General features: G+C 44.7%; 1 protein-coding gene across 1 annotated transcript; it reads right to left on the minus strand.

Annotated features, from left to right (window-relative positions):
• Window positions 1–18,309: 18,309 nt before the first annotated feature.
• Window positions 18,310–233,171, minus strand: PLXNC1 (plexin C1). The gene is made up of 31 exons (XM_068276803.1): window positions 232,131–233,171; window positions 205,518–205,649; window positions 202,608–202,742; window positions 193,561–193,661; window positions 179,219–179,327; window positions 160,647–160,818; window positions 158,437–158,524; window positions 144,383–144,476; window positions 142,315–142,365; window positions 135,929–136,059; window positions 134,977–135,153; window positions 131,513–131,597; window positions 130,591–130,791; window positions 118,839–119,018; window positions 116,851–116,953; window positions 112,727–112,828; window positions 109,859–109,965; window positions 101,182–101,235; window positions 96,603–96,736; window positions 88,393–88,591; window positions 69,078–69,224; window positions 66,857–67,034; window positions 64,079–64,182; window positions 47,929–47,980; window positions 38,947–38,978; window positions 29,255–29,362; window positions 27,747–27,910; window positions 25,979–26,126; window positions 24,824–24,964; window positions 22,495–22,569; window positions 18,310–20,401 (listed from the first exon to the last, which is right to left on the minus strand). Exons 1-31 carry the CDS (start codon window positions 233,028–233,030, stop codon window positions 20,297–20,299), a joined length of 4,509 nt encoding a protein of 1,502 aa, XP_068132904.1. The 5' UTR covers window positions 233,031–233,171; the 3' UTR covers window positions 18,310–20,296.
• Between the last annotated feature and the right edge of the window lie 8,855 nt (window positions 233,172–242,026).

Genomic DNA, 242,026 nt, shown 5'->3' on the forward strand with positions numbered 1-242,026 from the left:
AATGATAAATCGAATTTAAACCGAAATCGCGATCACCAAGATCAGTTTTGGAATAGTCAAATCGGCAAATTTTACGTTTTCTTGACACCGAGCGCTTCTGCAATATCCACGTACTGATGGTAACCTGCCAATGATCAATTTCCTGTCCAGTCTAATTTTGTCTCCCTCTTCCCTTTCTCCTCCTTGCCCCATTTGGGTTCCAGTGGTTTCAGATTCCTGCTGGCCTCTGTTAAGCTCCCAGCTGTCAAACTACACCTCATGCATTAGCAAAAATGCATTGCAGCCCACCCCCCCTTTTTTCCTTATGTTACAGCCATGTGTCTTAACACAGTCTGCCTGCCAGGAGATGTACTCACATAAAGACACACCGGCGGTGGTTACTCCCTGAGGAACATGGCGAACTCCATACAGCTAGTGGGCTAGAGGAACAGGCCTCAGTAGGTGAGCATTGAATGCTTCCCCTGACCCCCAGGTTACTTTAATACCCAATCTTGACCTCCCCCCCCCCCCCCCCCCTCGCCTCCTGAAAGAGGAGAAGCTGTGCAACTTATAACTTATGGTGCACACACACTTCCAATTTGTATTGATCATTGGCCGATTTTACCACTTCCATGTAATATGAGAGCTTACATACACTATCTGTTTATTGAATTTTAAATTGGTTGGCCCTTCTACTACTTGACAATGGTAAAATTGACTAAGCATTAGCCAATCAAAATTGGATGTGTGTGCCAGACTTGAATCAAGCCCTGTAGGTTTTAACATGTGCTATTCATTTTCTGAAATGTACAATGCAACACTGGAAGATACAGGAACAGAAGGCACCTGTGTAAAGTTTCAGCAAGGACAAAGCTGCATGAAATTGTAATTTGAATTCACACTGCTTGGCCTTCACACAAACACACACACACACGCACACTGTGTAAAAATAGATTAAATGCACAGGGCACAGAAGCCTAGGTATTAGTCACTGCAACAAATTTATACTAGGACATATAGTTCAGCCACAATTGCATCCTACAATGAACTACAAGCAGTTATCAGCTTTTCTCTTTTTTCTTTGTTCTTGTGTTCACCCTAATATCAGAAAAGGTTTGAACACCTGTCTACGTTTCGCTGTCAACATTTCCAACAGGAATACATTAGTCATCTCCCACACAGGTCTTTCTTTTGTTGTATTTACTTCTTATGTGGACGGTCCAGGCTTAATTTCCAAAGTATACTCATATTTATGATATGGTTTATGTTATTCCTTCTATGGCAAAATGGTCTCCAGCATGTATTACCCCACTCCCCCTCCCACTCATCTATTGAGTGTGGCATGATATTTACTGGTATGGCTATGGCCCCTAACAATGTCATTGTTAGGGAAAAAAGTTCTAAGATATTTTAGGAATGATAGTGTTTTCACTGTATTGGTGTGAATGTGAACACAGCTCATTGTTGGTGGGATTGCCCCCAAGTGCAAGATATGCGACTTGTTTGCAGGAAATATCGACAACGCTTGAGCTACGAGTAGTTTCTGACCCATATGTTGCTTTCTTTAGTAAATAAACAAAAACCAAACTCAATTTTCCAAGCATTAAAAGATCTTCCCTTTTTTTGTAGTTACTGGATGCTTAATTGCCAAGCATTGGAATGGTACCTTTCTCCAACACGACTGGATAGAATGTGGTGGATTTATTATTACTTTTATATTTTCTATTTCTTTTATATTAAATCTGGATACCCTGGATCACTAGATTCCCTTTGGGTCAGATCCCAAACTCCCATACTCACCTTATTCCCTGAGAATGACACTACTGGCTTATTTCCTTGTCATTTCACCTTTGGCATGGCTGACATTGGCTTCAATTCACTAAGCTTATCTCCTGTCTTTAATAACGTTTCTGAGCTGTTTCTATTGTTATCACCATGGTGATAAGGCAATGTAGTAAACTTAACTCTTCTGTCTTTGACAGGCCTGACAGGAAGGGGGCCCTTGTGGTGAGGGAGGGAGGATAGGATTTGGGCCCCCTCCCTGCTTGGTGACCAGCTCAGTACCACAGGTGGGGAGAAGTAAGGATTAAGGTTTAAGAAAAAAAAATGCAAGTGGTACATAAAGGACAAGTTGGAGAAATAAAAAAAAAAATAGATCTACTTACCTTGGGCTTCCTCCTGGCCCTGGCAGCTGATCTGTCTCTTCTTGCAGCTCCAGTGGCCTCAGGTCCCCTCCGTTGCAGATGCTAACCTCGCCAGGTCAGTATCTACTGCGCCTGCTCGAGCACTGCTCGTGATCATGCTCATGTGGTCTGGAGCATTCTGTGCACGCACAGTACTTCTGCGCCTGCGCAGAACAGTCCAGACCACGTGAGCATGATTATGAGCGGCGCTCACACAGGCGTAGTAGATACTGACCTGGCGAGGTTGGCATCTGCAACGGAGGGGACCCGAGGCCACTGGAGCTGCAGCAAGGGACAGATCAGCTGCCAGTGGCTAGAGAAAGCCCCAGGTAAGTAGATCTTGTTTTTGTTTTATTCCTCGGATGTGTCCTTTAGGCCTCTTTCACAGTGGGACGTTAAAGTTGCACGTTATAAAAATTTATAACGCAGACTAACGCACAGTAATACAAAGTCTACGCGACATTCACCGTGCACACGTGTTGTGTGTAGCAATATTTAGAAAGTGCTGCATGCTGTGTGTTTAGCAATAAATTTGCTGCGTTATGTGTGTTGCACATGCGCAGTAATTTTTTTTCTTTAAATGTAACGCATGAGCCGTTTTCGTTCCATCAGTATGCAACGAAAACGGCCCACCAAGAGACAAATAATGCAGTGCAAAATAACGTCCAATTTCATAACCTATATGCGCTGCGTTAGGGGCACGTTTTGCGACTTTAACGTCACATCAAGCGCAACGTCCCACTGTGAAAGAGGCCTTAATGGTCCTCTCAAGAAACAGAACTTGAGGGGCCCCCGTGTGGCTGCATGGCCTGCACGGCCATATGTCTCCCCCTGAGTGGTAGGTAGTGTCAAGCTGGGGGTACTGATTGGGAAAGGGAGACAGACCATGCAGGGAACAGGAACCAGGTATAGGCATAGGGAGGCAGGCTGGGAAGTGCTAGGTTGGGAACAAAGAGTGGCAGGGCGAACAAACAGGCAGGGATCAATAATAGGAATATGCAGGCTAGGCTGACAGGCATACTAACAGGCTAGTAGCGTGACATGTTTAGGCAGATGCAGGCAGACAGGAAAATAGCAACAGGGATTTGCCAAAGGGGATCCTGGACAGGGTGCTGGTCGAGAGGGAGAGGGGGGAAACATCATCGGAACACCGCAGCTGTTACCAGGGATGTAACAACATCCATCTGTGAGAGTGCAGGGTTTATATACCCTGGCTTTCAATTAGGGAAGGGCAAGTACTGCCCTAGGCCACTGCATAAAACGGGAGAGAGGCGCCCGCGCCTAGCAACAGGAGGATGCCTGAACCCCGAAGTCTGTCAGATCATCGTCCTCCACCATGATCCCCGTGGAGAGAGGAGCAGCATGGAACTTGGCAGCCAGAGTGTAGTGAGCAATTGTGACACTCTGCCACCCTGATAGGAGCTGGCGCAGGCTGTGGAGGTGAGGTAAGTAATGAGCAATCGTTACAATAGTATTCACTTTTATAAAAAAAAGGCTCAAGTCTCAGAGAGGTAAAATCTTAATTATAGATTATACAGCCAGAGACTTGGAAATGATATAATTTAAATGGTATAGTAATAACTTGTTACTGTTATCCAAGTTATTTATTTTTTTGTATTTATATAGCGTCTACATCTTCTGCAGCGCTGTACAGAGTATACAGTATGTTGTCTTGTCATTTTACTGTCCCTCAGAGGAGCTGACAAACAAAGATGACTTACCAAACAAATGTAAAATGTCAAAAAATGTTGACGATACTTACATGTGCATGGCTGTGATGGCTGTATAGAAATGAATTGAAACTTAATAAAACCTCGCCACAATGGTTATTATACTTATACTTATATTTTGTGGTAAAATAGTTTTTAAAAGATTTCTTTTACAATGAATTTTTCTTAATAAGTGACATTTCAAGATGACCAGGGCCCCCTCTCATGCCTTATCAGGGTGTTATCCATGCAGGCTGGGAATCCCCAGGGATTCTACAACCCACAAGCATTGGTCTCCACCCCCTAAACAATACCAGCCCACAAGCCAGTTCAAGCTAACTTAGGCCTAGTGCACACCGGAGCGTTTCCGCTGCGGTTTGCGATCCGCTTGCAGGTGCGGATCCGCTAGGGTAATGTATTTCAATGGGCTGGTGCACACCAGAGCGGGAGGCGTTTTGCAGAAACGCATACTCCCGGGCTGCTGCAGATTTTGGATTGCGGATGCGTTTCTGCCTCAATGTTAAGTATAGGAAAACCGCAAACCGCTCTGAAAAATGGCACTTAAGAGCGGTTTGCCAGGCGGTTTTTGTTACAGTAGCTGTTCAGTAACAGCTTTACTGTAACAATACATGAAATCTACTACACCAAAACCGTTAGACAAAACCGCAAAACGCTAGCTGAAACGCTGCAGAAAAAGAAGAAAAAGCGTTTCAAAATCTGCTAGCATTTTGCGGATCTGCTAGCGTTTTTTGGTGTGCACCAGGCCATAGAGCCCTAGGCAAAAATTTACATGGGACCCATAATACAGTTTCAAGATGAAAGTGGCCATGGGCTGTGGAACATACATGTCTGACCTCTCCATTCAAATATTAGTAAGAACTAAATACATACACTCTGATCATATAAAAATACAAATTCTTTATTAATCTAGTGTATCAAAAGGTGCTTAAAAACAACATGGGATGGCCACCCCGTCACGACCAAACACAACCTACTCCAAACATAACCACTTGCATACAACGGCCGTATGTCTATCATGCAGGGAAGCCCTGTGTGTAGTGAGGCGTTGCCCTGTACAAAAAGTTCAAAAATAAAAATAAAATGATGCAAATCTTGAAAAGGACAACAGTCTCCAAATCCTCCACAGTACGTGTCTCCACAGCAAGATGTTAGCTTGATACGTTTCATGCAGGTCAATAAACTTCATGCAGAAAAAGCTACGGCAGATGTCAGCATGTGTTCGAGCAAGCAAGCGGTTAGCGCCGCAAAAGCCAGTATACAGTTCAAAACTCATTTGCATATTCAACATGTGCTCACCACACCGGGACCTTGCTGGATACTTCGTATCTCACACTGGAGTTTCAGATGATTAGTGCTGAGCTTGCCAGTGGTATTGGAGGCTGCCCATAGGATGCATAGATGGAGTGGAGTGGTATGCAGTCGGTCTCCGCATCTATGCCCAGTTAGCTAGGCTGGGCAGAGCGTTGGCAGTTAAATCACGCCATATGATGTCCGCTGCTGAGTGGTCGGGGCAGGGCGATGCAACATCCCATGTGTGAGGGGAGAGCGCTCCCTTACATGGGACCCACCTGACCTGTAACTCCCCCAAATAAAGCAGTATATGGGGTGCCAAGCACCTGCCCCCTCCCATGCAAAAATGCAGCATTAGGTAGTCCCTGTGTTCCTCATCCCCAGATAGTATGGGCCCCAGAGCCAATGTACAGGCCTCTTCCCAGGTCTCCCCCCAAGCTAATAGTGCTCCCCTGAGGCCTCCGCAGAGTACTTGTAGCAGAGTGCATGCAGCTGTCTAACTGGCGCACTTCCTCCTCTGTCCTTCCATAACCATCCCCACAGGTGCCTCTTCACTATTTCCTGGCAGCATGTACGTACTCACGTAACATGCCACCAGGTCATGGAGAAGAGGTATAAAAGTAGTAAGGTGAAGCGCTCTACACCACATACACATACAATGCTTAAATTGCACACACAGATCTAACATGCATCCAGTAGAGATGCTTAAATCAGATAGATATCAGCCCCTGCCACATTAGTATTACTATAAACCAATTGAAATGTGCCGCAGTCAGTATAAAGTCCACCTATGGGAACAAAAGTATGCAACTGAACCTAATGGTTCCCTTGAGAGAACCTTGCAACAGTGTGTCGATCAACAGGGCAGGATTGCTGTTAACAGTTCACCTGTAATGTAAATTTACATATGTGCATATACTCAGAATAGTCCTCCAGAGACCCTAGCAAGAAATAGTAGCAGCCACAAAACCCAGACAGTCCGTTGTTGAATCATACAGGGTCTTCTCAATAGCTTGACAAAAATACCCTTACCAGCAGGAATGGCTGATTAATTCACAGATCAGCAATCAGGCATAATCAGAGATAACCTCTTCGTAGTCCAAACTGCTTCTTCCTAGGTGACGCTCAGAAACACAAAAATGACATAGCGTGATCCAGTTTGAGCTGATCACCCTTACACCAACAGTGCCCCACGTGTATTCCAAATGTGTCCACACCTCCGTGATAAAGTGATATAGACAGACTACTCGCTCACCAGATATGCCGGCTGATCCTATGCTGACCAGCTATGATCGCTTTCTTATGTCCTGGGATGCTCAGAGTGTTGTAAAACCTTGAACTCAAGAGACATGGCTAACATAGCGTAATTCTGTTTTAATTGGTTTAAAAGCAATACAGTAGTGCACTCACATTTGATCAAAAACAATGCGCATATAAAATCATGGACGTCCTCACCGCCGCCTTGCTGCTTAGCGTCTCCACTCTCCGTGCCTGAGGCCCCGCCCTACCGGTTTCGTCATACGACTCATCAGGGGCATGCCATTGGCCTGGAGTGGTGACGCTATAGCTCCTTTCTTATGCAAATTTTTTTCTCCGATTGGCGGCGGTAATCTCGCGGCTAACCTCACATCTCGCCAGCGGGCTCCAGCATCATGGCGTCTCCTGCAGACGCAAAGTTGTTACATATTGCGGCCACATCACATGGGTAATCCTTAACCCATATTAATACTAGCCCATGTATCTAGAGCTTGTGGCCCCCAAAGCCACATTCTCAACTGCCATTAATCATCTGCCGGGCCCGGGGACGTACTTTCACAACAATCTGATATAAAATCATGGTATAAACTAAGTTAAAATACATGGCATACCTTAAAGGTTACTCCACTAACCACCTACAGCTTAAAACTTGCATGATTGGAATTCCATCCCTACCACCCAATTTCTGTCACATTATTTGGCATAAAGCATAATTAGTAGACGCATAGTAAACGCATAATAAGCGTCTATTCATTCACAACATAACTAAGCAGCAACACTAATAAGGACATTAATCCACAGGTGACAAGCGTGCCCTAATTCACCCCCCTTTTTTTTACTAATATGAGACCTTTACCTAATAGATCTATTTATATTTTACATTTAAAGTGCTATTGCCCCCTATTCCGGGGGAGAACTATAATATAAATTTTGCCCACTCTAAAATCCTCTTTATTGTTAGGGCTCATGTATCACCTGAATACAACTTATCACACATATATATATACTGTCAAATTAACCTACCCACTATGTACCTCCCCTAACTTAACTAATGCTGACCTCAGTCGGCATATCCCAAAGAAGGGTCCCCCTACTTGTTGAAAACAACCTAATCCTATATGTATTGTCTAACTCCCGACTACCCTAGCACACGGTGTAATATTAGTGTAATATTAGTGTCATAGCTTCTACCCTACTAATCATCTGCTATAAAACAATTGAGGTCCAACTCCACGTTGAGCCCATTCGGCCTCATAGTCTTCATATTGAAAATCCACTTCGTTTCTAGCTTTGAAATTTCTCTAATCTTGTGGCAACTTCGCCACCTCTCTGGTAATTTCTGAATAGCACTAAAGTGCATTAGTGATGGGTTAGAACCATGTGCCTCTGCAAAGTGTTTAGAAACACTGTGTCCCATCACCCGCTTTTCTATGTTCTTCACATGTTCATTAATTCTAGTTTTCAGCATCCTTTTTGTTCGCCCAATATATTGGAGCCCACATGGGCACCAGATGAGGTAAACCACGTGGGTACTCCCACAGGTAATAAATTCTTTGATGGGAAATTGTTGGCCAGTGCACATGGATGTGTTAGACTGTGTCTTGTTAGCTTGGGCCACTAAGCAGGGTTTGCATTGCCTGCATGGGTAAAACCCTTTTAGGCCCCATAACCCTGTCTGTTTTTTGATCTTTGGTTCATCAATACATGTCTTCACAAGACTCCTTTGTAGGTTGTTGGCTTTTCTATAGATGAACTTGGGGTTGCTCGGGATTCTATTACCCAATATTGGGTCATTGATTAATAATCCCCATTATTTCTTGATGATCCGTTCAACATCGCCATGTTGTGCATTATAATCGAAACATAAGGCGAATTCAAATTCATCCCCTGTTTGTTTCCTAGGCCGGTCCTCCAACATGTTCCTTCTATCGTAATGTTTAATCTTATCAATTTCTTGTCTTAATGGTGTCTCTTGATAACCTTTGTCTACAAACCGTTGCAACACCATCCCTGCTTGTTCCTCATAATCTTTGATCTCAGTGCAATTCCTTCGTATTCTTGTGAATTGGCTTCTAGGTATACCTTTTAGCCAATTTTTGTGATGACAGCTTTTAATTGGGATGTAGGCATTCCGGTCTGTTTTTTTAAAAAAGGTTTTTGTCCCCAGTCTATTATCCTCTTTGTATAGAACCACATCTAAAAAATCAATCCGTCCCTTGTCCCATTTAGCTGATAATATAATCCCTTTGTCATTGCTATTGAGCCACTTGACATAGTCTCCTAGTTGTTCAACACTACCTCCCCATATCCACACCAGGTCGTCAATGTACCTTCTCCAAGTTTTCACTTTTTCACTTTGAGGTTGTGACAGCACTCCCAGTTCCCAATCATCCATGAAAATGTTGGCCACACTGGGGGCATACTTCGCCCCCATGGCACATCCCAACATCTGAAGGAAGAACTGGCCCCCATACCAGAAATAGTTATGGGTTAAGGAGAAGGACAGTAATTTCAAAATAAACTCTATCTGCTCCATTTTTAATTCTGTATATACATTCAGTGCTTGCTTAACTGTTCTGATAGCTTCCCCATGTGGGATAATGGTGTATAGAGCACTGACATCAGCTGTCACCAGCAAGTCATCGTTCCCAACCTCCATTGTGCTGATGATTTGTAGTAGTTGTTTCGTATCCCTGAGCAGTAGTGTTAATTTTTCCACGACCGGTCGTGGAAAAATTAACACTACTGCTCAGGGATACGAAACAACTACTACAAATCATCAGCACAATGGAGGTTGGGAACGATGACTTGCTGGTGACAGCTGATGTCAGTGCTCTATACACCATTATCCCACATGGGGAAGCTATCAGAACAGTTAAGCAAGCACTGAATGTATATACAGAATTAAAAATGGAGCAGATAGAGTTTATTTTGAAATTACTGTCCTTCTCCTTAACCCATAACTATTTCTGGTATGGGGGCCAGTTCTTCCTTCAGACGTTGGGATTTGCCATGGGGGCGAAGTATGCCCCCAGTGTGGCCAACATTTTCATGGATGATTGGGAACTGGGAGTGCTGTCACAACCTCAAAGTGAAAACTTGGAGAAGGTACATTGACGACCTGGTGTGGATATGGGGAGGTAGTGTTGAACAACTAGGAGACTATGTCAAGTGGCTCAATAGCAATGACAAAGGGATTATATTATCAGCTAAATGGGACAAGGGACGGATTGATTTTTTAGATGTGGTTCTATACAAAGAGGATAATAGACTGGGGACAAAAACCTTTTTTAAAAAAACAGACCGGAATGCCTACATCCCAATTAAAAGCTGTCATCACAAAAATTGGCTAAAAGGCATACCTAGAAGCCAATTCACAAGAATACGAAGGAATTGCACTGAGATCAAAGATTATGAGGAACAAGCAGGGATGGTGTTGCAACGGTTTGTAGACAAAGGTTATCAAGAGACACCATTAAGACAAGAAATTGATAAGATTAAACATTACGATAGAAGGAACATGTTGGAGGACCGGCCTAGGAAACAAACAGGGGATGAATTTGAATTCGCCTTATGTTTCGATTATAATGCACAACATGGCGATGTTGAACGGATCATCGAGAAATACTGGGGATTATTAATCAATGACCCAATATTGGGTAATAGAATCCCGAGCAACCCCAAGTTCATCTATAGAAAAGCCAACAACCTACAAAGGAGTCTTGTGAAGACATGTATTGATGAACCAAAGATCAAAAAACAGACAGGGTTATGGGGCCTAAAAGGGTTTTACCCATGCAGGCAATGCAAACCCTGCTTAGTGGCCCAAGCTAACAAGACACAGTCTAACACATCCATGTGCACTGGCCAACAATTTCCCATCAAAGAATTTATTACCTGTGGGAGTACCCACGTGGTTTACCTCATCTGGTGCCCATGTGGGCTCCAATATATTGGGCGAACAAAAAGGATGCTGAAAACTAGAATTAATGAACATGTGAAGAACATAGAAAAGCGGGTGATGGGACACAGTGTTTCTAAACACTTTGCAGAGGCACATGGTTCTAACCCATCACTAATGCACTTTAGTGCTATTCAGAAATTACCAGAGAGGTGGCGAGGTTGCCACAAGATTAGAGAAATTTCAAAGCTAGAAACGAAGTGGATTTTCAATATGAAGACTATGAGGCCGAATGGGCTCAACGTGGAGTTGGACCTCAATTGTTTTATAGCAGATGATTAGTAGGGTAGAAGCTATGACACTAATATTACACTAATATTACACCGTGTGCTAGGGTAGTCGGGAGTTAGACAATACATATAGGATTAGGTTGTTTTCAACAAGTAGGGGGACCCTTCTTTGGGATATGCCGACTGAGGTCAGCATTAGTTAAGTTAGGGGAGGTACATAGTGGGTAGGTTAATTTGACAGTATATATATATGTGTGATAAGTTGTATTCAGGTGATACATGAGCCCTAACAATAAAGAGGATTTTAGAGTGGGCAAAATTTATATTATAGTTCTCCCCCGGAATAGGGGGCAATAGCACTTTAAATGTAAAATATAAATAGATCTATTAGGTAAAGGTCTCATATTAGTAAAAAAAAGGGGGGTGAATTAGGGCACGCTTGTCACCTGTGGATTAATGTCCTTATTAGTGTTGCTGCTTAGTTATGTTGTGAATGAATAGACGCTTATTATGCGTTTACTATGCGTCTACTAATTATGCTTTATGCCAAATAATGTGACAGAAATTGGGTGGTAGGGATGGAATTCCAATCATGCAAGTTTTAAGCTGTAGGTGGTTAGTGGAGTAACCTTTAAGGTATGCCATGTATTTTAACTTAGTTTATACCATGATTTTATATCAGATTGTTGTGAAAGTACGTCCCCGGGCCCGGCAGATGATTAATGGCAGTTGAGAATGTGGCTTTGGGGGCCACAAGCTCTAGATACATGGGCTAGTATTAATATGGGTTAAGGATTACCCATGTGATGTGGCCGCAATATGTAACACTTTGCGTCTGCAGGAGACGCCATGATGCTGGAGCCCGCTGGCGAGATGTGAGGTTAGCCGCGAGATTACCGCCGCCAATCGGAGAAAAAAATTTGCATAAGAAAGGAGCTATAGCGTCACCACTCCAGGCCAATGGCATGCCCCTGATGAGTCGTATGACGAAACCGGTAGGGCGGGGCCTCAGGCACGGAGAGTGGAGACGCTAAGCAGCAAGGCGGCGGTGAGGACGTCCATGATTTTATATGCGCATTGTTTTTGATCAAATGTGAGTGCACTACTGTATTGCTTTTAAACCAATTAAAACAGAATTACGCTATGTTAGCCATGTCTCTTGAGTTCAAGGTTTTACAACACTCTGAGCATCCCAGGACATAAGAAAGCGATCATAGCTGGTCAGCATAGGATCAGCCGGCATATCTGGTGAGCGAGTAGTCTGTCTATATCACTTTATCACGGAGGTGTGGACACATTTGGAATACACGTGGGGCACTGTTGGTGTAAGGGTGATCAGCTCAAACTGGATCACGCTATGTCATTTTTGTGTTTCTGAGCGTCACCTAGGAAGAAGCAGTTTGGACTACGAAGAGGTTATCTCTGATTATGCCTGATTGCTGATCTGTGAATTAATCAGCCATTCCTGCTGGTAAGGGTATTTTTGTCAAGCTATTGAGAAGACCCTGTATGATTCAACAACGGACTGTCTGGGTTTTGTGGCTGCTACTATTTCTTGCTAGGGTCTCTGGAGGACTATTCTGAGTATATGCACATATGTAAATTTACATTACAGGTGAACTGTTAACAGCAATCCTGCCCTGTTGATCGACACACTGTTGCAAGGTTCTCTCAAGGGAACCATTAGGTTCAGTTGCATACTTTTGTTCCCATAGGTGGACTTTATACTGACTGCGGCACATTTCAATTGGTTTATAGTAATACTAATGTGGCAGGGGCTGATATCTATCTGATTTAAGCATCTCTACTGGATGCATGTTAGATCTGTGTGTGCAATTTAAGCATTGTATGTGTATGTGGTGTAGAGCGCTTCACCTTACTACTTTTATATCTAATAGGGAGGTAATACCCCCCATGGTGCAGTGATCCCTCATAACACTTGATATTGTTCATTTTTTTTCTGAGTAGAGGTACACTTGAGGAGCGCCAAGGCCACCTTTAGTATTTTATTCATGGAGAAGAGGTGCTGGCGAGGATGAAGATGGAAGCTCACAGATTGCAGGAAGCATGCCGGCCGGACAGGTGAGTTCATTGCAGGGTCTATAGGGGACCACTATTAGCTTTGTCTCAGTCCCGTCAATCCGGGTCTACTGCGCATGCGCGGAAGGTCCGTGCATGTGCAGAAAAGACCCAGACTTGACCCGACTGAGCCTGTTACCGGGGCTGATCGTGGCTGAATGGCAGACCGCGGGAGGACAGCGAGGGACTCACTCATGCTTATGGGGCTGGAGGAAGCCCCGGGTAAGTATCGATTAGTTCTAATGCTTGGTCTGTGGTACATTTTAAGAGGTTTCTGTACTGTACAATCATAAATGCTTTCTTACTTGTGTGAGCACTCCACTAGGTGGCACTGCTGACACTAGAAAGGAATAGTAACCATTTGTAAAGTTCCTGTTTTGTTTTTTTATAAGCAGTAGTTAATTAAACTGAACCTGAACTGAGAACGTCCTCTCTGCTCTAAAAGGTACACAGCATCATAATAACCTTTAAACAAAAACATTTCTTTGTTATAGCTAATACAAATCCTGCAATAAATCTGCAGTGTTTCTACTTCCTGCTTTCATGGAAGCAGACATATTGTTAACATCCTGTGCTTTCCAGCGAGCTTATCTGCTGTGGCAGTCAGGTGATAGAGGGGAGAGATCAAATTACAACTTGTGATTAGACACACCTTAGGGGGAATTAGACAAGCTATGTTTTCCTTCTGTCCTGTGCAAGATTTCAGGTCCACTTTAAGGCACAACACTGTACTTGTATGCATTTATTAAACACTGTTTTAAATTTATGAGGTCATATAGTTATCTTAGTTATACAAAAAAAAAAAAATACATGCACCCTAGTTCAACTTCACTGCACCTCAAACCAGGGTAAAGAAATGCCTCTAAGGCAGAAAATATCTTCCAGACTGGGTCAGTTCACACCAAGTCCTCTGCTGGGGCATTTTCTGTACTGGACACAAGTGGACCAACAGAGGTGACAATTGATTCAGAACTGCGCATGTGCAAGTTCTGAACCTCGCCTGCACAGAAAAAGGAAGAGCTCATCCAAGAGTGCTTTCTTTCAGTGCACATGTGCAGGTTGAAACAGTTCAGAATCACTTGCTGCCCCTCCAGGAAACTCCTGGGAGGCTGGGGACAGAAGAGGAATGGGAACTGGAGGGCCCCCGAAAACAACTAGCTCATCAGGATAAGGGAACCTAGCCCTCCCTGGGCTTAATCTAATCAGCCCGAACCACTACCAGGCTGTAATTCTCTGTAAACTGAATCCACAGCTGGCACCTGGAGGTGTCTGAGAAGAATTGATGCAGGAGGGATTTTCCCACTTTACATACCCGTATATACTCACATGTAAGTCGACCGGCTTATAAGCCGAAGTATCCACTTTTTCCTCGGAAACCAGGAAAAAGTGATTGACTAGCGTATAAGCCCCTTTCCCAGCATAGCCCACTCCACAGTAGCCAGATGTGCCCCCAGTACAATTCAGCCCCCTCCCCATAGCCAGATGTGCCACAAGGACAATAGTTGTGTCTCAAGACACCACTAGATGGGGTCATAGATATGAGACAGCGAATGCCACACAGGATGAATACCCAATCATTGCACAGCTGACACATTGCTTGCATGCTCTGCTCCACAGGAAGTCTTGAGCAGCGCACTCTGCACACCATGTTGCAGGAGATGGGGGCACAGACACAGCAGGAAGCCAGCTGGCAAGAGCAGAATTTGTAGTGCACAATTCTTACGCTCCTATACCAGTAATAAAACCTGCTCCACCATCCGTTCTGCTCCACTGACTTGCATATAAGCCAAGGGGCTAACTTTTCAGCTCATACATGCAAAAAAGAAAAAGCCCGTGCACCATCCGTCCTTTGCTGTTAGTGTTTAATGGCAGTGGCATTCCATCCATAAAAAAGCAGCCTTTACATCAGTATCAAATCCATATACTGGCCTGTATAACAATGGTGGTGAAGGAGGTGGGTGGCTGGCAGTAACGGGGGAGAAGCGACGGCCGTTTCGTGTCAAACTGACACTTGGTCACGCTGCATTCCACCTGAGGTGGAAATGGCCGTCGCTTTCTATGAGCCTATGAGTCTAATATTGTTTCCAGTACAGGAAGAGTTAAGAACTCCAGTTGTTATTTATGGAAAAAAGCCATTGAGCTCCACAACTTTCAAAGTCGCAGAGAGCTATGTCTTCTGAAGCTTGTTATCTCAACTGTCATTCGCTGTATTTTCTTTTTCTTCCCAGAGGGCAGGTCAATAGTTCACTTGCCTGCTCTAAAAACATTTAGAATGCTGAGTAGTGTGTAAACTGCAAATATTAGAGAATGATTCATTGTTCTAAAAAAAAAACACTATATAACTGAAAATAAAAATAAAAGAACATTTTCTTTGCTACTAATCTTCTAGTAATTATCCGTACTACACAACTAATTTATTATATCATATTTTTTTTTTCTGCTTCAGTGTCTCTTTAAGTGAGATAAATTAATGTGAATAAATACTCACAAAGGAGTGTTACAGCTCGGGCAACCACTGTATAGGCAGATGGGGAGATTAGCCCTGACCTCACTCAGGTTAAGAAGTCGCTCTCTGTAGATCGGAAAAATAGGGGATAACACCCCTCCACCAAGGGTGGACAAATTTGCAGATACTGTAGTAGAACAAAGCAGAGGTGCCAGAAAGATTAAGATACACTATAAAAATTTAAAAATTGTTGAGTATACAATAAAGTTTTGCTTGAATCTGACAAACCAAGCCTCCATTGGGGAGGTAAAAGAGGCAATTATTACCAAAAAAATGTGATGAAAATCTGTGCGCTAAGAGCATGTCTGATCGACGATGTATCAGTTGGACATGCTGCAAGATGTTGGGCCATCGTGGTTTATCGAGTGTGCAGCGGTAACAGCAAGCAATATTGGGAGGAGCAACGAAACGGGGAAAATTGCCCCCTTTGCTTAATAAAGGACGTATTTATTATTCATATTCCCTGGTGCGTCTCTGTTTTTTCCTTCTTGTGTATAATGCATTATTTCTTGACCTGTTGCACAGGGGATACTTTTACGTATACATATTGCTAATGTAATGTCTGTAGCCAGTAATGGCATGGGTGGTGCTGGCCTAACATTCCAGTTATGTTAGGAACGCTTTATAACTCCAACTGACTGATAACAACAGTTACCTGTTGAACAGCCACTCAAAGTCATTAATAAGTTTTCCAAAAAGCCAATATATGACAGCCAGATGGGTTTTGTCTGATAACCAGCTATAGAGAAAAACAGGCTAGTGTGCAGAATGTGCAGATGGGGATATATGACTAAAGGCCTGTAAACACTCTAGATGGAAGCCACTCCCCAGAGGGATGCCGACCCCTGGAGCGACATATCTGGTCCAAGGCTGCACAGATGTGCAGTTAGCCTAAAGGCTAACAACGACTTCTGTTGCAATGCAGGGGTAGGTGGAGGCCCCATTGACTGGCCAGAAGTCACATCACATGGTGGGTGGGGCTGATCCACCTGTCGGTTATCAGGAGTTAGGAGGCTGCTGTACACATGCCGGATTATTGGCGGAGGCAGTCATTAGCATGTGTATGGGCCTTTAAATTTAAGGTAAGCTGAGCTGATAAGGTAGCGTTAGGCGTAAGAGATGAATTACAATTGCTCACAGATAATGACAAGTTGGTTAGAACACCTACAGTATATTGGAATACAGGAGGACACTACTCAAAGCAGACCTTTCATTGTCACAAGTTTTCAAACATCTTCCAAAATGAGAACTGTGGGTGATATTCTTTATTTCTGATTGCTGAACAATTCAATGAAATGTCTGATGATGACTGTCTGTCTGACTGAATGACTGTTAATTAGAAGTGAATTCTTCTGCAGACTGACTGGAAACAACTGATAAACTATTGTTCAATAGTGAGTCTTGAGATTATGGGTCTGTAATGATCTGCTCAGCTGTCTGCACGGGCAGACAGCTGTTTGTCCATTCTATAGGTCTGAGGGCTGCAGGTCTCTGGAAAAGAGACCTGTCTTCGCTTTGCAAGTTTCAGAATTGCTCTGCTGGTGAGGAATTTGCATACACTTGTCATGCAAATTGCTTAGCTGTTTCCTCTGATGGCTTGCAGTATAAAAAACATTTCTTCCCAGAATTCCTTGCTGGTCATGATGGTTTGTTCCTGCTAACTTGCCTGGAGTCTCAGCCCTCTGCTCATTGTTGGCTATTATTGCTAGCTTAGAGTGGATTCCCTTTGGGAGTGCTCCTTGCATTCCTGTTTAGTGCAGTCAGGATTGTGTATATTTGTACTGCCTATTCTGTCGTGTCTTGTTCTTGCGATTGCGCTGTCGCCAGCGGTTGGCGGTAGCGAATTGCTTTGTCTATTGGGATCGCACTTGCTCTTGCGGAGGAGCAGTGGATCCAATCTGACTTGCTCCTTCTGTCTGTCTTGTCTGGTACGAACGCTTGCTGTAGGCTCAGTGAGGTAACCGTCTAGCAAGCGTTCGCGTTCTCTATTTCGTGTTTGTGTTACATTGGTTAGTTAGGGTGGCATGCTTATCACTGGGTGCCTAACGCACGGTGATCGTCTCTTAAATGCATTCGCTGTTGTGAATGAGTGCGGTGTTCGCGTTTAGCTAGCGTTTGTTATTTTCCTTGATGTTCTGATCGTTATTATTTGCTATGTCTTTCTTGCTACACTTGTGCTCTGTCTAATATGGTCTTGTGTCACTTTTGGCAATCGCCACTCTTGCGATTGCGTTCCCACTTCGGTTCCGTTGTTGTGTGTTCACCATCGCTGGGTGGCGACTAGATTGGTGGACACACATACATTCGGTCTCTGTGCTCTCTCTCTTTAAGGGCTATCTTGCCCTGCATTGCTTCAACTCGTACAATTCCCATGGCATCTGTGGCTGTGCAGAGGCTGTGTTCGTCTGCACTCCACAGCTCCATCTGCCGGTGGGAATTGCCCTCTACAGGTGCATTGCACCCAAGCCGGGTTCCGTCAAATTACATGCTTGTGGAGGATTTCCGCAGTGTCGGCGCGCATCCTGTGCGCTGACCACGGAAATAATTCCCCAATCGTTACAGGGTCCTTTCACACTGAATCCACTGTGTTCCGTTGCATTAGACAATATAATCACAACGTGATGCAATGATATTCCTATACGTGGGTACTACAGGACCCAACCCACTACGGGTCGGGTCCTGTCAGAGTAACACAGCATGTTGTTTGTTTACTGGACAATGTACCTGTAGAAGTTTACAGTTGTGGTAAGGCATAATTTTATTGTACTTTCATACTAACGCAATGTGATTTTTCAGCACTGTTACGTTGTGATTCTATGGCAACACAACATGCATAGTGTGAAAGGACTCTGAATGTGATAGTCATTCTCAATTGGTCTTGCATGCCTTTCCCTATTAATGTGCAGCTGATCAATGGATCTTTACCTGTGGGAAATTGCATGTAACAAAAGGCAAGAAGCACCATTGCGCGTGTTGTGTTTTGGCTCTTCCAATCAATCTTCAATAGCTGATTGGAATGACTGAGTGCCCTTACGGATCTACCTGTTTGTACCAGGCCATTGAGAGTGGTTGCTTCCAACAACGCCAAATAACATTTTTTTTGCATGGTTGAAACACTTTATTGATACATTTATATAGCCCTGACACATCTACTGCAGTGATTACAAAGAATATCAAACAATTCAGATCAATAGAAGTTTAAGAATAAAGTTGGTGTTTTGAGGTAGCCTAGTAGTTTAACATTCACATGAAAATGAAAACAGAAACAGTAGCTGAAGAAACGATTAATAAGGCTACATTGTTTACATACGCATGTGAAGTGCACAAGTTCTCATCCTCTGGTTTTCTGTAAAATGACCTTTACCCGGAGTTCATTGCCCCATGTATTCCTGCAAAGCAGTAAAGCACATTGGAAACTTGAATACATAGTTTGTAACTGTTTTGACCTCTTATTTCTTGGAGATCCTTCTGCTCATTCTCAGGAAAACTGATAGCATTCAGCCTCTTCTGGCCAAAGCTTTCATGCACACAGTATAATCTGCCAGTTGGAACCGGAAAGCTATATTGTAAAAAAATCGACTAGTATTGCAAATGTCAAACCATACCATACATCACTCTACATGATCATTAATGTTCCGATTATGGGGTCTTGTGAGACCCCCAAACAGTCAAGCTGGCAGCTTGTGGAATTTCTGCATCTGCTAATGATCTATCTTCAGAAGGTCTGCTGACCCTGCTATTTATATCATCCCACAATTAGACACAATCTTTGTTTATATTATATAATACAGTACGTTTAAAAACTTTCCACTATCTTAAAAATGCTGTAAAGGTAACAACTTATGATAGAGCATACTGGCACAAGTATACTCTTCCTGCTTATCTGAGAAAGGGATCAATACAGCAAATTCCTCACAGCTTGTTCTATTCCATAAGCCTGCAAGGGATGTGTCTGAAGTGCTTAAAGCGGAACTGAACTCTTTCGCAGGAGAGATGGAAAACATAGAGAAGTCCACTCTGTGAGTGTTTATAGAGAGTAGCCTAATTCTCCCTTCTCAGCAAGTAATGAACCAGCATTTAAACTGTCAACTTTCTGCCTAGTTGTGAGCTAATATGTAAACACAAGAGATTAACCCTTTCTGTACTCCCAACACACCAGGAAGTATATACACTGCAGGACATCTGTGCCAGTTCTGTGATTTGTAATGGAGAAATGTTTGTCATTAAAGCTTATTATGCTTTTGCTTATCTTTTAGAGCAGAGAGGAATTTGGGAATTGAGGTCATGGAAAAACAGTTATTACCCAGCTCTCCGGAACACTGCTGAAAAATAGTTGCAACACGTCATCCTACATTTGTTATTGCAACACTAGAGTGTTTCTGGACCCAGATATACAATGATCCTGTTTATAATACAAAGAGGCACTTTTTTTTTCAAAATCACAATCATTTATTTTGCCAAGTACAAAGGGGGGGTTTGTACCTGGAATTAGTTTTGGCTCATACAGGGTCTAGAAGGATGGGGGATATGATCAGAAAGTCAAGAGCCGAGGCTGCCATACTACGGCGCCACCAGTCGCATTCAGCAATCATCTGTCAATCCTAAGGAGACATGGAGGAGGGGGACTGAGGGAGGCGAAGACTCAGCATTGATGACCCAGTTCTTCATGAAAGAAACCTGCGGTGATGGCCGACGCTGCTGATGTTTGGGTAAAATATTTTTTAGGTATTTTATTTGCATCCTTGTGGAAGGATAGATGATTTAAAAATGTGGTGTGCAATACTTATTTCCATTTAAACAATACCAGTTGCCTGGCTTCCTGATGATCATTGTGGCACCTGTAGTGTCTGAATCACACACCTGAAACAAACGTGCAGTAATCTTGTCTTGATTTTTGTTTATGGCTAAAAGTACTGTATTAGAGGCAGAGGATCAGCAGGATAGCCCGACAACTGGTATTTTTTAAAAGGAAATAGATATGGCAGCCTCCATATCCCTTTCACTTCAGGTTCCTTTAAAGGCTTAGCCTATAGGACCACTGATGGCACTTATGGGTTGAGTACGTTTCCTGGTCATCTTCTTCATTCCCACGGACACAAGTTTTTGTCTTGACTTATTTTTTTGAGATGCAACAAGATCTTCAGTTCAGAATCAAATCCTGTCTCCTTTTCCAGGGCACTTACAATCTAAAAAAGATGTAAAAAGTGTTTTATTGCAAACAGTTTTTTTGATTACTGCTGATCATAACATCCAAGTACTGTATTGTGTACACTCTTTATTATCAATTAAAAGCTTCTCGTATATCCAGTGACATTAGCTATGCGGGTGCATTCTGACTGCTGTAAGGTCTTAAGCCCCATCTACACGGGGAGATGTTGTGGCGATCCGGCGGCTCGATTAGCCGCCAGATCGCCTCTTCCGCGTCCCCGCTCGCCGCGCGTGTGCCGGATTCGATTCCCCGCTCGTCCCCGCCGGCGCCGCTTATCTTCCGCTCGATTCCTTGCCATTGTCCCCTCGCGGGGAGCGAGCAGGAAATCGGCAGTGAGGAGATCCGTCCTGTCGGATCTTATCAATCGAGCCGCATCAGCGGATCGATTGATAAGGTACATCGCGGCCGCATCTACGCGTGTAGATGCGGCTTTAAGCCCCATCTACACGATACAATTCTTTGTACGATTGAATTACGATTCTATTTACGATCCGATTAAATCCAACATGTCCGATCAGGATTCGATTCAAATCAATTTTCCATTGTTTTGCAATGGCAAATCGAATTGAATCGAATCCCGATCGGACATGTTGGATTTAATCGGATCATAAATAGAATCGTAATCGAATCGTACAAAGAATCGTATCGTGTAGATGGGGCTTTACACATAAGGCCTTCCCTTGAGCCTTGAGCTTGTTGAGAATGTTTATGGCTATGAGGAAAACAGTAAAATCCAACCCAATAAATGAATCATCAGTCCTTGGTGCTAAAGCTAGGTTGTACAGAGAATGCCAGAGGAAGGTAAAAAATGATTATGATATATGGTCATTCCCTGGTCCTAATAGAACCATCCAGACTGCAGTCAGATGACCTTACATCTGTGCGCAACGTAAACCTGAGATGTACTAATGCAAAGAATTTTTACTTACCTCCAGCCACTTGTTGTCCACCAGCTCCCACGCCGTCATCCCGGTCCGATTGCTGTGTTCCTGTGAAGTCTATGATCAATCTGTGTTGTGGGTAGGGTTGCCACCTCATCCCTTTAAATACCGGCACATCTAAGTTATACAGGTTCTGGGGCTACTCAAACATAATCAGTGCCTAAATTGCATCTACCTAGCCACAAGGCATGTATAATTCATATGTGCCGGTATTTAAAGGGATGAGGTGGCAACCCTGGTTGTGGGCCACTGCACATGTACTGTTCTGGGCCACACGCCTCCTCCATTGCATTCCCAAGAGTTTTCTGCGCAAGTCCAGTTACAGTCTAAGTTAACTGTGCATGGGTAGAACGCTCCCGAGTATGGGAGCATGAATGGAGGGTGTGCGTGGCCTGAACTGTTGTCTGTGATTTAGACAAGTCACCGACTTTCTGGGGCTGCCAGCGGCACAACCGAAGGGACTAGGAGGACGATGAGGGAGCTGATGGACTGTAGAGGGCTGGAGCAAGGCAGCAGTGAGCAGTTACTAGGCAGCAGCAAGCAGTTTTGAGAGTATGAGAGGCATTTCACTGCCTATCAACAGTCCAACGGAAAGAGGCCTAAAAATATACTGATCAAGTCCCACCAAGGTTTAAATTGATTGGTCCATTTTCATGCTGCATATGTTTGCAAACAAATTTACATAATTCTGCGTGAACTACCATGAGATGCAGGAGATCGATGAGATGCAAATATGTAAATATTTGCACCTCATCGATCATTCCTAGTCCCTGAGCATTAAAACAATACTAAAAGTTCTTGGGCAAATCAAGTTATTCACATTTCCCATAGATACCCTGACATAATTCACATGGACACAGGTGTGCTTCCTCAGGGAATTATCCATGACAGATGTTCATTAAACTATAGATTTTTTTTCTGAGCTGTTGCAAATTTTGTTGCAATTTGTATGCAGCTTGGAATTGGTCCAGATTGGTAGCAATTATATCTGATTAATATTGCATACAAAATGCAATAACATTTACATCAACTGAGAAAATTCTCAGAAAAATCTTGTTGATCATCTATCACGGCTATTCAAGTTAGCATTGCCACGTGCATTTAAATAAACTTAGGATTGCCTACATACCACATCAGAGTATTTTTCAATGTACTTGCTGAGTTCCAAAATAGCCACGTCCACCTTAAATTCATGCTCATGCTTCTAGAAAATGAACAAAAACAAAAAATACCTTGTAAGTACATTGGGATCTTGGTTGTGTCTTTAAAGGACAACTGTAGCGAGAGGGAAATGGAGGCTGCCATATTCATTTCCTTTTTAAAGGGAGGGTTCACGGAGTTAGTTAAAAAAATAAAAATACTAATCCACTTACCTGGGGCTTCCTCCAGCCCGTGGCAGGCAGGACGTGCCCTCGACGCCACACTGGAGGCTCCCGGTCTTCTCCAGTGGCTCACACGACCTGGCCGGTTTCCAGGTCGGGCTCTTGTGCGCTCCAACGTGCGTCTCACGCGGTTGCGCTGACGTCATTGGACGTCCTCCAGGCTGTACTGCGCAGGCGCAGTAGGTCTGCGCCTGCGCAGTACAGTCTGTAAGACGTCCGATGACGTCAGCGCGACCGCGTGAGACGCACGTTGGAGTGCAAGGAGAAGCCCGACCAGGAAGCTGGCCTGGCCAGGTCGGGTGAACCACCGGAGAAGACTAGGAGCCTCCGGAGCGGCGTCAAGGGCACGTCCTGCCTGCCATGGGCTGGAGGAAGCCCCAGGTAAGTGGATTAGTAGTTTTATTTTTTAACCAACTCTGTGGACCCTGCAAACCACTTAACGACCGCCTAACGCCGATAGGCATCGGCAGGTCGAAGTGGTGTTGCCATGTTCCATGTCAGTTCACGGAGAGTGTCTCCGTGAACAGTCTGCGAGCTGCCGATCGTGGCTCGCAGGCTAAATGTAAACACGCAGGGAAGAAATCCCCGCTGTTTACATCATACGGCGCTGCTGTGCAGCAGCGCCGTAAAAGAGATCGGCGATCCCTGGCCTCTGATTGGCCGGGGATCGCTGGCATATGATAGGCTGAAGCCTATCCTACACGGCGCAGGACTGATATCTGCGCAGCCCACAGAGAAAGGTAGAGGGAGGGAAGGGGACGGAGGGCGGAAATCGTGCGGAGGGGGGCTTTGAGGAGCCCCCCGCAAATCAAAGATAGCCGGCGGCGATCAGACCCCCCCAGCAGGACATCCCCCTAGTGGGGAAAAAAGGGGGGAAGTCTGATCGCCCTGCCTATTACCTGATCGGTGCTGCGGGCTGGAGAGCCCACGCAGCACCGATCATTGGAAAATCCCCTGGTCCTTAAGTGACTAGTTACCTGGCTATCTTGCTGATCCTCTGCATCTAATATTCTTAGCCAAAGACCCTGAACAAGCATGCAGCAGATCAGGTGGTGCACACCAGAGCGGTTCTGGAGCGTTTTTTAAAACGCTTGCAAGGGGAAAACCGCTTGGCTAATGAAAGTGAATGGGATGGTGCACACCAGAGTGGTTCGTTTTTTTCCACAAACGAAAACTCGGGGGCTGCAGCATTTTTTTTAGATTTCTGAGGTGTTTCTGCCTCAATGTTAAAGTATAGGAAAGTGGAAAACCGCTCTGAAAAACGCTAGAAGATCAGAGCAGTTTTCCAGGCGTTTTTGTTACAGTAGCTGTTCAGTAACAGCTTTTCTGTAACAATTTATGACATCTGCTACACAAAAACTCTCCCAAAAACGCAAGGCATGTTTAGAAAACGTCTCTAAACATGCCCAGAATCGCTCTGAAATCTGCTTCAAAAACCTCTAGCGTTTTGCAGATCTGCTAGAGGTTTTTGGTTTGCACTGGGCCGTTCTGACATTATTGTCAGATCTGACAAGATTTGCCGTATGCTTGTTTATGTTATTCAGACAATACTGCAGCCAAATAGATCAACAGGGCAGCCAGGCAACTGGAATTGTTTGAAAGAAAATAAATATAGCAGCCTCCATATCCCTCTCAGGAAGGAAACATCTGAGGATTATTTAAAAAAAAAGATCTACTTACCTGAGGTTTTCTCCAGCCCCTGGCAGCCATTCTGTGCCCTCGCTGCAGCTCTGCTTCCTACCGGTGGCCAGGGGTACCTCCGTTGCAGATGCCAACCTCGCCAGGTTGGCATCTACTGTTGCGCGAGTGCTGCTGGTGATCGTGCTCACGTAGTATGGAGTGTTTTCCATAGGTGCAGTACTTCTGCATCTGCGCAGAACGCTCCAGACCACGTGAGACAGGTCGGCATCTCGAATAGAGGGGACCCTGGAGCTGCAGCGAGGGACATATCGGCTGCCAGGGGCTGGAGGAAGCCGCGGGTAAGTAGATTTATTTTTTAATTTTCTTCTGACATTCCCTTTAACAATGGTACTACTATCTACAGCTATCTGTCCATTGATCCCTTTTATGAAATACCTTTGATTCGGCAATGAGAAACTCTGTCAGTTCTGCGGAAGACAAGGTAGGGGCTTCTCTGATCTCCTGATAATAGGCTTTCACCTCTTCTTTAAACTGGGGAATGTCTTTTGCATAAAGAAGCTTGTTAGTTGGTGCTGACTGCAAAGAAGGAAACGACAACTGTTTAATCATTTGAAAACACAAAAGTTACAAAGATTATAAAATGATGTCCTACTGGGCACTATGTTATGCTTTACTGCTATCCCCATGAACTATGGACAGTCAATGAGATGGTGTTGAGGTGGTGTTCGCTCCGCCCACTTTTTCTAACCCTAACACACAATTACTCAATGACCTATGATCTAGTTTGTGAGCTTTGCAGTCTTTGGCATCAATAATTTGCATTGAAATTAAACAAATCTGATTGGCTGTGGCTCCACCCCCTTTTCTGAATTTGAACCCCAGTCACCTAATGACCAGATGTACCAGATGTGGGGCTTGTGCCATTAACAGTGCAAGAATGGCAGCATAATTAAATATTCCCCTTGAAAATCAATAGGTGAATTTTGATTGGATTTTGTAGGCTCCACCCACTTTTCTAAATATTAATCCCAGTCACCCAGTGACCAGCTGTGCAAAGTTTTGGAACTCTACCATAAACAGCTGGCTGCAGGTTACATTTTCCCAGTGAAATTTGTATTTGTCTCCACCCACTTTTTTGTTTACGGGGATAAAAAGTATCCTATGTTATTCCAGGTAATCTACTGTGTGTGCCACGCTTTAATCAAATCCTTTTAGCCATTGTTGCGTGATTGAGTAACAAACATCCAAATGTTCACTTTTATAATATTAGTGATATATATATATATATATATATATATATATATATATATATATATATATATATATATATCTAGAGTTGGGCAATGTAGTTGTGGGAATATAATTTAGAATATTCAAGGTTTTGCATAACTCCACTAGTGATTTTTTTCCCCTTGAATAGTTGTAGTTGACTCTCCAATACAGTAATATAGAAGAGTCAAACAGATGCTACAAGAATGACTGCAGTGCACATACAGTATGATGAGGTACCATATTATTCATTACTGACCATAATGATATTATAGAATGGCTGAGTAATTACTCCTGTGCTGCATTACAGTAACACACTACCTTGCCCAATTGTTGCTCCGTGAGGGAGAATCCATCCATAAAGGCCTGTGCAACTACTGACAGGCAGCTCTCCAGCAGAGCCGTCTTCTTTATGTCGAGAACAAACTGCGGGTTCTTCAGGATATTAATCCAAAATCTCAGAGGAAGGCTAAAACAGAAGCACAAAACAAACTGTGTAAATTAACTGTTATCACTATGTCAGGAAGCGCAATTACCATATCAATTAAAGTATCCCCAGACAATTCTCCGATTTTAACCTGAACTCAATCAGAAGTGTTGATTTGACAGGATGGAAAATGTATGTAGGTCAGGGGTGAAACAGGAGTAGTGGACGATGGACCATAGTGTTGCACTGCATTGAACAGTAAACATGCAACAATATGGCCCCTAAACCAGCATGCCTGTCTCACCCCTGATTTTTGTACATTTCCCACACTGGCCAGTTCTGAAAGATAGTGCGACACCAGAAGCTATTTATAAGGGATAAAAGCACATAGGAGAGTAGCAGAGTGTGGAGGAAGCATCCTTGCTTGGATTATTATTATTATTATTTAGTATTTATATAGCGCCAACATATTACGCAGCGCTGTACAGTGTATATATATATATCTTGTCACTAACTGTCCCTCAAAGGAGCTCACAATCTAATCCCTACCATTGCCATATGTCTATATTATGTAGTGTAAGTACTGTAGTCTAGGGCCAATTTTAGGGGGAGCCAATTAACTTATCCGTATGTTTTTGGAATGTGGGAGGAAACCGGAGTGCCCGGAGGAAACCCACGCAGACACAGAGAGAACATACAAACTCTTTGCAGATAGTGTCCTGGCTGGGATTCGAACCAGGGACCCAGCGCTGCAAGGCGAGAGAGCTAACCACTACGCCACCGTGCTGCCCAATGGATTGGCCCTGGAAATCAAACCACTGGTGGGCAAGTTACAACGAACTAGACCTGGAGTGAAAGCTTGCTCCTGCCAACATCTGTGCCTACTGCAAGATTAACCTGGAGGGCACGAAAGGTCTCAGCAACACCTATACCTTTCATCAACCCTTAAGGTGCCCATTAACGGTACTATTTTTTACTAAATGTGATCTGTCCATGCGATTTGAACGATCGCAACTAATTGGAAGGCAATTATCGATTGTTCACATTTACTGAACAATCCTTTCTTCCAATGCGATCATAAAATCCAACTTTCGAATCGATTTTATCCTATTTACCAATCAATCAAAGAATTGTCCCTTATCAATTGCCTTCATCAACGGCAAATTTTCTATAAAATTCGATTATAAAAATCACATCGAAAGATCGCATTTGGTGAAAAAAATGGTACCGCTAATGGGCACCTTTAAGCCAATGTCCTGCCACTACCATGGAAATGTCCTGCCACTACTATGGAGATGTCCTGCCACAGTGCCACTAACATGGAGATGCTACTCACCTAGCTAAGATCTTAGTCCAGGTCTACTCCAATAAGCATTCCACAGGCTAATCATAGCTGTTATAGAATATTGTCTCCCCGCAACTGGCTGTGATCCTCCTTTAGTACCAGTAACTGTATGTGAAACACACTTAATATTCTAATCACCTGTTATTCAGTGTACATCTAGGACTTGTCCTCTACACTGGGGCCATTATGTAATTCAATGTAACTCAATTTAGAGAGAGAACCGAGAAGAATTGATAGGAACAAAGCACTGTAAATCTTCCACATGAAATATGCTGATAGATTCAGGGACTGCAAATAATTGAAGTGTGTAAACATACCTATTGGTCTTCCAAATGTGCAGCACATCTGGGTCTGAGATTTTCCTGATCTCTCCCTGATTATCCAAGAAATCAAAGAAGTATTTTATCGCTATTGGAGGCTTATTGTGTGGGATCTTCCAAATGCTGCGGAACAGTTTCTCTACAGAAGCGTGTATAGCCACCTGCATGGGATGCATTTAATATAATGTATATCATATTTCTTCACAATAACACACACATAACATTACAAGGGCAATAAAAGATTTACAAAGCTGTTTGCACCAGGTAAAAGGATTATGCAGCCAGGTACCTCCCTATACATTAACTAAGTAGCCACCCACCCCCTGGGAGTCTTGTGTACCTGCAAAGATATGCGTTAGGTAGCCATTGTGTTTCTAGATATCAGTATTAGGTGCTAGCCATACATGTCCCCCAGACATTAATATTAAGTAGCCACTGTGTCCACAGGCATCTGTACTGGGTAGCATTGTATGCTCCCCTAGACAGCAGTATTAGGTTGCCATGTGTGTCCTGCACTTAGCAGTATTAGGTAGTCATGCAACTCGGCTGAGTGTCACAGACAATAGTATAAGCACAACCTCCCCCCAAACACAAATAATGCACAGTGCACAGTGGAGTACAAATAAATGTCACATGCCGGCATAGGTCACATAAGCAAAGACATGGCGGCCGGTTGCCATGGAGTCAAAGCATGCTGATTAAGAGGACTACATTGGTTACCACTGCACACTCTGCCTGTAGGTACTCTACAAATGCCCCTCCATGAGCTTGGGCCAAGTTGTAATTGTAGCTACTCCAACCCCTTCTCCAAAGCCACTATCTGTGTGCTAGGACTTGGCTGGACTTCTTTGTCCAGGATTTCAGCCACACTCACTATCCATGCTATGCCATTAGCAGTTCTGCCATGTCCCTTCCACCATGTTCACAACCCTTCCTGGACCACTAGTGACATCCCTGTTTGGTCTGTGCTCAAGTACTGAGAACAAACAGGCGTCATATAGTAAGGGAGGAGAAAGATGATAGTTCCAACCTGGTGAAATTCTGATCTGACTGTAGATACTCACTACGGCTTATGAGGTCCTTGTTTGTGACAGCAGCCCATGCTGCTAAGGCATGTACTGCGCAAATAGTGGGGCCGTGATCTACTACAGGGACACTTTAAGGGGACTTGACAGCTATAATCAACTCTGTAATTGCTAAAAGTTGAGAAAAAAAATTATTGGGCGAAACCGTGATGTTTGGGTCCATAACTCTTCCTCAAACTACACTGTACCCTTTGATTCATCATTTGCATTATTGCAGGGTAGCTGCAAATCGCAATTGCTAGTGTACATGGACCTTTGTCTCCAATTCATGTCCAGTAGTTCCTTGGCTGTGACATGGAGTAACATAAACAAAATGCCAAATGTCCATGTACAACCGTCACGATGGAGACAAGTGGTGAAGTAAAATATTAATTTACAGATATCACACTACAATTTTATTACAAGCACTGTTTTACATACCTTTGTAGAAAGAAGTTTTGTAAGATATAATTCTTTTACTTTAAACTTCTGTTTGCCTTTATTTTCCATATTTTGTTGATCCTCAGTTTCTTCAGATTCAGGTGATTCCTAGAAAAAGAAACACCTCCATTTGTGATTATCTGAAGATCATGGGCGTAGGGCCTGGGGTCGCAGCAGTCGCCTTCGCGACCGGGCCCGGCTCCTGAAGAGGCGGGGGAGGGGCCCGGGGGGCCCATACCCGTTTCCAGGCCCGTGCTGCCTGTGCCGCTCGCTGCCCTGTTGGTGTGCGCTGTAATGGAGGGGGGAGCCGGAGCCGCGGGGAGGGAAGCCCGACCTCTCCCTCCCTTCCTCTCCCCGGGCTCCCCCCTCGAAATTCTGAGTGAGCGTGCAGGGTAGCGGCGCTATACTAAACTACTCACCTCCGTCTCAGGTTCCAATCGTCGCTGGTCTCCTCCCGCTCCACATAGATGCTGATACACACGCTGCTGCGTCAGCGTGTACGCAGCATGTGTATCAGCATCTATGTGGAGCGGGAGGAGACCAGCGACGATTGGAACCTGAGACGGAGGTGAGTAGTTTAGTATAGCGCCGCTACCCTGCACGCTCACTCAGAATTTCGAGGGGGGAGCCCGGGGAGAGGAAGGGAGGGAGAGGTCGGGCTTCCCTCCCCGCGGCTGAGGCTCCCCCCTCCATTATTGGGGTGGGGGCACCTACCTAACCTGACCTAACCTGGCGGGCAGCTACCTATCCTGGGGGGCACCTACCTATTCTATCCTGGGGGGCAGCTACCTAACCTATCCTGGGGGGCAGCTACCTAACCTATCGTGGGGGGCAGCTACCTAACCTATCGTGGGGGGCAGCTACCTAACCTATCGTGGGGGGCATCTACCTAACCTATCCTGGGGGGCAGCTTCCTAACCTATCCTGGGGGGCAGCTACCTATCCTGGGGGGCAGCTACCTAACCTATCCTGGGGGGTAGCTACCTAATCTAACCTATACTGGGAGGCAGCTACCTACCGTAATCTAACCTATACTGGGGGGCAGCTACCTAATCTAACCTATCCTAAGGGGCACCTACCTATCCTATCCTGGGGGGCACCTACCTATCCTATCCTGGGGGGCAGCTACCTAATCTAACCTATCCTGGGGGGCAGCTACCTAATCTAACCTATCCTGGGGGGCAGCTACCTAATCTAATCTATCCTGGGGGGCAGCTACCTAATCTAACCTATCCTGGGGGGCAGCTACCTAATCTAACCTATCCTGGGGGGCAGCTACCTTATCTAACCTATACTGGGGGCAGCTACCTAATCTAACCTATACTGGGGGGCAGCTACCTAATCTAACCAATACTGGGGGGCAGCTACCTAATCTAACTATATACTGGGGGCAGCTACCTAATCCAACCTATACTGGGGGGCAGCTACCTAATCTAACCTATACTGGGGGGCAGCTATCTAATCTAACCTTTACTGGAGGGCAGCTACCTAATCTAACCTATACTGGGGGGCACCTACCTATCTAACCTATACTGGGGGGCACCTACCTATCTAACCTATACTGGAGGGCAGCTACCTATCTAACCTATACTGGGGGGCAGCTACCTATCTAACCTATACTGGGGGCACTTACTTATCTAACCTGTATTGGGGGCACCTACCTACCTAGTTAGCCTATACAGGTGGCAACTATACTGGCTACCTATATTGGAGGCACCTACCTAACTAACCTATACTGGGGGCATCTACCTATCTAACCTATGATGGGGGCAACTATTCTGGCTACCTATATTAGAGGCACCCACCTAGCTAACCTGTACTGGGGGTACCTACCCATCTAACTTATACCGGGGGTGCCTGCCTATCTTACCTATACTGGGGGCAACTATACTGGCTACCTATGCTGGAGGCACCTACCTGGCTAACCTATACCGGGGGCAACTATACTGGCTTACCTATGCCTGGCTACCTATACTGAAGGGACCTATAGCTGGCTATAGGGATTTGTGTGCGTCGAGTGTTGCTGGGAGGGGGGCCCACATCCAGATTCCGCATCAGGGCCCAGAGGTTTGTAGCTACGCCACTGCTGAAGATCCCAGTAGTCTATCAAGAAATGGCACAATCACAAGTCTCAGTACACTCCTATGTATATCCAGTCCTGGTCAAAAGAGGTAAAACTATATATAGCATGATATTGCTAACTCCAAGATGGCCGCAACCACACCTGCACTGGTGTTACAAATACTCGTGTGATTACAGACATCATGGGCCATATCCAGTTCAAGGTAATAAGTAGCTTGCAGTTGCGCACGTAGCTTGCCATTACACGTGGATTACCAGTAAATCTTATTGCCGGTTTCCTTTGCAAGATGGCCAATCGCTAGGGAGCATTACTCAGGCAAAAGCCTGAGCAATGCTCCCTTTTACCGGACCATAGTGAGCGAGGTTTTACACTGGGGTACTGTCCTTTAGCACCACAGCCTTGCTCTCCAGAGCCTTGCACGCACCAGCCGAACATCTGTCTCCATCTTCTGCCGCTGCATCTGGGATCTCCTTTAATAAGGAGAGAGACCCCCAGAGCTTCCCGTTGGGCCGCTGCACATCGCAGAAGCCCCTCACGCAGCTGCACCATTGCCCCTGTCAATTTACATACCGCCGCTGGACATCCGCCGCCTCTCGACGCAACAACACTGTAATTACAGTGTACTATCACTATAATTACTGTTATCAGAGCCCCGGAAAAGCATCTTTGAAACTCCCGCCGGCGTTCCCCATTAGTCCGCTGTCTGATCCAATGAAAATGGTCCAAACCATGGGCCAATGGGGAGCCCAAGCAGGAGCTTCAAAGATGCTTTCCCAGGGCTCCGATAACAGTAATTACAGTGACAAATACACTGTAATTACATTGCGGCAAGAGGCGGCGGGTGTTTAGCGGTAGTAGCAGTAGGGTATTGTACCGTGTTAGCAGGGCCGGATTTGTACTTTTCTCCACCCAAGGCCCACTGTCACCAAGCTACCCTGGAATCTGTATATGTCCTAACTCTGGTCCTGTAATATGCATAGTGCAAACATTCAAAGCATCGATCAAACCATAATCTGCCATCCTCTCCTGGGAGATAACAAAATATATCCATGTGCACCATGCAAATCCTAGCAGAAGCTGTGTGCATACTGACAGTGGTCATAGACGAGGGAAAAATAACAACTAACATGTCTTCTGAATAACCTAATTAGGGAACATGACCCCAAACAACATAATTAAGAAACGTGATACCCAAAAAGCATGATTATACATTGTGATCTCAGATACCCTAGATAGGCAACATGACATACAAATAACTTATTTAGGGACTGTTACCTCAAATAAAATGATTATAGAGCTTGACTCAAAATAACACAATTAGGTAATGAAATTAGGTCAGCTGGATCCCGTACTGGGTTATTGCTGTTGCCTTTGACGTAGGATTTGAGCCTTTGACCAGGGTTCGATTGCTAGGTCAAACCAGTATGTAAAATAGTAAGGAGGCTTTGGCCAAGGCTTCCTAATAATCCTGGTCATCTCTGGAGTGTGTCCTAAGTGGCTGCAGCCCTGAAGCACATTGAGTCTGCCAGGAGAAAAGCGCAACATAAATGTTCTTCTTCCTATGCAGTAGAATCTCATTATAGTAAACTCTGATATAGTAAACCTCTGGGTATCGTAAACTCAGTCCTCAGGTCCCAGCAAATGCCTCTATATAAATATACAATGTATGACCAATTCTGATATAGTAAACTGCTGATACAGTAAGCTACTTGCCCAGGTCCCCTGGAGTTTACTATAAAGGGATTCTACTGTAACAATTATAAATCATAATTAGGTATCATGATGAGAATCCCACAGCCCAGCCAGGGGTCGATGATCTTACGGAGGGGACAGGAGATGCTAGGACAGTGGAACTTCAGCACAGGAGCAGATTAAATTTTAGGGGCTGGAAGAAGCCCAGGTAAGTAAAACTTCACTTACTTTAATGCTGCATCCAGCGCATGCTCTGCCCTCTCCATGGCCCAGGCCGCACACCTCCTTAAAGGGAAGGTTCGCGGTCCCTAAAACAAATAAAATGCTAATCCACTTACCTGGGACTTCCTCCAGCCCGTGGCAGGTAGGATGTTCCCTCGGCGCTGCTCCGCAGGCTCCCGGTCTCCTCCGGTGGCGCACCCAACCTGGCCAGGCCGGCTTCCAGGTTGTTCTCTTCTGCGCTCCAAAATGCGCCACATGCGGACGCGCTGATGTCATCGGACGTCCTCCGGGCTGTACTGTGCAGGCGCAGAACTACTGCCCGTCCTGCCTGCCACGGGCTGGAGGAAGCCCCAGGTAAGTGGATTAGCATATTTTTTTCTTTTTTAGGGACCGTTAACCTTTCCTTTAAACGTGTTCCCGTATCTGGGAGCATTCTACTCATACGTAGAACACTCCTGGCCACAGGAGTATGATCAAGGAGGTACATGGTTACGAGGGTCTGGATGAAGCCCCAAGTAAATAAAATTGAAGTTTTTACCCTGCCTCAGGTACACTTTAAAGGAAACCTGAGATGAATTAAGCATAAGGATTTATACTTACCTGAGGCTTCCCTCAACCCCCTGTAATCCGTCTGCTTGATCACCATCCTCCTGATCCCCTCCATTCTCCCAAAGTGATGTCCACGATACAGCCCAGTCACGCATCACTGGTCCTGGGCCAGCCATGCACTCCCCTGATTGAAATCCTGTTGCTGGGAGCATTCTGCGCAAGTGCAGTTACAATCTTAGCGAACTGCGCATGCACAAAACGCTCCAAGCTAGGGGAGTGCGATCGGCCAGTAGGGGAATTCACCATGCCAAACTGCGGGAAAATGATGATCGAGCAAACTGACTACAGGGGGCAAGAGGAAGCTCTTCGGCTGTGGCTGCAGTGGGCACAGCTGAGTAGGAGCACAATCTCAAAGGGGGCGGAGTGGACAGAGAGCATGCGCTGGACAGAGGCAGAGCATTAGGTGGCATACCATGACATCTGAGTGTACCCCATGAAAGATGGGGAGGCACAATGAACCCTGAATCTATGACGGCCCCCGAAGTTTACCTGTGAATTATTTATATAGGAGAGCAGCATGGGCAGGTAGTTGCTGTATAACTGCAGCTTATTTTTAATGCTTTACCTGCATTCATGACTAGTTAACAGCATACCTCCCAACTTTTTGAGATGAGAAACCGGGACATAAGCCACACCCCCTGACACACCCCCAACCACACCCCCTGACACACCCCTAGTAAAAAAATATATATACACACAATTGCAGATATATATATACAGTATATATGCAATTGTCATTAAAAAATGGTGGGGAGAAGGGTGAGGGTGCCCATGGGTTTCTGTGTCTATGCCCCCCTGATGTGTCTGTCCCCCCCTCTCTGCACGCCCCCCTGATGTGTCTGTCCCCCCCCTCTCTGAACGCCCCCCTGATGTGTCTGTGTCCCCCCTCCTCCCTCCCTGTAGGCAGAGTGAGCGCAGCGGAGCAGCCAGCCGAGTCCTCTTACCGCTGATCCACTCGTACTGGCATCAGACCTCCATGTGCTTCCTGTGACGTCATAGTAAACAGGAAGCACATGGAGGTCCGATGCCAGTACGAGTGGATCAGCGGTAAGTAAGAGGACTCGACTGGCTGCTCCGCTGCGCTCACTCTGCTAACAAGGAGGGGGGGACAGACACATCAGGGGGGTATTCAGAGAGGGGGGGGAGGAAGTAATGAAGCCGGGCTCCCGCATCCCTCATTACCGCGGCTGGAGCCTTGATCGTTTTTTCTTCCTCCATTCTCTGCCCAGCTGTCGGGATTCAAGAGGGGGGGCCCGGGATAGCGGGAGGGCCCCCCCAAATCGTGAGAATCCCGACGAAAACGGGACGGTTGGGGGGTATGGTTAACAGGCTTGTTCATCACGAGTAAATCACGAGTAACCACGGTGGTTACTCATGATTCAAATGAGTTGTAATTGCCACAGCTGTATGCGGCGGGGTAAATTACCCATAATGCCGATGTCCGCCCTGCATTTCAAAGGGCTTGCAAGTGACCTATTGGTCGCGTTGCAAGCCTCGCTATGGCGCACCGGAAGGAGGAAGTGCGCCATAGCGAGGCTTGCAACGCGACCAATAGGTAGCTTGCAAGCCCTTTGAAATGCAGGGCGGACAGTGACATTCTGGGTAATTAACAATGCCGCATACAGCCGCTCAGCTGCGGAAATTACAACTCATTTGAATCACGAGTAACCACTGTGGTTACTCTTGATTTACTTGTGATGAGCAAGCCTGCTAGTTACTACATTAAAGTATATCAGAGATGTTTAAATAAGCAGCTTTTATACTTACCTGGGGATTCCTCTAGCTCCATGACCCAAGTCCTAGCCAGTTGTGGTTCACCGCGCATGTGCAGCCCGGCCATGTGCAAACCCCAGTCATGCTCCTGTGGCTGTTCTGCAACAGCGCTGTACTAATTGTGGGTGCAGACTGGTCCCAGCAACAGAAGCACAACAGGGCCACATGGGGCTGGAAGAGTGAGGTAAGTATAAAAGCTGCTTATTTAAACATCTCTGCTTTCCTTTAAAGGAAATCTAGGGCAAAAATAAAAAAAAAGGTAAACTTACCTGGGACTTTTTGGAGCCTCCTAAAGTTACTCCTGTGCCCGTCCTGTCCTTCCGAGACCCTCTTGCCAGCAGTGGCGACACCCGGAAAAGCTGGCCGGCCATGCGCCTCCTCCCTGTGCTCATGCTGCTGCGAGCGTCCTGCGCATCTGCAGTACACGAAAATCACTACTGTGCATGCGCAGAGCGCTCCCAGCAGCAGGCTTGCGATCAGGGTGCATGCGGCTCGGGTTCGCGCATGCGCAGTGGCATTCGAATGGCCACGACCAGCCAGCTTTGGGAGGCTGCCGATGCTCGATGGAGGGAACCGTAAGGACGGAGCAGGCACAGGATGACTCCAGAGGGCTGCAAGAACAATCAGGTAAAAGTTAAACTGATTATATATATATATATATATATATATATATATATATATATATATATATATACAGTACATATATACACATATATATAATTTTTTTTTATTTTGCTTTAGTAACCCTTTAAGGTATTTCCTTTTAAAATAGAAGTTGAGAAATAACACTCTTATTGAAGAAAAAAAAATGTTGCACAGGGAGAGGAAGAATGTTTCTTCTTATGATGTTAAGGGTAATAACTTCACTTACTGTCTTGGCCCACTGTCCAGTGTCCATCTAGCATTCACACCCTGAAAACTGTGCGCAGCATTACAACTTCCAGTGGAAGAAGGGGGGATCGATTACTGCTTCGCTGCTCCTTGGGGTTCTGATCTGTCCATAAGCCCCAGCGGTACCACGCGACCTCCCCATCTACTTCACATTTTGGGTGGGCAGGTTCAGGCGCTGACATCATGTTGATGTTCATGTTGATGTTTTTTATTGACAGTGGGCTGAGCGAATCGCCCGCTGTCTTTATGCCACTTGCGTCTCTGGAGTTGCCTCCTGTGACATACACGTCACACGTGCACTCGTGTGGGACTAGGGAGAGATTCTTCCTGCAGCCGGCAGCTTCTGTAGGCTCTCTCCAGCCTCAGAGTTTGAATACTGCTCTACTCCAATCTGGATTCTGACTACGGCAGCCGCCCCCGCCAGCTGAGCTGCTCACCGCAACACAGGCACTACTGTTAGACACAGCAAAGTGGCGGGGCGGCTTGCTGGAGCCTGCAGACTCCAGATCGACTTTTTACTTATTGCGGATGGCCGTGGGTGACAGCAGGTATAGTTAACCTGTCACCCGCCCCATACATTAGGGTAAATTCCAGCGCCCTAGTCCCCGGCCTCGGATGCCTGCCCCCAAATCCGGCCCTGCGTGTTAGCCATCAGTAAAAGCAAGACGTTTTAAATCAGGATGATACCATTTATTGGCTAACTAAAAATGAATAAGAATAAGCAAGCTTTCGGCCTTGCAGCCTTCGTCGGGCTTACATCCTGTTAGTTTGCAGGCTGGTGGTACAGACAGCTATATACATGCAACATCAAAAGGAAAAACAGATTTTTTTCAAGCATAAATACATTTCATTGAGATGCCTTAAGTAAAGCAGAACATCTTAATGGGGTGAGAGGTTGTTAGCTGAGATAAGGATCCTTGTTTACTCCCTGCTCACAGACCTGGGAGTTGGACTCACACAGAGGTATCGTAAATTCTGAGTTCACAAGTTCAGCTATATCGGCTGAGAAATAGTTTTTAAATATCATCAGCCTCATACCAATATAAAAAGTTTTTGTCCTTATTCAAGCCCTTGTCCACAGCTTTGAACCAATTTATACGTTTTTTTACAGGCAAACTATTAACGATACCAAATCTGAACTCCCAGTTGCTACACACTTTCGGTCCAACGGACACAGCATGTATGATCTTCGTGTCACTGCCCTGAAGGGTGGCTTGGTGGCTTCAAAACGTCAAATGATCGATTAATAGCAGAAACAAAATGTATAAATTGGTTCAAAGATGTGGACAAGGGCTTAAATAGCGGTGGTATGCAAATTAACAGGGGTAACGGTGCAGCTAGATGGGGGCTTTGGCAATATACGGTGGCTCTACTGGGTGCTCTGGGGGTCACCTTATTATAGGAGATGTGTTAGCCGATTTAGACCTGCGCTTTGCAGGGCTAACCTAACGTTGATGTCTGCTGGGAATCGCTTCCCGGAGACATGAAAACAGCAATTGGATAGCGTGTAAAGAAATTGCTGGGCGATTATATTGTTCAGACAAGTACTTTTCTGCCGGTGGGGGGGGGGGGGGTTGGTTATTAAATAAACAGGTTTAGGCTATGCTCCCCTTGCCTAAATTAAGTTCTTCCCAGTGCTTAGCGCTAGCGAGTTCAGCAATAGGATATGGCCCTAAGAGGCTGCTAAGAGGTTCTACTACCAGCACTCGTGGTATACTTGCTGATCGCAGGCAACTAGCCTACGGTTGGCAAAGCGCTAGTACAATGTAACCCCACCGGAGTGATTCCACAAAAGCATTGTGATTTTTACCAAATTGGAAGTGTGGTGCCTGCAGCATTTTTCCAGCATATGTGTGCAAAATCACACATTTACTCAAAATAGCTAGGGAAACGTGAAAAAAAAATTGCCTTTTTTAGTGGAACCTGTGACGTCCCCCTCCAATTCCTGTTCCCTTTTTTCCACAGATTACCATTCAGCCCTCAGGCACTGAGAGTCAACACTGCAGACAAAGTAACTTTTTGGACTGGTTGGTGAGCCCACACACAATACAATTTCAATTTTATGTATAATTGGTACAATCTGCAATCTGGTATAAAAATCAGGTAATCTGCCACCACTTTGCATTAGTGTGTGAGGACAACTAGTCCTGTAGGAAAAAGGATTATTACAACAACCTCGCTAGTTTTCAAGGACAGAAAGTAAGGTAAAATCTTGTTTTTGTCGATAAAGACCGTAGTGTGGGTGTTAAGCTTGTCGCAAAGACTTTTAATCTGGCCAATGTACAAGGCATGAAAGGGTCATATTTGTCCTTTACACAGAATGCTGTTTTCATAATTTCATAATACCCAATCCATCATCAGGCAGAGATGCTATGAAGTTATAGGAATGGTATCTAACTGCAAACAAATAATAATTACTTACCAGGTGGAAATAACCTTTGGAATAATCTTTAACTGAAACAAAACAAAACAAAAAAAAACACTTTATTTATATAATAGGACAATGAGGCAGTTTTTTACTGTGTTTCTCAGCTCCTGCTGTCAGGTGACCCTCAGGACCACATCCCAGTATTTAGCAAAGTCAGGAACATAGTTTAAAGAATCTTAAATCCAAGTTGAGGGTAACTGAAGGCCGAATCTCATCAGATTTGTAAACGTGGCCCTGATTTGATCTAAACTGTGCATTTCACTAAAAAGTAACAAACCTCATTCTAAACAATTTACCAGTGCACAAAGGGCTTCCATATCTTACTGTGCATTAGTCAACAATCATTTCTAATATAGCAAGCTTCCAAGTTCCATTATCCATGTATATGTTTATGTTATACATGTCTATATGTGTTTGGTCCATGTAACTAGGGCATCATTTCTTCAAAGGCCACATAATCCATGGCCTGGTGGAACGTCCACCCAAGCATATTACAACTGGAAATAGCATGAACCTGAAAGAGGGTGTTAAGCGAAAAGTAATGTGGCCAGTTTCTTAATTGGGGTGAATTCCAGTCCCCTGAAGTGCTACTGGTCCCTCGCCAGCAACTCAGCAAGCGCAGAATGCTCCCGGCCATGGGAGAGCGATTACTGGCCAAAGGAGAGCGATGGAGGAGGAGGCATGGGGCCATGCATGCAGCGTTTGCAGGGGAACATCGGATGAACGGAGCAGTGTGGAATGACGGCGAGGGACCAGGAGGACTTCAGGTTGGAAGAAGCCCCAGGTAAGTAACTGGCCACATTACTTTACACTTATCATTTGCCTTAACCTAAACAAGCATAGCTCTTAATGGAATGCAGTAAAATTATTGTCAGTGTTAAAAGCCACAAATACCCACTCTTAATAAATCAAAGGTTAAAGTTAGGTGTAGGGCAGTGGTTAGGGTTAGGCATCAGATAGGGTATTTGTGCGGGGGGGGGGGGGGAGAGTGGTGGTGTTTAGGGTTAGGCATCATGCAGGGTGTTTGTAGGGGGGGGGGGCAGTTGGTTTTAGGCATCAGAAGGGACAGTTCTGGGTGAGAGTAGGGTTAGGTTTAGCTATAGTAAAATATTGGTATATAATACCAATATTTTATGAGTTTCTGTACACTGTACTGTAGTAGTGGAGTATTGTTAAAGTTACCGATATTCTACTATCTGGAGGACCTCTTACCAGCACTGCAGACATCACTGGTGCTGTTCAGCAGGGACATGTTAAAAAAGCCAATAAAATCTGAAAAGAGGAAAGGGTCATGGGGAGGAAAACAGGGTGGGAGTGTGTGTGTGTGTGTGTGTGGGGGGGGGGGGGGGGGCTGGGAAAAGAGATAAGATTACCCGCAATCAAGCAACTCTGAATTACCTGGAGCTTTCTTACAGAAGTCAGCTGTCAGCACCTGTATCACTGGCTTCTGCAACAGCAGACTGCCCTGCATTATTGATGAATTACTCTGATCAGGCTACATAATCAATAGTCTAGGGCACTCTGGTATTACAGCAACCAGTGCATATGGCTACTAATGTCAGGCAACTTCTGAAGCACTAAACACATCCTGCCACCTCTCCCTGCTAATGTCCCAGCTGCATCACAGCAATCATTCTCTCTACTCACCCAGCTGCTCTGCACATTCACTCACTGCAGGCTATGTGTAGAGAGCGAGGAGACACATTGCCCACGGGACAGGAAGGGGGAGGGGTGCTACATGTAGTGCAGGAAGTAGTACAGTCCCCTGCACTGCCTGATGCTACTTTCTTGAATGTTGCCCAAACTATGGGCCAGTGCACACCAAAAATCGTTAGCGTAATCGCAAGCGCTCATCGCTTTTTTAAATGATTTTTCTAGGCAATTCCAGGCATGTGCCTAGCGATTTTGTAATAATGCCGAGCATCGGTGTCGCTAGTGCCTTTTATCCGGGGCACCGGCCTGGAACCTGTTGCCATGGTGCCCTGGATTGATTCAGTGGCAGGAGGGGGCATTGGGCGGAGCGGCAGTTACAAACTCACCCCCGATCACAGACACAGCCTCCAGCTCCTTCTGTCTTCCTCCTCCGGCGTCCGCCGCCTTGGTGTGTTGTCACATAGGGCGCTGTAACCAAGGCGATGGACGCCGGAGGAGAAAGTCAAAAGGTGCTGGAGGCTGTGTCTGCGCGATCGGAGGTGAGTAACTGCCCACTCCCCCACGCCGCTCCACCCAGCTCCCCGCCTCCTTACTCCCGCCTCCCTGGAGGAAGCTACCTATCTAACATATACTGGGAGAATCTGCCTATCTAATCTATACTGGGGGAAGCTGCCTATCTAATCTTTACTGGGGGAAGCTGCCTATCTAATGTATACTGGGGAAGCTGCCTATCTAAACTATACTGGGGGAAGCTATCTATCTAACCTATACTGGGGGAAGCTGCCTATCTAATCTTTACTGGGGGAAGCTGCCTATCTAATCTATACTGGGATGAAGCTGCCTATCGAATCTATAGTGGGAGAAGCCACCTATCTAATCTATACTGGGGGAAGCTATCTATCTAACCTATACTGGGGGAACCTACCTATCTAACCTACGCTGGGGGAAACTACCTTTCTAACCTACGCAGGGGGAAGCTACCTATCTAACCTACGCTGTGGGAAGCTACCTATCTAACCTATACCAGCCAGCCGAAGACAAGACAGAAGCCAGGTAAGGGGCTTATATATGTGAAATGCTGCCTATTGAATATGTTTAAGTTCAGTGCAGTTTCTAGGCTAAAATGCACCCAGGGCGAGGGTGTAAAAATTGCACCCCCCCCCCTAGGTTAGATAGGTAGGTGCCTCTCAGTATAGGTTAGATTAGGTAGGTGCCCCCTAGTATAGGCTAGATTAGACAGGTGCCCCCCAGAATAGGTTAGATTAGGTAGCTGCCCCCCAGTATAGGTTAGATAAGGTAGCTGCCCCCCCAGTATAGGTTAGGTAGGTGCCCCCCAGTATAGGTTAGATAGGTAGCTGCCCCCAGTATAGGTTAGATTAGGTAGCTGCCCCCCAGTGTAGGTTAGATAGGTAGCTGCCCCCCCAGTGTTGGTTATATTAGGTAGCTGCCCCCCAGTGTAGGTTAGATAGGTAGCTGCCCCCCAGTGTAGGTTAGATAGGTAGCTGCCCCCCAGCGTAGGTTAGATTAGGTAGGTGCCCCCCAGTGTAGGTTAGATAGGTAGCTGCCCCCCAGCGTAGGTTAGATTAGGTAGCTGCCCCCAGTATAGGTTAGATAGGTAGCTGCCCCCCAGCGTAGGTTAGATTAGGTAGCTGCCCCCAGTATAGGTTAGATAGGTAGCTGCCCCCCAGTGTAGGTTAGATTAGGTAGGTGCCCCCCAGTGTAGGTTAGATTAGCAGCTGCCCCCCAGCGTAGGTTAGATTAGGTAGGTGCCCCCAGAATAGGTTAGATAGGTAGATGCCCCCAATAATGGAGGGGGGAGCCGCAGGGAGGGCAGCCCGACCTCTCCCTCCCTCTCCTCTCCCGGGCGCCCTCCGTGCTCCCCCCTCAGATGCAGAGTCCGTGAGCAGCAGGGAAGCGCTGTTTACAACTCACCGGCTGCCTGGCTCCAAGCGCTCCTCTCTCGCCGCTGGTCTCCTCTCTCTGTATACATACTGATACACGCTGCTTCCGGCTACAGGAAGCAGCGTGTATCAGTACGTATACAGAGAGAGAGAGGAGACCAGCGGCGAGAGAGCAGCGCTTGGAGCCAGGCAGCCGGTGAGTTGTAAACAGCGCTTCCCTGCTGCTCACGGACTCTGCATCTGAGGGGGGAGCACGGAGGGCGCCCGGGAGAGGAGAGGGAGGGAGAGGTCGGGCTGCCCTCCCCGCGGCTCCGGCTCCCCCCTCCATTATAGCGCCCCCCTCCCAACAGCGCCCCGGGCGGCGGCACGCTCCACACGGGGCAAGAAACGGGGCTGTTTAAGTTACGCCACTGCTATGTTCATGCAAATTTGGCCCCACCTTTGACCCCGCCCGCTTTACGCACACTCATTCACTCTTGGTGCCCAGGGGTGCCCTGGATCTCACAAGAATCTATAAACGCCCCTGATGGCTAGCGATTTTTGGAGTGATTTGGTGTAGAGTTTTTTTTTATTTTTTGTTACAGTAGAGCTGTTACGAACAGTTTCTGTAACAAAAACACTTGAAAATCGCTCTGATCTAGTGTTCTTCAGAGCTTTCCTATACTTAACATTGATGCTGAATCGCCTCAGAAATCAGCAGAAATGCTGCAGGACCCGCGTTTGTGTTTGGGAAAAAATCACATCCCTCTGCCCAGCGCTTTTCAAAGCACTGGTGTTTTTAAAAGTGCTCAGAAGCACTCTTGGTGTGCACCAGCCCTAAGAAACAAGGTCCCAGGTGGAGGAACACAGTGACTGAGCACCACAGTGGCACCCCTAGCCATGTCTAAAACCATTGCTGTGAGCAGCTGCAGCCTTATGGTAGGTACGCCACTGTGTTTCTGGATGTTCTGATTACTATGTGTGGACTATCTTTTAACCTCACTATTATATGCTTTGTATACTGTACAGCACAATGGAAGATGCTAGCACTATATTGATAATAATAATAGCAATACATGGTGATTTATGTTTTTCCTTGATTGCTCCTTTACAGCAGATAGCCTGCTCCTGCTCGCGCTCCCGCCGCCTTCCGCTCACCTGAGATCAATTAATGGGAATACGGATCTATGTCCCCCTAAGTAAAACCGACAGCTTTCTCTGAAAAGCCTCGATTTTTCTATGTCCCACGTCACCCCTTCAAGTCCTGTAAGCAAGACTTGAAGGGATGACTCGCTTACCGGATAAAAAATCAAAAAATCACTGTGGCCATCTGGTGGCCACATAGTAAAATTACATCTACATACATTTTTTTTTTAATATACACAATCAATTACATTTAAATTTACCTGTTTACCTCCCCACTCCGAAAAACCCCAAATACATTTTTTTATAAAAAAAAAAAAAAAATTACAATAAAAAAAAACAACAACATAAATATTTACCTAAGGGTCTGAACTTTTTTTATATGCATGTCAAGCGAGTATATAGCTATAATTTTTTAAATTATAATCTTGTAAATAGTGATGGACGTAAATTGAAAAAATGCACCTTTATTTCCAAATAAAATATTGACGCCATACATTGTTGTAGGGACATAATTAGAGATGTCCTGAAACGGTTTGCATGCGAACTTATTCGTGCGAACAACGCGGGTTTGCGTTCTTTTGAGAGCTAATGTTTTTGTGATTTTTTTTGTGTGTGTGGCCCACTGACACTGCATATACAGCCCTGTCTGTTGCAGCTGGTTTTTGCTATACTGTGCCAGGCCCAGCACATTCAGTGCCTAGTGTGACTGCTGCACATTATATTATAATACCAGTCACTGCATACCTTTCACTGCACCTGTTTGACTGCATGCTGTTTTATATAGCAGTCACTGCATACCTTTCACTGCATCTGTGTGACCGCACGCTGTTTTATATACCAGTCACTGCATACCTTTCACTGCATCTGTGTGACCGCACGCTATTTTATATACCAGCAGTCAGTGCATCCATTTTCACTGCACCTGTGTGACTGCACATTGTTATACCAGCAGTCACTGCATACCTTTCACTGCACCTGTGTGACTGCACATTGTATTTTACCAGCAGTCAGTGTATACCTTTCACTGCATCTGTGTGACTGCACATTGTGTTAGTCAAGTCAATGCATACCTTTCACTTCATCCCCCGAAATATGGACAAAACAACAGGCAGAGGCACAGCCAGAGGCAGGCCACCTGGCAGGTCTGTTCGAGGTCGTGCTGTCATGAATTTGTGCGGACCTCGACCAAAGTACAGTGTTTAGAAGAAGGCACGTGCCATCAACCCCCAATATTGTCAGGACGTAGTTGACTATTTAACACAGAACACCTCATCTCCCTCAGCTTCCACACGGAAGTGTGACATATCTTCCTCCTCCTATAAAGCAATGACCGGCTATATGAGTGTGTTGGGGGGCACACCTGACCCAAGAAGATAATAAGGTTGTTGCTTCATTGTGGACAGACCAAAATCGATCAGCTGGACACTCAGTCACTGTTGTTCTGTCATTGAGCTACCTCAGCCCGATCATATAGGCTTGAAAACCGCCATCGACTGCACTCTCGCCATGGTGCGCACCAGTCCAGCACGGCCATCACTACACAAACAGCTGTTTGCGGTGTGTTACACAGTGAGTTTGGTCTGTCAGTGTGAAGCAGTACACTAATTACACTACCTGATTGATGTATACACACAAAAGATGTTTTCAACCACTTTAGGCCTCCAATTTAGGAATGCAATGTGATTTCTGCCCTTTAGGGATAATAACCCTGCTGTGCGTCAAATTCAGATTTTTCCCGGGGACTTTTGGCATGTATCCCACTCCGCCATGCCCCCCTCCATGTGTTAGACCCCTTGAAACATCTTTTCCATCACTTTTGTAGCCAGAATTAGTGTTTGTAGTTGTGAAAGTTCACCTGCCCATTGAAGTCTATTGCGGTTTGCATGATTCGCCGGTTCGCAAACTTTTTAGCAATTTCGCGTTCGCAGTTCACGAACAAAAATCTGCGGGTTCGCGACATCTCTAGACATAATTGAAATGGTGTAATAACTGGGACAAATTAGCAATAAAATACATGAGTTTTAATTATGGAAGCATGTATTATTTTAAAGCTATAATGGCTGAAAACTGAGAAATAATGCATTTTTTCAATTTTTTTCTTAATATTCCCGTTAAAATGCATTTAGAAAAGAATAATTCTTAGCAAAATGAACCTCCCAAAAAATGCCTAATTGGTGGTGGAAAAAACAATCAATTAATTGTGATAAGTGATAAAGTTATTGGCGAATGAATGGGAGGTGACAGTTGCTTGGATGCATAAGGTGAAGCGACACTGTAGGCGGAAGTGGTTAAATTATGACCCTATCACAATGTATGGTGCCAATATTTTATTTGGAAATAAAGGTGCATCTTTTCAGTTTTGAGTCCATCACTATTTTTAAGCTGAAATATTATAGGTAACTATTTATGTGGTTTTTTTTGTTTTGTTTTGTTTTTAATTGTAATTTTTTAATTTTGTTTTTAGTTAAACATTTTATTTGGGTATTTTTTGGAGTGTGGGAGGTAAACAGTTAATTTTAAATGTAAATCATTGTGTTTTATAGAAAAAAAAATGTATGTACATGTAGTTTTACTATTTGGCCACAAGATGGTCTTTTTTTTTATTCCATCAGGAAGTGTAGGAGGGACATGATTTTTTTTTTGCTTAGAAGGATCGCGGCTTCTCATAGAAGCCATCGGTCTTTCTAACGCGTTCCCATTCATTGATCTCCGGGATAACGAACAGCGGCTCAGTAGTGCGTGGGCGCGCTTGGCCGCGGGAGCACGCGATAGCAGCCTTTTGGATGTCGCAGCTACATCCAAAAGGCTGAAATGGTTAAACAATGCAACTTGCCTGGCTGTCCCCCTGATCCTGTGTCCCTAATACTTTTCGCCATAGACCCTGAACAAGCATGCAGCAGATCAGGTGATCTGACTCGTCTGACTAGATAAGCTGTATGCTTGTTTCAGAGTTGTAACTCAGAGACTACTGATGCTAGTAGATCAACAGGACTGCCATGCAACTGGTATTTTCTAAAAAGAAATAAATATTGCAGCCTTCATATGTCCCTCTCACCTCGGGTACCCTTTAAATGTTTGTTTGAGGCTTTTTATTGCCCTACTTCCACAGCCTGCTTTTCCCAGAAAAAGTAGGCAGGAAAGGACAGTTATGGTAATAAAGTTGGAATAATTCATCAAGAAGATGCAAGTCAGGCAAAAACAGCGCAGGAAATTTGGGCTCAGCCGGCGCCACCATAGGCCGCAATGGGAATTATAACTATAGTGGCGCTCAGTCAATAATTTGGGCTCCGTCAAAAGACTCCGTGGAATGACATCTTATGGCGGGCTTGGGGCTTGTGCACACCAAAAATTGCTAGCGTAATCACAAACGTAATCGCAAAGAGATTCCAGTCCTGTGCCTAGCGATTTTCTAGTTATGCCTAATGACTTCTGGAGCATTTTGGTGTAGAGATTGGGGGGACATTTTGAGCTGGAAGTAAACAGCTTTTGCAAAAAAAATTCTCTCTGTTGTAGCGTTTTCTTAGAGTGATTTTGCACTTTTCCTATACTTAAAGGGGCACTACAGCGAAAAACTGTAAAATGTAAAATATGTGCAAACATATACAAATAAGAAGTACATTTTTTCCAGAGTAAAATGAGCCATAAATTACTTTCCTCCTATGATGCTGTCACTTACAGTAGGTAGTAGAAATCTGACAGAAGTGACAGGTTTTGGACTAGTCCATCTCTTTATAGGGGATTCTCCCCTATTCTCTTAGTGAATGGCAGTTGCTCTGTCCAACTGCCAAAAAACGGTGTAGGGAGCAGGGAAGCCGGCCAGCATCATTGTTTAAATCCTTTTTAGGGAATATCTTTAGAAAGAATAAAAGCCTTGCTGAGAATCCCCTATGAAGAAATGGACTAGTCCAAAACCTGTCACTTCTGTCAAATTTCTACTGCCTACTGTAAGTGACAGCATTATAGGAGAAAAGTAATTTATGGCTCATTTTACTCTGGAAAAAATGTACTTCTTATTTGTATATGTTTGCACATGTTTTAAATTGTACAGTTTTTCGCTGTAGTACCCCTTTAACATTGAGGCTGAATTGCCTTCAAAATGCTACAGAACCCGTGTTTGCATTTGGGAAAAAAATTACATTGCTCTGGTGTAATCCATCCCATATAAATACATTAGCCAAGCGCTTTTCAAAGTGCTAGCGTTTTAAAAAGTGCTCAAATGCGCTCTTGGTGTGCACCAGCCCTCAGACAGTTTGCATACATATATTTTGAATGTGTACTTATAAAGATAAGTAATTACCTGGGTTGTAGTCCTTTTTAGGAATTATTTTGATTGTCGCTCCATTCTCTATCTAAAAAATTATAATTGCAGATAAAGAAACATTAAAGAAATTGAATAGTTACTTCCAAAACACAGTGCAGTTCATCTGTAGGCATTTTATAAAAAATCTCCTGCAATAGTCAGCAAGCAAACACAGCCATCAAACATGGTGCTTTCTGCAATGCGGTACTTGGTTTAGTTGTTGGTCTCTGATGATAAAAAATAATGTAAGGAATCTGAAATAACATTTGCAGAATTACTAGTACTGTGCATATCTAAATTGAGTAGAATTTGTAACAAAAACTGGAATGTCACTTAAAGTGCCATTATAATTACCGGTATTATACATTTAGAAAAATAGAAAAATATAGAAAAAAAAATAACCTTCATTTGTATGACAAGTTTGTTGTACTTATGTAAGTGTTGTATATGGCTATGTTTTTTATAATAAATGAAGATTGGAGATTAGGTATATCCTGATTTTTTCCCACAAATACCTACACAACAGCAGCACATATCATGGGGTCATTTGTTTGCTAAATAACATTCAATAGATTGAAATATTGTGTATGATACAAGTACTTAAAAATCTTCTGTATATTATTCTGTTTTTGTTTCAGCCTGTCTAACCACATGGTGTTGTGTGCTAAAAACTCGTCAGGCAACACTTCCTCTCAGTACCACGCAATGCTCTACCACCTACTATTTAGTAAAACAGGAAATAAATACTGTGCAACTTAGGAAAATAAAAAGGAAGGTAGACATGCAATGTCTACAGAAAGTGACAAAGACAAATACAGAAGATAAAATATAGTAATAATTGTAAAAAAAAAAAAAATACAACCATAATATTAAAACATCCCTAATACATTCCTCCTCACTTCGAAATGATTTTACCAACCCCTCATAATTCTGCTTTTTAAATAGTTTAGTTGCTAAATGGAGCGTAATTCAACTCCTATTTTTGGTATAACAATGAGATTTATAATTATACCGTCTTCTGTATTCTGTCTTCATCATATCATATACGGTAAGGTGGTTACCAAGCAGGTTTCCTATGTGTATGTGTAGGATAGTCTCTGAGATACTGATAATCCTTAGTTAAAAGGACCACTCCAGCAAAAAAAATGTAAGCAGTTAAAATCTGACAGAACCGATAGGTTTTGGACTAGTCTGGAGATTCTCAGGGTTTTCTTTGTTTTCCGAAGCATTTCCTGAATGGCAGTTTAACTGCCGAAACAGTAAGATACTAGCCAGCCTCCCTACTTACTTGCACACTATTTTGTCAGTTAGACTTAGCAACTGCCATTCAGGAAATGCTTTTGAAATCAATGAAAACCCTCAGAATCCCCCATGAGTAGATAGACTAGTCCAAAACCTGTCGGTTCTATCATATATTAACTGCTTACTTTTTTTGCTGGAGTGGTCATTTAATACACATGTAAAAGCAATTTTATGCAAATGTTTGTAGCTTGCAATTGGACCACTCATATGCAGTGGATGATGATTTGAATTGGTCAGACTCCAATATGTATACATTTACATTAAGTTTTTCACTACTTGGAATTAATAGCATCTTATCCACTATCCTTAGTGTTCTTGGTGCATTATTTATAATGTTTTATTTATGTTGCTGATACTTGATTTAATAGGGTTGGACAACGGGGAACACAGGAGAACATAACTAACAGCAATACTGGACAACAAATGTTATGTTTATGTATGGAGAGTGCTCATCAACTGCTATTAGTTCTTTTAACCCTATCACATTTTGTTACACAGGCTATTTTATGGTTTTTGGGGAACTGCTGATCCTGGCACCAGTGGTAGGCATAGGCTCTGCCAAGGTGTGTTGTCTCAATGGTGTTGATGCCCAAAATGGTATTTATTCTTCATAATTCGCCTCAATGGCTCACCACAATAATTTTTAAAATATTGAATAAACTAATCCATGACTTAATTTGGAACAAAAACTCTCATCAAGGCTAGAATACCTACAGTATACCAAGGATGAGGTGGGCTTAGCTTTAGCAAATCCTTGAGTGTATTTTATAGTCGCGCAAGTGAAACATTTGGTGAGCTGGGAGGCTTCTGACCTGCAAAACTCTACAAGAGTGCTAGTAAATTGTAAATTGGCTCTTAAGGCCTTAATTTGTGTATCAGGCCCTTGAGGTGTCCGGTTTGACACAGAACTTTCCTAAGCTACCTACTTTTTACTTAATGTGAAAGGTTTGGCTCAAGGGTAGGACTCTACAGAATGTGGAATAGATATACATGTGTATCACCGTTAGGGAAGAATCTATCCCTTCCTGAATTTGACAAAATACCCCTCTGCTGTTTGCAATCTACATGTTGCCACTCGGTACACTTATCCAACGACATGGCCTGATGTACCACTTCTACGCCGATGACACACAGCTATACCTGTCCTTCAAACCTGGTGAAACAGACCCTACTCCAAAAATAAACTCTTGCTTATCTGAGCTACAGGCATGGATGAATGATAACTGGTTGAAACTGAATGCTGACAAAACTGAGGTCCTTTTTGTCCAAAGCCAGCGCTCGCCATCAAAACAGCTCTATCCTAAAGCAACACCAATCAGGATTGGGAATTCAGACATAAACAGCTCCAACCTTGTGCGCAGCCTTGGCGTACTAATCGATGGGGAATTGAGTTTCAGAAACCAAATTTCATCTGTAGTTAAATCTTCCTACTTTCATCTGAAGAACATTGCAAAGATTAAACATGTGATTCCCCCAGAGGATCTTCCAACCCTAGTTCACGCCTTCATCACATCACGGCTGGACTACTGCAATGCCTTTTATGATGGCCTCCCCAAAAAGGACCTGCGTCGCCTGCAATTAGTGCAGAATGCTGCTGCCAGATTGCTAACAAACCAGGCCTTGGATACATGAAGGACTTGCTGAAGCTGCACCACACCTCTCACAACCTCAGATCAGCAAGTTCTATAAACTTGGCCACTCCCAGAGAGCACCTCAAAAAATCTTGAGATAGAGCCTTCTGTCATGCTGCCCCTACTCTTTGGAACTCCCTGCCACACCCAGTAAAGACAGCACCATCCCTGGAGCTATTCAAATCCAGACTGAAAAGCCACCTGTTTAGCCTGGCATTTCTGGACTTATAAAATTCTTCCTGTGTACCACGATGGTCTGAGCCATGCTTATGAACTTTGAGTCCTACGGGGGAAAAGCACTTTACAAATGTTATTTGTTGTTGTTGTTGTTTTAAATCAACCTGGTCAAGAAGGAGGCTGCAAAAATTGGCACAAGTTCTGAGAGGGCAGATGCTAGTTCCTTGTCCAGACTTCTTGTCCTTTCTCCACCTGTCAATGAAGGTTAAATAGGCTCCACTACTTACGGTTTCAACACACCTTTATAAGGCAAAAGCAGAGATGAGAACTCAGGACTAACCCATCCACTGTTTTTTGCTTATCAGTATAGGCCACTTCTAAAAAAGGGCTTATTTCCTCTACGTGTGTGGTTTTATTAGGGTCTTTACTGCGATTCTTACTGAAGAGTGCTAACATTTTCGGGAGACGAGTTGGATAGCCTTTCGGAAGATGATTGGTATGAGGCCCTATTGGCGCTGTCCAGTTTGTCAGTGAATGCAATGCAAAAATTTTCTCAAATTAAAATATTGCATAGATCGTATTTGACTCCCAAAAAGTGTAGCGTAGAGATCCACTGTGTCCCAGATGCAAAAGAGAGCAGGGTGACCTACTGCATATGTTGTAAAAATGCCCCAAACGGTTTCATTACTGGCAAAAAATTGCTACAGCCCTATCTGGAATTTCCCTTCAAGAAGTTCCTCACACTGTTAATATATGCATATTTAGTGTGGGAGATCTGTCAGATCCTAAGGAAACCTCTGTTTTTGCAATCCATAGGAGTCTTTTTTTTCAGGCCAGACTATTACTTCTTCAGCGTTGGATTGGTGAGGATCCTCCTCTTATGCTCAGTGGGTCAAATGGGTGAATGCCTATCTTAAATTAGAGAAACTGGTATATGCTCATGGGGGCATCCAACTAGATTTAACCTCCTTGCCGGTTATCTCGAGCTCAGCTCGGGGTAACCTGCGTAGGAGGATTTCTCAGGCCCCGCTGGGCCGAGTTGCATAATTTTTTTCCCCTACACGCAGCTAGCACTTTGCTAGCTGCGTGTGGTACGCGATCGCCGCCACTACCCGCCGATTCGCCGCTACCCGCCGTATCGAGCCGCCCCCCCCCCCAGACCCCTGCCTCCTGCCCTGGTGGTCCCAGTGTCCGAGGGACCACCAGGGCAGGCTGCAGCCACCCTGGGCTCGCTACATGATTTAAAAAAAAACATTTCTTAAAAAAGTGCTCTGCTGCCCACTTGCCGCGGGAATTGGACCGGCAAGGGGGTTAATAACATATGGATTAAGTGGCTTGAGATTATAGGTTGTAGATTGAAGGTTGTAGACCCAGACTTAGTAGGGACAGGCTTCTTGTCTTCATCAATGAATAATTGTCCTCACTTGGCAGGATGGGATGCTATCTTAATTATTTTGCCTGTTTTATTTTCATTTGTGTTATTTTACCCATTGTTGTTGCTTTTTTCTCATTTTGTATAGTTGTCTGTTGTCTGATGTTTCCACTGATGAATCTGCTGTATCCCAGAGGAGATTATCTTTTTTAATGTTAAGCAAATGTGCAAGGCCTAAACGGTGCCTGTCTCTCTTTTTGCACTATGTGTTTGGCTGCTAATTGCAGTAGCTGTATTGCCTGTCACAAATTTCTTGTATACGTATGCACTTGTATTTTACTAACATTTTTGATTAAAAAAAAAGGTGGACCACCGGAAGCAGGAAATTTGGGCGCATGAGGCAGGTGGACAAAAAGGGCGCCGCCATTCACTCCCATAATAAATATCGTTTAATGGGCGCCCAACAGGAAAAAAAGGCGCCGAAGAAAAATAACTTTTTAAAAGCGGCGCCCGGAGACTTTTAACCACTTCCCGACCGCCTAACGCACAGAGGCGGCCGGGAAGTGGACCCCACAAGGACCAGCTCATGCCAAAAGGCGGCGGTCCTTGTAGGGGCATGGGCGGAGCGATCGCGTCATCCGTGACGCGATCCTCCGCCTCCGCCTGGCGCCGCTCACCCGCCACAACATCCCGCCGGCCATACGGAAGCGCCGGCGGGATGTTAAGTCCGCGATCGCCGCATACAAAGTGTATAATACACTTTGTAATGTTTACAAAGTGTATTATAAAGGTTGCCTCCTGCCCTGGTGGTCCCAGTGTCCGAGGGACCACCAGGGCAGGCTGCAGCCACCCTAGTCTGCACCCAAGCACACTGATTTCCCCCCCCCGCCCCAGTTCGCCCACAGCACCCATCAGGACCCCCCCCCCTGCCCACCCCCCAGACCCCTGTTTGTACCCAATCACCCCCCTAATCACCCATCAATCACTCCCTGTCACTATCTGTCAACGCTATTTTTTTTTAATCCCCCCCCTCCCCCCTGCCCCCTCCTGATCACCCCCCCACCCCTCAGATTCTCCCCAGACCCCCCCCCAGACACCCCCCCCTGTGTACTGTATGCATCTATCCCCCTGATCACCTGTCAATCACCCGTCAATCACCCGTCAATCACCCATCAATCACCCCCTGTCACTGCCACCCATCAATCAGCCCCTAACCTGCCCCTTGCGGGCAATCTGATCACCCACCCACACCAATAAATCGCCCGCAGATCCGACATCAGATCACCACCCAAGTGCAGTGTTTACATCTTTTCTCTACCCTAAACACCCACTAATTACCCATCAATCACCCATCAATCACCGCCTATCACCACCTGTCACTGTTACCCATCAGATTAGACCCTAATCTGCCCCTTGCGGGCACCCAATCACCCGCCCACACGCTTAGATTGCCCTCAGACCCCCCCTTATCAATTCGCCAGCGCATTACTTACATCTGTTCTTCCCTGTAATAACCCACTGATCACCTGTCAATCACCTATCAATCACCCATCAATCACCCCCTGTCACTGCCACCCATCAATCACCCCCTGTCACTGCCACCCATCAAGTAGCCCCTAACCTGCCCCTTGCGGGCAATCTGATCACCCACACCAATAGATTGCCCGCATCCGACGTCCGATCACCTCCCAAGTGCAGTGTTTACATCTATTCTCTACCCTAAACACCCACTAATTACCCATCAATCACCCCCTATCACCACCTGTCACTGTTACCCATCAGATCAGACCCTAATCTGCCTCTTGCGGGCACCCAATCACCCGCCTACACGCTCAGATTGCCCTTAGACCCCCCCTTATCAATTCGCCAGTGCAATATTTACATCTGTTCTCCCCTGTAATAACCCACTAATTACCTGTCAATCACCTGTCAATCACCTATCAATCACCCATCAATCACCCCCTGTCACTGCCACCCATCAATCAGCCCCTAACCTGCCCCTTGCGGGCAATCTGATCACCCACCCACACCAATAGATCGCCTGCAGATCCGACGTCCGATCACCTTCCAAGTGCAGTGTTTACATCTGTTCTCCACCCTAAACACCCACTAATTACCTATCAATCACCCCCTGTCACTGCTACCTATCAGATTAGACCCCTATCTGCCCCTAGGGCACTCAATCACCCGCCCACACCCTCAGAATGCCCTCAGACCCCAGTCCTGATCACCTCGCCAGTGCATTGCTTACATCTATTCCCCCCTCTAATCACACCTTGAGACACCCATCAATCACCTCCTGTCACCCCCTAGCACACCTACCCATCAGATCAGGCCCTAATTTGCCCCGTGTGGGCTCCTGATCACTCGGCCAAACCCTCAGATCCCCCTCAGACCCCCTTCCGATCACCTCCCCAGTGCATTGATTGCATCTATTTTCCCCTCTAACCACCCCCTGAGACACCCATCAATCACCTCCTGTCACCCCCCTAGCACTCCTATCCATCAGATCAGGCCCAATACAACCTGTCATCTAAAAGGCCACCCTGCTTATGACCGGTTCCACAAAATTCGCCCCCTCATAGACCACCTGTCATCAAAATTTGCAGATGCTTATACCCCTGAACAGTCATTTTGAGACATTTGGTTTCCAGACTACTCACGGTTTTGGGCCCGTAAAATGCCAGGGCGATATAGGAACCCCACAAGTGACCCCATTTTAGAAAAAAAGACACCCCAAGGTATTCTGTTAGGTGTATGACGAGTTCATAGAAGATTTTATTTTTTGTCAAAAGTTAGCGGAAATTGATTTTTATTGTTTTTTTTTCACAAAGTGTCATTTTTCACTAACTTTTGACAAAAAATAAAATCTTCTATGAACTCGCCATACACCAAACGGAATACCTTGGGGTGTCTTCTTTCTAAAATGGGGTCACTTGTGGGGTACCTATACTGCCCTGGCATTTTAGGGGCCCTAAACCGCGAGGAGTAGTCTAGAAAACAAATGCCTCAAAATGACCTGTGAATAGGACGTTGGGCCCCTTAGCGCACCTAGGCTGCAAAAAAGTGTCACACATGTGGTACCGCTGTACTCAGGAGAAGTAGTATAATGTGTTTTGGGGTGTATTTTTACACATACCCATGCTGGGTGGGAGAATTCTCTCTGTAAATGGACAATTGTGTGTAAAAAAAATCAAACAATTGTCATTTACAGAGATATTTCTCCCACCCAGCATGGGTATGTGTGAAAAAAATACACCCCAAAACACATTATACTACTTCTCCTGAGTACGGCGGTACCACATGTGTGGCACTTTTTTACACCCTAAGTATGCTAAGGGGCCCAAAGTCCAATGAGTACCTTTAGGATTTCACAGGTCATTTTGCGACATTTGGTTTCAAGACTACTCCTCACGGTTTAGGGCCCCTAAAATGCCAGGGCAGTATAGGAACCCCACAAATGACCCCATTCTAGAGAGAAGACACCCAAAGGTATTCCGTTAGGAGTATGGCGAGTTCATAGAAGATTTTATTTTTTGTCACAAGTTAGCGGAAAATGACACTTTGTGAAAAAAAACAATTAAAATCAATTTCTGCTAACTTGTGACAAAAAAATAAAAACTTCTATGAACTCACCATACTCCTAACGGAATACCTTGGTTGTGTCTTCTTTCTAAAATGGGGTCATTTGTGGGGTTCCTATACTGCCCTGGCATTTTAGGGGCCCTAAACCGTGAGGAGTAGTCTTGAAACAAAAATGACCTGTGAAATCCTAAAGGTACTCATTGGACTTCGGGCCCCTTAGCGCAGTTAGGGTGCAAAAAAGTGCCACACATGTGGTATTGCCGTACTTGGGAGAAGTAGTATAATGTGTTTTGGGGTGTATTTTTACACATACCCATGCTGGGTGGGAGAAATACCTCTGTAAATGACAATCTTTTGATTTTTTTTACACACAATTGTCCATTTACAGAGTTATTTCTCCCACCCAGCATGGGTATGTGTAAAAATACACCCCAAAACACATTGTACTACTTCTCCCGAGTACGGCGATACCACATGTGTGGCACTTTTTTGCACCCTAACTGCGCTCAGGGGCCCAAAGTCCAATGAGTACCTTTAGGATTTCACAGGTCATTTTGAGAAATTTTGTTTCAAGACTACGCCTCACGGTTTAGGGCCCCTAAAATGCCAGGACAGTATAGGAATCCCACAAATGAATCCATTTTAGAAAGAAGACACCCCAAGGTATTCTGTTAGTAGTACGGTGAGTTCATAGAAGATTTTATTTTTTGTCACAAGTTAGCGGAAATTGATTTTTATTGGTTTTTTTCAGAAAGTGTCATTTTCCGCTAACTTGTGACAAAAAATAAAATCTTCTATGAACTCACCGTACTACTAACGGAATACCTTGGGGTGTCTTCTTTCTAAAATGGGGTCATTTGTGGGGTTCCTATACTGTCCTGGCATTTTAGGGGCCCTAAACCGTGAGGAGTAGTCTTGACAAATGTCTGAAAATGACCTGTGAAATCCTAAAGGTACTCATTGGACTTTGGGCCCCTGAGCGCAGTTAGGGTGCAAAAAAGTGCCACACATGTGGTATCGCCGTACTCAGGAGAAGTAGTATAATGTGTTTTGTGGTGTATTTTTACACATACCCATGCTGAGTGGGAGAAAGATATCTGTAAATGGACAATTGTGTGTACAAAAAATTAAAAAATTGTCATTTACAGAGATATTTCTCCCACCCAGCATCAGTATGTGTAAAAATACACCCCAAAACACATTATACTACTTCTACTGAGTACGGCAATACCACATGTGTGGCACGTTTTTGCACCCTAACTGCGCTAAGTGGCCCAAAATCCAATGAGCACCTTTAGGCTTTACAGGGGTGCTTACAAATTAGCACCCCCCAAAATGTGAGGACAGTAAACACACCCCACAAATGACCCCATTTTGGAAAGTAGACACTTCAAGGTATTCAGAGAGGGGCATGGTGAGTCCATGGCAGATTTCATTTTTTTTTTTGGTGCAAGTTAGAAGAAATGGAAACTTTTTTTTTTTTTTGTCACAAAGTGTCATTTTCCGCTTACTTGTGACAAAAAATAATATCTTCTATGAACTCACTATGCCTCTCAGTGAATACTTTGGGATGTCTTCTTTCTAAAATGGGGTCATTTGGGGGGTATTTATACTATCCTGGAATTCTAGCCCCTCATGAAACATGACAGGCGGTCAGAAAAGTCATAGATGCTTGAAAATGGGAAAATTCACTTTTTGCACCATAGTTTGTAAACGCTATAACTTTTACCCAAACCAATAAATATAGGCTGAATGGGTTTTTTTTTATCAAAAACATGTTTGTCCACATTTTTCGTGCTGCATGTATACAGAAATTTTACTTTATTTGAAAAATGTCAGCACAGAAAGTAAAAAAAAATCATTTTTTTGCCAAAATTCATGTCTTTTTTGATGAATATAATAAAAAGTAAAAATCGCAGGAGCAATCAAATAGCACCAAAAGAAAGCTTTATTAGTGACAAGAAAAGGAGCCAAAATTCATTTAGGTGGTAGGTTGTATGAGCGAGCAATAAACCATGAAAGCTGCAGTGGTCTGAATGGAAAAAAAGTGGCCGGTCCTTAAGGGGGGTAAAGCCCTAGGTCCTCAAGTGGTTAATGTTTTATAACTGCTTCTCATGATTACCCATTATTTAATGATTTATAATTTTTTAAACATTATTTTTAAACGAAAAACAGTACAATATTTTTTTTTAAAATTTTTCAACGAAAAACCACACCATATTTTTTTTAAACGTTATTAATGCTTATCACAGGGGCGTCTTAGGTTTAGGCACCACCAGGGAGGTCTTAGGTTTAGGCACCAACAGGGGGGTCTTAGGTTTAGGCACCAACAGGGGGGTCTTAGGTTTAGGCACCAACAGGGGGGTCTTAGGTTTAGGCACCAATAGGGGGGTCTTAGGTTTAGGCACCAACAGGGGGGTCTTAGGTTTAGGCACCAATAGGGGGGGTCTTAGGTTTAGGCACCAACAGGGGGGTCTTAGGTTTAGGCACCAACAGGGGGTCTTAGGTTTAGGCACCAGCAGGGGGGTCTAGGGGTTAGGGATAGGTACAGGGAGGGTTCTGTGTGAGAGTAGGGTTAGGTATAGCTTTAGTAAAATTCTTATTAATGTTTTATAAAACGTTGTTATAAATTTCACTTTTTAAACAGGGAAGATTAACGTTTTTAAAATTGCCCATTTCATACACATTATTTAAAGATTTATAACTTTATAAAACATTATTTTTAAACGAAATATAGCACAAATTTATTTTAAACGTTATTCATGATTATCGTTTAAAACCCTGCACCCTTTTTTCCCGGCGCCCTTTTTTAACGTACGCGGACCACCACCCCTAGCAGATGAGGCATTCAAAGGAATTGTAAAGTTGTGAGAAAGAAAGAAACTTATATGATGTATCGCTTTGGCTCAGTGAATACAGGGAGTGCAGAATTATTAGGCAAATGAGTATTTTGACCACATCATCCTCTTTATGCATGTTGTCGTACTCCAAGCTGTATAGGCTCGAAAGCCTACTACCAATTAAGCATATTAGGTGATGTGCATCTCTTTAATGGAAAGGGGTGTGGTCTAATGACATCAACACCCTATATCAGGTGTGCATAATTATTAGGCAACTTCCTTTCCTTTGGCAAAATGGGTCAAAAGAAAGACTTGACAGGCTCAGAAAAGTCAAAAATAGTGAGATATCTTGCAGAGGGATGCAGCACTCTTAAAATTGCAAAGCTTCTGAAGCGTGATCATCGAACAATCAAGTGTTTCATTCAAAATAGTCAACAGAGTCGCGAGAAGCGTGTGGAAAAACCAAGGAGCAAAATAACTGCCCATGAACTGAGAAAAGTCAAGCGTGCAGCTGCCAAGATGCCACTTGCCACCAGTTTGGCCATATTTCAGAGCTGCAACATCACGGGAGTGCCCAAAAGCACAAGGTGTGCAATAATCAGAGACATGGCCAAGGTAAGAAAGGCTGAAAGACGACCACCACTGAACAAGACACACAAGCTGAAACGTCAAGACTGGGCCAAGAAATATCTCAAGACTGATTTTTCTAAGGTTTTATGGACTGATGAAATGAGAGTGAGTCTTGATGGGCCAGATGGATGGGCCCGTGGCTGGATTGGTAAAGGGCAGAGAGCTCCAGTCCGACTCAGACGCCAGCAAGGTGGAGGTGGAGTACTGGTTTGGGCTGGTATCATCAAAGATGAGCTTGTGGGGCTTTTTCGGGTTGAGGATGGAGTCAAGCTCAACTCCCAGTCCTACTGCCAGTTTCTGGAAGACACCTTCTTCAAGCAGTGGTACAGGAAGAAGTCTGCATCCTTCAAGAAAAACATAATTTTCATGCAGGACAATGCTCCATCACACGCGTCCAAGTACTCCACAGCGTGGCTGGCAAGAAAGGGTATAAAAGAAGAAAAACTAATGACATGGCCTCCTTGTTCACCTGATCTGAACTCCATTGAGAACCTGCGGTCCATCATAAAATGTGAGATTTACAAGGAGGGAAAACAGTACACCTCTCTGAACAGTGTCTGGGAGGCTGTGGTTGCTGCTGCATGCAATGTTGATGGTGAACAGATCAAAACACTGACAGAATCCATGGATAACAGGCTTTTGAGTGTCCTTGCAAAGAAAGGTGGCTATATTGGTTACTGATTTGTTTTTGTTTTGTTTTTGAATGTCAGAAATGTATATTTGTGAATGTTGAGATGTTATATTGGTTTCACTGGTAAAGATAAATAATTGAAATGGGTATATATTTGTTTTTTGTTAAGTTGCCTAATAATTATGCACAGTAATAGTCACCTGCACACACAGATATCCCCCTAAAATAGCTAAAACTAAAAACAAACTAAAAACTACTTTCAAAAATATTCAGCTTTGATATTAATGAGTTTTTTGGGTTCATTGAGAACATGGTTGTTGTTCAATAATAAAATTATTCCTCAAAAATACAACTTGCCTAATAATTCTTCACTCCCTGTACATATGTAAATCATATGTACCATATTTGGCGCCGTATAAGACGCACTTTTTCTCCATAAAAAGTGGGGAGAAAAAGTCCCTGCGTCTTATACGGCAAAGGCAGGGAATCCCCGACTTACGAACGCCCGCCGATACGAACCGCCGACCCGCCGCCATCGGGGATTCCCTGCCTTTGTCCCCGCTGTGCCTGGCTTCCCCCCTGATGTGTCTCCTCCCCCCCCTTGTGTCTCTGTGGCCCCCCCGTGCGAGCAGTGGCAACAGCTTACCTCCTCCATCTTGCCCGCGCCGATTGAAGACATCCGGCTTCTCCGTGCGGCTTCCTCTAGTGTCGGGCATCTAATGACGCGTCATTGATGACGCGTCATTAGATGCCCGACACTAGAGGAAGCCGCACGGAGAAGCCAGATGTCTTGATTCGCCGCGGGCAAGATGGAGGAGGTAAGCTGTTGCTGCCGCCGCTGCACTGGGGGGGCCACAGAGACACAAGGGGGGGGAGGAGACGCGCAGGCAGGGACACGAGCCAGGCACAGCGGGGACACGGGGGATGCCAAACGGGCACAGGGGGCTGCCAGGAGGACACGGGGGCTGCCAGGAGGACACGGGGGCTGCCAGGAGGACACAGGGGGCTGCCAGGAGGACACAGGGGGCTGCCAGGAGGACAATGGGGGCTGACAGGAGGACACAGGGGGCTGCCAGGAGGACACAGGGGGCTGCCAGGAGGACACAGGGGGCTGCCAGGAGGACACAGGGGAGTGCCAGGAACACACAGGGGGCTGACAGGAGGACACAGCGGTCTAACAGGAGGACACAGGGGAGTCCAGGACATGGAAGGACAAGGGGGTCACACCAGAGGACACAGGGAGGAGACATGGGGCATACAGGGGGAGACATGGGGCATACAGGAGGACACATGGGGACACATGAGGAACATAGGAGGACACCATTTGGGGGAGGACATGTACAAGATGCTCCTGATATATAGACGCTCCAGACCAGGTTTCGATTATTTTTTTCCCTGATTTTTGCCCTCTAAACCTGGGTGCGTCCTATATGCCGGAGCGTCTTATACGCCGCGAAATACGGTAAATCATTCCTTTATGTCCCTTAAAAGTCAAACACAAATCTGTTAATTTTACAGAGCTATATTAGTCCATCTTGTAGACAGCAGGTGTTTCAAGCTAAAATGGCCTTCATCAGTGCAAGGCATGGACTAATATGGCTTTATGGTGTTTACAGCCTATTAATTTTATGCCCACCTGCTCATCAGTCCAACTGTTGGAGAGATTGATCATGTCTGTTGCCCAAAATATTTATTTATTTTTAAATCAAAAGTAACATTAGTAGGCAAGCTGGGCAATTGTTTGGATGTCAGCGCAATACATTATAACATGCATTAATTTACAGTGTGTCAAACAACTGTTATTATCACAACCATAGTTTTGTTCCTGTCTTTAGCTAAAGTAATAAACTGAATCATAAAGAGTAAATGTGATGGCCCATAAAACAAACTATTTGTTATCATGATTGTAGATTTTACTTACATGTAAAAAAAATGTACACCCCCCCCCCCAATATTTGTGGCCAATTCACACTTTTATTTTAAGAATGATGCAGATCATGAACAGGATATGTGGTTACCACTAGTCATAACCTGAATGCTGTAAATCAATCCTCATGTAGTCACAATGGAAACCACAGTATTAATGGACCTTGACACTAACAAAAAATGCTATGTATTTAGGCTGCCTTACTTTGCAAGCTGTGGCATTGCTTCAAAAAGAAAAGGTCCTCCCTGTACTTGATCTCCTACAGTATCGCAATCAGATGGGGAGTCAAAAGGTTCTAACACTTCCCACCAACATGCTTTAGGGCTGGTTCAAACTTAGCCCTTTTTCAGCGCTTTACCGATCACCGGCGATCAGCGAAGTGCTGCTGCCAATATATCCCTATGGATACATTCACACTGCAGCGATTGCGATTTCAATCAATCACAAATGCAGTGCATGCAGCCTCTTTGGGGTGATTGCGCTGTGATTTGCATTGTAATGAATGGGAACCACAAGTGCAAATCGCGCTGAATCACGAGCGCCGAGTGTGAACTAGCCCTTACTCTCTTAGGGCCCAGACACACTATAAACGCTTTAGCCATCAGCGCTTTCTGTGAGCTTTTTGAAAAATGCTCCCATTGACTTACATTTAAATCATGATGGTACAATCGTGGGATTTTACCGTGATCACAATTTAACCACAATTTTACTGCAATTTTAATGTGAATCAGTGGGAGCATTATTTAAAAAGCTCTCAGAGAGCTCAAGATGGCTGAAAAGTGCTCAGAAAATCACTGAGCCATCGGCAAAGAGCTCAGTCTATGGCATCAAATGGGAGACATGGAGATTGGTGGATTCTCCAGGCTTTGTTGAAATGTTTTTTATTTTTAAAGTGTAACTGAGGTGACATATGGCATGAAGAGCTAGACATGCGTATGTACTGTGCCAATCATACAAATAACTAGGCTGTGTATGCTGCCAGACCTCTAGTGTTTGAGCTTGTGTCACATGACCAGGAAGAGAAGAAGACATGGGGAGGAGAATAGCCGTGGCATGTAGTAAACCACTGGACACAGGAGGACATGTGCCAGCGGTGAGAACTCTGCTGATGGCCAGGGCGAGCACAGATAGTAGAGAGAGCTGGGTGGTGAGGCAGGCGCCAATACTAGCTCCACAGATTTTAAAACATTATCATGCTGAAATCGAAGGAAAATATGTGTAGAGTGTGTGGGCTGGCACTATCAGATTGTCAATCTAGTAGCCATCTATTGGTGTATGGTCACCTTTAGTCTGACTATACTATAACCCTCACTGATAAGAAATTACAGCCAAAAAACAGAGAAAATCTTCTATGCGCAGGGGATAGATTAAAAAGGCCAATAGTTCATAGACTGAAACTCTCAACTGTGTCGGAATATGGTAAAGCCTGTGTCATTCACACGAGTGAATACAACTTTAAACCTACTTTTTAAGCTTAAGAAAACTGTGTGACTCTAAAAATTTAATTTTCAGGAGTAGTAGAATAGATAAAATTGTTTATCACATCAGTTTATTTTTATTTATTTTTTGTATTACTGGCTAGAGTTAACATTTGCATTAAGCCCATTATGTACTGTAAATCAAGACCACCAAATGATAAGAGGTAATTCAAGGCTACTAAAACAAACAGAAACATTGTTCATAATGCAGGCTAAAACCATACACTAAACTAAAATAATTTCATAGAAGTCTTGTGAGTTGCAGATAAATACTGAATGCAAGTTTAGAAGGCTTTTTCTTAGTGGCTCCAATATGGAAGTAATACAGGTTACAAAACACAACCAGACGCAGAGAACCACCAGGATTTTGTGGAGTGAGCCAAACTGAACCAGCAGGCCCTCTATGAAAAAGCTTAAACATTGCCTCCTTATTGCAGACTTCACGTTTTGGGTGCCACAGACTGAATCTCTGTGAGAATATTGAAGCTAGTATCTAGTAATGTAAGCAAGTTTTATGTGTGTTTTTCCTTTCCATTCTGAAAAGTTTTGTAGAGCTGAAAATGTAATTAATTACCTTGTAATGTTTTACAGTGTTCAGTTTCGACAAACCATTTTCCTTCACAATGGTAGAGGAGTCCAAATCTGACAGCTCCTTGTATGACTGACCATAATGCAGCTCTGGTTATGGGGGAAAGAGGACATCACATCAACATTATACCCCATAATTGTATACTACCACTGACATCATGTTGTTTCAATCAATACAATTTGTCATTTCTAAAATCTAATAAATATGAAAAGGTTTTACACTATTGGAGGCTTTTTCTTTGAGGTCACCTCCTGATATGTGGATGTTTTAAGTACAATTATGTGGCATGAATTTGGTAACGCCAGCCACGAAATCATACGAAAGTGAGCACACAAAGCCTGAGTAAGAGTGACCCTTTAACTTTGTAACTTAGCCTCTTGAGGACCGTGGTCTTAATCCCCCCTAGTGACCAGCCCATTTTTTACTAAATAGGCCACTGCAGCTTTAAGGCCTCACTGCAGGGCCGCACAACTCAGCACACAAGTGATTCCCCCCCCCCCCCTTTTCTGCCCACCAACAGAGCTTGCTGTGTGTGGACTGTGTGTGGACTCACCAACCAATCCAAAAGGTTATTTTGCCTGCAGTGCTGAATACCTTCAGGATTCCCTCAGGATCTGAGGCTGAATGGCAAACTGCGGCAAAGGGAACAGGAACTAGAGGGTGATTTCACATTACATCACAATATGCCTGTATGAAAAGCATAAATATTGGGATGTTCTTTTACCAGTTAAGCCAGTGAGGTGGGGGACAGCCCAAAGTGTACCAATGCTCGCCTTGACCTACACTTAGGTCCTGCTATATGGTGAGTCTGTTTTCATTGGGTGTGGTGGTGGTCACCCTGTTGCATTTATATAAAGAAATCTGAGTTATTACAGAAGAGCTTCTTTTTGATCTGCATACTGCAGACTTGAACATATGCATAAAGTACTTCTAGTTTTATTGTGAAGCGCCACCTTCTGACTGTAAAGTTTCTTCAATAAAATATGAAGGAGGCGATCCAATGCAGAGTGATAGCTCCATGAATGTAAGGTGGGTTCTCTCTCATCACTTTAATATACACATTATACTATCGTTTAACATTATATTTACTGAAGTTCCATTCTAGGCACAGTTATGGTGCCCATACACGGTACAATAAAAACGTTCGATTTTTTTTCACTTTATTTCGAGAACAGGTTGCATTTCATCTTCAGACAATCCCAAAGTATAACTAAATGTGATCGTATCAGGGCTGGCAAAGGGCACCAGATGCATTGATGCAAAATCAAAGTCTGCCCATAGAGCTGTACCTGGTCTTACATTCTATGTGACTAGAGGGCAATACTGGCAGGGTTAGCCCTAGGCCCACTGAATTCACGCCCCTACAAAAACCCTCTGTTTACTTCGGGGCACAATCCCTTCCATATGATTTTTTTCACAGTGATATGCTGTTAAAGGACCACGCCAGCAAAAAGAAAGCAGTTAAATTCTCACAGAACCGACAGGTTTTGGACTAGTCCACCTCCTCATGGGGGATTCTCAGGGTTTTCTTTGTTTTCATCAGCATTTCCTGGATAGCAGTTTAACTGCAAAAATAGAAAGATACCAGCCAGCCTCCCTAATCACTTGCACAGTATTTTGTCTGTTACACTTAAAGTGGATCTGAGATGAAAAACTAACTATAACAATGTCTATATAGCTTATCTAAAGTTTAGATAGGATAGTTTACACAGCAAATCTAGGTGCAAACAGCTTTAATAGAATATGATTGATTATTCCTGTGATACAATGACAGCAGCCATGTTGTTTGTAAACATTACACAGAGGCAGGCTTATCTGCATCTTGAGCAAAAAAAAAACGTAATCCCCCCTCCTCCCTCCTCCCCTCTGTCTCTGAAATCTCTGGCTAGTAATACCTCCCCCTCCTCCTGCCCAGACTGAGCTCCCATGAGTCCTTGCTACTGTCTGAAAGTGCCTTGGCTCTCTGAAAATCTGTGGGCGTGGTCTATTTAGTTTATAGGAAATTAGAGTATTAAAACAAAAACAAAAAAGTATTTGGCTTGAGGAATGCCCTATAAACTATAGGAAAGGAACAAAATTATGCAATGAGTAAAAGTTCACCTCGGATCAACTTTAAAAACTGTCGTTCAGGAAATGGTTATGAAAACAAAACAAAAAAAAACCCTGAGAACCCCCCCCCCCCCTCATAAGGAGATGGACTAGTCCAAAACCTGTTGGTTCTGTCAGATTTTAACTGCTTACTTTTTTCGCTGGAGTGATCCTTTGAGAGTGAATGAGGAATCAGACATTGTAGGTATAAATAAGTATACATTTAAATTTTGGGGGGCAATCACGTTTGAGGTCTGTAGTGACCCTGTATTAAAAATGTGCCTAGTGTAATGGATCCACTCAGTGTCTTCTTGGACTCTCAGTTATTCTATGTTACAGACTGATTTACATGTCTATCTGTTTTGGAATCTTTATGAGACTTACTCTGTTTTTTTCTTAAAGACTTAATAAAAATGATTGAAAATAACAATGTGCCTAGTGAAAGTTTACGCACAAATGAATAATTTGGGCACCAGCATTCAGATATTACAAAACTAAAGTGCTATCTGTCAGAATTTCAATCCCCCAGTGTTAGCGGTAGGAGTTAAGGTTAGGAGTCCCAAATGAAACGTACTGTGGGGTGAAAGTGGCCTAGATAAAACATTGGTATGTTCATTAACACTGCACTTTACACTCAGTCGTGAACTGTCTATGATGTTATTCATTTATACCTACCCAAACAAATGTCACATAAAGGAAGACCCAAAGAATAACCGTTTTTTAAAAGATAGCTTTGAAGAATTTTTTCTTTGATTTGTCCAATGGTATCACAGTCCAGTACTGTAACTTTTAAGCACTGATTGGCATCCTCCATGCTCTCTCCTTCTGGCATTGGAAGATGCACATTAATCTCCTATGAGAACAAACATACAAGTTAAAATGACAATGGCTAATAAAACACATAAACGTTATTTTGGTTATAACCATATGTGCTGGCTATATGACATTACCCAATGTATTTGTGTTAAACATCAGTAAGAAGAAAAGTAATTTGATATACAGTAATAAAGCACACATCTGATTGTTGTTCAAATGATTTCACCATTTCAGCCCGCGGGGATTTTTCACCTTATGCATCAGAGAAATCTTCACCTCCCAATCAATGGCTAATAACTTTATCACTACTTAACACAATTTATTGATCATCTTGTTTTTTCCGCCACTAATTAGGCTTTCTTTGGATGGTACATTTTGCTAAGAATTATTTTTTTATAAATGCACTTTAACAGGATTAATAAGAAAAAAATGGAAAAAATTCATTATTTCTCAGTTTTCGTCCATTATAGCTTTAAAAGTTACCATAATTAAAACCTATGTATTTTATTTGCCCGTTTGTCTCGGTTATGACACCATTTCAATTTTGGCCCTATCACAATGTAGGGCGCCAATATTTTATTTGGAAATTAAGGTTCATTTTTTCCGTTTTGCGTCCATCACTATTTACAATCTTCTAATTTAAAAAAATGTTTGTAGTATACCCCCTTCACATGCATATTTAAAAAGTTCAGACCCCTAGGTAATTATGTTTTTCTTTTTTTTAATTCTAATTTTTTTTTCCATTAAAAATTTTATTTGGGTAATATTTTGTTTTGGGAAATAAACAGTTAATTTCTAATGTTATTATATGTGTAAATTTTAATGTAAAATGTATGTAGATGTAGTTTTACTATTTGGCCACCTTGAGTTTATTTTTTTCTCCTTGTGCTTCTCGATCACCGGAAGCACAAGGAGGACGGGGAAACTTTTTTTTGCAGAAAGACTGAAGCCTCAATAAGAGAGCTTCGGTTTTTCTGCTGGGGGCACGGATCGGTGATCAGGAACCACTGATCCCTGGGCTACCGGGGGACAGCACGGGGGCACGCCTGCAATCGCGCCGAAGCGCGGCACCACAGCAGAGCAGCCGCCTGGACGTGAGGATCACGTCCGGGCGGCTGAAATGGTTAAAGGATACCCAAGGTGACATGTAACATGATGAGATAGATATGGGTATGTACAGTGCCTAGCACACAAATAACTATGCTGTGTTCCTTTTTTTTCTTTCTCTGTCTGAAAGAGTTAAATATCAGGTATGTAAGTGGCTGACTCAGACCAGACAGGAAGTGACTACAGTATGACCCTCACTGATAAGAAATTCCAACTATAAAACACTTTCCTAGCAGAAAATGGCTTCTAAGAGCAGGAAAGAGATAAAAGGGTCAGTAGTTCATAAATGTTAGCTCTGGCATACTTCTATGAATGTGTTATTGAGCAAAAACAATAAAACATCCTTTAAAGGTGTCCTTTAAAGGATTGGAAAGGAACTACAAAAAATATAGACAGCATGATGCAGTGAATATCAAGTCAGGTGCATAGAAAATAAAACAAAAATTCTCACAACTCAATATTTGAGGTGCATAGAAAATAAAACCAAAAATTCTCACAAGTCAATATTTGAGGCAACAATAAATCATATCTACTCTTCACCTCTCATCCTATTCACTGCTTAGTAAGTCCCACATTATCTGCTCTTTACTGGTCATCTTCTTTAGTAGGTCTTCCTCTCTCTGTGCTTCTGAGTCTGAGGATGTGAACTACTAGCTTACATTTCCCATCAGGCACTCTTCTGTGCAGATCTCAGTTTTAGATTAACTAGATTTAATTTATAATTGCCAAAAGTCTGGCTCATTCACCATTAAGTATCGGAATTTGGCCAGTATGTGCCCCAGCCACAGCTGTGTACATCTGCAATATTCTTTCCAATCTACTGATTATCTTTGTGCTCGTTACCTACCTTTTACTTACCCGTGGCTTCTTCCCTTGAAACATTAAATCTTTTTTTTTCTTAAAATATTTGAAACAAAAAGTAGAGATACGTTTCAGATCTCCATATAGAAATAATCAGAAAATGATTACTTACGACATTCTTAAAGTCTGCTGATTGCCACAGCAGCCAGTCCTCATTCAATGTGTAAAGGGCTTTGCAGGTTATTACATCTATTGGGCCTTTGTGTATTCTCTGATTTAAGGTATGAACAAGACCGTATAGAGGTTCTCCCACTGACTCCTAGGCATGGAACAGGGATGCAACATGAATAACATGCCAAATTGTCAGACAATAATAATAAACATTCTTCTTAAATAGAACCTGAACTAAAAATTAAAAGTCAAAATAAACAAACACGTGATACTTACCTTCCGTGTAGCCTACTCATTAATTTCTTTCTCCTCTCCTGTATCCTGTTTGTCCACTGTGATCAATGAAATTCTCTGTCCTCTATTTTAAAAGTGACCATTACCCCATAACAGCTTCCTGGTCAGCACACTGTTAAACTGTAATATCGCCCACTTGATCCATTGGGAAACATGGACATTACCTTGCACATTCAGTTGTAACTGACAGCTGCTGATATATAACTGACAGCAACTGGTATATTTCAGTTCTGACAAAATATTGTCAGAACTGGAAGGGATCACTGTAAGAAGAAAATGGTGAGCTTCTGAGAGGAACTGACGGTGAGGCAAGTATGTAATATCCATTTTCAGCTGCATAATGTTTATTTTAAATAATTTTACTCAGTTCAGGTTCCCTTTAAGCAATTATCTTATTTTTGCCATCTTGGCAATGGTTAAAAAACAGTCTTGCATATAACAAACACAGCCCTGTGTAATCCACTTATTGGGAAACTGTTGGCGATGATTTGATAAGGTGGCGACCCACATATTCTGAGGAACATGCTGTTATGTCTGCAGTTTGCCATATTTATGACAGTGGCATCAGCTAGTTGGGAAACAATAGTCCCTGTGACCCCTGAAACTGAGTGGGCCTGTTCCCCTCCCCGCTCCAGTTCTCCCACCACAATCTGCAGAGCACAGCAGAGATTTGCCTACTCCAGGGCCTGTGTCACATTCTGCACTATACTGGGGCATACCTCTGTTCCATGTGGCTGGATGGATTAGAGTTATGCTGCACAGCGAGAGACTGCAGTGAAGAGAGTGTAGCGACCGAATGCTGGAAGCTTGTGCTACACTGCTCCGCTGTGCTACTCTGCAATATGGGGAGAGGGTGCCTGGTGGGGGTCACTTGCAGAGAAAGAGGATGGTTGTAAGAGGAGGGAGACTATACAGCCCCACTTGCTATATTTGTGTGGGGGGAAATGTTTGGAGTGTTGGGGGGGAGGCAGGGGGGGGTGAGGGAGGGTTATGATGGCCACACATGTTGTGGGTTGTTGAAGAACCTAGGGAGAAGGGACCCCATCGTTTGTAGGTACACCCCAGAAATTAGCCTATATGTGTTTACCAGTTTCCTGTGATTGCCACTTTGCTGATAATTATTGGCACTAACTGCCGACACCCAAATGTATTGATTGCCAAACCAAACAGTTTCAACTACCTTTCACCAGAGTAAAAAGCAGTAGTGTTTTTTTTTTTAGTTTTTTTTGCCATTTTTGCCATAGATGTCAGTTAACAAATGGGAACGCGAGTCTAGCAGGTGATCATCAAAGCATGTGTTGTTTAACCACTTCTCTAATGCTCTAATACCTGCCAAGGTGTAGATTTCACATCACCGCCGGCGCACGTTTTTTGCCACTTTCGTCGCTCCCTCCGATCTCATCGCTATCTTTCCACTGCAGCTCACTTTCCCTGCCGGCTCTATAATGGCAGAGCCATGTGAGTCAGGCAGGAGCCAATTTCATTGGCTCCTGACCCTGTCATCAATGTAAGGAACTCCCATTGGCTTACATTAATCACAGTTCCTGACCGGCTCACACAGCTCTGCTGTCATAGAGACGGCAGAGTGGGTGGCCTGAGGCTCCGGGTGTGCGGCGTGGACAGCGGTAGCGATGGGTACGTGTGGCAATTCGGCGATATTCGGCGGTGGTTCCAAAGGTCTCTCTGGTCCTTAAAGAGACTCCGTAACAAAAATTGCATCCTGTTTTTTATCATCCTACAAGTTCCAAAAGCTATTCTAATGTGTTCTGGCTTACTGCAGCACTTTATACTATCACTGTCTCTGTAATAAATCAATGTATCTTTCCCCTGTCAGACTTGTCGGCCTGTGTCTGGAAGGCTGCCAAGTTCTTCAGTGTTGTGGTTCTGCTATGAACTCCCCCTTCCAGGCCCCTCTCTGCACACTGTCTGTGTGTTATTTAGATTAGAGCAGCTTCTCTCTTCTCTCTTATCTTTTACAAGCTGGATAAATGGTCCTCTGAGCTGGCTGGGCTTTCACATACTGAGGAATTACAAACAAGAGCAAAGCTGTTTGCAGGAAGAAAAGAGCAGCCTGAAACTTCAGTGCATGAGAGATGCAGGGGGAAAGAAACATTCAAATGATCTCTTGAGATTCAAAAGGAAGGCTGTATACAGCCTGCTTGTGTATGGATGTATTTTCTATGTGTGGACATATTGTACATCAACCTACTTCCTGTTTTGGTGGCCATTTTGTTTGTTTACAAACAAACTTTTTAAAACTGTTTTTAACCACTTTTAATGCGGCGAGGAGCGGCGAAATTGTGACAAAGGGTAATAGGAGATGTCCCCCAACGCACTGGTATGTTTACTTTTGAGCGATTTTAACAATACATATTCTCTTTAAGGGGGCAGAGACCGCTAGTACTAAGTGGTTAATGCACATAAGAAAACTGTTCCTGATCCTGAACTGGATCCTTAAAGAGGAACTCCAGCCTAAACAAACATACTGTCATTAAGTTGCATTAGTTATGTTAATTAAAATAGATAGGTAATATAATCTCTTACCCACCCTGTTTTAAAAGAACAGGCAAATGTTTGATTTCATGATGGCAGCCATCTTTTTGGTTGAAAGGAGGTGACAGGGTGCATGAGACACAGTTCCCAACTGCCCTGTGTGCTGATCACCCTTCACAGTCGATAGGCAATGTGAATAGCAACATAGGAAATCCCATCATGCTTTGCACAGCATCAGGGAAAAACCGCCCAGCAGTTTTCTTTGATGGGTGGAGCTTAGCTAAAAATGCAGCTAAAAATGATGCTTTGGTAAGAAAAACAAAGTTCTGATGCTGTGAAACTGTTAAAGCTAATGTAACCCCAACTGTAAAAAAAATAAATCAGATACTCACCTAAGGAGAGGGAGGGCTCTGAGTCCTAATGAGCCTACCCTCTCCTCTCCCAGTGCCCGGTGGATCCTTCAGTCAAATCCGCCGCCGCGGGGACTTCGGAAGTCTTCGGGAGCACTTGGGCTCCTGAAGGCCGGCGGCTCCATACTGCGCACGCGCGAGTACATCATAGACATGCGCGAGTGCGTCTATGATGGCGCTTGCGCATGCGTTGTATGGAGCGGCCCGTCTTCGAGAGCCCGAGTGCTCCCGAAGTCTTCCGAAACCTCCCTTCGGCGGCGGAAGTGCCAGTATTTGACCGAAACGGTCGAATACTGCTACGGGGGATCCTGAGCGGGACCGGGCACCGGGAGAGGAGAGGGGAGGCTCATTAGGACCGAGCCTCCCCTCTCCTTAGGTGAGTATCTGACTTTTCTTTATTGTAAGGTGGGGTTACATTAGCTTTAAAGAAACACCAAGCCTTTTCAGTTCTGTTGAGTAGATTTTTAGTCCGGAGGTTCACTTAAGAGCACTGGTACAAGTTTAGGTCATTATTAGAATATTATTATTTATTATTATTTTTAGTACTTATATAGCGCTGACATATTACGCAGCGCTGTACAATGTATATATATATCTTGTAACTAACTGTCCCTCAAAGGAGCTCACAATCTAATCCCTACCATTGCCATATGTCTATATTATGTAGTGTAAGTACTGTAGTCTAGGGCCAATTTTTTTAGGGGGAGCCAATTAACTTATCTGTATGTTTTTGGAATGCGGGAGGAAACCGGAGTGCCCGGAGGAAACCCACGCAGACACGGAGAGAACATACAAACTCTTTTGCAGATAGTGCCCTGGCTGGGATTCGAACCAGGGACCCAGCGCTGCAAGGCGAGAGAGCTAACCACTACGCCACCGTGCTGCACATGAATACTTTAAATGTTTAGAATACATATGTTCTTATTTTTATTGAAAGAAATTTGAAGGTGGAGGAATACAGAGTTGGCAGTTGCCGACTTCCATTTTATAAATGGGATTTGCTGGCTGTTGTACTGATCTTCTGACTTTTTGAATTAGTGATCAAAAGCAAGCATGCTAACCATTAGTAGTGAGAGGAAAATGCACTATACTACCCTCTATGCACTATGTAAATTTCCTTTTCACCAGAAGTGGAAATTTGCAGACGTCAAAACAGAACTGGGAACTGAACAGTTATCTAAATTTAACATGTGTTGTGTAAGTGATCAGTAGTCCTGATTTCGAATACGCCCTGCACATTTCCAACACGTACCGAAATTTGCTAACAATTTAGCTTAATACTTATAATACAGTCAAAAATATTCTATTCCTGTTGCACTTGCCATAGTAAAAATAAGTTTGACTCCTGTACAGCATTCACTGCATGTAAAAAGGACCCCCAACTCAACAGAAATGTGAAGATGTGTGTGCTGTGCTCGAGTATCAGTGGTAATAACACTTGTGTCAGCAGCCATTCTCACCCCATTCCTTTCAATTACTACAATAGCTTTAGGATGCCAAGTACCTCAAAAGAATGAAAAATAAAACCTATAGTATAATTCTGTTAGACCAGTATTGTTACACACTTTGGCCCCTATTCAATTCGTTTTTTCAGTTTTTTTCACATGAAATAACTATTCATCTCATCTACAAAACAACTTTTCAGCAGTTAAGAATGGAAAAATACTAAAAAGCAGGTAAAAGAAAGGGATGCTCATTTATATTCTGCGAAAATGTGGAAAGCTGTAATACTAGTGTGGCAAGCGGATGTTCACGGAAAACGCGGAAATTTCCACGGAAAATCAGATTACTGCCATGTTAATGTTAACATCGATTTTATCAAAAGCAACAAGGTCTTTTTGAAAAAAAAGTTTCCCCTTGTTCCCACTCTCCTCCCTAACATACCCTGCAAATTTGGTGTTTCTAACACCTACGGGTGCCGTGCTCTGGGGGAAACGGGGAGTCTGATCCAGCCTTGTCCCAATTTGCATTCCTGGGTGATGTATAACCTTCTGTACACTATTTTGTTTGCGCAATTTTGATTGCACGATGTGATTCTTTTTTTTAACCACTTTCCAACCCCCTAACGCACAGGGGCGGCCGGGAAGTGGTGCCCGCAAGGACCAGCTCACCCACAGAGGCGGCGGTCCATGTAAGGGCATGGGCGGAGCGATCGCGTCATCCGTGACGCGATCCTCCGCCGGCGCCTGTCACCGCTCACCCGCCGCAACATCCCGCCGGCCATACGGAAGCGCCGGCGGGATGTTAACCCCGCGATCGCCGCATACAAAGTGTATAATACACTTTGTAATGTTTACAAAGTGTATTATACAGGCTGCCTCCTGCCCTGGTGGTCCCAATGTCCGAGGGACCACCAGGGCAGGCTGCAGCCACCCTATGTCGCACCCAAGCACACTGATTTCTCCCCTTCTGCCCCAGATCGCCCACAGCACCCCTCAGACCCCCCCCCCCCCCCTGCCCACCCCCCAGACCCCTGTTTGCACCCAATCACTCCCCTAATCACCCATCAATCACTCCCTGTCACTATCTGTAAACGCTATTTTTTTTATCCCCCCCCTGCCCCCTCCTGATCACCCCCCACCCCTCAGATTCTCCCCAGACCCCCCCCCCCCCCCCCAGACCCCCCGCTCCCTGTGTACTGTATGCATCTATCCCCCTGATCACCTGTCAATCACCTGTCAATCACCTGTCAATCACCCATCAATCACCCCCTGTCACTGCCACCCATCAATCAGCCCCTAACCTGCCCCTTGCGGGCAATCTGATCACCCACCCACACCAATAGATTGCCCGCAGATCCGACGTCAGATCACCTCCCAAGTGCAGTGTTTACATCTGTTATCTACCCTAAACACCCACTAATTACCCATCAATCACCCATCAATCACCCCCTATCACCACCAGTCACTGTTACCCATCAGATCAGACCCTAATCTGCCCCTTGCGGGCACCCAATCACCCGCCTACACGTTCAGATTGCCCTCAGACCCCCCTTATCAATTTGCCAGTGCAAAATTTACATCTGTGCTTCCCTATAATAACCCACTGATCACCTGTCAATCACCCATCAATCACCCCCTGTCACTGCCACCCATCAATCACCCCCTGGCACTTCCACCCATCAATCTGCCCCTAACCTGCCCCTTGCGGGCAATCTGATCACCCACCCACACCAATAGATCGCCCGCAGATCCGACGTCAGATCACCTCCCAAGTGCAGTGTTTACATCTGTTATCTACCCTAAATACCCACTAATTACCCATCAATCACCCCCTATCACCACCTGTCACTGTTACCAATCAGATCAGACCCTAATCTGCCCCTTGCGGGCACCCAATCACCCGCCTACACGCTCAGATTGCCCTCAGACCCCCCCCCCCCTTATCAATTCGCCAGTGCATTAGTTACATCTGTTCTTCCCTGTAATAACCCACTGATCACCTGTCAATCACCTGTCAATCACCCATCAATCACCCCCAGTCACTGCCACCCATCAATCACCCCATGGCACTGCCACCCATCAATCACCCCCTGTCACTGCCACTCATCAATTAGCCCCTAACCTGCCCCTTGCGGGCAATCTGATCACCCACCCACACCAATAGTTCGCCCGCAGATCCGACGTCAGATCACCTCCCAAGTGCAGTGTTTATATCTGTTCTCTACCCTAAACACCCACTAATTACCCATCAATCACCCCCTGTCACTGCTACCTATCAGATTAGACCCCTATCTGCCCCTAGGGCACTCAATCACCCGCCCACACCCTCAGAATGCCCTCAGGCCCCAGCCCTGATCACCTCGCCAGTGCATTGCTTGCATCTATTCCCCCCTCTAATCACACCTTGAGACACCCATCAATCACCTCCTGTCACCCCCTAGCACACCTACCCATCAGATCAGGCCCTAATTTGCCCCGTGTGGGCTCCTGATCACTTGGCCAAACCCTCAGATCCCCCTCAGACCCCCTTCCGATCACCTCCCCAGTGCATTGATTGCATCTATTTTCCCCTCTAACCACCCCCTGAGACACCCATCAATCACCTCCTGTCACCCCCCTAGCACTCCTATCCATCAGATCAGGCCCAATACAACCTGTCATCTAAAAGGCCACCCTGCATATGACCGGTTCCACAAAATTCGCCCCCTCATAGACCACCTGTCATCAAAATTTGCAGATGCTTATACCCCTGAACATTTTTAGACATTTGGTTTCCAGACTACTCACGGTTTTGGGCCCGTAAAATGCCAGCGCGGTATAGGAACCCCACAAACTGACCCCATTTTAGAAAAAAGACACCCCAATGTATTCTGTTAGGTGTATGACGAGTTCATAGAAGATTTTATTTTTTGTCAAAAGTTAGCGGAAATTGATTTTTATTGTTTTTTTTTCACAAAGTGTCATTTTTCACTAACTTGTGACAAAAAATAAAATCTTCTATGAACTCGCCATACACCTAACGGAATACCTTGGGGTGTCTTCTTTCTAAAATGGGGTCACTTGTGGGGTTCCTATACTGCCCTGGCATTTTAGGGGCCCTAAACCGTGAGGAGTAGTCTAGAAAACAAATGCCTCAAAATGACCTGTGATTAGGACGTTGGGCCCCTTAGCGCACCTAGGCTGGAAAAAAGTGTCACACATGTGGTATCGCTGTACTCAGGAGAAGTAGTATAATGTGTTTTGGGGTGTTTTTTTACACATACCCACGCTGGGTGGGAGAAATCTCTCTGTAAATGGACAATTGTGTGTAAAAAAATCAAACAATTGTCATTTACAGAGATATTTCTCCCACCCAGCATGGGTATGTGTAAAAATACACCCCAAAACACATTATACTACTTCTCCTGAGTACGGCGGTACCACATATGTGGCACTTTTTTACACACTAAGTGCGCTAAGGGGCCCAAAGTCCAATGAGTACCTTTAGGATTTCACAGGTCATTTTGCGACATTTGGTTTCAAGACTACTCCTCACAGTTTAGGGCCCCTAAAATGCCAGGGCAGTATAGGAACCCCACAAATGACCCCATTCTAGAAAGAAGACACCCAAACGTATTCCGTTAGGAGTATGGTGAGTTCATAGAAGATTTTATTTTTTGTCACAAGTTAGCGGAAAATGACACTTTGTGAAAAAAAACCAATTAAAATCAATTTCCGCTAACTTGTGACAAAAAAATAAAAACTTCTATGAACTCACCATACTCCTAACGGAATACCTTGGGGTGTCTTCTTTCTAAAATGGGGTCATTAGTGGGGTTCCTATACTGCCCTGGCATTTTAGGGGCCCTAAACCGTGAGGAGTAGTCTTGAAACAAAAATGACCTGTGAAATCCTAAAGGTACTCATTGGACTTTGGGCCCCTTAGCGCAGTTAGGCTGCAAAAAAGTGTCAATCATGTGGTATCGCCGTACTCGGGAGAAGTAGTATAATGTGTTTTGGGGTGTATTTTTACACATACCCATGCTGGGTGGGAGAAATACCTCTGTAAATGACAATCTTTTGATTTTTTTACACACAATTGTCCATTTACAGAGTTATTTCTCCCACCCAGCATGGGTATGTGTAAAAATACACCCCAAAACACATTGTACTACTTCTCCTGAGTACGGCGATACCACATGTGTGGCACTTTTTTGCACCCTAACTGCGCTAAGGGGCCCAAAGTCCAATGAGTACCTTTAGGATTTCACAGGTCATTTTGAGAAATTTTGTTTCAAGACTACTCCTCACGGTTTAGGGCCCCTAAAATGCCAGGACAGTATAGGAACCCCACAAATGACTCCATTTTAGAAAGAAGACACCCCAAGGTATTCTGTTAGTAGTAGTACGGTGAGTTCATAGAAGATTTTATTTTTTGTCACAAGTTAGCGGAAAATGACACTTTGTGAGTGGGAGTAAGATCTCTGTAAATGGACAATTGTGTGTAAAAAAAATTAAAAAATTGTCATTTACAGATATATTTCTCCCACCCAGCATCGGTATGTGTAAAAATACACCCCAAAACACATTATACTACTTCTCCTCAGTACGGCAATACCACATGTGTGGCACTTTTTTGCAGCCTAACTGCGCTAAGAGGCCCAAAGTCCAATGAGCACCTTTAGGCTTTACAGGGGTGCTTACAAATTAGCACCCCCCAAAATGCGAGGACAGTAAACACACCCCACAAATGACCCCATTTTGGAAAGTAGACACTTCAAGGTATTCAGAGAGGGGCATGGTGAGTCCGTGGCAGATTTCATTTTTTTTGTCGCAAGTTAGAAGAAATGGAAACTTTTTTTTTTTTTTTTGTCACAAAGTGTCATTTTCCGCTTACTTGTGACAAAAATTAATATCTTCTATGAACTCACTATGCCTCTCAGTGAATACTTTGGGATGTCTCCTTTCCAAAATGGGGTCATTTGTAGGGTATTTATACTATCCTGGAATTCTAGCCCCTCATGAAACATGTCAGGTGGTCAGAAAAGTCATAGATGCTTGAAAATGGGAAAATTCACTTTTTGCACCATAGTTTGTAAACACTATAACTTTTACCCAAACCAATAAATATACACTGAATGGGTTTTTTTTTTTAATCAAAAACATGTTTGTCCACATTTTTCGCGCTGCATGTATACAGAAATTTTACTTCATTTGAAAAATGTCAGCACAGAAAGTTAAAAAAATCATTTTTTTGGCAAAATTCATGTCTTTTTTGATGAATATAATAAAAAGTAAAAATCGCAGGAGCAATCAAATAGCACCAAAAGAAAGCTTTATTAGTGACAAGAAAAGGAGCCAAAATTCATTTAGGTGGTAGGTTGTATGAGCGAGCAATAAACCGTGAAAGCTGCAGTGGTCTGAATGGAAAAAAAGTGGCCGGTCCTTAAAGAGGAACTCCAGTGAAAATAATGTAGTAAAAAAAGTGCTTCATTTTTTACCATAATTATGTATAAATGATTTAGTCAGTGTTTGCTCATTGTAAAATCTTTCCTCTCCCAGATTAACATTCTGACATTTATTACATGGTGACATTGTTACTGTGGGCAGGTTATTTAGCTGTTTCTAGCTGCTCTGTCTGTTAGACAGCTAATAACAGCTATTTCCTGTCTCTGAACATTGTTACATTGTAGCTGTTTGCCAGCAGTACCGCGGTCTTCAGAGCCTCTTGTGGGAGGGGTTTCAGCACAAAATCAGTCACACAGTGCCCCCTGATGGTCTGTTTGTGAAAATCATTGTCTTTCTCATGTAAAATGGGGTATCAGCTACTATTTGGGAAAAAGTTCAATTCTTGGTTGGAGTTTCTCTTTAAGGGGGGTAAAGCCCACGGTCCTCAAGTGGTTAATATACTGTAGGTATGTTTTTTATTTGTTTAACCACTTCCGGATTCTCGGAGCGTATATACACGCCCCTGAATCCAGAAGTGTATACCATGGAAACGGCCGCTCGTACGAGCGGCCGTTCCATGTCAGTTCCCAGAGGGTGTCTCCGTGAACACCCTGCGAGCCGATCGGCGGCTCGCAGGGTAAATGTAAACACACGGGGAAGATCTTCCCCGGTGTTTACATGTATACGGCACTGCTGCGCAGCAGCGCCGTAGAGGAGATCGGCGATCCCCGGCCTCTGATTGGCCGGGGATCACCGGCATCTGATAGGCTAAAGCCTATCCCATCAGGCGCAGGACGGATTTCCGTCCTGCGCCGCTCACAGGGGGAGGGAGAGGGAGGGAAGGGGAAGGAGGCCAGGAAGCGCTGCGGAGGGGGGCTTTGAAGAGCCCCCCCCCCGCAAGCGCAAGCAGCCGGCGGCGATCAGACCCCCCAGCAGGACATCCCCCTAGTGGGGAAAAAAGGGGGGAAGTCTGATCGCCCTGACTGCTAGCTGATCTGTGCTGTGGGCTGGAGTGCCCACGCTGCACAGATCAGCATAAAATTTCATGGTGTGGAAGTGGTTAATATCCTGAATGCAGTTTCATGATTGCACATTTGACACGTTATTACATACATTTGCAGGGTATGTTAAGGATGAGAGTGGGAAAAAGAGGGAACCTTTTAGTTTTTGAGAAAATGTGAAAGTTGGTGGAAATTTTTCAGCGGAATTCTGCATCGGAATGCGAAAATTGGCATTTCCGAACATCCCTAGTAAAAGAATGATATCGAACATATTTTAAGTATTTCCTTATTTGGTGGGGGCTTAAAGCGGAATGAAACCCAGCAATTTTTCTTTGCTCTAAAACATTATTTACAGCATATTTTATACTACCAGCATTTTTTTTTTACTAGAACAGCAGTTAAAGGGTTAAACACAGGACAGAAAAGCTGAATGCCAGGAAAGCTGGACGCATCCAAACTGGAGATAATGTTATCTTGTGTTTAATTGTATCAAGTGAGGAATGTAAACAAACACTTCTCTGACACTGCAGACGCTCCTGAGCACAGACAGACAGTCAGAAAGCATTTCTGCTTATATTTCAAGATGAAAAAAAAACCAGTTATGAATAAAATGCAAAGTCAGCGCTCAGAGCAAAAAAGTGTACTTTGGAAACTTGTAATTTCTAAATTAATAATAATCCTAAATTAATAATAATATTTATGCACAAAAGCAAATATGATAACCGTATGGCATATAAAAAGTAGGAAAACATGGTTTTATTGAATATTATGTCAGGGTTTTATACCGCTTTAAAGCGGAATATAACCCTGCATTTCAACTTTGCTTTAAAATATTATTATACAGCATATTATATGCAACCAGCATTTTTTTTTTACTAGACCAGCATTGGAAGGGTTACACACAGAGCTTTAAAGTTCCGTGGAGAGAAATGCAGACGCATCCGAAGTTTAGATAGATACATTTAAGTAAACACAATGTAACAAGTGAGGAATGGGACTCACTCTCTCTGTGTATGGGAGCTCCTGCACAGTCAGAGAGTTAGTCACATTCCACACTTGTTACATTGTGTTTACTTAAATGTATCTATCTTAACTTCGGATGCATCTGCATTTCTCTCCACAGAACTTTAAAGCTCTGTGTATAACCCTTCCAATGCTGGTCTAGTGAAAAAAAATGCTGGTTGCATATAATATGCTGTAAATAATGTTTTAGAGCAAAGTTGAAATGCAGGGTTATATTCCGCTTTAAGAGGCACTTTATTAATAAGGTGTAAAAACATCTCTTGTGAGGAAACTCAGGAAAAAAAATTATCGAATAAGGTTCATTGGCCCTTGTTCAACTTTTCTCCCAGGAGATAGTTTTTGATGTTCTGTTTAAAATTAATTTCAGCACTCTGCAATTGAAAAAAATACCAAAAAGTAGGTGAAAAAGTGCTGTCAAAATAATGTTCTTGCTTGCTGGTGGCTTTAAAGGCCTTTTATTGAAAAGGTGTGAAAATATCTCCTAGAAGAAAAAAAATCTTAGGAGAAAAAGTGAATTGAATATGGGTTATTGGGCCTGATCCAATTCACTTTTCACCTAAGTTTTCTCCTAGGTGATATTTACACAACTTGTAAATAAAATACATTTAAATCACCAGCCAGCAAGAAAATATTGAATATAATTTTGATAGTAGTTTTTCAACTACATTTTGGTACTTTTTCAATTACAAAATGCTAAAAAGTTAGTTTAAATACAAGATGAAAAATCACCTTCTAGGAGAAAGCTCAGGGCCATATGCAATTCACTTTTTCACCTGAGCTTTCTCCTAGGTAACATTTTCACAACTCGTTTGACAGTACTTTTTCAAGTACTTTTTGGTACTTTTTTCCATTGCAAAGTGCTGAAAAAGTTCATTTAAAGTGAAGATGAAAAAATATCTTCTAGGAGATAAGTCAGGAGAAAAAGTGAATTGAATATGGCCCATGGACCAACATACTTTTTCTCCTGAGCATTCTCCTAGGAGATTACTTTTCATCTTCCCTTTAAAATAATTTTTCAGCACTTTACAATTGAAAAAGTACCAAAAAGTAAGTGAAAAAGCATTACCCAAAATAGTTTGAGTATTTTCTTGCCTACTGGTGGTTTAAAGGGCATTTTACTGGCAATGTGTGAACATATCACCTAGGATAAAACTCAGGAGAAAAAATTAATTACACATGGGCCTCCATGTTACATTCAGAGGGAAGAAGTGATCTACAGATGAAAAAAATTATCAATATGTTTCTGTATGTTAACAGAAAAGTTATTACATGAAAATCAACTTTCCTATCATATATTGCTGCTTGCTGCTCGTATGTCATCAAATAATGTAAAGGAGGTGTGTTAAAAGATAACGTTTTACTTAGCCTATAGAAATTGTAAAATTGCCTTAACACATTTGTTGATGCCCCTTGAAAGGTTAAATTAATTGGAATTGAGTAATTTTCATAACTAGCTAAATTACTTGAATTAATATTTAATGTATCTGACTGCTGTTCAATCAGCCATTCAGCCTAACTAAATGGAGAATATTAATTTTCCTGTTTGGTATTATTGCCTGTCCATATTGAACATGGGCCAGAGAAAGCCAAGGAGATGGGTGTCTGCACAGATCAGAAAGAAAATAGTGGACATATTAAAGGCTACAAGTCAAGTCGATCTTGATGTTTCTGTAAAGGCTGAAATTGTTATTGAAGAACTTGACTGCAGAGGAAAGTCAACCCCACAATGGGCAGAATGATGGTAAAAATAGTAGACAAACAGAAAAAAGACATCCTCTTAAAGGTGGCGACACACGATACAATAAAATGATCAGATTTTACAGCAATTTGCTAAATGTGATCGGATCTCCCCCAAAAAATCAAAACCTTTTTTTTTAATTCGACTGAAAAATCTGATCGGATTTCCTGTTTTTTTTTATTGATCCGGAATGCTGGAAATTTTTCTTTAATGTTTCTAAAGATTGTATGGTGTGTGTTAGATTGTCAATTTATTAATATACACACCCTAGTAATTTTCTCAGAGTTTTTAATCATTTTTATCATAATTGGGGAAAAATGTAACATATGTGTGTGGTAGATTGGTCATATTTTTGGAATGTTACAATCATTCAGAAAAATTGATTGCAATTCTTAAATTGAACAGATATTTAAAGAATTGTATGGTGTGTGGTTACCTTAAGACAAACTGGACTCCAAGGTCAAGGTCCATAAGTGTCTCATTGCACCATCCATTGCTTTTTCAGTGTCTGTGAGCTCAGTGGATATATAAAATATAGTATGAGAGCTTTCCTAAACAATCTGTTCATATTATTAAAAATCTGTCGGCCCTCAAACCACATGGAAGTGGTTAAATTCACCAATTATTGGCCAATCACAATTTGATGCGTGTACCAGGCAGGTAATAGCAGGGAAATATTCTAGTATTGCATTACAAAAATTCAGGGTAGCTAATAGTTACATAGTTACATAGTTACTTAGTTATTTTGGTTGAAAAAAGACATACGTCTATCGAGTTCAACCAGTATAAAGTACAACACCAGCCTACTCCCTCACATATCCCTGTTGATCCAGAGGAAGGCGAAAAAACCCTTACAAGGCATGGTCCAATTAGCCCCTAAAGGGAAAAATTCCTTCCAGACTCCAGATGGCAATCAGATAAAATCCCTGGATCAACATCATTAGGCATTACCTAGTAATTGTAGCCATCGATGTCTTTCAATGCAAGGAAAGCATCTAAGCCACCTTTAAATGCAGGTATAGAGTTTGCCATAACGACTTCCTGTGGCAATGCATTCCACATCTTAATCACTCTTACTGTAAAGAACCCTTTCCTAAATAAATGGCTAAAACGTTTTTCCTCCATGCGCAGATCATGTCCTCTAGTCCTCTGAGAAGGCCTAGGGACAAAAAGCTCATCCGCCAAGCTTTTATATTGCCCTCTGATGTATTTATACATGTTAATTAGATCCCCTCTAAGGCGTCTTTTCTCTAGACTAAATAAACCCAGTTTATCTAACCTTTCTTGATAAGTGTGACCTTCCATCCCACGTATCAATTTTGTTGCTCGTCTCTGCACCTGCTTTAAAACTGCAATATCTTTTTTGTAATGTGGTGCCCAGAACTGAATTCCATATTCCAGATGTGGCCTTACTAGATGTAACGATCGGTGTCAGCAACCAGAGAGAAAATCCGATCCTTGGCGATCCGCAGTATCCCCAAGAATACAGATATACCCGATTGTTGAGGATCTGCGGAATCGTCAATAAACAGATATGTCTAACCTCTAGACACCTGAGAGAGTGTAAGTGTTTGGTGCAACAGTAACAACTCGGAGTGGAGACCACCAGAGGAGCTGGCAGCCTAAGACTCCTGAGGAATTCACCCCTGACTGTGGGTGATATTCCTGTAACCTGTGGACCCCTGGGCGAGGGACCTAAACTGGGAGCCCTGCTGCTAATATGCAAGGTATTGTCCTGAACTGGGCTAACGTAACACAGTAATGGCAATACTAGTCTGGGGTGTGAGGTCCGTAGTCACAACACCCTGGAACTAGTCTGGAGCATAACATAAATGATAATACCATTCTCTAGTCTTGGGTGTGAGTTCCGTGATCATCAACACCCTGGAACTAGTCTGGAGTATAACATAAATGATGATACAATTCCCTAGTCTGGGGTGTGAGTTCCGTGATCATCAACACCCTGGAACTAGTCTAGAGTATAACATAAATGATAACACAATTCCCTAGTCTTGGGTGTGAGTTCCGTGATCATCAACACCCTGGAACTAGTCTGGAATATAACACAAAGACAATACAGTTCCCTAATCTTGGGTGTGAGGGCCTTGATCTCAACACCCTGGAACTATGCTAGAGAATACACAGAAGATACACAGTATTCCTAGTCTAGGGTGTGAGGGCCTTGATCTCAACACCCTGGAACTGGTCTAACAAATAATAATAACAGTACAAGGAAATTTGGCTCAGTGTGAATTCCCAGGTCCTTCCTGGTTCAAACACACTGTATGGATCTGACTAAGGTCTGAGTGCCTTAACGTAAGTGTTAGCAATGGCAGACAACCAGCAACTGACAAGCAGCAGAATATATAGTAGCTGGACTCTGCCGCCCCGCCCGAGCCACTCAGCCAATCATGTGTCCTACAGGAATCAGCTGATCTTCCTGATCAGCTGACACTTCCCCTGCTGGTATAAAGGTCCTGAGTTCAGGCCCGCGCGCGCGTAGCTCTTCATCTGTCTATGTGCACTAACATACCCAGCCACACCAAGCGCACGCTGCTGCGTTGGACGCGGAAACAGCCGCTTTGCCATCAGGACATGCGGCGGCCTTTCCGCATTCCACCATACTACCAGACGCGTGTCTATGCGTGCAAACCGCCGCGTTGGACGCGGAGTCAGCCGCCTTGCTCTTGACACACGCGGCGGCTTTTCCGCGTTTTCTCACACTAGAGAGTTAAACAGGGGCAATATTATGCTAGCATCTCGAGTTTTTATTTCCCTTTTAATGCATCCCTAAATTTTGTTAGCTTTAGCTGCAGTTGCTTGGCATTGAGTACGATTATTTAACTTGTTGTCGATGAGTACTCCTAAGTCCTTCTCCAAGTTTGATGTCCCCAACTGTATCCCATTTATTTTGTATGGTGCTAGACCATTAGTACATCCAAAATGCATGACTTTACATTTGTCAACATTGAATTTCATCTGCCATGTATGTGCCCATATAGCCATCCTATCCAGATCCTGTTGCAATATGACACTATCTTCCTGAGAGTTGATGATTCTGCACAATTTTGTATCATCTGCAAACATAGCAACATTGCTCACTACTGCATCTACTAGGTCATTAATAAATACATTGAAGAGCACCCAGAACAGACCCCTGTGGGACCCCGCTGCTAACAGTCTCCCATTTTGAGTACGATCCATTGACCACAACTCTTTGTTTTCTGTCCATTAGCCAGTTCCCTATCCATGCACACAGACTCTTCCCCAGTCCTTGCATCCTCAACTTTTGCACCAGACTTTTGTGGGGAACAGTGTCGAAGGCCTTTGCAAAGTCCAAGTATATCACATCTACAGCATTCCCAATATCCATATTAGCATTCACTACCTCATAAAAGCTGAGCATGTTAGTCAAAGAGGACCTGTCTTTAGTAAACCCATGTAGATGCTGAGAAATAAGATTATTTTCTACTATGAAGTCATGTATAGTATCTCTTAGTAACCCCTCAAATAGTTTGAATACAACTGATGTTAAGCTTACAAGTCTATAATTTCCTGGATCTGATTTTTTGCCCTTCGTAAAAAATGGGAAAACGTGGGCTGTACGCCAATCCACTGGGACAAAAGATAAGATAAAGGGGTTTATCTATAACTGAACTTAATTCCCTTAGGACCTGAGGATGCATGCCATCCGGGCCAGGTGCCTTGTCTATTTTTAATTTATTTAGTCTTGCCTTCACTTCTTCCTGCGTTAAGTATTTAATATTACAGTTAGAAGATTGAGACTCTTCCGCCTCTGTAATTTTCAACAGTGCTGTTTCTTTTGTGAAGGCAGAAGCAAAGAAAGCATTTAATAACTCTGCCTTACCTTGGTCGTCCACCATTGAGTTCCCACCCTAATCCTTTAGGAGTCCTATACAGTCAACCTTTCTTCTTTTAGAGTTAATGTACTTGTAAAACTTTTTTGGGTTAGATTTGATATCCCTAGCGATTTGTTTTTCAGCTTCAATCTTTGCCTGCCTAATTTCTTTTTTACAATTTTTATTGCACTCCTTATAATTGCTTAGTGCAGCATTGGTCCCATCCTGTTTTAAGACCTTATAGGCATTCTTATTCCTCTTCATTTTATCTTTAACCTTTCTATTTATCCATAGAGGCCTTTTTTTATTCCTAGATATTTTGTTTCCATATGGGATATACATACTACAATATTGATTGTGTATAAGTTAAAAAGCTTGCTATTTCCCTTCAGTGTCTTCCCCTTGTAGTACATTATCCCAGTTCACCAAACTTAGTGCCTGCCTAATTTGATTGAACTTTGCTTTTCTAAAATTCATAGTTTTAGTGGTCCCACTGCCCCGTGGCCTATCAGTCACCAGATCAAACGTTATCATGTTGTGATCACTATTTCCCAAACGTACTTGAACCTGCACATTTGATACATTATCTGGTCTATTAGAAATGATCAGATCCAGTAACGCATTCCCCCTAGTTGGTTCAGTTACCATTTGAGTCAAGTAATTGTCCTGTAGTGCTGCCAGAAATCTGCTGCTTTTACCAGAATGGGTAGCCTCAATACTCCAGTCAATGTCTGGAAAGTTGAAGTCGCCCATAATTATGACCTCATTTTTACTTGCAGCTTTTTCAATCTGCTGTAGTAATCGCAGTTCTGCAGCTTCATTAATAAGAGGTGGTCTGTAGCATACCCCAATAAGCAATTGGCAACTTTTATTCCCACCATGAATATTTACCCAAACGGACTCCACATCTTCGCAATCTTCCTCCATCTCATCGTTGAGGACAGCTGTAAAAGAATTCTTAACAAAGAGACAAACCCCTCCACCTTTTTTCCCTGTTCTATCCTTCCTAAACAAATTGTATCCTTTTAAATTAGCTATCCAGTCATGGCTTTCATCCATCCATGTCTCGGTTATTCCCACAATGTCATAGCCTTTGTCATTCAGAATGAACTCTAGTTCGTCTATTTTATTTGCAAGGCTCCGAGCATTGGTTACCATGCACTTCATATTTTTACCACCACATTTACCAATTTTGTTTACATGAAATGGGCTACTTGAATTTTTACCAACCTCCTTAATCTCCTTAATCTTTACACTGTCCCCACCCCCCTCTCCACCCCCCATAATGTTAGGTTCCCACTGTCTTTTTACCTCATCTTGTCTACGTATTGAGACTTTATCCTCCCGCCTCCCCCCAGATCCTAGTTTAAAATCTCCTCCAAACGTTTAGCCATCTTCTCCCCAATGCAGCTGCACCCTCCCCATTAAGGTGCAGCCCATCCCTGCTGTAGAACCTGTAGCCGACTGCAAAGTCTGCCCAGTTCTCCAGGAACCCAAACCCTTCCTTCCTACACCAATTTCTCAGCCACTTATTTAACTCCCTAAGCTCCCTCTGTCTCTCAGATGTAGCACGTGGCACTGGCAGTATTTCAGAAAACACCACCTTGGTGAATGAAAATATGTCTTACCCTTAGGAAGCCATACAGGCAGGTAGCCATCCAATTAGTCAGTAGCTTTTCCACAACTGTCTCTGTCCTTCTAAGCATTAGCTTTGGGTTTTTGTTGCTTGATTGCTCTATTAGATCTTTGATCAATGTTTCCAGTAATCCAGTGAGATAGAGCAAATTATTCTGAAAGATGATGGTCAAGAAGGATGCAAACAAACACCTAATAAACGAAGAAATGACAACCACATGACTTTTGATCATTACCATTATAACACAGTTATATATGATACCTGTGCCCTAGCTATTGTCTTGCTGGCCACAGTAGTTTAGTAATATGAATTTAAACTAGGAGCACTTTCATCACACTTCAAATGGATTTAGGTCCTTTCTCTTTCACTTGCGTATAAAATACTATTTTATTTGTATTTTTTATTATTATCTGATGTCTGTTATTTAGGATATTGCTGCATACAGATTGGATAAATTGGAGGTGCTAGAATGGTGGGTCAAAATGTCAAATAGAAAACAATGAACCCCGTGCACACTCACACACAGACATACCAGCCCCTGCAGTTAGGTCAGGATACAGATACTGTCATCCCACCAAGTCAGTGGTGTTAGTTTACAAGAACATTCATGGATCTGTGAAGTCACATATGCCAAACCAGAGCCTCCTCTTGACAATTAGGAGTCCTAGCACTAGGCCTGCAACATACGTAGTGCTGCAAGTAAGCATATCATGCAGTTAATAGGTAATACAAGTTTACAGATATTAGCAACATGCAGCTCCCAAATTAACCCGTGTCTGTACTAAAGGTACCCTGGGAAAGGGGGACCCCTCAAAAAACAAATGGTAGGATCACTGGGATAGAAAGCCAAGAATCTATTTAGATTAGTAAGCAAAGTATTAAGTATAATACTCACAAACAAGACAACCACTATGATGGCAGAAGGTAGAATAACCTGACCTCATTAGGGTACCTATCTAGGTGACGTTTATGCCCCAGAAAAAGGGAATGGTATGATGATACCCTAAATTCAGAACGTCTTGAGGGTGTTTGATTATTAAAAATTGCTAGAGAGCACCCAATGCTATACAAACTATAAAATGGAGTTTAACCACTTGAGGACCGCCCCCAGCCGATGGGCGGCGGCAAAGACTGGGCCTAAATGACCGCAATACACCCATCGGCGGGGGCGGCGGAGGGCGTGGTTATGCGGCGATCGCGTCATTCGTGACGCGATCATCCACCGGTGACTGGCTCCGCCCCCCTCGCGCTGTAACCCGCCAGCCGTTCGGAAGCGCCGGCGGGTTACTAGCGCCCAGATCGCCGCATGACACGCGTATAATAGGCTTTGTAATGTATACAAAGCCTATTATACAGGCTGCCTCCTGCCCTGGTGGTCCCAGTGTCTAAGGGACCACCAGGGCAGGCTGCAGCCACCCTAGTCTGCACCCAAGCACACTGATTCCCCCCCCCCTGCCCCCCGATCGCCCACAGCACCCCTCAGACCCCCCCCTCCTGCCCACCCCCCAGACCACTGTTTGCACCCAGTCACCCTCCTAATCACCCATCAATCACTCCCTGTCACTATCTGTCAATGCGTTTTTTTTTTTAACTCTAAACTGCCCCCTGCTCCCTCCTGATCACCCCCCACCCCTCAGATTCTCTCCAGACCCCCCCCCCCCCCCCCAGACTCCCCCCCCCCTGTGTACTGTATGCCTCTATTCCCCCTGTAATAACCCACTGATCACCTGTCAATCACCTGTCAATCGCCCATCAATCACCCCCTGTCACTGCCACCCATCAATCAGCCCCTAACCTGCCCCTTGAGGGCAATCTGATCACCCACCCACACCAATAGATCGCCCGCAGATCCAACGTCAGATCACCTCCCAAATGCATTGTTTACATCTGTTCTCTACCCTAAACACCCACTAATTACCCATCAATCACCCATTAATCACCCCCTATCACCACCTGTCACTGTTACCCATCAGATCAGACCCTAATCGGCCCCTTGCGGGCGCCCAATCACCCACCCACACGCTCAGATTGCCCTCAGACCCCCCCCCCCCCTTATTAATTCGCCAGTGCATTATTTACATCTGTTCTTCCCTGTAATAACCCACTGATCACTTGTCAATCGCCCATCAATCACCCCCTGTCACTGCCACCCATCAATCAGCCCCTAACCTGCCCCTTTCGGGCAATCTGATCACCCACCCACACCAATAGATAGCCTGCAGATCCGACGTCAGATCACCTCCCAAGTGCAGTGTTTACATCTGTTCTCTACCCTAAACACCCACTAATTACCCATCAATCACCTCCTATCACCACCTGTCACTGTTACCCATCAGATTAGACCCTAATCTGCCCCTTGCGGGCACCCAATCACCCGCTCACATGCTCAGATTGCCCTCAGACCCCCCTTATCAATTCGTCAGTGCATTATTTACATCTGTTCTTCCCTGTAATAATCCACTGATCACCTGTCAATCACCTATCAATCACCCATCAATCACCCCCTGTCACTGCCACCCATCAATCACCCCCTGTCACTGCCACCCATCAATCATCCCCTAACCTGCCCCTTGCGGGCAATCTGATCACCCACCCACACCATCAGATCGCCCGCAAACCCGCCGTCAGATCACCTCCCAAGTGCATTGTTTACATCTGTTCTGCCATCTAATCACCCACTGATCACCCATCAATCACCCATCAATCAGCCCCTGTCACTGATACCCATCAGATTAGACCCCTATCTGCCCCTAGGGCACCCAATCACCCGCCCACACCCTCAGACCCCAGCCCTGATCACCTCGCCAGTGCATTGCTTGCATCTATTTCCCCCCTCTAATCACACCTTGAGACACCCATCAATCACCTCCTGTCACCATCTGTCACCCCCTAGCACACCTACCCATCAGATCAGGCCCTAATTTGCCCCGTGTGGGCTCCTGATCACTCGGCCAAACCCTCAGACATCCTTCTGATCACCTCCCCAGTGCATTGATTGCATCTATTTTCCCCTCTAACCACCCCCTGAGACACCCATCAATCACTTCCTGTCACCCCTCTAGCACTCCTATCCATCAGATCAGGCCCAATACAACCTGTCATCTAAGAGGCCACCCTGCTTATGACCGGTTCCACAAAATTTGCCCCCTCATAGACCACCTGTCATCAAAATTTGCAGATGCTTATACCCCTGAACAGTCATTTTGAGAAATTTGGTTTCCAGACTACTTACGGTTTTGGGCCCGTAAAATGCCAGGGCAGTATAGGAACCCCACAAGTGACCCCTTTTTAGAAAAAAGACACCCCAAGGTATTTTGTTAGGTGTATGACGAGTTCATAGAAGATTTTATTTTTTGTCAAAAGTTAGCGGAAATTGATTTTTATTGTTTTTTTTTCACAAAGTGTCATTTTTCACTAACTTGTGACAAAAAATAAAATCTTCTATGAACTCACCATACACCTAACGGAATATCTTGTGGTGTCTTCTTTCTAAAATGGGGTCACTTGTGGGGTTCCTATACTGCCCTGGCATTTTAGGGGCCCTAAACCGTGAGGAGTAGTCTAGAAAACAAATGCCTCAAAATGACCTGTGAATAGGACGTTGGGCCCCTTAGCGCACCTAGGCTGCAAAAAAGTGTCACACATGTGGTATCGCCGTACTCAGGAGAAGTAGTATAATGTGTTTTGTGGTGTATTTTTACACATACCCATGCTGGGTGGGAGAAATCTCTCTGTAAATGGACAATTGTGTGTAAAAAAAATCAAAAATGTGTCATTTACAAGGATATTTCTCCCACCCAGCATGGTTATATGTAAAAATACACCACAAACACATTATACTACTTCTCCTGAGTACGGCGATACCACATGTGTGACACTTTTTTGCAACCTAACTGTGCTAAGGGGCTCAAAGTCCAATAAGTACCTTTAGGATTTCACAGGTCATTTTGAGACATTTGGGTTCAAGACTACTCCTCACGGTTTAGGGCCCCTAAAATGCCAGGGCAGTATAGGAACCCCACAAGTGACCCCATTTTAGAAAGAAGACACTCCAAGGTATTCTGTTAGGTGTATGAGTTCATAGAAGATTTTATTTTTTTTCACAAGTTACCGGAAATTGATTTGTATTGTTTTTTTTTCACAAAGTGTCATTTTCCGCTAACTTGTGACAAAAAAAAAAAATCTTCTATGAACTCACCATACTCCTAACAGAATATCTTGGGGTGTCTTCTTTCTAAAATGGAGTCACTTGTGGGGTTCCTATACTGCCCTGGCATTTTAAGGGCCCTTAACCGTGATGAGTAGTCTAGAATCCAAATGCCTCAAAATGACCTGTGAATAGGACGTTAGGTCCCTTAGCGCACCTAGGTTGCAAAAAAGTGTCACACATGTGGTATCGCCGTACTCAGAAGAAGTAGTATAATGTGTTTTGGGGTGTATTTTTATACATACCGATGCTGGGTGGGAGAAATCTCTCTGTAACTGGACAATTGTGTGTAAAAAAAAACAAAAAATTGTCATTTACAGAGATATTTCTCCCACCCAGCATCTGTATGTGTAAAAATACACCACAAAACACATTATACTACTTCTCCTGAGTACGGCGGTACCACATGTGTGGCACTTTTTTGCACCCTAAGTGCGCTAAGGGGCCCAAAGTCCAATGAGTACCTTTAGGATTTTACAGGTCATTTTGCGCCGTTTGGTTTCAAGACTACTCCTCACGGTTTAGGGCCCCTAAAATGCCAGGGCAGTATAGGAACCCCACAAATGACCCCATTTTCGAAAGAAGACACCCAAAGGTCTTCTGTTAGGAGTATGGTGAGTTCATAGAAGATTTTATTTTTTGTCACAAGTTTCCTAACGGAATACCCTGGGGTGTCTTCTTTCTAAAATGGGGTCATTTGTGGGGTTCCTACACTGCTCTGGCATTTTAGGGGCCCTAAACCGTGAGGAGTAGTCTTGAAACCAAATGTCGCAAAATGACCTGTGAAATCCTAAAGGTACTCATTGGACTTTGGGCCCCTTAGCGCAGTTAGGGTGCAAAAAAGTGCCACACATGTGGTATCGCCGTACTCAGGAGAAGTAGTATAATGTGTTTTGTGGTGTATTTTTACACATACAGATGCTGAGTGGGAGAAATATCTCTGTAAATAGACAATTGTGTGTAAAAAAAAATCAAAAATTGTCATTTACGGATATATTTCTCCCACCCAGCATGGGTATGTGTAACAATACACCCCAAAACACATTATACTACTTCTCTTGAGTACGGCAATACCACATGTGTGGCACTTTTTTGCAGCCTAACTGCGCTAAGGGGCCCAAAGTCCAATGAGCATCTTTAGGCTTTACAGAGGTGTTTACAAATAGGCACCCCCCCAAAATGCCAGGACAGTGAACACACCCCACAAATGACCCCATTTTGGAAAGTAGACACTTCAAGGTATTCAGAGAGGAGCATAGTGAGTCCGTGGCAGATTTAATTTTTTTTTTGTCGCAAGTTAGAAGAGATGGAAACTTTTTTTTTTTTGTCACAAAGTGTCATTTTCTGCTAACTTGTAACAAAAAATAAAATCTTCTATGAACTCACCATGCCTCTCACTGAATACTTTGGGATGTCTTCTGTCCAAAATGGGGTCATTTGGGGGTTATTTATAGTATCCTGAAATTTTAGCACCTCATGAAACATGACAGGTGGTCAGAAAAGTCAGAGATACTTCAAAATGGGAAAATTCACTTTTGGCACCATAGTTTGTAAACGCTATAACTTTTACCCAATCCAATAAATATACACTGAATGGTTGTTTTTTTTTTATCAAAGACATGTAGCAGAATAACTTTCGTGCTCAAATGTATAGGAAATTTTACTTTATTTGAAAAATGTCAGCACAGAAAGTTAAAAAAGTCATTTTTTTGACAAAATTCATGTCTTTTTTGATGAATATAATAAAAACTAAAACTCGCAGCAGCAATCAAATAGCCCCAAAAGAAAGCTGTATTAGTGACAAGAAAAGGAGGTAAAATTCATTTAGGTGGTAGGTTGTATGACCGAGCAATAAACCGTGAAAGCTGCAGTGGTCTGAATGGAAAAAGGCTCTGGTCCTTAAGGGGCAAAAAGACTGTGGTCCTCAAGTGGTTAAGGACTAAACTTACCTCCAAAAAATGAAACTAGCATATGGGCCAAAATTTACTGTAAGCTTGTGACCAAACCTTCGTGTTGTAAAACCACATCCTCATGTCAGTATCTGTTAGAGTGTTAGATGTGGAATCAAAGCACCAAAGGTCTTGTAAACAATGCTTAACTGATGAGTTCTCATATTACTTGAAAAGCAAACTATATCTATTTATAAAAGTCATATTTGGGGATGATTTGGTGTACATTAACTTTTTGTGGGTACCTAGCATCACTAAATAGACAACATAGTCCCTGACTAGCTATTTAAATGCCTCATCACAGCTCAAGGCTTTTTTTATGAATTCAAAATGCATTAGGAGCCAGAGGTATGCAGGATTGAGAATGCGTCTGACAGGAAGATAGAGGACACCTAAAGCAGCACTGGAGCAAGTAAATATTAAGCTGCTTCACTGCGCTACTCTGCAGAAGGCGGAGGAGCACACACACCCCTCATTGTCACTCTAGTTATGTCACTTTATGTCAAATCTTAATAAACAATTTGACCCGCAACTTAGACTTTATAGATAGTTTTACACAACAGATTGCTCTAGATATTCCTACAGATAGATTATTTAAAGGATCTTTATGTATGGCCAGGCTAAAGGATACTCTCATGTGATAAGAAGAAGAGTTCCTGCTGTGTAATGTCCTAGAATGTAAGAGTGTTCCAGAGCCACTGCCTCTAGTGATTAAATATGTGCATGGAGGTTACTCTAAAGTCGTATGTGAGTAGATTGCAGCGGCATTTGTAAGGGCAGGACAGGAACCTGAGGGGTAGTATCTGTGGAGTGCTTGGTGAAAGTGGACACAGACTGTGCTGTATCTAACCTATACAGCTGTCTTATGACTTCAACAGCACTGGAACGCAGTGAGTGGCCATTCTGTAAGGTGCTGGGAGTGCTACGCACAAAGTGCAGTGCTGGATGTCATACTGCTTGTGGACGACATAGTTTGGGCTGAGGTGTACTGTCTGAGGCTTGGCAGCTAGTCCAATGTGTAATGGAGATATTTTTCAATATTTTCTGAGGTTGATGGAGTGCTGGATTGCTGGTGGGGTTTGAGAGGAGAAGATTTTACTGGGACTAAAAACTGGCACAGGGCTATCTGGGAAAGGTTTACAAGAGCACAACCTCCTGTACTATTATGCTATTTGGATCAAGTGCTGACTCTGTAAAGTGAGTGCCTGAACCATATATTGTCCTTTTAATTACAACTGCAAGTGATTATTTAAATCTCATACAGTGTCTCTTTAAATATAATTGTACCCAGCTGTCAGCGTGAAGGGGGAGATCATTCTATACCAACTATTGTTTATGGTAAACACAGATTGCTCTAGAATCTATAGGATGCACTCCCACGTCACCCCTACAGATGGATACAATTATATTTAAACAGACTATGTGATATCTAGAGTCTAGATATTCCTATAGATGAGTTATTCAAAGGATCTTGATAAAACCACTCTATGTATGGGCATGTTAAAGGATACTCCCAATGATTGGAAGAACAGTTCCCACTAACATGTATGGAATGTGACATGACCTATCTGCATTTATATCTCAATACCATATGGGCACAAATACAACACAGGCTCTTAAACCCTCCCTTCAGTAAATGCTATACTCTAAGCCATGCCCCTGTCAATGAGATGGCAAACTGTATGGTAAAAAGCTTACTAAGCAAATACTTTCTGTGTGTGCCTTAAGGGAAAATTGGCCCGCACACCAGTCAAATAGACTTTTTAGTATCTAGGTTACTCTGTGGTGTTCCCTTCTCTGTAAGCGAAGGAAGTGAAACGTTCACCAGAACTTGTGAATACTGGAGCACTACATCACTAATGTAGTAATTGAAATAAATCTCTTGGCATTGAAAGGGTTTTCAAGACTGGGGCCTATGTATCTCTCGCGACTGAGAAATCTGCCTGCCTGTGGTGGGCCATGTAGTCTTTCTCAGAAACGGTGATGTACACATGCAAACTAAATAGGTCCGTGACAGTTTTCTTCTTGAAAACAGTTTCTTCTCACCTGTCTTTGATTGTGAAATCTTTCTGTTTTTCTAACGTATGGATCATCAAGACCAGAAAGTTTTGGTTCTGAAATAAATGTTCCAGGTCAGCTATGCTTTCACCCTCTGTATTTCTCTTATTTTTCTGGAATGGCTGTGGAAAAACATCAAGAATAAATGCATGCAGTTTATATTTTACATAGGAACAAACACTTCAGCAAGTATGATCATAAACAGCATAATCATGACTTCATCTCATCATCATTTCATTGAGGGAATTAAACCTTTTCAATAAAATGTATATTAGCCAATACCAAAAAATTATACTTCACGTTATGCTACAAAATGTAATCATTAATTCACTGTCTTCTATTTTTTCACCAAAATGACTAGTTTTGTCAAATATGGGAAGGTAATACTTACCTCTGAGGGGTTTATCCCTATTTCCTTGTCTGTATGCACTCTGCCATCTTCTGCAGGTGCCACAGTTCAAAGTACCCTCAGCAGTGTTGCACATTCCCAGTAAGAACTGACTGACTGTTTGTCAGGCTGACTGACAGGATGGACTGGTGTCTGACAGGAACTAACTGACAGGAAAGACTGGCAGACTAACTGACAGGACTGAGTGACGGACTGAGAGGACTTGACAGATAAGGAGAGTGACAGACAAGACACCAAGCACGGCCTGGTAGCCGAATGGTAACGCTGCAGCTGTGGAAATTTGAAACAGCAGTGGACACGGTTTGACCATGGTTTAAATAATCCTGGTTATTGAGTCAGTGCTGTGACTCCACCTCCCCCCCCCCCCCCCCCACCAAATACGTAACAACGTCGGTGGACGTTGAGGAAATTATTTTGACTGAAAATCCAGAGTCGTATGTTTTGCCTGGATGAGGTAAGTCCACCACTACCTCCTCTATTACCAAGATGGGTTTTTACATTCTTTAAGTGTTTTTTATCCTGTTGGTGCCTCTGTTATCCTATTATCTATGGGAATTGTAATATTTTATTTTCTGTAGTTTTTCTGTGTTCTTCTCTGGGTTCCCTTTTTTAATCCACCACTTGATGGTAGTCTGGCACTTTTTGTGATGATTGTAGTCAGGCTCCTGTCATATTCATTTCAACCTAGCTGTTTTCCATGTGCATTGCAGTCTTTTCTAACTTGTTTGAAGAGCCTCTCTAGGGAGCTCGGTACTCTTGAGGTCATTCTGCTCAATTGATTTCCCGCCTCTGGCCCCACCTAGCGGGTCACATAGTGTTAGGGAGACCCCTGTACTCATTAGCTGGAGTGGGAATGCTTATCTAATTGCTCCTTTGAGGTAACCAAACATCACCATAAACCCTCACCCCATATTACAGGGTACTCCACTAGGTCAGGGAGAATATGAAAAGAACACATGCCTACCATCTGTGGGCACATGCCTACCATAAGTGGGCATGGCTCTTTGTGAGGAAGGGGAGACTATGTGTTATTTGACCTGATAGTAGTCTGCCACCCACTAGGGGTGATGGCCCACTTAGGATCCATACATTGTATTCTCATCAGAGAAAGCCCCAATCAAACCATCTATTGTATTTTTGGACTATAAGACTCACTTTTTCTCCCCCAAAAGTGTGTGTGTGAGGGGGGGGGGGGGGGGGGTCACTGTGTCTTATAGTCCAATTGCAGGGAGATCCTGACTTGTGCACACCTGCCGATACGAATCTCCAAACCGCCGAAATGTTGGGGACTCCCTGTACTGTGCCCATGCAAAGGAGGACACAGGGGGCAAACAGAGGACACAGGGGACACAAAGGGGCATAGAGGAGGACACAAGGAGGACAGAGGCGGACTCATGGGGGACACAGGTGGACACAAGAGAGACAGAGGAGGGCACAGGGAGACACAAGAGGTACAAGGGGGCATAATCCACAAGATGCCCCTTCACCATTGATGCACCAGGTTTAGTATATTTTTCCCCCTAGTTGTTGTCCTCTAAAGCTAAGTGGTCTTATGGTAAGAAGAGTCTTATAGTCTTATAGTCCAAAAAATACAGTAGTTTGTGTACAAGGCTTTACTTGCATTCACATTTGGATATGCAGATAAGGTTCCTCCTGTCTTTATATAGCAAACATAAGCATGTTTCCTCTTCACCATATATTACACTGTGCTCTCCCCGCAGTGGCATAGTTGTTTGACAGAACACTTCATGTCTGTATAATAATACAATAAGGCTCCAGGGAAAATTAAAGCAGTAATTTTAACCATATGTGATACTTCTTTGTAAGAATAATCAGTTGTAAAACATAATAATAGCGTGGCAAATTTTATGGATCAGTGGGGAAATTCTGATTGTATTTCTGCTTTAAATTTAAAGGAAATTTATTTTTTACATGGCTAATATTGTAAAGGTATCGGAGGTCTTTGTTTGTCAAAGGTAACCTGCAATGCGTTGAACACAAAGGCTGCAAATTGGTATCACATGATCTTGTGGCCTTGGTGTTGTTTGACTCCCACACCTGCATCTGGGTCACAGTGAGTGGGAACACTAGCGCATACATCAAAAAAGGGCGTCGGGAAAAAAGGGCGCAGGGTGTAAACAATAAGCATTAATAACATTTATAAAAATATTGTGTATTTCGTTTACAAATAATGTTTTACAAATTTATAAATCATTAAATAATGTGTATGAAATCGGCAATTGTGAAAACGTTAATCTTCCCTGTTTCAAAAGTGAAACTTATAATTAGGTTTCTTAAAAAAACGATAATATATGTTTAATCGTTATAATTGTATATTATTGTGAATAACCTTCATTTATCTTTTCTTCTTATAATAAAATCTGAAAATATTGTTTATAACGATGATATAAATATAACTAAGTTCGTAATAAGTGTTGTAAAACATTAGTAAGTATTACTAAAATTTTACTAAAACTATACCTAACCCTACTCTCGCACAGAACCCTCCCTGTACCTATCCCTAACCCCTAGACCCCCCTGGTGGTGCCTAAACCTAAGACCCCTTTGCTGGTGCCTAAACCTAAGACCCCCCTCGTGGTGCATAACCCTAAGACCCCCCTGGTGGTGCCTAACCATAACCATCCCCCTGGTGGTGTATATTGTACTGTAACTATACCTAACCCTACTCTCACACAGAACCCCCCCTGTACCTATCCCTAACCCCTAGACCCCCCTGGTGGTGCCTTACCCTAAGACTCCCCTGGTGGTGCCTAAACCTAAGACTCCCCTGGTCGTGCCTTAACCTAAGACCCCCCCTGGTGGTGCCTAAACCTAAGACCCCCCTGGTGGTGCCTAAACCTAAGACTACCCTGGTGGTGCCTAAACCTAAGACCCCTCTGGTGTTTCCTAAACCTAAGACCCCCCCTGGTGGTGCCTAAACCTAAGACCCCCCTGGTGGTGCCTAACCCTAACCACCCCCCTTAGTGATCGCTTTATTATGTGGATAATAATGTTTTACAAATAGTGACTGAAAAAATTAATTGCAATTTACATTACGTAGTGATCGCTTTATTTAGTGAATAATAATGTCTTACAAACAGTAAGGGATAACATTTTAAATAATGGTTTAGTTAAATAGGATAAATATGTTTAGTATTTTTATAAATGTTATTCGTCATGGGTGCATTTTTTAAACGTAAATCATCACAAGCACAGTTATAAAACATTAAAAATCTCCGGGCGCTATTTGTAAAACGTTATTAATCTCCGGTGCCCTTTTTTCCTGTTCAGCGCCCATTAAACGATATTTATAATGCGAGTGAATGGCAGCGCCCTTTTTGTCCACTAGATGCCCGCGCCCCTTTTTTCCTGTTACCAACACGCGTACCCAGGCCAGTTCTCTCATGAAGCAAGGGGAAAAATTTGCAACACGCGGCAGAACTTACAGGGACAGCATGTTTGTACTGTGTTTACACTAACAACATGCAGTCAGAGTAGGAAGCAAAGTGAGAGGAGAGTGTGGTGAAGAGGTCATCATTGGGGAAAAGCAGCTTGTTGTGCTGTGTGAGGAGTCCGACAATGAGTGAGGAGGGGGAGGAAGGAGAGCAGCAGTGTTCCATTTGACTTGCACAGCAGAAGGGAGGAGGTAGCACTGCTGTCCTGACGTAGGAGGAATAGAGTGGCTGAGGTTGAGCAGTTTGTTTGTCACAGACCCACAGCCGGGGCGGGGGGGGGGGGGGGGAGGGGGTCACATCCTCACAAGTTTGCCTCAGGCAGCAAAAAGTCTAGAACTGGCCCTGACTAGCACGTAATAAACACTATCACGGATAGGTCAGTGGTTTGGGTAGATGGTCCGTAAGAAGCCTTTTTTAACAGGAAGTCTGAAGACCACATTTCATAATCTTTTCACTTCAGATTCCTTAAATAGGGTTACATTTGGTTACTCAAGTCAACATCCCTTTGTCTAAAGTTTTTTTTTAAAGCTCAGAAACCATTTAAAGTGAAACATTAAATAGTGGCAGAAATATGCAAGGGGATGTTTACTTTTTGAATCGCTGTAGCATCTCCCCATTATGTTTTGCATTTCTTGTTACCAACAGTTATCAGAGTAACTATATATCCTTTATTATGTTACTAAAGATGGACATCTCTACTTACTGAGGGGACATTTTCACATAACTTTTCACTGAAGTTCTGTCTGACTCCATCAGACTGAAAGATAAAAGCAGACTAATGACAGGTTAAGTAACATGGTTTAAAATGAACAGTTGTAATGAATTTAGATAAAAGTTCCGCATGCCTCCATGTGCATTCACTATATGGTAACATAAAAAAGGATGAATAATGTAATGAATAAGGCCTGATATACCAGGATCTCCAGGGCTGGAATATGGTGCAGGGTATAAGAAAAGGAATCCTACTAGTCAGACTTGGGATCATTAAAGTAGACCTGAACTCAGAAATTCCTCTCTGCTCCAAAAGATATGCAACAGCATAATAACCTTTAAACAAAAAACATTTCTTTGTTACAGCTGATACAAATCCTAAAATAAACCTGCACTGTTTCCACATATTGTAACATCCTGTGCTTTCAAATGAGCTTGTCTGGCTTATCTGCCATTACATTCAGGTGACACAGGGGAGAGATCAAATTACAACTTGTGATTAGACACAGATGAGGGGGGAATTAGACAGGCTAAACTCTCTAAATACATACAGAGTGCATTTCTCTATGTTTTCCTTCTGTCCCGTGCAAGAGTTCAGGTCCACTTTAACAAACTGTCTGCTCTGAGGTGGCACGAGAATGCAGCCTCAACCTGGGAATCAATGGACCACGGTGAGAGATGCTGATAGATCAGTAAATTAGCACTTGCAGATTGAATAAATCCAGGCTGTCCTGGGAATATTGAAATGTGAAATTCTCACTATGGGATTGTGCAGGCAATAGCAATCGCATAGCTGTTAAATCCATAACATTTCAACCATTTTCAGTGATCTCATATGACCCAGATGAATGATGCAAACTCCTGCCACCTAAATCAGACAACTTACCAATTCCACGAGAGGTTTGTGGGATTGCTTATCTCCAGCCTAGGAGAATCTTTGTAAATGAGGCCCATGCTGTCTACAGGTTTTCAATTCTTTCTAGTACACTAGTTGACATTAAAGGACCACTATTGTGAAAAATTGTCAAATTTACAATGTATACATATAAAATGTACATTTTTTGGAGTAAAAAGCACCATAAATTACCTTTTCCCCAGAGCCGGGACAAGGTCCTCCAGCACCCAAGGCTGAGACAACAAAGTGCGCCCCTCCATCCCTGCCACCCGAGCCATCAAACACTGATTGCTATTAGACTAAGAGGCGCCACAGGGCCCACAACCTCCCCAACACCTTAATATCTAGTTATCTGGCTTGCAGTCACTGTCATGTATCCCCTTTTCTTATTTCTTTGTGCTTCAAACACAATTAGGAATGACAGCTGAATGAATTCTGCGCCCCCTCCTACACTGCGCCCTGAGGCTGGAGCCTCTTCAGCCTATGCCTCGGCCCGGCCCTGCTTTTCCCTATATTGCTGTTACTTTCATTAAGTCGTAAAAATCTGATGTTTTGGACTATTCCATCTCTTCATGGGGGAATTATCTGCCTTTCCCTTATTCTCTACAAAATCACCCCATAAAAAGAAGTTAAACAAAAATGCTATCCAGCCTCCTTTCTTGTTTGTAGACTATTCTGGCAGTTAGACTGAGCAACTTCTCTTAAAGGAACACTATTGATTAACATGTTTTTTTTTTAACCTGGGATTGAGTTCCTGAAGTGCTGGTAAATAATGATGTATACATTTCACTTGCTTATCTCTTTTATTTACTGAATAAAATTCCTTTTGCTCTTAACTAACGACAAGTCTGGCTAAATCTGATGGCCCAGTGAACCATGAGGGGAGGGGGAATTCCCTCACACTACATCTGTTAACCCTGTGTGTGAGAAAGCTCTCAGCAGCTGCCTGTGTCTCTGACTGAACTGTCTGCAGAGAGCAGAGGAAATGTAATTTGTTTTAAACATTTGTAATTGTGTCTGAACCCTGAAACTACAGATGTTCATGCTTTTTTTCTGCTTTCAGAGAAAAATACTCTGTAGTCTGATCTGCAAAAAAACAACACTGGCTGTGCATTGGAGCAGACACCCTTTTGCGAATGCTTTGTTCCAATAGAGCTAAATCCTACACACAATAAATTAAAGCTTTTGCCTCTGATATTTAACATTAAAAGTAGGAAAATGTTTGCACAGCTACTTAGACATTATTTGTACATTGTCATTTAAGAACACTTGGGATGACAGTGTTCCTTTAAGTGCTTTTGTAAATAAAAAAAAATGACTGAGAATCCCCCTTGGAGAGATGGACTTGTCCCCCAAAACCTGTAAGATTTATCAGTTTTTCACTGCCTGCTGTCAGTGACAGAAACACAGGGAGAAAAAAGTAATTTATAGTGCATTTTATGCTGGGAGAAATCTACATTTCATATTTATGTATTTTAAATTTTACCATTTTTCTCAGTAGTTTTCCTTTAACTTTTTTTAGTTACTTTCAAAAGGACAGTGTCTACCAAAGCTTCATGTGGGCTAAGAAATGTGATATGTGCAATTCAGAGACACAGCAGCAAGTTTCACTAGTATCAGAAATGCTTATGTTCGTGATCAGCTACTTATAAGGAAGAGTGTGGTACACTTAAAATACACTTTCTTTACATGTATTTATATTATATACATAACCATGTATATATCTCTTTCACACCACCTCCCACAACAAACTGTGGTCTGTTTTCTCTCAATCAGCCCCCAACGCCTTTCCCAGCAAAGTGAGGCCAATTGACACTCCACAATCCCCAGGACATATCACGACTTCCCCTCTTCTCCTTAAGGACAAATTACTCCCCTCACAGTGACCCCCCCCCCCCACACACACACACAGCCATGTAGAGAAGTGTAGTGTCATGCTGATGAAGCAACGTTTGTTACATGCATAGGAGCCAGGCACAGTAAAGCTCTTCTATCTGGGATGAAGTACACTGTGCTGTTCACTCTTCTTTGAGAAAATGTAGAGAAGTGCGTAGCAGAGCCTCCATACCAGATCAGCAAGTGTGTTGTCCTATCATGTGACATGCATTGGACTTTGTAGGGAGGATGAAGCAGCATAGCCAGTGGCTGTAAGGAGAGGACAGTGCAACTGGTGACGCTCTACTGTTCTCTGCATTACTGACAATGGAGAGAGTGGCCAGGCCCATGGACCAGCACAAAACAGCCCACGGACTATCACCGGTCCATGGATCAGGGGTCGGGGTCCTCTGAGTTACACTGTGAGGTTTATGACTCCTTAAGCAATCAACAAAAATTGTTCTTTAATGCTTGTTTACTAATGCTTTGAGCAGCCCCGTTTCTATGGGCGTGCGATACGTGCAATCGCCCGGGGCGCTTGATTGTGCGACAGGAGGGGGGGCGCAGGAGCGGGGGGAATGGACATCATAGTAATAACTCACTTTCTTCAGCCGTTCCCCTGCAGTTTCAATGTATTTCATCTCCCGGCGTCCGTCGCCTGATAACAGCGCCCCCTGTGATGACGTACCGCATGTCATCACACGGAGCGCTGTTACTAATGAGACAGATGCCGGGAAAGGAAGGACATTGAAGCTGTGCTGGTTCGACGGAAGCAGTTGAGTTATAACAATTATGTCCGCTCCCCCCGTTGCTGCGCCCCCCTCCTGCCACCCATACCTAGCTGAGCTATACTGCGGGAACCTACCTAACTAACCTAAACTGCAAGAACCTACCTATTTAACCTAAACTGCGGGAACCTACCTAACACACCTATACTGCGGGATCCTGCCTATCTAAACTAAACTGTGGGAACCTACCTAACTATCCCATACTGCGGGAACCTACCTAACTAACCTAAACTGCAGGAACCTATCTATTTAACCTAAACTGCGGGAACCTACCTAACACACCTATACTGCGGGATCCTGCCTATCTAAACTAAACTGTGGGAACCTACCTAACTATCCCATACTGCGGGAACATACCTAACTAACCCATACTGCGGGAACCTACCTATCTAACCTATACTGCGGGAACCTACCTATCTAACCTATCCTGCGGGAACCTACCAAACTAACCCATACTGCGGGGACCTACCTAACTAACCTATACTGCGGGAACCTACCTAACTAACCCATACTGCAGGAACCTACCTATCTAACCTATAATGCGGGAACCTACCTATCTAACCTATACTGCGGGAACCTACCTAACTAACCTATACTGCGGGAACCTACCTAGCTAACCTATACTGCGTGAACCTACCTAACTAACCTATACTGCGGGAACCTGCCTATCTAACCTATACTGCGGGAACCTACCTATCTAACCTTAACTGCAGGAACCTACCTATCTAACCCATACTGGGGGAACCTACCTATCTAACCCATACTGGGGGAACCTACCTATCTAACCTATACTGGGGGAACCTACCTATCTAACCTATACTGCGGGCACCTACCTATCTAAACTATGCTGGGGGCACCTACCTATCTAACCCATACTGATGGCAACTATACGGGCTACCCTATACTGGAGGCACCTACGTAGCTAACCTATACTGCAGGCAAATACCTATCTAACCTATACTGGGGGCGACTACCTATCTAACCTATACTGGGGGCAACTATACAGGCTACCCTATACTGGAGGCACCTACGTAACTAACCTATACTGCGGGCACCTATGCCTGGCTCCATGGGGGGGCGATTTTTACACCCTCGCCCTGGGTGAAATTTAGCCTAGAAACTGCCCTGGCTTTGAGTAACACTCAACACTTCTTTCTATAGCGTTTCAGGACATTGTGGCCTTCCTTCTTACTACACTCAACTTGACTTGCCAACTAACAATAAGAAAGGCCCACATTTTAAGGTGCGTGTGTTCACTGGTCAGTCCGTATGCAGGAATTTAGATTTAGTGATGACACTTTCAGACAAGTTTAATCAGTACTCTGGTTTACTCACTTTACCATTTGCACTTTTTTACACAATACGTTTGTTTGAAAGTTTTACTCAAATTTACAAGCACAGCAAAACAAAAGTAAAATGTTCTGGAGACATGTGTTTGCAGGGTAAATATTAGCTTGCATCAGTCTGCATATCAGTTCCAGATAATACTGGATCCAGTCTCTGGCACTAAGAAGCCAGAAGACAAAATTCCAAACTGTAGCAATGATCAATGTCTCATTTTTAAGGGCCAAAAGCAGCAAAGAGAGAATAAGAGAGGAAATGTATAATAGGGGAGACAAATACGGTAAAGAAAAGCAGAGGTTTGATAAAGAGTGGGAAACACGGGTCAGACAATGGTAAGTGCGTAGAAAGGGAAGCGCTGCAGAGGAGGAAATGAGGGGATGCCTGGGTCGGGAATAGAGCAGAGAAATGAGGAAGGAAGAGGGCCCTTCAGTCATCTATGGCTGCGTTAACCCTGCAGTGCCTAATTTAAAGTGAACTTCTCTGAGCCTTGAGGGTAAATGACAGATAATTTGAGTTATATGTGACTTAAAGTGACACTGAAGTGAAAAAAAACTTATGATATAATTTGTATTGTAATTGTATGTGTAGTACTGATAATTAATAGAACATTAGCAGCAAATATAATAGTCTCATTTTTATTTTCAGTTATATAGCTTTTTTAATAACATTGCACCATTCTTTAATATTTGCAGTTTACAAAATTACACTCTGTGTTATAAATGATAAAACAGAGCAGAAGCTAATGGCTCTTTGAACTTCCTGGCAGTAAAACCTTAAACAAACCAGAAACAGCAATAGACAGGTCGAGATAAGTGCTTCAGAAAACAGCATTGTAGCTGACCCAAGTTGGGTCGGAGAGCTCAGAGAAGCTCTTTTGCATAGATAACAACTGAAGTTTCTTAACTCATCCTGTACTAGAAACAATATTAGACTCATATCTGTGCTACTAATGTTCTATTTCTTAGCTGTACTACACATACAAATCATTATATAATACGTTTATTTTCACTTCAGATTCCACCCAACCTGGGTGTCTGAATCCAGCCATCACAGATTTTGTAAAACTTTGGAGTTTCGTTCTTGAAAGTCAGCTTATATAGGGGTAGAACAGCGCTGACCCCTCTGATTTTGGAATAGTTGGGAGGTATCTTATTTCACCCTATATAGACATTTTTGTACACTGCTGAGGTAGTATAAACTTTTTTATGCCTCCCTTTTGTGATATATATATCATATATATGTTTGCAAAAGTATTTGGCCCCCTTGAAGTTTTCCACATTTTGTCAGATTACTGCCACAAACATGAATCAATTTTATTGGAATTCCACGTGAAAGACCAATACAAAGTGTTGTACACGTGAGAAGTGGAATGAAAATCATACATGATTCCAAACATTTTTTTACAAATAAATAACTGCAAAGTGGGATGTGCATAATTATTCAGCCCCTTTGGTCTGAGTGCAGTCAGTTGCCCACAAACATTGCCTGATGAGTGCTAATGACTAAGTAGAGTGCACCTGTGTGTAATCTAATGTCAGTACAAATACAGCTGCTCTGTGACGGCCTCAGAGGTTGTCTAAGAGGATATTGGGAGCAACAACACCATGAAGTCCAAAGAACACACCAGACAGTAAAGTTATTGAGAAATTTAAAGCAGGCTTAGGCTACAAAAAGATTTCCAAAGCCTTGAACATCCCACGTAGCACTGTTCAAGAGATCATTCAGAAATGGAAGGAGTATGGCACAACTGTAAACCTACCAAGACAAGGTCGTCCACCCAGGGACGGATCAAGACCAAGTTGCGCCTGGGGCAAGGTCAGGTTTTGGCGCCTAAAGGTCAGGTTTTGGCGCCTAAACTGCCATTCATTTTGCCGCCTTTTTAAGAATTCAACAAACTGCGCCTGGGGCAAGATACCCGCTTGTCCCCCCCCCCCCCCCTAGATCCGTCCCTGCATCCACCTAAACTCACAGGCCGAACAAGGAGAGCGCTGATCAGAAATGCAGTCAAGAGGCCCATGGTGACTCTGGACGAGCTGCAGAGATCTACAGCTCAGGTGGGGTAATCTGTCCATAGGACAACTATTAGTCGTGCACTGCACAAAGTTGACCTTTAGGGAAGAGTGACAAAAAGAAAGCCATTGTCAACAGAAAAGCATAAGAAGTCTTGTTTGCAGTTTGCCACAAGCCATGTGGGGGACAAAGCAAACATGTGAAAGAAGGTGCTCTCCTCTGGTCAAATGAGACCAAAATGGAACTTTTTGGCCAAAATGCAAAACGCTATATGTAGCAGAAAACTAACACTGCACATCACTCTGAACACACCATCCCCACTGTCAAATATGGTGGTGGCAGCATCATGCTCTGGGGGTGCTTCTCTTCAGCAGGGACAGGGAAGCTGGTCAGAGTGGATGGGAAGATGGATGGAGCCTAATACAGGGCTATCTTGGAAGAAAACCTATTGGAGTCTGCAAAAGACTTGAGACTGAGGCTGAGGTTCACCTTCCAGCAGGATAACAACCCTAAACATAATGCCAGGGCAACAATGGAATGGTTTAAAACAAAACATATCTATGTGTTAGAATGGCCCAGTCAAAGTCCAGATCTAAATCCAATCGAGAATCTGTGGCAAGAACATCTGAAAACTGCTGTTCACAAACGCTGTCCATCTAATCTGACTGAGCTGGAGCTGTTTTGCAAAGAAGAATGGGCAAGGATTTCAGTATCTAGATGTGCAAAGCTGGTAGAGACATACCCTAAAGACTGGCAGCTGTAATTGCAGCAAAAGGTGGTTCTACAAAGTATTGACTCAGGGGGCTGAATAATTATGCACACCCCACTTAGCAGTTATTTTTTTTTAAATGTTTGGAATCATGTATGATTTTCTTTCCACTCACGTGTACACCACTTTGTATTGGTCTTTCACGTGGAATTCCAATAAAATTGATTCATGTTTGTGGCAGTAATATGACAAAATGTTAAAAACTTCAAGGGGGCCGAATACTTTTGCAAACCACTGTATATGGCATTTAGGCAACATTCACAGTAGTCCATTGCAGTGTAACAGCCAGTTTGTAACATTTGTAATGCAGTGGGAGCATTGCGGTGCAATAGGTTCTGGCATCGTAGCGCACAGTATGCAGTGCGTTACCTATAAACGTGACCGTTAACAGTAGAAGTGAAGCATACTTTTTATTGACTGTATTTTCCTTCTGGGGCACTTTTCTTTCTCCTTAGCTGCATTTGCAGTTTTGAGATAAACAACTTAACAGAAACCTCAACCTTGGTGAAAAATATATACAGTATAAACAACATGGGCCTCTAAGTGATATCTACGGATATTATTAGTGAAGTTTATAACCAGCAGTACAGGTCATCAACCAAGGAAACAAGCTAAACTGTTTATTTTACATTTGGGAAATCCAGGAAAACTCTCCAAAGAATGACTTTAAAGGCAGCCAAGACATCTTATGCGGAGGATGCAAGCAAACGGTTTTATACGGTAACTTGCATCATGGATGCTGTTACTGGGAAAGTAATAATAATAATAAAGTATTTACACTGCTAAGGTCCTTTCCCACTGCGTCTGTTGTGTTCTGTCACATGCATATTTACTAGTAATTCCTCAGATTTTGAGAATAATTTAGTGATAAAGTGGTGACATAAGCATACAAAAAAACACTGCAACTTCTGCAAGAGAAAATGTATGCACACTACCGATATACTGTAAATTAGCATTATGATATATAAAAGCAATGCATCACACTTACCTCAGGGAAAAATGTTTTTAAAGCAAAATGTTTGTAATCAAAGAATGGAATGGTACCCAGTGTCTCCACAGTTGTGACTTCTCTGTCTATCTGAAGCTCTGCAAAACCTACAAAAAAAATGTGGGCAGACTGCTGGTATCAGTAGACATTAGGCACTGCAAATGTATAGGAGGCCTAAAGTGTTAGCTTTAGATCCATTTGTGAGCCAGTATGTAGATTTGGTTTCCAGACTCCAATAGCTGCATATTTGTTACAGTTATTGACAGATTTATAGCATGAATGTAGCAGACCTAAAGCATGAAGTTCACAGAAGTATAGCATGCAGCATTATAGTATGAAGTGTACCGATGTGTAGCATGAAGTGTACTGGTGTATAGCATGCAGTGCACAGCTGTAAGGCAAGCAGTGTACAGATGTGTAGCATACAGTGTACAGATTAATAGCATGCAGTGTACAGATGTATAGCTTGCAGTGTACAGATATATAGCATGCAATGTACAGATTTATAGCATGCAGTGTACAGAAGTATAGCTTGCAGTGTACAGATGTGTAACAGATGAAGTGTACAGATCTATAGCATGCAGTGTACAGATTAATAGCATGTAGTATACAGATGTATAGCTTGCAGTGTACAGAAGTATAGCTTGCAGTGTAAAGATGTGTAACAGATGTATAGCATGCAGTGTACAGATTAATAGCATGTAGTGTACAGATGTGTAGCTTGCAGTATACAGATGAATAGCATGCAGTGTACAGATGTACAGCTTGCACTGTACAGATGTGTAACAGATGAAGTGTACAGATCTATAGCATGCAGTGTACAGATTAATAGCATGTTGCGTACAGATGTATAGCTTGCAGTGTACAGAAGTATAGCTTGCAGTTTAAAGATGTGTAACAGATGTATAGCATGCAGTGTACAGATTAATAGCATGTAGTGTACAGATGTATAGATTGCAGTGAACAGAGGTATAGCTTGCAGTGTACAGATGTGTAGCTTGCAGAATACAGATGAATAGCATGCAGTGCACACATGTATAGCTTGCATTTTACATATGTATAGCATGCAGTGTACAGCTGTGTAGCATGCAGTGTACAGCTGTATAGCTTGTGGTGTACAGATGTATAGTATAGCTTGCAGTGTACATATCTGTAGAATACAGTGTACAGATGTATACCTTGCTGTGTACATATGAATAGCATGCAATGTACACATGTATAGCAGGAAGAGTAAATATATACCATATGCTTCTGTTGTTCACATACTTTCCCTGCTTCATGTATATATTGTCCCAGTGGTTATGTTTTTTTACATCGATAAGATGCTGACTGTTAGAACATTTCGCAGTGAGACATGAGCAGTGGTCAGTTCCTTAACATTTGACATGGATTTCAGCACTTTCTGTATACTCATTTCCTGCTGACAGGGCTGATTAATCAGACACAGTAGTCTTCCTTTACAAACATGCACTAATGTAAACTTTGTACTATAAACTCAGTTAAATGTATATGTATAGTTTTATTGACTACGTATGAGTTATAACTTAAAAAGAAAACTAATGGACTTCCTCCAGACCTAGAAGAAGAACTGGGAGTGATCATGTGACTACCGCTTATGGCTTCTATCTAAAACACTTGAAATAATTTATATAAAATGACACCTGCTAAGAACAAGATATGTGAGCTAAGCCTGGTACACCCATCCAGTTTTGATTGGCCAGAGATTGGCCATTTTTACCACCTCCATGTAGTAGGAGAGCTTACCTACACAATCTGTTCATAGTATACAAAATGTGTTGGTCCTTATACTACAGTAAATGGAAGAGATAAAATTGGTCAATCACATTCCAATCAAAATTAAAAAGTGTGTACCAGGCTTAACTTACATATCTTGTTCTTAGCAGCTGTTATATTAGATAAAGAAATATTTTAAGTATTTTAGATTGAGGCCCTAAGCGGTGGTCACCTCATTGGGAATGTTCACATATTTGTGTTGCAACAGATGTTAATACAGGTCTACAATGTGAGTCTGGACAACATGCATGCTCTGTAATAATAGATTGGATTGTTGGCGTTATTTATGTGTGGTAACTGCTGCTGTGTACCTTGTGCTGGGCATGCATTATACTGTGTGCATATCACATCGCTGTATCACTATGTAAGGCTTGGTTCACATTCAGCCACTGGCAAAATGGCCTATTCAGATCAGCACAGACAGTTCAGTGCAGGGGCATTTCTAGGGTCCTAAGAGATCCGGGGCATTTTTGGACACTCCAGCCCCAAAAAAATGGGTGTAGCCACGCACCAGAATGTGGGTGTGGCCATGGGTGGAGCCAAATTTACATGAACTTAAAAGCGGTCTAAGTAGGCCTGTCCAGCAAAATGTTGGATAAAGTCCAACTCTCCATTAGTACAAAAAAAACAAACACTAGGGGGAGAAGCCCAGAAGAGAAGATGTTCTGGACTCTCCCTGGGGGGCATCCGGGGCACCCCAGAATAGATCCGTAGCACGTGCCACTGATCTTCGGGGCTAGCAGCGTCCCTGGTTCAGTGTCTGCTCCAATTGAGTTTCTCATCTAAAGCAGATGCGTCTCCACATGGCAAACAAATCCACTAACTGGAAAACCACAGCAATTTGGGACTTTGCGGTTTTGTTTGAGCCCATTTGCATTCTGTTTGCATACCAATTCATAGTGTAAATGGAACCTATTAATAACATAGGATCTGTTCACTGTCCTTTTCCGCAGTCCACTCTGATCCTGGAAAAACTAGCCTTTCTGGCTGGCAGTGTGAACCGAGCCTTACAGGCTGGATGTAGCCAATGATATGCAGTGACAAATTCAAATGTTGTGCATCAGTAATACTCACCATCACGGATCTCTTGTCTGATGTCACATTCCAGCAGTTCCAGCTGTTTGCTCAATTTCTCACTAAGCTGTTTCGATTTGTACCTGGTTATTACGCAGGTAGCTGTGTGTGAAACAACAAAAATGAACATGCATCAAGTAAATTAGTAGGACTTCACCAGCTTAAAGAGATTCTGAAGCGAGAATAAATCTCGCTTCAGAGCTCATAGTTAGCAGGGGCATGTGTGCCCCTGCTAAAACGCTGCTATCGAGCGGCTAAACGGGGGTCCCTTCACCCCCAAACCCACCCCCGCAAAACTTGGTCGTCAACTTGGTCGTAGATTTTCTCTTCCTGGAGGCAGGGCTAACGGCTGCAGCCCTGCCTCTCAGCAAGTATATCAGACGCGCATCGACCGCCTCTCCCCCGCCCCTCTCAGTGAAGGAAGACTGAGAGGGGCGGGGGAGAGGCGGAGGTACGCGTCTAATAGACGCGCGGGAGTCAGGGCTGCGGCGGTTAGCCCTGCCCCAATGCGGAAGCGCTCCCCGGCTGTACGGAGGGGATTTGAGGGTGAAGGGACTCCCGTTAAGCCGTGGGATAGCGGCGTTTTAGCAGGGGCACACATGCCCCTGCTATCTATGAGGTCTGAAGCGAGATTTATTCTCGCTTCAGACTCTCTTTAATAACCAATTTCTAGAGTTTGTAACAGCAAAGCAAATTTGTCTTGCTTTTGAATTTGAAATGGCCACTCATATGTATGTAAGGACATGTGGGATTCATCGGTAGTGTTTGTGCTGACTCCAGGATTATAGCATGGCAATCCCTGCCACTCCAGCATGGGGGCATAGTGGTTAGCGCTCTTGCCTTGCAGCGCTGGGTCCCCGGTTTGAATCCCACATAGTTTGTATGTTCTCCCTAAGTCTGTTTGGGATTCCTCTGGGCACTGCAGTTTCCTCTCACATCCCAAAAACATACAGATAAGTTAATTGGCTTCCCCTAAATTGGCCCTAGACTACAATACATACACTACACGATAGATACACTGACATATGACCATGGTAGGGATTAGATTGTGAGCCCCTCTAAGGGACAGCTAAGTGACAACAGCGCTGTGGAAGATGTCAACGCTATATAACTACTATATAATAATAATATGTCCACAAAGACTTGTCACATACAGGAATCTCCTTTGTGACATTAGACACAAAGGCCCGTATGCAATTCACTTTTTCTCCTAAGTTTTGTCCTGGGTGATAGTTTTAAACTTGTAAATAAAATGCCTTTTAAGTCCCCAGAAAGCAAGAAAATACTCAAAATAATTTTGACTGTGATAAGGATAAGGACATTTAGCCCATATGCAAATTAACTTGTTTTTCTCCTGAGTTTTCTCCTAGGTGTCAACCACCACTAACAAGCAAGAAAGTACTTAAAATAATTTTGACAGTTCTTTTTCACCTACTTTTTGGCCCATATTCAATACACTTTTACTCCTGAGTTTTCTCCTAGGAGATTTAAATGTTTCATCTTTTCTCTAAAATAATTTTACAGCACATCGCACATGAAAAAGTACAAACAAAAGTGAAAAAGAACTGTCAAAATAATTTTGTGTATTTTCTTGCTTGTTAGTGGTTTTAAAGGCATTTTATTGACAAGTTGTGAAAATATCACCTAGGAGAAAACTCAGGACAAAAAGTTTATTAGCATATGGGCCAAAATGTCCTATTTTAAAGGGACGGTGTACAACTCTTGTCCAGGCCAGAACACGTCATCAATTTTGGATATAGTCTAGGATGGTTAGAACACCTAGTTTTCTCCTAGGTGATATTTTCATAACTTCTCACTTAAATGCTTTTTTAAGCCACCAGCAAGCAATAAAATACTCAAAATAATTGTGGTACTTTTTTAATTACAGAGAGTTGAAAAGTTATTTTATATACAAGGTGAAAAATTATCTCCTAGGAGATAACTCAGGTGAAAAAGTTACTGTAATTGCATATGGGCCCTTCTCATCAAAATACATTTTAAATAACCAGATACTAAGAAAATACTCATAATAATTTTATTAGATTTTTTTTTCAGCTAACTTTTAATACTTTTTCAATTGCAAAATGCTGAAAACTTATTTTCATGAGAAGTTGAAAAATTATCTCCTAGATGAAAATTCAGCGAAAAAGTTAATTGAATAAGGCCCCTGGATTCAGGTTTATATGGCCATCAGGCCCATATGCAATTCACGTTTTCTCCTAAGTTTTCACCTAGGTGATATTTTCAAAATTGTCAATAAAATGCCTTTTAAAGCACCAGCAAGCAGGAAAATACTCAAAATAATTTTGATAGTACTTTTGCAATTACTTTTTGATACATTTTCAGTTGCAAAGTGTTGAAAAGTTATTTTACATAGAAAATGAAAAAAGGAGACAAAGGTAATTGCATACGGTCCACTGTGGCCCATATGCAATTAACTTTTCGTCCTGAATTTGCTGCTAGGAGATAATTTTCATCTTCTCTTTAAAATAACTTTTCAGCATTTTTATAATTAAAAAAAGTACCCACAAATTGTTGAAAAAAGAATTATCAAAACTATTTGGAGTATTTTCTTGCTTCCTGGGGGTTTAAAATGCAATGTATGGCCAGGTGTGAAAATATCACCTAGGTCCTTGGAGAAAACTCAGGAGAAAAAGTGAATTGCATATGGCCCCGTGTCTCTATTGCAGACATTTACTGCTGCAGTGACACAAGAGGAAGTGAGAGAAACGTGAACAATAGTTAAAGCTTGACAGCATTTTTTTCCTTCCCCATTCTAAGAAATGCCTCCAACTTCCTTTCTCTATGTGTAAAGTTGGTCATGCACAGGGTAATCACTTTGATCTAATCTACCAGTTATCTATTCTGAGCTGACTATCCCAGTCCTTCAGAACTAATATGGCTAACACTTAAAGCGGACCTGAACTCAGAACTTCCTCTCTGCTCTAATAGATATGCAACAGCATAATAACCTTTAAAGAAAAACATTTCTTTGTTACAGCTGATACACATCCTGAAATAAATCTGCACTGTTTCTACTTCCTGCTTTCATGGAAGCAGACATATTGTTAACATCCTGTGCTTTCAAACGAGCTTATCTGCCTTTTCTGCCATGGCAGTCAAGTGACATGGGGGGGGGGGAGATCAAAATACGCCTTGTGATTACTGATTATACACAAATTAGGGGAAGTTGAACGCCTAAACTCTCTAAATACATACAGGGTGGATTCTCTGTTTTCTTCTGTCCTGTGCAAGTGTTCCGGTACACTTTAAATATGTCATACTCACCATCCTGGCGTTCTCCGGCATTCCCGCGGGCGCGTTGTTACGCATGCGCAGGTGCATTGGCTTGTATTGCTACCCCTGGGTTTGTGGCGCGTACGGCGTTGCGCAGTATGCACGTGCGCCGAAAAAGGGTCGCGCTCGCTGCACGCAGGTGTAATTGTTGCCGCCCAACTCTGTATTTAAACAGCTCTGCCCCCCTGTAGCAGTGCTGTTAGTTCTTACAGCGTGTGCCTTGTGAGATTGATATATATATCCTGATCGTGATTCCTGGTATTGACCCTTGGCTTGTGACCCCGACTAGTCTTGATTGCTGCCCGTCCTGACCCTTGGCTAGTTCATCGTTTACATCTGTCTGCTGCCCGTCCTGACCTCTGGCCTGTCTCTGACCTTCCAGCATTCCGCCTGCCCTGACCTTCTGCTCCGTCCACGACTACAAGTACTCTCTGTTCCTGGCTCTCCTCATCGGGACGTCGTCTGTTCTCCAACCCCCTGTGGGATTACCTTAAGCGCAACCTGGTGGGCACTAGGCAGCGTGGGGTGTGGGTGAAGACCCATGGTCACTTAGACTCTGTGCTTGGGTAGTCCGTATCGCAGTGGGGCGGTCAACAGCCCCACAGCCTATCAAAATAAGGTTAGTGCCATTTCCTTGGAACTTGGACTGGGCCACATAATATACAGACAGTGTTGTGTTTTGTTTGTATTTTATCAGCATTCTCAAAAACAGGAAAGCAAAAGCAGTCTCTGTTATTGTATTCATAAAGTTTAAAAGCAAAAGTCTATATACTGTATGGATTGCTAGTTATGATGGTGTTCTTTTTTTAACAATTGTTGCCACTTACCAATGACTACAACTACTAGGACAGGAATAAGCAGAAGGATATATAGGTATAACGAGGACTGCTGCCCTGGCTTCAGTGTCACTGTAAAGTTACCCAAAGAAACCTTTATTTAAAGAAAAGGAAATATACATTATTGTACCTGTATTTCATACAGAAAGCTACAAACAAAATCATATTTTTGAAGGTAAACATTTAAAGAAGGGAACTGCATGGCTCAAAATACAGTATAATCAAAAACACCAAGTTTATTTTGCAAAAAAAAGTTCAAATAATTCAAAGACAGATGAGCTTTACTACCTTAGTCAGCGAATAGCACAACTGTTGTAGCAGTGCAGTGATTTGGTGATTTCAAATGACAAGACTGTCAATGCTTGATGCATATATTTTTTTGGGAGGCCTTACTTCCTCTGATGCTCACATAATGCTTCTAATTAAATGGAATGGCTAACGGTTCTGCTGGACAAATTGGCTGCATCAGCCAGGCATTGCCATTATCTTGCTGTATATTTCTACAGATCAATGTAGAGGGTTTTGTATCTTAAAGTACATTACAGAAATTCATGATAAACTGTTTTCCCTGTTGTGACATTACATCAATGTTATAATTACGATATTAGGTTTGCCTTAATCAGATTTAAAGTGTACCCGAGGTGCCATGATAAGATAAACATGTGTATGTACAGTGCCAAACAAATAACTAGGCTGTTTTTATTTATTTTTCTTTTCTTTTCCTGCCTGAAAGAGTTAACCTTCAGGCATGCAAGTGACAGTTTCTCTCTTGTTGGATCCTTGTCGGATTATCTCAATGATAAGGGATTACACCCATAAAAGGTTTTCTTGCAGAGAACAACTTCTGACTGTAGGTGATAGATAAAAAAGGTCAACAGTTCATGCATTTTAGCTCTGGGACAAGCAATAGACTGCCTTTAAGCAAAGGCAATAAAACATTGAATCTACTTTTTAGGAGTAGGAGGATAGATACAATTGTTTTTCTCATCAGTTTATTTTTATCTCTCACTTTAAATGAAGCCTTTAGTGCTTTAATTTGTGTATTGCAACTCATTCAGCAGTTTATGGAATCTAATGTTTAGCGTTTTGTGCCAAAAGCTGAAAGTTTTAGTAAGCGACATGCTGACTTCCAATACACCTGTTTTAAAGTGGGCGCTTGGGATCTTCTTTAGGGCATGTACAGGATTGGTTAGAGACAATGATTCATCATTTTTCTTGTGATTGTATTTAACTGACGGTTACAGATCTCCAGTAAGCTTATGTAATATCTCACTGGACATTTTCCTGTCTAACAAATAATTGTGTGTACAGTTACAATGGCCCTGATTTACTACGGCTGGAGAACACAGGAGAACAGTGAAAAGCCTGTGGGCTGGATGTGTCTAAAACATGATCTGATATTAAGTGGCAAGAGTTTGCAATATTCACCTGTGTCATATCTGATCTAAATATTACATTATGGTGGGTAATCGTTGCTCCTCACTTAATTGACCGAATATTTCCACAGAATAACCAGGGGCATAACTAGAAATTACTGGGCCTCCCTGCGAAACTTTGGATGGGACCCCCTACTGCCAAATCCCACCCCACCCCCGCTTTCTGCACAGGTTTTTCTCTCTGTGACCAGACTCCTCAAACATCACTACAGGACACAGCACTTGGGGAGGGGTAGAGAGGCTGGGTGTAGAGCAGTGCAGTACACAAGACCCTCTGAACACTGAATAGGGACAGTCTACAAATCTTTGTCTGAAAAACTTTGTATGATTCCTTATCAGTGGCTGAGCAGATGCAGTCATTAGAACAATTGTGCAGAGAGCAGAAAGCTTTTTCTCTGCTTGCCCTTAGATGTCAGTCTCTCAGGAAAGGAAAAATAAACTTCTCCCCCACAGGGCCACCTGCTGCTTCTGGGCCCCCCTGCGGCTACATCCCTTGCAGGGTGTATTGTTATGCCCCTGAGTACAACAAACAACGTTACTCACCTTTACTTCCATTTTAGACACATCAAGTTTTCCAGTAAAAGTCTTTCTTGCTTTACAGAATATCGTATTCTCAACTGAGTTTTCTGTTATATTCTTGATTTCACAGGTTAGGTTGTATTTTTCATAATATATAACAACGTTTATCTCATCAGCTCGGATGTGCAGTTCATCTCTTGCTTTCTGTTAAAAGAAATGTTACCACCTCAACTCTACAGTAGAACAAGAACAGCAAAATATAACTTGCAAAAAAAACCCCTCAGCTGTCACAGAAAATACCTGATAGCTGAAGGCCGCTGACTATCAAGGAGCTGTAGTAGCAGTTCTGCTTCAGACACATGTAACTGAATTGTTAGGATAGACTACTAAGGCAGGGGACACACTTTCCACTGCACTATCCCAGCTATGTTTTGTTTTTGGGCTGTGATTGATCATTCATTTGTTTTTTATGTCATTTTTTTTTATTTTCATTTACCGTATGTTTTTTTCATATTGATTTTTTAGTGGCCCATTGATTTTAATTACATGTGTGGCAGTGCATGTTTCCCAAAGTTCTGCAAAACGTGCATGATTGTGGCAAGTGTGTTCCCTGCCTACGGCAGTTGTATTTTCAGTTGCAGACCACTGCAATAATTTATAAGCATATGTTCAACTTTAGCTTCAAGGGTGTTTATTAAGCAGATAAAGCATGAAAATACAAAAACAGTAAGGTAAAATAGCTCTCTATGCAACAGGGGAGTTAGAATAGGGTGGGAAGGAAGGGGTATAGATAACCAATAAACAATACAAGAGTGTTTATACATTATTTCCAGACGATAGTGCAAAAGCAAAAAATAGTTATCCTGATTGTAACCATCAAGTAGATTGCCAGAGAATAAAAGCCTAAAAAGAGTGCAATGTGTGTCATAGGCCCAGGTTGTCCTGCAAAGCCATCTACTGACTCTAAGTCTTGAAAACATAGGCAACATATTCTTACTCTTTAATTTTGGGTAGAATAAAACAGGGCCTAACATTAAAGCAGGCCCTGCATGGGTCTGTGGCAATCCTGTATAATAAAGTAAGTCACAATATACTTTACTGCAGGTATCTTTCTCATAGGCAGTGAATTGAATTTCCCTCTGTGAGGTATGCTCTCCCCTGATTGGTCAGAATTTGGTGCAGGATGAAAAAAAAGGTTAGTGGTGATGTCAGGATGCTGTGATTGGCTAGGTAAAGGGTTAGATCATCTCTCCTCAGGTGTTGCTAGGGTCAAACAGGTCTGCCCTGACCAATCAGGGGAGAGTTGGGCCTATATAAGAAGGGTCTGTCCAGCTAACTAGCTGCCTGTCACCTCCATGGCTATAGGTGAGCTCCCCGCCCCCCCATCCCCCTTTTGTTCAAAAGACGTCGTGGTCAATCTTTACTCATTTTATGGCATGCCTGGAGGCATGGTCAGTTGTAATTGGGGTCTTGAGTTGTTTTCTGACCAAATATATCCGGACTGTGGTAGTCGGATATGCACCTGATTTACACTAAGTTATACTTGTATGTTTAATAAAGTTGGTTTAATTAGACCCAATTACTTATTTATTAAAGTTTGATTTAAATATGAATAAAGATGGCCACGGCCTTTAAATGCCAGCTCGAAGTGTCCAGAGTCCTTTATTTATTTTAGAGTTTATTTATTAAGTGGGATACATACAGTGTTGCCTACAGTCCCATGTGTTCATATCGCATGTCCTGGTTAAGGAGATCAAAGACAGAATCCGTGGAAAGGCGGGAAGGCTTCCAATTCACAGCTACTTGTTTTTTTACATTGCCATCACATGTTGGAACAACCTGTGTGTGGGAAAATTCACTCCCGAGGGCTTGTTCCCCAGTAAGACAACAAAATGGTCTATAGGCAGGCGTAAAGTAAACATAAGGCAAATTTGATTCCACAGTGGGTTCCAAAACATTTGGGCTTTTGGGAATGCTCATAATTTATTATTATTATTTTTTATTTATCAGGGCCGGTTCTAGACTATTTGCTGCCTGAGGCAAACTTGTGAGGATGCGCCCCCCGCCCCCGAATTGGAATGATCACCCAGTACCCGACAATTTGCACCGCACGTTATAGCTGCAGTGAGCCCCCCAAAAATCACCCTCAGTATAGGTAGTTATAGGTGCCCCCAGTGTTGGTAGCTGGGTACAGTTGCCCCAGTATAGGTTAGCCAGGTACAGTTGCTCCCAGTATAGGTTGGTCAGGCACTCTCCTCACTTCCTGTTTCTGCCTGGGGCTGTCTCCAGACTTCTGCCTCACTTGGCATCACGGACGGACCAGGCCTGTTATTTATATAGCGCCAACATCTTCCGTTGCGCTGTACATAGTATAAAACAAATAATGGGGAACAAATATACATAAGAAATACAAGACACTGTACAGTCATGACATTGAATAGTACAAATACAAATACATACTTGGTAATGTGTAGTTGGTACATGTGCATATGTTAAATTACAGCTTTATTAGAAACACTAGGAGGAGGTCCCTGCCCTTGCGAGCTTACAATCTAGAGCGGGGATCCCCAACCACCGGTCCGCGGCCCACTGCTGGTCCGTGGGGCGTTTGCAGTTGGGCCGCGGGTCTGTCCTCTTGCCCCCCGCGGCCACCGCTGCTGTTACCTTAGTTGGCGGCCGCTTCCTCCCTTAGATTCCCCTCTCCTGCTGTGATGAGGCAAGAAGCAGGAGAATGGTTTCCTGTAGCGGATGTACTCGAATCGAATGTATAGTGCCCAGTATAGCTAGTATAGTGCCCAGTATAGCAAGTATTGTGCCCAGTATGGCTAGCATAGTGCCCAGTATGGCTAGTATAGTGCCCAGTATGGCTAGTATATGCTGTGAATCCAAATCACACGCAGGAGAGGGAAATATAAGGGAGGAAGCGGCCTCCAGCTAAGGTAACAGCAGCAGCGGCCACGGGGGGGGAGGGGGGGCGGGCTGGTTACACAGCTGTACTGGGGCACTACCTACTCATACTGGGGCACTACCTATCCATACTGGGGCACTACCTATCCATACTGGGGCACTATACTAGCCATACTGGGGCACTATACTAGCCATACTGGGCACTATACTAGCCATACTGGGCACTATACTAGCCATACTGGGCACTATACTAGCTATAATGGGCACAATACTAGCTATACTGGGGCACTATACTAGCCATACTGGGCACTATACTAGCTATACTGGGCACTATACTACCCATACTGGGCACTATACTAGCTATACTGGGCACTATACTAGCTATGTGGCAAGAAAATGAGCAGCGTTACTTAAAAACAGATAAGTGCCTACCTGCAAGAGAGTGCAAGCCCCACTTGTGGGGTAAAATACACACCTAGCATACACATGACCTGTCTACCACTGGAGGATGTTGGTTTCCTGTAACAGCTTGCATGCAACTTGTTAAGTACTCGTCCCTCCCACTGCGGTCAAGTCATCCTTGATGGGAGGGGACCTAACACTAACTATATCCTAACCTATGCATATGCATAGCCTGGGTGCGCCACCAAGTAAAATTGAAAATTGCGCAAAAGGTGGATCAGCGCATCACCAGGCCGCCTCTGTGGTGGTAGCGGCTGAAGCAGCAGGCTGTGGCTCCTGCCTTCCACGCTCTGTGCTGGCCGCCATGCTGCTGCCACGCCTCTGTGCCAGAGACGCCTCCTCCTTCGATGACTAGCTGCCTTCACCAAACTGTGCTGGTGGTGGCACATAGGAACGATTCAGCACCTCATCATCATCATCATCCCCAAACATCTCCTCTGAGCCCTCAACGAACGCCTCTGCCCCAACATCCCCTGCATCAGGCCCCTCCTCCTCCTCCTGAAATTCCAGTTTTTGTGCACCGCCAACAACACCTCCTCCACCTCAAACTCCTCCTCCTCCTTGCATGTCCCCATGATCTCATCCTCAAACTTTTCCACAACATCCCTCAAAATGCTTGCGGTCCCTGGGGTGAAGAGCAAGGTCAGTGAGGGCAGGCTGGTCGCTGGGGTCAACGTGACCTCAAGTGGTGGTGGAGGGTGGCTGCTGCTGCGGACCAGAGTGCTGGTGGAGGCACTGGTCTCGCTGGCGCTGGAGGTCTGTCTGGGAACGGTGGCTTGCTGCTCCATAATCATTTCCATCACAGCCTGTGCCTGACTCTCTGCAATGGGCCGGGGACGACGACCCATGGCAAAGATGGGCGCAACACGCTGCTGCTGCGCCTCTGCTCCCCCCTCCACAACTCTGCGGTCGGTGGCTTGCAGCGGACCAGTCACAGACCTGCCGGCAGTGGCTGCGGCAATGGCGCTGCCTCTCCTGGTGGTACCTCTACCTCTGCAAGTCATCATACAATTATACAAATACAATAAGAAAAACAAAAAATATATACAGTGGCTTGCAAAAGTATTTGGCCCCCTTGAAGTTTTCCACATTTTGTCAAATGACTGCCACAAGCATGAATCAATTTCATTGGAATTCCACATGAAAGACCAATACAAAGTAGTGTACATGTGAGAAGTGGAACGAAAATCATACATCATTCTAATAATGTTTTAGAAATAAATAACTGCAAAGTGGGGTGTGCGTAATTATTCAGTCCCCCTAAGTCAATACTTTGTAGAACCACCTTTTGCTGCAATTACAGCTGCCAGTCTTTTAGGGTATGTCTCTACCAGCTTTGCACATCTAGAGACTGCAATCCTTGCCCATTCTTCTTTGCAAAACAGCTCCAGCTCAGTCAGATTAGATGGACAAAAGAAAAGAAGACAAACACTTATATAGCGCTTCTCTCCTGGCGGACTCAAAGCACCAGAGCTGCAGCCACTAGGACGTGCTCTATAGGCAGTAGCAGTGTTAGGGAGACTTGCCTAAGGTCTCCTGGACAGCGTTTGTGAACAGCAGTTTTCAGATCTTGCCACATATTCTCGATTGGATTTAGATCTGGACTTTGGCTGGGCCATTCTAACACATAGATATGTTTTGTTTTAAACCATTCCATTGTTGCCCTGGCTTTATGTTTAGGGTCATTGTCCTGCTGGAAGGTGAACATCCGCCCCAGTCTCAAGTCTTTTGCAGTCTCCAAGAGGTTTTCTTCCAAGTTTGCCCTGTATTTGGCTCCATCCATCTTCCCATCAACTCTGACCAGCTTCCCTGTCCCTGCTGAAGAGAAGCACCGCCAGAGCATGATGCTGCCACCACCATATTTTACAGTTGGGATGGTGTGTTCAGAGTGATGTGCAGTGTTAGTTTTCCGCCACACATAGCGTTTTGTATTTTGGCCAAAAAGTTAAATTTTGGTCTCATCTGACCAGAGCACCTTCTTTCACATGTTTGCTGTGTCCACCACATGGCTTGTGGCAAACTGCAAACGGGACTTCTTATGCTTTCTTATGGCTTTCTTCTTGCCACTCTTCCATACAGGCCAACTTTGTGCAGTGCACGACTAATAGTTGTCCTATGGACAGATTCCCCCCCCCCCCCTGAGCTGTAGATCTCTGCAGCTCATCCAGAGTCACCATGGGCCTCTTGATTGCATTTCTGATCAGCGCTCTCCTTGTTTGGCCTGTGAGTTTAGGTGTACGGCCTTGTCTTGGTAGGTTTACAGTTGTGCCATACTCCTTCCATTTCTGAATGATCGCTTGAACAGTGCTCCATGGGATGTTCAAGGCTTTGGAAATCTTTTTGTAGCCTAAGCCTGCTTTAAATTTCTCAATAACCTTATCCCTGACCTGTCTGGTGTGTTCTTTGGACTTCATGGTGTTGTTGCTCCCAATATTCTCTTAGACAACCTCTTAGGCCGTCACAGAGCAGCTATATTTGTACTAACATTAGATTACACACAGGTGCACTCTATTTAGTCATTAGCACTCATCAGGCAATGTCTATGGGCACTCAGACCAAAAGGGGCTGAATAATTACGCACACCCCACTTAGTAGTTATTTATTTGTAAAAAATGTTTGGAATCATATATGATTTTCATTCCACTTCTCACGTGTACACCACTTTGTATTGGTCTTTCATGTGAAATTCCAATAAAATTGATTCATGTTTGTGGCAGTAATGTGACAAAATGTGGAAAACTTCAAGGGGGCTGAATACTTTTGCAAGCCACTGTATGTAGAAAGGGCGGGAAAGGGTGTAAACTTTAAGATAGAGTCTGGGTTACTGGTAGTACTAGTAGTGTAGTCTACAGTAGTCGATAACTAACTCGTGTGACAGACAGTGACAAATAAAAGTCTGTCACACACAGACACAATCAATAGGGTCAGGCAGAGATGACAGGCAGTCACAGATCACAACAGATGCTGCCCTCTGTAAAGTAACTAACACAGTACTGAAGCTAATAAACTCACAGACTAACAACAGAACAAATTAAGTAAACTAGTATGTAGGTAAATAACAACTAACTATAATCCCTAGTAGTAGTGTAGTAGACTAGTAGTCAATAACTAACTCGTGTGACCGACAGTGACAATCAAAGTCTGTCACACACGGACGCAATCAATAGGGTCAGGCAGAGATGACAGGCAGTCACAGATCACAACAGATGCTGCCCTCTGTAAAGTAACTAACACAGTGCTGAAGCTAATAAACTCACAGACTAACAGTAGAAATTAAGTAAACTACTAGTACACAACTAACTATAATCCCTAACCTACCTAAGCTAGTAGTAGGCTAAGGCTACCTAGGCTAGCAGGCCTAGCCTGCACACAGACCTAACACTAGCCTAGCACAGTATACAGTATATACAGTACACTACACTAGCTGACTGAACTATAACAATCAAATCACTATCTAACTATAAATCAATATAATCAATGTGTTCAGAATGTGTTTAGGATGTAAAACGCTGGGTTTAGCACAAGGAAAGCACTTGCTCAGACACGCAGCAGCACTGGAGATGCTCTCAGTACCGCACAGTCACACAGCAAGGACGGGTTCCACAACATGGCCGCTTCCTTATATAGAGGAGGGGAGGGCCAGGCTCCCCTCCTCTGATTGGTTGCTAGGGCCTTCTGATTGGCCCAATGACGTCATCCCCTGGATACCGAAGCCGAATTCCTGATCACGCGTTAACACCCATGATCACGGCCGAATTTGAGAGGCACTATTCAGGTACATTCGACTTCGAATTCGGGAGCAGTATCGCTCTTCGAATTCAAATTAGAGTTCGGCAACCATGAAAATCTACCCGTGATTACGGGTAAATTCGAATTCATGATCTCTGGAGAGCAACCCTGGTTAAAAGCACAAAGTAGCCTCTCACTGTGAAATGGGTCAAATTTCGGTTTCTTAACCTGTGATAAAAAAAGGAGGGTTTAAATCATGACCTTCAGACAAAAAAACATGAAAACCTGATAAGAATTACATTTGGGCGGCCAAGTTGGGGAATTTGTCTCCACCAGCCAGCCAGTGACTGAATCTGGCAGGGAACATTAATAAGTGTATGGGCACGTCTAAAGTACCCCTGAACAGGGATCAAAATTACTGAATGAAGCCCCTGGTAGGCTAGATTATCTCTTTCTGATGGTGCTGATGCTGCTCGTTGTCATGACCTCCCCCCCCCCCCCCCCCCTCCTTTTCCAATTCCCATTATATTTAATGGCATCCTCCAATCAAATGCCTTTCCCCCCAGTGGCACCACACAGTTGAGAACCGCATCTGAATCGCGTGAGCACAGCTAAAGCAAGCGCACACCCACAAGCTCTTTCTTTCACTACAGAGATTAAAGCTCACTCCTTCACAGTTAAGGGGCACTCTGCACCACTTGGAGGAATTTCCAGGTGGCTGTAGAGATAAGAGGATCGGATGCAGGCATGGTCGTCCGCAGAAAATTTTCCAGGGGTGAGGGGGCCAAAAGGGGGGGGGGGAGAAGTAGCATAGCGCGCCATGCCTGAAATTGGGGCTATGTTGTGTGGCGCACGTAGCGCGCCAGAAAAATGGGGTTACATCGTGCACCGAAAAATGGGTGTGATCATGGACCAGAATGTGGGTGTGGTCACGCGTGGAGACAAATTTACATGAACTTAGCAATGGTGGGACATTAGATTAGGACAGTGGTGGCGAACCTTTTGGAGGCTGAGTGCCCAAACTGCAAACAAAAAGTCACTTATCTATCGCAAAGTGCCAACAGGTATTTAACCTCCCTGGCGGTTTATTTATTTTGCCAGGGAGGCTGCGGGAGGGTTTTTTTTAAATAAAAAAAAATATATTTCATGCAGCCAACTGAAAGTTGGCTGCATGAAAGCCCACTAGAGGGCGCTCCGGAAGCGTACTTTCGATCGCCTCCGGCAATCGAAAGTAACAAGATAGGCCGCAATGAGCGGCCTATCTTGTTTCGCTTTCCTCGTCGCCATGGCGACGAGCGGAGTGACGTCATGGACGTCAGTCGACGTCCTGACGTCAGAGCCGCCCGATCCAGCCCCTAGCGCCGGCCGGAACTGTTTGTTCCGGCTGCGCTGGGCTCGGGCGGCTGGGGGGACCCTCTTTCGCCGCTGCACGCGGCGGATCGCCGCGGAGCGGCGGCGATCGGGCAGCACACGCGGCTGGCAAAGTGCCGGCTGCGTGTGCTGCTTTTTACAGAATTGGAATCGGCCCAGCAGGGCCTGAGCGACGACCTCCGGCGGCATACCCCGAGCTCAGCTCGGGATTACCGCCAAGGAGGTTAAACTAAATACAAACATTTTGACTCATACATAAACATTATGGAAAATCCAAGGTGAAAAAAACTGTGAAGATAAACAATTTCATCCATCCTACTCCTGAAAAATGTATTCATTTTTTTAGAACCTCCCAGTTTTCTTTTCTATTTTAAAAAGCTAAAAAAAGTAGGTTTAATGCTATTGTCTCATATGATAATGATTCAGCTTTTCCCATAGTCTCGCAGTTAGCAATCATGAGGCCCCCAACATGACAGATTCAGCAATCATGAGGCCCCCAGCATGACTAATTCAGCAATTATGAGGCCCCCAACAAGACAAATTCAGCAATCATGAGGTCCCCAACAAGACAAATTCAGCAATCTTGAGGCCCCCAACAAATCATGAGGCCCCCAACAAGACAAATTCAGCAATCATGAGGCCCCCAACAAGACAAATTCAGTAACCATGAGGCCCCCAACAAGACAAATTCAGTCACCATGAGGCCCACAACAAGACAAATTCAGCAGTCATGAGGCACATAAATAGACAGCATGTCACATAAATAGGCAGAATGCCTCCTTAATATGGTAGACACCTCTCACCTGGCTTCTGAATACTCCTCTACTGGCTGCTGTGCATGGCAGGCTGGCAATACTGTTTTTGGCTGGATTGGGGATGATGTGTGGGCTGAAAGGCCTGACAGTGATGCTGTGGCCTGGCTGGCGGTGATGCTGTGGCCGGGCTAGCGATGCTGTGGCTGGGCTGGCGGTGATGCTGTGGCCGGGCTGGCGGTGATGCTGTGGCTGGGCTGGTTGCCAGTGATGCTGGAATGTGCTTGGCTGGTTGAAGTAAATGCTGGCCTGACTGGTGGTGATGCTATGGCCTTTTTGACAGTGATTCTGGGCAGATTGGCTGGTGGTGATGCTGGGCTGCCTGGCCTGGATAGTTTAGGTAGTGATAGGTGCCCCCTAGTTTAGGTAGCAGCAGGAGCCTCCCAGTTTAGGTAGTGACAGGGCCCCCCAGTTTAGGTAGCGACAGGAGCCCCCCAGTTCAGGTAGTGACAGGAGCCCCCAGCTCATTTAGTGACAGTAGCCCACCCAGTTCATTTAGTGACAGGAGCCCCCCCCCGTTCATTTAGTGACAGGAGCCCCCCAGTTCAGTTAGTGACAGGTACCCCCCAGTTTAGGTAGTGACAGGAGACCCCCGGTGTATGTAGTGACAGGTGCCCCACAGTTCAGGTAGTGACAGGGACCCCCACTGTATGTAGTGACAGGAGCTCCCAGTTTAGGTAGAGACAGGAGCCCCCCCCCCCCCAGTTTATGCAGTGACAGGTGCCCCCCAGTTTAGGAAGTGACAGGGACCCCCCAGTGTATGTAGTGACAGGATCCCCTAGTTTAGGTAGTGACAGGGCCCCCCAGTTTAGGTAGTGACAGGTGCCCTCCAGTTCAGGTAGTGACAGGTGCCCTCCAGTATAGATAGCCAGGTCTATAGGTGTCCCCAGTTTAGATAACCAGATCTATAGGTGTCACCAGTATATGTAGCCAGGTCTATGGGTGTCCCCAGGATAGTTAGCCAGATCTATAGGTGTCCCCAGTATAAGCAGCCAGATCTATAGGTGTCCCCAGGATAGTTAGTTAGGTCTGTAGTAGGGTGGCACCAGCAGCGGGAGCGATGGACACAGCGGTAGGGAAGGGGGGACGTCTCCCTCCCCTTCCCTCACCCTGGGGCTCCCCCTCTCTCTCGCTCCCCCCTACAGCATTCAGTGATGCAGCAGGCAGCGGCAGGACACTTACGCTATTCTGCCGGCGCGAGTCAGTGAGCTCTCTCTCTCTGTGTGCTGCTACGCTGGTCTACTCCAGACCAGAGCAGCGGTGCACAGAGAGAGAGAGAGAGAGCTCACCCGCACCAGGAGAATAGCATAAGTGTCCCGCCGCTGCCTGCCGCACGACTGAATGCTGGAGGGGGGAGCGAGGAAGGGGGAGACCCAAGGTGAGGGAAGATGTCCCCCCTTCCCCACCGCTGTGCCTAACGCTCGCTCTTCACTGCGCTGCCACCCCAGGGCGGGCGGGGCCACTTCCGGGTTCGGGTGGCTGGGGGGGTAGGCCAGCAGCTGGCCAGGGGAGGGCAGATGCCCCATTTTTCCCTACGTAGGGACGACCGTGGATGCAGGGAATAGGACAACGAGCAGCGGCACAAACTCAGGAGGAGGTAATCTAGTCCACCATGGGCTTCAATAAATAGTTTTTTTTCCCAATTCAGGGGAATGTTTAAGGGAACCTGAAGTGAAAGATGGCATTGCTTATTAGAGCATGAAGATGGCAGCCTCCATATTCCTCTTACTTCAGGTTTCCTTTAACCATATACAAATATAGTTTAAAGGGAACCAGAGATGAACGTTTCACACAAAATAATCAGTTGATAGCTTGTAAAGAATAAATGCTCTACCTGATAATTTTGCCGCTCTGGTGTGCCTTTTTTAGTGTTTTTTATCCATTATTGCTCCAGGAAAAATCAAATATGGCCGCCAGCTCATATCCCTTCTCCTTCCAGGTTATATGAGTTGTTCTGGATGTGCTGTCTAGGCTATATGAGACTAGGCTGCTATCTAGGCTATATGAGAAAGGCTCATCTGTGTGCTTTCATTTTGGTATGATGTACTGCCTGTAGGAAGTGTCTCCCATAGGAATGAAACTGCAGTGATCAGTATCTATGCAGACAGAGCACACAGGGATCATATTACAGCCACAGAGCTTCTCTCTCAGCAGAGCAGCCCCTCCCAGTCATCACAGCTCTCAGTATGCAAAGCAGGAAATCTAAGACAGGAGAGGGGAAGGCTTGGGCTTGAAAACACTTCACAGAAGAGTGACTCAGCTATAATGGTTCCAGGTCAAACCTCGACTGGATAGTCGGTGGATTCTTATCACAGTTGCTAATAGACTAATTAAGCAGATAACAATGAAACTAAAAGCAGGGTAGGTGTTTACTGTCATGTTCCCACTGATAAATGTAATAAAATACATGAGGGTGCTTCGTCTCTGGTTCTCTTTAAGTAAACAGTACATATAGGATGCATTATAGGAAGCAATATCAAAACCAGAATACTTGCCTTTATCCTTAGTTCTATCTCATCATCCACATCGTTGAGTACAGAATAAGTATTGAAAGATGGATTATTTAAGTATCGTAATAGCCCGCATTCTGTAGTATTATCAGCAATACGAATCCTCACATTAACATTTTGGATGGTTTGTGTTAGGCTTGGAGCGTTATAATAACAAAGTGTGTTTTCTTGAAAACAATTAATGTCCTGTAAAATGCAAAATACAACAGAAGATCATACAGAAAAGTAGTTGAGTCTCAGATTGAATTCATATCTGCATGGAGTTTGTATGCTCACCCTGTGTTTGCTTGGGTATCATCGAGGAGCTTTTGTTTCTTTATCCACCCACCCCAAAAACATACTGGTATATAAATTCCCAAAAATTGGTCCTATACTGTAGATTATTAGATTGTGCTTTCCCATGTCTATCCACCCACACTGCCCACTTTCTCCATCACCCAGACCAAAATTTCCAGTATGTAAATACCTTTGTCTCCCCCTTCCTACCCAATGCCACTGTCTGCTTTCACACTTTATATTCAGTGTGTGCCTATCCCTATCTCCCCTCACCTACTCACTGCCAGTTTCTGCTTTTCCCAACTTCTAGACCAATATTTTCGGTGTGTCCCTACCCTGTCTCCCCATTGCTATCGACCCCCACTGTCTGCTTTATCCATCATCTATCTAGACTACCATTCCCAGTATGTGCCATCCTCTGCCTAACACCCAACTAGAAAACACCTGACTATTTACTGTTGCCAACCGACACACATACCCAATTAATACATGTAAAAGCATAAATAACTTGTATACAAAGCAATATAATATATTAATCTTAAAACACTCACCAGTATTGATCTCATATCTTTATACAGTATGTATCTTACACAGAGTGGCTCATGCACATAAACTAAAATGTGAGTCTTACTTTGTAAAGAAATGTGACTTCTGATACGCTAATATTATCCATGAGGTCCAGGTTTTTTCCAGATATTGAGACATTACGACCACCACTAAACATAAAATAAATGTAGACATCAGATACAATACAATTAGAAAACAACTCCTTTTATTCATACTTTTATTATGGGAAGACTGAAAGTCTTTTCTTACTGGCTTCAATAAATATAAAACCCTTGTTATTGCGCCCCAAATCTAATGGGCACAATAAATACATATTACATCACAAAGAAGAGAGATAAAGCTTGGTGCAGGAACAATAAGAGCATGCATGTTTAGTGGGTGAGATGGCAGTAGGCAAGCAACATGAGAAGCAGCGATTTGGACACCCATTTAGGAAGAAGCCTTGACAAATGGCCCATCTGTAAAGGCAGGAGCACCATTGGGAAGCTAGTTTCCCACACCACAGAATGGATCTTGGCGCCACCAGAGCAGCTAGAGTGATGTGTCAAACCTTCAAGTGGACACTATTAAAAAGACAGATGACAGCTCTTTGGTGGTGTGCAATCACTACTGGTAAAGCAGTTTGTGAGGTCATTCAGGCACTTATCTTGGAACCACAACCTAAATTTCATACGGGAACCACCAATGCAAAGTGCTATGGAAGCAGCACTGCAATGCCAGTGCATAGGCGCAGCAGTCCTTCTACTTTCCTTTGTTAACCCCATTCCTGTTTCTTTTTGCTACTGTTTCCTAGGTTGCTAGTGGGAACCATTTCTCCAGCAGTAAAGAGACGGGCTTACAGCTGAATGTAACCAATGTGCAGCTCATCCTTTCCTCACCCTGCCCCTACACCCAGTTTTATCCTTGCACTTTCTTTACCCCTATAGATTCCCATTGACCATTTCCTGGAGTAGAATAGGTCTCTGGCTCCTAGTCACCCCTATGTACAAATGCACAGTGAGAAAATGGGAAAGTTTCTGGTGGTGAAGCTCCTGTCATGTCCTCTGGTGGGTATACAGCCTTTTCAAATGGTGATAACCTGCAGGGGTGTTTCTAGTATTTTTGTCACTCCAGGCCAGAAGTTCTGTGTCACCCCCCCCCCCCCCCCCCAAAAAAAAAAACCACCACACTCTATAGAATATAAACCATGTGCCATATAGGGTGGATGCATAATACAGATACAAGCAACCTGATGATCCTGTCACATTTCACTGCACACCCCCTTCCTGCACTACCCCAGCTTAATGTGTAAATGCAGAGTATAGTGCATCAGAAGCTGTGCTCCCACTTCTCCGCTGGAGTCTAGTGCTGTGCTTCCACCTGTCCGCTCACCTCTTGCCCTAGTGCCCAGCATCTCCTACTGCATGTAATGTGATTACACACTACATGGTGAGCGCCAGCACTAGAGGGAGCAGAAAAAAGACAGGATGGTTGCGCAGGCACAGCACTGGACTCATAGTGGAGGTGAGAGCACAGCTTCTGCTGCACTATACTCTGCCTTTACACACTGGACTGGGGGAGTGCAGGAGGGAGAACGGGAACAGATAGTGGGACAAGGGGACAGAAGGAAGCACAAAGGTGTACAGAAGGAGGCACAGTGGGACAGAGGGATGCACACAGAACCAGATCATCCACAAGGCAACATAGGCAGGTGCCTAGGGTCTGGAAAGAGTCTAAGGGCCCAGTTTATGCTAACCCTAACATATCTTGCCAAAAAGCTGGGTGGCCATCAAGTGTGGGCCCAAAGTCATTGCTTGCCTAGGGCACCATTTCACTTTAATCCATCTCTGGACGTACACAGGGGCAGAGGTGGTACAAAGAGACTGAAGGTGGCACAATGAGACAGAAGGAGGTACAGAGGGACACACAGGGGGCAGAGATGGCACAGGAGGACTGAAAGTGGATAGAAAGGAGATAGAAGAAGGCACAAACACCCGCGGGGGTGTTAGTTTGGGGGCAAGGCTTAATCAGGGGCATGGTGCCTCCCCTAGGACCAATGACTCTCCAGGCAGTGGCCTGTAATGCCTATGCCTAAAAGCGCCCCTGATAACCTGCACCATATTCAATTGGTGGGTCTTCAGCTACCAGTTCTCTTTCAGGAAAGCTGTTCCTGCCTTCTGTGAAGAAAATGTTTCTCTTATTGGATCAAACTGTTTGAGGAATGGTGAACATTACCAATGACATTACCAAAGACATCTGGGACAGGAAGTGCAGCGTATATACTTCAACCCTAGCTGAGTCACTCTGCTTCGTGCTAGGTAGGGTGCAGCAAGTGGTATAGTAAATTCAAGGAAAACCAGGCATATTACCACATCTACAACCTCAACATTGTCTTCCTTATTCTGCTTCCTTTTCTAGATTCCCAAATATGAGACAACCAGACCTAGTAACATCTGAGTCCTCCAGCAAGCACACCTGCAGCTACACCACAGTGCAGTGCAGTCCTTGTCCCTTTAGGGCTGATTCCTGATTGCAGAAAAAGTTAAGAATAACACTCTAAATATTTACATTATTAATCTTAACAGGCATGGATGGCTTTTACAATGAAGTCGCTGAATTAAAGCAGCAGGGTCAGCCATACTATGCCAGGAAAGAAACACGTATAAAAGTAGATAAATACCTGTTCTACTTACATAATGTATGTATTCCACATTATGATTTCAGTAAATCTTATATAGTAAATAAAGAGAATTCTGTTCCTGGCATTTACCATTTTGATTCCCTGACTGAAGTCGATCCTAATGTCATTTTCTCCCTTACTTTTTTTTTTTACTTCTAGAATCTGCACTATCATAGCTAGCTTGCTTTGGAAATACATGAGAGAACTGCATAGATCATATTTCAGCTTCACACTGAACTGCCCTCTGCCAATCAGTGAGGAGCAGGAATATGGGAGGGGTGATGACAAGCTTTCAGCTCGTCCGAAATGTACCAAATAGAGCCAAGCTGACTGAGATAAGATTTCTTACAGCAGAAATATTTCTGATTAGATTGGAGTGCTTGTCATGCAGGGTGAGGCTCCAGGCCTGCATAATGAACACAGTGCAGTGGGTAAAAGAAATTTGATTTTGTGGCTGACAATCCATCTTTATGTTAGTGCAGTTAAAGAATACAATACTAATACACACAAACAAAGTCGAACTGTCTGTTCTTCACCAAGCAGCTCTTCCTCTTTCTATCACCACAATACCAAGCAACTTGCTCTGCCTGTAAGTCAAACAGTGAAGGGGCGGGATAACTTTTAGTTAAATGCTGGGGGGCAGGGGTTTATAGGTGCTGTCAGGGCTCATATAGCAACAGGAGAAGGAAGGAAGATTTGAAACACGCAATGTCATTTACGGCTGCTTCATCACAAAAGTAATGGACACTTTTGCAACAATATCTTCTAAGCCAAACCACTAATTTCACAGAAAAAAAGATGCCTCCATTTTAAATGAGAAGCTGAAACAAGATATCAATAAAAAGAATGGTTCAGCCTAATAGATTTACCTGAGCCACACAGAATTTGGAACATTCACTGAACACGATGGAAAAGATACATAATGTATGTTCACGCCTTCTTGACACTTCTGCAGATGAACACATAACCGCTTTATTTCTTTTCTGCTTGGCGGCAACGAGATAAAAGCATGTGTGTTGTTCTTGTCCTCTCTTCTCACAAGTACTCTGTAGATAATAACAAAAGTTCAATTCTGGAAATAACCAAAATTGCAAAATTGAATGAAAAATTGATGAATGCAGACAAAAGTCACTAATAACCATATACGCTATAGACATGCACACTTTCAGAAGCTACCAGAATAAGCTTCAAATTGTCTGTTGTGTGTTCATCCATTGATGTACACAAATCACTACATGAGCAGCATGTTTGTTTTGGTTTTGCTCCTGGAAAGCAGGGACCATGTGATCCTTGTACAAGCCATAGGTTGAATGAGACAGTTGAGCTGAACAATAGCCTTCTACTGTTGGGCAAATCTGAAGCAGTTTACTAAGCGAACTTGATGGGCTGAAACATGAGTGCATATTGCATAAGAGGAAAACTCGTCAATACTTGGGTTGGTGTGGTTACTCTCCAAAAACAATGTTTATGGTAAACATACAATTAATCTGACCTCCCAAGAGAGGTAAGCTACTATATACAGAATACTAGAAGACTCATAAGGAGACTGACAACGGTCAGCTTTACAGAATTGGTTATAACCTCCAGTCTAGAAATCCTTTTAGTGATTTTAGCAAAATCTCAGCAGCATTTGTGAAAATATTTTGTAGCTATGAAGATTTTTAAATAATTGGAAAATAAATTGTGTTTTTTTTTTCATTATACTAACAAGGTTGACACTGCACAAGTTTGATGATACTTCTTAAGTATTTAGTTCTGTGTAGATTTGATTTGTTTGAGTGAGTGTCATGTCCTGTGTGTAAAGATCTCAGCATAACTTACTCTTGAGGTTTGCAGCCACTGCTTCCTACTAAAAACATCCTTGATAGATTCTGAAGATTTTCTCCAATAATCAGGACGTTGCTTTTTCCCGCACTGGTAACTCTGTTAGGGAGCACGGTTCTAACAATGGCCTGCAGTGAAAAAGATAGCTAAGTTTAAAGGGAATCTGAAGTAAAAATAAACTGATGAAATTATGAATTGTATGTGTAGTACAGCTAACAAATAGAACGTTAATAGCAAAGAAACAAATAAAATATTGTTTCCAGTACAGGAAGAGTTAAGAAACTTCAGTTGTTATCTATGCAAAAGAGCTTCTCTGAGCTCCACAACCAAGTTTTATATTTATTTATTATTTTTAGAGCACTATACATCAAAGAAACAGTGACAGACAGCTTCATATAAGGTTCAGTAAGAAGAGAAGTCCAAAGGGTAATTAGCTCTGCAAACCACACTCTATTTTAACCTCTTGCAGACCACTCCACTCCAATTGGCGTGAATACGGCGGCAGCCCCAGGACCACTTCATGCCGATTGGCGTGAATGGCTTCCTATGGGGCTTGCAGGAGATCGCGCGCATCTCCGATTTAATGACGGAGCTCCGCTCCGCCTTCAGTCTTCCAGCACAGGTGCACAGATGCAGTACTTCTGCACCTGTGCAGAACTCTCCAAGCCATGCGAGCGAGATCACAAGTGGCGCCGCCGTGTGCTCGCGCAGGTGCAGAAGATGCCGACCTGGCAAGGTCGCCATCTGCAATGGAGAGTACCCTGGGCCACTGGCTGAGAGCGGAGCTGCGGTGAGTGACGGATCGGCTTCCAGGGGCAGGAGGAAGCCCCAGTTAAGTAGATCTGTGTTTTTTTGTTTTTTTTAAGCTTGGACTTTCCCTTTAACTATCAGCATGAGAACAGCACCGCAATACATACTCCTCCTCCAAGGTGTTTCGGGTTTGCTGACTACCAAGTAATCTTACCAGTGCTTTAGCTGGCAAATTGGCTTATATTTCTTTCCATCGTGTGTTGATATGCAATGAATATAAAACAGATGACCACGATAATAGCAAAACATTTATAAACACTGTGAGACAAGCACTTGGTTTGAGCTGTCTAACTTTTGTTCTAGAGAGAGACGTCTTCTTGTTATAATTAAATACTTCCCCTTCAGAACATAGCAACATAATAGCAGAAAAGTGTAACGTTAATTGTCCTTTGCTAGTTTCCAGACGGTTAATATAAATATTCCTGAAGTAATGCTACTGTATATACTTCCTTATGCAATGAAAAACAGGAAACATACATTTCCACACTTCCGTAGTTCAAACTTACTGTTTGTTGCCACATTTTTAAATCAAAAGTAGGATGCCTTAACTTTCTATCATGGATTTTGCATTCAGACCGCCTCTTAAATATTTGTTCACTGCATTAGTTTTATTATTATTTATTTTGATTCTCTGTACAAAACCATTATGAGCTACTTGTCTTACAAACCTAATTATATTGAAAAAGACAGGCTTTAAGAGGAACTGAAACTAAAAATTGAACTTCATCCCAATCAGTAGCTGATGCCCCTTTTCCCATGAGAAATCTTTACCTTTTCTCAAATAGATTATCAGTGGGGCAGTGGCGTAGCTAAGGAGCTGTGGGCCCCGATGCAAGTTTTACAATGGGGCCCCCCAAGCACTCTATACATAGCAATTTATACGGCGCACCAAAATCTGCCAATGGCAACTACAGTGTCAGAGGTGCAAGAAGGGGATGGGGAACAGTTTGTTAATGATTACCACTATTCAAAGTATCTACAGAAGTCATTATTATGAGCATAGGACCAATAGAGAGCTAATTCTGTAGTTAAGGGAGGGCCCTTCGGGGCCCCTCTGGCCCAAGGGCCCCGATGCGGTCGCTACCTCTGCACCCCCTATTGCTACGCCCCTGCAGTGGGGTCTGTATGGCTGATTTTGTGGTAAAACTTCTACCCAGTGTGATGTCAGGACCTAGGTCCTGACATCACACTGTCTGTGAACTGTGTTGCATTGTGGGAAATAACAGCTATTATAACTGTCAAGCAACTAGTATCTCCCTCTGTACATATATGGTGTATATATATATATAGCTAGAAAAATACAAAGTTTTAGCCTATAGCATTGCTAGGGGGTGTGGGTAATGGCAGTTGGGGCTGTCTGTTTTTTTAATGTCTGCCAGTAGTAAAGATGATTATGTGCAGGCTGATTGTGGATCAAACAATATGACGAAATTACATGGCGGTGAATATAAATCATTTCTTGTCTCTTCTATTCTTTAGTCTATTTATCATTAATGCCGCACTTTGCAATGTATTGATTTATTTTGTTCCTCTTTTCACTAAAATTCCTTTTTAAAGTAGATCTCCGTACAAATTGATTAAGTCTATGAACTTTGCGATGATAGTACAGTAGAATCTAATTATAGTAAACCTTGATGATATAATAAACCTCTGGCTATAGTAAACTCAGTCCTCAGGTCCCGACCATGCGCCTGTATGAATATACAATCTATGACCAATTCTAATATAGAACGCAGATATGTACACAGAGGCGCCGAGCTTGCTGATATAATACAGATGCTGTGACTCCTACTGTATTTTACCTGAGGAAGCGGGATGTATGGCCCGTGAAACGTGTTGCATTGTTTTTTGGAGTTCCGAATAAATTGTTGACTGTCTGAATCGCAGTCCTTGCCTGTGTCTGTTTGGAGGGGGTAGGACCACCGCTGCCTCCTCTGTTTAACCAGTTGGTTTTTTAAGTTCATTTAATTACCTTTTATTCTTTTGGCGCCTCTGTATCTTGTACACTACATTGAGTCCACCCTGGGTGGAGGGTTGTTACCCTATTTTCCTGTCTACAGAGAGCGACTTTTTATTCCTGAGTGGGGTCAGGATTGTTCTCCCCACCTGCCTATACAGTGGTTGCCTATTGGTAACCCTGGTTTGTAAGTATAATTTTAACTTCTCATTTATTTCGTTGTCCCCAAGACGAATTACGCTATTGGGGCTCTTGGTGTCCCTCTGCTTTAAGTTTTTCACCTTGCTTCATGAGAGAACCGGCTCTGGGTGCCGGATAACCATGACTCTACTGTATTTGTCTTCTTAAAAGAGTGCTCATAGTGTGAGTAAAGGGCCACTGTGATGAAAAATGGTCACAATGAGTGCAATAAGCTGATTCATTAGCGACAAGACTGTGAAATCTGTATACTTTAGAATGGATTAATGTGATCATGTATTAAACTGGAAGCAATGTCTAATTAAACCACTTCTTCCACCTTGTTGTATGTATTTGTCTTGAGTAAAATCATACTGTGCTGCTGCCAATTACGAGAACTGAACAATGTTTCAAAAAAACAGCATCAGTCACTGATAAAGACAAGTTTCAGGAAACAGAACAGGAAGTTGGCCAGAATATGTAACACTCCAATAATTGCTAAATCTGTGGTCTAAGGCTGTGTATGGGCTTTTGTTTCATGCCCCTCTGTTAGCAGAAGTTTCAACATATAGCATATTCCCCCTCATGTTTCCAGTGCAATTCATGAAAAGTGACTTCGAGAATTATGAGGTACTGGTGATGACAAACTGTTCAAAGCATTGTGTAGGAGAAATAGAAAACAAAACATCCCAAAATCTAACAACATTCCAGGGATCAGTTTAGAAAGATAGCATTTTCTTTCCTGTCTAGAGAATATTGGTGTGCCATTCTTCAGTAAGTCCAGGGCTGGCCCTAGACTTTTTGCCGCCTGAGGCTAATTTTGAAAAAATTATTGCTGCTGCCCCTGCCCACCCCCCCCCCCCCCCCGTGGGGGGCTGACACCGAGCTGGAGGGGTAGCGGGCAGGACAGGGGTATTGGGCCTAGCGGCGGGGAGGGGGGTCGGGTCCGAGGAAGAGGTGATCGAGGAAGAGGTGAGTCCTCCCGGCCCACTGCCTCTTACGAGTAGCGCTTCTGATCTATTTAAAGGCTGGAGGGGAGCGGAGGACGGGGGACCCAGGCGAGGGAGGGGGGGTCCGAACCCCCTCCCCGCCGCTAGGCCCAATACCCCCGTCCTGCCCGCTACCCCTCCAGCTCGGCGGCCGGCTCCCCGCACCCACCGACGGGCGGATGCCGCCCCTAGAAATGTGCCGCCTGAGGCAAAAGTTTCACCCCGCCTCATGAGCGGGCCGGCCCTGAGTAAGTCCTGCACTTACTATAGCAGAGAAACTCCCTGGTGTAGGAGTTTAGGGCTAAGTATGGCTAAGGGCCAGGGCTTGCAGTAGGGCTAAGTTGCCACCAAAGCTGTCACAAACTATAAGTGTGGTGGGTGGGCGGTGTACATGGATGTGCGTTGAGGAAAGGGGCTCTCCAATAAAGATCAATCTTTATTAATAAAGACAAATCTTTTATAGATTAAGCTAATTAGTTAAAAGCTGATGCAAACGGATACTGCGCGGGGTATAAAAGACACTTATTCTCACCAAAATCAATTTTCTCAAACCCTCTAAAGTGACTTCAAATTTGGTGATGATAGCATGTATAGGGGCTTTGCAATTAACAGTGAAACTCCGGATTAAAGAGCCTCATGGGGAATTATTTGCGAACATGCAGTAGTTTTGCATACAACTGTGTAAATCTGATTTGGACAGTGTCATGATCACTTTTGCAGCTTGTACTGCTGGCTGTAGTTGTACTGCAGCTGAGCAGTTCTGATTTCTTTACATGCATTTGCTTGCATAGCTTTGCTTGCACTCATTTTAAGTGTTGATTCCATCTGCAATAGCTTTGCAGTTCATGGCAGCTTGAGATGCTCTTGTGAATTCAAACATTGTCTGTTGCAGCTGAGCTGCAATTCCTTTCATGCAGGTTGCATAGTTTTGTCTGCCTTTTCCTGCTGTCAGCTTGTGACTGATTACCATTCACCTGTGTGGGAATTTGCATGTCCACTCCCATTTGATGACCTCAGTATAAAGAGTTGCTTCCTGCTGTGCTCCGCGTCAGTCATAGTTTCAGTCTCAGCCTGTTACTCCTGGACCTCTGTTCCTGGTTCTGGTTCTCGTGTTATCCCGTGTGGACTGCACTGATTCCTGTGGAGGAGTCAGTGAGTCCTTCTAGTCAAGTTCCTTGTAGATCGCATTCGCCCTAGCGTTAGAGGCGGTGGATCCTTCTGTTCCTGGAGCATAAGCCATAGCAGCGGTTGCTACTGGTTACCTCACCTGTCTGTCTTGTCTTGTATGGACGCTAGCTGTCGCTTTGGTATTGCGACCGATTAGCAAGCGTTCCATCTGTCAGTCTATGTTTATCTTAGTTAGTTTTCCTTGTTTGCTCAAACTGGCAGGACCCCTCTGACTGTAGAGGATACACCGCCAAGCGCTACAGACAGATTTCGATCATCTCTGCTCTTGAAACTAACAGCCCTTTACTGCATATCCACACTAAGGCTGGGTTCACAATGGAGCGCATCCGCTCCTCCACTGCGTTCCGCTCTGTGAAAGCGGAGCAAGCGTAAGGATCGTGCATGTCGGGAACGTCCGCTCCAGTGAGCGGAACGCAGGAAGCGGAAGGGAGCGCAACGCAGCAATGTGAACTTTCCCATCGGGAAAGCATTGCTTCTGCTGCTGCATTCCGCTCAATAGAGCGAAACGTAAGCCATTTAGGCTCCTATGTGAACCGAGCCTTAGAGGCTCAGGAGCATATGCAATGCACTTTTCTTTTTTCCTGAGTTTTCTCCTTAGTGATATTTACAAACTTTTCAATAAAATGCCTTTAAATAGTAAGCAAGAAAATACTTAAAATAGGTTTGTCAGTACTTTTCTACATAGTTTTAGTACTTTATCAATTGCAAAATGCGGAAAAGTTATTCCAAATAGAAGATGAAAAAATTAACACCTAGGAGCAAGCTAAATGCCGATGGGCTATTTTGTATCATTTGGGGTATCTGGAGATCACAAAATCATCATGACTTTTGATGATGCTTTATTTAAAATAATGAAGTCCAGACGTGGCTATGTAACAGTGATCAATAGTAGCATGGCTCATATCTTGTTACCAGAAAAATATGTTGACACTTGACAGTAACATTTTTGACAAACTTTTGTAGAAAATTGTAATAAAATCACTAGTTTTGCATTTATTCACAATTTTCTTTAAAATAATATCCACATTACAATTTACTACCAAAGGGGAGCCATATATCCCTTACAAAGCATGATTGTTATTTGCAGGTAAGGTTGAACTTTGTAACACAGCAATTACTTTTGGTCACAAAGGTATAAAAGCCCTGGTTTTAACCCACCATTAATATTAAATGTTAAACATAAAATTAAGAATAGTAAATAGAAACACAAATATAAAATATTCATTCCCTTTAACTACATTAAAAAGAAGTATAAAACTTACATTGGATGGTGAGCTCTCATATGCTTTATCCTCTTCAATTTTACATTTAGCCTGAAATTAAATTAAAAGCAATTTTCAGGCAACAGCAACAGCAACATCAAAACATATACTGGCCAATAAACAGTTACTCATTAGACAACATTTATGACTATTGTTAAAGGACAAACCCTAAAATTCCCTTTCTGATTTATCAAAATAGGTGCAGAGAAATTTGGAGGAGTTGCCACCATTGAATCTTTGTTTTTGGTTTTTCCAGAAAAAGTTTTATTGATATCATTAAATAAACATGAGCAGAAACAGTTTGTACAATCATGAGAAGAAGAAGGGACAAACACAGCAAGAAAGAATAAAGAACTATAAATTGCATAAAATATATTGTCTGGATGATGCAAATTCAGATATTCTTAGTTAGCTGAACATACAGTACATAAGAAAATGTAGTAACATTTGTGTACGTTTTGGTTTGTAAAACTACAGGCGTGTTCTGAACCGCACTCATTGAAATATATGCCCTGTTTGGCATCTGTCACCCCTGCCACGGCATAGATTTCAAGTAGCTCACCGCACGCTACCACCGATTACAGCTCTCTCCCGCTGCTGCAGCTCACACGCCCTGCTGCCGGTTTAATAGCAGAGCTCCGTGAGCCAGTCAGGAGCTGACTTAATTTGCTCCTGCCCCCGTGATCACTGTAAGCCAATCTCACTGACTCTCATTGATCACAGGGTCAGAAGCCAATAAAATCAGCTCCTGACCATCTTATAGAGCTCTGCTGCCCTAGCGACGGCAGATTGAGTGAGCTTCAGTCATGGGAGAATGGCACAATCAGCGGTAGCGGTGGGTCTGTGCAGCGTGACATCGGTAGGCCCTGTTTTTTTGTACCAGCGTTCTCTGGTCCTTAAGGGACCAGAGACCGCTGGTACTGAAGTGGTTAACATTAATAATACATCCTTGATTCAGTTGTTCAATTGAAGTGTATAGAAGATATATCTTTTATCACACATCTTGGAGCACACTGTATACATTAACAAGGAAAATAAAAGTAAGTGAGCAGTATGAAACTGGGTGAAGTTGTGACAAGGGGAAGGGAAGGAGGGGTAAAAAGATAAAAAGGAGTGGGGCAGGAGGAGGAACCTCAGATCCCCTTCCCATATAAGGAGTAGATAGAGTAGCTAGATGATCACTCATTAATGTATGCTATGTGTTTTGTAGCCACAAACAATGCCAGTTTGTAGAACCTTCCAGTTCTTTGGTAGAACTTAGCAAATTTGGCCGTTTTAGTTTAGCCATTATTTTCACAAAAATGTCACTTTTTTGCACAGATGAGAATATTTGCGGCAACATATGGGCATGAGACAGCAAATTTTCCCTTAGAGGAGAATACTTGCTATAAGTACCGTATATAACATGAGAAAACACATTTTTGTACAATTGAGAATACTGAGGGGGGGGGGGGGGGGGAGGAGGGATTGGGGGTACAAAATGCTGAAAGTGGACCTGAACTCCAAACTTCTTCTCTGCTCTAAAAGATGCGCAACAGCATACTAACCATTAAAAAAAAATTTCTTTATTACAGCTGATACAAATCCGAAAATAAATCTGCACTGTTTCTACTTCCTGCTTTCATGGAAGCAGACATATTGTTAACATCCTGTAATTTCAAATGAACTTGTATGCCTTATCTGCTGTGGCAGTCAGGTGACAAAGGGGAGAGATCAAATTACACTTGTGATTAGACACAAATGAGGGGCTAATCTCTCTAAATACATACAAGGTGTATTTCTCTAGGTTTTCCTTCTGTCCTGGGCAAGAGTTTATGTCCAGTTGAAGGTTTCCATAAGCTTGGATCCTCCTTTTTGTTAATATTTGTGATTTTGTTTTTACTGTCAGTGTTACAGGTTGCCATGTGCATTCATTTTGGAGTGTTAATATGTGCAGTACAATCACTGAGGACATGTTCTCAAGGATGCTCCCCTATTTCTGGCCTCTCACAATGTTTTTATTTATCATATTTCCCTAAATTCAATTCAATAAGTATGGTACCATCGTACATGCATGCATGTCATTTACCTCATCTGCATAATCTTCACATTGCGCCAATGGAGACCTACATGCTGCTTCTTTAATGCACCATAGACATCCACTTGATATGCAATCCGAGCACCTATGTGAACAAGTTATGAAATTTACATGTACACATTCTAACCATGCATTCACTGATACACATTTTCTATTAAAGAGGGATTGTCAGCCATAAAATCAAATTTCTATTACCCACTTCTCTGTGTTTATTATGTAGTCTACATCCTGACCCTGCATTGCAAGCATTACGATCATATCATAAATGTGTCTGTTGTGATGAATCTTATCTCAGTCAGCCTGGCTCTTTTTTTGTACACTGCCAAGGAGAGGGAAACTTGTTATCTTCCCCTCCCAAATTCCTGCTCCTTGCTGATTGGCTAAGGGAAGTTTAGTGTAATGCTGGGAATACATGGGTCGTTTTTTCTGCTCAATTCTCCGCTCAATCGATTTTGCCGCTCGATTCTCCACTCGATTATCTTTTGTTCCATTCGTTTTTCTTATCTTTTTCCATTCACCTCTATCAGGAATCGAGCGGCAAAACCAACGAACGGGAGATCAGACATGGTGTAAATTATCTATCTAACCATCAAAACGACCCGTGTAATCCCAGCATAACAGGAGGCTGAAAAGGGAAGTAGAAGATAAATCATCTCACCCCTCTGCAGCGGTTTTCTCTTTATTTGCTATATAAAATTCACTGAAATCCAAATGTGGACAGTACAATACATGTGTTATGTAAGTAGAACAAGTATTTATTGAATTATATATGTGTTTGTTTTTTTTCTAGGACAGTATGGCTGACCTTCGTGCTTTAAAGGGGATCCGAGATGAAAAACTAACTATAACAAGTAACTCCCTCTATATATCTTATCTAAAATTTGTATAGTTTACACAGCAAATCTAGCTGCAAACAGCTTCAACAGTGTATGATTTCTTCCTGTGATACAATAAGAGCGGCCATGTTCTGTTCGTCACATTAAACACAGGCAAACTGCTGTGCATCTCCAGCCCTCAGCCTGTGAAAACTTTACTCCCCTTTCCTCCTCCCTCCTCCCCTCTGCCTCTGAAATCTCTGGCTAGTGACACCTCCTCCTCCTGCCCAGACTGAGCTCCCATAAGCCCTTGCTACACCTGACTTAAAGTGCCAAGGCACTGGAGAAGCTGTGGGCGAGCCTTGTTTAGTTTATAGGGAATAGCTGATGACCCGGCGTTGCCCGGGTATGTATTTTGCTGGTGTCTGCTCCGCCCACTTTTTTTAACCCTAACACAAAAACACTCTATGACCAAGTTTGTGAGCTTTGGCATCAATAATTTGTATATTCCCATAGAAATTAAATAAATCAGAATCAGGCCGTTTTTGGCTCCGCCCCTCTCCAGCATTTGAACCCCTGTCACCCAATGACCAACTGTAGCAGGTTTGAGGCATCTGCTATTAAGAGTGTAAAAATGGCAGCAATTTAAATATTCCCCTTGAACATTAACAGGTGAGATTTGATTGGCTATTATGGGCACCACCCACTTCTCTGAATATTAATCTCAGTCACCCAGGGACCATCTGGGCAAAGTTTGAGAACCCTGCCATTAACAGTGTAAAAAGAGCTGCAGTTTATATTTTCCCAGTGAAATTTGTTTTAGGCTCTGCCCACTTTTTGTAACCTGGACACACAGTCACTCAATGACCAAGTTTGTGAGCTTTCAGGTCCTTGGCATCAATAAAAACAATAAAAATAAAAACAAATCTGATTGGCTGTTTGTGGCTCCACCCCATTTTCTGAATTTGAACCCCAGTGACCCAATGACCAACTGTACCAGGTTTGAGGCTTGTGCCATTAACAGTGCAAGAATGGCTGCAATTTTAATATTTCCCTTGAAAATCAACAGGTGAATACTGATTGGCTTTTTATGCTCCACCCACTTTTCTGAATCCCAGTCACCCAGTAACCAACCGTGAAAAGTTTGAGAACCCTGCCATTAACAGTGAATAAGAGTTGCAGTTTACATTTTCCCAGGGAAATCTGTTTTTGACACCACCCAATTTTTGTAACCTTAATACACAGTCACTCAATGACCTAGTTTGTGAGCTTTCAGGTTCCTGGCATCAAAATTGTGTGAATGGAAGCAGTTTATCCAGCAAAGAAATCTGATTGGCTGTTTGTGGCTTCGCCCCTTTAGTGAATTTGAACCCCAGTCACTTAATGACCGACTGTAGCAGGTTTGAGGCCTCAGCCATTAACAGTGTAAGAATGGCAGCAGTTTCAATATTACCCTTGAAAATCAATAGGTGAATTTTGATTGGCTGTTGTAGTCTCCACCTACTTTTCTGAATATTAATCCCAGTCACCCAGTGACCAACTGTGTCAAGTTTGAGAACCCTGCCATTAACTCAATTACCAAGTGTATGAGCTTTGGGGTCCTTGGTATCACTAAGTTGCATTTTTCCATTTAAATTAAACAAATCTGATTGGCTCTTTGTAGCCCTTCCCCTTTTCAGAATGTAAACCCCAGTCTCACTGTGACTGACTGTACCAGATTTGAACACTTATCACAAAACCTGATTTCAACATACACAAAACAATTTTTACCTCAAATATACATCGATTAAAAATTAACTTTTATTAACTTTACATTTATAAAATATATCAATGTAGGGTAGACTGACTGTCAATTATAAAATCTCCTTACTAATAAACTCGAGGTGTCTAGTAAGTATTAATCAAGTATATAACTACCTCTGAGTTCATTACAGTTAATGATCAATTACACATACCCCCACCAAAACAATAACCCGACATGTTTCACTTCCTTGTGGAAGTTTTTTCAAGGGAACAAAAGTGAAGTGCAATAGTGCATAGTGCTAGGGTGTAATTACATTGAAACAAACAAAAAAACAGAGTCAAAGAGCGTGCCCGCTCATGACAGCCATTATATGCCATTAAGAGTGTAAGAATGGCAGCAATGTAAATATTCCTCTTGAAAATCAATAGGAGAATTTTAATTGGCTGATGTAATCTCCACCCACTTTCCTCAATATTAATCCTAGTCATCCAGTGACCAACTGTGTCAAGTTTGAGAACCCTGCCAATAACAGAATAGCTGAAATCAATCTAACAAATCTTATTGGCTGTTTGTGTCTCCACCCCTTTAGTGAATTTGGACCCCCAGTCACTTAATGACTGACTGTATCAGGTTTGAGGCCACTACCATTAACAGTGCAAGAATGGTAGTAATGTAAATATTCCCCTTGAAAAATCAATAGGTGAATTTTGATTGGCTCTTGTAGGCTCCAACCACCTTCTAACTAATAATTCCAGTCACCCAGTGGCCAACTTTGTGAATTTTGGGAACCTTGCCATTAACAGTGTAAGAATGGTTACAGTTTATATTTTCCCTATTTGTGGCCCTGCCCCTTTAGTGAATTTGGACCCCAGTCACCCAGTGACCGACTGTAGCAAGTTTGAAGCCTCTGCCATAAACAGTGTAAGAATGGCAGCAGATTTAATATTCCCCTTGAAAATCAATAGGTGAATTTTGATTGGCTGTTGTAGGCACCACCCACTTTCCTGAATCCTAATCTCATTCACCCAGTGACCAAGTGTGGCAAGTTTGAGAACCCTGTGATTAACAGTATAAGAATGGCTGCAGTTTACATTTTCCCATTAAAAATGAATAGCTGAAATTTCATTGGCTGTTTTATGCTCCACCCACTTTTCCTGGATTTGTAACCTCGGTCACCAAGTGACCAACTGTGCCAAGGGTGGGGACTCTTGCTTGATTACTGTGAGAATGGCAGCCTTTTACATTTTTTCTATTGACAGGAATGGGGAAATTTGATTTGCTGTTTGTAGCTCTGCCCAGGTATTCAGGGGGGACGCGAGAACCCCAGAACATATCATCCCAGGTAGTAAGGGATCTGTATACAAAGTTTCATTCAAATCGGTCAAGGCGTTTTCGAGTGATCGCGGCACATACACACACACACACATACATATATACACACATACATCCGATTTTATATATGTTACGTCCAGAACCCGAAGTTTGGCCACTTCTAGTTCTGGCCGGCCACTTCGGGTACTGGCCGGCCAATGTGCGAAGTGGCCGCTGCGGCCAATGTGAGAAATGGAATGATTCCTGTAACATTAATGTATCTTCTGGCCGCAGCGCAGTGGGCAAATTTATCATAACTTAGTTAATTTAATGAAATTAAGCTGGCGGCAATGTAACAGACGAAGCCGCCGGCTTTTGCTCTGCCTCTCTCTCCTCCCCCCACCTCTCTCTCCTTCTCTTATGGTCAGCCGGCGAGGACACGCGTGTCCCCGAGAGTCATTCGTCGCGTCAGGGAAGCAGAGCGGGGAGGCTGCAGACATTGCTTCTGCCAGCACCCGCTCTTCAAGAACGGCAGGATTGCCTGCCGCGACAAACGACTCTGGGGGACACGCGTGTCTCCGCCGGCTGCCCATAAGAGAAGGAGAGAGAGGCGGTGGGGGGAGGAGAGAGAGGCAGAGAAAAAGCCGGCGACTTCATCTGTTACATTGCCACCAGCTTCAATTCGTGAAATTAACTAAGTTGTGATAAATTTGGCCGCTGCGCTGCGGCCAGAAGATACATTAACGTTACAGGAATCATTCCATTTCTCACATTGGCCGCAGCGCAGCGGCCACTTCGCACATTGGCCGGCCAGAACTAGAAGTGGCCAAACTTCGGGTTCTGACCATAACATATATATAGATTAGAGTATTAAAACAAACAAAAAAAGGATTTGGCTTGAGGAATGCCCTATAAACTATATGAAAGGAACACTATTATGCAATGAGTAAAAGTTTATCTCGGATCCACTTTAAAGAAAATCTGTAACAAAAAAAACTCTCCTAGGGGGTACTTACCTCGGGTTCCCCCGTCCTCATCGGTCCCACGGCGGCGGCGAAAATTGTCCCGGAGCGGCGGCGAAGTAAATATTTACCTTTTGGCTCCAGCGCAGTCGCAGTATTCACTCCTTCCCACAGAGATAGGCGGAAATAGCCGATCTTCATCGGGCCGCTCTACTGCGCAAGCGCAAGTCTCCTGCGCCTGGGCAGTAGATCGGACCCAACGGAGATCAGCTATTTCCGCCTATCTCCGTCAGAAGAGCTGCAACAGCGCCCCCGCTGGAGCCTGGAAAGGTAAATATTAAACAGGCTGTCGGGTCTGTCGGGCCGCTCTTCGGAGGGCTGCAGCGCAACCCCCGTGGGACAGAGGAGGACAGGGGAAGCCTCATTAGGATCCGGAGGCTTCCCCCTGCCGAGGTGAGTACCCCCCAGGGGACGTTTTTGGTTTTACAGTGTCTCTTTAAGCTACAGCTTATCAGGTAGTCTTAAAGGGAACCTTAACTGAGAGGGATATAGATGTTTCCTTTTGAACAATACCAGTTGCTTATCAGTCCTGCTGATCTGTCAGGGGCGTTGCTAGGAGAAAAGATCCGGGGCACCAAAGGAAGAGAAATGGGCGTAGTCATGGCTGTAAAAGTGGGTGTGGCTATGATGTGGGCATTGCCAACTGTAATGTAACAGAAACTCAAAAGGGCCCAGAGTTTTTTTCAAAACACAATTAGGCGAAGTGACCCTAAAAGATTAGACAAAAAATTTTCCCTCCAAAAGCACACATACTGTATAAGGCAGCATTCCCTCCTGCAAAAGAAAATGCACATACCAAAGAAGTGTTTCCCCAGGACGCTTGAGAGGTCATCCAATTAATTATCCGGTCCTGCTCTTGTGGATTAGTTAGGGTTGTTTGGCTGGCACACATGGGTGGTATTGAGTGGGTTTTCTTAGGTGCTCCACTGCGGCCTCTACGTGAACCGTCAAGGGAAACACCTCTTCCCTTGCCCCTCCCTCTTTCACTGGATTTCTTCATTATGGTTGTACTGATCCCATCAGTACACGCACGCTGACTGGCAGTACAGTGGCAATAGACAATGCTATATACTGGTGGCAGAAGTACTACTGATCCCAGCAGTACAAGCACGCTGACTGGCAGTACAGTGGCAATAGACAATGCTATATACTGGTGGCAGACGTACTACTGATCCCAGCAGTACACGCACGCTGACTGGCAGTACAGTGGCCATAGACAATGCTATATACTGGTGGCAGAAGTACTACTGATCCCAGCAGTACACGCACGCTGACTGGCAGTACAGTGGCAATAGACAATGCTATATACTGGTGGCAGACGTACTACTGATCCCAGCAGTACACGCACGCTGACTGGCAGTACAGTGGCAATAGACAATGCTATATACTGGTGGCAGAAGTACTACTGATCCCAGCAGTACACGCTGACTGGCAGTACAGTGGCAATAGACAATGCTATATACTGGTGGCGGAAGTACTACTGATCCCAGCAGTACACGCTGACTGGCAGTACAGTGGCAATAGACAATGCTATATACTGGTGGCAGAAGTACTACTGATCCCAGCAGTACATGCTGACTGGCAGTACAGTGGCAATAGACAATGCTATATACTGGTGGCGGAAGTACTACTGATCCCAGCAGTACACGCTGACTGGCATTACAGTGGCAATAGACAATGATATATACTGGTGGCGGAAGTACTACTGATCCCAGCAGTACACACACGCTGACTGGCAGTACAGTGGCAAATACACTATGAGGCTGGGGGGCCCTGGCTAGCCTGGCTGGTAAGAGTGTAACCTGCCTGCCTGCCTGCCTCGGCCAATCGCAGCGCGAGCCGCGTGTTCATGTCCAAACCACGTGACCCGCTCGGCCAATCACAGCGCGAGCCGAGCGTTCGGGGAACGTTTGGCCACGCGCTGTCGGTTCGAACACATGGCCGAACACATGGCCGAACACATGGCCGAACACATTGCCGAACACCATGAGGTGTCCGGCGAAGCCCGATCCGAACCCGAACATAGAAAAATCCGGGCGAACCCGAACAGTACTATTCCCCACGTACTGGAAATGCATAAAACTAACACCGCAGATTTGGATTGCATAAAACGGAACACCGCAGATTTGGATTGCATAAAACGGAACACCGCAGATTTGGAATGCATAAAACAGAACACCGCAGATTTGGAATGCATAAAGCGTAACACCACAGATTTGGATTGCATAAAACAGAATACCGCAGATTTGGAATGCATAAAACGGAACACCACAGATTTGGATTGCATAAAATTGAACACCGCAGATTTGGATTGCATAAAACGGAACACCGCAGATTTGGAATGCATAAAACGGAACACCACAGATTTGGATTGCATAGAACGCAACACCGCAGATTTGGAATGCATAAAACGTAACACCACAGATTTGGATTGCATAAAACGGAACACCACAGATTTGGAATGCATAAAACGTAACACCACAGATTTGGATTGCATAAAACGGAACACCACAGATTTGGATTGCATAAAACGGAACACCGCAGATTTGAAATGCATAAAACTTAACACCACAGATTTGGATTGCATAAAACGGAATACCGCAGATTTGGTATGCATAAAACGGAACAACGCAGATTTGTAATGCATAAAACGGAACACCACAGATTTGGATTGCATAGAACGCAACACCACAGATTTGGATTGCATAAAACGGAACACCGCAGATTTGGATTGCATAAAACGGAACACCGCAGATTTGGAATGCATAAAAGGGAACACCACAGATTTGGATTGCATAGAACGCAACACCGCAATTTTGGAATGCATAAAACGTAACACCACAGACTTGGATTGCATAAAACGGAACACCACAGATTTGGAATGCATAAAACGTAACACCACAGATTTGGATTGCATAAAACGGAACACCACAGATTTGGAATGCATAAAACGGAACACCACAGATTTGGAATGCATAAAACGGAACACCACAGATTTGGAATGCATAAAACGGAACACCGCAGATTCGGAATGCATAAAACGGAACACTGCAGATTTGGATTGAATAAAACGGAACACCGCAGATTTGGATTGAATAAAACGGAACACCGCAGATTTGGAATGCATAAAACGTAATGCCACAGATTTGGATTGCATAAAACGGAACACCGCAGATTTGGAATGCATAAAACGGAACACCACAGATTTGGATTGCATAGAACGCAACACCACAGATTTGGATTGCATAGAACGCAACACCACAGATTTGGATTGCATAAAATGCAACACCGCAGATTTGGAATGCATAAAACGGAACACCGCAGATTTGGATTGCATAAAACGGAACACCGCAGATTTGGAATGCATAAGACGGAACACCACAGATTTGGATTGCGTAGAACGCAACACCACAGATTTGGATTGCATAAAACGGAACACCGCAGATTCGGAATGCATAAAATGGAACACCACAGATTTGGATTGCATAAAACGGAACACCGCAGATTTGGATTGCATAAAACGGAACACCGCAGATTCGGAATGCATAAAACGGAACACCACAGATTTGGATTGCATAAAACGGAACACCGCAGATTTGGAATGCATAAAACGGAACACCACAGATTTGGATTGCATAGAACGGAACACCGCAGATTTGGATTGCATACAATGTGACACCACAGATTTGGAATGCATAAAACGTAATGCTACAAAGTTGGTATGCAGAAACCGTTAACAAAAAACACAGACACACACACAGACACTCAGCAGTGCACTGTCCCATTGCACTTACTTTCTGAAGGATGAGGCACTGGGCTGGAAGCAAGCTTGTAGAGGTGGTGGGCTTGTCTCCATGCCCAAAACCTGGTGGTGGTGGGTCTGCTGGAGTTCCTGGGCCTGGAGGATGGAATCTGGCGGCGGCAGGGTGGATGGCTGCGTAGTACTGCCTCTCTGCAGCACAGCCACTGGCACCTGTGGGTGGTGGGTGACGGCGGGTGAGGCAGGGTTAGGTCTGTGGCGGCTGCAGGTCGGAGCAGGGCCTGTTTTTGCGGATGTGGGGTGCGGACGCCGGCGCCGCCAGTATGACGCCACCATGTGCCGCTGGGTCAGACGCCGTCACGCCGTGCAGGGGGCGGAGCTACTCACACGCTACGGCTCCAACCCCCTGCCTTTTCTATGAAACTCCACACCCCCTGCCAGGTGCTTCGCTTTTGAATCCAGTGTGACTTCAGTCAGAGCAACTGATCTGCATGCTTGTTGAGGGACTGTGGCTAGAAGTATTAGAAACACAGGATCAGCAAGAGAGTCAGGCAACTGGTATTATTTTAAAAGGAAAAATCCATATCCTTCTCAGTTTAGGTTCCCTTTCATGATGTTTGTAAATGCAGCAGAACCTCATTAAACTAATGGTATTCACAAGTCTCATTTCACTCACCAACAAGAACAAACAAAATAAAACGGAACTTTTATTCATCATTTAATGAAGCAGAGCCATGAAAATCTAGGACAGCCAATCTACCATATTTTTTCAAACGCCTAGCAACAAATCCTGCAGGAAGTCCAAGAGCATTCTGGAGAAATATTAGAAATATTCAAGTAGCAATAGGGCTTTTAGCTCTCTTAAAGTCACATTATTTCATTAATTCTGGGGTAAAGAAAAAAACAGCATTCTACAGCAAGAACATAATACCAATAGTCACAGAAAGTGGTGGTAATAAGATGCTCTGCGGTTGCTTTGCTTCCTCAGGAAGTGAAAAACTGTCCATTATTAGAGATTATCATCAAAATTCAACATAACAAAACTTATCTAAGATTTTGTTGCTTTATTGCTCAAAAAAATTCAGGAACTCGAGATTGTTTGCACTGCAGTCTAGGCTGTCTATATACATCAATAAATGAAAAAAACCTGACAGGAAGTTTTGACAGGAAAATGCATTTTTAAACACAGACGATTTAATTGCAGGACTTTCCGCTCATTAGCATCTCCATGCTTCAGACTACCAAAAAGTTTATCTCCCAAATTAATTGGTGAAAGTAAAAAAACAAATATCGAAGAAGCGACAAATGCATTATTATTTTTTAAACGAACGAGATGTAAACGGCATAAATATCTCAACTAGAACCTTAGCCAGTTTAGGTGGCCAGAAATGGTAGGAGAGTAAGTGTGCACCCTCTCACCCCCCTCTTGGTGTACTACCATGCTTGTTGCCATATGTCATTTGACATTGAAGGCGTGCCTTGCTAGGGCCTTTTCCTTACCTCTGTGTTCCTTCGAGAAAAAAGGTTAGATCATTGGTAAAATGAGGGGGGAGGAGTTATCCACCACATCCCAGGTAAATAAGAAGGAATGTCACTGCAGACCCTTTATGTATACACCGCAACAACAACAAAAAAGACAGAAACATCCTCACCAGCTTTTGATTAAATGTTATTATTATCTCCGGAAATAAGTCAAGCGTCAGTCCTGAAGCCCGGTGATAAAAAAAGGAAGTGAAAGTGTTTTGCACTACTTACAATAATATATTGCTTCATACACTTGACTTCACAAAAAACATGCCTAAAAACCCACCTTGTACATAGTATGCAGTAAAAAGGGATACAGTACTTATCGAGTGCAGCATTGTGGGAATGTGGGATGAAAGTGGGTGCCGCTGGGTGCATGGCCTGACGACCGTCTCGCTTAATCAGGTTCTTCTGAGGTTTAGATGTGCACATGCTTTGGCTTTGAACACACTGACTAGCTGCACACTGCAGCCTCAGTCATCCTCTCCACCATCTTTTGATTTCTGAGTGCTGGCCCACCGTACTTCTTGTAGCTGTTACTGAAGCTCAGTGATGTAGCCTTCTATAAAGTAAACCAGTGAGCAGGGCCGGATTTCTGGCAAGGCCACATAGGCCATGGCCTAGGGCACCAGAAATTTAGGGGCGGCTCAGTGAGGGGCAGTAAAGCTGTTCTGTGCAGCCATCCCCATCTACAAGGACAGCTTTAACCCTTCGTACTCTGTGTCCTGTGTCGTCCCTGCAAGACCTGTAAGCTCTATCCCTGCAGGTACATATCAGCCTAATTCTCATGGTGACACAGTGGGTCCATCATTAACAAAATGGCAAACATAACATAAAGTTCTTAAGGAAAACACAACTTATAATCTATACGCATATTACTAAAATACTTATTGTCTGTGACATCCAATGATGGAAAGTAAGTAAAATGCTCATTGGGGCACACAGAGAGAACAACCATACAGACAGTATGAGCAACCCTCCTGCTACTACCGGTAAATAATAGGTTCCAAGATGCAACCATTTAAATTACCAAAGGGAATCTTGGCCGACATCACTGACCACATTTTTTCAGTGAAGTGGTTGAGATTTCTGACATCATTACTTCAACTGCTATTTGTCAGTTAGCATGTGGAGTGCCGTATATGCAGATTAAATGACCAATCGTGATTAACACCGGATTACCTGACTGGACAATCTGATTGACCCTTAATGTACCATACTCTTACAGATTTGCAGCAGATTCGACCATCAGATTGACCTAGATTTTCTGTCCGGAACAATTGAGCAAATCGATCGAAATCGGTCGGAAATCGATAAATCGGTCGATCGATCATGCTTTTTTGCTGCATCGATTTCTAGTTGATTCTATCAGAGTGATCAAATTGGCCGTATATCAATGGCAGAAATCGACCAGTGTATGGGCCCCTTTACATTTCCAGATATTATGACTAATGCAAGATTTATTTCTGGGGACAATAAAAAAACTTAGAACTATAACACTTGTGCTTATGCATTATTTTGTCTGTTATTTAATTAACATGGTTTTTCAGGTTGTTTGTGTGTGTTTTTTTTTTTTTACTTTTAACTCTTTTCAGAAATGGGTACTAATGTATCCCTGCCATTATCCCCCTGGTAAGGTAATGTGAAAATAAATTACTGAGAATAATAAAAGTAAAATAATATCATATAGAAATAAATAAAATGATGATAATAAAACAGCAAAAACTATGGTAATACTTTTCAAATTAATAAGATACAGAAAAAGTTCATAAAATCAATATATTAAACAATGCTGTAAGGCAATAACATTAATAATACATATAATTAATAAAATGGTCAAAGTAACAAAAGCCTTGAAATGACCAGCAAGTCTGCTCGTAGGATTTATCAAATTACTTTTAATTTTCATATTAGTTTCTGATGGTGTAATGTCTGGATTCATTTTTATTTGCAATGGATCTTTTCTCTCATCCTTCCTATTATATGTCACTCCACAGTGCAGAATTTTGCCAAATCACATTTTGCTTTACATTTTCTCTAAGGGCCATTTCACAATTAGCATGAGTGATGAAATTATATTCTTATGGGGCTTTCACATTAGGGGTTTGATTCACTAAGCTGCGGAGCTTAAAGCGGATCCGAGATGAAAAAGTAACTATAAAAAGTAACTTGTCTATATATCTTATCTAAAGTTTATAGTTTACACAGCAAATCTAGATGCAAACAGCTTCAAAAGTTTATGATTATTTATTGCTGTGATACAATGAGGGCAGCCATGTTGTTTGTCACAATACACTAAGGCAAGCTGATAGCATCTCCAGCCCTCAGCCTGTGTAAAATTTCACTCCCCTCTCCTACTCCCTCCTCCCCTCTGCCTTTGAAATTTCTGGCTAGTAACCTCCTCCTCCTCCTGTCCAGACTGAGCTCCTATAAGCCCTTGCTACCTGGGACTGAGTCCCAAGGTTCTCTGAAAAGCTGTGGGCGAGGCTTGTTTAGTTTATAGGGAATTAGAGTATTAAAACAAAACAAAAAAAGTATTTGGCTTGAGGCATGCCCTATACACTATATGAAAGGAGCACAATTATGCAATGAGTAAAAGTTTACCTCGGATCCACTTTAACCTCCTTGCCGGTTTTCCCGACCTGAGCTCGGGGTAGAAAAAACAAGCTATTAGCGGTGATCCCGAGCTCAGGTCGGGGTATGCATTGCAGAGCCTTACTTGTGGTTGTGGAGTCCCGCGCGCGATCTCGCTGCACAGCGGGACTCCAGCCTCTCTCCCCGACAGTGTGGGGTCTTTCCCTGGCCGCCGGGATCCCCCATGTCCCCGCTATTCTTCCGGGGACCCGGCAGCCAGTTGGAGCAGCGCAGCCGTGGTGGTGGCAGCAGAGCGATGGTAGCAGCGTGACGTCATCGGGGGCGGGGCTAATATTGAAAACTAACTTCTCTATATTAGAGAAATGTAGAGATTTTTATTTATATATATTAGCGCCATCTTGTGGACAAAGAGAAAACTGCAGCACAGGAGCCCAGGAAGGTACATTTTTTTTTTATTTTGCTGCAGATCTCACTGCCAGAATGATTTTTTTCAGGTTTTAGGGTCTGAAAGAGTGAAAAAAAAATTGCACCGCTTTTAGACCCTAAAATCTGGAAAGAATCAGACCGCCAAGGAGGTTAATGACAGCAGGGAGTGTTATAATCCTCTGCGCACACTATGCAGCCATAGCGTGTGTACTTAAATTACGCTGGACTCAGATAGTTTAATGAGCGCTTTGTTACACTTAACGAGCGCTCCACTGAACCGGCCCGGAGTCTGGTGGGTCCAGTAGCTTCAAAATGCGATATTCCTGCACTTTGATTAGCCCAATAGCCTGACTGTCAAGTGACAGGCAGTCTACAGGGCCAATCAAAGTGCAGGAATATCGTACTTTGAAGTCACTGGACCCACCAGACTCCGGGTGGGTTCAGTGTAGACCTCGTTAAGTGTAACAAAGCGCTCTTTAAACTATCTGAGCCCAGTGTCATTAAACTGCGCATGCTATGGCTGCATGCTCCCTGTTGTCATTAAGCTGCGCTGCTGTAGCAATGCAGCTTAGTGAATCAAGCCCAAGGTGCTGTGCATTAAATGGCTAACAGAGTGAGGCCTACTTTCATTGTACTGTATGCCTCACTGTATGGTCGCACCACAATGCTACTTAAAAAGTGTGAAAGGGCCCTTAACAGCACAAAGTTCTTAAAAAAGTGAAGGTTTACCACAAACAGAACTGCTATGTGCAAAAACGTATTACATTGTAACATGCAAAATGTCCAAAATTGACTGAGTGATGCTAAAAGAAATGTTACCCTTCGGCTCCAATAGTCAAAAGACTTACCTGAACTGTGAATATTGTGAGCAATTCTTAAACTGGAAATGGTCCATCACCGTTATACCATTGCTGCTTGCTTTAACAGTTAATACATCTGGAAGAAAGTTTTTAATATTAAAAAAATTTTTCCTACCAGCATTAGCCCAATGTAAAGTCCTGTCTGTAGCTGCCATAGAAATTGTCTATACCCCACACCTTCATTTAGTAGCCACTGGCCAAAGACACACAGTAGCATTTGCGTCCTATGGGAGAAAAGTGCTATAGGAATGTTATTGTTATTGTTAGTAGTGTTTTCTATGAGTGCCAGATAGGTGAGAAGAATGCATATATAGGGCAGCAAAAAAGCAATGCAAGACTGGCTTTCTTTTAAATCTTAAATCTTAACACCAAGCAAGTATTAAACCATAAATATGAACAGGTAATGTTTTTATCATTCTACCTAATAAAACACAAGTGTCTCTGTGTCCCATGTCCCTGTGTGTGTTTTTTTTTGCAGTGCGCATGGGCAGGGAGGGAAGCAGAGACACTGAGGAGAGCTGGGGAAAGGACGCGGGGGGGGGGGGGGGGCGGTGGCAGGAGGGGCGTGAGCATGCGCGTGCTGTGCATACGAGCGCAGCGGATAAGCGGTGACAGACCTAGGCTAAGGTCACTAGTATAGTATAATATGCCCACCAACGGTAGCACTTCCTGAACAGTCTGATCTGATCATTGCAATCGATTAGAAATTATCATTCAGGTCTATTAATGGAGGAGAAAATGATAACCAATCGGATCAGGCAGCATTAATGAATCAATCTCATGGCTCATCTTTTGGGGGATTGTACCGTTATTGGGCACATTAAGATACATTTTATATATCACAGACACATGTGGTTATATATATATATATATATATATATATATATATATGTGTGTGTGTGTGTGTGTGTGTAAAATCTGTAGCTGGGTGTTTAAAGTCCTCCTCCATAGATACACATTAATACATGCCCGGCACTGAAGACGATAAATCAATACAAAAGAGTCGGTATGCATGTTGGATTATTGTGGCTCTGTAATATTAACAAGCTGACACATCATTACATTCCAGCGGATGTAGAGGCGTGGCTAGCTTCCAGGGACAACAATGGATGATTTGCATATATTTCAGAAGTGATGCACTGGGAGACATCTCGGAGCTCACTCCAACCTGAATTATCGCAAATTCTTTCTGTTTGAAGAAAGCAAACTTTTGTTTTCCAAGGCAAATGTATATGAATAGAAAAAAAAATATGCATTTTGATAAATGTCACTGAAACAAATTTTGCAATCTAATTGCAATGATTGTTATGATGATTGCAAACTTCCTTTTACATGCAGCCTACCACTAAACACTAATCTCACAATGACCACATTGTACAGTAAATGGACCAGGAAAGAAGGCTGATGATATCGGATATGTTTTTACTCTTAGGGCATATTCACAGTGGGACATTGGGTTTACATGCGACGTTAAAGTTGCAACATGTCTGCGTTCAGAGAATGCACTGTAAGCAGTGAGTTACCACAACGCAACATTTTCAATGCGATGATAACGTTGCACTGTGAATGGCCCATAGGATTATCATTGCAGTACGGTAAGCTGCGTTATAAGATTTTGTAATGCAGCTCTACAACGTGGCACTGTGAATGCGACCTAAATTAAAGCAGACCCAGACTTTTGCACAGCACAAAATGAAAAGTCTTCATTTCACATATAGCTGCTTAATATTCACCACTGCTGTGTTATTTGTTCATTTAGACAGAACAAACTGTCTTATCAGTAGCTGCGAATACTCTGCCAGATCTCTGCCAGCTCTCTCCTCATACATAAACACTGAGGCTTATTTCAGTGCCCTCTGCAAAGTGAAACCAGGTTAAAGCTTTAGGTTTGTTTAGGAGTTCCATACATTGCAATGAACATTTTTTTTTATTTATTTTTAAAGGCTCACCTCTTTCTTTCTTCAAATCATGCTGTTTTATTTATATAGTATAGTAAGTGTGTACGTGTGTGTGTGTGTGTGTGTGTGTGTGTGTGTGCGTGCGTGCGTGCGTGTGTGTGCGTGCGTGCGTGTGTGTGTGTATCTTATGTATCTACATATAGTAGTAGCAGTAGGGTATTGTACCGTGTCATCCTGATTTAAAACTTCTTGGTTGTATCTACACATGGCACAGGCACCAGAGTAATATAACTGATGTACCATTGTCAGAAACCTTGCTAACTGGAAACTGGCAGGAACAGTGTAAGGCAGATGAATTATTTGATGAATCATTTGTTCCATTGCAAAGTACTGTGGCCATATTCTTTAATGCACAACTCCACGCAGTATTTTCAGCAAAGAGATTTGGGTTCTTCTTTACAGTTAGCTTGACCTGTAAAAAGGGAAACAGTCTTCTTCAAAAACACATTCTGGAAAGTAAGAATGGCAATCATAATAGTGTTGTAATCTGTAGTCACTTTTGAAATTACACATATATGAAAACCAGAGCCACCGGCTGAAGGCATGAAAGGAAATACGAATCCAATACACCTAAAGTGGAATGGATATAGAGACTGCCATATTTATTTCCTCTTAAAAAATACTAGTTGCTGAGCTGTCCTGCTGACCTTTCATGCATCAGAGGTGTCTGAATCACACATCTGAAACACGCATGCAGCTAGTCCTGTCAAATTTCAGTCACAGCACCTGATCTGCATGCTTATCTAGGGTCTATGGCTGAAAGTATTAGAGGCAGAGGAGCACAGAAAACAATTTGCATTGTTTAAACCACTTCAGCCCTCGTTTTCACTTTATGCATCCGAGCAATGTTCACCTCCCATTCATTATACTATAACGTTATCACTACTTATCACAATGAGCTGATCTATATCTTGTTTTTTCCGCCACCAATTAGGCTTTCTTTGGGGGGTACATTTTGCTAAGAGCCACTTTACTGTAAATGCATTTTAACAGGAAGAATAAGAAAAAAAACGGAAAAAATTCATTATTTCTCATTTTTCGGCCATTATAGTTTTAAAATAATACATGCCTCCATAATTAAAACCCACGTATTGTATTTGCCCATTTGTCCCGGTTATTACACCATTTTAATTATGTCCCTATCACAATGTATGGGGACAATATTTTATTTGGAAATAAAAGTGCATTTTTTCCGTTTTGCATCCATCACTATTTACAAGCTTATAATTAAAAAAAAAAATAGAAATATTTCATCTTTACATTGATATTTAAAATGTTTAGACCCTTAGGTAAATATTTACGTGTTTTTTTTGTTGTAATGTTTTTTTTTATTTATTATTAAACATTTTATTTGGGTATTTTTGAGAGGGTGGGATGTAAATAGTATTTTTTTATGTAAATATATGTGTATTTTTATTTTTTTTTACATTTAGATGTAGTTTTACTTTTTGCCCACAAGAGTTTGTTTACGTAACTTGTACGCTTAGAGGGACGTAGGGGGACGCAAGAGGCAGAAAAAGCGAGCCTTCCGAGAGAAGCCGTCGCTTTTTCTGCAGGGGAGAGGAATCAATCATGGGGCACCATGTCCCGATTGATTGATTCCTGGGCTAACGATCTGCGTTCGGGAGCATGCGTGCACGCGCGCGATCGGCCGCGAGAGTGTACATGGCCTCCTGGACGTAGAAACTTAAATGGTTAAAAGGAAAAAATATGGCAGCCTCCATATCCCTCTTTCTACAGGTGATCTTCAAGTATTTATCAAGTTAGATTTTTTTAAATTCATTCAATCAGCGATGCTCAAATCATTATTTGTGATCAGCCGCAATCACGGATGGCGGATTCGAATGCATCCGTAATTTCATCTGCATTCAACCCGTAACAAGTCGGAATCTGCCCGCCGATTTTAATGGTTAATAGCAAAGCCCCCTTACATGCTAGAAACACCAGGGTATGTTAAGTAGAACAGTGAGAACAACAGGAATTTTTTTTTCAAAAAGACCTAATAGTTTTTGAGAAAATAAATTTAAAAGTTTCAATTGGAAAAAAAGTATACATTTAAATGCGGGAAATGACAGATAATGTAGCAAACCTAACGGTAGTGTAAATTTACAAATATCAAAAGAAAGAGCAATGAATTTCATGACCGGGTTTCCAGGGGGTCCCTACACAGTACGTACGGAACCCCTGGAAACCCCTCCGGAGCCACAACGCTTTGGCCAGAGATCACTATACAGCAGCAACATACAAGTATAATAGTAAATATAATAATAAGTATAATACAGTATAAATATCCCTGGCAACTTTTCCTATTTTTTTAAACTTTTTTTTTATGTTCAGTGTGTGGGAAATTAAAAAAAAAAATGATGTGGGGTCCCTCCTTCCGAGCCTCTTAAACCCCTTGTCTCCCATGCAGGCTGGAATAACCAGAATGCGGAGCCCTGGCTGAGTGGGGCTTCGCATCTTGAGCTATACCAGCCAGTATGGTCCATGGTATGGGGGGGGGTCCAGGGGAGAGGGGCGACCAAGCCTTCCCTCCCCCTCAGAGCCCTTGTCCAATCCAGGGGCACCGGAGGTGGGGCGACAACTCTTGGTGGGGGGTCATGGTGGCATCTGGGAGTCGACTTTGAGAAGGAGATCCCCAGATGCCCACCCTCCTCCCAGGAGAAATGAATATAGGGGTACAAAGTACCCCTTACCCTTACCCCTTACTCGTGTTCACAGATGTAATTATGCATAATTTAGACTTGTGACTGCATTAGAATTAGTATTCCACTTCTATCCACAATCATGACCAATTAGGAAGTGGGCGGAGTCGTGATCACTCGAATCCGTGATCGGGGGTATCTGAGCATCCCTGTATTCAATACCTTTTTTTCCCCTTTGCTTGAATATGCTTTATAAGATCAGTCAAAACAGCCTTTTTACATTTTTCAAAAGCTGTGGGCCTATTCTAATATTGTTGAAAATAAGTGAATCTGAAAACCTGGCCTGGATTGGATTTATTGAAAAAAAGGACTTATTGCAGGTATCTCAAAATAATAGAAATTAATCACCTGTTGTTTGATATGACCACTTAAAGGAAACCAGAGACAAGGTAAAAAAAAGTTTTATACATACCTGGGGCTTCCTCCAGCCCCATGCGCATCAATCACTCCCACACTGATATCCTCCACTACCTGCAGCTCCAATACTGGGTCCCGTAACTTCCTCCAGTTGCGGCCAGTCAGCGCAAGAGGAAGTACGCTCTCTACGTATCTCTCCGGCAGCCGGGTGTGAGCCCTAAACTTACCTGAACTTAGCTTAAAGGAACACTATCAATGCCCAAGTGTTCTAAAATGACAATGTACAAATAATGTCTAAGTAGCTGTGTAAACATTTTCCTACTTTTCATGTTAAATATCAGAGGCAAAAGCTGTAGTTCATTGTATGTAGATTTTAGCTACGTTTGGAATGTCTCATTTGCAGAGGTATGAATCTCTGCAGTCTGACATGTTAAGAACAGTGTAATACTGAAGCAGAGTTATATGAACAGGTATCAGGCTTCACACACACACTTACAAATGTTTATGTTGCACATAAGATACATTTCCTCTGCTCTCTGTGAGAGAAAGCTCTGCCTGTCTCTGACTGAGCTCTCTGCACACACAGAGTTAAAGGAAAACTGTAGTGAGAGGTATATGGAGGCTGCCATATTGATTTCCTTTTAAGCAATGACAGTTGCCTGGCAGCCCTGCTGAGCTATTTGCCTGCGGTAGTGTGAATCATACCAGAAACAAGCATGCAGCTAATCTTGTTAGATCTGACAAAAATGACGAAAACACCTGATCTGCTGCATGCTTGTTCAGGTTCTAGGGCTAAAAGTATTAGAGGCAGAGGAACAGCAGGATAGCCAGGCAACTAGTATTGCTTAAAAGGAAATAAATATGGCAGCCTCCATATACCTCTCCCTACAGTTCTCCTTTAACAGGTGCACTGTGAGGGAATTCCCCCCTCCCCTCATGGCTCACTCTGGGGTCAGATTACAGCAGACAAAGTGTGAAAGGAATTAGATAACAGTAAACCAAGAGATAAAGATTCAAATGTATACACCAGTACTCAGCAGCATTTCCCAAACCTTTTCTATCTGAATTGAAAAAAACATGTTAATCAATAGTGCTCCTTTAATGTTTTGATAATAAGCTTTTTACAGTAAAGTATGATTATTTAATCATTTCACACATTTAGTGAATGCTGGTAGCAAACCACAATAACCAAAAGTGGGCAAATGCCGAAATAACATATGTAACCACTAACCAGAATTTACCTTTTGATATTACTTCTTATCAAAATAATGATGTCCCAGAGATTGAAGCAGGTGGTTTTGGTGCACGGAGCTCAGCGTCGTGCGCCGGAACTAGGTGCTGCCATGGCAGTAATGATATACTGTGCGGGGCACGTAAGAGTAATTCGGGGTTCTGGCAGTTGCTGGACCCCAAATTACATCTCCCTCCAAGTTGTGATGACTCGGAGGGGGAATAGTATTGTACACCGCCGGGGATTTGAGCGGCAGCAGGGTGAGCCGTCATTCAGCAGGGTGAGCCGTCAGAGATATGAGCAGCTGAAATCAAAGTCAAGTTCTCCAGGAAATATCAAAGTCTCCACATTATGTGAAAATATATTACTTGATTATGATAGAGAACCAGGATTGATTTCCAGATTATATTCTATCCTGGCTATACCAGGAGCTCACTCTTTTCATAAACATAAGTACCGGTATATGCTTTTCTGGGAATCAACTTTGGGATCTCCTCAAGAACTATTAGATTGGGAAGATATATGGCTCAACGCCCATAAACCGTCTATATGTACCCAAAGGAAGGAAAATATTTACAAAATACTATTTCAATGGTATTTGACTCCAGATAGGCTTAACAAGATATATCAAGGTACTTCTAATCTCTGTTGGAAACAGTGTGGGGTGACAGGTACTATTGATCATATTTTTTGGTATTGTCCAAAGGTTGGGGTTTTGTGGAAATTGATCCAATCCTTAATTTACAAGACCATACAAAAACATATCCCATTAGACCCATGGATATACTTGCTGGGAAAACCAGCCCCAGGTTTAAAGTCGCATACTCAGCATATGCTAAATCACCTTCTTACTGCAACTAGATTAACTATAGCAGCATTCTGGAAGAGGAATTTGAGTCCTAGGGTGGAAGATGTGATTAGTAGAATCAAAAGCATAAGGTCTATGGAGTATTTAATGTCCTTAGGAAAAATAGGAAGAACAATTTAAAAAAAAGTCTGGGATTACTGGGACTTGAATGCTGAGGGGGAGGGAAAGGGAGAGAGTTAACCACTTGAGGACCGTGGGCTTTAACCCCCTTAAGGACCAGGCACTTTTTTTCCATTCAGACCACTGCAGCTTTCACGGTTTATTGCTCGCTCATACAACCTACCACCTAAATGAATTTTGGCTCCTTTTCTTGTCACTTTTTTCTTTTGGTGCTATTTGATTGCTGCTGCAATTTTTACTTTTTATTATATTCATCAAAAAAGACATGAATTTTGGCAAAAAAAATGATGTTTTTAACTTTCTGCGCTGACATTTTTCAAATAAAGTAAAATTTCTGTATACATGCCACGCGAAAAATGTGGACAAACATGTTTTTGATGAAAAAAACCCATTCAGCCTATATTTATTGGTTTGGGTAAAAGTTATAGCATTTACAAACTATGGTGCAAAAAGTGAATTTTCCCATTTTCAAGCATCTATGACTTTTCTGACCCCCTGTCATGTTTCATGAGGGGCTAGAATTCCAGGATAGTATAAATACCCCCCAAATGACCCCATTTTGGAAAGAAGACATCCCAAAGTATTCACTGAGAGGCATAGTGAGTTCATAGAAGATATTATTTTTTGTCACAAGTAAGCGGAAAATGACACTTTGTGACAAAAAAAAAAGTTTCCATTTCTTCTAACTTGCGACAAAAAAAAAAATGAAATCTGCCACGGACTCACCATGCCCCTCTCTGAATACCTTGAAGTGTCTACTTTCCAAAATGGGGTCATTTGTGGGGTGTGTTTACTGTCCTGGCATTTTGGGGGGTGCCTAATTGTAAGCACCCCTGTAAAGCCTAAAGGTGCTCATTGGACTTTGGACCCCTTAGCGCAGTTAGGCTGCAAAAAAGTGCCACACATGTGGTATTGCCGTACTCAGGCGATACCACATGTGTGGCACTTTTTTGCACCCTAACTGTGCTAAGGGGCTCAAAGTCCAATGAGTACCTTTAGGATTTCACAGGTCATTTTGCGGAATTTGATTTCCAGACTACTCCTCACGGTTTAGGGCCCCTAAAATGCCAGGGCAGTATAGGAACCCTGCAAATGACCCCATTTAAGAAAGAAGACACCCCAAGGTATTCCGTTAGGAGTATGGTGAGTTCATAGAAGATTTTATTTTTTGTCACAAGTTAGTGGAAATTGATTTGTATTGTTTTTTTTCACAAAGTGTCACTTTCCGCTAACTTGTGACAAAAAATAAAATCTTCTATGAACTCACCATAGTCCTAACAGAATACCTTGGGGTGTCTTCTTTCTAAAATGGGGTCATTTGTGGGGTTCCTATACTGCCCTGGCATTTTAGGGGCCCTAAACCATGAGGAGTAGTCTGGAAATCAAATGCCGCAAAATGACCTGTGAAATCCTAAAGGTACTCATTGGACTTTGGGCCCCTTAGCACAGTTAGGGTGCAAAAAAGTGCCACACATGTGGTATCGCCGTACTCGGGAGAAGTAGTATAATGTGTTTTGGGGTGTATTTTTACACATACCCATGCTGGGTGGGAGAAATCTCTCTGTAAATGGACAATTGTGTGTAAAAAAAAATCAAAAGATTGTCATTTACAGAGATATTTCTCCCACCCAACATGTGTGACACTTTTTTGCAGCCTAGGTGCGCTAAGGGGCCCAACGTCCTATTCACAGGTCATTTTGAGGCATTTGTTTTCTAGACTACTCCTCACGGTTTAGGGCCCCTAAAATGCCAGGGCAGTATAGGAACCCCACAAGTGACCCCATTTTAGAAAGAAGACACCCCAAGGTATTCCGTTAGGAGTATGGTGAGTTCATAGAAGATTTTATTTTTTGTCACAAGTTAGTGAAAAATACCACTTTGTGAAAAAAAACAATAAAAATCAATTTCCGCTAACTTTTGACAAAAAATAAAATCTTCTATGAACTCGTCATACTCCTAACAGAATACCTTGGGGTGTCTTTTTTTCTAAAATGGGGTCACTTGTGGGGTTCCTATACCGCCCTGGCATTTTACGGGCCCAAAACCGTGAGTAGTCTGGAAACCAAATGTCTCAAAATGACTGTTCAGGGGTATAAGCATCTGAAAATTTTGATGACAGGTGGTCTATGAGGGGGCGAATTTTGTGGAACCGGTCATAAGCAGGGTGGCCTTTTAGATGACAGGTTGTATTGGGCCCGATCTGATGGATAGGAGTGCTAGGGGGTGACAGGAGGTGATTGATGGGTGTCTCAGGGGGTGGTTAGAGGGGAAAATAGATGCAATCAATGCACTGGGGAGGTGATCGGAAGGGGGTCTGAGGGGGATCTGAGGGTTTGGCCGAGTGATCAGGAGCCCACACGGGGCAAATTAGGGCCTGATCTGATGGGTAGGTGTGCTAGGGGGTGACAGGAGGGGATTGATGGGTGTCTCAAGGTGCGATTAGAGGGGGGAATAGATGCAAGCAATGCACTGGCGAGGTGATCAGGGCTGGGGTCTGAGGGCGTTCTGAGGGTATGGGCGGGTGATTGAGTGCCCTAGGGGCAGATAGGGGTCTAATCTGATGGGTAGCAGTGACAGGGGGTGATTGATGGGTAATTAGTGGGTGTTTGGAGGAGAGAACAGATGTAAACACTGCGCTTGGGAGGTGATCTGATGTCGGATCTGCGGGCGATCTATTGGTGTGGGTGGGTGATCAGATTGCCCGCAAGGGGCAGGTTAGAGGCTGATTGATGGGTGGCAGTGACAGGGGGTGATTGATGGGTGATTGACAGGTGATTGACAGGTGATCAGTGGGTTATTACAGGGAAGGACAGATGTAAATAATGCCCTGGCGAATTGATAAGGGGGGTCTGAGGGCACTCTGAGCGTGTAGGCGGGTGATTGGGTGCCCGCAAGGGGCAGATTAGGGTCTGATCTGATGGGTAACAGTGACAGGTGGTGATAGGGGGTGATTGATGGGTGATTGATGGGTAATTAGTGGGTGTTTAGAGGAGAGAATAGATGTAAACACTGCGCTTGTGAGGTGATCTGATGTCGGATCTGCGGGCGATCTATTGGTGTGGGTGGGTGATCAAATTGCCCGCAAGGGGCAGGTTAGGGGCTGATTGATGGGTGGCAGTGACAGGGGGTGATTGATGGGTGGCAGTGACAGGGGGTGATTGATGGGTGATTGACAGGTGATTGACAGGTGATCAGTGGGTTATTACAGGGAAGGACAGATGTAAATAATGCCCTGGCGAATTGATAAGGGGGGGTCTGAGGGCAATCTGAGCGTGTAGGCAGGTGATTGGGTGCCCGCAAGCGGCAGATTAGGGTCTGATCTGATGGGTAACAGTGACAGGTGGTGATAGGGGGTGATTGATGGGTGATTGATGGGTAATTAGTGGGTGTTTAGAGGAGAGAATAGATGTAAACACTGCGCTTGGGAGGTGATCTGATGTCGGATCTGCGGGCGATCTATTGGTGTGGGTGGGTGATCAGATTGCCCGCAAGGGGCAGGTTAGGGGCTGATTGATGGGTGGCAGTGACAGGGGGTGATTGATGGGTGGCAGTGACAGGGGGTGATTGATGGGTGATTGACAGGTGATTGACAGGTGATCAGTGGGTTATTACAGGGAAGGACAGATGTAAATAATGCCCTGGCGAATTGATAAGGGGGGGTCTGAGGGCAATCTGAGCGTGTAGGCGGGTGATTGGGTGCCTGCAAGGGGCAGATTAGGGTCTGATCTGATGGGTAACAGTGACAGGTGGTGATAGGGGGTGATTGATGGGTGATTGATGGGTAATTAGTGGGTGTTTAGAGGAGAGAATAGATGTAAACACTGTGCTTGGGAGGTGATCTGATGTCGGATCTGCGGGCGATCTATTGGTGTGGGTGGGTGATCAGATTGCCCGCAAGGGGCAGGTTAGGGGCTGATTGATGGGTGGCAGTGACAGGGGGTGATTGATGGGTGGCAGTGACAGGGGGTGATTGATGGGTGATTGACAGGTGATCAGTGGGTTATTACAGGGAAGGACAGATGTAAATAATGCCCTGGTGAATTGATAAGGGGGGGTCTGAGGGCAATCTGAGCGTGTAGGCGGGTGATTGGGTGCCCGCAAGGGGCAGATTAGGGTCTGATTTGATGGGTAACAGTGACAGGTGGTGATAGGGGGTGATTGATGGGTGATTGATGGGTAATTAGTGGGTGTTTAGAGGAGAGAATATATGTAAACACTGTGCTTTGGAGGTGATCTGATGTCGGATCTGCGGGCGATCTATTGGTGTGGGTGGGTGATCAGATTGCCCGCAAGGGGCAGATTAGGGGCTGATTGATGGGTGGCAGTGACAGGGGGTGATTGACAGGTGATCAGGGGGGATAGATGCATACAGTACATGGGGGGGGGTGGTCTGGGGAGAATCTGAGGGGTGGGGGGGTGATCAGGAGGGAGCAGGGGGCAAGGGAGGGGGAATAAAAAAAATTGCGTTGACAGATAGTGACAGGGAGTGATTGATGGGTGATTAGGGGGGTGATTGGGTGTAAACATGGGTCTGGGGGGTGGGCAGGGGGGGGGTGTCACAAGAGCCCCACTGGCCGTGAACACGCAAAACCGTCCGATCCGATTCTAGCACACAGATTGAGAGCTATGGACGCAATCTGCGTAGAATTGGCGGAGTTTGAGCGTCACGACGCAGTAGGGAGCCTGTGAGGTTACGAAAATACACTTTTACTCCAACCCAGGGGTAGATTTGCCACCATCTCTGTTTTCTATCAGCCCAGAGATAACTGCTAACTGGCTATAGACCTGTGAAACAAACAACCGGTTAAAACTGTGCAATTCCTATCTATCTATCAAAACAGTAGCGTCCCTTCGGAAGTTTAGGTCTCGTCTGTGTATACTGAATAGAAGGTTTTACTGAGAGGTAAAGACCTTTTAAAAAGCCTTTATTTGTTACAATATAAATAATTAATATATACAGACAATCGTGAACAATTAAACGATGAGAGACAGTGATAACACAGTACATAAAAGAAAAAGGGATAAAAAGAACGAATACTTATGATTCTGTGGAAAGTCCGTTCGGGAAAAGACAAAGTTCCTTTGTTGCAGTTAGTTCGCAATATGGCCGAACCACATGGCCGTTGCTCCGCCTGCAAGATGGCCACTGCTATTTCCCCAAGCAGTGGCAGTCTTTTCGGTATGATGGAAAGTGGGGGAATTGGCTGGGGGTCCTCATGCAATCAGTTTTGAGCACTGACATTTCTGGGCGGAGTCTCAAGCTCAGCCCAGGGGCGTGTCAGGCAGTGAGTTCTCAGGGGAGGAACTTCCAGCCATCCACAAAATATGTCCAATTTCATACCCCGCCGGGGTTTTGTCGCACATGCAAACCGATTTCATATTCAGATTGGGCTGAGAATACACGTTCATAGGACATCAAACTTGCAATATTTGGGGCGCACGGGGACCCCATTATTCATATCTCAGCCCCTGCTCGGGTTACCTGGCTATGTCTAGTATCACCATATTCTACAGAATTAGGGAAACAAAATTATGTAATTTTCATATTCCTCCCATGGATGGTATTTGCAAAATGTGACAAAGTTATCAACACCATGCATTCCATACTCAGTTTAGTCGGTGCCGTCAAGACTGGGAGGAATGTAGGTGTCAATAGACCTCATGCTGTGCTAGCTTCCCCTGTTGAATAGACTCTGTTGGTATTTCAGCTCTGCCCAATTAGCACATTAGTGTCACCAGAGCTTTTCCGGGAGCCTTAACAGGATTTCTTGCTAAACCAGGTTGCTTTAGCCATATGCTAACGCAGGCCCATTCAGCCCTCATGGCAAAAGGGGGGGGGGGGGAAGGCAGGAAGGAAAAACTTCTATTTTAAAAATAAAGAATGTCAGTTTTCCGATCACGGTTGCGATCGGACACTCGGCCGCGAATCCTCGGACGACTGGGCGTCGCCCGGCGTCACACCTCCCCCTTCCCGAGCTCTGCTCAGGGAGGTGTCAACAGGACGCCTTCCGTAGCAGCTATTGGCGCTGTTGGGTCGGGTTCCCCCTGACACCGCGACAGCCCATCAGCGTTTTGGTGTCGGCTGCCTGCTTTGTGTTGGATCGTAAAGTCGTACTGCTGCAATGACAGGCTCCACCGTAGGAGCTTGCCGTTGGTTCCAGCAGTACGGTTTAGCCAACTCAGGGGATTGTGATCAGTGACGATCGTGAAGGAGCGGCCGTACAGATACGACTGCAGTTTCTGTAGGGCCCACACGATCGCCAGGCACTCCTTTTCAGTTGTGGAGTAGGCTACCTCTCGGGGCAGGAGCTTCCGGCTCAGGTAGAGGATAGGGTGTTCATCCCCCTTTCCATCCACCTGGCTGAGGACTGCGCCGAGACCGTAGTCAGAGGCATCGGTTTGCACCACAAACCGACGACTGAAGTCTGGGGCCTGAAGCACAGGGGCGCTTGCGAGGGCCTGCTTCAAGGCCTGGAAGGCATTCTCGCAAGCGGGGGTCCAGCTAACAACCTTGGGGTGCTTCTTGCTAGTGGCATCGGTCAGGGGCTTCGCCAGTGTACTATAGGCGGGAACAAATTTCCTATAGTAGCCGGCGGTCCCCAGGAACGCCTGGACCTGCTTTTTCGTGATAGGTCGAGGCCATGCCAGGATGGCGTCCACCTTTCCCGTGTCAGGTTTCAGGGTGTTACCCCCCACCCGGTGACCTAAGTACTGCACCTCGGTCATGCCAATCTGACACTTACTCGGTTTAACCGTCAGATTGGCCATGGCCAGCCTCTCTAGTACCTGGGACAGGTGTTTGAGGTGTTCTTCCCAGGTGGGGCTGAACACCGCAATGTCATCCAGATACGCTACAGCGAACCCTTGCATTCCCTCTAGCAGGTCGTTCACGGCCCGCTGAAACGTGGCGGGGGCGTTCTTCATCCCAAAGGGCATCATCGTGAACTCGAAGAGGCCGAAAGGGGTGATGAAGGCCGACTTTTGCCTCGCGTCAGGTGCAAGTGGTATCTGCCAATACCCCCGGCTCAGATCCATGATTGATAGGTACCTGGCTGATGCCAGTGTATCTAGCAGCTCATCAATGCGAGGCATGGGGTAGGCGTCTGTAGTGGTGATGGCGTTCAGTTTCCTGTAGTCTACGCAGAACCGAGTTGTCTGGTCCTTCTTGGGGACCAGGACAACAGGGGCTGCCCAGGCACTACTGGACTTTTGAACCACCCCTAACTCCAGCATCTCCCTCACCTCCTTCTGCATGTCCGCCTGTACCTCGGGAGAGACACGGTAAGCGGATTGCCTGATGGGGGGATGGGTACCTGTATCTACCCCATGCACCGCCATACTGGTCCGCCCCGGGATACCGGAGAAGGTGTGCTGGTACTGGCCCAGCACCTTCTGTAACTGCTCTTGCTGGGCTGAGGCGAGCTGTGGATTGACGTTTAGGTCGCCGTCCACATCTCGTACGTCAGCCAGCAGGTCTAACAGGGGGTCTGCCTCTCCCTGCTCTAACCGGCTGCACACTGGCAGCGCATACTGGGTCCTGTCATGGTGGGCCTTCAGCATGTTTACATGAAAGCTCTTCTGCTTCCTGCCCCCCATGTTCACTAGATACGTCAGAGGGTTTAACCGCTGCACTACAGTAAAAGGCCCCTCCCAGGCTGCTTGCAGCTTGTTCTGCCTCACGGGAAGAAGGGCATATACCTTGTCACCCACATCAAATGACCGCTCTCCAGCAGTGCGGTCGTACCATGCTTTTTGTTTGGCCTGAGCCTGGGCCAGGTTGTTGGTCACTACTGCGGACAGGGACTCCATTTTGTCCCTGAACTTGAGGACTTAATCGACCACGGAGACATCAGTGGGGTCGCCCTTGCCCTCCCATGTCTCCCGCATCAATTGTAAGGGTCCTCGGACATTCCTCCCATACAGGAGTTCAAACGGGGAAAACCCGGTTGACTCCTGCGGCACCTCCCTGTACGCAAACAACAGATGAGGCAGGTATCGTTCCCAGTCCCCACCTTGCGACTCAACAAACGTGGTCAGCATTTGCTTCAGCGTCCCGTTGAACCGTTCACACAGTCCATTGGTCTGCGGGTGGTAGGGACTGGAGACAATGTGCGTCATGTGTATCTTTTTGCACAGGGCCTCCATGAGTTCGGACATAAACTGGGATCCCTGATCGGAGAGCATCTCCGCAGGGAACCCGACTCGGGAGAAAATGTTAAGTAGCGCGTCTGCTACCTTGTCCGCCCTCAGGGAGGAAAGCGCCATGGCCTCAGGATAGCGGGTGGCGTAATCCACCACCGTCAGGATGTACCTTTTGCCACTGCTGTCTGGGAGTGGGCAATGGTCCAATTATGTCGACTGCCACTCTGTGAAAGGGCTCACCTATGATTGGCAGTGGACACAAGGGAGCCTTGCGGGGGTTCCCAGCCCGTTTTTACCTTTTGGCAAACAGTACATGAGCGGCAATAGTTGGTCACATCGATCCGCATCCTGGGCCAGTAGAAATGACCCTGGATACGGTCAAGTGTCTTGTGGATTCCCAAGTGCCCTGCCAGGGGAATGTCATGTGCGGACTTCAGCACATGCCCCCGGAAGGCACTGGGTACCACAAGCAACTTGGGTACCCACACTTGTTTCACCTTCGGTGGGCTGTACAGGCTCGCTGTACAGCTTACCACCTTCCCAATATACCTTGAAGGTATCTTCATTCGTGAGGGGCTCCGAAGCCTGCCTTCTGAGTGCCTCGAGGCTAGGGTCAGTCTGGAGTGCTTGCACAAATGCAGCACTCTCGCTCTCAGCCAGCTGGCCCGTGGCATATGCAGTTAGTGGCTGAAGGCTACCATCCCTGTGGTCAGAGGAGGGGGAGGAGGCCGGAACCTCTTCCACCTGCTCTGAGCCCAGGTTCTGAGCAGCGCGGCTGCGTGTTACTGCCAGTACAGGTACACCTTCAGACTGGCACATACTGGCATTACTCACATCCTGGCTGCATGCATGAATTACAGTGACAGGTACAACAACATTTTCATCACAAACAATCGGTATATCAAACACAGGTACCTGTGACACAGGTACTATTGGACTCGGTACCCCTGGACTGGGCACATTCAACCCACCTCCCCCCTGTTCTTGCCCCTTGGTGCAAAGTACCTTAGTGTGGGCGGAGAGTCCGTCTCCCTCCTGGCAGTCTGAGGGGCTTGGGGCAGGTTCATAATAGGACACAAGCTTGCCCAGGTCGGTCCCCAACAAAACTGGGACCGGCAGTTGGTCCAGGACCCCAACAACCTTCTCTTGAACCCCCCACCCCCCCCCAATCGATGGACACCCGAGCCTGGGGAATGCGAGAAAGAGTGCCCCCCACTCCAGTGAGGGTAAGGTATTTGTCAGGGAGGATATTTTCCGTCGGGACCAGGTGCGCACGCACCAGGGTGACATCCGCTCCAGTGTCGCGGAAACCGGTAACAAGCTGGTCGTTCACTGTAACCAGCTGGTGGTTGCTCGTAGCGGAGTGGATCCCTCTCCCACCTGCGAACATGACGTTGTTGGGGGTGCTCCCGGCTGGGGTGCGCTGGCTGGCGGCAGTTGCCGTGGGCGAGGTGTAGGTGGTGCAGGAGCTGGCGCGGTCTGCCTCCGCTCCGGGCAGTTAAACTTCATGTGTCCGGGCTTGCGGCAAAAGTGACAGGTGATGCCCTCTGTTACTGCAGGCCTGGACGCAGCAGCTGCGCTGGAGGGCCTCTGGGGGCGCACGGCTCACAGAGGTAGGAGAGTCTGCAAAATTGTGGACTGACCTCCTCTCCAGCTAGATGGGGCAGTCCTGCGGGTCTCCGGCACCCTGGTCGTTGCAAAGGTCTCAGCGAGGTCTGCAGCGACCGTCGCTGACGCCGGGTCGGCGCTCCAGCACAAACTGGCGTACATCAGCCGGGCAAATGTTCAGAAACTGCTCCAGGACGATTAAGTCCTCCAGGACACCGTAAGACCCTTTAGTGAGGCCTAGCGTCCACTGGCGGAAGTGTGGTGAGCAGACTGCTGACCACATCTTGATAAGAATCAGTAGATTTTTTCCTGCCAGGACCTGAACCTTTTCCGGTAGGCTTCTGGCGTCAGCTGGTAACTTAGTGATTATAGCCTCCTTTATAGCGGTATAATCATTGTCCTTTTCCACAGGCAGCTCTGAGAAAGCATCAAGCGCTTTGTAGCGCAGCAAGGGTGTCAGATGTCTGGCCCACTGGTCTTGGGACAGACGATACTGACGGCAGGCCTTTTCGAAAGACCTCAAAAACAAGTCAATGTCAGTGTCTTTTTCGATAATAGCAAATTTAAATTTTGCACTTACTGGAGCGGCAGTCCCTTCAGCAGGGAGGCTGGGCGTTGAACTCCGGCTGGCTTGCTGCACTTTCGCCATGTTCAGCTCATGCTGTCGTCTCTCCCCGCGCCTCTGCAGATTAGGCGTTCCTCTCGCTTTTGCTCCGCCATGTACTGCAGGTACTTGTCCACATCAGTTTCCATCAGCTTTTGCAATGCCTGCTGCATTACTGGATCAACATAACTGGACAGTCCCAGTACTGGCCGGTTCCAGGCGAGTACTTTCAGGGGTTCTGGGGTCGGGGGATCACACTGACAGCCTCCTGCGTATCTGTTGCCGCATTGCCCGCGGGTTGCTCAACCTCGGTACGCACAGGATCTTCAGTCTCTGGTTCCCCTCGACTTGCGTTAGATGAGCCGGTGTCCTCCACAGTGGACACCTCCAGCGTCCGCAGATTCTGGCTATCCCATCGGTACAAGTCCGTTATCAGGTCCTGCTGTTTCTTGCCGCGGATGTCCATGCCTCTCGCCTCGCACAGACTCTGCAGGTCGGATAGGACCATGACCTTGTAATTCCCGGACATTTCCATGCCAAATAAAAGAAAACTTAGGGGAGGGGTACTGGTTACACAGTCTCTCTGTATATATGAAAAATATATTGCACTCAGTCACTACCAACGAATTAGTTCGTTTCTCGATAGGGCTAATTCGATAGCCCTACCTGAGATACTATCAGCACACACAGATCCCAAACGCTGCCGACCACTGTCACAAGAGCCCCACTGGCCGTGAACACGCAAAACCGTCCGATCCGATTCTAGCACACAGATTGAGAGCTATGGACGCAATCTGCGTAGAATTGGCGGAGTTTGAGCGTCACGACGCAGTAGGGAGCCTGTGAGGTTACGAAAATACACTTTTACTCCAACCCAGGGGTAGATTTGCCACCATCTCCTGTTTTCTATCAGCCCAGAGATAACTGCTAACTGGCTATAGACCTGTGAAACAAACAACCGGTTAAAACTGTGCAATTCCTATCTATCTATCAAAACAGTAGCGTCCCTTCGGAAGTTTAGGTCTCGTCTGTGTATACTGACATAGAAGGTTTTACTGAGAGGTAAAGACCTTTTAAAAAGCCTTTATTTGTTACAATATAAATAATTAATATATACAGACAATCGTGAACAATTAAACGATGAGAGACAGTGATAACACAGTACATAAAAGAAAAAGGGATAAAAAGAACGAATACTTATGATTCTGTGGAAAGTCCGTTCGGGAAAAGACAAAGTTCCTTTGTTGCAGTTAGTTCGCAATATGGCCGAACCACATGGCCGTTGCTCCGCCTGCAAGATGGCCACTGCTATTTCCCCAAGCAGTGGCAGTCTTTTCGGTATGATGGAAAGTGGGGGAATTGGCTGGGGGTCCTCATGCAATCAGTTTTGAGCACTGACATTTCTGGGCGGAGTCTCAAGCTCAGCCCAGGGGCGTGTCAGGCAGTGAGTTCTCAGGGGAGGAACTTCCAGCCATCCACAAAATATGTCCAATTTCATACCCCGCCGGGGTTTTGTCGCACATGCAAACCGATTTCATATTCAGATTGGGCTGAGAATACACGTTCATAGGACATCAAACTTGCAATATTTGGGGCGCACGGGGACCCCATTATTCATATCTCAGCCCCTGCTCGGGTTACCTGGCTATGTCTAGTATCACCATATTCTACAGAATTAGGGAAACAATCCTCCCATGGATGGTATTTGCAAAATGTGACAAAGTTATCAACACCATGCATTCCATACTCAGTTTAGTCGGTGCCGTCAAGACTGGGAGGAATGTAGGTGTCAATAGACCTCATGCTGTGCTAGCTTCCCCTGTTGAATAGACTCTGTTGGTATTTCAGCTCTGCCCAATTAGCACATTAGTGTCACCAGAGCTTTTCCGGGAGCCTTAACAGGATTTCTTGCTAAACCAGGTTGCTTTAGCCATATGCTAACGCAGGCCCATTCAGCCCTCATGGCAAAAGGGGGGGGGGGAAGGCAGGAAGGAAAAACTTCTATTTTAAAAATAAAGAATGTCAGTTTTCCGATCACGGTTGCGATCGGACACTCGGCCGCGAATCCTCGGACGACTGGGCGTCGCCCGGCGTCACAGGGGGTCTGAGGGGTGCTGTGGGCGATCAGGGGGCAGGGGGGGGGGGAAATCAGTGTGCTTGGTGCAGACTAGGGTGGCTGCAGCCTGCCCTGGTGGTCCCTCGGACACTGGGACCACCAGGGCAGGAGGCAGCCTGTATAATACACTTTGTAAACATTACAAAGTGTATTATACACTTTGTATGCGGCGATCGTCGGGTTAACATCCCGCCGGCGCTTCTGTATGGCCGGCGGGATGTTGCGGCGGGTGAGCGGAGTGAGGCGGCGGCGGAGGATCACGTCACGGATGACGCGATCGCTCCGCCCATGCCCTTACAAGGACCGCCGCCTTTGGGCATGAGCTGCTCCTTGCGGGCTCCACTTCCAGGCTGCCCCTGTGCGTTAGGCGGTCGGGAAGTGGTTAAATTAAAATTCTACTCTAATCTGGGGGAAATGTATTGAACCTTGGCTTTATGGTGGAATATATGTGGATATCCTAATTTTTTGATAGACCCATCTGGTACCCTGGATTTCTTTTTTCTACAGCGATATATGCAATGGACACTTTATCAAGAAGAGAAGCGTACTTTTATATATTTTTATACAGTGCTTACTTTTCTATTAAGCTAATGTAATAACCATACATAGACATAAATGACGTTTTATAGTTGTTTTTATTGTGTTCCTCTTTTGAGCGAGACTGTCTATGTGTTGAACTGGAGATATGTACTGCATTGTTCATGACATTCTCTTGCAGTTAATAAAAAGTTATAAAAAAAAAAAAAATCTCCACATTATTTTAGTAATGTACAGTTTATATCTGAAACTACCCAATATTTTGAAATGCATCCTACATTGAAACATTTATAGTTACGCTGGGCTTCACAGTACACAATCTCACTAGTATCCCTTTACAACTGGTCAGAGGAGGGGCACAGTCATAAACTCAGGGGGGGGGGGGGGGGGGGGTAGGGAAGGGGACAGCCTGCAAAAAGACTGACCAATCACGTTGGTCAGCAGTTTATGTTGCTTTAACATAGTTTATTTTTGCAGTGCTTGGTTAAACTGTCATTTATACAAAAATATGCAGTTGAATGTACCTGTTTTTGATTTGTAGTAAAGACATGGATTCCTAAGCATTTCCCATAGTCTCGTTCAAGCCAATTCCCCATCAAAACAGATGATTGACATTCATTCTGCATGGTGCATCTATGAATATACAGTAGGAATAAGAAAAAAAAAGTAAAAGATTTTGAGCGTTTTTTTTTTGTACTGTATTCATTTGCAATTTGTCTCAACAAAGATTATCAGAATCAGAATCAGAATCAGAATCACTTTATTTCGCCAAGTACAGCAAGAGCTGTAATCGGAATTACTTGTGGTACACATGGCAAAGGCATAATTGGTATAATACAAGACAGACACACAACACATTTCAAAGGCATAATTGGTATAATACAAGACAGACACACAACACGGCACAGGCAATAATACTAAGGATAATAATAAGGAAGTAGGTAGTGGCCTCTAGTCCATTTGATGGGCCCAGGCCGGCAGCGGCGGGGGCCGGCTGACAACCAGCTAGAGTACGCTGGTATGCGGGCCAGGTAGGGGGAGACTGGAGTTCAGAAGCCGAACAGCTTGGGGGAAGAAGGTGTTCATCCGCCTGGTGGTTTTGGATGGTATAGCCCTATAGCGACATCCCAACGGGAGGAGCTTGAAGTAGTGGCTGCCTGGGTGAGCGGGGTCCCGGGAGATCATGGTGGCCCTCCTCCTCATCCTGGCGGAGTGGAGGAGATCGAGAGGTGGAAGAGGGGATCCGATGATCTTCTCCGCGTCCGTTATGACTCTCTGCAGTTTGTGTTTGTCGCTGGCCGTTGCCCCAGCATACCAGACAATGACTGAGGAGCAGAGGATGGATTCTATGGTGGAAGTATAGAAACTGGTCAGCAGCTCCCTGGGCATGCCAAATCTCTTCAGTTGGCGCAGGAAGAACAGCCTCTGCTGAGATTTCTTCTGGATTTTGGTGGTGTTCTGCTCCCACTTCAGATTGTTTGTTAGAGTCGTGCCAAGGAACCGCACCGATGTCACCCTAGAAACTGCGGATCCCCCAATGAGGACAGGTTGGAGGGGGGGAGGGTTTCTCCTGAAATCAGTGACTAGCTCGACAGTCTTTGCTGCGTTGAGGACTAGGTTGTTGTCCTCGCACCAGTTGCATATTCTCTCTACTTCGCTGCGGTACTCCAGCTCCCCGTTTCTACCAATAAGGCCGATGATAGTGGTGTCGTCTGCAAATTTGATGACTTTCACAGAGTCAGCAGATGAGATGCAGTTGTTGGTATAGAGGGAGAACAGTAGAGGTGACAGAACACAGCCTTGAGGAGCCCCTGTATTGGTGGTTCGAACGCTGGAGAGGTGGTTACCGAGTTTCACCTGCTGCGTTCTGTTTGTCAGGAAGTCTTTGATCCATGCCCGAAGAGTAGGGTCAACTCCGAGCTGCGTCAGATTGGTGTTCAGGATGTCTGGGCAGATCGTGTTGAACGCTGAGCTAAAGTCAAGGAACAGGATCCTAGCATAGGAGGCAGGGCTGTCTAGATGATCGGTGATGTATGCCATGCTGGCATTGATGGCGTCCTCCACTGATCTGTTTGCCCTGTATGCAAATTGCAGCGGGTCTAGAAGGGCGTCCGTGGACTTCTTCAGGTGGGCCAGGACTAACCGCTCGAGGAGCTTCATGATGTTAGAGGTTAGGGCCACTGGCCGGAAGTTATTGTGCTCGGTACTGCCTGCTTTTTTTGGGACTGGTATAATTTTAGATCTCTTAAAGCAGGAGGGGACTGCGCCATCCGATAAGGACTGCTTAAATAAGGTGGTGAGCACAGGGGCTAGCTGGTCGGCACAGGATCGCAGGCAGAGAGACGACACTCCGTCCGGGCCAGAGGATTTTCTTGGGTTTAGCTTGCGGAGGTGCCGGAGTACCTCCGATTCCAGAACAGCGACAGGAGCCGGGGGGGTGAGTTCCCCAGAGGGGAGGGTCGCCGGAGTCGAAGCTGTTTGGCCCACGGGCTGTTTAGGATGCTGCTCGAATCTGCAGTAAAACTCATTGAGCTCCTCCGCCAGTCGAGGGCACGGGGTCGCTGCCTGGGGTGCAGGTTTGAAGTTCGTGGCTGCTCTCAGGCCCTTCCATACCTCCCGTGTATTAGAGGACTGAAGGCAAAGCCCCAGTTTTTCGGCGTAGGCCCTCTTTGCAGATCGCAGTTCTCTTTTCAAGGCGAGCCTGGCCTCTCTGAATTCCTCTGGGGAGCCAGACCTGTGCGCATCCTCTTTGCATTTCCGGAGTCGGCGAAGCTTGTCATTGAACCAAGGCTTGTTGTTGGGATAGACTCTGAAGGACTTGGATGGGATACATGCTTCTTCGCAGAAGCTAATGTAAGAAGTGACATTCTCGGCCCATTCATCAAGGGTGGGTGCCTCCAGAGCCGTCCAGTCTGTAGTTTCAAAGCACGCTTGGAGCTCCAGTTTGGCCTCTGCAGTCCATTTTTTAGTGGTTATGACGGTGGGCTTCGAGGTCTCCAGGAGCCTCCTGTAGGTGGGAATCAGGTGTATTGAGTTGTGGTCGGAGTTTCCCAGAGGGGCGCCCCTTACGGCCTTGTAAGCGTTCTTATGGACCGTGTAGCAGTGGTCCAGGATGTTACTGTTCCTGGTAGGGCAGGTGATGTGCTGCTTGTAGCGGGGCAACTCGTGTCGAAGGTTCGCCTTGTTGAAATCGCCCAGAATGATGAACAGGGCCTCCGGGAGGGCAGTTTCCCACCGCGAGATACAGTCCCTGAGAGCATACAGGGCAGTCTTGGTGCATGCGTCGGGAGGAATGTAGACCCCAACGAGGACAAGGGAAGAGAACTCCCGCGGGGAGTACCGAGGCCTGCAGTTTATAGCAAGGAACTCAACATCTGGGGTGCAGGCCTTGTGGAGAGTGGTGGTGTCAGAGCACCAGGAGGTGTTTATGTAAAAGCAGATGCCGCCCCCCCTCGTTTTCCCCGAGAGGGCAGCATCGCGGTCTGCTCTTAGGAGACTGTAGCCTGGAACATGTAGAGAGTTGTCGGGGATGCTGTCGCACAGCCAGGTCTCAGTGAAACAGAGGACAGGGGTGTTCTTGCTGATCAGAGGTTTGCTGCCAAGTAGGAGGAGCAACTCGTCCAGTTTGTTGGGGAGTGAGCAGACGTTTGTGAGTAGGATGGCAGGGACAGGGGAGCGAAGGCCTTTCCTTTTGAGTCGGACCTGGGCCCCCCCCCCTCCTTCCTCTGTGGCGGCGTTTGATCGGTGCTCGCTTGGTGGTGAGATAATTGATGTGTGCGGTGACAGCAGTCCACAGGGGGGAGCCCGGTGTAGGGTTGGGGGTGTCAGGGGGTTCCCATTTGAGAAGGGCCTCTCTAGAGAGAGAGACAGTCCGTTCTGCGCCCATGGCACAGCTATCACGGTGCAGTGTGCGCCCAGGTAGATGGAGAGGGGCGGACGGCACAGGGAGTGGGGCACCGGTAGATGGTATGGGGTGGCTGCCCGGTACAGAGAGTAGCGTGATTGACACAAGCTAGATGGTATGGAGCTAGCCGCACGGCACAGATAGATGGTCTGGGGCAGGCGGCGCTGCACAGACTGTTGACACTGATAGATGGTATGGAGCAGGAGCACAGCACAGACAATGGCACAGATAGCTGGTGTGGAGCAGGGGCACAGCACAGACTATGGCACAGATAGATGGTGCACAGCACAGACTATGGCACAGATGGTGTGGGACAGGCAGCACAGCACAGTCAAAGGCACATATAGATGAAGTGGAAACAGGCAGCGCAGCACAGACAGTGGCACTTACAGATGGAATGGAGCCAGGTGGCATGGCACAGACTAGGGTCCCAAAATAGGAGGTGAGGAGACAAAAACTGTGGAACTCACCCAGGATGACGCAGGGCATGTGGGGACGCCATGGAGGGCCAGCAGTGCAGAGACCTCTCCCCCAGCTGAGAACCAAGGATGCGCAGGACATGTGGGGCCCTGGTAAGGCCTGCTGTGCAGTCCACTTCCCCAGGTGAGACGGCTTGGCAGGTTGGTGAAATGCAGGCAGGCAGGCCGGGCAGAGCGACTGGATCCAAAACCTGAGATGGCTTGGCAGGTTGGTAGAATAAAATGCAGGCAGGCAGGGCAGAGCGGAGTCCTCCTAGCTTCCTAACCAGGCGGGTGCTGACCTTGAGGCAAGTTTATGGTGTGCAGGCCGGGCCGGCCACGTGGGTGCAAGGCCTGACAACCGCGGGTACAGCGGAGGAGATGTGCAGTGGGAGGATGGGATCTCGTCAGGAGCAGCGACGTGGTGCTGGGGACCGAGGCAGTGGTTCAGGGTGTTGGGAGCCAGAGTGTTTCCGGAGATGCAGCTCCTGGGGGCGCCTCCGTGTATGGTGCAGCGGCAGGCCGGGCCAGGCCACGTGACTGAAGGCCTGTCAACTGAGGGCCTGAGTGCAGCTGAGGAGATGTCCGTGGGAGGATGGGGTCCGGCCAGGAGCAGAGACGTAGAGCCGGGGACTGAGGCAGTTGTCGGGATGCCGGAAGGAGGCGGAAAAGTGCAGCGGCAGCCGGGGGACAGAGTGATGCGGCTCCTGGGGCGCCTCAGTGATTCCCGGAGCAACGGCAGGCTGCATGAAGGCGTCGGAGCAGCGGCTGGGCGCCAGAGGCTGGGGCTGCAGCGGCAGCCTGGATCCGGGCTGGAGCGGTGTGACCAATCCGTGGACGGGAGCCTCAGAGGAGTGCGGGCAGGCCGGCTGGAGCGGTGACCAGACCAGGTGCCTGGATCCTGGGCTGGAGCGGTGTGACCAATCCGTGGACGGGAGCCTCAGAGGAGTGCGGGCAGGCCGGCTGGAGCGGTGACCAGACCTGCGTTAGGGCGGAAGACTGCTGGATGGATGCTGGCCACCCTCCCTCACAAGTAAGATTAAAAGCTATCCTACAACTATCCTAGTACTATCACTACAACTTAAACACTGGAAAGACTAAAAAGAAAGAATACTAAAAGCTAAAAACTGCCTAAATGGAGGAGCCATGTGACCGAGGCGACCTACGTGGGCGCCATCTTGGTCAAGATCCAAGATTATCTGGCTCAACCAGCATGTGTGTTGTAAAAACAGCCATTCTCCCTGTGAAATCCTTACTGGCTGCATGTAGGTTCACATCCCTGCTAAACTTTAATCATTTCCTTTTCTAGCAATATTTCTCTATCCATTGTTGTACGTTTATGTCAGTATAAACTTAGTGTATGTTTCTGGCCATGCTGGTAATTTGTTTCCTTGTTGCTGAGCTGACATGTATTTCCTGACATTACCTTCTGTGCCCTGATCTCACAGCTGACCTTGCCTGAAATCCAGGGGCGTAAAAATAGACCATGCAAGGGATGCAGCCGTAGGGGGGCCCAGAAGCCACAGGAGGGCCTGTCCTGAGAGACTGACAACTAAGGGCAAGGAGAGAAAAAACTTTCTGCTCTCTGTACAATTGTTCTAATGACTGCATCTGCTCAACCACTGATGATATACAACATTTGTAGACAAAGATTTGTAGACAGTCCCTATTCAGTGTTCAGGGGGAGGGGGCCCATCGAAAGTTTTGCAGGGGGCCCAGTGATTTCTAGTTATGCCACTGCTGAAATCGACTCTTATTTCTCACTGACTGGCTTGACCCTCGCTTGCTTCCTGAGTGTCTTGGCTCCACCTTCTTGCCACCTGCCCCAACCTCTGCTTGAATTTTAATCTTGCCTGTTAGCTGCCTGCCTTAACCTCATCCTGAACTGGACCTATCCCATTCTCCCCCTACTTCAACTCCAAGATTCCTTAATTCTGCCTCAACCTCTGCCTAAACCTTGCTCTATTTACAAATGAGAGAACTGCATGCATAAATTTAACCACAATAACCAGCAAGCACCACATAAATATTAACTAACTTAACTATCTAACAACACACAAGCACAATATACATACAAAACAAACACAGTGATACACAGTGCAGAATCGAAAGGCAAGAGGCAGTATCAAGGTTAGAAATGGGTGGAAGTAAAAAAAAAAAACACATTAGGAACAGAGCTATTCAGATACCCAGCAGTACTTGGGGAAAGCTCACAAATTAGTGCAATACTCAACAAATTAATAAATAGGACATTTACTGAATATATCTTAATAAAATTGTTTATTTTTTACAATATTAATTTATAAATGATATTGGTCAAAATTAGCCCAATCCTGATTTACATTCTTGAGGCCGGTTTCACACTGCATATTGGTGGTGCAGTGTTGCAGCTTCACTGCACCGCCAGAAATAAGCCTTCAGGAAATACCGCATTATTAAGTGGTATTCCCTTTGTGGCATCCGGCCAAGCAGGAAGTGATGCTCACTTCCTTCCGGCCAAGTGATCACGTACGCGGAAGTTTATTGCAAATAATACACTTCCGCGGATGCGTGACGCGTAAAACCTGCGAGGGTTGTTTACACTTACATGCGTCACCATAGACTTACTGTACATGATGTCCGGTCCGATGCAGAGTGACGCACGTATGCGCGATAATGGAGTTTTGGAAGCGGGTCAGATTGAGGACGTCCAGCGCACCGCAACACAGGTAATGTGATTTACACTATAGGTCTTTATTGTAGTGTGGTAGCAGTGCCCTAGTGTGATAGGGCCCTGAAGTGAACCAGAGATGGTTCACTAGCGCTTATTTATGCTTACCTGGGGCTTCCTCCAGCCCCATGAGCAGCACTGAGTCCCTCACCGTTCTCCTCGGCCCCTCCGTTAAGTAGCTATGATTCCTGGTAATCCGGGCAGTTGTGGCCATCTGCGCATGCAGACAAAATGTGGCAATGTTTCTGACAACTAAGTTCTTTGCAAATTCTGTCTCTTTGACCTTACCTAGCCCCCCTGGTTATTAGTAATGTCTACAGAAATGAGGAAGGGAGTTAATGTTCTTGTAACCCTGCAAAGGTCTTTCTAACAGTACATAAGCAAATTACATTAATACTGTAATCCATTACTTCTCGTTTATGCTGATTGAAGTCTTTAGGGTTCTTCTTTTGACACACTTCTTTTTGTAACACTATATTTTATTCAACATAAAAAATAAATGATATCAAAGAATTAAGGTATAAGGAGCGCAGAGCTTATTGCAATTAACAAAAATTCAATAACTTACAGACATGCAACGAACAGACAACATATACCCTCCCATAAAACCAACTGGAACAAGTAAACTGCTGGCGCAACTGCATAGAACCGGGGTGCACTCCTATAAAAATCCTAGCATGCATGCAATGAACCAAATCTTCGGGCCCACAGAGAACTTGTTTCCAGAAGCAACCAAAAGCAACCAGGCAGGGACAACCGATGATGATGATATCAACCCGTGTGTATATCAAAGATATAAATACACGCCTCTACATACAAAATGTATACATATCTCATTACTGACACAATTGGAGTGTCAAACCTCAACTCACATCAATCAAACAAGATAGCAACTCATGTCACCCTCCGTTATGTATGGCGGCGACCAGGCAGACACAGACAGTGATTATGCATCTCACCACACAGCGGTCATCATCAGGATCATGTGTCACCTCTAACTGCATTGCTCACTGTGACGACTGGCCCGAGATATGGGCGGTATTTGAAGCTATAAAAGGATTTGCATCCCTTACCTACGTCACGTCTGACGAAGTCACGTGGGTCGTGACGAAACGCGTAACGTGATACGCCTACGCAACCCGGAAGTGGGTCCCGGTCTTCATCACCAGTGCCTCCGCATCTCTTCCTCCCCCCTGGCTTGTCATCACAGTGAGCAATGCAGTTAGAGGAAACACATGATCCTGCTACGATGACCGCTGTGTGGTAAGATGCATAATCACTGTCTGTGTCTGCCTGGTCGCCGCCATACATAACGGAGGGTGACGTGAGCGGCTATCTTGTTTGCTTGATGTGAGTTGAGGTTTGCCACTCCATTTGTGTCAGTAATGAGATACGTATACATTTTGTATGTAGAGGCGTGTATTTATATCTTTGATATACACACGGGTTGATATCATCATCATCGGTTGTCCCTGCCTGGTTGCTTTTGGTTGCTCCCTATACCTTAATTCTTTGATATCATTGTATTTATGGGTGAGACGAGCCTATTTGGGTTAATATCCCGTACCCTATGTAATTTATAAAAAATAAATGGACATGACATAGAATGCAGATGGGTCTATAAGGCCCAATGGATATAAGATAGGTAAATGTAGAGTTAAACAACATCTTCGGTCTGGGGTACCAGACTCAGACAAAGACCCTGTAGATTTAATCTAAGATCAAGGGAAGTCCAGAGATATCAGAGTCAACATCGTATCCAGTGATCAAGTAAAGAGATAAGGGTTGAGTAGAGTTTTCCATGGGTCTATATAGACGAATGAGTTAGGTCCATTCAGTGAGCATATGTATGATTCTATAGAGAATATATGTGATTTGTTAAAGAAAGCTTCATGTTCCAAGGGAGAGGACCTGTGTAGTGAAATTAAAAGAAAGAGGGGGTGGAGGAGAAGGGGGGGGGGGTTTAAAGGGAACAGGGTAAAAGGAGGAGAAGGGGGGGGGGGAAGGGGAAGAGGGGTAGGTCATAGGGAAAAAGAGAAAAGAAAAAAAAGAAGAAAAAAAGGTAGGGGGAGGGAGTTGGTAAGGCACAGTGTTTAAATACCTTGGTCAGGTAAGTTTGAGGAAAGAGAAAGGGCCTAGTACTTTTAAAGAGTGGGAAGGGGGTGTAGGGTAGTTATTGCAGTTAACCATAGTGCCCTGGGATATCATGGTGGCATATAGTCTGATGTGGTAGTGGACCAGGGATCCCAAGACCTGTGAAATAAGTCCTCAGTATCTCTCAGGGTGGCCGTCATCTGTTCCATAGTTTTGACCCAATTTATTTTCAGTTTAACATCAGAGATATTAGGAGGCGCTATATTTTTCCAGGCGGAGGCAATTGAGAGTCTAGTTGCAGTTAGAATATGGGGGATTAGACGCATGGGCCCATATGCAATTCAATTTTTCACCTGAGTTTTCTCCTAGGAGATATTGTCAATAAAATGCTTTTTAAAGAGACTCTGTAACAACAAAAACCTCCCCTGGGGGGTACTCACCTCGGGTGGGGGAAGCCTCCGGATCCTAATGAGGCTTCCCACGCCGTCCTCTGTCCCACGGGGGTCTCGCCGCAGCCCTCCGAACAGCCGGCGACTGTGCCGACTGTCAGTTCAATATTTACCTTTGCTGGCTCCAGCGGGGGCGCTGTGGCGACTTTCGGCACGGAAATAGACGGAAATACCCGATCTCCGTCGGGTCCGCTCTACTGCGCAGGCGCCGGACACTTGCGCCTGCGCAGTAGAGCAGACCCGACGGCGATCGGGTATTTCCGCCTACTACGGCGCCGAGAGGCATCAGAGCGCCTGCGCAGGAGCCAGGAAGGTAAATAATGACGTCACCGCTGCCCGGACTGCACGGAGGGCTACAGCGAGACCCCCGAGGGACGCAGGACGGCGTGGGAAGCCTCATTAGGATCCTGAGGCTTCCCCCACCCGAGGTGAGTACCCCCCAGGGGCCGTTTTGGCGTTACAGTTCCTCTTTAAGCCACCAAAAAGCGAGAAAATACTCAGAATAATTTTGGTAGTACTTTTTCACCCACTTTTTGCTACTTTTCATTTAAAAAGTACTGGAAAACTATTTTAAATCAAAGATGAAAAATTATCTCCTAGGAGAGAAAGTGAATTGCATATGGCCCATGGTGTGTTTATTTACTCCTGGGATGGATTTGCCTAGTAGCATGACAATCGGATCTATTGGGAACGAAACATTTGTTATTGAATATATTAGTTGGTGAATCTCTTCCCATAGAGTAGTGATTACTGGGCAATGCCAGAAGATATGTTCTAAAGAACCTCTCCAGCAGGTGTCAGGTGTTTTGGGGTAAACTTTTGAGAGTACTTCTGGAGTTAGATACCACCTAAATAGAATTTTATATATATTCTCCTTTATTTGAGTACATATCGAGATATGTTTAGCATTCTCCCAGATATCTTCCCAGGCCTCTTTGTCTATAGTGGTCGAAAGCGCCCTTTCCCACTTATTCATATAGGCATGGTAGGGCTCAAGAGAGCCTGAGTTTGACTGAAGAAGGGAAAATATCTGGGAGATGAGGCCTTTTTGGTGTCCCATATGCGTGCATAATCTTTTGAAGGTAGTAGATGAAGGGAGAATAATTGCCTCTTTGGTGTAATCTTGTAGAAAGTGAGAAATCTGGTTAAATTCCATGAGTGTCATGGGAGAGAAGGGGATTTTTTCTCTAAGAGAAGATTGGGTGAGGAGTTTACCAGAGGCAAAGTCAGTCCAGCTTTTTAAATTGAAATAGCCTAGTTGGTACCATCTGGCCATAAAGGTAGGAGAAGTACCAGGGGGAAAGGCGGGGTTACCCAATATGGGGAATAATGGGGATGGTTAGGATCTCAGACCTGTGGAGGATGCTATTGTTTTCCAGAGTTTAAGAGTAAATGAAATGGTAGGGAGAGTGGTTTTGTGGGTCAAGTTGGGGGGATCTGCAGTCCGTATAAAAGAGGCCAGAGACAGAGGGGAAACCTCTGTAGCTTCAATTATGGCCCATTTAGAGCAAACCCTCAAGTCTGTCCATTCTTTCAGTTGTCGCAGGTGTGCTGCCTGATAATGTTTTAGGTGGGGTAGGCCCAATCCGCCTTGTTCTCTCGAAGAGAGTAAAACAGCTTTTGCGACTCTGGGACGTTTATGATTCCATACAAATTTTAAAAAAGCAGATTGAAGTCTGGACAACTGAACCAAGGGGACTTGGACCGGGAGGGTCTCAAATAAGTACAGGATGCGTGGCAGTATGTTCATCTTTAGAGAGTATATTCTTCCAATCCATGATATTTTGTAAGCAGTCCATTTGTGCAGATCTTGGAGTATTTTATGAATGAGGGAAGGAAAATTATGTATATATATGGATGTGTATGAAGATGTTAAGTTAATCCCTAAGTATTTTAAGGTTTGGGTTCTCCAGTGGTATGGATAATGGAACTTTAGGGAGAGAAGCATGTCTGGGGGGATTTTGATTGATAAAGCTTCAGTTTTATCTTTATTTATTTTGAACCCAGAGATTACTTCATATTTGGCAATGGTGGAGTGAAGGGCTGGGAGGGAGGTGACACACTTCTTAATCTGATGGCTTGACTGAAGCTTCTGCATATTTTGATTGCAAAGCAGCACCCTTCCAGCGTTGCTTGAAATCTTATACTGTAAGCTTGATTGCGGTGAAGGTGTCCTATGGTTTTCTAAATGCAGTTGCATGCATCTTCTATTCTCAATACAAGTTGCTCCCAGTGTCTACTATTTCTGTGCACTCAGATGATGTAATTCTAACAGTTCTGTCTGTTTTGTGCAGGTTTTATGCATGAGCACACTGTGCCTATAGCTGAAAAATTGTACAGAATCATCTGGTATTACCAAATTAGGTAATGTATTTGCTATTTTGTGCATATACATTAATTTATGTACACAGCTATGTGCAAAATGTGTTTGTAACTTTTCTCATTTGTGTTTAAAGGCAATGAGAGGAGTAGGGAGGCTGCCATCTTCATGATGCAAGCTTAATAATCAATACCAGTTGCCTGGCTTCTGTTCTGATGCTCAGCCTCATAAGTCACTGATCAAGAATGAGCATGGGGATCAGATGCTGTGACTCTGGTCTGACTCCACTGGCTGCATGCTTGTTGCAGACATGTGACTCAAAAACAGCTAAAGCAAAAAGCTCAGCAGGACAGCTAGGTAACTGACATTGTTTAAAAGGGAATGAAAATGGCAGCCTCTGTATACATATCACTTCAGGTTTCCTTTTAAGCGGTTTAAAACTCTGACATAATATTCAATAAAAACATCTTCCTACTTTTTGTTTGCCATACGGTTAACATATTTGCTTTTGTGCATAAGTATTATTCATTTAGAAATTACAAGTTCCCAAAGTACAATTTTTTTGCTCTGAGAGCTGCCTTTGCATTTTATTCATAACTGGTTTATTCATCTTTTAATGTCCCCAGAAATGATTTCTGAGTGTCTGTCTGTGTTCAGAAGTGTCTGCACAGTCAGAGAAATGTTTACATCCCTCAGTTGATACAATTAAGTAAACACAAGATAATATCTCCAGTTCGGATGCATCCAGCTTTCTCTGCAGGGAGCTTGTAAGTCCTGTGTTTAACTAGTTCAGTGATCTGCAAACTTGGCTCTCCAGCTGTTAAGTAGCTACAAGTCCCACAATGCATTTGCCTTTATGAATCATGATTGCGGCTGCCAAACTCCTGCAATGCATTGTGGGACTTGTAGTTCCTTAACAGCTGGGGAGCCAAGTTTTCAGATCACTAGTTGAATGCTGTTCTAGTAAAAAAAAAAATGGTGGTAGTATATAATATGCTGTAAATAATCTTTTAGATCAAAGAAAAAATGCTGGATTTCATTCCACTTTAGGGCAAGAGAATCATGAGAAAAGTAGCAAAAACCCCAAAACATCAGATTAAATAATCATTGACGGCACTAAAGAAGTTTGATGCAGTAACCCCAGTGCCGCCATCAGGGGGGGACAATCGACACTTCAGAGACGGGCCCGGGGTCTTCAGGGGGCCCGTCCGTTGTCCCCCTCCCCAGCCCTTACTCCTATGTGTGTGGCCGCCTGGCTCTCCTGTCGCGATGTTTGTTTCGTGCTGTCCACCCACCTGACTGCTGCATACACACCAGGTAAGACTCTGTACTGCAGCCTCCTCCTGAGCTCGCTGCACTGCCCGGCATAACTAAATTTTAGATCAGCGGTAGCCGGTCTGTGAGCTCACAGTGCTTAGTGAGTGAAAGCTGCTGTCATGCACGGGGCTACGCTGTAAACAGGAAGTGACATGTGACTTCCTGTTTTTTGAAATATACATCACGCATAGACCAGTGCATGACAGCAGCTCTCACTCACTAAGCACTGAGAGAGCTCCAGCCATCGCTGATCTAAAGTTTAGTTATGCCGGGCAGTGCAGGGAGCTCAGGAGGAGGCTGCAGTACAGAGTGTCGCATACCTGGTGTATATGCAGCAGTTAGGTTGGTGAACAGCGGCAGAAGACTAACATCTCAGCAGGAGAGCCAGTCGCCACACACTAAGGACTTCACACAAAGCTGCTGGCTCTGACACTCACTCCTGGACTCTGACGTTTGGTTATGCTGGAGTCTGGACAGTACAGTAAACGAGAGGGGTTGTCAGGGGGAGAGCAGATGAGTCACTGTTCAGGACTCCTGCAGTGGAGGGGCTACACTCCTCTTGGGTATAGTGTATTTTGGTAGCTACTGGGGAAAGGTGATATAGATAGATATACTGTATTGGCATCTGGCTTGTTTTACTGTACTAGTGGGCATGTGGCTAGCTACAGGGTGGGGGATAGGGAGAGCAGCTGACTAGGAGGGAGGGGAGCATCTGTGCTTGGCATCTGTCTTGCTACATTATACTGGTTGGAGTGTATGGGGACGGCATCTGGCTAGTTATACTGCACTGGGGGGAACGGGACGCATAGTGTTAGCTATACTGGGGGAAGAGGGGTAAAGCATCTGGCACTCTATACCATGTGTGTGTGTGTGTGTGTGTGTGTGGGAAGGGGGGGGGGGGCGGTAGTGAGATGCATCTGGCTTGCTGTAATGGTGGGGTTGTGTGGGGAGGGTATCTGCCAACTACAGTATTGGGGGGGGGGGGGGGTTGGAATAATTTGTATACCTGTATTGTAGAGGAATACATGAAAAAAGTGCGTTCAAATTGGGGGTGGGTGAGGGGTGCTTCTGGTCTGGGGTGGCTGGTACAATGAACAACAGCTCCTGGATTGGGGGGTGGGGGGCACCTACACTAGCTCCCCAAGTGCTGGATAACTTTTACTGAATCCCCTACACTAAGTTAACTTATACTGGGGGGGGGGGGGGGGGCATTGGTACCTTGCTAACCTGTACTGGGGGACACCAGTGCCTAGCTAGCCTATATTGTGCGACACCTGTACCTTACTAGCCTATATGGGGGGGGGGGGGGGCAAGCCTGATGATGTATGAGGGGCCCCAACATTTCTGGTGGCGGCTCTGATTAACCCAGAGGATTACCAACAACCAGACATTGAAAATTGCGACCTCTACTAATCGTATTTTTGAGCTTTTGTAGAGTATTTTTTGTTCCCTCTCCTCCTCAATCCAGAATAATACAAAACAGAATATTGTACATACAGAAAGGTAAGCTTCTTCTTATGGGGCTATAGATAAATCTTGCAATTCTCACAAAATAACATGTAGCAGACTTAAAAAACATCTAAGGTTTTTCATCATATTTTATGATCTACAAACCTTCTCTCCGTCTGGCACCACCCACAGTGTGGATCATTTGCAGCCAAGCATTCATTGCAGGTGTCATACTGCTCACATTTTGCAATCTTGAGACGTTTAATCTAGGTAAACAAGCATATGTTTGTTTCAACATGCTACAACTAAAATGCAAATAGTAAAAAAAAATAGTAAAAAAACAACAACAATTAAAAACATACATATTTGATCCAAAATCCAGTATCAGAATTTAATCCATGGTGTAACACTATCAAAAGTGTCAATTAGATAAAAGAAAAATAAATAAAACCCATAAAACATCAGTTTTCTCTGTAATTATTTATTACTGTAACGATTGTGGAATTATCTCCGTGGTCAGCGCACAAGATGTGTGCTGACACGGCGGAAGTCCTCCACAAACGTATAAAAGGAGAGAACCCAGCTTTGGTGCAAAGCACCAGTGGAGGGAAATTCCCACCGGCAGATGGAGCTGTGGAGTGCAGAGGAATAAACCCTCTGTACTGCCACAGATGGCCGATGGGAATTGTCCGAATTGCAACAATGCAGGGCAAGATAGCCCTTAAAGAGAGAGAGCACAGAGACAGGATGTATGTGTGTCCAACAATCTAGCCGCCACCCAGCAACGATGAACACACAACCGCGAAGACCAAGTGGGAAAGCAATCGCAAGAGATGGCGATTGCCAACAGCGACACAAGACTGAGCAGGATAGAGCACGAGAGTAGCAAAGGCACAGCAAACAAGAACAATAAGGAAAATAACAAATGCTAACTAAACGCGAACACCGCACTCATTCGCAACGGCGAACGCGTTTACGGCGCGGTCTCCGCACGTTAAGCGCAACAGAGACAAGCACGCCACCCTAACTAACCAACGACACACAAACACGAAACAGAGAACGCGAACGCTTGCTTAACGGTTACCCCACCGAGCCTACAGCACGCGTTCGTATCAGACAAGACAGAGAGAAGGAGCAGCCAGCAGCAACCGCAGCTCTGGCCTACACTCCCAGACAGAGTACAAAAGGAACCACCGCTGCTACCACTAGAGCGAGTGCGATCCGGACAGACAAACGGATAGAAACAGGAATAGGTCAGATAAGATCCACCGCTCTTCGGCCAGAGCGAGTGCGATCCGGGTTCAGGGACAGGACAGGGAGGATCCACTGCTTTTTTCCGCCAGAGCGAGTGTGAACCAAGTAGGGAAACAGAGTTAGCAAGATCCACTGCTCTTCCTGCCAGAGCGAGTGTGATCCAAGTACAGAAACAGAGCTTAGTAAGATCCACTGCTCTTTCCGCCAGAGCGAGTGTGATCCAGGTTCAGGACCAAACAATTCACCATCACCAACCGCTGGCAACAGTGCAATCGCAAGGATAACAGAAGACAGAACAGACAATACAAATAATACAACCTGACTGTACTAGAGGGATGCCTAATGCAGTCCCCAGAAATACTCTAAGATATCTTTAGCAAACAATAGCAAGGCTGACACTTCAGGAGTGCTTTACCAGTAACAAACCATGATGACCAGCAAAGGATTGTGGGATCACATAGTATTTATGCTGCAAGCCTTCAAGGGAGGCGACTAGGCAATTTGCATAATCAGTATATGCAAATTCCTCAGCAGCAGAGCAGGTCTGAAGCTTGCAAAGCAAAGACAGGTCTATTATCAAGAGACCTGCATCCCACAGACTGAAGGAATGGTCGAACAGCTGTCTGCCTGTGCAGCCAGCTGAGCGGATCATTACAGTACCCCCCTCCTCTAGAGACGGCTCCCAGACGTCTCTCAAAACTGACCTTAGCAAAAAACTCTGACTGAAGACTCATGAAGGTCGAGACAGCCCGACTAGGCCCATTTCCAGAATCAATCCTCCCGAAACCGACCTCGTCGGAAGCAGAAGCCACCGAAACATGCCCATGAGTACTACAAGTCTCAGCGTAACACCCGTCAGAACTGTGAATGCCAGAGAAGACCCTATCGACACCCTCCGAGCCATGCCCACCACCTTCCAAGGACCGTCCAAAAATACCAAACTTGCCACAATACCCATTTGAAGTGCCCCTTTCCACAGAGAAGCCACTGTTGATCTCATCCAGGGTACCAGTAAATATTTCTCCCAGACTCTCCCAGAACACTTTAAAGCTCCGCAGAGATCCCAGGAGGGCAGAACGATCACCAGGCTCACATGGAGAACTACCAAGAACCTCTATGGAACCAATGACAATTCCGAATTCAAGATTACCAGGACAAGCGTCGAGATCAGGGCTTTCAGGGACCACTTTTGGGCATGCAGACAAGCAGGCAATATCAGAACATGTCTCCACCGAGGAAGCATCTGAGCATGCTGGCAACCGAGACACACTTGGGCTTTCTGGGTCACAAAGCACATCGCGGTACACTAGCACAAGAGAAACCTCAGTCGAGGAACTGCCAACCTCAGAGACCGTCACGATAAGATCAAAACCAAAACTGGGCAGAGAATCATCACGAGTAGCGGTCACAAGCACTGGACTTTCAAAAGAAGACTTGGACCCTGACTTAGAACTTTCCGTGACTGTACTGGTATTCAACCAACACTCATCATTGACTACGCCTGACTGAAGCTCCCCAAGAGCTGCAAAAGTAGTTAATATAGCAGCGATGCCTACTGAAGTGAGCAACACCCCAGATGGCCCTGCGGAACAGAAGGCACCTCCCAAAAGTTCTGCACCCTTTGGGAGCAACTCGGAGACCTCCAGAACATCAAACAAAAGCTCAGGAGCATTGTTTCGCAAATTTTCTGACAAAGAAATCAAGGATTCTGAACTATCCATGTTACAGGGCACAGCATCAAATACATTTTGCGGACAGAGCAAATGTCCCAGGGATGGTTCTACAATCCGCTGAGACTGACTTTTATCTTCATGAACAGGATGCATAAGAATATTTATTGGAACACATACTGACTCCCTAACTCTAATCTCACTACACACAGAATTCTGCATAGCAGTCAAACTAGACTGCAATTCCAAAATGGCAGAAAAACAGGTGAGGATGGTAGCAATACCTAGACGAGCCTCCAGGGTCACTGCAGGAGATTTTATGCAAGGCAATATTGACTCATCCAGAGTACAGGGTGGAGAGTCAGTACTATCTGCTGAGCAAGAAAGGGGCTCACAAATGTCAGTGTGAATGGACATCATGTCTTTATTCATGGTACAGGGCAGGCTCACATAGATCCTCTCTGGACAAGGCAACGATTCCCCAGTAACAGATTCGCAAAACCAAAGCGCTGTCTCACTCTTAGATTCGGCTAACAATGTCGAATCCGAGGAGTCAGAACGCAAAACTTGCGAATCCACGATCGCTTTAGGTTGTGAAACTGACACTTCCATAGCGCGAAGCTCCGCAATCTGTGGAGCAGACTGCAAGGCGTTCAGGACAGAAGCACTGGAGCAACTGTGATCAGGCAACGGGCCCTTACAGGTGTGAACAGGGTGAGACAAAGATTCATTGGCAGAAGAAGTTGTGACAACAACAGGAGAAACTTTATTAGACATATCAATATTACTTTTGATGCTGTATAGTTTAGGAACTTTCCCCAAAGCAGGATCATAGATGGAAGGTCTGAAAGAATTACAGAGAGGAAAAGATCTGTTTTTAATTGACAAGGGATCCCACATATCCTTGACAAAACTGACACATTCATGTTGATCACAATCTGCAGGAACATCTGGGAAACAGGCATTAAATCGCATAGATTCAACCTCCACACAAGCAGGAGAGAATCTTTCAGGATTCACACTGGAATCAACCACAGTGGTACACCCATTCATTTCAGAACGCACAATGTCTCGACTCACATGCTTTACCCCAGAAAGGCTGGAACAACCATCCGATAACGATGTCTCTTTATTGAAATCAATTGATTGGTGTGTGTGCAATTCATCCAAAATCATCTGCCACACACACATCACCGGATCCACAAAACACTCGTCACACTCACCAGAATCAATCAAGGCGTACACAGAATTTATACAAGCGTTAAGAGTCTCTTCGCTTTCTGCGATGTAGAAGTCGCAAAACACTTTCCAATCAAACTCAAACTCCTCAACCAATGCCCTGACCTCCCACGGAGCGAATGGAGGCTCAAACAACCCTGTATCAAAGAAACATTCATATAGGTTGGGATCAGAAACATGCATAGACTTTCTTACACCTTTAATATACCAAATAATTCGGCCTATCATAGGCTCCACATATGCTTTAGCATGGGGCAACAGAACCTGAGACTGAGAAGTCTCTCTGAGTTTGCCACCTTCAAGTGGTTTACACATTTCAGAAATAATTTCTTTATTTGTAGTTGCTATAGGCAACGGATTTTTCCGCTGGGAACTTTTTCTAGATTTTCTTTGTTTTGTTTCAGCCACTACAAGTGGCTGCTGTCTAGATACCAGGGAGCTGTTACTGTATTTATCATCAAACTGAATGGTTTTGCATGAAAGGGACAGAACAGCTGACTGATTAACAGACACATATTCATCAAGCATGGGTGGTAAGCAAGGCAGCTCAAACCAGTGGGAAAAAATCAATGTAAGAAACTGATAAAGATTATCCTCCCAGGAATTGCTTTTCAATACCTCATAAGCCCACACAAACAGATCTCCTTGCAATAGCGTATAAGCGAATTGGAGAGCTGACGTGGACGGGTCAGTAATTTGAAAGGTAGGATTCAGCAAAAATCTTACACATTCAGCAAGGAAGTCTTCCTTGGTTTCAGAGTCTAGTCTCTTGAAGCTCTTAAAGATATAAGAACCAAATTCGACAAAAAACATACAAATCGGGAATTCCCTCTACACTGGGAATTTTGGTTTGGCTGGTCATACTGTAACGATTGTGGAATTATCTCAATGGTCAGTTCACAAGATGTGCGCTGACACGGCGGAAGTCCTCCACAAGCGTATAAAAAGAGAAAACCCAGCTTTGGTGCAAAGCACCAGTAGAGGGAAATTCCCACCGGCAGATGGAGCTGTGGAGTGCAGAGGAATAAACCCTCTGTACTGCCACAGATGGCCGATGGGAATTGTCCGAATTGCAACAATGCAGGGCAAGATAGCCCTTAAAGAGAGAGAGCACAGAGACAGGATGTATGTGTGTCCACCAATCTAGCCGCCACCCAGAGACGATGAACACACAACTGCGAAGACCAAGCAGGAAAGCAATCGCAAGAGATGGAGATTGCCAACAGCGACTCAAGACTGAGCAGGATAGAGTACGAGAGTAGCAAAGGCACAGCAAACAAGAACAATAAGGAAAATAACAAACGCTATCTAAACACGAACACCGCACTCATTCGCAAAAGCGAACGCGTTTACAGCACGGTCTCTGCACGTTAAGCACAACAGAGACAAGCACGCCACCCTAACTAACCAACGACACACAAACACGAAACAGAGAACGCGAACGCTTGCTTAACGGTTACCCCACCGAGCCTACAGCACGCGTTCGTATCAGACAAGACAGAGAGAAGGAGCAGCCAGCAGCAACCGCAGCCCTGGCCTACACTCCCAGACAGAGTACAAAAGGAACCACCGCTGCTACCGCTAGAGCGAGTGCGATCCAGACAGACAAATGGATAGAAACAGGAATAGGTCAGATAAGATCCACCGCTCTTCTGCCAGAGCGAGTGCGATCCGGGTTCAGGGACAGGACAAGGAGGATCCACTGCTCTTTCCGCCAGAGCGAGTGTGAACCAAGTAGGGAAACAGAGTTAGCAAGCTCCACTGCTCTTTCCGCCAGAGCAAGTGTGATCCAAGTACAGAAACAGAGCTTAGTAAGATCCACTGCTCTTTCCGCCAGAGCGAGTGTGATCCAGGTTCAGGACAAAACGATTCACCATCACCAACCGCTGGCGACAGTGTAATCGCAAGGATAACAGAAGACAGAACAGGCAATACAAATAATACAACCTGACTGTACTAGAGGGATGCCTAATGCAGTCCCCAGAAATACTCTAAGATATCTTTAGCAAACAATAGCAAAGCTGACACTTCAGGAGTGTTTTACCAGTAACAAACCATGATGACCAGCAAAGGATTGTGGGATCACATGGTATTTATGCTGCAAGCCTTCAAGGGAGGCGACTAGGCAATTTGCATAATCAGTATATGCAAATTCCTCAGAGGCAGAGCAGGTCTGAAGCTTGCAAAGCAAAGACAGGTCTATTATCCAGAGACCTGCATCCCACAGACTGAAGGAATGGTCAAACAGCTGTCTGCCTGTGCAGCCAGCTGAGCGGATCATTACAATTACAAGTTGTTCTTAAAGAGAACCTGAAGTGAGTAAAATTATTTAAAACAAACATGTGACGTAGCTGCAAATGAATATTACATACTAACCTCACCTTCAGTTCCTCTCAGCAGCTCACCACTTTCTTGTTACAGTGATCCCTTCCGGTTCTGACAATATTTTGTCAGAACTGAAATATACCAGTTGCTGTCAGTTATATATCAGCAGCTGTCAGTTACATGTTTCCCTATGGCTCAAATGGGTGATATTACAGTTTAACAGTGTGCTGACCCGGAAGCTGTTATGGGGTAATGGCCATTTTTAAAATGGAGGATGGAGAATTCCACTGATCACAGTGGACAAATGGGAGGCAGGAGAGGAGAAAGAGATTGAGAAGTAGACTAAAGAGGAGGTAAGTATGACCTGTGTATGGTTATTTTGACTTTTCATTTTTAGTTCAGGTTCTTTTTTAGTGTCCTTTCACAGGGACATTTAAACCGAGTGACCACCCAATGACCATGTGGAATTCATCAATATCACACATAATGCAAGAGTGTGCTATACCATAGGTTATTGGTAGTAGTAGTAAAAAGTTGATATGAAAATGTTCCCAAGTTCATTGTCCACTCCATAAAGCCTCTTAAACATGCTGTCTTATCTTCATATCAATATTTAAGATATAAACATCCAAAGAATTTAAAGCATTGAGTGAGTAGAGCCAACATTGTACAGACGCGTCATCGGCCTCCTGGCTATCAACGCATCTGTTACCGTGTGGTGGGGATGGAGGGAGAACGAATACATGTGCGACAAAGCACTTCCCCATGGGTGGGGCGGAGGAGCTGGGAAAAGAAGGCAATCAGGTGGTGCTTGGGTATCGGAGATCTCTGAAGATCTGGCATGTCAAGAATTTAGCAGACCTTGTGTACACACACTGGTTTGACTCAATTGACCCAATTCTCTGCCACAGCGGTCATTGTCATCCGCCATGCCTGAGTTCAGACCAGCGTGTATCATACCATACCACCACTTTATGCACATTGCATCTTGATCACCTGCTCCACCACCTTCACTACGTGTCCCAACCCAATCACAATTCTACCACTGTGTGCTAGACCTATCTTCCACATTGTGTACCTTTTACTCAACCTACCTACCAGGTGAGTTTCATTTAATTCTGATACATTCTCCTTCCAAGCTTAAAGGAGGAAGTATCTGAGTTAAAGGGACTCCGAGCTCAAGTAAAAAAAGAAAGTTGTACTCACCCGGGGCTTTTTCCAGCCCAGTGCTGGTCGGAAGGTCCCACGACGGCGTCCTGGCTCCTCTCCTAGTCCCCGCTCCGGAATGGCTGACCGGCCGCAGCCCGGGCGACACTCTGCTGAGTTTCGGGCTGTTCCTTCCGCGTATGACGCGGCTGACGCGCATGCGCAGTACTTTCACGCCGGCCGCCGTGATGACGCGAGGTGGCCGGCGTGTGACGTCAGCCGCGTCATACACGGAAGGAACAGCCCGACACTCAGCAGACTTGAGCTCGGAGTCCCTTTAAATGACTCCCCCCTTCCCTGTTCTGTTGTCCAGTGCTAAAATGGTGCTGAATGTGGGTGTTCGGGTTCTGAACCAGGAGTTACCAAATTCGAACACCAACACTAATTATGAACGCATTAATTGTCTATGTTTTAATGGATGTAATGTCCAACAAACTTACAAACCAAGTCCAGTAAAAAAAATCTATGGAACCGACATATGAGTAACCATTGCACTAAGCAAAATATGTTTTAGAAAAACAAATTAAAGTGGGCTTATATAATCACATCTTGCACTATAGTATAAGCACATTTTTTGCTCTCACTGGATAATTGATTGTACCTTCTTTGCTCACCATTGTTTATTTTTTGTTTGTTTGTTATAATATATTCTTATGCACAATTTCATATCACTATAAGCACGTTATCTACTGTATGTATGAACAGCAATTACTGGACCCGGGTTCTACATTTGAGGTTGGCTCATTCATGAGCACCTCAGGTGATAGTTTATCATAGTGGATTACATTGGATATATTTTTGAACTGGCTATATATGATAGTATATCTTACTACATATGATCAGCTACATGGTGAATAGGTTTAAATTGGTTTTATGTGTTTATATAGTGCATTGATTGTTCAATAAAATTGTCATATTCTTTTAAATATATATGAGTGGTGCTTTGTATGGGCAATATAGTTCCCCTTGTTCCAAATCAATTGTCTAGCCCTAACACACCCATATACACAGAGTTGCAGGGATTTTTAGTTGGAGAAAACACAAGCTAAGTACTTACTGGCATATTGCAGCCAGATGGATCTAGGATCTCCAGCAACAAACAATCGCTCCCCAATCCATCTGGCCAATTTGCAAGTGTCATTTGCAGCGTCGGAAACGATTGTGTAAAGCCCACGGAAGTCAATGAGGATCAAAACGATACTCCACGATTCCATCCGACATGATCATCGTGGATGGTGGCGTTTAACAAATTCTGGTTAAATGATATTGCGTGATATTGTGAAAAAATCGTTCATCACAAAAAATAATTCAGGAAAATCGCTTAGTGAGTATGAGCCTATAGGAGAAAAAGGGAATTGGATCTGACTCACATGAACAATTCACATTTTATTTAATAAGATAGATCACTTGCCCGAATTTTCAAACTTTGGGTACCAAGGAAAACCAAAATTATGACCACAGCTTGAAGACAGAATGTTATCTGAGGTTTTAGTAGTATAGCAAGAAGTCAATACCAACCTCCGTCACAGTGGCCACGTACAAATAATTGTTGTCAATAGGATCAAGGTGCATTGTTCGGAAAACAGGAGCTTCTTGCTGAAATTCATATAAAACCTCTGAACAGCTTGCTGAATAATTTGAATCCAAGGTAACCTGAATTTGGACATAATTGGAAATTGTTACCACAACTGTGTTAAATTACTTCACAAAGTGAAACACCACCAAAAATATAAATTAAGGTTCATTACATTTTGAGGCATTTTTTAAGGATTTGTCATACAACTACCGTGCTGGATGTTGCTGGCTTTGCACCTGTGATAGTCACTGGTACATTGCTCCTAACTTGCACTATGATCTAGCTACATTGGTACCACAAACTCCTGTCAGTATAGTGTGTGCTACCTATTTAGCTAGAAATATAAAAGTTGGATGGAAATGTACTATTTACAGACACAGAAAGAGGAAGTTAAAGTTCAGCTGACAAACTGAAATCAGGGCCGGGCCGAGGCAGAGACGAGAGAGGCTGCAGACTCAGGGCGCAGTGTAGGAGGGGGCGCACAACTCACTAAGCCATCATTCCCCTACTGTATTTAAAGCATAGAGAAATAAGAAAAGGGGATACATGGCAGTGACCGCAAGCCATATAACTAGAGATTAAGGTGTTGGGGCCCCTGGGGCGCCTCTTAGTCTAATAGCAATCAGTGTGTGACGGCTGGGGTGGGAGGAATGGAGGGGCATACTTTGGTGTCTCAGCCTTGGGTGCTGGAGGACCTTGTCCCGGCTCTGCTGAAATATTCTAATTACTCCTTTGTTATGATCACCCTTGCTGGGCAAAACTGGGTGTGTACATAGTTTGAGGCACCCGCTCACAGTGGTCCATTGCAAAGCAACGTAAAGGGGTCATCTTACCATAGAAAGTCGCACTGCAGTGTGAAGTCTATGTGATGTTTCAAAGTGGAGGAGGTGCATTGTGATCCCACAGATATGTGTGTTAATAGTGTCAGCCATGCCACTTAGGCTTCTTCTCCATGAGCAGCTAAAGGGAGTGAATTCACCGCTTGTCAGCTGCTCCCGTCCACCAGTTGGGGCTTGCTCGCGCTCTGCACAGGTGGTGGACAGGCGGCCCCCCATGTAGGTTCATTTGAGCACGGTGGTTGCTGTGCTCAGATGGACGCGTGACTTTTTTTTGCTGATGGGTAACACATGTAATTGCAGTTAAATACCAACCAAATACTCGACAAACGAGCAGTTCAGCCGTCCATGGAAAAGAGGCCTAACTGTCCTACAAAGGAGTTTACAATCTAGTCCCTGCTAGAGATGGTTAAGTAGATGTTATTAATTTTTAAGTTAACACAACTTTTAAACTTTTATGTTAATTGCATTTGCAGCAGCTGATAATTTTGATTTAGTTAAATTCCAAGCTGCACAAATCTGCATTAGGGCCTGTTTCCACTACACGCAGATTTGATGCAGATTGGATGCAGAATGGATGCAGAAAAACTGACTCCAATGAATGCCTATGGGAAAATCTGCATCAGAATAATCGCGTTTAGTGGAAACAGGCCCATAGGAATTCATTGGAGTCCGTTTTTCTGCATCCATTCTGCATCAAATCTGCGTGTAGTGGAAACAGGCCCTTACTCTAAGATTAAGGTATTGGTATTTCTTTGACCTCCTCTGATGCCTGCCACAGTCATATGTCTCAGACCAATTTACTAATCTGATACATGGGAGAGAATGCATATAAACACAGTCTCCCTACAAACTCCATGCAGATAGTGTCCTCGCTCAGATTTGCACCTCAGACTCTAGCACAGCAAGGCAAGACTGCTATCCACTACACCACCATACTGCCCAATAAGGATCCATGCCAGGGAATGAATAGACAAAGTGAAAATTAATACTACAGAGAATTTATATAGCTATGAAATCTTCTGCAGTGCTTTTCAGAGTACGTAATCAGAGATCTTGATGCTGCTGCTCCCAATTATTGTTGTGATAATCGTATGAGAGTGGTGGCTTATGGAGCAAGACCCCACATAATTGCAAAGAGTGGGACCTTGGATTACTGTGGGAAACAGTCACTAATTATTTATAGATTGACATTTTTTTCTCAAAGGGTTTTATCATCATGTTAATCGGTTTATCTGTGAAATCTTTATGGATATGGATAAAGGGTACTGCAGTAATGTGTCTCTGTACTAATTCACTTGGGGGTGGTCAATTATCCCTGCCTTATTACTAAAAAGGGGTTCCCGTTTCCACAGAAAGTTCCTGTCATACTAGTGAACTCATCTCCTTCTTTGCAAAAGAAGTTGGGATGCGCTCCTTATAATAAACTCAACACAACAACCTTTTTTATGTATGTGCTGATAGTTCTAACACACAGTGAAAATTGTAGCTCAATGACAATGCATCTAGTAATATGAGGTAAATCAGATGGGAACTCACCATATGTGGTGCAATGCAATAGTTTTATTAATATTATTATCATTAAGTACCTATATAGTGGCCGCTGACATCTTCACTGATGTTATGCTTAGATTATGATATTATGCAGCCTTTCCCCCAGAGCATTCTGGGAGGTCATGTGATGTTCCGTCTCAGCCCAGGGAGGGGGAGGGGGGTGGTGGGGGGTATTTCACAGTAATTAAAATGCCAGCATCTCTGATAAATTCAAGAAAGTATATCAGGGTGAGGTAAGAGTATTGTATAACAAAAATAACAAAAAAATTTTTTGTTATTCATTATGTACAGTACAGTTTCTCTTTGCAGTTTCTCTTTGTGACAACTTATTTTAGCATTATTTTAGCACGGAAAAGTAATTTTGTTGATAAGATGTTATATAATGCTTATGAAAAAGTTAAGGAGAATATTTTATTGAATCAGGACATTATATTTATTTAACAAGGAGCTCCACTGATGTACCTTAAGTAGTTGGCCATTTCCAGTTCCAAGAAACAGAATTACACTCTTCTGTACTTCCATTGCATATACAGCAGATAGGTCTCCATGGCTTATTATTGGCTCAGAAAGCAGTGATGGTAATGTGGGACATGGCTGGAATAAGAGACAACATTACAATTCATTCAACAAATCTCACAAGAACCACAAAGTAGCATTTCATCACTCAAGGAGAAGGTTCCTGAAACTACAGACCACATACTAGATGTCCTTTGGGTTTACCAATCCTAAAAAGTGACCATACATGATTAGATCATCTTGATATAAGAAATGTACCACCCTTTTGTGTGTCTCGCTTGATATCAGATGAGGTCTCAGCAGAGAATATCACTTTGCATCGGTGCAGCCATAAACATTGTACTGCCACATGTAGTATAAAGATAATGCAGCCTCATTCTCATACCTGCAGTTTCCAGTGCTCCCCCAACACACTGGTCTTCCAAACAATGGTCTTTCATAATCAATGTTTAATCGAGAAAGTGAGAGAACATCAAGTGAGGGAGCCAATGACATATTGAAAATTATTCTGTTTATGACTACAATAGTTTGGCTAATTACCATATTTTTGAGTCCTTGAAAACGGAAGGACTATGTATAAATGTAATGATATTTTGCTTGACATTGGGCAATGCACTTCTTTAAAATTTTGATTGGCGTAGTTCCAAACTGCATACAAATTGCAATAAATTTGCATTCTGCTTGAAATTATTAGCATGTCATTGACTATCTCTAGTACTGAGCTCTAGTGTTCTCTCAATTAACTTTGAGAGAACACTAGAGCTCAGTACTAGAGATAGTCAATGACATGCTAATAATTTCAAGCAGAATGCAAATTTATTGCAATTTGTATGCAGTTTGGAACTACGCCAATCAAAATTTTAAAGAAGTGCATTGCCCAATGTCAAGCAAAATACAATCTGCATTACATCTGCATGCAAGACATAATTATTTAGCATCTCAGTAATCATTTTCTATGTACCGGTAGTACATAACTACAGAATATTAAGGTTTTGGATATTAGCGGTTTGTATATGGTCGTGGATGTGTTTTTAATGTAAATTTACTAGCAATTTAAAGAAAAAGAATGATCCAATTCACTACACTACCTGTTGTATAATTACACAAAAATGTTTATCAATACTCAATTATCATAAAACTATTAAAAAAACACAAAAAAATAGACCTCCACAATTGGCAATGTATCACAAATTTATATATCAGAGATCATTATCATGGTTCAGTCAGAACCACTTCCATGTAGAAGCAGTGTAAAGTGTGATGGAGTAGTCACTCTAAGGGCTGGTTCACATTGGGCGCTTTACTGCGATCACATTTGCGTCCATGATTAGGCAGCCCAAATCTCACGATTTGCCGCAATTTGCCAGAATTTTCGCTTGTGATTCCCGTTCAACAGAACGAGAATCACAGCGCAATTGCCCCTGAAACGCTGCAAGCAGCGTGTTTGCAATTAATCAAAATCGCAACCTCTGCAGTGTGAATGTATCCATAGGGATACATTAAAAGCAGTGCTTTGCTGATTGCCAGTAATCAGCAAAGCGCTGAAGAATCGCCCCAGTGTGAACCAGCCCTTACCAAGCTTCACACACCTAGTCCGCTGGTGCACTTTCCTCCTGTGGGTCACCAGTCCACAAAGGTAGCAAACGTTATACAAGATGAAGGAGGCGCACAAAAGGCATTATAAACTTGCATTTACTTAAACAGTAGCAAAACACAACATGTTTTGGGGTCTACCCCTTCCTCAGGTGTACAAGCAACCATGACACACGACCACCTTATGAACATTAGTGCACCACATCCTTGATTAAGATTATTGTGTTCCTCCTTCATCTTGTATACTGTTCGCTATCATGTAGAACCCAGGTTCAAAAAACTATTAGCATCATAAAGTGCATTCAAAGTGATATTTTCCACAATATACAAAAAAGTTCCAGTCCAAAAATACAGAAACATGTCACATAACCATGAAGTATAAACTATCAAAAAAATAAAGAAAGAACCATTTAGCAATGGAGCAGCATGCAAAGTACTGGATAAGGTGTAAATGCAGTGCATAAATAGTGCATACTACACCAGATACTAGGATCATGTCCATCTTAATACAGTCCCATAATGCCTCACATGTATCTCAGGCCCTTGAGGAAGTGGGTATCAATTCCTGCAATACATGTGGGGAATGCTGAAGGGATTCACCCCAGACCTCCACCAGGCATTATGAAACAGTATTAAAGTGGACCCAAATTAAAAATACAAGATTTCAGAAATAAAATCTATTTTCTAAATTATAATAATAAATAGCAACCTTTTTTCAGCTGCATGATGACAAATATAAAATATTTTAAATTTATTGGAGAAACCCCTCCCTTCCTTTCAAATTGCCGGTACAAAATCCGGCAAACTGGTGGAGTAGATGGTATCCAGCAAAGGAGGAATTGCTAATGGCTGCCACCTGTATAACCCTAGTTATGAAAAGAGAAGGGTGAAAAGCAGTCACTGAAATGCTCATAGGCTTGAAGGAGTGTTTATTTATCTTTGTATGTGTCAGAGTGGTGCAACTAAAAATTTTGAACTAAAAAAAAAGTTTGGTTTGGGTCCGCTTTAAGACGGACAAGATACTAGTACCAGTGTAGTATGCATGCACTATTTATGCACTCCATTTGCAACTTATCCAGTACTTTGTATGCTGCTCCATTGCTGATGCACATTTAGTTATTTCTTTCTTATATTGCTATTTTATACTTCGATATATACTGATAGATTTGTGACACATTTTGGTATTTTTGCACTGGCACTTTTTTGTTTATTGTGGACAACGTCACTTTGAATGCACTTTGATGTCAATAGTTTTTTCAACCCCAATTTCTACATGGAAGTGATTCTGACTGAATCATGAAAAAGTTATCTATGATATATATTTTTGTGATACATTGCCAATTGTGGTGGTCTATTATTCATGTCTCTTACCGGTAAATAGTTTTATGATAATTGAGTATTGAATAAACAGTGTTGTAATTATACAACAGGTGGTGCACTAAATTGGATCATCCTTTTTCTTTAAATTAAAATTTGATTTCTCTGTGATCCATGCACATGCGGGGGCTTGATTCACTAAACCGTGATAACTCAGATCACGGCCGCGCTAGAGTTTTCGCGCACAATCACAAATTTTCACACATAATCACGAAGACACACGCAAAAGCGTAACCTAGTGTCTGTAAACAAATGCAGACACTAGGTTACGTCCTCCCTCGCTCTGCGCTCGCATTCTGTGCTGAGGGGGCGCGGTTGGCTTGTCATGTGGGTGGTCATGTGGTGACGCCCACATGACGTATTACTCAGTGTACGGAGTGACGATGGGCTGCGTGCAGGGCTGTAATCCTGCGCAGCCACGTCTATTTGAAATACACAGGCAGAGGATTTTTAAAGCGGCAGGGTCGCCTGGGCTGGGTCGGGGCATGTAATGATAAGTGGATTGTGATAACGGTGCATCTGGAAAGCACAAGGGAGCCATGGATCGTCTGCCCTAAGGTCTGATAGTGCTCTAAGGTAATTAACTTTTTTTTTTAAATTCAGCTCGTAAGTCCTTTAAGGGGGAGAGCCCTGCAAACTCTATGCTTGATGATCAAGATCTTAATATGTGAGTGGCCATTTTTAACTTTTAATAAAATTGTGAATGCGTTTACGCTATGGAGGGATGCGTTTTTTATCTTTGAGTTGTAATGGGCTGTACCAACTTTGAAGAATATTGTTTCATCGAGAGATCGTGACAGGCGGAGGGTGGTCTCTAATGACACTGCAGGCTTGCATTGACCCAATCTCATAGAGGGTCTACAATTAAGGGTGAGTGTCCCCTTCTAGTGATTTGGTGGCGGTGCTCACTTGAATGAGGAATCCCATGGGTGTCATGATTTAACTCAAGACATGATGAAAACTGAAGTTTAATGAGACACTGAAGCGAAAAAAAAATTATTATATAATGAATTGGTTGTGTAGTACGGATAATTACTATAACATCGGTAGCAAAAAAAAATATTCTCATATTTTTATTTTACAGCTTTTTTTTTTATAACATTGCATCATTCTCTAATACTTGCAATTTACACACTACTCGGCATTCTACATGTTTTTATAGCACAGGCAGCAAACTTTTGACCTGTCCTGAACTGTTCTCTGCAAAAGAAAAAAACAATACAGTTGAGATAAAAACCATCAGAAGTCAGAGCTCTCTGCAACTTTGAAAGTCGTAGAGCTCAATGGCTATTTGCATAGATAACAACTGGAGTTTCTTAACTCTTCCTGTACTGGAAACAAATATTAGACTTATGTCTCTGCTTTTAATGCTTTATTTCTTAGCTGTACTACACAACCAATTCATTATATCATTTTTTTTTGCTTCAGTGTCTCTTTAAAGGGAAGGTCCAAGCAAAATAAAAAAATGAGTTTCACTTACCTGGGGCTTCCACCAGCCGCATGCAGCTATCCTGTGCCCTTGTAGTCACTCACTGCTGCTCCAGTCCCCCGCTGGCAGCTTTCCGACCTCGGAGGTCGGCTGGCCGCATTGCGTACGTTTTTACGCATTCCCCGCTAGTGCAAGAACATTAACACATAAATGTTTATGCGTTAATGGTTCTATGCGTAAATTTTTACGCATTGAACCAGTAATGCGTAAAAATGTATGTGTTAATGTTCCTGCACTAGTGGGAAAGCGTAAAAACGTACGCAATGCGGCCCGCCGACCTCCGAGGTCGGAAAGCTGCCAGCGGGTGACTGGAGCAGCAGTAAATGACTACGAGGGCACAGGATGGCTGCATGGGGCTGGTAGAAGCCCCAGGTAAGTGAAACTCATTTTTTTATTTTGCTTGGACCTTCCCTTTAACCACTTAAGGACTGCAGTCAAAAAAACCCTTAAAGGGGTTCTTTCGCGAAAAAAGTAGGCAGTTAAAAAATGTGACAGATGACAGGTTTTGGGCCAGTCCATCTTTTTAAGGGGGATTCTCAGGGCTTTCTTTGTTTTCAACTGCATTTCCTGAACAACAGTTGCAAAATCTAACTGACATAATAGTGTGCAAGTGATTAGGGAGGCCGGCTGGTATCTTGCTATTTTGGCAGTTAAACTGCTGTTCAGGAAATGCTGCTGAAAACAAAGAAAGCCCTGAGAATCCCCCTTAAAAACATGGACTGGCCCAAAACCTGTCATCTGTCACATGTTAACTGCCTACTTTTTTCGCGAAAGATAAGGACCAGAGTCTTTTTTTTCCATTCAGACCACTGCAGCTTTAACGGTTTATTGCTCGGTCATACAACCTACCGTCTAAATGAATTTTACCTCCTTTTCTTGTCACTAATACAGCTTTCTTTTGGTGCTATTTGATTGCTGCTGCGATTTTTACTTTTTATTATATTCATCAAAAAAGACATGAATTTTGCCAAACAAATGACTTTTTTTATTTCTGTGCTGACATTTTTCAAATAAAGTAAAATTTCCTATACATTTGAGCGCGAAAGTTATTCTGCTACATGTCTTTGATAAAAACCCATTCAGTGTATATTTATTGGTTTGGGTAAAAGTTATAGCGTTTACAAACTATGGTGCAAAAAGTGAATTTTCCCATTTTGAAGCATCTCCGACTTTTCTGAGCACCTGTCATGTTTCATGAGGTGCTAAAATTCCAGGATAGTATAAATACCCCCCAAATGACCCCATTTTGGAAAGAAGACATACCAAAGTATTCACTGAGAGGCATGGTGAGTTCATAGAAGATTTTATTTTTTATCACAAGTTAGCGGAAAATGACACTTTGTGACAAAAAAAAAGGAAAAAAAAACTTTCCATTTCTTCTAACTTGCGACAAAAAAAAATGAAATCTGCCACGGACTCCCTGAATACCTTGAAGTGTCTACTTTCCAAAATGGAGTCATTTGTGGGGTGTGTTTACTGTCTTGGTGTTTTGGGGGGTACTAAATTGTAAGCACCCCTTTAAAGCCTAAAGTTGCTCATTGGACTTAGGGCCCCTTAGCGCAGTTAGGCTGCAAAAAAGTGCCACACAGAAGTAGTATAATGTGTTTTGGGGTGTATTTTTACACATACCCATGCTGGGTGGGAGAAATATCTCTGTAAATGACAATTTTTTGATTTTTTTTTTTACACACAATTTTCCATTTACAGAGATATTTCTCCCACTCAGCATGGGTATGTGTAAAAATACACCCCAAAACACATTATACTACTTCTCCTGAGTATGGCAATACCACATGTGTGGCACTTTTTTGCACCCTAACTGCGCTAACGGGCCCAAAGTCCAATGAGTACCTTTAGGATTTCACAGGTCATTTTGCGACATTTTGTTTCAAGACTACTCCTCACGGTTTAGGGCCCCTAAAATGCCAGGGCAGTATAGGAACCCCACAAATGACCCCATTTTAGAAAGAAGACACCCCAAGGTATTCCGTTAGGAGTATGGTGAGTTCATAGAAGATTTTATTTTTTGTCACAAGTAAGCGGAAATTGATTTTAATATTTTTTTTTCACAAAGCGTCATTTTCCGCTAACTTGTGACAAAAAATAAAATCTTCTATGAACTCACCATACTCCTAACGGAATACCTTGGGGTGTCTTCTTTCTAAAATGGGGTCATTTGTCGGGTTCCTATACTGCCCTGGCATTTTAGGGGCCTTAAACCGTGAGGAGTAGTCTTGAAACCAAATGTCGTAAAATGACCTGCGAAATCCTAAAGGTACTGATTGGACTTTGGGCCCCTTAGCGCAGTTAGGGTGCAAAAAAGTGCCACACATGTGGTACCACTGTACTCAGGAGAAGTAGTATAATGTGTTTTGTGGTGTATTTTTACACATACCCATGCTGGGTGGGAGAAATATCTCTGTAAATGACAATTTTTTGATATTTTTTTTTTACACACAATTGTCCATTTACAGAGAGATTTCTCCCACCCAGCATGGGTATGTGTAAAAATACACCCCAAAACACATTATACTACTTCTTCTGAGTACGGCGATACCACATGTGTGACACTTTTTTGCAACCTAGGTGCGCTAAGGGGCCTAACGTCCTATTCACAGGTCATTTTGAGGCATTTTGATTCTAGACTACTCACGGTTTAGGGCCCCTAAAATGCCAGGGCAGTATAGGAACCCCACAAGTGACCCCATTTTAGAAAAAAGACACCCCAAGGTATTCTGTTAGGAGTATGGTGAGTTCATAGAAGATTTTTTTTTTGTCACAAGTTAGCGGAAATTGACACTTTGTGAAAAAAAAAACCAATACAAATCAATTTCCGCTAACTTGTGACGAAAAAAATAAAATCTTCTATCAACACTTCATACACCTAACAGAATACCTTGGGGTGTCTTTTTTCTAAAAAGGGGTCACTTGTGGAGTTCCTATACTGCCCTGGCATTTTACGGGCCCAAAACCGTGAGTAGTCTGGAAACCAAATGTCTCAAAATGACTGTTCAGTGGTATAAGCATCTGCAAATTTTGATGGCAGGTGGTCTATGAGGGGGCGAATTTTGTGGAACCGGTCATAAGCAGGGTGGCCTCTTACATGACAGGTTGTATTGGACCTGATCTGATGTATAGGAGTGCTAGGGGGGTGACAGGAGGTGATTGATGGGTGTCTCAGGGGGTGGTTAGAGGGGAAAATAGATGCAATCAATGCACTGGGGAGGTGATCGGAAGGGGGTCTGAGGGGGATCTGAGGGTTTGGCCGAGTGATCAGGAGCCCACACGGGGCAAATTAGGGCCTGATTTGATGGGTAGGTGTGCTAGGGGGTGACAGGTGGTGACAGGAGGTGATTGATGGGTGTCTCAAGGTGTGATTAGTGGGGGGAATAGATCCAAGCAATTCACTGGCGAGGTGATTAGGGCTGGGGTCTGAGGGCGTTCTGAGGGTGTGGGCGGGTGATTGGGAGCCCTAGGGGCAGATAGGGGTCTAATCTGATGGGTAGCAGTGACAGGTGGTGACAGGGGGTGATTGATGGGTAATTAGTGGGTGTTTAGAGGAGAGAACAGATGTAAACAGTGCACTTTGGAGGTGATCTGACGTCGGGTCTGCTGGCGATCTAATGGTGTGGGTGGGTGATCAGATTGCCCGCAAGGGGCAGGTTAGGGGCTGATTGATGGGTGGCAGTGACAGGGGGTGATTGATGGGTGGCAGTGACAGGGGGTGATTGATAGGTGATTGAAAGGTGATCCATGGGTTATTACAGGGAAGAACAGATGTAAATAATGCACTGGCGAATTGATAAGGGGGGGTCTGAGGGCAATCTGAGCGTGTGGGCAGGTGATTGGGTGCCCGCAAGGGGCAGATTAGGGTCTAATCTGATGGGTAACAGTGACAGGTGGTGATAGGGGGTGATTGATGGGTAATTAGTGGGTGTTTAGAGGAGAGAACAGATGTAAACAGTGCACTTGGGAGGTGATCTGACGTCGGGTCTGCAGTCGATCTAATGGTGTGGGTGGGTGATCAGATTGCCCGCATGGGGCAGGTTAGGGGCTGATTGATGGGTGGCAGTGACAGGGGGTGATTGATGGGTGGCAGTGACAGGGGGTGATTGATGGGTGGCAGTGACAGGGGGTGATTGATAGGTGATTGACAGGTAATCAGTGGGTTATTACAGGGAAGAACAGATGTAAATAATGCACTGGCGAATTGATAAGGGGGTCTGAGGGCAATCTGAGTGTGTGGGCAGGTGATTGGGTGCCCACAAGGGGCAGATTAGGGTCTAATCTGATGGGTAACAGTGACAGGTGGTGATAGGGGGTGATTGATGGGTAATTAGTGGGTGTTTAGAGGAGAGAACAGATGTAAACAGTGCACTTGGGAGGTGATCTGACGTCGGGTCTGCAGGCGATCTAATGGTGTGGGTGGGTGATCAGATTGCCCACATGGGGCAGGTTAGGAGCTGATTGATGGGTGGCAGTGACAGGGGGTGATTGACAGGTGATTGACAGATGATCCGGGGGGATAGATGCATACAGTACACAGGGGGAGGGGGGACTGGGGAGAATCTGAGGGGTAGGGGGGTGATCAGGAGTCCCCAGGGGGCAGTTTAGGGACTACAAAAAAATAGCGTTGACAGATAGTGACAGGGAGTGATTGATGGGTGATTAGGGGGGTGATTGGGTGCAATCAGTGGTCTGGGGGGTGGGCAGGGGGGGGGTCTGAGGAGTGCTCTGGGGGCGATCAGGGGGCAGATCAGTGTGTTTGGGTGCAGACTAGGGTGGCTGCAGCCTGCCCTGGTGGTCCCTCGGACACTGGGACCACCAGGGCAGGAGGCAGCCTGTATAATACACTTTGTAAACATTACAGAGCGTATTATACGCTTCCTATGCGGCGATCATCGGGTTAACAACCCGCCGGCGCTTCCGATTGGCCGGCGGCTTGACGTCGCGGGTGGGCGGAGCCTATTGCCGGTGGATGCGCGCACATCCCTGCGCGCACATCCCCGGCAAAACAGTGTCCCAGGACCCGACGCCATTCTGCGTTACGTGGTCCTGGGGCTGCCACTTTGCCGCCGCCAATCTACAGTGGGCGGTCGGCAAGTGGTTAAGGACTGCTGTTATAGTGGACTATATTTTAATCTTCTGTTGGTGGCACTGACCGCTATATTCAGTGTTGTAACTTGTTGGTATATATAGTATGAGGCATTCCACAAGAAGTTAACCCATTTTAATTGTATGTCAACGCAGTGATTGTGGATTGTAAAAAATGTTCAAGCCTTACTACCGGATGAATCAGAGGGTCCTTTTATATGCGACACACAATGCACACGGCCTGATCATCAGCCACCCATAGATATGGTGTTATGCCTTAAAGGACTTCCAAGGCGAGTGTAACAAACTTACCTGGTGACTCAGGGGAATAGCAATAGCCACAGCAACCATAGCAACTGCTATGGGGCCCTGGAGAAGAGGGGGCCCAGATGGTACTTGATGTGTTTACTGTTAATTTTGCTTTGTTGCTCTAACCTCTGACTGTGTCTCAGGGCTCATGGACTACACACAGTGTGCATTGCATGAGAATGTAAATTGACCAATCAACACATATCCATAGGGTAGGGACAGATAGTATTGCTCAAGAGTGCCTAGATATGATGGCACCACAAAAATGCTGCTATGGGGCCCCATCATGTTTAGTTACGCCACTGCCTGGTGTGGTCTCTGCAGGCTGCTCTTATAGTTTGGAGCAGCTGGAGGAAGCTTCCTCTTCCTCTTTGTTCAAAGGCATCCCCGGCTTCCTTGTAGATGTGAATCAGAATGATGGCATCCCCGGCTCCCCTATAGATGTGGGTCGGTGTGTGGTTTCTGGCAGGACGCGCGCAGCTCAGAGCAGCCTTCATAGGCTGAGGAGGCGTGTCTGATGGGGTGTCAGCGGTGATGTCATTTCTGGGGGCTGGGCTTTTGCTCTGCATCCTGGGTATTTAAGGCCAGAGTATTAACTTGCTCGTTAGCCTTGATACTAATCAGTACGCTGGTTCTTGGCCTAGTTAGCTATTCTTTGAGCTACATTTATATATTGTGTAGACGCACAATATGTATGCACTCGAGTTAGTCAGTGTTTGTTATTTTGTAGTTTATTCGTAATATTATCGTATTGTAATTATCATATTGTAATATTATATTAGTAACATCATATTGTATATTCATCTGTGTACCGACCTCTTGCCTGCCTCTTGACCTCGCTCTTGTCTTGTCCTACTGTACCACTGCTATCTGATACACGTGTTTGACTCGGCCTGTCCCTGACTTCGCTATTGTTTGATCCTTCCAATTCGACTGACATCTGACTTATGTGTATGACCCTGCCTGTTTATTGACTACGATATTGCCTAGTTACTCTGTACTTCGTTACCTCTGACTACGTGCACGACTATGGCCTGAACCTGACTACGCTTTACTCTCTACTGTTGTGTTTTATGGTTTATACCAGTCCAGGGCCGTATTTCTGGAAAGGCCACAAAGGCCATGGCCTAGGGCGATAAAAAATCAGAAGGATAACAGGGCAGCAGGACCTGAGAGAGATAAGAGGCTGCATGTCAAAATAAATCATTTCTCCTGCTCCGAAGTATCTCGGCTTTGCTGCACACACAGTCACAATTCCAGAGCTCTGTGTATTGTCCTTACTTCTTGGTGTGTGATGAGACAGTGCTATCTCCTGAACATACAAGCTTCAGTTTAACCACTTGATGACCACAGTGCTAACCCCCCTTAAAGACCAGGCTATTTTTTGCAGTACTGGGCTGTGCAGGCTTTTCAGCCTCCTGCACAGCCCAGCTATGGAGCCCAGCGATCGGACTCGCCTCCTTTTTTTGTCCCTAAGGGGACAAGCCGCCGGAAGGGTCCGATCGCTGTGGCCATTTGTTTATTTATTTTTTCCCCCAGGCTCTCTCTCCCTCCCTCCCTCCTCCCTCCCCTTCCCTCCTCCCTCCCCTTCCCTCCTACCCTCCATCAGCAGAATTGGAACAGGACGGCGATCCGTCCTGTTCCGCCTCTCATAAGCATCAGCCTATGAGAGGACGGTGCTCCCCAGCCAATCAGAGGCCGGGGATCGATGATCTCGTACAGACTCCACTCCGGACCGGAATCGAACCCTGAGAACTGTTAGTGGAGGGTGGATCCGGAAGCGCTAAGGCGAGGCGTTGGACTAAAGAATGTCCGCATGTCCAACATCACCATGAGATCGCTGGAGCATCCTGTCCTTGCCTGCGTAGACATGGTAGAAGGATTACTGGCAGTGGTACCTTTATTGCGTTGTGCTGTGACATCACCCTTAAACGCATTTTAAAGCATAGTTGCCAGCTTGTTCTGCATGTGCTGCATCCTTTCTGCCTTCAGGTGAGTTGGTAACATGTCCACCACTTTGTGCCTATACCGAGGGTCTAGTAGTGTGGCCACCCAGTACAGCTCATTCTCCTTGAGTTTTTTTATACGGGGGTCCCTCAACAGGCTGGACAGCATGAAAGATGCCATCTGCACAAAGTTGGATCCAGACGTACTATCCATCTCCTCTTGCTCTTTCTCAGTGACATCAGGTAAGTCCTCCTCCTCCCTTTAGCCACGAACAATACCACGGGAACGTCGAGCAACACAAGCCCCCTGCAACGCCTGCTGCGGTTGTTCTTCTGCCGCCGCCTCCTCCTCCTCCTCTTCCAAAGAAACACCTTCCTCATCATCCAAGTCTGACTCCTCTTCCCCACATGGCTCCTCCTCCTCCACCCCCCTCTGTGCTGCTGCAGATGTTGAGGAAACATCTGGTTCTGATGAAAATTGCTCCCACAACTGTTCCTTCCATAACTGCTCCTCTTCACGCTCCTCCACAGCTTGATCCACCACTCTAAACACGGCACGCTCCAGGAAGTAAGCGTATGGGATCAAGTCGCTGATGGTGCCTTCACTGCGACTCGCCAGGTTGGTTACCTCCTCAAACGGCCGCATGAGCCTGCATGCATTTTGCATCAGTGTCCAGTTGTTGGGCCAGAACATCCCCATCTCCCCAGATTGTGTCCTTTTACTGTAATTGTACAGGTACTGGGTGACGGCTTTCTCCTGTTCTAGCAGGCGAGGGAACATGACCAGGGTCGAATTCCAGTAAGTCGGGCTATCACATATCAAGCGTCTCACCGGCAAGTTGTTTCTCCGCTGAATGTCCGCAAAGCATGCCATGGCCGTGTAAGACCGCCTGAAATGCCCACACAACTTCCTGGCCTGCTTCAGGACATCCTCTAAGCCTGGGTACTTTGACAAAAATCTATGAATGACTAGATTCATCACATGTGCCATGCAGGGTACATGTGTCAGCTTTCCCAAATTCAAAGCGGAAAGGAGATTGCTGCCGTTGTCACACACCACATTGCTGATCTCCAGCTGGTGCGGGGTCAGCCACTGATCCACCTGTTTGTTAAGAGCAGCCAGAAGAGCTGGTCCAGTGCGACTCTCCGCTTTGAGGCAAGACATGTCTAAGATGGACACTGTAGTACCTGACATGCAGCATACTCCCTGGGGAGATGGGGCTGTGTAGCTGGAGAGGAGATCGCAGCACCAGTAGAGTTGAACTGCCATTCAGCCAAGGAGGAGGAGGAGGACGATAGCAAAAAGGATGTAGCAGGAGGAGCAGGAGAGGAGGTGGCAGGAGGCCTGCCTGCAAGCCGTGGAGGTGTCACAAGTTGGTCCGCTGCACAGCCACGTACTCCCTGCTTGTCAGCGGTCACCAGGTTGACCCAATGGGTTGTGTAAGTTATGTACCTGCCCTGACCGAGCTTGGCAGACCAGGTATCCATGGTCAGGTGGACCCTTGACCCAACGCTGTGTGCCAGAGATGACACCGCTTGCCTCTCAACTTCACGGTACAGTTTGGGTATCGCCTTTTTAGAGAAATAATTGCGGCCTGGCATCTTCCACTGCGGTGTCCCAATGGCCACAAATTTACGGAAGGCCTCAGAGTCCACCAGCTGGTATGGCAACAGCTGGCGAGCTAACAGTTCCGCCAAGCCAACTGTCAGACGCCGGGCAAGGGGGTGACTGGCAGAAATTGGATTCTTCCGCTCAAAGATTTCTTTTATGGACACCTGGCTGCTGTGGGCAGAGGAGCAGGAACCGCTCAATGGCAGAGGCGGAGTGGAGGAGGGTGGCTGTGAAGGTGCAAGGGAGAAAGCGGCTGAAGATGCTGCACCTGAAGGAGGAAGAGGAGAAGGAGGGTGGCTTTGCTTGTGTGTGCTGCTTTTGCTCAGGTGCTCTTCCCATTGCAGTTTGTGGCTTTTCTGCAGGTGCCTTCAAAGGCAGTACCCTACGTGGGTGTTGGCCTTTCTACGGCTCAATTTTTGGAGGCAGAGAGAACAGATGGCATTGCTAGGGAGGACACACTAAAAAATTTCCGAACTGCTGAGCCCCCCCTGGTGTGATGGCACTATGGTGGCATCAGCAGTTGACGTTGAAGGGCATGTTGGCTGGCGCCGGACACTGTCACCAGCAGTTTCTGATGACGAGCTCCCCCTGCTTCTTTCAGCAACTCGTCTCCTCCTACTCCTCTCTGGCTCCCCCTCTCAACTGTCCCCTTGGTCATTTTGTCTCTTAGGATCCCACGTGGTATCCGTATCATCGTAATCATCATAATCGTCCTGCCCAGCTTCGCTTGCCTCAGACACCTCCAAAACTGCACCAACAGCAGGTACTTCATCATCCTCATCCTCACACGTTACGTCCATAGTGTCGCCGCCTAACTCGGACATAAGAGGTGGTGTAACTTGCTTAGCGCCTTCATCTGGTTGTAACAATAATGGCTGTGAATCAGTTAATTCCCCACCAATTAACTCCTGTGAAGTGTCAAATGCAGTGGATGTGGTGCTTGTAGTAGCGCTGGTGGCTGTGGAAGATGAGGTGTTCTGTGTTAAATAGTCAACCACGTCATGACAATCTTGGGAGTTGAAGGGACGTGCCTTCTTCTGAGCACTGTACTTTGGGCCAGGGCCGCGCAAAATCACATCAACCCGACCTTGCACAGACCTGCTGGGTGGCCTTCCTCTGGGTCTGCCTCTACCTCTTCCTCTACCTGTTTTGTCAGTTTTGTCCATATCAGGAGGGGGGGAGATGAAGTGAAAGGTATGCACTGACTTGACTAATACAATGTGCAGTCACACAGGTGCAGTTAACAAGTATGCACGGTGTGGTATATCACACTGCGTGCACTCACGTAGGTAGGTGGGTGCGCTGTGAAAAACAGGTAGGTATATGCAGTGATGGGTATTGCAATGTGCACCTGTCAGTCACACACAAACAGGTACCGGAAAGGCACAGTGACACTGTGTGCGCTCACGTAGGTAGGTGGGTGCACTGAAGTGAACAACAGGTAGGTAAATGCAGTAATGGGTATTACAATGTGCACCTGTCACACACAGACAGGTAGCGGACAGGCACAGTGACACTGCATGCGCTCAGCTCACGTAGGTAGGTGGGTGCACTGTGAACAACAGGTAGGTATATGCAGTAATGGGTATTACAATGTGCACCTGTCACACACAGACAGGTAGCGGACAGGCACAGTGACACTGCATGGGCTCAACTCACGTAGGTAGGTGGGTGCACTGTGAACAACAGGTAGGTATATGCAGTGATGGGTATTACAATGTGCACCTGCCAGTCACACACAAACAGGTACCGGACAGGCACAGTGACACTGCGTGCGCTCACGTAGGTAGGTGGGTGCACTGAAGTGAACAACAGGTTGGTAAATGCAGTAATGGGTATTACAATGTGCACCTGTCACACACAGACAGGTAGCGGACAGGCACAGTGACACTGCATGCGCTCAGCTCACGTAGGTAGGTGGGTGCACTGTGAACAACAGGTAGGTATATGCAGTAATGGGTATTACAATGTGCACCTGTCACACACAGACAGGTAGCGGACAGGCACAGTGACACTGCGTGCGCTCAGCTCATGTAGGTAGGTGGGTGCACTGTGAACAACAGGTAGGTATATGCAGTAATGGGTATTACAATGTGCACCTGTCACACACAAACAGGTAGCGGACAGGCACAGTGACACTGCATGGACTCAACTCAAGTAGGTAGGTGGGTGCACTGTGAATAACAGGTAGGTATATGCAGTGATGGGTATTACAATGTGTACCTGTCAGTCACACACAAACAGGTACTGGACAGGCACAGTGACACTGCGTGCGCTCACGTAGGTAGGTGGGTGCACTGAAGTGAACAACAGGTAGGTATATGCAGTAATGGGTATTACAATGTGCACCTGTCACACACAGACAGGTAGCAGACAGGCACAGTGACACTGCATGCGCTCAGCTCACGTAGGTAAGTGGGTGCACTGTGAACAACAGGTAGGTATATGCAGTAATGGGTATTACAATGTGTACCTGTCACACACAGACAGGTAGCGGACAGGCACAGTGACACTGCGTGCGCTCAGCTCATGTAGGTAGGTGGGTGCACTGTGAACAACAGGTAGGTATATGCAGTAATGGGTATTACAATGTGCACCTGTCACACACAGACAGGTAGCGGACAGGCACAGTGACACTGCATGGGCTCAACTCACGTAGGTAGGTGGGTGCACTGTGAACAACAGGTAGGTATATGCAGTGATGGGTATTACAATGTGCACCTGTCAGTCACACACAAACAGGTACCGGACAGGCACAGTGACACTGCGTGCGCTCACGTAGGTAGGTGGGTGCACTGAAGTGAACAACAGGTTGGTAAATGCAGTAATGGGTATTACAATGTGCACCTGTCACACACAGACAGGTAGCGGACAGGCACAGTGACACTGCATGCGCTCAGCTCACGTAGGTAGGTGGGTGCACTGTGAACAACAGGTAGGTATATGCAGTAATGGGTATTACAATGTGCACCTGTCACACACAGACAGGTAGCAGACAGACACAGTGACACTGCATGCGCTCAGCTCACATAGGTAAGTGGGTGCACTGTGAACAACAGGTAGGTATATGCAATAATGTGTATTACAATGTGCACCTGTCACACACAGACAGGTAGCGGACAGGCACAGTGACACTGCGTGCGCTCAGCTCATGTAGGTAGGTGGGTGCACTGTGAACAACAGGTAGGTATATGCAGTAATGGGTATTACAATGTGCACCTGTCACACACAGACAGGTAGCGGACAGGCACAGTGACACTGCGTGAGCTCAGCTCATGTAGGTAGGTGGGTGCACTGTGAACAACAGGTAGGTATATGCAGTAATGGGTATTACAATGTGCACCTGTCACACACAGACAGGTAGCGGACAGGCACAGTGACACTGCATGGACTCAACTCACGTAGGTAGGTGGGTGCACTGTGAACAACAGGTAGGTATATGCAGTGATGGGTATTACAATGTGCACCTGTCAGTCACACACAAACAGATACCGGACAGGCACAGTGACACTGCGTGCGCTCACGTAGGTGGGTGGGTGCACTGAAGTGAACAACAGGTAGGTATATGCAGTAATGGGTATTACAATGTGCACCTGTCACACACAGACAGGTAGCGGACAGGCACAGTGACACTGCGTGCGCTCAGCTCATGTAGGTAGGTGGGTGCACTGTGAACAACAGGTAGGTATATGCAGTAATGGGTATTACAATGTGCACCTGTCACACACAGACAGGTAGCGGACAGGCACAGTGACACTGCATGCGCTCAACTCACGTAGGTAGGTGGGTGCACTGTGAACAACAGGTAGGTATATGCAGTGATGGGTATTACAATGTGCACCTGTCAGTCACACACAAACAGGTACCGGACAGGCACAGTGACACTGCGTGCGCTCACGTAGGTGGGTGGGTGCACTGAAGTGAACAACAGGTAGGTATATGCAGTAATGGGTATTACAATGTGCACCTGTCACACACAGACAGGTAGCAGACAGGCACAGTGACACTGCATGCGCTCAGCTCACGTAGGTAAGTGGGTGCACTGTGAACAACAGGTAGGTATATGCAGTAATGGGTATTACAATGTGCACCTGTCACACACAGACAGGTAGCGGACAGGCACAGTGACACTGCGTGCGCTCAGCTCATGTAGGTAGGTGGGTGCACTGTGAACAACAGGTAGGTATATGCAGTAATGGGTATTACAATGTGCACCTGTCACACACAGACAGGTAGCGGACAGGCACAGTGACACTGCATGCGCTCAACTCACGTAGGTAGGTGGGTGAACTGTGAACAACAGGTAGGTATATGCAGTAATGGGTATTAACCACTTGAGGACCTAGGGCTTTCTACCCCTTAAGGACCGGCCACTTTTTTTCCATTCAGACCACTGCAGCTTTCACGGTTTATTGCTCGCTCATACAACCTACCACCTAAATGAATTTTGGCTCCTTTTCTTGTCACTAATAAAGCTTTCTTTTAGTGCTATTTGATTGCTCCTGCGATTTTTACTTTTTATTATATTCAGCAAAAAAGACATGAATTTTGGCAAAAAAATGATTTTTTTAACTTTCTGTGCTGACAGTTTTCAAATAAAGTAAAATTTCTGTATACATGCAGCGCGAAAAATGTGGACAAACATGTTTTTGATAAAAAAAAACCCATTCAGTGTATATTTATTGGTTTGGGTAAAAGTTATAGCGTTTACAAACTATGGTGCAAAAAGTGAATTTTCCCATTTTCAAGCATCTCTGACTTTTCTGACCCTCTGTCATGTTTCATGAGGGGCTAGAATTCCAGGATAGTATAAATACCCCCCAAATGACCCCATTTTGGAAAGAAGACATCCCAAAGTATTCACTGAGAGGCATAGTGAGTTCATAGAAGATATTATTTTTTGTCACAAGTAAGCGGAAAATGACACTTTGTGAAAAAAAAAAAAAAAAAAAAAAGTTTCCATTTCTTCTAACTTGCGACAAAAAAAAATGAAATCTGCCACGGACTCACCATGCTCCTCTCTGAATACCTTGAAGTGTCTACTTTCCAAAATGAGGTCATTTGTGGGGTGTGTTTACTGTCCTGACATTTTGGGGGGTGCTAAATTGTAAGCACCCCTGTAAAGCCTGAAGGTGCTCATTGGACTTTGGACCCCTTAGCGCAGTTAGGGTGCAAAAAAGTGCCACACATGTGGTATTGCCGTACTCAGGAGAAGTAGTATAATGTGTTTTGGGGTGTATTTTTACACATACCCATGCTGGGTGGGAGAAATATCTCTGTAAATGACAATTTGTTAATTTTTTTTACACACAATTGTCCATTTACAGAGATCTTTCTCCCACTCAGCATGGGTATGTGCAAAAATACACCACAAAACACATTATACTACTTCTCCTGAGTACGGCGATACCACATGTGTGGCACTTTTTTGCACCCTAACTGCGCTAAAGGGCCCAAAGTCCAATGAGTACCTTTAGAATTTCACAGGTCATTTTGAGAAATTTCGTTTCAAGACTACTCCTCACGGTTTAGGGCCCCTAAAATGCCAGGGCAGTATAGGAACCCCACAAATGACCCCATTTTAGAAAGAAGACACCCCAAGGTATTCCGTTAGGAGTATAGTGAGTTCATAGAAGATTTTATTTTTTTGTCAAAAGTTAGCGGAAATTGATTTTAATTGTGTTTTTTCACAAAGTGTCATTTTCCGCTAACTTTTGACAAAAAATAAAATCTTCTATGAACTCACCATACTCCTAACGGAATACCTTGGGGTGTCTTCTTTCTAAAATGGGGTCATTTGTGGGGTTCCTATACTGCCCTGGCATTTTAGGGGCCCTAAACCGTGAGGAGTAGTCTTGAAACGAAATTTCTCAAAATGACCTGTGAAATTCTAAAGGTACTCATTGGACTTTGGGCCCTTTAGCGCAGTTAGGGTGCAAAAAAGTGCCACACATGTGGTATCGCCGTACTCGGGAGAAGTAGTACAATGTGTTTTGGGGTGTATTTTTACACATACCCATGCTGGGTGGGAGAAATACCTCTGTAAATGGACAATTGTGTGTAAAAAAATCAAAAGATTGTCATTTACAGAGGTATTTCTCCCACCCAGCATGGGTATGTGTAAAAATACACCCCAAAACACATTATACTACTTCTCCTGAGTACGGCGATACCACATGTGTGGCACTTTTTTGCACCCTAACTGCACTAAGGGGCCCAAAGTGCAATGAGTACCTTTAGGATTTCACAGGTCATTTTCGTTTCAAGACTACTCCTCACGGTTTAGGGCCTCTAAAATGCCAGGGCAGTATAGGAACCCCACAAATGACCCCATTTTAGAAAGAAGACACCCCAAGGTATTCCGTTAGGAGTATAGTGAGTTCATAGAAGATTTTATTTTTTTGTCAAAAGTTAGCGGAAATTGATTTTAATAGTTTTTTTTCACAAAGTGTCATTTTCCGCTAACTTGTGACAAAAAATAAAATCTTCTATGAACTCACCATACTCCGTACTGAATACCTTTGGGTGTCTTCTTTCTAGAATGGGGTCATTTGTGGGGTTCCTATACTGCCGTGGCATTTTAGGGGCCCTAAACCGTGAGGAGTAGTCTTGAAACCAAATGTCGCAAAATGACCTGTGAAATCCTAAAGGTACTCATTGGACTTTGGGCCCCTTAGCGTACTTAGGGTGTAAAAAAGTGTCACACATGTGGTACCGCCGTACTCAGGAGAAGTAGTATAATGCGTTTTGGGGTGTATTTTTACACATACCCATGCTAAGTGGGAGAAATATCTCTGTAAATGACAATTGTTTGATTTTTTTACACACAATTGTCCATTTACATAGAAATTTCTCCCATCCAGCATGGGTATGTGTAAAAATACACCCCAAAACACATTATACTACTTTTCCTGAGTACAGCGGTACCACCTGTGTGACAATTTTTTGCAGCCTAGGTGCGCTAAGGGGCCCAACGTCCTATTCACAGGTCATTTTGAAGCATTTGTTTTCTAGACTACTCCTCGCGGTTTAGGGCCCCTAAAATGCCAGGGCAGTATAGGAACCCCACAAGTGACCCCATTTTAGAAAGAAGACACCCCAAGGTATTCCGTTAGGTGTATGGCGAGTTCATAGAAGATTTTATTTTTTTGTCACAAGTTAGTGAAAAATGACACTTTGTGAAAAAAAACCAATAAAAATTAATTTCCGCTAACTTTTGACAAAAAATAAAATCTTCTATGAACTCGTCATACACCTAACAGAATACCTTGGGGTGTCTTTTTTTCTAAAATGGGGTCACTTGTGGGGTTCCTATACCGCCCTGGCATTTTACAGGCCCAAAACCGTGAGTAGTCTGGAAACCAAATGTCTCAAAATGACTGTTCAGGGGTATAAGCATCTGCAAATTTTGATGACAGGTGGTCTATGAGGGGGCGAATTTTGTGGAACCGGTCATAAGCAGGGTGGCCTTTTAGATGACAGGTTGTATTGGGCCTGATCTGATGGATAGGAGTGCTAGGGGGGTGACAGGAGGTGATTGATGGGTGTCTCAGGGGGTGGTTAGAGGGGAAAATAGATGCAATCAATGCACTGGGGAGGTGATCGGAAGGGGGTCTGAGGGGGATCTGAGGGATTGGCCGAGTGATCAGGAGCCCACACAGGGCAAATTGGGGCCTGATCTGATGGGTAGGTGTGCTAGGGGGTGACAGGAGGTGATTGATGGGTGTCTCAAGGTGTGATTAGAGGGGGGAATAGATGCAAGCAATGCACTGGCGAGGTGATCAGGGCTGGGGTCTGAGGGCATTCTGAGGGTGTGGGCGGGTGATTGAGTGCCCTAGGGGCAGATAGGGGTCTAATCTGATAGGTAGCAGTGACAGGGGGTGATTGATGGGTAATTAGTGGGTGTTTAGGGTAGAGAATAGATGGAAACACTGCGCTTGGGTGGTGATCTGATGTCGGATCTGCGGGCGATCTATTGGTGTGGGTGGGTGATCAGTTTGCCCGCAAGGGGCAGGTTAGGGGCTGATTGATGGGTGGCAGTGACAGCGGGTGATTGATGGGTGGAAGTGACAGGGGGTGATTGATGGGTGGCAGTGACAGGGGGTGATTGATGGGTGATTGATAGGTGATTGACAGGTAATCAGTGGGTTATTACAGGGGAGAACAGATGTAAATATTGCACTGGCGAATTGATAAGGGGGGGTCTGAGGGCAATCTGAGCGTGTAGGCGGGCGATTGGGTGCCCGCAAGGGGCAGATTAGGGTCTGATCTGATGGGTAACAGTGACAGGTGGTGATAGGGGGTGATTGATGGGTAATTAGTGGGTGTTTAGAGGAGAGAATAGATGTAAACGCTGCGCTTTGGTGGTGATCTGATGTCGGATCTGCGGGCGATCTATTGGTGTGGGTGGGTGATCAGATTGCCCGCAAGGGGCAGGTTAGGGGCTGGCTGATGGGTGGCAGTGACAGGGGGTGATTGACGGGTGATTGACAGGTGATTGACAGGTGATTGACAGGTGATCAGGGGGATAGATGCATACAGTAAACAGGGGGGGTGGTCTGGGGGGGGGGGGTCTGGGGAGAATCTGAGGGGTGGGGGGTGATCAGGAGGGGGCAGGGAGCAGGGTGGGGGATAAAAAAAAAAATAGCGTTGACAGATAGTGACAGGGAGTGATTGATGGGTGATTAGGGGGGTGATTGGGTGCAAACAGGGGTCTGGGGGGTGGGCAGGGGGGGGTCTGATGGGTGCTGTGGGCGATCTGGGGCAGGGGGGGGGGGGAAATCAGTGTGCTTGGTGCAGACTAGTGTGGCTGCAGCCTGCCCTGGTGGTCCCTCGGACACTGGGACCACCAGGGCAGGAGGCAGCCTGTATAATACACTTTGTAAACATTACAAAGTGTATTATACACTTTGTATGCGGCGATCGCGGGGTTAACATCCCGCCGGCGCTTCCGTATGGCCGGTGGGATGTTGCGGCGGGTGAGCGGCGCCAGGCGGAGGCGGAGGATCGCGTCACTGATGACGCGATCGCTCCGCCCATGCCCCTACAAGGACCGCCGCCAATTGTCAATACGGCGGTCCTTGCGGGGTGCACTTCCCGGCCGCCAATTGTACATACGGCGGTCGGGAAGTGGTTAAAATGTGCACCTGTCACACACACAGGTAGTCACTGAATGTGCTGGGCCTGGCAGCAGAGCCGGATTAAGGCTAAATGGGGCCCTAAGCAAAGTAACTGATTTGGGCCCCCCCATCATGTCGTAATAGAATCAGAAGATGCAGCTGCACAGCAATATGTTGCACACACCGGGCAGCCGAGCTACTGGTTGCTATGGGCAACAGCACGCTTTCCTCTGTGGGTGCACAATGCAGGGAATAGCAGCGGCAAAATGCAGAGTGAGAGATGAATGGCTGGGACATTTGCACTTAGGGGCTGCTGGCAGTGGCACACACAGTATGAATTATCAAGGCTGTGTATGCAACACAAGTGTCAGTGGGACACACACACACACACACACACACACACAAATAAATAAATAAATCACAAGAACAAGATTAGCTCTCAAAAGATCTGATGTGAGGTGCTATTTTAGTAATAAGAATCAGCAAGGACTAGGCTAAGAAGCCTACAAGAGCCTAACTAATCTTTCCCTATGAGAGTCTGCAGCAGCTGTCCCTTCTCTAATTACTGCAGGCACACGAGTGAGTAAAATGGCTGGCGCTGCCTGCCTTTTATAAGGGGGGAGTGGCTCCAGGAGGGAGTGTAGCCTGACTGGCTACAATGTGCCTGCTGACTGTGATGTAGAGGGTCAAAGTTGACCCTAATGGTGCACTATGGGGGCGAATCGAACTTCCAGTAAAGTTTGCGGTTCTCCGCGATAGCAAACCCCGGAAGTTCGCCGGCGAACTGTTCGGGCCATCTCTACTCAGAAGTCCTTTAAAGCTAAACTTAAGTGAAGCTAAAAAAAATTCACTTACCTAGGATTTCTACCAACCCCCTGCAGCCGCCCTGTGCCCACGCCATCTTGGAACGATCCTCTGGTCCCCCGCAGTGGCTAAATTTTCAACTGCATGCAGTGGGTTACTGTATAACGCGTGCATTAACAGAGGCAGTAAAGCCTACTTTTAATTGACTGAATGCTTCACGTGTGGTGTGACTTTTTCATTCCGTTGCATTTCTGTTTTTACAGGTTTCAAAAAAAGCTATTAAAAGTGCCAAAAAAGCAGGTAAATGCAGAGACACAAAGGCAATAATAAGGTGTGTAAAACCCTGAACACGACTCTGGTATATACAGTCATGGCTGAAATTGTTGGCACCTCAAAATTGTTTCCAGAAAATCAAGTATTTCTCACAGAAAAGTATTGCAGTAACACATGTTTTGCTATACACACAGAAATGTTTCCAGAAAATCAAGTATTTCTCACAGAAAAGTATTGCAGTAACACGTTTTGCTACACACACGATTATTTACTTTGTGTGTATTGGAACAAAACAAAAAAAAGGGAGGAAAAAAAGCTAATTGAACATAATGTCACACAAAACTCCAAAAATGGTCTGGACAAAATTATTGGCACTTTTAACTTAATATTTGGTTACACACCCTTTGCAAAAAATAACTGAAAGCAGTCACTTGCTTTATTCATCAATAAGCTTTTTACAACCCCGGAATTTTGGACCACTCTTCCTTTGCAACATTTTAAGATCTTTCTGCAGGTGTTTAATGGGATTTAGATCTGGACTCATTGCTGGCCACTTGGTCATTGTCCTGCTGGAAGACACAAGATGTCGCGTGCAAACCCAGCTTTCTGACACTGGGCCCTACAGTGCGACCCAAAATCCTTTGGTAAGCTTCAGATTTCATGATGCCTTGCACACATTCAAGGAACCCAGTGCTAGAGGCAGCAAAACAACCCCAAAACATAATTGAACCTCCACCATATTTCATTGTAGATACTGTGTTCTTTTCTTTGTAGGCCTCAATACATTTTTGTTAAACAGTAGAATGATGTGCTTTACCAAAAAGCTCTATCTTGGTCTCATCTGTCCACAAGAAAGAAGGATTCCCAGAAGGATTTGGGCTTTCTCAAGTACATTTTGGCAAACTGTACTCTTGCTTTTTTATGTCCTTGTGTCAGCAGTGGGGTCCTCCTGGTTCTCCTGCCATAGCATTTCATTTCATTTAAGTGTCGATGGATAGTTCATGCTGACACTGATGCTCCCTGAGCCTGCAGGACAACTTGAATTTCTTTGGAACTTGTTTGGGGCTGCTTGTCCACCATCCGGTCTATCCTGTGTTGCAACCTTTCATCAATTTTTCACTTCCGTCCACGCCCAGGGAGATTAGCTACGGTGCCATGGGTTGCAAACTTCTTGATAATGTTGTGCACTGTGGACAAATCTAGATCTCTGGAGACGGACTTGAACCTTGAGATTGTTGACATTTTTCTACAATTTTGGTTCTCAAGTCCCCAGATAGTTCTCTTCTCCTCTTTCTGTTGTCCATACTTAGTGTGGCACACACAGACACACAATGCAAAGACTAAGTGAACTTCTCTCCTTTTTATCTACTTTCAGGTGTGATTTTTAAATTGACCACACCTGTTACTTGCCCCAGGTGAGTTTAAAAGGAGCATCACATGTTTAAAACAATCTTATTTATCCACAATTTTGAAAGGGTGCCAATAATTTTGTCCAGCCCATTTTTTGGAGTTTTGTGTAGGGTGTATAATTGTTGCCCCCTCTTCATAGACTTAGGCATACTATTGTGATGCAGTCCAAGAGGTTCCCCCCACAGTATTAAGTAGCCCCCAATATAGCTAGCCAGAGGCCCCAGTATTAGTAAGCCAGATGTTTTCCGGGCTCCATTCGTTAATTAAAGGTGCCTGGAAATTTGGGTTCGTAGTAAGGCCGATAGTAAATCATTGGTATTAAATACAGATATTTTACTATAAAACTGTATCATATCGATATTAAATACCAATATTTTACTATGGCCAAACCTAACCCTACTCTTACACTGAACCCTTCCCCTGACGCCTAACCCTTTAACCTCCACCCCTGCACCAACTACCTACTTAATGCCTAAACCTAAACTCCCCCCTGCACACACTACCTGCCTAAAGCCTAAACCTAAACTTCCCCCTCCCCCGCACACACTACCTGCCTAAAGCCTAAACTTCCCCCCTCCCCCGCACTCACTACCTACCTAATGCCTAAAGCTAACCCCCCCTGCACACACTACCTGCCTAAACCTATACTCCGCACCCCCCTGCACACACTACCTAAATAATGCCTAAACTCCCACCGCACACACTACCTAACTAACAGCAACCCCCCAGATGTTGTGATCACATCGCATCCACAGAAAAAAAAGGTAAAATATTGGGTGCCGAAATATATTGGCATTTGTGTTGTAGCACCACCCGCTATTTACCAGACGCCTACATTTCCGCTCCAGAGCTCAAATACCAATATTTTCTATTGCCGCTTATGGCGGTGCCAAATTAGTCCACTTGCCACATGCACACTTTTTTACTGTTTCCTCCCCCCACCCTGTATAGGTAGCCAGAGGCGCCGCCAGTATTAGACAGATGCTGCCCCTCCCCCGCATAGGTAGCCAATGGAGCCCCCAAAATTAGGTAGTCAGATGAAGAACCTCAGTATAGGTAGTAGCCACAAGAGGGGGCAGTATTAGGTAGCCAGATACAGACATCTCAGTATAAGATGCCCCGCCCCCATACAGGTATCTAGAAAGCCCCTACCCCCTTTAGGTAGCCAGAGAGTACCCCCATTAATCAGCCAGAGAGTACCCTACTTTAGGGACTCAGAGAGCCCTTCGTTAGGTAACCAGAGAGCCCCCTTTTTCTGGTAGGAGGAAGGACATGTGTCCTGTGGATCCCGGGAGTTGAGAGTAACAGCTTCTGATGTGCATTGTGCATTCTGCGCTTAACCCTGTTGCTGCCCCCCCCCCCCCCCACCACCACCACCACCACCACCACCACTGCTCCCCAGGCAATGCCCCACTTCACTCGCCCCTAGAAATGTGCATGTGTATAAGTCACCCCCTATGATTCACTTTAACAAGTCAGATCTCATTTCTAGACTTATATACAAGTATATATAGTAGGTTAAAAAATACTCACACAGCTCTTTTCTTGAAAATCCCAGCAGCTGCACTCATTTTGTTTCAGGGCAGTGAAGTTAAAGATGCAGACTGCTGTCCTGTCTGGAGACAGAGTGCTGTTACTAGTAGTGAACACTGCAGCCCACAAATTATCTCCAGACCTGTTTAATGCAAAGGAAGACAAAATAACCACTCTCTGAGGGTCTGGTCCACATGCCAGGTTATATAGTGCCAGCGGCTTTGGCTCTGCAATTTGATCCAATTCAACATCTACAACAACAACTCTTGCAGCTGTACCATCAGCTAGGTAATAAGGAAAGATGGCATTCTTCTCACCCCACCAGACAGCATCAGCAAAATTCAGATCTAATTTGCCATTTTTGCCTTGGAGAGATTTGCCGTCAGTTCCAATTGTAGAATCTCCCCTTTTTTTTCTAACAGATATTAAATTGTCATTTGTGGTGGGTTTTGAGGCAGTTACAAAGTAGATGTCGTCTTTGAATTCCAGAATAAAACCTGTAGCAGTGATCTTTGGATTGGTGGAGACAACATTTTCAGCACAGTGTGGAAGAGCAGACAGATTGCTAAGACGGAACTCCCCACAAATTCCCGAATATGTATTCCAGCAACTCAGCACACTATCTTTATATACGACTAAAATTTTATTATAGTAGATCTCAGAGTCGATTTTGCCTTTTTGGCAATGTTGGTGTTCCTTTGTAACAGGCTGAAGATACCCGTCTGGTAGTCTTTGAAGCGTGTTATTGAAGAGATGCAAGGTTTCTCCAGTGGCGACTACAAGTCGGTCGCTTCCCACAGCAATGTTATGAATGGAGCTATTGAAGGTGAAGGATCCCTCCGTGGCTGTATCTCTGATGATAAGACATAGCAGAATGCTGAGGAGAAACAGCGGACACATCCTGCTGCTCTCGTCACCCAGCTTGCCGCCTTCAAGATAGTGGTTGTGGGGATGTTTGCATTCGTGCTCACAGGCATTGAAGAGGAATCTAACACTTCAGAAGATGTAATACTGTGCTAAGTTCCCAATTTGCAGCAACTTCCTGAACTCTGAAAGTGCTCTTCAGTTGAAATGTGATGACATACTCGGTGTTACTGACAAATAAATAGAAAAATATTCCTCCCAGGATGATATTGACATGTTTCCTTCTTTGCATGCTTTACTTTGTTCTTAATTTTTTTTTCTCACATTGCTTATTTAGCAATATGTCAGATCATTGCATTTTTCAGCTTTCTCTCTTATCCCCTTTGCCACAAATGAAGCCCTGCTTCTTCCTGTTTGTGCTCTTTATCAATGTCAGCAGATTTTCTTTAGGTAAATCTGCATTTTTGTTTCTTCACACTAATGGTGTGAACAGGGTCAATTTAAGCGGCAGGGGGGGCCCCGATTAAAGCTAATCTAGGGGCCCTCTCCCACCAGCAAAGTCAGCCTCTGAGCTGGCTGACGCCCCCCTTCTTTTGCTGTGTGGTCTCCCCTGACTGCTCCCTAGGTTTGACAGCGGCCCTAGGTTTGACAGTGTCCTGAGAAAAACCTGATTTTGGTGTCCCCCCCCTTTTCACACACAGGTCCATATGCAATTCACCTTCTCTCCTGAGTTACCTCCTAGGGCAGTGGTTCCTAACCTTTTTGAAGTCGTACATCACACCAAATGCTCAGATCTCTGTGACACATCACATATGTATAGTAGAAAAATACTAATAACCACAAAATGGATTTAAAGAGTGCATTATTCTGAATACACTTAAAAATTAAGGCTGAAAACTTTCAGGAATATTAATAAAATTAGTGGGACAGTCAGATGCCCCCCCCCCCCCCCCCTCCAATTTGGAATGATAGCACAGCACCGACCGACAATTTTATTTTTAACCACGTGTTATAGCTGCAGTGCCCCCCCCCCCCAAGGGTAGCCAAGCATAGGTGTAGGTCTCCCCCCATAGGTAGCCAGGTGTCAGTGCCTCCAGTACAGGTAGCCAGGTGTTGGTGCCCTCAGTATAGGTAGCCAGGAGTAGGTGCCCTCCCTCCATTAGATAGCCAGCTCTAGGTGCCCCTTTGGAAGCCGGCGCCCTGAGCGACCGCTCGGGTCGCTCAGGTCAAAGGTCTGCTATGTCCCTAGTCTCTGGGGCCTCTGCACTAAGAATGGCTGGCTGGCTGCATTGTAATAACTCACCTGTCAAGGCATGCTGCTCCGTCCATACTCTTCAGCCTGCTGCTTGCCTCTTCTCCATGTGACGCAGGTATTTACGCATAACATATGCTGCATGAAGAAGGGGCAGGCAGCGGGGCTGAAGACGGAGCACGTACAGAGCAACGTGCCGGGAAAGGTGAATTATTATTACATTTCAGCCTGCCACACATCATGCAGAGGCCCGGGGGACTCAGGAGTTGTTAGGGAAGATCACCCAGGGGGTCTGGGGGCACGTGGGTACCAGGCAGTGGTTGGGGGCACTGAGGCAATTTCCCCCTTTGCAGAAAAGGATGAAATAGGGCCCCAGGCAACATAGTAGTTTTTGCCCACCACTGATGATCACCTGTCTATTTTAGTAAGATTTGGAGGGGGCAAGCATCCACCAGCCCCTAGATTCTCTCCAGACCCTAGGGAACTGCCTAATTTTGCCTTGTGGATGATACGGCTCTGCACCTATTCACCCTTACATCTGGAAATTATTTATACTAGCGGACCCGCGCCGTAGCATACGCTGCATAAGAGGGTAGCGAGCAGAAAGGGGGTATTGGGCACAGCGGCGGGGAGGGCGGTCGGACCCCCCCTCCCTCACCTGGGGCCCCTCATCTGTGCTCCCCCTCCTGCTTAAGTGGTGGGGAGGGGGGTCGGACCCCCCCTCCCTCACCTGGGTCCCCATCTGCGCTCCCCCTCCAGCTTAAGCGGCGAGGAAGGGGCTCGGACCCCCCCTTCCTCAACTGGGTCCCCTATCTGCACTCCCCCTCCGGCTTAAGCGGCAGGGAGGGGGGTCGGACCCCCACCTCACCTGGGTCCCCCATCTGCGCTCCCCCTCCAGCTTAAGCGGCGGGGAAGAGGGGTCGGACCCCCCCTTCCTCACCTGGGTCCCCTATCTGCGCTCCCCCTCCAGCTTAAGTGGCGGGAGGGGGGTCGGACCCCCCCTTCCTCACCTGGGTCCCCCATCTGCGCTCCCCCTCCAGCTTAAGCGGCAGGGAGGGGGGTCGGACCACTTCTCCCTCACCTGGGTCCCCCATTTGCGCTCCCCCTCCAGCTTAAGCGGCAGGGAGGGGGTCGGACCCCCCCCCCTCCCTCACCTGGATCCCCCATCTGCGCTCCCCCTCCAGCTTAAAGGGGAACTGAAGTAAGAGGTATATGGAGGCTGCCATATTTATTTCCTTTTAATCAATACCAGTTGCCTGGCAGCCCTGCTGGTCTATTTCTCTGCAGTAGTATCTGAATAACACCATAAACAAGCATGCAGCTAGTCTTGTCAGATCTGACTTTAAAGTCTGAAACATCTGATCTGCTGCATGCTTGTTCAGGGGCTATGGCTAATAGTATTAGAGGCAGAGGATCAGCAGGGCTGCCAGGCAACTGGTATTGCTTAAAAGGAAATAAACATGGCAGCCTCCATATACCTCTGTCTTCAGTTCCCCTTTAAGCTCAGCAGCAGCAGCCACCGCTATTAGTAAGCGGGCGGGGATAACTCGCCTCTTCTGCGTTTCAGCGTGCGTTCCACTGTCATTTCCTGCAATGCCGCCCACTGTATTGTAAGTGGACGGCATTGCTGGAAGTGACGACAGTGGAACGCACGCTGGAACGCGGAAGAAGTGAGTCATCACCGCCCACTGCCTCTTACTAATAGCGGCGGCTGCTGCTGAACTTAAGCTAGAGGGGGAGCGCAGATGGGGGACCCAGGTGAGGGAGGGGGATCCGACTCCCTCCCCGCCGCTGCGCCCAATACCCCCTTCCTCCCCGCTACCCCTTCCAGCTCGGCGGCAAGTGTAAGACCGCCCCTGGGTGCAGGGTGCTACTTCTTCTTCTTGCCTGGACCGGCCCCTTCTTCTTGCTTGGACCGGCCCTGGGGGCAGGGCGCTACTTCTTCTTCTTCTTGCTTGAAGGTTGAGGCACTTAGCCTATTATATATATAGATAAGCCTGGACTGTATTCCTGGGCTGTGTTCCCACTTGAGCTGAGAACAGACATTTATTGGCGCCTATTTTATATACTTCTGTGCAGTTTGCGATAATCCCAGAAAAACAGATGCCTTCCCTATACAGCCTATAGGGGTAACCCGTCTGCATAGGGCTCCAGCTGGACAATGGCAGACCTTTGTAGCGGATACTGCACTGTTTGCTCCCGCTGCCTGTACTTGATCCGGCTCAAGTGGGAACCGAGCTTTACTGGGGTTGGGCACAAAGCTTGGGAAAGGTTACAGCTAGACACAGGTGAAAGAGAAAGGAAAGGTTATTGTTAGTCATGGGAGAGGGGAGGCAGAGGAAAGAGAGAGTTAGGATTAGACACAGGAGAAGGGAAAGTTTGGCGTAGGTAAATGAGATAGCAGAGCTTAGTATTAGGCACAGATGATTGGGTGGGGAATAGTAATAAGTTACAGAGGCAAAGGAACATAGAGGGGGCAAGTCAAGGTTGGGCACATGAGATTAGAGATGGCCTGAACGGTTCGCCGGCGAACGGTTCCCGGCGAACTTCCGGTGGTTCGCGTTCGCGGAGAACCGCAAACATTTCCGGAAGTTTGGTTCGCTCCCATAATGCACCATTATGGTCAACTTTGACCCTCTACATCACAGTCAGCAGGCACATTGTAGCCAATCACTCTCTCCTGGAGCCACTCCCCCCCCCCCTTATAAAAGGCAGGCAGCGTCAGGCTTTGGACTCACTCGTGTGCCTGCAGTAAATAGAGAAGGGACAGCTGCTGTAGGCTCTCTCATAGGGAAAGATTAGTTAGGCTTGTTAGCTTGTAGGCTTGTTAGCTTGCTCCTTGCTGATTCTTATTGCTAAAATAGCACCCCACAACAGCTCTTTTGAGAGCTAATCTTGTTCTTGTGATCTATTTTTTTGTTTTGTTGTGTTGCCCACTGACACTGCATTATACAGCCCTATCTGTTGCAGCTGGACCTTGGTAATCGCTATACTGTGCCAGGCCCTGTCTAACTATCTATACTGTGCCTAGCTAACTACTGGGACACCTACCTATGCCTGCTAACTACTGGGACACCTACCTATGCCTAACTACCATATGGGTTTGAAAACCGCTATCGCCTACACTCTCGCCATGGTTCGCACCAGTCCAGCACGGCCGTCACTACACAAACAGCTGTTTGCGGTGTGTTACACAGTGAGTTTGGTGTGTCAATGTGAAGCAGTACCCTAATTACACTCCCTGATTGATGTATACACATGCAAGATGTTTTAAAGCACTTTAGGCCTGCAATTTAGCATTCAATGTGATTTCTGCCCTTAAAATGCTGCTTTGCGTCCAATCCAGATTTTCCCCCGGAACTTTTGGTGTGTATCCCACTCCGCCATGCCCCCCTCCAGGTGTTAGACCCCTTGAAACATCTTTTCCATCACTTTTGTGGCCAGCATAATTTTTTCTAGTTTTCCAAGTTCGCCTCCCCATTGAAGTCTATTGCGGTTCAGGGAAGTTCGCTCGAACCGAACTTTTTGTGGAAGTTTGCAAACCCGAACCGAAAATCGGAGGTTCGGGCCACCTCTACAGATGGGAAAGATTAGGAACATCGGTGATTAGCAGGGCCGGCGCTACCATTAAGGCAAAGTAGGCAGCTGCCCCAGGGCCCCAGAGCTTGTAGGGGCCCCCAGTGGCTACAAGAGGAAAAAAAAATTTTCAAATCGGCCTTATAGTTTTTGAGAAAATCGATTTTAAAGTTTCAAAGGAAAAAAAAACACATTTAAAAACCTGCCGAATTTAATGGTTAATAGCAAATCCACCTTAGATGCTAGAAACCCTAAATTTGCAGGATATGTTAAGGAGATCATTAGGAATAAGAGGAAAAAACAATTTTTCAAAAAGACCTTATAGTTTTTGAGAAAATCGATTTTAAAGTTTAGAAGGAAAAAAGTATAGTTTTAAATGCGGTAAATGTAACTTTTAGTAGCAAATCTAACGGTAGTGTAATTTTACATGCATCAAACGAAAGTGCAATAAATTTCCTGACGGGGTTTCCAGGGGGTCTATACGCAGCCGCAGCGCTTTGGCCAGGGATCGCTATACAGCCGCAATATGGCTGTATGAAGATCCCTGGCATTTTTTCCTATTTTCCCAATTTTTTTTTATGTTTAGAGTGTGGGAATTTTTTTTTTTTAAATTATGTGGGGTCCCTTCTCCTGAAACTTTTTAACCCCTTGTCCCCCATGCAGGCTGGGATAGCCAGAATGTGGAGCTCTGACTGATTGGAACTTCACACCCTGACTATACCAGCTGCAAAAAAGGTCCCCTAATGCCAATTTTTGTTCCGGGGTATATGTTGGGGGGGGCCCAGGTTTTTTTTGCCCTGGGGCCCCATTGTTGCTTAAACCGGCCCTGGTGATTAGTGATGGGAGAACTTTCCAAAGATCAGTTCTCTAGCAGCAGACTTTTGAATAATAATGTGAATGTACATTTCCCTGCACATTGCAATGAAGTCTTTGGGCTTTAACCTTCCTGGCGGTAACCCCGTAGTTCGGGGTAAGCCGCGCAGGAGGTTTTCTCAGGCCCTGCTGGGCCGATTTGCTTAATTTTTTTTTTTTTTGCTGCACGCAGTTAGCACTTTGCTAGCTGCGTCAGCATACCGATCGCCCCCCGCCCCCCCCCCCCCCCCCCCGCCGCAGACCCCGTTCGCTGCCTGGCCAATTAGTGCCAGGCAGCGCTGAGGGGTGGATCGGGACTCCCAATGACGTCACGACGTCGCTGAAGCCCTTCGAACGGGATTTCATGATCGGAGATAGCCGAAAGGCGATCGAAGCGGGCGGGGGGATGCCGCTGAGCAGCAGCTATCATGTAGCAAGCCCTGGGCTCGCTACATGATTTAAAAAAAAAAAAAACTGCTGCGCTGCCTCCTGGCGGAATTTATTAGACCGCCAGGAGGGTTAATCACTTTTTTCTTTAACCTCCCTGGCGTTATTATTTCTGAATTTTTTCACAGCTTTTAGACCCTAAAAAACAACAGAGACCATACCACAGAGAGATCTGCAGCAGCTCCTGCATACACAGTGGGTTGCAAAAGTATTCAGCCCCCTTGAAGTTTTCCACATTTTGTCACATTACTGCCACAAACATGAATCAATTTTATTGGAATTCCACATGAAAGACCAACACAAAGTGGTGTACACATGAGAAGTGGAACAAAAATCATACATGATTCCAAACATTTTTTACAAATAAATAACTGCAAAATGGTGTGTGCATAATTATTCGGCCCCCTTTGATCTAAGTGCAGTCAGTTGCCTATAGACATTGCCTGATGAGTGCTAATGACTAAATAGAGTGCACCTGTGTGTAATCTAATGTCAGTACAAATACAGCTGCTCTGTGAGGGCCTCAGAGGTTGTCTAACAGTGTTTCTCAACATTTTATTGATATGTACCCCTTTTAAAACCCTGTACACACCAAGTACCCCCTGGCATAGTAAACATTATCACAAGTACCCCTTGACAAATATATATTTAATCGTCGTAGTACATTATAATTGGTTCTAAACAATTTCCAAGCATTTACTATTGCTTTTAATTAGCTAAAATACTGATTTGGTGTTGTTTAAATAAGATTTATCATTTTCTAAAACTCTAAATTTGTTATTCTTGGTTAAAGCCCGAGTACCCCCTGGAACCATCAGAAGTACCCCCTGGGGTACGCGTACCGCATGTTGAGAACCTATGGTCTAAGAGAATATTGGGAGGAACAACACCGTGAAGTCCAAAGAACACACAAGACAGGTCAGGGATCAAGTTATTGAGAAATTTAAAGCAGGCTTAGGCTACAAAAAGATTTCCAAAGCCTTCAACATCCCACGGAACACTGTTCAAGCGATCATTCAGAAATGGAAGGAGTATGGCACAACTGTAAACCTACCAAGACAAGGCCATCCACCTAAACTCACAGGCCGAACAAGGAGAGCGCTGATCAGAAATGCAGTCAAGAGGCCCTGGTGACTCTGGATGAGCTGCAGAGATCTACAGCTCAGGTGGGAGACTCTGTCCATAGGACAACTATTAGTCATGCACTGTACAAAGTTGGCCTTTATGGATGAGTGGCAAGAAGAAAGGCATTGTTAACAGAAAGCATAAGAGGTCCCGTTTGCAGTTTGCCACAAGCCATGTGGGGGACACAGCTACCATGTGGAAGAAGGTGCTCTGGTCAGAAGAGACCAAAACTGAACTTTTTGGCCAAAATGAAAAACGCTATGTGTGGCGGAAAACTAACACTGCACATCACTCAGAACCAGGCACGTGCAGAGGGGGGTGCTCTGGGTGCCCAGGCACCCCCCTTTTTAAAATCAGCAAAAAAGGCCCCTCAGATCGCGCAAAATAAGCCCCGCCCCCTACCGCGGTAAGCCCCGCCCACCCGCGAGAAGCTCCGCCTGGGGCACTTTCAGGTGAAGAGGCCTGGATAGGAATCCTAGTGTGGCATACTAACCTCACCCCCCACCTAGGACCCATACTGACCTCTACCTCCCCAAGCACCCATAGTGACTTCTCCCTCACCCACAGGGACCTCTCCATCCACCTAGCACCCACAGTGACTTCTCCCTCCCCAGCACCCACAGTGACCTCTCCCTCCACCTAGCACCCACAGTGACCTCTCCCTCCACCTAGCACCCACAGTGACCTCTCCCTCCACCAGCACCCACAGTGACCTCTCCCTCCCCCAGCACCCACAGTGACCTCTCCCTCCCACAGTGACCTCTCCCTCCCACAGTGACCTCTCCATCCACCTAGCACCCACAGTGACATCTCCTTCCCCAGCACCCACAGTGACCTCTCCCTCCACCTAGCACCCACAGTGACCTCTCCCTCCACCTAGCACCCACAGTGACCTCTCCCTCCACCAGCACCCACAGTGACCTCTCCCTCCCACAGTGACCTCTCCCTCCCACAGTGACCTCTCCATCCACCTAGCACCCACAGTGACATCTCCTTCCCCAGCACCCACAGTGACCTCTCCCTCCACCTAGCACCCACAGTGACCTCTCCCTCCACCTAGCACCCACAGTGACCTCTCCCTCCACCTAGCACCCACAGTGACCTCTCCCTCCACCAGCACCCACAGTGACCTCTCCCTCCCACAGTGACCTCTCCATCCACCTAGCACCCACAGTGACATCTCCTTCCCCAGCACCCACAGTGACCTCTCCCTCCACCTAGCACCCACAGTGACTTCTCCCTCCCCAGCACCCACAGTGACCTCTCCCTCCACCTAGCACCCACAGTGACCTCTCCCTCCACCTAGCACCCACAGTGACCTCTCCCTCCACCTAGCACCCACAGTGACCTCTCCCTCCACCAGCACCCACAGTGACCTCTCCCTCCCACAGTGACCTCTCCCTCCCACAGTGACCTCTCCATCTACCTAGCACCCACAGTGACATCTCCTTCCCCAGCACCCACAGTGACCTCTCCCTCCACCTAGCACCCACAGTGACCTCTCCCTCCACCTAGCACCCACAGTGACCTCTCCCTCCACCTAGCACCCACAGTGACCTCTCCCTCCACCTAGCACCCACAGTGACCTCTCCCTCCACCTAGCACCCACAGTGACCTCTCCCTGCACCTAGCACCCACAGTGACCTCTCCCTCCACCAGCACCCACAGTGACCTCTCCCTCCCACAGTGACCTCTCCCTCCACCTAGCACCCACAGTGACATCTCCTTCCCCAGCACCCACAGTGACCTCTCCCTCCACCAGCACCCACAGTGACCTCTC

The sequence above is a fragment of the Hyperolius riggenbachi genome, chromosome 3 (genome assembly GCF_040937935.1).
Source record: "Hyperolius riggenbachi isolate aHypRig1 chromosome 3, aHypRig1.pri, whole genome shotgun sequence".
Lineage (NCBI taxonomy): Eukaryota > Metazoa > Chordata > Amphibia > Anura > Hyperoliidae > Hyperolius > Hyperolius riggenbachi.

Bases quoted from the DNA above. Each gene is read 5' to 3' on its own strand.
- PLXNC1 (XM_068276803.1), bottom strand. From the start codon at position 233,030: ATGTGTCCGCTGTTTCTCCTCAGCATTCTGCTATGTCTTATCATCAGA. The intron at 135,154-135,928 runs GTAAGTTATGCT...TATTATCTACAG, and splicing joins AGTGGCTGCAAACCTCAAGA to AGTACTTGTGAGAAGAGAGG. The intron at 24,965-25,978 runs GTAGTGTGTTAC...CCTTCTTTGCAG, and splicing joins CGGAGCAACAATTGGGCAAG to TCAGCACCAACTAACAAGCT.